At 44.7% G+C, this 288,358-nt stretch overlaps 2 protein-coding genes across 8 annotated transcripts in view; both read left to right on the plus strand.

The window, feature by feature from the left end:
- Positions 1-25,937: 25,937 nt before the first annotated feature.
- Positions 25,938-225,862, plus strand: MST1R (macrophage stimulating 1 receptor). Of its 7 annotated transcripts, none has more exons than XM_029599653.1 (23): positions 26,047-26,072; positions 33,611-33,726; positions 39,489-39,552; positions 40,250-41,574; positions 68,103-68,291; positions 69,266-69,388; positions 77,088-77,258; positions 77,701-77,879; positions 78,497-78,632; positions 89,984-90,129; positions 98,294-98,458; positions 131,988-132,081; positions 144,135-144,347; positions 147,634-147,780; positions 148,188-148,344; positions 158,669-158,758; positions 180,419-180,622; positions 182,360-182,440; positions 186,796-186,977; positions 199,660-199,769; positions 222,451-222,616; positions 223,886-224,022; positions 225,244-225,862. In XM_029599653.1, the coding sequence occupies exons 4-23, from the start codon at positions 40,357-40,359 to the stop codon at positions 225,494-225,496; spliced, it is 4,161 nt and encodes a 1,386-aa protein (XP_029455513.1). In that variant the 5' UTR covers positions 26,047-26,072; positions 33,611-33,726; positions 39,489-39,552; positions 40,250-40,356; the 3' UTR covers positions 225,497-225,862. The 7 variants fall into 7 exon arrangements, with proteins under 7 accessions (XP_029455510.1, XP_029455513.1, XP_029455514.1 ...); XM_029599651.1 differs by lacking the exon at positions 26,047-26,072 and adding an exon at positions 27,502-27,736; XM_029599650.1 differs by lacking the exon at positions 33,611-33,726 and having other exon boundaries at positions 25,938-26,072.
- Positions 225,863-251,714: 25,852 nt separating this feature from the next.
- Positions 251,715-288,358, plus strand: part of APEH (acylaminoacyl-peptide hydrolase) — a 169,492-nt gene continuing 132,848 nt past the window's right edge. Inside the window, exons 1-2 of the mRNA XM_029599657.1 lie at positions 251,715-251,861; positions 252,015-252,078. Of these exons, the coding sequence (XP_029455517.1) occupies positions 251,854-251,861; positions 252,015-252,078 (72 nt within the window). The 5' untranslated portion in view covers positions 251,715-251,853. The remainder of the gene's footprint in view (positions 251,862-252,014; positions 252,079-288,358) is intronic.

Genomic DNA, 288,358 nt, shown 5'->3' on the forward strand with positions numbered 1-288,358 from the left:
GCATTTGAGCTCTGGGAGGCTGATATTCAAAGACCCACTGAGAGAGTAAGTTACCCAGCTAACTTTCTCTGGTTAACTTTACCCAGATGTTTAGTGGATTTATCCAGTAAAAGAGTTGCTAAATATACCTGGATAAAGTTAGCTGGGTAACTTTGGGACAGCGATTTATCCAGCTAGAGCAACCTGGGTAAGTCTGTCCAGGAAGTGCGGAATATCGGGCTGCCCAGAAAAAAAAAATGAAACCATACCTCTGGAACGCTCCCAGCACCGTCTCTTTGTATATGGAGTTGCAGGATATCACGATGTAATAAATAAATAATACCCAAGTAAATTTTGATCAGACAAAAATTTTGCAAGGGAACGGGGAAAAATTTTCAAAACTCAAGAGCTGAATTTTCAAAAGATGTCTGTGTAAAAAAAAAAAAATAGCACATGCGCATAAAATGGTACATATGCGAGTATATTGTATTTTAAAATCCACAACATACATGCATAGATCAGGGACTGTGAGTAAATCTTCATGGATTAAAAAAAAAAAAAAAGGTGGGCCAGGGCCAACATTTACGCACATAAGTTACTATTTTACAGTCTCCCAAATTGACACACACAAGTCTTTTATCTGCATATATTTACTTCTGCCCAATATCTGGTGTAAGTGATCATAACCATCTCAAAAGTGAAAAAATATAATTGGGTGGACGATCTGGGTTAAATGGGGGGACTTCAGGCTGAAGAGCCAAGAGTGTCGTCACGGGCTGCAGATGGATAGTCAAATTAGTAAAACTGGTAATTTCATTGCTGAGTTATGTGCAAAAGCCGTCTTACGCAGGGTAAATGCATCTAAATAACCTGAATAAAATCTATTCATGTATTCCTTTACAATTTGAAGTACAAATACGCAGGTATATCCATTTGTGCACACTTATCCAGCTAAACTCTGACTTATCTGGCTAAGAAGCGCCTTTGCTGCTACTTAAGACGAACAAATTTGAACTTATCCAGATAAATAGCTTTTTTTTTTAGATTTATCCAGCTATCATACATACCAAGATAAGTCCGAAAAGTGCTAATTATCTGGACAAGTAGTGCTTTTCAGACTTTTTCAGCTAAGTGCTGCTACTTAGCCACATAAATTGGAACTTTTCCAGATAAGTCCGAATTTGCATGGCTCATGGATTTATATGCATGAGCATGTATGTGCGCATATGTACTCGTATTTTAAAAGCACATATTTGTGCACAGGTTATAAAATACAGAAGTATACATGCATATATGGATGCACGCGAGCAGTTTTGAAAGTTATCTGTTTGTCTAGCTAACTCCAAAAGTTAAACAGACAATCCCTTTGAATATTGGCCTCTGAGTTATTTAGTTTCAGTTCTGGGATTTAGGATCTTTCCAGTAGTGTTGGGAGCTCATTGATGCAGATGTCAGCGAGGGTAGAACTGAGGCTACATTGCTTATGCCTTAACTCCTGCCTGAAGCTGTTTGCCTGCAATTTTTTAATCGTTATCTTACAGCTGATGGATGAATTCATAGATTTAATTATATCTCAGAGTTTCCCTCTCCCTAATTCCAGTTTGCAGTAGGTTAAGGTTGAGGTCAAGGTGCTAGATAGAATCTAAAGCTTTTTTTAAAGTCAATAAAACATATTTTCCCTGAAAGGGGGAAGGAGGGGATTTTTCTCATGCTTGTCAGTGTGGTCTGTATTTCATTGCTTGGGGAGGAACCCAATTTACCTTCTATGCAGCTTTTTGCTGCATAGAAGGTAGATTGATGCTATTTACTACATTCACTCTATTTACTTGCCATAGCCTTATTCAAAAAGGATTTTTCCCCATTCTGTGCCTATGAAAGCAAATCCTTAGGGGCGGATTTTCAGAGCCCTGCTCGCCGGTGCGCCTATGTTCAATAGGCCTACCGGTGCGCGCAGACCCCGGGACTCGCGTAAGTCCCGGGGTTTTCCGAGGGGGGCGTGTCGGGGGGCGGGCCCGATCCGCGCGGTGTTTTCGGGGCGGGATGTAGCGTTTGGGGGCGGGCCCAGGGGCGTGGTTACGGCCCGGGGCGGTCCGGGGGCGTGGCTGCACCCTCCGGACCTGCCCCCAGGTCGCGTCCCGGCGCGCTAGCGGCCCGCTGGCGCGTGGGGATTTACGTCTCCCTCCGGGAGGCGTAAATCCCCCGACAAAGGTAAGGGGGGGTGGGGGGTTTAGACAGGGCGGGCGGGTGGTTTAGGTAGGGGAAGGGAGGGGAAGGTGAGGGGAGGGCAAAAGAAAGTTCCCTCCGAGGCCGCTCCGATTTCGGAGCGGCCTCGGAGGAAACGGAGGTAGGCTGCGCGGCTCGGCGCGCGCCGGCTATACGGAATCGATAGCCTTGCGCGCGCCGATCCCGGATTTGCGCGGCTACGCGTGTATCTACTAAAATCCAGCGTACTTGTGTTTGCGCCTGATGCGCCAACAAAAGTACGCCAAATCGCGCTATTTGAAAATCTACCCCATTCTGAATAAAAGCCCTCTGACCTGCAGTTTTGAAATGAGCACATCTTTTGCCCACGAATTTAATTTTTACACCTTCTGGAAAGAAAAAAATAACATTTTCCATAGAGAAAATCATGCAAGCACAAAATGTGTGCAGACTTGCTGTGAAATTACTGCCTGATCCTGATATTTAGCACTTTCTGGCAAATGTTGCACAATGAGTTTTGTTACAGATTTTCTTTGCACAGCCTTTATGCACTTTGTCCTACTTTTGCCCTTTAAACCTTTCTCCTATTTGTTCCCTACAATTTCCTGCACCTATAGAACTTCTCCCTCTCATGCATCTTTCCCCTCTGCTTACTTCCTCCTATGACGCTTCCTTTCATGTACTATTGACTCCCTCTGTCTTTCTCACACATAATAGTGTCTCCAAAGAACTTGTACTTCATCGCTCTTCTCTCCTGTTGATCTGGCCCCTATCTTTGGAATCCTGCCTCTAGATGCCTTCTCTGTTCTCCTTGCCTGTGTGTGCATTTGTTCCTGCGTGACTTTCCCTCTGTTCTCTTCTTCCTAGTGGATTCTCCCATTTCATGCATATGGTCCCCATACTCTTCCTGATCCTCCTAGAATCTGTATTCTACAGAATTCTCATTCCTGGCATCATTTGTGATTTGTCAGAGCAGCAGTTCATGAGGCGTCGAGTTTTGGTTTCCGCAGTGGCTATAACCAGCTCTTATGTTTCTCTGTTAATAACAATTGTGTTAGTCAGTTTTTGTGGTTCTGGTCAGTGTTAGCAAATTGGAATAATGTACAGTCATAATATTGTGATGTGATTTACAGCTATGTTAAATAGTTTTAGCATATTTTTACCAATTTGCAAGTAGGATGCTAAATATCATGTATAAATAATTATAGCTGTGGTACTGAGTATACTATGATAGTGGAAAGTGTATACCGATGGAACTAAAATTCCTCCTATGACAGCTTTCCTATCCTGCAGCTGAACACACCCACACACACACATATGTGTAGTTAAATATTATCCCATTTCCTGCCCTGTGATGAAGGTGCTAATCATTCTTTTGCCTGCTGCCCCTTAACAATACAATCCCATTCCTTGGATCTCCCAGGATCACCCCTGATTCAGACCCCTATCTACTACCTAGTTACTAACACATAGACCATCCTTTATTTACAAAAAGTCATATTTTACCTTTGGTACTTCAGGTTCAGGACGGAAAACATTGGAAATCTGATATTCTTTATCACACTGCTCCAATGAGAATCACATGGCGACAGGAGTTTATACATATTTTACGCACACTTTGCATAATGTACATAGAATCTTAAGACTTCGACAAATTAAAATAGAGAAAGTATACAGATAACAAAAGATGAATGTAGGATATATTATAAGATATTTCTATACAAAATAAAATCAAATGATTAAACAATTTGAACAGAAAACCACGCAGGTCTATATGCTTCTCACATCTGGGAATGTTTCTTTTAAACAGCAGCCTAATGTCAGGTATTCATTATGGAGCTGAAAGTCTCATTTCTCTCCGCCAGCGTCCAGTCCTGCTAACTGTATGCCTCTGAGGCAACTCAAGAATGGGGGTCTCAGTGCACCTCTTGTTTGGTCTGCAGAATACTTGACGTCAGGTTCATATAAAATCACAAGATCTTACTCATATCTGGGTCTCACAGCTAAGCTATCTTGCTTCTAAGACATGTTGGCATTGTTGCACCACTTTCTAAGACCTATCCTGTGCGCTATAACTTTTTTTTTATAGTCACACACAAGAGTTCAAAAGATTTTGTCAAAGTCAAGCACCACTTAGTATTTTGGTTCAAATTTCTCTTTTTTCCCTTCTTCCAGTCTTTTTGGATACAGGCCCAGGCCTGAATTAAACACAGTGGTTTTACAGGCTACAGCCCACCATGAGGCACACACTGAAGTTAATCCAGACTTGGTTATGTTGCCATTGACCCTTTGCTGCTGCTCGCCTCCTTGCCCTGTCTTTTTTTTTTTTATTTCGCTCAGACCTTTCTCCCACCCCCCACATCTAGGTCTCTCTCTCTCTGACCCTGGCAGGAAGAGAGCAGCACTGCCACTTCCACCATTGTCAGAGAATTAAAGGTTAAGCAAATAAAAATAATAAACAAGTTGATCCCTTTTTATTGGACTAACAATACATTTCTTGACTAGCTTTCCAGGGCTAATGCTCCTTTCCTCAGATCCACTTAGAAAGAGCAAAAGATTACATTAACACAAAATAAGTGAATCATAAAAAGTATTCCAATGATAGTGTGAAGGGAAAAGGGGGTGAGGGGTTTTTAATGGTTTATCAGAGGTGACAGGTATCATTTCTCATAAGTTAGTCCAATAAAATGTTTCTCTTTAGATTTTTTTTTTAATTTGTTAACCTTTATTTCTGTGCATTCAAGTGGACTAACATGACAGCTATATCACTTCATACCCATGTCAGATTCCTGGGCCATGTGCGTTAGTTTCACCAATATGACACTACGTACATGGCCCATAGTGTCATGGGATCTGCTGGCACCGTGCGGTTCATACCATGCAAGACTGTCTGAACTAAACCATGCAGCTGAGGAGCCTGAAGTATAAAGAGCCAGGGATTGGAAGAGAAGAGGACCCATCCGTATATGGGGTGTTAAAAAGTAACAAGAACTCTACGGTTAGAGTAACAATGAATGCACAAGATCTTCGGCTCAACAGGAGGCCCTATCCAAACTGGGATTCACCTTGGCAGGGGTAGTTAGCACATCCTGTAACTGAATTAGAGCACGCAGCCATGCAGAGGTCCCCATCAACCATCCTGAAAATGAATGGAGTATGGTGGTATCCCTTCATTTCCATCAAAGATAAGGGGGATGGGGTAAACACAAGACAGATCCTGACAGGAAAGTATGCGACCCCAGATGCCTTTGCCTCTTGTGCCTGTGATGTTAACATGATAAATTGGGTTCTAGCCTGGTGGTGCCATCACCAAGAAGTACCCTGAGACATGCAATGAACATATTTTGAGAAATAATTCTTACCATAGCGCACAACACAGCAACGGTATGGCACTGTGCTGACTCAATCCTTTTCTGGCGTCAATAGATACCACCAGCTTAGAGAAAATACAATAATGACTGAAGCTTAGACAAATATTATGGCCCAGATTTAAGCACTGAGCAGAAAAAAAGTGCAAAAAAAGCCTGCAAATTAGCACAATTTTGAAACTGTGCATTTTTCAAGGATCTAAATTCCTACAGCTCCTGAAAAGGAAAAAAAACTCTAAATGTTAGCCGCAGGCTACTGAGGACATTTGGATCCTAAGAGGCTGAAAAAGTAAATAAATGTTGTTTTTGATTCAAAAATCTTGTCCTTTTCAGGATTTGTAAACACCGCCCTCCCGCCCCCTTTGCCAGGGGTCACCTTCCCTGCCCTGGAGAGCACTGGGTGCACTCAGAGTAGGGAAAGGTCTCTCTGGGTTCAATGTAATTTACGAAAGTTCGGAATGGAATGGGGGCAGGACTTCTGCAAGGCCAAACTTGGCAGAGGTTACTTCAAAATATAATCTGCAGTAGCTGGTGCTCCAAACAGAATGAAAGTTTACCTACAAAATAACCAGTTCAGCAGATATACATGTAAACCCTGGGCACATACAATGAAAATTGTAGAGATGGACCCTTCTGCACAGCTCCCCTCAGTCTCTATTCAACTGCTCCCTATCGGATAGCTAAAAACTGAGGCCACGAGTTCCAATTTGTGGGGATGAACAACACCTTTTGAACCCCGGTCTTTTTCTTTGTAATTCAAGCCCTATTTCTGTCCTTATTTCACAGCATCTATAGTTATACAATCTCAGCATGCAGAGGATTGGTAGTTTCCGTTATTGTGAAAATTTGTAGGGTTGTGCATCTCGTTTGTGACGAAATAGGAATATAGACGATATTTCCTATTTAGTTGCATTTCGGGGGGGGGGGCGCCGAAACGATAGGAAACCCATGAAATTTTGTGTGGTGTTCTTATTGTTTTTGGGGAAAGGGGAAAGGGCACATAAAAAACCCCCCAAACCCACCCCAAGCCTTCAAATTTCATTAATTGCATTTAATTAATTTCATTAATTGATAGGAACAATGGATGGCCTGCACCATTTTTTAAGATGTCGCCGGCCGTCCATTGCTCCTACCATTGGACAGGGCCGGCCAATGGCACCAGATTCGCCCCTGTCACATGGTAAGGGCAAAGGCCACTGGCGCCATTTTGTTTACTGGCAGCTGATGGCCCAAAAGCGGGAGATTGCTCCCGGGACCCCCGCTGTGGGGGGGGGGGGTTGGGGGGTTCTGGTTCGGGACAGCCGAAAAAAAATAAATCGGTCTGAACTGTGGGAAACTAAATTTCCCGCAGTGGACCGATAAAGGCCGAACCGAAAGGTTCGACCGAATCATATCTCTAATAATTGTTCAGATGATTTAATAATATTTACACTTCTCACATTTGACCGATTAGCAGCAATAAACAATAAGACAGCAGATAGAAAAATCTTGTGACTACTTCTTCTAGCAAAGTCTCTATTTCTAGTGGAAGCTCTATATTATGCAGAATTCCTCCTTGTATCCCAATTTCTTAAATTCCTCAGATTATGTAGATATAACCCGGATTTTAAATGCCCTGCGCACGTAAAATCCTGGCTTTATGCACGTGGCCAGGCCTTGCTGGCGCTGAGCCAATTTTCTAAGGGGCCCGGCCACGCGCGTAACGTCCTGGTACGCATACAAGTGCCAGGCTTCTTCTCAGGGGCGGGCCTGGACAGCGCCATTGTTCGCTTTGTCCCGAAGACCTGGCTGCCGGCGAGAGCAACTTACTCAGCTCGGGATGCTGAAGTAAGTTCTGCACACAAAAAAAGAAAAAGGTAGTGTTTAGGGGGTGGGGAGGAGAGGTAGGTGGGGAGGGAAGAGGTCCTCCCAGTCTGCTAAACTGGAGCGAAGTGGGGGAAGGCCGGAATGTGTCACGACGCAGAAATTGCAAAATCCCCCCTTGCGCGCGCCTCCCACACATACGTGTGTGGATTATAAATTCGGCTCGCATTTGCCGCGCGACCCATGTATTTATAACATCTACCCCTAAGGTTAGTATAATCTTCCTTCCCTTCCCCAATTTATTTTCTTGTTTCTTCCCACAGGAGGTGGTTAGAATATATATATACACACAGTCCCAATATTTAATCAGAACTCAATCCTATATTTAATACTCTTCCAGACATCCTCTGAAGGGTACTTCACTCTCCTATTGGTACTTTAACTCCTTTGTCAGCACCTGGTAGGCACTTCTCACCCCCTTTATGTTGTGTCATGCATTTTTTCCACTCCTTAGGCAGCACTTGGTGGGCATTTCCCAATCCCCTACCCTTAATTGACTTCCCACAATAGCAACAAAGTTCTCATTACCTTTTTGTTGCATCTTCCTTGATTCTTCCTATCAGTGCACTCTACTGGGATTCCTTTTCTTTAGATGGTCTCTGGTAACTCCTTTGTTTCTGGAGGAGGAAAGAGTTTTCTCTTCAATAGGTTTAGGATGCTGACTCCAAGTACCCTGGGTTATCAGCTCCAAGCAGGCAAAAATATTAATTGAAACCCAAAACGGGGGAAAAACATAAACAAGAAGCAGGAAAGGTGGAATAAGACGTCCATGCTTCCAAAATAAAAGATAATATTCTTCCTCTGCAGCAGGTCACTTTTACTACGAATGCTCATTAGGAGAAATATCACAAGCAGGTCTTCCTTACCCCACATCCAGCCTCAAATACAGGGATGTCCTAATCCACTGCAACAAGGGGGATGGGCTCTCACAGGGAATTTTCAAACTAGGCTTAAGAGAGTCCAAACAAGTCTAAAGTGCAGGTGACTGGCCAATCGGGAGACTGGTCCCTAAATGGGAAACTTTCCTCTCTCCTTTCCCATAAATTAGAAGGGAAAACAAAATCCAAACTAAAATCCATGAGGATAGCAGGTGCTTTGGGATGATAAACAACGAGCACACACCATTTGCAGGTTCCCACATGGGGAGCAAAACCCAAACCTCTCACACTTCTTTATGCACAGATGCTCCCCACCTAATGGGACCCTCCTTTTAGTTAGGGAAACCAAGGGTTCTACATACAGCAAAAAAAAAAAAAAAGAGTCCACAGCAAGAACAGCAGAAAATCCAGATACAGAAATACATAGTTCCATAGTCCTCCCAAAAACTTATTTTCCAACAATCCAGGTCTTATATTTCACAAGAAGATTCCCCAGGCTCTCTGTTGTTCACAGAAAGATGAAAGAATCTCTCTGGCTTCTTGTTCACAGGATTCACGCTCACACTGACCCAGAAGAATCCTCCCCTGGTCTCTGGTAGACAAGAGACTCCAGGTCTCACTTCTGAAATATCCCAGGGAAACGGTTCTCTTCCTCTCCAGAGGCACTCCAAAAGGACTGAAGAGGCAGTTAGGAATCCTCCTTCTTGTAGTTCTTCCCTTTCTCCCAGCTTAGATCTATACCGGATTCAAATCTTCAGATCAACACCAAACTCTGCCAGAACTCTTCTCTATACCTTGTGGAAAGCATATTTTACACTCCCTTATTTGTCCCATCCCCTTTGTGGGAAGAACTACCCTATCACTCTAGTAAATTACATATACACCTCTTGAATTCCCTTTGAACCTCCTGAGCTGGAAGACTCCCAGTGTTAACAGAGAAAAAACACTCAATGACACTTCTGAACCCTGTTGAGAATCTTCCAGCACTGGAGGATTCTCCCAAGAAGTAAATTTTAAAGACACCACGCGCACATTGTGCCAGCACACGCACATTGACGCGGTGATTTTATAGCAATCGCATGCGTGTTATAAAACTGGCTATACGCGCATACAGTGCACACAATTTTTTTATTGACACGCATCTGTGCACAAAATGGCGACTCAAGCACACAAGTGGGGGGAATTTTAGCAGATATGTGCACCAATGCAAATACCTGTTTCTCCAGTTCGTTCCTCATTGGCCCCAGTAAGGAGAGGACTTCCTAAACCCCCCTAGCTAACTTGCCTCCCTTTTACTCTTTTAGCCCTGACCCCTACAACCACGCTGACTAGCCTACATTTTTTTTTTTTGTTACATAACTTACACGCCGTCCATAGCAGAAGTAACGTTACGTGGTAGGGGACCCCCGGCGCATACTTGTGTACATAAATGCTTATGCGCAGGACTTCATGGTTGCAGTTCCAGCCCACCCCTTCTGTAAAACATTTTTATGTGCGTACCAGGAGATACGCGCGTACTCGCATGGTTTTTAATATCCGTGTGGCTCGCTAGGCCAAGGCAGACGTACCAGGAGATACGCGCGTACTCGCATGGTTTTTAATATCCGTGTGGCTCGCTAGGCCAAGGCAGACGTTACCAGGAGATACGCGCGTACTCGCATGGTTTTTAATATCCGTTGTGGCCTCGCTAGGCCAGGCAGACGTATCTCCCTGCTTTGGTGCACGTAGGGTTTTTTAAAAAATCAACCAGAAAGTTAGCAAATACATCCACCCTTTGAACTGCTGGTGACCCCTCCAAGTTGGAAGATATTACATGTTTAAACAGCCTCCAAGATAGTTATGTTCAGCCAACAAAAAAAATAAAAATTACTAGTGGCCTAGCAGGGGCCATATATTTTCCATCTATTTCGCAGTACACAATACCAACACGGAAGAAGCAAGAAAGAAGATAGAATATATTCAGAAAGAGAACAGATCTTAGACACAAACTCTGCTTCAACAGTAGGGATGTGTATTTGAAACAAATGAGTAAAAGGAAACAAGTTAGTCCATTTCTAGTTCAGTTCATTGCATCTGAAATGAATGGATAGTGCCTCCAAAAAAAGACAGGAGCCATGTCTTCCAACATTTAGGAAAGACAGGAAGCATGTCTTCCAACATTTAGGAAAAGATTTAAAACCTGGTTATTTATGAAAGCCTTTCCAGACACCATCTGAACCTATATCTCACCTTCATAAACTCTGACCACCCTACAGGGTAATCAACATCTTTGCCAGGTTTGGCAGGTTTCGTTCTCTCTGTTAAATTACTATCGCCTCTTCACCGTTCCAAGTTGTATTACGTCCCTGTTTTATTGTAACTGCTACTTTTTCTTTTAGCACCTGTTAATGTTATTATTATTTTCCTTTTGTCACACCTTGTTAATTGTAAACCGGCATGATGCGATTCCCATCGCAAATGCCGGTATAGAAAAAACTCAAATATACAAATATAAAAAAATTGTTTCATTCATTTTCAGATCCATTAAATGTCTATGGGGCAAGCAAAAGTGCATGCTTTTGTCTTCAAACTAGACAGAGTGGATCTGGGATGGGAAGAGACAAGGAAGGAATGGGATCAATTAAGGTGAAGCATTTTTTCAACCATCCTATCCCAGCCTGACTTCATTTTTTTTTTAACTTGAAAGTGTGAGAAAAATTTAAATTTGAGCAGTCACCATCTTGTTCAGAGTCCTTTCTCTTGTTGGATTTCAGAGAGGGCAGAGGCTCTGGGAGCTCTTTGTCAGAGTGAAAGAAAAAAAATAGGAAAACATTTAAATAGGAAAAAGCAAGGTGGGCTATTGCCTGTTGTTACTGAATCATAGAAGACAATGTAATCTCTCTATTGACTGTTACAGGTTACAGTATCAACGGGGTAAAAGCATTTCAGACAGCGTGTTCAGTATTCAGTTCAGGACTTAGCTGGACAAACCACATTTTTTTAAATTTCCCACCATGTTTACCAGCTCCAATTTATCTGGCTAATTCATTATCCAAATAAAAAAAACAAACTTAGATGGATAAGTCAAAGACAGTCTGGGAACTTTCCAGAGCAGGGCTGACTTAGCCAAGTTATGCTGAATATTGGCATTATTTGGCTAAGTTAGATAAAGAAGAAAAAAACAAAGACAGAAAATAGGGCTAAATGGTCAATTTTCTCAATGGATCTGTATTAGGACCACTGCTTTTTAACTTATTCATAAATGATCTAGAGATGTGAACAATGAGTGAGATGATCAAATATGCTGATTATACAAAATTATTCAAAGTTGTTAAATCACAAGAGGATTGTGAGAAGTTGTAAGAGGACATTGCAAAACTGGGAGACTGGGCATCCAAATGGCAGATGACATTTAATGTGGATAGCCAGTCCCATGGAGAAGTTGGTATTCTGTCTGAAAGTGGTGCATCAGCAACCATGGTTTCTATCTGCTCTATGGTATGTGTGAGGTTTGCTTTATAAACTGATATGTACACACAGCAATGAGATCCAATTAATGCACAAACACCACCCTTTAAGGCTAAAATGTTGTCTAAGGTTAAAGCTAAAATAGTGTCTAAGGTATAGCTGTTCTGTAATGCTACTTCTCTAATCTGAGAAACCTTCTGTTGTGAGGTAGTTTTAATGCATGAACTGTCTGATTAAATATGGCAGTCGTCCAGTTAGCTAGGATGTGTAAGTCTCTGTAATTCATAGCTGTCCCCATTGGGGGAAACAGGCTTCTAGCTATCTGAGCTTCTGTATACTTTTCTATGGGATTATTTATCGCCTCCCTTTTGTTACGGAGCCTTGCTTTGGGTAAATTTTTGACTGCATAGTATGAGGGGAGGATGTAGCCTAAAGTGCATCTGTCTCTCCATCTTGGGGAAATGTACATATATGCTCTACGCCCACATAACATCCATATGTTTCCTAACAGATTAGTGGACATGTCATTGGTTATCATTTGGGCTATATAACTACAAAAGGTAAATCCTTCATCCCCTCTATACTTTCTGTACTTGCTTGGGTCTCCCACTGCACATCCTGAAATCTGCCAATTGCATACATATATGGTATAACTATGCAAGTGTTCAGTGATTAATACAAAGGTTCGGTTACAATATGGATATTTCCCACCTGAATTCCCTTTCCCATCCCCTGTATCATAGTCCCAACAAAGAGCGGCAGTCTCTTGATACCGCTACCAATGTGTAGTATGGTAGTATTAACTGGAGAGTTAATGAAAACCTCTCTGTAAAGGATAATTAGTCCATACTGTAAGGTTAAATGGTACAGCATGCATCAGTAGTTCTCCGCAGGCTTGGGTTGGCATGTGTGTGCAGATCCAACAGTCCTGTTCGATTCAACAGGTGTGAAAAGTTCTGATTCGAGGATGTACATGTTGTCCTGTCAGAGTCCTTGTTCTGAAATCGCCATAGCTGGAGAAATAAGGCAAAGGATGAGGATGCAGAACACAATTGTTAATGAGTTGGCATTCAGGGCAAGAAAAAAGCGGCTAATAAGTTTCTCTGGAGTGTTTCTCAAGGCCTTGCTGTTCTAAGAGTTGGTGCAGATTGGTTGGATAGGGCCTTGATCTGTCCCCAGGTCATGTGGTGCTGCTTTTTGCAAGGAGTCCGGTTCTCTGTCCTTCTGAGGGCTGTGGGAGGCTCAGGGAGAAGTTGGGGATCGGGTCCTGTAGACCTGGACACTTTCCATCTCTCCACGGCTTGATTGGACCTGTGGAAGCAAGCAGAGATAACATATCCTCGTTCCCCATTTTAAGGAACGGGACCGTACCAGGACATTAAATTATTCTATACAAAAATTGCTGGCTGTTGGGTGACTAACCCTAGTCCCATAATGATACTCATGGCTGTGGTCTTATGTGAACCTGATATGTTGGATGATTTAAAAGTAAACAATACTTGTTCAGCCAATCCGTTGTTTAGGTGGAAAATCCAGGGCAATCCCCCTTTTTTCTTTTTGTTTGGTCCCAGTGCTCTTAAGGGTATGATTTGCTCTCTCCACAATGGCTTGCCCTGTGGTGTTGTAGGGGATGCAAATAAGTATTTAATATTCATTAACAAATTCATGCAAAGGAATGGCTGCAGTAAGCAGAGCCATTTTTAGTTTTCAGAACATAGGGTAGGCCCATTATCAAGAATTTTTTATGCAGTGATCAATTTTCAGTCAGTAAAATAGCAATAAATGTAAATTAATCATTTAAAGGAAAAGTCATTTGCAGTAAGCAGAATCAAATGACAAGTATATTAGACATTACATTAACATATGTTACACAAGACTGACATATATTCATTCATCTTGCAAATATTAATTTACACAAAACTGACACATATTCATCCATCTGCAAATATTTCTTGCATCAAGACAGACAACAGATAACCATAATATGAGCTAAAAATCTTATCAAAAAGTTATCAAAAACAAAATTAGATCAAGGATCAAAAGTCAAAAGGTGTTAGAAAAATGTTTGAAAAATGTTAAAATAAACTGCAAAGTGTCCATCTTCACATCTCTTCATGGCAGGAAGGCTGTAAATCTGGAAAATATTAAAAACTGGCATACAGCAAAAAATTACTAAGGTAAGGATAAAAGTGAAATTCTTACTTTTTTAACCTTGAAGAAATCAATTCTATGATTCAATTTAATAAAATCAATTTGGATTTGCAAGAAAAGGCTTGGGAGGGATTGCTTTAGATGTAGCAACCTCTGTCAGTAAAAATTATAAGGTTCAGAATTCTGTATAAATTTGTGAAAAAGAAAATAAAACTGAAGTGTCCTTAATACAGAAGGTCTGTAGGCCTGAAAAATAAAAACTATTATACAACAGAATTATTAAAACAATAATATAATATAACTTGTAGAATAACATAGCGCCTCCTAGTGGAGACCCCATCATTACTTTATAGATTGCAACTATTGTGCCAGGTTGCAATCCATAATACTCTGAGCTTAAATTCAATGTGGAGTATCAGAATAGAATTTCTTCATATAATTATTAGAATAGGAAATTAAACACGCTGTTTGCTCAGCTCTGTCTGCAGCATGCTAAAGTTTGAAAGTATTAAAAGATTAAAGACATATAGAAAGTAGAGAGAGAAATTGCAGGACTAAGTCCAGTTTTTCTCTTTTCAAAAGTTCTCCCTCCCTCCCCCATGAGTGGCTAGCAAGAGTTACAGAAAAAGGGGGGGAGGAGCAGTGTTTCTCAAAAGAAAAGAACTGCACCCAAGGAATTAATCCTTCAGTCAATAGGAACTTGAAGATAGCATTGTTTAACAAATTAGATAACATCGACCACAGACAATGGCTTGGCAAGGACTGATTCCTTGCAGACAGATACTATTTTTCTCCTATAGGAAAATTGCAATAAGAAACTGTGCGCTGGCAATTCAAACTATAAACTTAAATCTCAGAGAAATGGAGTCATTTTAAATGTGAGCCAAATAAACTTTGCAAAAGGGAAACTTTCACATGTAATTTACACAGAATATTATTCAAATTTCAGTACAGTTTGTAACATAAGCTCTGCATACACTTTGTGGGGGAAAATATTCTCAAAGTATGCAGATTTTTTGTAACTGAATTAAAATACTAATAGAAACCATTTTTTCCAAATTTGTACTGTCTGCACAGTTACTTTGCCTAATCTGTTCTGCAAGAGGTCATTGAAGTGTATAATTAAATCAATTTTTTCATAGTGATATTTTCTTTGCTTGTAACGCAGGAGTCTAATTAAATCCTTTTTTTCATAATGATATTTTCTTTGCTTGTAACACAGGCCCAAGATCTTACACGCTGATTTCTTTGAAGACCTGGGGGCATAGTCACTGCACATGGCACTCAACTCTATTGCTGCCACACCTAGTTCTTTGTTTCTTTCTGTAATGGGAAGGGCTTGAATCCCTTTCAATAATTCCTCTCTTGTGAGATTTCCATGTTCTAGGTGAAATCCCATGGTGGTTGGTGGGGGAAGGGCTTGCAGGCAAGATGGAGGAAGGCTAGTTTTTTCTGACCTCAGTGTTTCTATTTCCTGGGGCATTTTCTCTGAGGTGGATGCAGAGGAAGCCACAGGAGCCATGTGAGTGTGTGTCCCCAGATGTTCTATTTCATTTTCTGTCCCCCTTTGTTCATGGTTCTTTTCTGGGATGGGGAAGGCTTGAAGTCCTTCTAATAATTCTGTTTCTGTAAGGTTTTCTTTCTGCAGTTTCTGCTGAAATTCAATGCTAATCGCCCCACCCAGGCCAGGTGGTGGCTCTATTGTTCTCAAGGGTTGCTTTTCTGAAGAAGGCGGAGATGTGTGAATGGCTTGTGCCTTGAGTGTAGGTATGGGGAGCTGAGGATACAAAGAATTTGCTGTCTCTGAGGAAGACTGAGAAGATGGGGGAAGGGTATGTCTGCCTGCTTCTAAAAGCACATGGTTTGAAACTGCTGTTTTTAAACCTTTTTTTTCTTTGCATTCGATGGCTTCTGTACATTTTTGCCAGATTAATCTTAGCTTTATGGGAGCTCTGGGAGCCGTATGAAGATAATTGCCGATTGAAATCCAATTCTGGGTATTTAGAGTTCCAGACTCCATAGAATACCAAGGGCAACGGCAAGCTATTTCACTTATTAATTTTTCTAAGTCCCCCAGGCTGACTTGCGCTATTTTTCTTCTGGTGATGAAATAATGATTATTAATGATTTGCTGCAGCTTTCTGGCATGTAGCCGCTGCTGTACAGTCAAATCATTACCCATTCTTACGAGTGTGGGGAACAAACTTGCTGAGAAATACTTAAATATACTAAAAAGTACTTTAATATACTTACGATTGCAAATCTGTTGAACGATACGTATCTAGGCTATGACCAGCCGAAATAAGCATGGAGTTTATCATCACTGTCGCGGGTCACCAGATGTAGCAGTAATGAAGAGCTTTCATCGCAGGCAGGAGGAGGGAAGGCAAAGAGGGTTTGACCTCCCGAGCCTCTTCCTTTTATTGTACATTCATACAAAGGCAGATGATGTGTCATTACATGATTGGCTACTTTCCCATAGCAACAGAAGAGTCATTACACCATTGGCTTTGGCTCAGGGGGTGTGCACGGATCATATCATTGGCTGCTGAAATCTATACCTCCTGACTTTGTCCTGCCTCTGACTAGGGAAAACCCAGCCCTTCTTTCAGGCTAACAGGATTAATTATAGGCCAGAGAAATACATGAAGTCAGGTATCCTCTCCTAGGCAGAGGGGCTTAAGCACAAGTGATGCTTTTATTCAGGCAAATGTCAGGGAGAAGGGAAGTTAGTGTTTAACCCTGATGAAATGGCTTGCTGGCAAGCGCATATTTCCCACATAAGTGCAAAGTGATGCACATAGGGAAGAGCAACCTAAATTATAGCTACACAATGCAAGGTTCCATATTGGGAGTCACCACCCAGGAAAATGATCTAAGCATCTTCATGGATAATATGTTTGAAATCCTTTGCTCAGTGTGCGGCAGCAGCCAAGAAAGCAAACAGAATGCTAGGAATCATTAGGAAAGGAATGGAGAATTCGATAGAGAATATCATAATTCCCCTGTATCACTCCATGGTGCGACATCTTGAATATTGTGTGCAGTTCTGATTATCGTATCTCAAAAAAGATATAGTAGAATTAGAAGAGGTACAGAGAAGGGTGACCAAAATGATAAAGGGATGGAATGATTCCCCTATGAGGAAAGGCTAAAGAGGTTAGGGCTTTTCAGTTTGGAGAAGAGATGGCTGAGGGCAGATATGACAGAGGTCTATAAAACAATGAGTGGAATGGAATGGTAAATACGAATTGTTTGTTTACTCTTTCAAAAAGTTCAAAGACTAGGGGACACTCAATGAAGTTACTAGGAGATAATTTAAGACAAAAAGGAGAAAAAAGTGTTTTACTTAATGCATAATTAAACTCTGGAATTCATTGCTGGAGGTTATGGTGAAAGATGGTAATGTAGCTGGGTTTAAAAAAGATTTGGACAAGGTACTGGAAGAAAAGTTCTTAAACCATTATTATGGTGGACTTGAGGAAATCCACTGTTTATCCCTGGGATAAGCAGCATGGAAGCTATTGATCTTTTGGGATCCTGCCATGTACTTGTGACCTGGATTGACCACTTTTGGAAACAAGATACTGCGCAAGATAGACCTTTGGTCTGACCCAGTATGGAAAATCTTATGTTCTTATGATGCTGCACAGGTTTGCGGAACAGAAAGCCCTTCATTAGTTGTCTCTGGAATAGGCGTGGTTTACCCCTGGGGCTTCAGGATTGGTTACATATTATTTATTTATTAAAATATCCAACCTGCATATGGAATGGCTCCCCTGTGAGGAAAAGCTAAAGAGGTTCAGGCTGTTCAGCTTGGAAAAGAGATGGCTGAGGGGGGGATATTATAGAGGTCTATAAAATCATGAGAGGTTTAGAACGGGTAAAAGTGAATTAGTTATTTACTCTTTCAGATAATAGAAGGACTAGGGGGCAACTCCATGAAGTTAGCAAGTAGCACATTTAAAACAAATTGAAGAGGATTCTTTTTCACTCAATGCACAATTAAGCTCTGGAATTCGTTGCCATAGGATGTGGTTAAGGCAGCTAGTGTGGCTGGGTTTAAAAAGGATTGGATAAATTCCAGAAGGAGAAGTCCATAAACTGCTATTAATCAATAAGGCATAGCCACTGCTTGTTGCTGGCTTACCACTCCTGTGGGGATATTACGCAGATATTTCATGGAAAATTTGTCTATTAAGAAAAGCTTGCTTCCTCCTAATTCCAAAGCCTCTTATGTCCCTGTGACTCCAAAGGTTGCTCAAGTGAGGGATGTTCCTGCTGATGCCGGTTTACTTGATTCTTTTCATCTTTCTTCTTTCCTTGAAAGCTCTGTAGATGAAGCTGTTGTACCTTCCACTCTACTTGTCACCTTTGCTTGGATTCTGATCGGGATTTTATTTTGAAACTTTTTTCATAAGAGAAATAATCCCTTTTTAGGGCTTAACCACCATATGTTTCCAGATGTGTCCAAAGTTAACTCAGACTAAGCAGAAACGATTTTTGTGAATGTGTCCTGCAGTTTTGAATATGGGGGCTTTCTTTTGGCTCTGTTTTCCATGCAAATATGTTGTTAAGTTTCAGCGAATTAAATATATGTCTTCACCCTTTTCCTTCCCTATTCACGGGCCGATACAGTACAGTGCACTCCGACGGAGCGCACTGTTAACCCCACCATTGGACGTGCGTTTTCCCTTACCCCTTATTCAGTAAGGGGCCGAAAACGCGCGTCCAATCCCCCGAACCTAATAGCGCCCGCAACATGCAAATGCATGTTGATGGCCCTATTAGGTATTCCCGGCATGATTCAGAAAACAAAATGTGCAGCCAAGCCGCACATTTTGCTTTCAGAAATTAGCGCCTACCCAAAGGTAGGCGCTTATTTCTTCAGGCACCAGGAAAGTGCACAGAAAAGCAGTAAAAACTGCTTTTCTGTGCACCCTCCAACTTAATATCATGGCGATATTAAGTTGGAAGTCCCGAAACTTTCCAAAAGTAAAAAAAAAAAAAAATTTGAAGTCGGCCCACAACTGTCGGGTCGAAAACCGGACGCTCAATTTTGCTGGCGTCCGGTTTTCGAGTCCGTGGCTGTCAGCGGGCTCGAGAAACGACGCCGGCAAAATTGAGTGTCGGCTGTCAAACCCACTGACAGCCGCCGCTCCGGTCCAAAAGGAAGCGCTAGGGACGCACTAGTGTCCCTAGCGCCTCCTTTTACCTGGTTTTACCGCCAGGCCTAATTAGCATACTGAATCACGTGCACAGGAGACTGGCCTGTGTGCGCGCCGGGAGAGCGGGCATTCGCCTGCTCTCCTGCGGACTTTACTGAATCGGCCCGTCAGTTGGGCTCTAGTTGCCTTAGTCCTCTTCTTTTCCCCCACCCTCTCCAGGACAGAAGGAGGCTCACTGCGTCTATGAAACAGCCTGCATTACCATAAGCTGGCCACGCTGGACCCCCCTAACAGTTAAATATTTTCCTTAATGATAGAGCCAGACAGGATATTGCACCCTTAACACCCAGCCAGTAACCTCGGTGGTTTATGGCGCCTTGAATATTTCAGAAGATTCTTGCCCTTAGCATTGATGGGCTTTTTCTCTTTTTTTTTTTTGCTTTATAATATTTCCTCTCTTATTTCCATTGGATCCTCTCTCTCTTATGCTCTGACAGGGTATTAATTGAGATCTCATATTTCCTATTGTTTTTTTTTTCCTTATTATACTTAACTAGATTTCTATTGTACCATTTCTTGTCAAGTTGTTTTAACTTGTTAACAATTTAAAAATGATAAAGATTAAAAAAAAAAAAAATCTGAGAAAGTTCTTTTTCACTCAACACACAATTAAGCTCTGGAATTTGTTGCCAGAGGATGTGGTTAGTGCAGTTAGGGATACATTTTATAATTTTGTGCAAGCGCGAACAAAAGTACGCTGGATTTTATAAGATACGCGTGTATCTTATAAAATCCGGGATCGGCGCGCACTGCCTGTTCCCTCCGAGGCCGCTCCGAAATCCGAGCGGCCTCGAAGGGAACTTTCTTTCCACCCCCCGCACCTTCCCCTCCCTAACCCACCACCCCCCGGCCCTATCTAACCCCCCCTACCTTTTGTTGGCAGATTTACGCCTGCTGAAAGCAGACGTAAATCTGCGTGCGCCAGCACCCTGCTGGCGCACCATCACCCGACCCAGGGCCTCATCCGGAGGCCTCGACCACGCCCCCAGGCCGGCGCCACGCCCCCGGTCCCGCCTAGAACTGCCCCCTGACCCCCGGCCACGCCCCCTTCCCCACCCCTTTTACGAAGCCCCGGGACTTACGCGCGTCCCGGGGCTGTGCGCTCGCCGGCGGCCTATGCAAAATAGGCGTGCGAGGGCCCTGCGTGCGTAAATCCAGCCGGATTTACGCGCGCAGGGCATTTAAAATCCGGCCCTTAGTGTAGCTGGGTTTTCAAAAGGTTTGAATAAGTTCTTGGAGGAAAATTCAATTAACTGCTATTAATCAAGTTGACTTAGGAAAAAGCCACTGCTATTACTGGCATTAGTAGCAAGGAATCTTCTTGGTTGTTTGGGTACTTGCCAGGTTCTTGTAAGCTGGATTGGTCACTTTGGAAACAGGATGCTGGGCTTGATGGACCCTTGGTCTGACTCAGTATGGTATCTTCTTATGCCCAGTGCAGTCCTTGGCGACTTACACTTGTTACATACATAGGCAATAATATTTACAAAAATACAACAGCAGCATCAAAAGTAAAATAATGTAAAAAGCAACAGGGACCGATAATTAATTTCAATATGCTGAAGTGAAGAGGTGGGTCTTTAATGCTTTCTTAAGACTTTAGAATTGAGGCAGTTTGAATAGGCTTAGGTAAAGAACTCCACAAGAGTGGACCGGCAACTGAGAAGGCTCTGCTTCGAGTGATATCTAGTCTGGCTAATGTTGGCTCTGCAACTTCTAGTAAGTATTTGTTGGCTTAACGTAACTTATCTTGGAGGCTTATATAGACAATTGAGGCAAGCCACGTGGATGAGGCGTTATTTAGGGGATTGATGCAGATGGCACAAGTCCTGTAAAGATGCCCCCAGAGAATCTCAATTCGACAAGAGCCATCCTGGGTGAGGTCCAGTGATGGAGTAATGGCCACATTTGGACCCCAGTGCAAGCTTTCATTTTGGGTCTACCAACACAAACACACACACACATGCCCCTTCCCCTCTCCCCCAGTTGCTCTTACCTTGTGGCATACACCTGTATACAGGTAGAGGGAAGACATTCTGTGGAGCATGAAGCTTATTCTGCTCACAAGAGCAACTCAGCTGCAGGAGGGCAGGGGCAGCAGTAGCAGCAATTCAGTAGGTTTTCCTCTCTGTGACCCCTACTGGCCCTGACATACCAAAGACATGAGAAAGAAAAGGCCTATCATGCTGCTCTTCCTGACTAGTGGCATCTCTAGACAGAAGTATTTGGGGGAGCAACAAGGGGGGGGGGGGCTGGCAAGTGACATTTCCACATATATCATGCCCATCCCTACAGTATGTGCCCCTGCCTTTAAATTTGCTATAAAAGACACTGAAAAATAAACCCGAAAGCCTTCTATGCAATAAAGCAAGCCCTGGCCAGTTTCAATCACCTCGTAAAACTACCATTAAATTATTTGATAGCATCATTCTCCCAATTCTTATATATAGGAGTGAACTCTGTACGGGATGGGACAGAACCTCAATACAAACTCTGTTACCTCCACTTCTGTAACCCAATCTGCATCTAGAAAAATTCCACACAAAGTGAGTGCAGATATGAGCTGGAACGTTTCCCTTCACAAATAAAAAAAAATAAATAATAATAATAAAAAATATTTTTTTTCAAATTCTGGAACCAGCAACACAAACGTCCTGCACTGCCATACTTTGTTACACAAACCACTGAAAAAAACAACACACTCAAGAACCTATATACAGCATGCCTCAACAGCACTCAAATAGCAATAACCCTTCCTATGAAAAGGCAGCACCGCAAATATTACACCAGAGCCTAGAGTATGCCTCCTGTGATAAAAACAAGCCAGACTGCTATAGATCCCTACATAGAAACTAATCACTAGTAAAATGCTTCATTGCTGCTTCTTATGGTCTTCCCTCAGGAAAAGGGATGCACCTTCAGACACTGCAGAGGTCCAGTAAACTCAGTGCAGTCCCAGGGGTTCTTCAGATAGAAAGGAAGCAACTTGCTTCTATGCCCAAAGAGATCAATTTCATAGTCCATCTGCAGACAGATTTGGTTTTCTTTTTAATCCATAAAGGGGTAGATTTTATAAATGTACGCGCGGGCGTACTTTTGTTCGTGCACCAGGTGTGAACAAAAGTACGCTGGATTTTATAAGATACGCGCGTAGCTGGAGCGGCCTCGGAGGGAACTTTCCTTCCGCTTCCCCTCCCTAACCCACCCCCCCGGCACTATCTAAACCCCCCCCACCTTTGTTGGCAGATTTACGCCTGCGGAAAGCAGGCGTAAATCTGCGCGCGCCAGCGGGCTGCTGGCGCGCCATCACCCGACCCGGGGGCTGGTCTAGATGCCTCGACCATGCCCCCAGGCCGGCACCACGCCCCCGGGCCCGCCCCCAAAACTCCGCATCACTCGCAGTCCACCCCTGAAACGCCGCGTCACTCGCGGCACGCCCCCGACACGCCCCTCCATGCAAGCCCCGGGACATACGCGCGTCCTGGGGCTTGCGCGCGCCGCCGAGCCAATGCAAAATAGGCTCGGCGCGCGCAGGGGGGGGTTTGGGGTAGGTTTTCGGGGGGTATGCGCGTACCCCTTTGAAAATCTACCCCACAGTGTAGAGAGTGCCTTACTAAATCTGTGTTCCTCTCACAAGAGGACATGTTGAGATTGTCAGAGTAGTGAGTGGACTGAACCATCTTCTTAGGGCCTCTATACAGGAGTGGCTTAAGTGATACACAATTCAGAGTGTAATATAGAAATCCCAGAGAAACTTCTAGGGAGTTTGAGAGGGGAAAAAGAAGCCCCCCCCCCCCCATTTTTGAGCTCACAGTGGGCTGCATGCAGCCACAAAGGATGGTCCCATGTGGTAGAACACTTGGCTGCCATGATAGTTAAGGTGTGACGTGAAAAAAGTGAAGGAGTGAACTGTTAGCTAGCTCAGCTGATATCCAAGGTACCAATCTGGTGCCCCGTTGCCAGAGAGGAGAGGAGATGGCAACCCATCTAGTGCTTTGTCAAGAATGGGAGAAGCAATTTAAGTATTGGAACTACAGGTACAATAGGATCTCTGACTCTGAATGAGAGGGAACCCACCACTAGTCCAAAGAAAACCAGCCCAAAGTCAAAAAAGGAAAGAGAGGACAACCCAGAAGGATGGAAAATAAGGATCACCAAACTCATTTGCTTTTCAAACTGTGTGTTGTAAATGGCACTTGGAGAAACTGTGCCACATGCCAAATTGCTTTGTTGGACCCATTCCAGAATAAAGACTTTATTTTTGGAATTCCAAAAGTGTGTGGAGCTGTCTCTCATTCTGCCCACACAGCTGGATCACCTTTTTATTCACAGAGAAGGCACCACCACCCATGCTGATGTTGTCCTCGATCTACTGGTCCAACATTATCATCATCAAAGACCCAAAATGATACGCTGATGTGACGGAGACACAATAGTTATCTGCCTTCCAGGATCCTCAGCTGGTAGAAATGCATACCAGATAGTCAATACAATTAAAGGAGAAAATAAGAACTCTAAAATCAATGTTATCATCTAGCATCACAGAAGTGGATGAGTAGGCTTGAGTTTAGCGCAATGGGCTATGAATCAGGGAGACCAGGGTTCAAATCCCTGGGCAACATCTGACCACAAGGACCCACATGTAGTAAGTTCATGTTTCAGGCCCATGCAACATATGCATGTCATGGACATCTCTGGCACTTTTTAAAGGGTACCTTAACTTTAGTTGGCACCTCCTTGATGTAACCAAGGTTTTTTGATCAGTCAGATAATAAACAGCAGCTTTAGCATCATGGTGGGGTAACTGACAGAAGACTGAAAGAAAACACGGAGGTAACTTTGGGCGGGAACCTCCGTACATGCTCCAAAGCTTTTTCTAGATTCTTCGGTGCTATAGTAGATGCAATTGGTACATACTTGTCATTAGGGATGTGAATCGTTTTTTGACGATTTAAAACAATAGTCAGATATATTTTAAATTGTCAAAAATCGTTAGAGCTGCGATACAATAACAATTCCCCCGATTTATCGTCAAAAATCGTAAATCGGGGGAGGGGGAGGGCGGGAAAACTGGCACACCAAAACAATGCTAAACCCACCCCGACCCTTTAAAATAAATCCTCCACCCTCCCAAACCCCCCCAAAATGTTTTAAATTACCTGGGGTCCAGTGGGGGGGGGGTCCCGGCGCGATCTCCCACTCTCTGGCCACGGCTGCGTTAAGAGAAATGGCGCCGGTGGCCCTTTGCCCTTATCATATGACAGGGCAAAGGTAGCGCCGGCGCCATTTTGGTTCCTGTGACCTGATGTCACGAGTGCAGGAGATCGCTCCCGGACCCCCGTTGGACCCCCAGGGACTTTTGGCCAGCTTGGGGGGGCCTCCTGACCCCCACAAGACTTGTCAAAAGTCCAGCGGGGGTCCGGGAGCGACCTCCTGCACTCGGGCCGATTTGCCAATATTCAAAATGGTGCCGGTGCTACCTTTGCCCTCACTATGTCGACATAGTCACATGACGTCACAAAACGAGCAGACACGTGACCAGCCTAACCGGCCTACTGCAGCATGCCCGAACACCCTGAATCTCACCCAGTTCCCCACCCAGAGACTAAAGAGGAGTGGGTACTCCTCACTATTCAGCGACGCCCCCCCCCCCTCCATGCTGGCCTTTCTGCCGGGTGCCCCCTTTGCCAGCTGTTGCAGCCACCTTGGCATACTCTCTCTCTCCCTCTTGCACTGTTCCTTTCTGCAGAGTCATTGTCGTTGGGCTCAGGTTGGGTGCCCCCAGTGGGGAGATTGGTGGCAGCCTTTGGTGAAGGGGGAGAGGCAGAGCCTCGCTGTTCTGGTGGGGCAGGGACGTGCGGCATTCCCACCTCCCGGGGCCTTCAAGGGAGCCGTGGCCTCAGACCCCTTTTCAGCGGGGCCCAGTGCCAATGGGGGTGGAGGGTCCAGGGGGGCTTAGCACTGGCCCGGAGGAGGCACTCTGCCTCTTTCCCGTAGCTTCTGGGAGAGGAGGCTGGGGCACAACCAGCAGGAGTGCCGCAGCCTGCGAAAGCACCGCACCCCCTCTGTCAACTTGCGGTCTCTCTTGTCCTCAGGCAGACGTATCCAAGCCTGCCTCTGGAAGGAGGAGACATGCCGCAGCTCCCTCTCTCTCGGGGACTGGCAGGGGCTCACCGCGATGGGGGCGGGCGAGTACCCAGGTCACAGAGGTGACGTTTCACCAGGGCGGCCAGGACCTGCGGTGGGACGTTTGAGAAAACTGCCAGGGCACTCTGTCTCACGATGGGCTCCACCTGGTGGAAGTCCCCCTCCACAGCCAGCCCTTCTTCTACGGCCTTGTGGACCACCAGGAAGGGACCGGAGGAACACGACTGCCTTGCCATTCATTCTCCCCGCCGCCTCGAGCTGCTTAGGCCCCTGTGAAGGGGGGGGGGGGGGGGGTCCAGCATGGCCAGCATGTGGTAATGCAGGCTGTTTCATAGGGGCAGTGAGCCTTCCTTCTGTCCTGGAGAGGGTGGGGGGAAAAAGAAGAGGACTAAGGCAACTAGAGCCCAAGTGAATAGGGAAGGAAAAGGGAGAAAACCAAACAAGCTTTTTAGGACCCCCCCCCTTAAAAAAAACCAAAAAAACCGGAGGTGGAGGGATGCCCCTGGTCAGGCAGAAACCTTCAGCTCTAGGTGGGAAAAGGCAAGTAAAGAAAACCACTTTAAAACTAAAGGTAGAAAAAAAAATCAGGCCTTCTGCAGAGACTGGGGGGGGGGCCGAAGACGAATGAGGCCCAATTAAATAATTAGGGCCACCTGTCTGCAGCAACTGAGAGGGGAAGGTGAAAGAAAACTCAACGAAATCCTCACAGCCAAACAAACGGGGGGGTGTGAGGAGGAAAACCAAACAATTTTCAAAAGGAAATAGTCAATCTAAAAGGAACAAGCAACCTAAACACAAGAATTAAATAGGTATGTTATAACAAAATGTTAAGCAAGGAGAGAAAGTAATGACAGGAAAAAAAAGGGAGAGACCGCTGTGAGGCAGCCTTTCCTCCTTGAGTCTGCAGGACTTTAAGGGGGGGGGGGGCACAAGGTGAATTAAGTAGAAAAAGAAATGGATTAGAAATGAAATTAGAAAGACAGGAGGGGGTGTGCTGCAGCACTGCGTGTGGATGGGATGGGTATGATGGGGGGGGTGCTGTCTGAGCCGGTCCCCTGGATGAACAAGCTCTTTGGTGGCCAGCCCTGCGGGGCAGGAGCTGGACGAGACTGGAGGTGCAGGAAGCAAGGTAGGGGGAGAGCTCAGGAGCAGCTTCTCGCTCCCTCCCGATGGAAATTCCCCTAGGCTGCCGGGTGAATCTGCTTCCCCCGCGCAGCCTGAACAGTCGGTCCTGGAAAGTGCTGGCAGCCCCCGGGACTTTGGGGGGGGGGGGGGGGGGCTGTTTTGGTGGGTGTGTCCCTTTAAGGGTGCTGGATGCTGTGGCAGCCCCCGGGACTTTGGGGGGGGGGCTGTTTTGGTGGGTGTGTCCCTTTAAGGGTGCTGGATGCTGTGGCAGCCCCCGGGACTTTGGGGGGGGGCTGTTTTGGTGGGTGTGTCCCTTTAAGGGTGCTGGATGCTGTGGCAGCCCCCGGGACTTTGGGGGGGGGGGGCTGTTTTGGTGGGTGTGTCCCTTTAAGGGTGGTGGATGCTGTGGCAGCCCCCGGGACTTTGGGGGGGGGGGGGCTGTTTTGGTGGGTGTGTCCCTTTAAGGGTGCTGGATGCTGTGGCAGCCCCCGGGACTTTGGGGGGGGGGGGGCTGTTTTGGTGGGGGTGCCCTTTTAAGGGTGCTGGATGCTGTGGCAGCCCCCGGGACTTTGGGGGGGGGGGGCTGTTTTGGTGGGGGTGCCCCTTTAAGGGTGCTGGATGCTGTGGCAGCCCCCGGGGCTTTGGGGGGGGGGGCTGTTTTGGTGGGTGTGCCCCTTTAAGGGTGCTGGATGCTGTGGCAGCCCCCGGGACTTTGGGGGGGGGGGCTGTTTTGGTGGGTGTGTCCCTTTAAGGGTGCTGGATGCTGTGGCAGCCCCCGGGACTTTGGGGGGGGGGGGCTGTTTTGGTGGGTGTGTCCCTTTAAGGGTGCTGGATGCTGTGGCAGCCCCCGGGACTTTGGGGGGGGGGCTGTTTTGGTGGGTGTGCCCCTTTAAGGGTGCTGGATGCTGTGGCAGCCCCCGGGACTTTGGGGGGGGGGGGGCTGTTTTGGTGGGTGTGCCCCTTTAAGGGTGCTGGATGCTGTGGCAGCCCCCGGGACTTTGGGGGGGGGGGGCTGTTTTGGTGGGTGTGCCCCTTTAAGGGTGCTGGATGCTGTGGCAGCCCCCGGGACTTTGGGGGGGGGGGGCTGTTTTGGTGGGGGTGCCCCTTCAAGGGTGCTGGATGCTGTGGCAGCCCCCGGGACTTTTGCGGAGCTGTATGGTGGGTGTGCCCCTTTAAGACACAGCAGCCCCGGAGGCTGCCGTGAAGCTCCGAGGCGGGGCCGGGTCGGGGTTGTGCAATGCGGGCGGTGCTCGGTTTGTTTCCTTCGCGCTCCGAGCCAGCTCAGCGACGAGAGCTGAAGTCGGTGTCGGAGTGGGAAAAGGAGGGAGACGGGGGCTCTGCCCGCCAGGTAAGGCTGGACTTATTTGTATTTTGTTGTCATCTTCTAGGGAGGGGAGGGGGTGAAGGGCAGCGCGTGCACGCCTGCCTCGGAGCCTGATCCGATAGTAAGGTGCGTCTGGCAAGAGGAGCTGCTAATCCATTAATTCCCACATTGTACCGAGGGGCGGAGGCGATCTCCGTGCAGAGGTTAGCAGCGAGGTTCAGTTCCTTCTTTTCAGGCATGCCAGGGGGGGTCAATGTCTCCCTCTCAAGCATCCTGCTGGACGTTTTCAGTAGATCTCATGGTTTGGAGGAGGCTCGGGTTGAGTTTAGGATTTGGCTGGGTCAATCTTGAATCCAGTTTCTTCTAACTTGTCAGGGAAATTGTTGTCAGAATCAGAATCAATGCTGGGATTTTGCTGCTAGGAGTCTTCATTTACAATTACTCGGGGTTGTTAATAGACACCCCCCCCCATATCCCCTCATATCTCTGGTCATTGTAGCAGCAGTGCGGGGCTCCTTCCAGATCCCTGTCTCGTGCTCTAAATCCAATCACCAAGAGTCGCCCTTGATGACAGGGTTGGGGCAAGGGTAAGTATTAGATGGTTTTACACCTTCAGCCTTGCTTTAGCTTTCATCTAATTACCCTTAAGGCCAATAAGCCACCTTCTCCCCCCTCTTTCCCCCAAATGTGAAGAGATTTTAATAATTAAACTCAGTTATAATGACCCCCCTCCACTACACCTCCTAGTCCTGTAGAAACACATAATTGGACATCGTGGGACAATGATAAGACTGGCCATGGGGCTTGAAGGTCAGCTGGCCAGCAGAGTGGGGCTCCTGCTTTGAATCGAGTGCAAATATATGTGGTTAAAGTATGTGTGGGACTTTCAAAATGAAGGCTCTGTGGACACTCTGCCTTACCCAACCTCTCTCTGCTATCTGTTGCTGGTGGAAATGCATGGAATTATTTTTTTTGGGGGGGGGAGAAGAGATCAGTTTGCAGGAGAGCTTTTTTATGTGGACAAATAGGTTTGAAAATTACCTTCCCCTGGTTTTAAATATTAAACTATGCTTTGTGTCTGTATCTATACAATGATGGATGTTGTCTACTTCCAACCCTAGGGAGGGTGCCACAGCCGCCTCCATGCCCCAACATATCTCTGGCCCCCCTCAGTACTGCAATGTCATCCTCGTGCCTCCCCCCAATTCAATTGATTGGTTCCTAACTCCCCAGCTGGGCTGTCAGTTCTTTCCCTCCTGCCACCCCACTAACCTCCAGACCTGTGGCTCTGGTGAGGAGACGGCGGCGGCTGCTGCTGCTAATCTGACAAGACAGCTTGCATGGGGACAGAATCAGCCTGTGGTCCGGCATGCACAAGAACTGAAGTGTCCCCCCTCTCCTCCCAGGGCTTCTGTGTGGGAGACGGGATTTGTATGCACCCATCCTCAGCTTCTGTTCCTGCCTAGTTGGAACAACAGCACCTCCACAGCTTTGAATTTGGTGGGGCAGGAAGAATTGGAAGTCTGGCTGGAAGGCAAGAGAATCCAATCAAAGGTGGTGGGAGAGGGGAGAAGAGGCAGAGAGAGTGCAAGATGAGATAAGTGGGCAGGAATCTTTGCTACCCTTGACACAGAGCTAGTGTGCCTGTAAATAAATCCAGCAGTTTGTAAGTATTTTAAAATAAATGTCTTTGTATACATTTTATAGAAGCATGATACAAATCTGTTTTAGAAATCATGCCAGTATCTGGATCTGTCTTCTGTGAGCTTTTTTTTTTTTGGATAGATTGCAAAAAAAAATAAATAAATCAAGAAATACATTTATAAATGAAAAGAAATCCATTGGCTGAAGGTGATCTCTAAACTGAGTGGCAGGCCTGAACTAAGGTGTTGCCCCTTTCTGCTCACTAAACAAAAAAAAAAACAAAAAAAAGCCAAATTCTTTTGTCACCTTAGTAACACTGAAATAAATTCCCTTCTTTATCAGGCATTTTGTGAGTGTGTTTTTATTTTATTTATTTATTTGACAGGTTTTCTTTAGTAGTACTATTACAACGGTTTACAAATCGAGCAATAACGAATATAAAATACAAATTTTCTGATTAAAAAATATTTAAAATATTAAGTAAGTTTGGAGCCAATAACAAACGTTTCATATCAAAGCAGCACTAACTCCCACAACTCAAACAGTAACGATATATCTATGAAGAGGAAACACTGTAAATATTACACCAGGCTCTGGAACACTAATATTTCAACTAATAAACATGTAGCACTACAAGATGTATGCAGTGCTGTACAGGTACACACAAAAGACAGTCCCTGTTCCAAGGGGCTTGCAATCTACTCAAAACAGACAGCTAAGATAATTAAGCATTTGGGGAGAATGATGGAAAAAATGTAAAGTCTTGAAGATGGGTCAACGGGTGCTGTTTTATTGAAATATATGTTGAACTGTCGCTCACAAAAAGACTTGTGGTTCACCATAAAAGGAGGAAAAAGATCTGTTTAAACTAATAGTGAAGGAGGAATGCTTTGTTTTCAATCATTGGTCAGGAAAAACTTCCTTAATTTTGATTTGAAAATCTGTGTTTCTTATTATGAGTGATTATGGTTCGCAAAAGTGTCATCAGATAGTAAAGTTAATAATTGCCGCACAATGTCCAAAACAAATCAAATGAAAGGCTGAGAGGATTTTTCAAATTTAGAATAAAGCTGCTTCAGAGAACTTCTGTAGTCTGCCTCTCTCAGAGAGCTCATAGAATGCCATGCCTTCAATTTGGAGCTGGAAGTTTGCTGTGCCACACAGTACTTTTTGTTAATGTAGGTGTCCTTTTGGACTTGAAAAGGTGGGGAAACACTGGGTCTAGGCGACTACCTAAGCCATGTAATGGAAGACCTAGCCCTGCTTCACGATGACCGTTACTCTGGAGTATACCAGACGACCCAGGAATCAAACCCAGTATGCTTCACTGTACTCTGCCATCAGACTGGCCCATGTCCCCAATGATTATGCTTCCCTCCCCCCACCCCCCATTACTGGCCTAGGCTTTGAATGGAAGCCCCATAAGAGTTGTACCCTTGCAGCTTATGCCCCAATAGTAGTCGCCCTCGGGGACCATAGTGCACCAACCCTATGATCTCTCACTCTCACAGTGAGCTTGCATGATATGATGGAGATGCCAGCTAAGCTGGACACTAACCAAATTGGTAGTGCAGTAATAATGGGAGATTTCAGTTGCCCCAATATTGACTGGATAAATGTAACATTGGGACATGCTCGAGAGAGAGAGTTCCTGGGTGGAGTAAATGAGAGCTTTAGGGAGCAGTCGGTTTAGGAACTGATGAGAAGAAGCTATTTTAGATCCAATTTAGTGGAGTGCAGGATTTGGTAAGAAAGGTAACAATGGTGGGGCTGCTTGGCAATAGTGATCATAACAAGATCAAATTTGAATTAATGACTGGAAGGAGGGAGTAAGTAAATCCATGGCTCTAGCACTAAACTTTCAAAAGGGAAAGTTTGATAAAATGAGAAATATTGAAAAAACCTGAAAGGTGTAGCTGCAAAGGTTATGAGTGTACAACAGGCATGGACACTGTTAAAAAATACCATCCTAGAAGCACAGACCAGATGTATTCCACGCATTAAGAAAAGTGGGAGGAAGGCCAAATGATTGCCAGTATGGTTAAAAGGTGAGGTGAAAGAGGCTATTTTAGCCAAAAGATCTTCATTCAAAAATTGGAAGAATGAGCCATCAGAAGAAAATAGGATAAAGCATAAGCATTGGCAAGTTAAATGTAAAATATTGATAAGACAGGCTAAAAGAATGTGAAAGGAAGTTGGCCATAGAGGCAAAAACTCATATACAAACTTTTTAAAATATATCTGAAGTAGGAAGCCTGCGAGGGAGTCTGTGGGACTGTTAGATGATTGAGGGGTTAAAGGAAGATAAGGCCATCGTGAAGAGACTAAATTAATTCTTTGCTTCGGTGCTTACCAATGAGGGTGTTGGCGATATAGCTGTTCCGGAGACAGTTTTCAAGGATGATGATTCAGATGAACTGACCCCAATCACGGTGAGCCTGGAAGATATAATAGGCTAGATTGACAAATTGAAGATTAGCAAATCACCTGGACTGGATGGTATACACCCCAGGGTTCTGAAAAAACTCAGATGAAATTTCAGGTTACAAGTTACTTGTAATAGGTCTATCATTAAAATAATCTGTTGTACCTTAAGACTGGAAGGTGGTTAATGTAACCCAGATATATAAAAAGGGCTCCAGAGATGATCCAGGAAATTATAGATTGGTGAGCCTGACTTCAGAGCCAGGAAAAAAATGTGGAAATTGTTATAAAAAAACAAAATCAGAGAACATATAGACATGATTTAATGGGACACTGCCAGCATGGATTTACCCAGTAGAATTCTTGCCTAACAAATCTGCTATTTTTTTTTTTGAAGGAGTGAATAAGCATGTGGATAAAGGTGAACCGGTAGATGTGGTGTATTTGGATTTTCAGAAGGCGTTTGACAAAGTCCCTCATGAAAGGCTTCTAAGAATACTAAAAAGTCATGGGATAGGAGGCGATGTCCTTTTGTGGATTACAAAATGGTTAAAAGACAGGAAACAGAGAGTAGGGTTGATTACATGGTCTGTTTTCACAGAGAAAAAAGGTACATAGTGGAGTACCTCCGGGATCTGTACTTGGACTGGTGCTTTTTAATATATTTATAAATGATCTGGAAAGAGTGAGGTGATCATATTTGCAGATGACACAAAATTAGTTAGAGTAGTTAAATCACAAGTTTATTGTGGTGATTTGCAGGAAGACCTTGCAAGGCTGGAAGATTGGGCATCCATATGATAAATAACATTTTAATGTGGAGAAGTGCAAGGTGATGCATATAGGAAAAAATAACCCATGCTGTAGTTACACAATGCTAGGTCCATTTTAGGAATTACCACCCAGGAAAGAGATCTGGGCGTCTTAGTGGTAATACATTGAAATTGTTGGCTCAGTGTGATATAGCAGTCAAAAAAACAAACAATGTTAAAATTATTAGGAAGGGAATGGTGAATAAAACGTAGAATGTCTTAATGTTTCTGCAACGCTCAATGGTTAGACTGCACTTTGAATGCTGGTGCAATTCTAGTCACTGCATCTCAAAAACATTGTTGCATTGGAGAAAGAACAGAGAAGGGCGATCAAAATGATAAAGGGTATGGAATGGCTCCCTTGTGAGGAAAGGCTAAAGAGGTTAGAGCTATTCAGCTTGGAGAAGAGACAGCTGAGGGGGATATGATAGAGGTCTACAACATCATGAAAGGACTTGAACAAGTAAATGTGAAATGGTTATTTACCCTTTTGGATAATACAAGGATTAGGGGGCACTTCATGAAGTTAGCAAGTAGCACATTTAAAACAAATTGAAGATGATTCTTTTTCACTCAATGCACAATTAAGCTCTGGAATTCATTGCCAAGGGATGTGGTTAAGGCAGCTAGTGTGGCTGGATTTAAAAAGGGATTGGATACATTCCTGAAGGAGAAGTCCATAAACTGCTATTAATCAATAAGGTATAGTCGCTGCTTGTTACTGGCATTAGTAGCATGGGATTTATTTAATGTTTATGTACTTGCGAAGTGCTTGTGATTAAGATTCGCCACTGTTGGAAACAGGATACTGGGCTCTATGGATGCTTGGTTTGACCTATTATGGCATATTTTATGTTCTTAACATACAGGGTATTATGGAAATAACTCACTGTGCGTGGATGATACTCAAGGACTAGTTTCCCTGAGCAGGCAGAAAATTCCAGGATAGCAAAATGTATGTAAACTCTTGGGGGGTGAGAGACTTTATGCTGTCTGCTATGATTCTTGTGTTTGCCAGATGAGATGCATATGGACTCCTTGAACTGAAAGCACAGACAGGTTTGGCTCCATGACTTTTCCAGACTGAATGCACCTGGCCGAATGTGATTGATATCTTCACCCACCCACTTCCAGGTACACACCTTCTGCAAGCTACTGCTGCTGTGTGTACACTCATTCTGACTCGCTGAGTCACAGAAAGGGGACATTTTTTTTTGTTTCAGATATAAAACCAGTATTTTATTATACAGTGACTTGTTTCTACTATTAGGGCTTGATTAACTTAAATTTATTTTGGCTCCTGAGGGCAAGTAATGGGGCGAAACCCCCCCCCCCCCAAAAAAAAACCCCAAACAAACAGTGGCTGCTGTAAGAGCTGAGATAGTAACATAGTTAATGACAGCAGATAAAGACCAAAATAGTCCATCCATTCTGCCCAGCAGGTTGCTTAGGGTAGTAACTGCCACTCTGCGCAGGTACTTGCATTCATTTTATATCTAAAGTTAACGTTTTCATTTCCATCCTCTGTTTATCCCACACCCTTCTAAGTTCCTTAAACCATTCTTGTCTTCACCACCTCTTCCGATGACGACAAGAATGGGTAATGGGTATGAGACAAACACAGAGGATACCTAGTGGGTAGAGGATAGAAATGAAGAAACTAGGTAACCTGTGTAAACTTTTAGATGCAGCACTTCTGCATGGAGTGGCAGATGCTACTCTTAACAGAGGGCATGGGGGATAACCTACTCGAGGGCATGGGGATAACCTAATGGAGAAAATATTGTTATGGCCTCAGAAAAGTGTTTTGAGCATGCATGAGGGGGAAGCCGTAATTCTTCTACGTTGACTACAAACCCATGCCAAATCGCCCATTTACCCAAATACAGACTTTTTTTTTATTCTCTGGGGGAAGGAGTGGCCTGTGGATCAAGCAAATGGGCTAAGAAACAGGGAAGCTAGCATTCAAATCCCACTTGCCCCACTGACACTCCTCGTGACCTTAGGCAAGTCGCTTCGTCTCCTGTTGCCTCGGATATCTACTTTAGATTGTAAGCTGTTTGGGGCAGGGACTTATTGTATCTGAATAATAAAAATGCTGTAAGTTCTCTTGAGCTTTATTTGGACAGGTGATCTAAAAATCCAAAATATATTTATTTCTGTTCAAAACTGATGCAAATGCTGGATGAAGGGCTGCTATCACTGTACCCCCTCCCATTGCTTCCCATAGAAGGGATTTTTTTTAAAGTTTTTTTTTTTTTAATTTTTGCCTGCAGACAATTCAAACTGCAATAAACCTCCTCCTTTTACATTTAAAAATATTTATAAGAAGCTCTCCCTATTTAGCAGTGCCTATGATTTTCCATTAAATTTTATAATCTGACCCTTTAGTAATTGTTTACATTTTTTTGTTGTAATTTTTTTTTTGTTTGTAATATTTGTTCATTTTATTTTTATTCACCCAGAGAAAAGGGTGTGTCCAAACACTCAAGTTTCTCTTCAACGCATAAAGTAATTTTATTAATGTATAAATATCAAAATAATTAGGTGGTCTTATCTGTGAAACTTATTCACAACTAAAGTAGCAACACTGTCGGTCCCCCTGACATGGGCCGTGTTTCGCAGTGCTGCATTGGGTGGGACAGAATGATCTTCAAAGCAACAATACACAGAATCTTCAGGCAGGGGCATATCGTGTTCAAGACTGCTTATTGCTTACGAGTTTGCATTTTTCGTTTATCTTTTCTATTTTTTAATTACCCTGAGAGCCTTTTTGGCATTATGACATGCAAAAAAAGTTTGAAATAAGTATTAAATAACCATATCTTTGTCAGAAAGGAAAATTTAAGCAGCTGGGAAGCATCAAAGAAAACACATTCATCTGCTTTGTAGTGAACTAAAGGGAATTTTAGGGAAAATATGACTCCGTTATCCTCTACTTTTGGTTGTTGGAGGAAAGCTTTTCTCCTAAATTGGCTAACACTAGTTGCTTCAGAAAAATTCTAGTTATACTCTCAGGAAAAGAAACACTTACAAATTTCGTCCTCTTGGAATTGCCTCTATGATGTCTAGTTTTTGAACAAATATGTTTACTTCTTATCTGTGAGTTGTGTAATTAGAATGTATGTTCAAAACTTTAATATTTCATTTTGCAAAGTTGATTCTTACTTTGTAATAGTTTTTAAAAACTAATAAATAAAAAAAAAGCATTTTGATTCTTAAAATGTAACACCTAAGTCCTTGCCTTATTCAAAGCTAAAGGAGACCCCGCAGGGTAGCATATGTAGGGATCTCATCCTGGGATGCCTCTCTAAAGGCCAATATGTCCAGGCTTTTCGGTGTTAACTATAGTTAAACATCACTCTTTCCACATTGACTTCCTTTCTGGATGTCGGGGATATAGTTTGAATGCCCATGGGGTGGATTCCCTTGATATCTTCAACATCTCCCGCATGTATGTTTATGTTCAACAGTTCCTGTGGGGAGAGAAGCCTGGTCTTACGAAATGTCAACAGCCTCAGATTCCTAGCTTGTCAAAACTTCTCCGTAGGCTTCATCTTGTGTAGCCACAGTATCTTTGATGAAAGCCAAATTGGAGGCTTACAAACGAAAGATCTAATCTCCCATACTAGCCACCTTCCTCTGAAGATCTCCCAACCTAGCTCCTTGATCCTTAACCTTGGATGTAGCTTCACTGGAAAATCTACACAACTGAGAAACTGTCCAATAAAGTACTCTTGGTTCTTGCCACCACTTGCCATATGTCCCCTAAGGTGGTTACTCTGTTAGCCACAGCACTGGTTGCAGTAACAAGGGGGCCATTGCTACCAGCAATGGACCTCTCTGGAAAGAGGTACAGAATTTTGCCCTTTGTGCTCAGCTGTACTCGCTCCTTGGAGACTGGGTACCAATATCAGTGGACCTCCCTGGGTGGAGAAGTTTCCCTGTCTATTTTGCTATTCTCCCCTGTGTGAGAGTCCATCGCAGCAGCCAAAAGAGAGACAGGTTGATCGATGGGAAGGGGAGATCTGCCACTGGAACTCTGGAATCTGGTGACTGAGAGAAAATGCTGTTTGCAAGAGCTCTGTGACCTGGGATTGCCATCTGTTTTCTGTGGAATCCTCTTACTTAGCAATTCTGCTTGCCTTTCTTCATCGCTGTTGCAATCTGGAGGAGCTTCCACCATCTATTTGGGGTCCAATACTAGGGATTATCGGGAAAGGAATGGAGAATAAAACGAAGTGTGTCAATGCCTCTGTATCTCTCCATGATGTGACCTCATCTTGAGTATTGTGTGCATTTCTGGTCGCCATATCTCAAAAAAGATATATAGCAGAAAAGGCACAGAGAAGGGAGACCAAAATGATAAAGGGAATGCAACAATTCCTCTGAGGAAAGACTAAATAGGTTAGTAACATAGTAATAGCTGCAGAAAAAGACCAAAATGGTCCATCTACTCTGCCCAGCAAACTTCCTAAGGTAGTAACTGCCGCTCCGTGCAGGTTACCCCCATGTTTCTCTTAAGAGTAGTAACCCGCTCTGTGCCGGTTTAGCTTTTTTATTTATTCCCATCCCTCTAGCCTTTTAGGGATCCACAGTGTTTATCCCATGCTCCTTTGAAATCCTTCACAGTTTTAGTCTTCTCTTCCTCCGGAAGGGCATTCCAGCGTGGAGAAGAGACTGCTGAGGGGAGATATGATAGAGGTTTATAAAATTATGAGTGGCGTGGATTGAGTAAATCCAGATTTGGTTGTTTTTTGGGTTATTTTTCCAAAAAGTACAAAGACTAGGGGACATTCAATGAAGTTACTAGGTGATACATTTAAGACAGGAGAAAATTTTATTTTTTTTACTCAATGCATAAACTCTGGAATTGTTGATGGATGATGTGGTAAAAACATCCTCATACCACATACACCCCATATTACACTCAGCCTTATATCCCTTCCCTCCCCCCACATATACTAAACACACTTCACCACACCCACACATCTATGCCAGGAAACATGCTTTTACCTATTTGACTTATTTGTAATTTTTTTTTTTTACACACTTTGCCTTGTTTTTCACTATCTTCCCTTCTCCTATCGAGACTTCCTCATTCCCGCTCCCTCCATGAATCCTCCATTTCAATTATGCATGTTCATGTTCCCACACACCTAGCAATTATCCCGTCTCACTACACTAAGCCCCTCCCTTTTATATGCTCCACAGCCAGTCCTCCGTCATCTATTTCACCCCAATCCCATCCACTCTCACAACCAATCACATTTATCAACAGCTTTTCCATAAAAACTGCTAAAGTGAGGTACAATGAATAAAGCATTACAATAACAAAAACGTTAAATCAAATGGCATCAAAATTGGTGCTAGTAAAGACTGAACTAAAAATAGTGAAATGGGCAAATACTTTTTATAGATCACAAATGTATTAATAAAAACAAAAAAAAAACCTAGCAAATACAGTTCTACACCATCCCAGGCTCAACCCTATCCACACTTATCCTATCTGATTCACACCCCAAAGCTCAAAGCCTCATTCTCGCCCTCTCCCCAAACTCACCCCTTCCAGGCTCATCATCTCTCTCTCTCTCTCTCCCACCATTACAGGCTCAGCCCCTGCCAGACTCAACCCCCTAGCTCACCCCTCGTCATGATTCACCCCCTTTCAGAGCTCCCAGGAAGACCTTGCCCATTTTAAACCACTTATCCATTCTCTCTCCTGGTGCTCTCTCATATACACCCTAGGCTTGCATTTTTTTCTCTCGCTCTCCTACAGACAACTCATCCATTCTCATCTTCCACAGAAATCCCCCCCCCAAAAAAAGTTTATCCTCTCTCTTTCTTTCATCCCTCCTTTCCAGGTTGTCCTCCCCAAGATTCATCCGCTGTCTCTTCCTCACCCTATTTCAGCCTCCCCCTTCCTGCCAGTCCCTCATTCAAAGCGTTCTCGATCTGTCGAACAATCAGAATTGACAGGAGGAGGAGAAAGGGGGGCCTGGACCATGTCCTGCTCTTCCTTAGCTGCTGCTAATGGCAGCTGCATTGTGACCACTGGAGGATGGGAGAGAGAAAACAGCCTGGCTGGTGGCAGTGATTGGCCTCTGCTTCAGCTGGCAGGAAATGCCAGGGAGGGAAGCAGAGGTGGCAAACAGCGATTTCACTGACCTGGTGCCCGCTCTCTCTGTTAGCGGCAGGCATTAGACTAGCGGGCCAGCAATGCACTGTCTCTACTCAGCCAGCACGTGCGCTGAACAGAAAGTGCAGGCTTGCTCTGTAGGCACATAGCATTGACTGTGATGCCGTTTTTTTGTTTTGTGTTTTGTTTTTTTTTTGCCATGTGGATTTGCTCGCAAACCCTGTCTGGGAATCGCTGACCTAAACTCATTACAATCAGTCATTTGGTAGCCTTGGTTCAGTTTTGATTGTATAAGTGTCACTTATCAAACCACCATTGCCATTTTCGCAACCTGAAACACTTTCCAGTCTTAGCTGAGAGATCAGTTCCCTCGTTTTCCTGATCTCTCTCCCCCCCCCCCCCCCCACCTTGCCAAAATTTCCCCATTCCCCCTCCAAGCTCTTCAGCATTCTTCCTCCTCTAGAATCTCTTCTTCCCCCCCCCCCCCCCCTCTTCACCCCATCTTTCCTGCATTGGTCCAGATACACGAATGTTTTCCAGCTGTTATGTTGTTCCCACCCCCATAGAGTGATTAGACATACTACAGACACAAAACATATTAGCTTGGTACATGTTTCCTTGGCGCTGTATTCTGTGCCCGTGGTCCTGGGGTATATGTGAGATGCATGTGTCTGCTTTCTTTAGCTGTGGTGGATAATGCTCTGTCTGCTAGCATCTGTAGCCTCTCTACAATGATAATATGGTCTTTGATTTGTAGGGTGTTTCTGAGGGAGCAGCCCAAATCTTTCTTCACTTCCTGACAGGATGGACTGTGTCTACAGGTGAGTCATTTTGGAATTTGCCCAGAAGCCTGGAAAAGGCTCCTTCCTTATCTACAGGAACCCAGCACACAGACTACCATTAGCAAGTATTGGGTTACTATTCGGGCTGGATATTATCTTGGCTGTAAGTTTCATATTTACTATAGCTTTTCTTGCTACAGGCTCTAACAATCAGCAGCATGACGAGGAAGGGGGTGGTTTCCATGACTTTTTCTCCCACATGCCTCTTTGAGGCTGAGAGAGAGCACCACAGATACAATTAAACCGGCAGGGTAACAGACCTCCTAGGCTCACCCCATTTCAGTCCCGCCTGTACCATTCCTCGTGTGGCCTCTCTAAGGCACTCAACCTCCCTGTACTCAGATTTTGAACGTGAGCGCCCTAGTCCTTGGAAACTTGAAGTTTTATCTTGTATATTTGCAGTACAAGATAAACAATGGGGGTAGCACTGGGTTATGAAAATTACTGTCTGGCCATTATAAACTGCACAGCAGCTGCCTGTTGCATGTGTCAGTAATGAGGGATATGGTTGGTATATGGAACTTCAAGAATTTAAGTCCTTTAATGCTTGGGAATGAAAGAGAAACCAGAGAGGAAAAGGAGATGTTGATGATTTTGTTGTGGATGCTTTAAACTGTCAGCCTCTTGCAGTATGATGATGTGTTTTGTTTTGTTTTTTTTAAACCCTCTTCTGTAGCTGCTGTACAATGCTAGAAGATCCTGGGTCGATACCAGAGCCCTTTCAAGTTGAGGACAGGAAGTAACCTCACAGAGCCAGTAATTCTGAACGGACATTTTCACAGTATGAGGCTGCCCCTCTTTCCATGGTTGGCCCTATATCTGGCACCAGTTGGAGCAATTACTAGTGCTTGGCAGTGTCCTGCCATCCCCTGGAGCGGCACACTGGACTCTTCCATGGAATACAGGCTGCCCACTTTCACAGCAGACAGTCCTATACAGGGCATTATAACGCATGAAGATTCTGTAGGCACTGTCTTTGTAGCTGTGCGGAACAAGCTGCACGTGTTGAGCCAGGATCTGGAAAGCAAGCAGACCGTGGTGACGGGGCCCGTGGGCACTGCTGAATGCCAAATCTGTTCTTCATGCCATTTTGGTGACATGCCCCTAGTGATGCCTGAAGACACGGACAACAAAGTTCTGGTGCTAGACCCAGAGGTGTCACAGCTGTACAGCTGCGGGAGCTCCCAGCACGGGGTGTGCTATTTGCACCGACTGGCTCCGGAGCTGGAAGAGGTGATCTCTGAATCTCTGTGCCTGACCACAAGCCAGCAGAACAGTGCCACTGACTGCACAGACTGTGTTGCTAGTCCTTTAGGAACCATGGTCACAGTAAGGGGGAGTCCCCATGAATCATACTTCTATGTGGCTTCCACCATCAACAGCAGCATTGGCCAGAGCTACAACCCGAAATCACTGTCTATCCGCAAGCTCAAGGATAGTGAGGATGGCTTCTTATCTGGTTTCCACAGCCTGACAGTATTTCCTCAGTACCAGGACTCTTATCCTATCCATTATGTCTACACCTTTAGTGACCAGGGCTATGTGTACTTTCTCACTGTTCAGAAAGAATCAGTCTCTGCTAAATCTTACCACTCCAGGATAGCAAGGCTGAGCGGGGAGGAGGAGGAGATGCGCAAATATCGAGAGCTGGCGTTGGAGTGCCGCTTTGAGCCCAAACGAAGGAGACGTAGGCGTCAAGCGGCAGAGTACAAGGATAAAATTTTCAATGTTCTTCAAGCAGCGCATGTAGCAAAGGCAGGCGCGCTGCTGGCACAAGAGATTAACATTAACACCACCGACCTAGTTTTGTTTGGGGTCTTTGCCATCAGCGAGGTAGACAGTGCCAAGCCGGGGAAGACGTCTGCATTGTGTGCCTTCCCGTTGCAGAAGATCAACGAAGCCATCGATCGTGGGATGGATGACTGCTGCAGTAATCAGTACGTGGGGCGCCTCCATCGAGGGCTGCCCTTCTACCAGGCCAGAGACATCTGTCCACACAACGTAAGTTGCTTACCATCCACAGGGCCAGCCGGAAAGCTATGTCTAGAAACCATTCTAAAATCCAGGTCTAGAGGGTCTCTGCATTGGCATTGAATTTGCATAAAAGGTCTAAATGGTTAAACATTTAGGGCTTTGAAATCTTTGGTTTTGAGCTGAGAAAACATAAATATTTTCCAGGGGGTGAGAGAGAGAGATACCGTGCGTTTTATTGTGAGCAAAATGACCAGCTTCTCGTTCCACACTCTATATTCAGAATTAACGATCATCCTGTACCCATCCCCCCTCCTCATTCCTCACATCCATATCTTCTGTCTCTCAGATGATGTGTGTGTGCAGGAGGCAGGTTCAGCTCTGTAGAGGCAGTTAAAGGGAGCACAGACTGGGAGAGCGCGTGCCATGAGGTTGGTGCTGCGTACAGAAGGGAAATCTGCCCCGGGCCATGAGGTCAGATTTGCTGGCAGTGGTAAGAGCAGTTTTCTGTCAGGCATGATTTCTGGGCTGTGAACCTTCTTGTCTGTCCCGCAGTCTGTTTCCCCTGTACCTCCTCCAGCTCACAGAGTGCTGCAGGGCAGAGGGACAGGAATTTGTTAAAATGCTCCATGAATTTCTGCACTTGAGAACTTTTTTGGGTTGGGCTACAAGGAAAAGAAGGGTCTTGCAGTTCCTCTCAGCATTCTCTTTGATCCTTCCTTTCCAGTGCTTTCAGTTAAGCAATAATGAAAAGCCCCATCTATATCTAGACCCAGTTTATTATCTAGCTCAGTGGTTCTCTGCCCAGTCCTCAGGACACACTTAGCCAGTCAGGTTTTCAGGATCTCCACAATGAATATGTATGAGAGAGATTTGCATATAAGCAATGGAGGCAGTGCATGCAGATCTGTCTCATGAATATTCATTGTGGAGATCCTGGAAACTTGATTGGCTAGGTCTGTCCTGAGGTCAGGATTCTCAACCCGGTCCTGATTTAGCCAGTTTAGACTCAACAGGCAGTCCTGATGGACTTTCAGAAGTGAGATGTGCCAAAGGTTAACTGGGGACACTCGACCAGAAAACCGCAAGAGTTAAAAACCATGCAGTAAAACTGAGGCCTCTAGAGGTTTAAAAACAAATATCCAACATCACATGCAGTGAAAAACCCATCTGAATTTGCATATTGGAAGTACTTTGAATTTTTTCCCAGTCTGGCAGTTTTTGTTGCAGCTTGTAGGTTTGTGGGAGCCCCTGAGGTATTACATAGGGGATTGTCTTCGATGTACAGTCACAGTGGGTAGCATGCAGAAACAAGATCTGTCCAGGTAGCACAGGCTTCAGCTGGCTTCTGGATTAGAACGGAGTGCGTCATCGGCAGTGCAGGGCATTCTCTCTGAAGGAGAGGTATTTTTAGTCTAAATCACCCAACTGCTCTCCAGGGATTACAGATTAGTGGGCAGTTTTCAGACATTTTAAACATGGGTACATATGTATTGGGCAATTTAATGTGGGCACGTGCATATGGATGCACACAGGGATTAATAATCTCAACTACAGGTACGCAATGCTGGGTTCTGTTTTAGGGGTCAGCACCCTGGAAAAGGATCTTGGAATCATTGTGGACAACAAATTTAAAATTCGTGTGTGGTGATGGTTTGAAAAAAAGCAAATAGGAATTATTTGGAAAATTAATGGAGAATAATTTTGTAGAATATAATGTCTGTATTGATCCATGGCATGATTTTGAATTTATATGCTAGGAAGCCATTTCAAGGCGACTTAAAGTATGATTCTCAGTAAAATACAATACAAAACAATTTGAGACAGAGGCACATAGAAAGCCAGCCAAAATGGACAAAGTCTGAAGTAGGCCTGAGCACTCAGTCTAGACTATATATGCCTGTTTAAACAGATAGGCCATTTAAAGCCTTTTGGAACTGATTAGTGCTACATATTGTTCTGATGCCGTCAGGTAAGGAGTTCCAAAGAATTGGACTGGCTAAAGAAGAAGGCTCGGTCTCTTAACTCCAGTCTTGCCATGTTGGTTGGGGGGGGGGGGGGATCTCATGCGAGCATTTTCCCCTCCTGAGCGTCGGGATCGTGCAGGCCTGTAAATCCCGGGTACAGAGCTGGCCTAGCATTTGGTATCCATTATGCAGCGTCCTGTGGATTAGGTGGCGAGGCCGCACGCTGAGTACCGTGCGCGGTTCTGGTCGCCACCATCTGAAAGAAAAGATATGGTGGAACTAGAAAAGAGACGGGGGGGCGGGGTGCGACCGAATGATAAAAGGGGATGGAAAGACTAAAGGGGTTAGGTCTCGTCATCCTGGAGAAAAGTAAAATCATGAGTGGGATGGGTGCATAAAGGGTTAACAGCCGCTCCTTCAGTTGGTACTGAGGCTAGGAGACACTCCATGAAGCTAATAAGCAGCCCCTTTGGAAGAAATTGGAGAAAGAGAAGTGTGTTGGTTTTTTTTGTTTGTTTTTTTTTCCAACCAGCAGGCAAACCCGTGGAATTTGTTGGCAGAAGATGTGTTGAAGGCAGTTAGCATGGATGGGTTCAAAAGGGGTTTATCCCAGGTGAAGAGTTGGCTTTATGCTCTGGGATCCTGCTGGGTAGTTGTGACCTGAATTGGCCACTGTCAGGTTGCTGGGCTCGATGGACCTTTTGGTCTGCCTCACTATGGCATTTTTAGCCACATAAAAATGGCTTTTGAGAAATTCCTCTTCCCCCCCCCCCTTTCCCCCATCAATGCAGGTAAAAGTGCTTTTACCGGGGGAGGGAAGGTACACGTGGGGGGATTCAGGTAATTTAGCACACACTTTGCGCCTGTTTCAAAGCCTGCTGCACTCTGGGAGGACTCTTCTGCTGGTGGTTGTGCTGCGCAGTCCAGAATTATCATTAATGAATGCTCTAAAAATTAAAGACTAGGGGAGAGGGGGGGGGGGGGGGAAGGTTCCCAGGCTTTATGCTTGCTCAAAAGTTCCCCCTGAACCACTAGCACTCTCTCGAGCCTTCAGTGACCGCTGCTGAAACTTAGACTGATGGAGGCAAGGAGCAGTTCTTCTGAACGTGCTTTCTCTGGTGTAGGTTTGTGCACCTGTACAGGTGGGGTTTTTTTTTTTGTTTTGTTTTTGTTTTCTGATGGTTTAGTAGGGACCTTTGCCAGGCAATTTTGGGTTGTGCTGGTTGGCAATCAGATGTTTCATGGAGAGTTATCTCTAGGGCTGCCAACTCGGGCCCTCCAGAAACCCGGTCACGCCTTTTCCTTCCCCCCCCTCCCCCCTCCCCCTGACCTTGGCGCCCCTCTCGCACAGTATGCCCCAGGCCCTGATGCATTTGCAGTCCTGGGTTCCTAACCTCCTCCACAGACTTCCTGTCTGACATGTAAGCCTGCCCAATGGCTTTACTGGAGGAAGGGACACTGATGGCGCTGTCATTCCCTGCGGCAGTGGCCGGTTCTGAGTGCTCTCTACACCACTGGTGGCACTGGCCTTGCTTCCTCCTGTGCAGCAACTCCCAGCACAATAGGCGGACGAGTGCACACACAGGCACAGAGCTGACAGATGGACTTAAGCCCGCAGCAGGCCGTATTAGCTGGCTTTCGTGATGCTGATTTTTTTTTTTTTTTTTTTGAGCTTGTGCCGACCCAGTCAGCTTGGCTACTTTAAAAACCAGTCAAGCCGTCTGAATACCAACCAGATGATCACTCTAATTACCTCCAGGCCTCACCCTGAAATGCCAGACTCCACCCTTTGCTAGTTCATGATTAACAAGCCTCACTTTCATTACAGATAAGCGAAAGGCACACTGACTTTGATAATCTGCCCTGAGCCGAGTTTTCTCTTTAGAACAGGGATTTATCGCCATTCAATCTGTATTCTGTTTCTCAATAGCGCAAGGTATTCAGGACGTGCCCCCTACCCCAGCCTCTCCACCCAAATACATTTTTAAGTGTTGAAAAGTAGGGCCACAGCTTCATTACAATGTTTACTTGAGTAGAGACGCCAAAGGCAGGTTCTTCCAGTGAGTGTGTGTGAGTGTATAAATCTGACCTCTCCTGGACTGTCTGTGGGCTCCTTTCTGTAACCAAGGGAGGAGGAGGCAGATGGTGTTTTCCCTGTCAAGGGACCAGTTAGAGACTGCTAGGCTCAACAGTTTGAGGAATATATCACTGACTTCCCAGCTCTCCCAGTCTCCTGCTGTCTTGGTTTCCTGAATGTGCCTCTGTGTGGCTCCAGGCACTGCTATGGGCCTGCTCATCCTCTCCATGCGCACTTCCTGAGTGCAGCTGTTAACCAGGGCCGATGCAAGGGTATTCGGCATCCTGGGTGGTTCCACAGCTTACTTGTGCACTGAGTGTGAAAGTACTTTCTGTTGGCTGTTAAGTTTCATGGTGTGTCCTAGTAATATTTGAAAGGATAAATAACCATCCTTTATTTTCATGCTTGTATAAACGTCTGTCCTGTCCCTCCTCCATTCTCTTTTTCCAAGCTGAAAAGCTCCAGTCTGTGTACTCTCTCCTCACAGAGGGAACTGTTCCATCCCCTTTGTCATTTTAATTGCTTTCTCTTCTAGTTGCATTATGTCTTTTGAGATGGGGATAACCAGAACTGTACAATACATTCAATATATTATTATAATCTTTAACATTTACAAAAAAATCTAAAGATACAAGGTCGACAGCCTCCCCTCCCCCCCCCCCCCCCCCCGAAGACATTGTGATACATGTGTGTTTGATTATTGGTAGAGGATAGATGTTTTGTTTTTTATTGTATCACATTGTCTTGGGGGGGGGGGGGAGGGGGGTCTGTCGACCTTGTATCTTTAGATTTTTTTTGTAAATGTTAATTAAAGAATATTGAATGTTTTGCATGATTCCTTCATATTTTGAAATATTTCATTTGGAATCTGATTTGATCTGCCTTTGTTTGTTGGTACCTAATAATAACCTGAACTGCACACAATACACAAGGTATGGTTGCACCGTGGATCGATCGAGGCAATACAGTATTTTCCCTCTTATTGTCCATTTCTTTTTGGATCATTCCTAACATACTAGTGTTTTTTTGTTTTTTTAACCACTGCCACACGCTGAGCTGTTTGTTTTTATTTTTTATGAAATAAAAAACAGCAGTGGCTTTTCCTATGAATCTCTAGGATTGTTTGTGTCCTGCTAGCACACTGATTTCTTTATATTCAATTGACTGACTGACTTTAGGGGGAGGGAGGGAGGATATTGCTCTTCTTTTTTTTTTTTTTTTTTTTTTTTTTTTTTGTTCTTCAATTCTGGCATTTCCAGATGTCTCAATTTTATTTCTCAAGAGGGACAGGTTTTGTTTTGTTTTGTTTTTCTGAAAACCTGGCAAATGCCTCACTCATTATATATTTATTTAACTTTTGATTTTCAGCCATTTGATTTGGAATAACCGGAAAGTAGGTTACAATTTAAAATATAAGCACAGTAAACGCAAAACAAACTTCAGATCCTCTCTTGCCATGGGCGGGAAGAGAAGCAGGGATTTGAAAAGTGCACACAGGGCTGGACAGAGAAAGGTAGAGGTGTTTGGGGAGGACCATTGGTGAACCTAGAAGATGTGGTAGGCCTATCTGACAAATTGAAGAGTAGTAAATCACCTGGACTAGATGGTATACTACCCCCCCCCCCCCCCCCCCCCCCCCCCCCGTGTTCTGAAGGAACTAAAAAATGAAATTTCAGACCTATTAGTAAAAATTTGTAACCTATCATTAAAATCATCCATTGTACCTGAGAACTGGAGGGTGGCTAATGTAACCCCAATATTTAAAAAGGGCTCCAGGGGCGATCCGGAAAATTACAGACCAGTTAGCCTGACTTCAGTGCCAGGAAAAATAGTGGAAAGTGTTCTAAATATCAAAATCACAGAACATTATAGAAAGGCATGGTTTAATGGAACAAAGTCAGCATGGCTTTACCCAAGGCAAGTCTTGCCTCACAAATCTGCTTCACCTTTTTGAAGGAGTTAATGAACACGTGGATAAAGGTGAACCGGTAGATGTAGTGTACTTGGATTTTCAGAAGGAGTTTGACAAAGTTCCTCATGAGAGGCTTCTAGGAAAAGTGAAAAGTCATGGGATAGGTGGCAATGTCCTTTCGTGGATTACAAACTGGCTAAAAGACAGGAAACAGGAGAGTAGGATTAAATGGACAATTTTCTCAGTGGAAGGGAGTGGGCAGTGGTGCCTCAGGGATCTGTATTGGGACCCTTACTTTTCAATATATTTATAAATCATCTGGAAAGTAATATGATGAGTGAGGTAATCAAATTTGCAGATGATACAAAATTATTCAGAGTAGTTAAATCACAAGTAGATTGTGATAAATTGCATGAAGATCTTGTGAGACTGGAAAACTGGGCATCCAAATGGCAGATGAAATTTAATGTGGATAAGTGCAAGGTGATGCATATAGGGAAAAATAACCCATGCTATAATTAATTACACAATGTTAGGTTCCGTATTAGGAGTTACCACCCAAGAAAGACATCTAGGTGTCATAATGGATAACACATTGCAATCTTCGGTTCAGTGTGCTGTGGCAGTCAAAAAAGCAAACAGAATGTTGGGAATTATTAGAAAGGAAATGGTGAATAAAACGGAAAATGTCATAATGCTTCTGTATTGCTCCATGGTGAGACCGCACCTTGAATACCGTGTACAATTCTGGTTGCCGCATCTCAAAAAAGATATAGTTGTGATGGAGAAGGTACAGAGAAGAGCAACCAAAATGATAAAGGGGATGGAACAGCTCCCCTATGAGGAAAGACTAGAGGTTAGGACTTTTCAGCTTGGAGAAGAGAATGATGAGGGGGGATATGATAGAGGTGTTTAAAATCATGAGAGGTCTAGAACGGATAAATGTGGATTAGTTATTTATTCTTTCAGATAATAGAAGGACTAGGGGGCACTCCATGTGGCACATTTAAAACTAATCTGAGAGAGTTCTTTTTCACTCAACGCACAATTAAACTCTGGATTTTGTTGCCAGAGGATGTGGTTACTGCAGTTAGTGTAGCTGTGTTTAAAAAAGGATTGGATAAGTTCTTGAAGTCCATTACCTGCTATTAATTAAGGTGACTTAGAAAACAGCCACTGCTATTACTGGCAACAGTGACATGGGATAGACTTAGTTTTTGGGAACTTGCCAAGTTCTTATGGCCTGGATTGGCCACTGTTGGAGACAGGAAACTGGACTTGATGGACCCTTGGTCTGACCCCGTATGGCATGTTCTTAACAGTCTCAAAGGGCCTAGCAGTGCTATATAAATGTGTACGTTTGAGGGAATGTACTGGTGAATGGTTTTTGGCTAAATAAGTAATTCTTTCCAACATAAGGAATATTGAAATGATTTGTATAAAAGAGATCCATATCTGTCTGTTCCTCCCATCTGTTTGTAGACACAAAAGCTGTCCAAAAAAGGTAAATAAGTCACATTTTCTTCCTATAAATTTGCTTATCTTGGATCAATTTGAAATCTTGAAATACTGGGCCACTGTTTTCGGAGAACCAAGCCTCCCATGCTGCAGAATGTTGACCAGAGCCCCATTCCAAAAGCCCATCCCCTCACTCTCCCAGCACTTTGGCACAGAGCAACACAGGCAAATGGGAAAACAACCTAAAAAGCTTCCAAATCACCTCCCTGACACTTAAGCCATACCTTCACACACAGCAAATAAATAAACAAAACATATCCTCCTCCCACCCACCCAAACACACATCACACCCCCATCTCTCCCTGCTGCACAGTCAAAAGGTCTCAAATTTTTTCATTGTGAATCAACCCTGTCTTTTTCTCTCCCCCCCCCTCCCCCCCCCCCCCCCCCCCCCCACCACCAGAAATTTTTATTTTCATTCCTTTGTAATCAGGATATTAAGGCTTGAATAGATTTCAGCAATGGGGAAATAAACCGAAATGAGGCATAGCATGTATTCAATATATAATGTAAGACACAACACCCTTTCTATAAATCTCTTGGAAAGTATTCCTGAAGCTGTGCCTTTGCACGCTTTCCCCTCTTTCATTCCAATTTTTATGCTTTACGATATAGAGAATATTGGAAAGAATTATAAAAAAGGGATCATTTTCAGCCTGTCTATAGGCATGGTAACTCTCCAGGAAAAAAGGGAAGGAAATTCACCAAACTTCTCATGCAGGTAGAAAATATAAATATCTCAGAGTTTGTAAATCAGAAACATTGGGTTAGTAAATTCACAGAACCGAGCTTCCAAAAAGAAATCCCCATTGCTTTCTGTGTGTGGGGTGGGGGGCAGAAAATCACCGTTTATTTTCTCTAGGAAAAGCTCCCATTACCACCTTTGGGATTATAGAACATAGAAATGATGGCAGAAGAAGATCAATAGGCCCATCCAGTCTATCCAGCAAGCTTTCACACTTATTTTCTCATTCTTATCTGTTACTACAACCACTGAGTTCAGGGCCCTTATTGGTAGTTTTTTTATTCTAGTTTCCTTCCACCCCTGCCATTGATGCAGAGAGCAGTGTTGAAGCTGTATCAAAGTGAAGTATAAGGCTTAATGTTTGAGGGCAGTAACCGTCTTATCGAGCAAGTTACCCCGATAATGTATACTCCTACTGCTCAGATCAATGTCTTGTTAGATGTTGGCTGGATGTAAATCCTATTTCTTCATTCCCCCTGCTGTTGAAGTAGTGAGCTGCGCTGGATATGCATTCAAAGTGAAGTATCAGGCTTAATTTGTTAGGGGTAGTAACCGCCCCAATAAGCAAGCTACTCCCAAGCTTATTTGTTTCCGCAGACTGTGCTATTCAGTCCTTTCTTGTCTGAATATAAATCCTCTTTTCTTCATTCCCCTGCCATTGAAGCAGAGATAATGATGAAGCAGACATTTACGCTGGATATGCATTGAAAGTGAAGTATCCTGCTTAATAGGTTTGGGGTAATAACTGCTGCAACAAGCAAGCTACTCCCACGCTCATTTGTTTACCCAGATTGTGCTACCTTGTTGGTTGTTGCTTGAATGCAAATCCTCTTTTCCACATTTCCTCTTGCCGTTGAAGCATAGAGCAATGTTGGAATCTTATTAACTGTGTGAATGTTTATTGAATAAGGGTATTATTCACCAGGTAGTAGCCGTCATTCTCGCAAGCCACCCCCATGCCTCTTCTATTCATTCCCATCCTCCAGGCTTTATGGATCCACAGTGTTTATCCCATGCCCCTTTGAAATCCTTCACAGTTTTGGTCTTCACCACTTCCTCAGAAGGGCATTCCAGGCAACCACCACCCTCTCTGTGAAGAAATACTTCCTGACATTGGTTCTGAGTCTTCCTCCCTAGAGTTTTAAATCGTGACCCCTGGTTATGCTGATTTTTTTTTCCAACTGAAAAGGTTTGTCGTTGACTTTGGATCATTAAAACGTTTTAAGTATCTGAAGGTCTGTATGATATCACCCCTGCTCCTCCTTTCCTCCAAGGTATACATATTTAGATTCTTCAGTCTCTCCTCATAGGTCATTCGATGAAGACCATCCACCTTTTTGGTCGCCATTCTCTGGAATCTCCTCCTCCATCCTGTCTCTGTCCCTTCGGAGATACGGTCTCCAGAACTGAGCACAGTACTCCAGGTGAGGCCTCACCAAGGACCTGTACAAGGGGATAATTGCGTCCCTTTTCTTACTCGAAATTCCTCTCTCTATGCAGCCCAGCATTCTTCTAGCTTTAGCTATCGCCTTGTCACACTGTTTCGCTGACTTCAGATCGTTAGACACTATCACCCCCAGGTCTCTCTCCTGCTCCGTGCACATCAGCCCTTCACCCCCCATCGAATACAACTCTTTTGGATTTCCACAGCCCATATGCATGACTCTGCACTTCTTGGCATTGAATCTCAGCTGCCATAACTTCGACCAGTCTTTGAGCTTCCTTAAATCACATCTCATTTTCTCCATTCCTTCTGGCGTGTCCTCTCTGTTGCAGATCTTAGTATCGTCCGTGATGTCGCTCACAACGATATTGAACAGGACCGGTCCCAACACAGACACTTGCGGTACTCCGCTCATCACCGTTCTCTCTTTAGAGAAAGTTCCATTTACCGTAACACATTGTTTTCTGTCCTTCAACCAGTTTACTATCCAGGCCACCACCTTGGCACTCACACCCAAGCTTCTCATTTTATTCACAAGTCTCCTGTGCGGGACCGTATCAAAAGCTTTGCTAAAATCCAAGTAGATGACATCGAGTGCTCTTCCTCATTCCAATTCCTTAGTCACCCAATCAAAAATGTCTATTCTGTTAGAATGCTGACCAGCACTCTATTGCAAGCAACACCCCCCCCCCCCACCTCCTTCTAGACAGTTGCCAAAGAGCGACAGGAAAAATAACTGAAACTAATGAAGGATGGCACCACAAGTCACCGCTGTAGCCCTCTCCCTCACACTTCCAAAGTAAAACATGTACACCCCTACTGCCATCTACACACATCCCCCACCAGCACCCAATTTCACATATACACACACCCCCGACAACAAAGCATCCACATGTGCACCCATCCCCACTTTCCTACATCCCCACCCTTATTTAGTGAACCACATTCACTCATACCTACACCCCGCCACACACAGAGAGAGGGAAAATAGACAGACATAGCTTCTCAATTTACACACACACACACATCTGTTCCAACCACACACACCCTGGCTACACACAGCCATACCCCAACATATGTACCCACACCTTCACATCTCTACTTATAACTTCCCACACACACACATCCAGCATATGCCTAACCCCAACACATTCCCTCAAACCATATCTCCTAGCTATACTCTCCCCCCCCTCCAAAAAAAACTCTTTCATACATCTCAAATGCAAAGCAGCTCATTGCTAGATAATTTCATAATAATTAAATAATGTGGTTTGCCTGCACAATTGTAAGCTGTGCTATTTTCATGAGCTATAGTTACAACTCAGGATTTGTAACTAACTTTCCCTGGGAGCATCTGAATGCTAAAACAAGTCCCAGTGCTCCTGGGGCTGTAAGTTAAAGGGCCAGAGTGACTCAGTTTCCCACCCCCTTCCAAAGTGTGGAAATCTCCCTGGGGGTCTTGAGACTCCATCCCACCCACATGCTGCCCCTAGAGGCGGACACTGTGCTGGAATTTAAAAAGAGGGCTGCAGCTCCCTTCCCAATATCACTCCTTTGTAAAGGTTCCCCCCACCCTCCCTCCTCTGCAGGTCAATCCTTTCAAACCCTGTTAGTCTAGTGGGCCCAGAGACCCCCTAGGTTCCGGGCCCTGTACTGTCCCTGACAAAATGATATTGGTTGATGGATTTTCAAGTTCCACACTTTGGAGTTTGTGTGTGTGTTTTGGAGGGAGGGGGGGATTTCAGGCCCCTCTGTCCCTTTAAAAGATAGTGGCCCTAGGCTGATGAGCTGTCATCACTCGCAGTTTATGGGCGCTACTAACTCATGGTAGTACGTCTCTAGGAAAAATACCGTACGGTTTCCTAATGTTCGATATAGAGTACCAAGCTTAGTAAACTGCAGAATTTTCCTCCTCCAGAGAAAATACAGCGGCTTATTAAATGATCCCCCTTCAATCATAAGCCATCTGGGGGATAGGGAAAAACCTATTGTTCTGAATGTAATTCACCTTGAGCTAGAAATGCATATGCTGAAACCAATTTCTGCTATATCCTTATAGTGATGAAATAGTATATACCCATTTGGAATTAGTTCTTCTCTCAAGGATAAGACACCTGGAAGTTCCACCTATTGAAATATCTGATTTCGAAGAAGGGTCAGTTCTTTCCAGTACCTCACTCTCTTTTTTTGTTCATTTCATTTTTCAATGTATGCCGATCTCCTCCACAAAAGACCCAGTGTGGCTCAGATCAACAAAATATAGCAATACAATAACATATAAATGCAATAGCATACAAGTGCAAAAACAAATATATCCAATAGGTGGAACTTCCAGGTGTCTTATCCTTGAAAGAAGAACTAATTCCAAATGGGTATATACTATTTCATCACTATAAGGATATAGCAGAAATTGGTTTCAGCGTATGCACTTCTAGCTCAAGGTGAATTACATTCAGAACAATAGGTTTTTCCCTATCCCCCAGATGGCTTATGATTGAAGGGGATCATTTAATACAATATCCCCTCCTGATCTTCCCACAAGGGATTGGAACGAACATTCTCTAACAGGCAGAGCCATTACATGTGGGTAATATCATCTGGCAGGCTGAATGGACCCATCTCTCAGAGCTCAGTAAAAGCTTACTGAGCATGCGCAGCGGGTTCCATACAAATGCTGCCTTGTAAGCCGCTCAGTCTGATTTTGTGCGAGCTTCTGAAAGGATGTTTGAACCTCTCTGTATTTTTCACACACTTCTTCTGCCTCAGCAACCCCTCAAAAACACTTAAGTGCTGTTAAGAGTTGCTTTTCCAGGATATACAGAGAGAGGCCCAAGAAAAAGCCAGTTTATTAGCTTCAAGTCTTGTATCTGTAGACACCAATGTTGATCACTGATGCCCTAAAGTTCTGTTACAAGTGTCTGGGCCTGGAACATCCAATATGGCAAACTAAGTTGCAATAGGGATGTCTTCCAGGACCCAACCATCATGGGCCTAGAAAATGCAAGATCTCCAAAGTGTATTCAAGGAGCACACTCACACGTCCAGTCGTATAAGAGCTGCTTCTTTGCTCGGGACTGAGTGAAGTGAAAGGACCATAGGGCTAAACAGGCTGGTAAAAGGGTTAGGAGGTCAAACTCCAGCAAGATCAGTCTTAGTCATATTAGGCCATATTGCGGCAGCAGTAGTAGTTCATGTCATCCTGTTCACTCAATTTCATAAGCGAAATGGGGTGGTACTTATGGGGGTAATCTCCACGGAGTGGCAGTTATTACCATAAACAAACTGATGGGCAGGCTAGATGGACCATTTTGTCTTTACCTCTAGTCATTGTGTTACTATGTTAGAAACATACAGCAGGGCCTTCGGTGTCAGTGAAACCAGCAGTGATTAATTATTGGCCTATTTTGTCAAGGTATCAGCTGGAATGAAGAGAGCTCTTTGGTGATAGTCGAAGCCGTTAATTCTGAATATGGGGCTCCCCTGTGGGAGCCACACATTCAAGTTGGGGTGGGGAGTTCATACAGTCACAGCTTGAACCCAGGGGGATATGGTCCTTTTAGAGAGTCTTCCTCAGATCGACCTCTTGGAGTTGTGTGTCAGCTGGTACATGTTAAAAGCTGTCTCTCACCTTCTAGCGGGAAAAAGCATTTTGATTCATTCAATTTGCCATTTAATATGTGAACAAACAAGGAGAAACGAGGTCTTTTGCCCTTGGTTGAGAGGCTGTCAGGATGTAGTTATAGGCTATCTACAACAGTTCATTTGAAGGCAAGCACTCTGGCAGACCACCTGAGTTGAGTCCTATTTGCTCACAAGTGGTCTCTGGATCAGCAGGTGACAGTCTGAATTTTGAGGAAAGCTAACAATTGACTTGTCACAGAGCAACTGAAAAGTTTTTTGTTTTTTTTTAACTCCAGGCATCCAAGCAGTTTAGCTCAGCTCCCAATGCTTTTCTTCTAGGCTGGGATGCAGATTTTTTTTATATGCCTATCCTCCAATCCCATTAATCACAAGAACAGTCCAGAAAGTGCTTCAGGAGTGAATGAGAATAATTCTCATTGCTCCAACATGGCCAAAATGAGAGTGGTTCTTCTTCTATCTGCTGTAGTTCGAATAACCTCTGATTTCACTCGGCATGTCCCCATCACTCAGCAGGATGATAGTCTCTGCCATCTGAATCTGCCTTCTCTAATCCTCCATGGTTCAGATATTGAACGTACAGAAGCTTCCTCCCTGTTCCTTTGTAAAGTGGAAAATATCTTGATCTCAACCTTGATATGGAAGGCTTACAGCTCCAAATGGAGGAGATTTTTGGTCTAGTGCCAATCTGGCCCTCTGGTTCTGTTTGCTTGTGACCCACTACTTATTTTGCCTTTCTTCATGGGGACTCATGTCCTTAATTAAAGTACACTTTAGTGCCAGGTAGAATGTGCTCCAGCTTCTATTTATCCTTTACTATCTGAATTTATGAAAGGATTGTGGCACTCTGGTGCTATGGGATTGCCATGGTAATTAGGCATATCATTGATAAAACATTGAGTACATTGATAACATGAGGTCAGCCAGAAAGTAAACATTGTTTTATTATTAAAAGCAAGGCAAAAATGAAAAATAAAACAATTTTATGGGGGCCCCATTACCTAGAGGTTTCACTAAAGTGCAGGTAAAGGGAATGAAGCCCCAATTGCTATTTCAGAAAGCTTTTTAAAGCAAAACAAGTATTTTTTCTCATTAAGCAAACGCTGGTCTTTCTTTATAGTACATCAGCTTTAGAGAAAAGGAAATTTTTGCAGGAAGAAGGAAGACATTGAACATCTGTTTTCTTTTGCAACTTATAGCTCATTTCTTTGTTCTCATGTATTTACTCAGCCTTGACATGTAAGTTCACTTCCTCTTATTACTTACAGCAGTCCACATAATTACTATTTTGAGGCCTAGTTTATTTAGAGGAAGAGTAGCCTATTGGTTAGAGCAGCAGCCTTTGAACCAGTGAGACCAGGGTTCAAATGCCACTGCACTCCTTGTGACCTTGGGTAAGTCACACCATTGCCTTGGCTACAAACTTTAGATTATTAACCCCCTGAGGACAGAAATAACTACAGTACCTGAATGTAATCCACTTTGAAGTGCTGAAAAGCTTTAACTTAATTAAAAGGCTTCAGTTAAAGGGGGTAATTTTATCTCCTTTCACAGGGTCTTAATGGCATTTTGACCCAATAAGAAGTCTCAATTTGAATCTTTTAGGTTCAGTTTCTTATATGGAAGGTGGTGTTCCTAGTGGCTGTCACATCTGCTTGATGGGGTCAGTGAGTTACAAACTTTCACGCACTGCTTACCTTCCACACCAAGGGTGATCCTTCCTAAAATAGTGTCATAAACCAAGCTATTGTTCTTCCTACCTTTCTTCCCAAGGCTGTATTCTCTCGAAGGTAAGAATACTCTTCATTTGTTGGACTATAAGAAGGGCTTGGCCTACTTTTTAAAAAGGACTCAGCTTCATTGAAAGGCTTCGTTCTTTTCTTTGATCCAATAGACTAGGAGTGGCAGTTTCTGGAAGAACACTGTCAGATTTGGCTAGTAGACTGTATCATGCGCTGTTACGCACTAGTTCACAGATGGCCAACTCTGGTCATCGAGAGCCACAAACAAGCCAGGTTTTGTGAATAGCCACAATTAATATACATGGAATAATTTACATGCATGGCTTCCATTGTATGCAAATCTATCTCATGTATGTTCCTTGTGATCTATACCTTTTAGAGGTAGATAATAGTTTTATAATAGCAGCATAAACATACAATGGTTTGATTATAGGTCGATAAGTTTCTGGTTTAACAGACTAAATCATTTATGAAATAACTGAGCTAGACATAAGGTTTATTTGTTTGTTTATTTATTAGGTTTTTATATACATGTGTTTGGAATTACCGTCACATCATTTTACAGAAATATCAGTAGATTAAAACATTTATATCAATATCAAACACACACTAAAGGAAACTAAAATCATAAAGATTAATAAAAGAGAAAGGTAAATAAGATCATATGTACCTACAATTACTTATGCTTGTATTTTAAAAATAAAAATATACAATATGCGGTTAAACTTAACACAATCTTAAACTAATATTATAAACACAGGTAGTAAAAACAAATAACTAAATCTATATGAATTATTGAATAATAAAACAGACATGGTCTTGGGAACATTGCAAAAAACAAACACAAACATGAGTAAAATTGTGAAAGAGATGGAAATAGATTAGCTTTAGCCAATAGGGATGTGAATCGTTTTTTGACGATTTAAAAAAATCGTCTATTTTTTTTAAATCGTCAAAAATCGGTACAGTGCGCAATACAATAGAAATTTTCACAATTTATCGTGAAAAATCGTTACTCCTGTTAGTGTCCACTAACGGGAGTTATTTGGGGGGAGGGCGGGAAAACAGGCAGACCAAAACAACCCCTAAACCCACCCCGACCCTATAAAACGAATCCCTTACCTTCCCCCACCCCCCCAAAACTTTTTACGAGTACCTGGTGGTCCAGTGGGGGCGCGGGGACCGTTCTCCCGCTCTCGGGCCATCGGCGCCATTTTGGCTGCCACTCAAAAATGGCGCCGATGGCCCGATTAAAAAAAAACCCAAACCCACCTGACCCTTTAAAGATGACCCCTTAGCTTCTCCCACCCTCCCGATCCCCCCCCCAAAACATTTTTAAAGATGGCGCCGGCCAGCCAGTGCTCCTACCATGTGACAGGGGCTGGCCAATGGCATGGATAACCTGTCACATGGTAAGGGCAAAGGGCCATCGGCGCCATCTTTGAGTGGCAGCCAACGGCCCGAGAACGGGAGATCGCTCCCCGGACCACCACTAGAGTACCAAGTAATTTAAAAATGTTTTGGGGGGATCGGGAGGGTGGGAGAAGTTAAGGGGTCATCTTTAAAGGGTCGGGTGGGTTTTTTTTTTAATCGGGCCATCGGCTCCATTTTTGAGTGGCAGTCAAAATGGCGCCGATGGACCGAGAGCGGGAGATCGGTCCCCGCGCCCCCACTGGACCACCAGGTTCTCGTAAAAAGTTTTGGGGGGTTCGGGGGGGGGGGGAGGTAAGGGGTCAATTTTAAAGGGTCTGGCCTCACTAAAAAAAAAATTAACGATGTGAATCTGAACAGATTCCGATTCACATCTCCAGCGATCAGATTTTTTTCTCTCTCCAGCCGAACCCGATCGTTAAGATTGGGCACACGATTCACATCTTTATTAGCCAATGCCTTCTTCAAAAGCCAGTTCGAATAACCATGTTTTGAGATTTTTTCTAAATGACTTGAGATTGTTTTGGAATCTTAGTTCCACTGGTAGAGTGTGCCACAATTTGGGCCCTGTGAGTGATATTGCTCTCTCTCTGACCGTGGTAAGTCTGGCTGAGGAAACTGATGGTATTGAGAATAATCCTTTGTTTGCTGATCTCAGATTTCGCTGTGGTGTGTGCAGCAGAATGGTGGCATTTAACCATTCTACCTGCTCACCGTAAATTGCTTTGTGTAAAATACATAGTGTTTTGTATTGGATGCGTTTTTCAATGGGTAGCCAATGCAGCAATTTCAATATTGGAGTGATGTGATAAGGATTAACTTGTACATCTCAAAAACATTGCGAACTGACTATCCAGCTTAAAGTAGTAATTTAACCAGTTATACACTGATCAGGAAAGCATGAAATCATCATGCAGGCAATCTGGCAAGGCCAGCACATCCCTATAGGCAAACTAGGTGGTCGCTTAGGGTGCAGCAAAGAGCAGCCATTTGGGGGCCATGAGCGGATTCTATCCCACTCACGCACGAGAGGAGTAGAAACTCGGCGGGCTGCAAGTGTTGCCTCTGTGTGTGAGTGAGAGGGATTGTGTGTTTATGAGAGAGCAATGGTGTTAGTGAGAGAGAGGGAGGGAGCCTGTGTAAGAGCGCATGTGTGAATGAGACAAGGAACCCAAGAGTGTGTAAGGGAGGGGGCCTGTCTGAGTGAATGAGGTCGGGGTTGGAGCCTGGGGAGGGGGGGGGGGAGGCGCAAGGCAGAAGGTTTGCTTACTGTGCCCAATATTCTTGCATTAGCCCTACAATCAGGTCATCATCCTGGAGAATCAGGGTCCTATCTCAGCATGGAGGGCAGCTAGCTGGACCTCTGGCTTTCAAGAGTTTAGGCAAAGATGACATTAGAGGGCTGGGCTGAGCAAGGAGCTCAGTCTTGAAGCTTAGGCTTGAGCTTTGTAAATGTCTCGGGTGCCAAGTTCATGGATATGAAGTTTGTATGAATGGCACCACGCTGCTTGTTGCCATTCATACAATCTGCAAGTTCAAAAGTCTTTTCTTCCTCAGGACTTCATACATATGCATAGGATCCAAAAGTTGGTCATGATTGGATATTACCTCAATCCACTGCATAGGATTGGTGGGCCTCCGATATGATTTTTTAGCTCATACATATATACATATTCTCACAGATGATGGCTTGAGTCAAACATCTGATGAATAATGCTGGGCCTCATGAATGTACAAAGTTTGTCAAGACCACAAACTAATCAACTTTGTGTCTGCAAGTAACAGCAAAATTGTATGGTAAAGACAGATTGCTCGATATGAAGAACAGCAGCAGCTTTTTATTCTCAGAGTAGTTCCCCCAGGCATTCATACTGAAACTGCAGGGGCCATCGTGGCTTGACTTCCATCTTGTATTGCTCAGACCTGTTATGTTTGGTTGAATTGCACCCTCCTTTGTTTAACTGGTTTATCCCTAAAGTTCCTCCTTTTAAGATGGAATATGCTGCAATGGACACATTACTTCTTAAACCGAACTAGAAAATATACTGGAACTCTGCAAGTTGAACTAAGGTAAAAATAAGCATATAAACACATTACCTATGTATTCCAACAGAAATGCGTACTCTAAATAACAAGTCAAAATGTAATGACTATTGATGAAAATACTCAAAATGTATATTTTATCCCACACAGAAATGTATGTATTTCACTTAATATGTGACTGTGTGAAAAATCAAACTCAAAATGTTTAGCATGAGCTAAGTGTACTACATGAGCAAGCTCACATCCTTCAGGTAACTTAAGGCTTCATGTAAAAATTACAATTCAGTGAGCTTTAGCTGCCACAAAATCCTGCAAATGCAGTGGGACAGAAGAACAATTCTGCCCAAGGGGAGTCATAACCCTAATCTTTCTATTGAGAGAGAACAAAAGAACATAACTGTGTAAACAAAAGAATGGAAAAGGTAGAACGGGGCACATGTCAAAACATCAGTCTGTAAAATGTCTGCATCACAAAAATCATAATGGTAGTCTATGATCTGCATGGCATCTTGGTCCACAGTCAGTTCAGTAGTGTGGAAGTCTTTTAAGCCCAACAAATTAACCTAACTCTTCACTAAAATTGCATGTTCCTGAAACACACCCATGATCTCTATCTTGGAAGGCACAGGATCAGGTTCCGGATAGTACAGGGATGATACTCCTACATTCACTATGGAGTTTTTGGGCACAGTATTGAGAGAGACATAACTTGGCAAAGGAACTTTGTTAAAAACATTATGCTTATTGTAAGAAAGTTATTTCTTTCAGTGAGTTACTGACTAACCAAATATTATTTACAAAAGTGGCTTTAGTGTCAGAAAAAGCATCATGCTTAGTCATGGTCACTTTACATTTCTCCTGTATTTATTTGAGTGTTTTATATACTGTTGTTCCATGTGAGAATCACTAGTTCACAATGGTGTACAGGATTGACCCACTTAGGAGGTGAATTACAGAGGTAGACATACACACACGCACGGTGATTAACCCAGGAAACAATCTAGAACTAGGGGTTACTATAGAGATAGATACATACTGTGCAAGCGTAACCAGAATATAGGAAGGGTTGAGAGTAGGGAAGGTAAGGTTCGGGACATATTTGGTCATTGGATTCTAGGGGAATGGTTGAACCAGATTATAGGGAGGGATGAGAGTAAATTAAGGACATATTTTGGTCATCCTACTGGGAGACCTTTCTGATCCAAGGCAGCACTGGGACTGCCAGACTGGATTTGGGACTTGGCTACTATGTCCCTGACGGTCTTATCAATGTACCTCTCTGTCTGCCTCAGCTCCTCCAAGTCTGCTACTCTGGCCTCCAGAGATCGGATTTGTTCTCTGAGAGCCAGGAGCTCTTTGCACCGAGTGCACACATACAATCTCTCACCGGCGGGTAAAAAATCATTCATGTGACACTCAGTTCAAAAAACTGGAAAGCCCCCCTCTTGCTGAGGGACTGCTGCCTTCATCTTATTTTTGAGTTCCTAGTTAAGTTTAGGATACTAAGGGAGTTGGAATGAGAGTACTTTAAATGTACAAGTAAATTTAATAATTAATCAGCTAGTGTCCTACAAGGGGATGATTAAACTTTCAATAAGGGCTGGTACAATAGTATGATTTAGATAAGATCCTGATTGATTTTTAATTAGAAAGTGTCTCCTGCCTAAAAATCAAGGGTTGAGTGGGTGGGAAAGACAGACCCTAGAATTAACTATCTCTGGCTTGCTTATTGCCTCAGACACACACAAACTCTAAAGAATATATCCCTTAATTTCGCCTTTCACCAAACTTTTATAAGCCCAAAAATTCATTTCTCTCCTGCGTTATCTTCTCTAGGATATACATGTTTAGGTCCTTATATCTTCTCATATAATTTTCAGTATAGATCTTGCACCACTGTGCTTGCTGTCATATCTCACTTCAGGCCTTGGGGTTTTTATGCCACTGTTCTTGCTGCTTTACCCCCTCATTCAGGTCATTAAAAGAAAACTAAATTTTTTGCTTTGGTTGTCGCTGTAGAGAACGGTGGTGAGAGAGCCATGCTGGAACCCTTCTTTGTAAGTGATAATTCAGAGGAGCTTTGTCAGTCTGAAAAAGGTGCTAAGCAGCTAAAGCAACTGACAAATAGTAGGAAATTACTAGGACTGCATGGTATTCACCCCAGAATTCTAAAGGAACTCTGCTACTGGTAATCTGTAATCTATAACTACCTATTTACCAGGTACACAGGCTGGTGGGTGGAAATGGGTCTGGCCAGACCACAGCTTTTTGTGCCCACAGAAAGTCAGAACAGAGAGGCTGGTGTTCTGTTCGGTCAACGCAATGGTCACTGGTCAAAGACACTGTAGCACTTAAAGAAAAACAAATCTCTCGGGGGCCGTTGTAATAAGATCCATGCTGATTTTTAGCGTGTGGGGAAAAATCACCGGCAGTGCGGGATGTAATAATGCTAATTTAAATATGTACAAAAAAAATCCACGTATACCAAACACAAGCACCATAATGCGCATAGTGTTGTGTGCTCATGGCCTTATGTAGTAAATGGTGCAGACGTCCGCGCAGACACCCATCGGTGTGTGAATACCTGTGATTGATTCTTGGGGCGAAATCCTTTCTTTTAAAAAGAATAAATTAGTGGTCCGGAAGTTGATGTGAAGGTGGGTAGAGCGATATCTATCGTGATCGGACTCCGACTGCCAGCAAGAGCATGAAATGCAGATCGGTGATGCTGCCTTCTCTCTACCAGTTTCGGCCGCCACTTGGCTGACCTGCAAAAGCATAAAACTAGCCTCCACACTGATGCTTGCACTTAACTTCTGCCCTTCGCAGGTGCAAAAAACCCACATTAACCTGATCTCCCTGGCAGCATGACTCCCTGCATTGCCCATGATTAAATAATCGCTGCCTTTGCAAACTGTTAGCATGTACTTGCTCAGAACCTGCAGCGGGTTTTTAAACTGGTTTATGTGTGACTTTTCCCATGCTGACTTTGTTACATATCCACATGAGTGTAGTGTGGGAAAAACCCGCAGCAGTTTTAGCGCTGCTTATTATATTGGTCTCTAAGCATTACAAGTGCACAAAGAGAGAGAGAGAGTGAGACTCTTACTCCTGCTTGTTCATTGTTAGTTACTTTATCACTGAATAGAAAATTGCAGTGTCTCCTTGCACACAGTGATACTATGGCAACAAGATACGGCCCAGCCTTTAAGTTTATTTTCCTTGCTAAATTTTTTTTTTAATTTATTAGCTTTTTCTTTGGCTGTGAGTTACAGAAGTACACCAGCAGAGAAATGAGGTAACAAAAAGGTGACTGCTCAAAGTTTCATCTAGCTTTCATTTTCCAGGAAAAAAAAAGAGGAACATGTCAATCTATGCAGGTGCCAGCTGAGATGGACTAGTTGGGAAAAAAGTTTCACCTTAATTGGTCCTGCTCCTTCCTTGTCCCTTCCCATCCATTCTGTTGGCTTTAGTGGATTGCTTTTAATAGAAGCAAAAGTCCTACATTTTTGCTTGTTCTATAGACTTGAATGGGATCTGAAAACAATTTTTTTTTTTTTATTTTCAGGGGCACTGGCCATTCATTTTAAATTAAAACGAAAATACTCTGTGTCTGTTTTGGATTACCTGTTTGTTTTAAATGAATGCGCATCTTTAATGTATAATGCTATTCCCTAATTGCGTTTTTCACTGCATGCAGTTGATATTGTTTGTAATCTAACTTTATACTCAATTTCTCTGCTTATATACAAAACCAATTTTTTTTTCCTGAACATATTCTCATTAACCACATAATTGTTCCACTGGAGCCTTTTTTTTAATGGTTGTGGATGAAAGTTCCTAAGACATAGCAAGGAGGGTTTTGTGTTTTTTTTACCCCCCAACCAGTTTTCTAAATGCACACTGAAAACACAGCACATGTCTAAACAATTAGTACAGTTATTGCAAAAAAGCAATTACAGGGGCATTAGGAGTACAAGAACATATTCCCCAGGGAAACTGTGAATAATGGAAATTTCTCTTAAAAACCACAGAATTAGTTGCAAGACAAGAGATAAGATGAAGAGATGAAGGACTTTCTGAAACTGTAACAATGAATTTCTGGTTTATGCCAGTGTTTGCCCATGTCAGCTCTGGTATGTGGATATCCTAAACATGCCTGGAAGGTGGGGGTATCAGGGCATAGATATGGTTTATGAAAAGCAGTTGCAGCCTCATTTACTGCAATATTTCAATGATTTTCGCATGATACAAGTATTAAAGCTTGGGCTCTAGAGATTGTGAAATCATTGCCCCATGGAGGGCAGGTATGTTCTGCACACAGTAGAAATTGATTTATCATTCAGATACATGTCAGCTAAAATGGTTAAATGAAATATTAAATTTGGTGTTTTTATGAAGTTGTTAGAACAGTTGGGAAAACATTTAATTTTTTAAATTTATTGGTCCTGTTAAAAATTAAGTATTACTAAACTGGTCCACTTTGCTTAATTGTATGCAAAATATGTATTCTCACTTTAAATTTAGGAAATGAATTGTAGGATACTTTAAATGTATTTGTGCTAAAGCATCAAAGTGAAGCCCAGGAGAAATCTGGGACACGGTGAACAGTGACTGTTAGAAGGGGTAGGAAAGTGAGATGGTAGTATGTATATATGAAACCTAATGTTAAATTTTTAGGCATCAGAAAATCAAGCCCCTAATGGAGACGGGGATTGGCTATAATTTAAACTTGGCTAAAATTTAAAAAATGTCTCTGCCGATTATGTACACAAAAATTAAAGCTTGTCTGACATAATTAGACACAACTAATTCTTTTGAATTAGGTACATGTGAGGTATAGTGGTACCATGGTGCATTGTGTGTTCTGAAAAATTCCCCAACAGCCAGTCATTTCATTTATTAAAATTTATTGATCGCCTACCACAGAGAGGCCTAGGCGATTTACAGCATTAACATACATAATTAAAACATAAAAATAATAAATACAATACCACACAAATTACATATATTTCACATAGACAAAAATAACCTCTCATATAAACAAAGTAAATAATCACCCACAATATGTAACAGTCAGGTTGTAGTTATGTATAAGGAAAATTTCTATGAAGTGACAAGAGTACTGTATATAAACACACAATTCCTGTATCCATTAGGGATGTGCAGAGGGATGGCATACGTTGCATTCGGTATTCATATTCGTTGGGGGGCAGATACGTTGCATTCGGCAAGGGGGGCCCCCGATACGTTCATGCGTTCATTCTTATTCGTTTCCTGGCTAAAATTGAATTTACAACCCCCCCACCCTGGATTAGTTTTAGCGCGTGCAGCGGGGGGGTCCGGGACCCATCTCCTGCACTCACACCCTTGGCTGCCGGTATTCAAAATGGCACAGATAGCCTTTAACCTTACTTTGTCACAGGGGCTACCGGTGCCATTGGTCGGCCCCTGTGACATAGTGAGGTGAAAGGTTATCGACGCCATTTTGATTACTGGCAGCCGACGGCCTGAGCGCAGGCGGTCGCTCCCGGACCCCCACTGGACTACTAGGGACTCTTGGCAAGTCTTAGGGGACCCTCCTGACCCCCACAAGACTTGCCAAAAGTCCCTGGTGGTCCAGTGGGGGTCTGGGAGCGACCTTACTGCACTCGGGCCGTCGGCTGCCAGTATTCAAAATGTCGCCGATAGCCTTTGCCCTTACTATGTCACAGGGGCTACCAGTGCCATTGGTCAGCCCCATCACATGGTAGGAGCACAAGATGGCGCCCGCCTTCACATCTACTTCTCAATGGTCTTTCCATCCCCATACTAACAAAAGCCCAAAACCTCGGAGTAACTCTCGACTCAGACCTATCCATGTCCACTCATATATCATTAGTAATAAAACAACAACAAAAAAAAACCTTTACAAACTCCATATGCTAAAAAGCCTGCGACCTCTACTTTACTCAGACAACTTCTGTACAGTTTTACAATCTCTGATATTCACTGGATTAGATTATTGTAATGCTGTTTACCTTGGCCTCTCTCTGATACCTCTCTACAACCTCTACAATTAATTCAAAACACTGATGCTCGTATCCTAAGAGGCACATCCAGGAAAGACCATATATTACCCCTATTCTATATTCATTACATTGGCTCCCAGTCAGCTTTAGGATCCAATACAAAATCCTTTCTACTATACACTCCCTTATACATAATCTTTCCTCGGTCTGCTTATGCCCTACCCTTCGTGTGTGCCGACCTAACGGACATGTACAATCCTTAAACAAATGCCACCTTGAAGTTCTCTGCATTCGTCTAGCCAGACTTGATATAACCAGGAAACGTGCCTTTTCAGTCGCTGGTCCTCTACTTTTGGAACTCCATACCAGATTTTTTTTTTTAAGGCATATCATTAACCCTAAAGATTTTAAGAAAAGTTTAAAAACGTATTTGTTCTCCAATGACTTCGGTTCCCATGCTATATAGCAAAAACTTAATCTCACCCAGCCACAGTCAGATATAAGCTTTACCATCTGCTTATTTTGTTTTTGTATTAAGTTTAACCTAGTTTTTTCTTTTCATGACTATTGTTTTTTTTGTTTTTATGCTTATGTATATTTTACCTGTGGACAGTTTTGACTCTAATTGTAAAAGCAGCATACAAATAATTTTAAATAAAAATTATATATATTTTGTACAAGTAAGAATGTGTGACTTTACAGGTCCCTCTTCATTCAGACTTACCCCTAGATGCATCAAGCTATGATGTTTTATCGTAGGAGGGGTTCCACTATCATGGGGGAGGGGATGTTCCTCCAATAGTGGTGCCCCCTCCCAAAAGAAATATTGTGACTATGGCGTGTTCTTTTGTCTTGTGGCCAACACCAAGTGGCCCTTTAATGCAATGGCTGTTCCATCCTCAAGTGGTCGCCATTGCGGACCGCTGGCACAAAATGTCACATGGGGAGGCTGAGCTGGGATCAATGCTAACCCCCCCCCCCCCCATCTCAACCGGGGGCCTCTAGTCTAGGCAGCCCAGACTCCCCCAAAATGTTAACACTTTAAAAAAAAAAAAAAAAAAAAAAAGACCCGTTTGGGAAGGGGGGGGGGTCCAGGTCCATTGCCAAAGTATAAAAGTCAAATGTGGCCCTGATCCCGATCCCCTACTTCCAAATGACATCCCGATTCCCCCCACCCACTAAGTGACAGCAGTGTCCCCCTCCCCCACCCTCTAAGTGATCACGACAGCCCTCAAAAGGAGAAAAAAAGTGTCCCATCCCGTCCCTCAACCCCGCATACCTAAAAACTAATCCCACGTCAGGCCTGGGTTGCACCCTTGCCCCAGCCATGTGACTGGGACAAGATCAGCTCAGCACCATTTTGGAAAATGGTGACAACTGCGAGGGTGCATCCAGCCCCGACGAGGGATCCGTTTTTAGGTTCTTGGGGGCCAGGACCTTTGTTTAAAAAAAAAAAAATCGGGGAAGGGGCTGTCATTGGCCCTTGGTGGGGGAATTGGGTGCTGGGGCCACATTTGACTTTGTGCATTGGGAAGGGGAACTGGGGCCATCGCCGCATGGGTCTTTTTTTAAAACATTTTTTTATTTTTAACATTTTGGGGTAGTCTGGGCGGGTTGAGATGGGGGTCAGCACTGACCTTTACTCAATCTCCCCATTTTCTATGAGGTTTTGTTTTGTTTTGTTTTGTTTTCCTGCCACACTAGTCCTGGGCTTTCCGCCCTCCTGCTGCTCATTTAACACATTTCAAATAAGTGTAGTTATTTTATCACAGTTGGCTACCTTCTCGGTCAGCTGCAATAAAATATTTTCATCGAATTGACTAGTAATGACCTTCTTTACATGTATTTGCATTATTCATGCATTCAGATTGCATGCAAAGAAGGTCTTTTGTAATAGGGGAGGGAATCTGGCGGGGAGATGCAAAATATTGCGTATATCGCACGATATACATGAAATAACGTGCGTTAGATCAGTACCGCGGATTGATCCATCACCCAATTTGGTATTTTATTCTGCTCTTGCCCCCAGGTGAATGTTACTGGTCAGGTGCTGGACACCAGTTGCTGGAACACACCCACATTCATCTACTCGACTTATTATAGGGTGGACCTCTTCAATGGCAAGATGGACAATGTGCTCCTCACCTCCATCTTTGTGACCCCAATCGGTGATCTGACCATTGGCCACCTAGGCACATCCGAGGGCCGCATTTTGCAGGTAAGCCTTTCTCTAGGCAGTGGTGCATCCCAGGAGATCTCTAGTGTGCAGAGTCGTACTTTTTGTCCTATTTCACATGAATATTGCTCAGCGGCTTGTAATGTAGGCATGCTCATACTCTGCTTACTAATTGAAGAGCTCTTTAAAAATGATGGAGCAAATGGTGGTGTAAACCGCTCCCATTATTCTTTCCCATGCCTCCGTCCCTCCTGCACATCCCCACGTGGTCCCGCAGCAGGTTCCGCTCTGCCTCAGCTGGTAGGACCTTCCCTCCCTGCAAGCTGCACCACACTGATCTCTTCCCGTTGTTGCCCTGCCTTCCTCCCCGGCAGCTGCAGTGCTCGTTACTCGGCACCGCAGCACATTCGGCTGGTGCTGCCTGCCTGGTCTCTGCACCAGCGTTGCCTCCTTTTGTGGCAAGCGGGGCTCATGCTCCCTGCCAACTACACAGCATTCACTGCTCTTCACGCTGCTGTGTCTTGGAATCTGGGATTTGTTGACAAATCTCCTCCACGTGCACACCTACGTTACTGTGTGCATTGGGGTGCGTCCGTATGCACAAAAAGAAAGATGGCATATGCATACTGAATGTTCAGTAATGTCCACGCTCTGAGATGGGTGCAGAGGAGTGTGCAGGCCATACTTACATACAACAACACCAAAACGGACAAATGTCACCCGCCCGCAATTGCCTTTTGTATGTAAGGGAGGATGTACTTGAAGCTCTTCCATATCTGACGTTGACCACAAATAAAGAAGTCCTGCATGTTGACTCTCATTTATATATCTGGGTAGTGCTTCATTCATGCCACTGGCATCCTTGGTGATTGGCTTCCATGTCACATCTAGGACCTCTGTCTCAGGGCAACCCTCATATATAATAATCATTGAAAGTAATCTCCTCGGCTTGGGCATGCGTGCAGATTGTTTTCAGGTTGTACTTTACGTTTTCTTAACAAAATGATTTATTCTAGGTGGTCCTCCAGCGCACTACCTCCTACACTGTTTTTGCGAACTTCTCGTTGGGAGAGAAGCAGCCGGTATCAAGGGAAGTCAGGAAGCTTGGGCAGTCTCTGCTGTTTGTCACAGGAAACAAGGTACCAGTATGAAAGGGGGGGGGTGGGCAGCTCCCAGCTACTCAGATAATGAGGAACATCTGCCAGGGTTCACTGGGTCCAGGTGGATTGGGCATCGTTTCCTATTCCATAGCCACTGCACCTTTCAAAATGCTCTTGTACAGGATCCAGACTCTGTCACCGCAATAAAGAGCTGGCAGGATAAAGCTAATAGAGAAACATTCTTCCAGTCTAAAAGTAGTGTAACCATAATGGTCTCTGTAGTGTACTTCAGTAGTAGGAAAGCCCTGCTGTGGCAGCGATACCTAAGGCCCTGACAATAGCATCTGCAGTTCACAAACTGTCCCAGAATACTGTGGGTTAATAATTAGCTGTTCCAAGGCCTCACAATATTTGCTGTGTCGGTTCAAAAGATCATCAATCTGGGGAAGAAACTAACAGACAAATTGTCTCCTTTAGAATTCTGCATAAATCGGGCTGGGCCAGACAATGAATTCTGCTGATTTTAAATATCTTCTCTTCCCCCGTCCCTCCAAATTCTTAGCCTTCATCCCATTCCCTGCCTTCCTTTCTTCTTATTCCTCTCTCCATACCTTCCACTCCAAATGACTCTGATTGGTCTTTTCCTTTTTTTCCACCTCATTAACCCCATTACTCACCTCTGTCCTCTCTCCTTGCCCCCCTCCTCCCACTCTGTGATTAACTAATACTTAGTAAAATTATTTAGGTGGGGGCAGGGAGGGCTAGAAAGCTTGCTGCCAGATAGATGTGTGAGATGTGCTGCCTGAGGAGCAGGCTGAAAATCTGTACACCCTGCAAGTAAAATTGTTGTCTCTTCCAAATACTTCTCCCAAGAGAGAGCTGTCGTAGCCAGTAACAAATCAGGCAGAATATAAACAGTAGTCACATAGGACCTGCCATCACTAAAAAAAAAAAAAAAAAAAAAAATGGCTGCTGGCGTGGGTACTGAACCTAACCTCTCCCTTATCATAACCCAAGGATCTGCAGTTGTTAAAGGTACAAATCGATTAATTGATTTATTTAAATTTTCACGCCTGATCGAATGCTCCAGGCCTGATACAATATACAGTTTCCTTTCCAGGAATCACAATCACATAAAAAAAAAAATATTAAACATACATTGTACAATTCAGGCAGAACTATTTGTGTTTTTCCCACTTATGTTTCCTTGTTTCCTGGTCTGATTCTTTAAAGCGTTTTTCTGTGTTTTGCAAAATCTGTTGCTGCTTGCTTTGTTTTTTTGTTTGTTTTTTTTGCTGGCATGTTTATTCAAGTTTAAGGATGGAGACTGGCTGCTCACTTTTAGCACATTTTGGGCATTTGGGTCTGTTGATGCTGTTGAATATGCCTGAAGACTTATGACTGTAGTTCTTTGTGTAATCAGTTTCTATAACATGCATACTGATTTCAACTCTAAGGATGCACTGTCTTGGCATACAGATTACCTGGTGGACATGGAGCAGTTTTCTTGTTCTTATCTCCATTTTTTTCAAGATCTTTATGAGGCTAGTCCATGATACCAAATCTGTATGAGTATATGGGGATTATAGACTGACTGGCTTGTATCTTCTTCTGTCCTGTTAAAGCACTTTTTAAAAATCAGTGTGGGAGAAAAGATCAGGAGACAGTGATTTTTGCCAGATTATTGTACCTTCCTCCTAATTCTAAATACTTATCTATACTTTCCTGCTCATGTTTCTTTATTTTCAGTCTTCAACAAGATAAATGTTTCTGTTTTACTTGGTTTTCCTTTAAGGATGGTCATCTTTACATATTTGTCCAGACCAAATGTAATTTTCATATCTGCAACTCTTCAGTACTCTGACTTCTGTTCAATGACCATCATACGAGCTTTAGAGTTTCAAGTTATCTAAAAATAGTAGGCAGGATGTGATCAGTTGGGAATTAATAGGTCTAGGATTAAGGCTAACTCCATAACCCAAGGAGTCAATGAGTACTCAGTAGATTTAGCGCCAGACAGAACACGAATAGTGACAGATAATCTTCCTGAAGTATTCCTCACTTGACGTTAGGAATGACCAGGCATATTTCTTTAATTCAGATGGCATGTATTCTGCCACATTGTCATAGTGAGCTTGATGTACTTTATCAAATCAGTTTACTCTGTACATTTCAAGGCAATTTATTATCCAGTAGTGCGAGATGCTATTTCCAGCCCCATCTCTGGGTGATGAATAAACACTAATTGGGTCTTAAAAATTTTTGTATATCTTGGGGCCAGTTCCAAACTCTCTCGCTCAGTCTCTTTGACCCCCAGTACCAGGTTATCCTCAAAGGCCTTGGGTTGCAGGGGTGAAACTCTCTCTCTTACTTTTGGTGAGGTTCTCTCTCTCTCCTTCCTTCCCTCCCTTTGGTAATTGGGGGGGGGGGGGTGTTAACATGATTTTCCTTTTGGAAGGAGTATTGGTATTAGTTCTGGCTGTCCAATTGATTTTTGCAGTTTGCCAGGCCTTGATGAAAAGATGTTAAATGCTTTTCAAATGTTGGACATCAGGGCCGGGGAACTTTGGGGTTTTCTTTAACCTGCTTTCCAGTTCTTTCATAATTGCAGGCATTTCCATAGTCTTGATGATGGCCTATGCCATGCTTTCCTCTATGCCAGGTAGCCATTGTGCAATTCTTGTAACCGGTAGGATTGTGCTTTTGTTTTTAACAACACTGCCTATTTTGCACAGTCCACAGTCATTCATTTTTTAAATTTTTGTCTGTACATTGTTGATTTAGTGCTTACTAAATGAGATTTTTTTTCAAAAGCAAAACAAAAAGAAAAAGGGGGGAAACGAAACAGAAGCTTTATGATGCATACCCCTAATAACCAGTGGTTGATTATAGGAATTGAAAAGCATGTGGCCAGTGATTCCCAGCTAAATGGGGCTCATTTGATTCTAGGTTCCTGTGACTGAATGGGCTACAGAAATACTGTGCCTAAATCTAAATCTTTGCCTTTATAAATGATCCGAGGTCAAGTATAAAGCTTGTCTGTATTTGTTTTATGTGTGCCTTTTTGAAGGGGCTGCTTTAATTTAACAGAGAGAGGGCGGCCAAAATGTCTTTCTACTCATATCCCTCCCTCCCCAGTGCCTGCTTTTCTTATTCATATATAGATCTGATATACAATTTAAATTAAATTGATACACCTAATGATCAGAATTCTTTACAAGAAAAATACAGGTGCTCCACAGAGTCAAATCCACATAATGAATCTCTTTCAGTGCAGTAACTGTGGAATTTGAATCCTAAGGCAGACCATCTGGTAACATAACACTTGTACCATCTGTCTGCAGTTCTACGCATTAAAAAAAGAAATTGGCTGACCTCCGAGAGGAAATGGATAAAATTAAGGGAATCCCTGCTAATGCACAACATCCAGAAAATTTTCTACCATGCCTAAAAAGGACCCAAACCACAGAAACAAATGAGTCACAGTAGGCTCTGGTAGGACAAGTCCTGTGATACAAAGACATCCTCAAATGATATCCACACAAAATGCCTTCACAGCATTAGACACAGATAATACTCTAGGACAGAGCTGCTCAAAATTGTCCTTGGGACCTCATAGCTTGTTGGGGTTTCAAGATATGCAAGTTTCTCATGCATATTCATTGTGGATATCATGAAGACTCAGTAATTACAAATTTATCTCATGCATATTCATTGTGGATACCCTGAAGACCTGACTAGCCTTGGGGTCCCCAGGACAGGTTGGGGAAGCTCTGCTCTAGAAGTATATTTGAAGTGGTAGTGGAATTGAAAAAAGACTCACTTCTTACAGAAACCTAAAGGTTCTGTTAAAAGATCCTAAGAAAGAAAGCTGCTTCTCCTAGGGGACTCCATTATTAAAGGCATTAATTTGGGAACAAACATGGAAGGAAACAAAAATGTCAAATACCTACTGGAATTCTCAGCAGGAATCCAAAGTAAATTCATTGTATGATTGCAGAAGAAAGGAATTCTGACATTTGTTCTTATAATCCATGTGGGAATTGTTGACTTGGCAGTAAATGAAGCCAGTAAAGTACAAAGAGAATTCCAAACTTTATGGAATGGTCTCGGGCATTGGGTAAGGACAGTAACATTTCCAGAGGTATTGCCTGTTTGTGGTAAGGGAGAGGAAAGGCTTGGTTCTGTCATTAACCTTCATAAATGGCTCAAAATTTGATGCAAGGAAAAAGGGTTTGGATATATTGGAGGCTGGGGGCCATATATGGAACCATGAAAGGCTTTACTATAATGATGGCCTACATCTTTCAGTGGAGACAGGAAAAAGAAGGTTGCTTATATATAAACACACAATACAATTCCTCTTCTTCAGTAACCAAATGTTGTGTCTGTTTTTAAAGGGTGTCAACTAGCTAGTTATATTGTAAACACAAGACACTGCTGGTCTTCTCTGATATTTTGTAATGGGTGAATGACAGTTTTTTTTCCATTTTAAATACAAGTAAAAGAGGATCATCAGTCTTGAGTCATACTTTGTCAAAAACCCACAATCCATAATAGCCTGACATTAGCCAATGCTTTCTTCAACTACTGCCTCAAGGGACAAAATTCAAAATGTCAACATTTTTTATTCCTTATGTACTGATGCTCAGTCGGACCAAGATGAATCTTACAAAGTTGTGCATAAAAGTCCATAACTTCTGGTGTTACATGTTTTTTACAGCCTACCCAGGGACACCAAAAATGTGGGCTATAAAATAAACACTTAACACCAGCAGCTAAAAGAGCAAGGTCTTTATTCAAGGAAATGGAATATTCCAGCAGAGTGCAATTATCAGCAAGGCAATTCAGGAGCAGTCGGAGAATGTGATTGATAGAATAGGTTAAATTGCTTACTATCTATAATTTACACACCAATGATTTAGTTTGTTTGCACAGCATTTTCCTAATTGGTTGGCATTATTTTATCCTTTTACATACATTTTAGCATTTCAGCAGCCTTGGATATTTTTGCATGTCTGATCAGTGCAATTTAATTGCTGTAATGATCTTTATTTTTTCACTGTCACCAAACTAGTTTAGTTTTTCGAAGTATCCTTACAATAGAGTGCTTCAGGAGAACAAAATTATTATTGAAAAGTGCTTTTTCAGCACAGAATAAGATACAAGGTATTAATCAGCTTGCAATCCCTGCATTCATTTGGCTTTGCAATAGTAGTCTGACCCCCATAAAGATCTTGAAAAATTGGATATAACAATAAGAAAGCTCCTCCATGCCCGACAGGTAATTTATTATAATCAGTGTGTGTCAAAACTGTACATACCTAGGGCTGAAGGTGGTATAAGTCTTGTAAAAATAATTACCCATATAGAGGTGCTACCATCGTAGGCCTTTAGGCATAAGTTTTTAAAATTTCCAGCAGGTAAAGCAAAAATAACCCAAGCAAAAATATAATAAGAAAAAAAAGCCAACAATTACCTGCTAAAGATGAGATCCACAATAAGAAGAGCCAAGGAAAACCTAGGAGCAAGGTTATTAAATAAATAAACAGTAAGGAAAACTATTCAAAGCAGAGTTATATCTTATGAAGTTAAATAACTGTAGGACATATCACTAGGCCTCAAATTGTAAAAAGAGAAATACAGCACTATTGGACTCTTATCTTGCTTCTTTATATCCAAGAAATATCTCAGTTGAGAGAGTTCAGAAAAGACACATCTAATACACCAAAATGCATTTATAAGGATATCTATTCACTTAAATTGCACCAAGAGCCAACACCTCCTGGCATATATTCAAAAGCTTACATAAGAATTGTCATACTGGGTCAGACCGAGTGCCCATCAAGCCTAGTATCCTGTATTCAACAGTGGCAATCCAGGTCACAAATACTTGGCAAGATCCCAAACAGTATATAGATCCCATGCTACTAATGCATACTGTTAAGTAGTGGTTGTTCCCCAAGTCTGCTTGGTTAGTAACAATTTATGGACTACTTCTTCAGGAACTTGTCCAAACCTATTTTAAATCCAGTTATAACTGCCTTAACCACATCCACTGGCAATTAATTCCAGAGCTTAATTTTGCATTGAGTGAAAAGGAATTTTTTTCTTTTCTGAGTATGACGACATACATCTGGAAAAATCAAAATCTTTGCACCTTGGCAATTGTGAAAATACAACCTCATGATACTGTCTCTATTCTGAGGAAATGTAAATTAAGCTAGCAGTCTTCTTTGATCAAGAAAATTAGTCCGTTCAAGACTATCGACCGAGAGATTCTTGGTTGCACCTTCAACCTGACCTTCCACAACTGGTACCATTTTTTTCTTAACAGGGAATAGAAAAAAAAGTTTACTCCATAAGTGGAATACCCCATTTGAGGTTTTCAGTACAACTTTAAAATATTTAAGTAACACTTGATGTGAGCAAAGAGAGGATTTGGGGAAATTTACAAATCTAAGATTTAAAAATCTATTTGCATTCTCCAGCTTTTGCAACCTATGATGGACAACTTTGTTATCTTGAGTCAGACATTTGTACAGATGACATTTGTGCCAGATATTGTTTCAATTTCACAATTCTTTTCACATAAGCTATACGGTTCTCCTGAGTTTTTATCGCTGAGTACATCTCTAAAGTGAGTATAGCCATGGAAACCAAAGTTGACATCACTGAAGATTTTCTGCTGTTCAGATCGATGAAAGGTATAAGAGGAGTTGATCTGTACAATGAACTCTACCTAAAGCTAGATACTCTCTATTTATACCTTTTACAGTAGTATAAATAAAGTGACACATGGATTTCTCGTGCTCCCCTCTCCCTCCCCAAATGGCATGTGCGATAAAAACTTTTTTTCCCTGGTAATGCACAGCTAACGCGGGCACAATGCACAGAAAAAAGATGTAGTTATTTCTGGCATTAAAACTCGTATTGCTGTGAGTTACTTTATCACATTCCATGTTAGGAGTTGCTCATTACCATTAACTCTGCCCAAACTCCTCCCATTTGCATACTAGCATGTGTTGCGCTATTTAATAAGCACATTACAACAACATTGCGTGGGTTAGGGCATTGTCGCTAGCGTTAAGGCCCTAACGTGAAATGATAAATGACCCTTTAAGCTTGCTGGGAGTGGGAGCACAGTTCTAACAGAATTGAATAGAGAAGATGTGATCACCAGGAATATTCCCTGTCCAACCAAGAAGATCAATATTAGAAATCTAGATATTGTGGCAAAGGAGAAAAACACAAGAATGACATTGTTGATAGCTATCCATACCCAGTAACTATTCTGTGGATCATATGGAGAAAATGATGATCCATAAGTACCAAGAGATTCAGTAAGAGATAAGAAAATATGACAGAAAGCTACAGAAATAGTCCCAATTATATTGGATGCCACAGGCTTGATTAAGAAAAATTTATAAGCACACCTTGACATGTTGCCTTATGCCTATGCATATTATATCCTGTAAACTCCAGAAGGAGTCTGTCTTTGGTAGAATGCAAGTAGTAAGAAGAACATTTGCAGTAAATTTGAAAGCCTGAGATCATTCCCAACATATACTGGCTTTCGAATGAGATTCATTCCTGTCAGGGTATGAGCAAAGTAAACCAATTTGGGGAAACACTGCCCCCAAAAGAACTGGTAAAGCTGAAATAAGCAGGAGAAGGAGTCTGTATTTTTTTTTCACCATTTTTTTTTTCTGTCGTGTCTTGCCTCCCTGTCCTATAGGTGTCTCAGGTGAGCATCACCGGGCCAGGCTGCCAACATATCCTGACCTGCAGCCATTGTCTGAGGGCACCACGGTTCATGCGCTGTGGCTGGTGTGAAAACGCATGCACCTGGCAGGAGGACTGTAGCATGCTGTGGAACCAGCAGAGCTGTGCCCCTGTAATATCTGATGTACGCAGGCATAATTTTATGGCTCTATGGTAAATGGGGGGGGTGGGCTGGAAGTTGAAACTGTCATACAAGAGATCCAAGTTAGTCTCTGTTTGGGCCTCAGCTTCTCAGGTGTGCTTCAGAACCAAGAGTTCCTCATATGAATATCCTGGTGGCTACCTGCATGTGTAAGGAATGTGGCTTTGGAGATCACTGCCTTTTACACTCGTTTTGGTTTCCGCCTTTTGATGTAGGACTGCTTTGGCATCAGAAATTGCGGCTTCTTGCCATTGGGTTGCTTTGGCACCGGAGGCTGCCTCTGCATTGCCTTAGGGTTGCTTTGGTGCTGGAGGCCTCTGGCTCTTGTCCTATGCTCACAAATTGCTGTTTAATTGTTCTTTAAAATTAAACGTTACCATTCTTACTAACTTATTTCTTTTTTTTTTTTTGTCTGCTCTTCCAGTTTCACCCAAAGAGTGCTCCTTTCTCTGGCAGCACTGAGTTGTCACTCTGTGGCCAAAATTTCCTGTCTAGGTCCTCTTATGGTGCTCCCACCAATGCTCCAGTTGCCCCTGATACACACCAGGTCATGGTAGGACACAGACGTTGCATTGTTATACCCAAGAACAGCACAAGCAAGAGGTACAGTGCAGGCTGCATGTGGTACGGGGTTCAGTCCTGTCATTGAGGCAGTATGCGGCTGCATGCAGTGAAGGATGCTTGTTTTCAGGATGAGGGGGGTGCCAAATGGTAACACTGGATGTATTCAGGATGGTGGGGTGCAGTGTGTGTGTGCGTGTGAGATAAGGGGGATGCAGTGCTGGCACGGTAAGAGAGGGTATGAAGAGTAATACAGTGAGAGTAGCACATATAGTGTGTGGGACAAATTGCATGCAGTGCAAGGTTGATATTTTTACAGTGCAGAACCGCATGCCCACTGCTACAGCGAGCGCATGTACAATGAACAACCTACCCAAATGCAGTGCATGACAGTCTGCATGGGCAGTGTGTGAGAGCAGTATACCCAGTGCTAGTGTGCAAGAAACTGTACCCAGTGAAAGATAAGGGAGTGTGTACAGTGAGTAAGAAGCATATCCAATGGTCCCAGTACAATGCTGTCTACATTTTATAGTGCTATATAAATGTTGAATACTAGTTGCATACCTGTTTGGGAGGCTGCATGCAGGGCAAGATGAGAGAAGCACATATGTCTCATGTTGCTGGTGGTTTCACTCTCATACAGTGTGTCCTGTTCACAGACTAATTTGCAAGCTGGAATTAGGGAGGCAGGAAATGTCTGCATCAGCCAACATTGTGGTGACAATCATGGAGAAAGTGAAAAGTTTTCCATATTACATCGAAGGCACTGCCACTGTCACTGGCTTTACTTTTATGGTAAGTACCACTGACCTTAGAGTGGTGAGCTGTGCTCATGCTGCACAAGGAACTGGGGTTTGAGGGTAGTAGGTGGATCAGATCAATTTGATATTTAATATCTGGTGTGAGCTAGATAACTTGGACTGTCCATTGTACCTATTCAGACATAGGCCAAGGCAAAGAATATCAGAAATCAAAGTCCTAAGTTCACTGTATAAGAACATAAGAAGGGCTATGCTTGATCAGACCAATGGTCCATCAAGTCAAGAATCCTGACCAGCAATGGTCAGTCTGGGTCACCAGGAAGTGGAGAAGTCCATTTCTTGTTGCTCACTTCCAGAAGTAAGGGGGTAAGTATTACTATCCTTAATATAAGGCATGAGGGTAACCTGCATGGAGTGCAGTTACTACCATAAGAAACTGGATGGACCATTTGGACTTTTTCTGCTGTCACTACTATGTTACCATGAGGTGATGATTTTAAAGTCTACCTGGCTAATAATTCATGGATTTGTCCTCCAGAAACTTGTTTAAATCCTTTTTTTTTTTTTTTTTAAATCTAGGGCTATTAGCCTTTATGACTAATGGGCTGATACAGTAAAAGTCACGGGAGAGCAGGCGACACCCGCTCTCCAGGCACTTGCACAGGCCACTCTCCTGTGCGTGTGATTCTGTATTCAAATGAGGGCCCGTGGCAAAAAGAGGCGCTAGGGACACTAGCACATCCCTAGCGCCTCTTTATGGACAGGAGCAACGGCTGTCAGCGGGTTTGACAGCAGACGTTCAATTTTGCCGGCGTCTGTTCTCAAACCCGCTGACAGCCATGGGTTCGGAAACCGGACACTGGCAAAATTGAGCGTCCGGTTTTCAACCTGCGGGCCGATTTCAAATTTTTTTTTTCTTGTTTTTAACTTTCTGGACCCCCGACTTAATATCACCATGATATTAAGTCAGAGGGTGCACAGAAAAGCAGTTTTTACTGCTTTTCTGTGCACTTTCCCGGTGCCCGGAGAAATTAATGCCTTAATTGTACATTGAGTGGAAAAAAAAAGACTTTAATTTTCCTACCACTATGTTTTATGGAGTGTCCCCTAGTCCTAGTAATATCTGAAAGGGCAAATAACCATTCCCTATTAATTAGTTAAAAACACTTACCTCTCTCGTATCCTCTCTATTGTCTCTTTTCTAAGCTGAAGATCCCTAACCTTCATAGGGGAGCCATTCCATCCCATCTTTTTTGAGATGGGGCAATCAGAAATGCACAATACTTGAAGTGTGGTCATAACGGCTTTGATATTTCAGTTTTATTCTCTATTCCTTTCCAAATAATTCTGATTTTTGACTGCTGTAGCGCATGATTCTGACGTTTTCAATGCATTGGCCATAGTGACTCCAAAATCCTTTTCCTGAGTGATAACTTGTAATGGGGAACCTGGCACTGCGTATGTAGCCCCTGTCTTGTCTGCTAGTAGGGTTTAGGGGTACATTCAGGATAGGTGGAGCAAGCAAGCATTCCAGGCTCCCTTGGTTCTTCGTGAACAGGGGAAAAAGTCTTTCAGAGACATAGACTACTTAGGTCCTCTGGTCAGGTCTCAGTGTAGGATTAAAAAATATACCCAACACACCATTCTGGATTTGTTCAAATAATGCATCCTTTTCATTGGGGAACTTTTAAAACAAATAAGCAAGTTGACAGTTGATAACACTCGATGTAGGTATAAACCATACAGAAAATCAAACATGGTTACTCTTTTCAAAATTCCCACCACAGTTCAGTAATCACAGTTATTGGCAATCTTCAACACACTAGTGATTTTCTTTTACCAACTGCTCCTAGTGGAGGTGCCCTTAGGAGATGGGAACATCTCCAGGCTCTTCCCTTCATATGGTGTCTGAATCCTTGGTGCAGATTCAAACTCCCACAAATGATCTTGAGCAATACTTTGTAATAGATAAAGATGAGCCCATGCTGACTTGATTGGCAATGGCAAGTAGCTTTCCAAGCCTGGGAGTACTTCCTCTGACTCCAGCCTGAAGCTCCAATCTTTCATATACCTTAGGCAAGTGTGAAACACAAGGCGTGTCGGGGGACTAACTCCTCTTCTGCCACACTTCCTCCCAGTCTTGGGATCCCCTTGGACACTAAGGCATCCAGGAGTGGGAGTTTCTGCAAGCTCCTTCCTAGAGCCTCGGTTCACTCCTTGGACAGAAAATGAACATGAGCCAAAAGTGGACTCATCAGTATTGTTAAATCGCAACTCCTGGACAAGACACCTCCCATTGGGGAGTGTGCAAGAATCCCTACACTCCTGCTTTTTTGACACTTGGTGTTTGTAAAAACATGGATGTATACTGGTAAAGAGACACTTTGGGATCACCCTTTCATATACATATAAGGGGCAATTCTCTGTGGGTATATAGAACCCCTTTTAAAAGTTTGCCCCTCTCCCCTTAACTTTCCTTGCATACTTCCCAGTGGGGAGTTCACATCTGCAAGTTCCCTGGGTACCCTTGTACCTGCAGTCCCTGCCTGGGCTGACAGCTTGCAAAAGGAAGCTCCTTAAGGAGGCTTGCAGACCCATGCACAGGCCAAAAACTGGCCTCTCAGTTTTGTAGGTCACTCTGCACATATTGACGTTGAACTTCATCTGCCATTTAGATGCCCAATTCCCCAGTCCTCCCACAGTTCCTCCCAGTCTGCTTGTAGTTTAACAACTTTGAACAATCTTGTGTCCCCTGCAGATCTGATGAGGTCAAACTCTGTTCCCATTTTCAAATCATTAATAAAGGTAAAGCAGTACAGATGCCACCATTTACCTTTTTTTTTCATTGGGGAAACTTTAGATTCCCGTCTTTTATTTAGTTATCAGACCACTATATTGCCTCCTATCTCATAACTTTGCAAGGGCAATGTACATACAGCCTCTATAGGAACTTCTTACCCACAGATAGGTCAGAATTTTCAAAGCAGATTTATGTGCACAGAATCCTGTGTGGCATATATGCCAAAAGTTACACCTGCTCAAAAGCCAAATAAAACCTCCTGCACGTATATTTACCTGGGTAAAGCCGAAAATCAACTGTCTGTGTAAATCCTTTCTCTGCCCCAACTATGCACCTCAGCTTAGTCCTATAAGGCTGTCACAAACAACTTAGTCCAGCCTTGCTTTCCTTATCTCAGATGGTGAATGAAAAGGTAGTTCAAAATAGGTTTCTCTCCAATGTCCCCCAGCTTAGTATACAAGGCTCTTACCAACAGCTTAGTCCAGATTAGTTTCTCTTAGCACAGCTCTAGTAATATCAACTTGCAAAGCACAATCCACACCAACCTTGCTCTTCTCTCTGCATTCAGCTGCTTGCTGGAGTGGACTGTCACCTCCCCTTACACTGGAGGGAAAAAACCCCAGGCTGAGTTCTCTCCTTGTTTTGGACTGCTCACTGTAGCTGCCTTCTACCCCTTCCACTGCATTCCTGATTTCTGTTATGCTATCACTTCTTGAGGCAAAGTATATTGCAGAAATTTTACCCGCATGCTGGACAACTACTACTCCCGGTTTTGCCTCTAATTACAGCTGCTTTTACCTACCAAAGCTCCACCCCCTTGATTAGGTTCCTACCTGGCTTTAGGCTCTGGTGGTTCCTGCCTGCTTCATGATCTTTGGACTTCTGGAAGCGATAGTTTCCTTCTTTTCAAGTCTGGCTGCCCTGGTTCTTGCTTTATCTATTCCCTGGCTATCCTTTGGCTAGGGTAATGGAGCATACTTCCCAAGTACCCAGTCAGGCTATTACTATCAGGGGGAGAAAGAGACTCTCTTTATAAGGCCTTCATGGTAGTCACTATAGGCGGACTAGCTAATAACTCGAGGTGAGGTTTTGGTGGTGGTTTATGGTTTTGGGCTAGTTTGACATACAGAGTGAGACATAAGAACAGCACAGTACACCTCAGTGCAGATTTGACGTTATTTGAAGTGAGGAAAGTCTCCCAAAGTAATGTGTCAAATTTACTTCAACATTTAGAAATTCAGGTGAAATACTTACTTCAAAAATTCTTGCACTTAAAAAGTCTTCCTGGTGACGATCCTTCTCCAACATGCTATGTAAACTAAATTTTAGGCCAGGAATAAGGTAAGGCTAGTAAACAGAAAAGAGAAAGTCTGGCAGGAAAGCCAGCTCTTTACAAGGAAGCAGAAAACCTGAAGCTTTGGAGAGCCTCCTCTCCTCTGAAAGACAGTTCCAGAGCACAGTTTAAGCTTTTTTTTTTTTATTATTTTATTTTAATCACATGTTCTAGCTAATGTACATCCACTAAGAGGAAATGTTTGGTTAAGTGCTTTGCTTTCCAGCCTTCAGGGCCTGGTGGGTTTGTTGCAACTGAGACTATTTTTTACATAACCAGGGCCCTGAGCCTTTAATGATTTAAAAATAATACACAGGATTTTGCATTGAGCCTGGTAAGAAACCGGGAGCCAATGCAAGTCGTGCAGAATGGGGTTATTATAATATCTCTATCCACAGCCAATGGATAGCACTGTGTTGAACTTGCTGAAGTCGATAGGTCACAGATAACCAGTAGCAAATTTGCAGTTTCATATTTTGGGTTCCTTCAGAACTCTGAGTGAATCCCATGAGGTCCTGGTGATTTTCTACAATTTAATTTGTCAATTTACTTTAGTACCTCATCCAGTGATTTGTTTCAGTTCCTCTGAATAATCCTCTATAAAGGATTATTCCGCCACTGAAGGACATTGCTCTTTGTGAGGATCCCCTGAAGGTGTCACTTGTTGAGAAGGAAGAAGATGAACTAGAGATCATTAACACTTATAAAAGACTTTTCTTTTTTAAACTAGTAATCTAAGGAGAGAGAGTGGCCTTTTTCTTAGGTGAATATTTATCATCTAATAGGAGCTGTTCTCAAGTTTGCTACCTTCCACCCGGCACTGTACACTTTTTTGTCTAAATAATTAGTGAAACGGGGAAAAGGAAATAAAATGCATAACTATCTGAGAATTTAGCGAGCCCCTACAGTACCCCATACAGACTCCAGTGTAAAACCACCCTGTATATTGGTATCCTTCCTTCACACATCTTTGCTGCTCTTACCACTCTCAGGCCTATGCAATAAGATGTGCCCTCTGTTTCCTAATGCCCTCCAAGCCGCATTCCCTGAGCGTCCAATGCAGTATTGAATGAAAGGGAAATTGTGGCAGCGTTTATATAAAAAAAAAAAAAAAAAAAGGCTTACTAAGAGAATTGTGCATTTCTGGCACTCAATGAAGTTTATTGCATCGGGCACCCACAATTCCAATGGGCACATAATGCGCGCATCCATTTGATCAAACTTCTTTTTGGTTGTTTTGCTGAGGTGCTGATTTCAATGCTGAAGTTTATTGTATCAGACGCCCATTGCTATAGGCATCTAAATTATGCAGTTATAGGAAAGGTGTGCTTCCTTTTGGTCAAATCAGTATACATATATTTTTCTCTACCACAAAGAATAAATTCAAGTATCAGGATGAAACATAGAAATGATGGCAGAAGAAGTACAAACAGCCCATCCAATCTGCCCAGCAAGCTTTCACACTTATTTTTTTCTTATACTTATTTGTTACTCTTGGCCCTTATTAGAAACTTTTTGGTTCTAGTTACCTTCCACCCCCACCACTGATGTAGAGAGCAGTGCTGGAGCTGCATCTAAGTGAAGTATCAAGCTTAATTGGTTAGAAGTAGTAACCGCCGCAATAAGCAAGCTACTCCCAAGCTTATTTGTTTACCCAGCCTGTGCAATTCAGTCCTTGTTGGTTGTTTGAATATAAATCCTCTTTTCTTCATTCCCCCTGCCATTGAAGCAGAGCTGCGCTGGATATATATTCTAAGTGAAGTATCAGGCTTAATTTATTTGGGGTAGTAACCACCGCAACAAGCAAGCTACTCCCCCGCTTTTTTGTGAATGCAAATCCTTTTTTCCACATTTCTTCTTGCCGTTGAAGCATAGATCAATGTTGGAGTCGCATTAACTGTGTGTATGTTTTTTGAATAAGGGTATTAATCACCAGGTAGTAGCCGTCATTCTCGCAAGCCACCCCCAAACCTCTTCTCTTCATTCACATCCTCTAGACCAGTGGTTCTCAACCGGTGTGTCGCCAAGAACACGCAGGTGTGTTGCCACACATCCCGGTCCCCCGCTGTCAAGCCGGGCAGAACGCGGCAGGACAGCTGGAGTCAGCGGCATCGGCATGGTCTCTTCTCTTCCCCCCCCCCCCCCCCCCCCACGGCCCGGAAGAGGAAGTGGTGAGCATCGGGTGCGTGCGCAGGAAGAAGAGACCATGCTAGTCTGGGCAGAATTGGCCCAAAGAACAGAAGAGAGGCGCGGCCTGAAGAATGTGCAGTGTGGCTCGGAGTAAAATGAAGAAGAGCGTCAACCCCCGTGGCCGATGGGACTCCTCCTCCACGAGGGCTGAAAATGAAGGAGGTTAGGGTTGGAAGGAGGCTGCTGCTCCTGCCGCTAGTTCTGGGGAGGGAGGGTAGGAGAGAGAGTGAATGAGCAAGCAAGCATGTGTGTTTCAGATCCTGTGTGTGTATGTGTATGAGTGAGATAGCATGTATGTGAATGATTGAGAGCCTGTATATGTGAAAGAGAGTATGTCTGTGATTGAGAGCCTGCCTGTGAGAGAGAGAGCATGAATGTAAGTTTACGATTGGGAACCTGTATGTGTTAAGTTTGTGATTGAAAACCTGTTTGTGTGAAAGAGTATGTGTATGATTGAGATCCTTTGTGTGTGAGAGAGATCATGTGTATGTACGATTAAGAGCCTGTGTGTACAAGTAAGAGAGAGAGTATGTGTGTCTGTGTGTGATTGAGTGCTGGTTTAGGTGAGGGAGCATGTGAGTATGTGATTGAGAGCCTGTGTGTAAATGAGAGAAAGAGAGGACATGTTTGTAAGCATGTGAATGAGTCTGTGTGTGAGAGAAAAAGACAGCATGTATTTATGTGATTGAAAGCCTGTGTGTGTGTAAGCGTGAAAAGATAGACAGCATGTGTGTAAATGTGTAATTAAGAGCCTATATAAGTGAGAGAAAAAGCATGTGTATATGTGAGTGACTGAGAGCATGTGTGTATAGGTGTGTAATTGAGTGCCAGTGTGAGAGAGAGCGCTGGTATGTGACTGAGAGAGGAGAAAGTTCCAAGCAAACCACCCCTCCTCCTGCTAATTCAAAACAATCTCAGGACACTTGGATATCAAACGTTTCCAGGTATGCAGAGCAAAAAAAAAATGTGTATCCTTATTTTTCATTACTGGGTCTCTGTGTCTGCTATTTTGAAATATTTTATTGGTGTCTAGAAATTTTTTTATATGAGTTTTTAATTATTGGATATCCCACTCATCAGCTGTTTTGAAATAATCTGTTCTTTTTGTTAGTATGGTTTTACTGCTACTGATTTTATATTTCTTGATTTGTTTTATAAGGATGGGGGTGATGCTTCTTTTTTTCCTTTATTACACTGCATACAGAGACTCTGGCTTGTTGCAGTTTCCAATTCAGTTTTTTCTGCATGCTTCTAGTTATGCGTTTTGGTCTCTCTTATTCTTTGTTAGGTGAGGGTCAGCACATGTGATTTAGGTGAGGTTTTCTGCTGGCATGTAGTTTCTGTGTAGGGCTCTATAGCAGCCTGACTTGGTCAGTTTTCCTAATAGGAGATGTATTGGTGTCTTAAGGCCTGGTGTAATATTTCAGTGTTGCCTTTCCTTAGGTAAGGTGGTTACTGTTTAAGTGCTGGAAATTGGTGCTGTTTTGGTGTGGGATGTTTACTATTTATGCAATTTCTGTTCAGAAAGAATATGTATCTTTTCCTTGTGTCATTTTAAACAATAAAAATAATTACCGGACCTTTACTTTTTATTTCCACCGTGAATTGTAATGAGCAGTGTGTCACACGTGAGCGTGGCCTGTCAGGTGTGTCACGATGGGGAAAAGGTTGAGAACCACTGCTCTAGACTTTATGGATCCACAGTGTTTATCTCATGCCCCTTTGAAATCCTTCACAGTTTTGGTCTTCACCACTTCCTCTGGAAAGGGCATTCCAGTCATCCACCACCCTCTCCGTGAAGAAATACTTCCTGACATTGGTTCTGAGTCTTCCTCCCTGGAGTTTTAAATTTTGACCCCTGGTTCTGCTGATTTTTTTTTTTCCAATGGAAAAGGTTTGTCGTAGACTTTGGATCATTAAAACCTTTCAAGTATCTGAAAGTCTGTATCATATCACCCCTGCTCCTCCTTTCCTCCAGGGTATACATATTTAGTTTCTTCAGTCTCTCCTCATAAGTCATTCGATGAAGACCATCCACCTTTTTGGTCGCCCTTCTCTGGACCGCCTCCATCCTGTCTCTGTCCCTTCGGAGATATGGTCTCCAAAACTGAGCACAGTACTCCAGGTGAGGCCTCACCAAGGACCTGTACAAGGGCATAGTCACTTCCCTTTTCTTACTCTATATTCCTCACTCTATGCAGCCCAGCATTTTTTTTGGCTTTAGCTATTGCCTTGTCACATTGTTTCGCTGACTTCAGATCATTAGAGACTATCACCCCAAGGTGATAGTCTCTAATGCACATCAGCCCTTCACCCCCCATCGAATACAGTTCTTTCAGATTTCCACGCCCCATATGTATGACTCTGCACTTCTTGGCATTGAATCTCAGCTGCCATATCTTCGACCAATCTTCCAGCTTCCTTAAATCCCATCTCATTCTCTCCACTCCTTCCAGCGTGTCCACTCTGTTGCAGATCTTTAGTGTCATCCGCAAAAAGACAAACCTTACCTTCTATTCCGTCCGCAATGTTGCTCACAAAGATAATGAACAGGACTGGTCCCAACACCGATCCTTGCGGCACTCTGCTTAACACTGCTCTCTCTTCAGAGTAAGTTCCATTTACCATCACACATTGTCTTCTGTCCTTTAACCAGTTTCCAATCCACCACCTCGGCATTCACTCCTAAGCTTCTCATTTTATTCACAAGCCTCCTGTATGGTACCATATCAAAATCTTTGCTGAAATCAAAGTAGATGACGTCAAGCGCTCTTCCTCGATCCAATTCCCTAGTCACCCCGTCAAAAAAGTCAATCAGATTTGTCTGACAGGACCTTCCCCTAGTGAATCCATGCTGCCTCTGGTCTAGCAGTTCTTCCGACTGTAGATAGTTCACTATTCTTTCCTTCAGCAGTGTCTCCATTACTTTTCCCACCACAGAGGTGAGGCTAACCGGCCTGTAGTTACCAGCCTCCTCTCTGCTCCCACTCTTGTGAAGCGGGACTACCACCGCTCTTTTCCAATCACTCGGCACCACTCCTGTTTCTAGGGCTCTATTGAACAGGTCACACTGTGGACCCACCAGCACATCTCTGAGCTCTCTCAGTATCCTGGGATCAACCTCATCAGGCCCCATGGCTTTGTCCACTTTGTTTCTCAGCTCTTCCCATACATTCTCTACTGTAAATGGAGTTACATTTACTCCACTCCCCTCCAGTTTCTTGTTAACTAGCGACTGTCCTTCTCCAGGGTCCTCTTTAGTGAACACCGAACTGAAATATTCGTTTAATATTTCTGCCATTTCTTTGTCTCTTTCCACACACTGATCATTTTCACCTTTCAATTTCATTATACCACTTTGAATTTTTCTCCTTTCTCTGATGATAGTAAGGAAGAGGACACATTTATTGTAATGCAGAGGACCATAATTTTTTTTTTTAATGTTTCTCATGAGCCCTTGACTGCAAGTTAACTTTACTCCACCAATGAAGCTGGAGTCAAATTCCCCACGTGCTTTTGGCTGTGCTTTCCTGCATCAGGTAATAATAGCTAATGTCTTCATCTATGTGGAATTTACATGCGTTGAGCGCTATCGGGTACGCATTTGTTAGGGAACACGTTTTGAATGCTCTAATCTCCTTATTGCATCAGATGGTATTGTTGTGTGGTCAACCACGAGTAAACCCGTGTGCTAGGCTGCACACACCTTATTGCATCAGCCTCTGTGTGCTTCCCAAAGACCAGAGAACGTATGATCAGGAGAATACCAGGGTATTCATATTTATACCAGGTTTTATATTTGATTTAGCACAGATTTGAAGTCCATGAACAGGCTATAGTTGATCATTTTTACTAGAATAATCTAAGACATAAACTAACACAGAGTTATACAGCTACTTGGTGCTAGATTCTGGTGAGGGCTTGTGTTCAAGGTCCAGACTGAGAGAGACTAGAATACTTGTGACTGACATGGTTTGCATTAGTAACAGACAAGGCTTACTTTAATAATACTTTGTCATACACAAAACACCTTGCTGCCAGGTAAAAGTAATAAAGGCTTTATTAGCTTATCGGAATAATTAGACAAAGGGAATTGCTACAATAATACTCAATAGTTGAGTGCAGATAATTATTACAGAGAACATCTAAATATCTATATATTTGATAATCTTAACTGAGGCACCAGGACTGATAAGAAAACAGAGGGAGGAAGGACCCCCTCTCCACCCCCATCAGGGAATGTTAGATTTCTCACAAACTATATAAGAGCGAACAAAGCTGTAAGAATTCAACATCAACACAGACCATATATATATATTGTTGTTGATGTTGAATTCTTACAGCCTTGTTTATATATATATATATAATGTGTTGAAAACAAGGACCCAAGAGATCAGTCTGTCCTGTTATGGTCTGAGGTCTGTGTTGATGTTGAATTCTTACAGCTTTGTTTGCTCTTATATAGTTTGTGAGAAATCTAACATTCCCTGATGGGGAGGGGGTCTTCCTCCCTCTGTTTTCTTATCAGTCCTGATGCCTCAGTTAAGCTTATCAAATCCTAATATCACTTTGTCTACTTTTAGTGCTTGGACACTGTAGTTGGGATAGTCCTAATTAATAGCATCTGCATATGTGAGACCCCTCCCTTCTGCTATAAACATTAGCAAATAGTTGGGGGACTATGTAGGCAGAAAAGTAATTATGCAAGCAGTGATTATGTGGGGGATTAGTTGACAACAGTTCTGTGTGACTGCATATGTCAATTAAGTTAACCGATTCTGAGTTAGCGAGGCCAGAATCAGTTTTCTATATCCCTATGTACATGCTGTCTGTGAGAGGCTCTGGGTTCAGCAATAGTCAGAAAAAAAAATCCCATAACAGCTTATCCTTGTGCAAGGCTTGGGGGGAGAGAGGGAGAGGGGTACCGGATGCATAGTTCTTATCAGAATTTGCCCTGGTGCGCAGTTCTGGGCTCTTTACTGGAGTTTTTCCCGGTGTCACAGGCTAAGATGGATGTTTACTTGTTCTTCTGTAAATTGTTGATTTGGTCTCTTTTCTCTAGGATCCTGTCCTAACTTCCATTAGTCCTTCATATGGGCCACTGGCTGGGGGCACTGAGGTGTCCATCAGAGGGAAGAATATGACAACTGGGATCAGCAAGAAAGTGTTTATGAATGGGGTCCTGTGTCCACTGGTTGAAGACCTGAGGTAAGAAACCTTCAGATCACAAGGAAGGATTACACTCTGCACTACATGTCCCATAATGCATTTTACTTATAGCAAATGGTCACAGTGCACTTTGTTTATAAAGGATAGTCGATGACCATGTGCACGGTTTATAATTATTTTTATCTATTAGTTTCTTATAGTCTGCTGTTATAGCACAGCTATTTTAAGCAGATTCCAAAATAAACATAAACCATCAAAACCGTATAACAGTTGCCAACCAGATAGAATATTAAGCTATACACAGAAGCTAAATAATGTTCAAACATCACATGCCTCTTACAGCAATCAGTGACTCTGCACTCTCCATTTGTAACAATTGCACAGCATTCCCTGCTTCTAAACAGGCAGTGTGCTGTGCTTAGAAGGGGGTAATTTTGTAACTGCCCATATTGTTCAGTCATTTACCTGCAGAATATACATAGATTCTCAAAACAGACTTACACTTGTAAGTTTGCATTGAAAATTACTAGGGATGTGAATTGTTTTTTGACGATTTAAAAAAAATCATCCGATATTTTTTAAATCGTCAAAAATCATTAGTGCGCGATACAATAGAAACTTTCCCGATTTATCGTGAAAAATCGTTACTCCCGTTAGTGTCCACTAACGGGAGTTATTTGGGGGGAGGGCGGGAAAACCGGCACACCAAAACAATCCCTAAACCCACCCCGACCCTATAAAACTAATCCCTTACCTTCCCCCACCCTCCCGAACCCCCCAAAAAGTTTTACGAGTACCTGGTGGTTCAGTGGGAGCGTGGGCGCCGATGGCCCGATTTTTAAAAAACAAAAAAAAAAACACCCTATCCCCCCCCAAAACATTTTAAAATTACCTGGTGATCCCGGGAGCGATCTCCCGTTCTCGGGCCATCGGCTGCCACTCATAAAGATGGCGCCGATGGCCCTTTGCCCTTACCATGTGACAGGATATTCATGCCATTGGCCGGCCCCTGTCACATGGTAGGAGCACTGGATGGCCGGTGCCAAAGATGGTGCCGGCCAAAGAGGTTTTGGTTGGAATGTTTGCTTCCATGTCACACTGAAACATAGAAGACGTTGGCAGAAAAGGAACATTTGGTAACCTCCAGTCTGCCCATTTGTGCTGTCGCAGGTCTTACTCGATCTGTAGGCTTTTCCCTCTTTTTTTCCCCCACCCAACCACTAAGGGTCCTGTCCAAAACATACCTGAATTCTGCCATTGATTTGACTTCTGTAATCTCTACTGGAAATCTTTCCAGGTGTTACCCTGACTAGACTATAGATAAAGTAATCAGTTGCTGGGAGTTCAAAGTTTTCACTGGGGTTCTTCGCAAACAGTTGAGCAGCTGATATGATGGACCAGACTTAGAAAGTGATCTTTTCTGGATGGGGGGAGTTTCCCCACCTCCTCTGCATGGATGAACAGACTGCACCCCCTCTCCCTGCTCCCCCACCTTCCAAGTGTGCGGTGTCCTTATATCAAAGACAGTCCATTGCCATTTTCACCTCAGGCAAGCCCAAAACCCTGGAACAAATTGCTCAGTGCACATTATATGGTGGTTTCAATAATGCCAAAGTTTAAGCTCAGAAACTTAGGGTGTCTTCAACCAGTTCATCCGTTTACATAGACTTGCACTGTAAACACACAGTCGTCAGCAAAAACTGAAATATCCTTACGAGCACAACAGACTCTCTTTAGCATGGGGAATTAATTCCTGGCAATCCGGAACAGTTCGTCGAAAAAGAGAGCAGACACTTACTCAGTTCTTTTCAGCCGAGATAAATGAGACTTCCAAATGTAGGCTGAGATAGTATTCAGCAGTAGAGATGTGCTTTGGGTAAACATTTTGTCTGGCTTTGTTTCGGAGACCCCCCGCAAGAATTTAATTTTTTCCCACGTTTCGGGGATTTTTTTTTTCGGGGGGGGCCCTTGATTTTCGGGTTAGCGGGCACTAGTGCTCACTAACCTGGCAGAGTTAGCGCGCGGTAACTCAAAAATGAATTTTTTACGAAATTTCGGAAAAAATTTCATCGTTCTTCAGTTCTCCCGAACCATTCTGAATTAGGTAATTTCATTGACCTTGCCTAATTCAGGAAAAACGATTGCACATCCCTGTTCAGCAGCACAGTGAGAGCGGTCAGTTTATCTGGCTAAATTGTTACAGCTATTCAGCAGAGAGTTCCCAATTAGGTGTGCTGCTGAATATAGGAAAACAGGTAGCTTTAGGACTGCTCTCTGGTGCAACCAGACTTAGCCAGATAAGTTTTCTCGCTTATTCTGAATACAGCCATAGGCGCCGGTTAGGCCTTAAGAGGTAGCCCTGCAATCGCTGGAGGAGCTGCCCTGAAAAAGAGGAAGAGCACTGCAGCCCTGCTGGAATCGCCGATGGGACCTTAGGAGGAGCATTGCAATCGCTGGCAGAGCTGCCCTGAAAAGGAGGAAAAGCACCGTGGCCCGGCCTTAAGAGGAGGAGTGCTGTGGCCATGCTGGTGCAGTCTAACTATAAGAAGAGCAGTGCTGTGGACCCGCCCGAATCGCCACTGGGACCTTAGGAAGACGAATGCTGCAACCCCACCAGAAACATCAGAGAGGCCTTAGAAGGAGAGGCGCTGTGGCACCACAGGCAACTCTAGCGGGGCCTTAGAAGGAGCAGAGCATTCTGCTCTGCAATAAGAACACCAGGCCAGAACTGGAAACTGAGTTGACCCCAAGAAGTCATCCTGTTGGCTGCAGGGACTGAAGAAGGAGATAGCAGCTGCAATTTCAAGAGGGGGGGGGGGGGAAGTTGAGAGAATGAGCATGTTTGTGCATAAGTGAGAGAGCATGTGAAAGGGAACATGTGTGTGTGTGTGAGAGAGAGCATGCATGTGTGTGTGAGGAGAAAGTTTGTGTACAACAAACCCCCTTCTTCTCTGCCTACTAATCCATGACAATCTCAGGGCATCTGGAAATCAAAAGTTCCCAGGTATGGAAAGTGGGGATTTTTATAAAATCCTTATTAGTTTTAATTATTAGATGTTATTTGACATGTCTGTTTCGAAATATTTTATTGGTATTCGGAAAATGTTATAAGTTTTTAATTATTGGATGATATTCTGTTTGTTAGCTGTTTTGAATTATTTATTTATTAAATTTCTAGACCGATATTAGGGGGTCATCATATCTGTTTACATCAAACAAAAACAACATATGGAAAGAGTTACATTTAAACAGGGAGGTGGGGAGGGATTGATAGGAACTGTGAGAACGTAGATTGAAAGTACATAGGAATCAGGCTACTCTGAAACAAGTGAATTGTTTTGCATTATCTGAATTGTTTTGAATTATTTTTATTGGTGTACTAGTATTACTAGTATTGATAAAATTAATATTTCTTCATTTGATTGTTTTATGAGGAATAGTAATACTACTATTGTTCCATTGTTGCACTGCATACAGAATTTGGCTTGTTGTAAATTCCAGGTCAGTTTTTGCCTGTTCATTTCTGTTTATATTTTATGGTCTTTTTATTCTGCTTTTGAAGGGCTATTTATGTTCTGCATGTGTGACTGAAGTGAGGTATTCAACTAGAGTGCAGTTTCTGTGTAGGGATTTCTAGCAGCTTGGCTTATTCTGTTTTCCTAATTGGAGGTGTATTTGTGTTTTAGGGCCTTGTATAATATTGTCAATGTTGCCTTTTCATAGGTAGGGTTGTTGCTGTTTGAATGCTGGCAGTTAAACTTTCTATATCAGAATGGTACTATTGTATTTTAATTCTGCTTTCTCCTGGCTTTGTAAGGACCAAGCCTATGCCCATGGTGTTTTACAGTAGGCCTAATGCGATATGGGTTCCAAGTGTCTGTGTTGCTTTTTTGCAGGGTTTTCTGGTTGGCACCACAGCATTGTATGTGATATTTTACCTCAGAAATCTATACTTTCAATATCCTTTTTCACATAAAATCTGTTATTACAAATGTATAACTTTTAATAGTGAGTAGGGAGGATGTGACAAGGCTGTAAGGTTTGCCTAGGACACCTAATACTTATGCACCGACCTTTGGCATTGCTGTGCAAACATTTTAATAGTCTCCCTACTTTGGTGCCATGTGTTCTGTAATGGGTGAGGGTGAAACTTTTCATTTGGCCGTAAGTGCCAAATTGCCTAGCTAAGGCTCTGATTCTGAATACCTGAGTTAGCCGGATAAGTTATCCAGCTATCTTAACTCTATCCCAGAATGCTTCCAACTTATCCAGATAACTTTTATGTGACTAAACAAATGGATAAGTCAGAGGCATTCAGAGCAGCTGGAAATTTAAAACCCATAGTTTGACTAAGTCCTGAACTTAGTCGGACAGACCATCTGAACATTGACCTTCTGTTTCCTTTGGTAGTATCGCCCTAATTCCTTCCAGCGGCCTTCCCAAAAGAAGCTGGGTCTTAAGCCTAAAGGTAGAGGGGGGGGCGGGGAGTGTTGCCTGCACTGGGTTCTATACCAATGAGGAAAAATAAAAACAGGAAGAGGCAGAGGAGCCAGCTCAGATGAAAAGGCATGCACTCACTACATGTCTCACCCTTTATACCCTTAGAGATCACTGAATGAGGTTTAAAGGCACAAACACATTAAGAGTGAATTTTAAAAGCATTGCTTATGCTTAAAGGTCCATATACATGAGTATCTGGGCCACCTATAAGCAATGTGTATTTTAAAAGCTGCAAATTGCATGCGTATATGTGTGCGCTCCAGCGTAAAAAAAAAAAGGCCGGAGTTGGCGCCAGGACATGGCCAACAGTTACGCACATAACTCCGTATTTTAAAACTGGCCGCCACAGGGCAGGGTGGCCTGTTAGCTGCATGTGTTTACTTCCGCTCCTGATGAGGTATAAGTCTTCATAAATCTCTATTAAGGCTTAGTTCAACTGGTTGAGGAGTGTGGGTCAGCTGGGGGAGAATGCAGGATGAAGAACTAGAGGGGTCCGAATGACCTAGAGATGAACTGGGCAAACTGGTGGACTAATGGGTAAAACTGGGAATGGCTTTGACGTGAACAGGTTTTAAAATTCACTTCCCTGCACGCATTAAAGGCGACAAATCCGTAAGATACGCGCTTTACGTTTGCTCAAGTGACCGCTTAAAATTAGCAGCACACATACCTGCAGTTGGCGTATTTTAAATCATATGCATGTATGTTTACTCGCTCGTTCGTATGCGCATGTATGGATGCTCTCGTGCATGTTTTAAAGTTGCCATCTAAAGGTGGAATATAAATAGATAAGTAAAAGAAATACATATACCATCTACCACTGAAGCAAATACTGTCCATTGTTCCCTGTAGGGGGAAAGGTTTAGGTAGAGGTTGAAATACAAATAGAAGACAGCACTTGGGAGCAGTGTTACACAGGTGTCCTTCAAGCAACTCGGTGAAAAAGTGTTTTGTGTTTTTCACATTCCTTTTCAGTTTCTGGAAAATGATACCTTCTGGTACTTTACTTAAACCTGCTAAACATTTGAATGTTTGTGTCATATTTCCTCCTTCCAGTCTCTCTTGTAGAGATTCTGGGGTGCGCATGTTATCAAACCCATTGGCCGTGCGCACATGTGCACCGGATTTTATAATCCGCGCCTGCAAGGGGAGTGAATTTATGCAAAGTCTCCCAGTGAATTTATGCAAAGTTCCCTCCCAGTCCGCTCCAGTTAAGGAGCGGACTGGGAGGGAACTTCCCTAACCTCCTTCTTAACCTTCCTTCCCATCCTGCAAAGCTAACCAACCTGGCCTGAATTTTTTTTTTATTACTTGTTTCTTCTCGAGAGCAGAAGTAATTTACGCGTGCCGGCCAGCTGCCGGCGCGCGCTTCCCCAGGTCCGCAGCCAATGGCCCCTGGCCCGCCCCCTTTTACGAGGTTCGGCACTTGTGTGCGTACCGGGGTTTACGCGCATGGACGGGGCCCCCTTTGAAAATTTGCACTGCGCACGCAAGGCCCGGCCACACGCATACACCCCGGGAGTTACGGGCACAGGCCTTTTAAAATCCGCCCGTATATATCTTTAGCTTCCTCAGTCTCTCTGTGTATGGCTCAGAGTGCAGTCCATTTCCTCTTGTAGTTGTGGTCTTTTTAACACTGCATACGGTTCTCAGGATGGTGTCTCACCAGAGACCTGGAGAGAGGTAATATTACTTCCCTCTTTCTTATCTCTCTCTCTCTCTCTCTCTCTCTCTCTCTCTCTCTGTATCCAAGTATGCTGTTAGTTTTCCCAAATGTTTCGTCACACTGCCTGGCTATTCTGAGAACAGTGGTGATGGTGACACTGCCCCCCCCCCCCCCCAATTGTGTCTTTCTAATTTGGCTGCTAATCCTTCCGATCCAAAAAGGTATTTGACTCTTGAATTTCTGTATCACAAATACACGATTTAAACTTTTTCTTTTGTTTTTTTTTTTTTAATTAAAGTGTAGCTTCAGTACCATTTGACTGTTTTGTTTTTTTTTTCCAGAATATTTGAAAGTCATCTTTCATCTTATTTATCCCCTCTGACATGTCTGTTTTGTTGCAAATGTTTATAAGTAACATTGGGGAAAAGGTGTCTGTCAGTATGAAGACATTGAAGAGGACTGGACCTGAATCTGATTCTCGTGGTACCCCCGATGGTTGCTTTTCCTTTCCAGAGTGGACCCCATGAGACTACCACTCATATTAATCTATGATTTGTAAATACAGTCTATAATTTGCCATACACAACAGATAACGTAATTTGATTTGGTTCAAGTACAATGCATCTGATCCTGGGATATTGAACGCTAACAGTTCCACTGTTTCAGTATGTAAATGCCTTATATAATCTGCAAGTTATTTATGTAAACTTTTTATTTTTTTTTCTAATTATACCGAATCTGATGGCTGCGTTAATGATCGCCATTGTAAAATTTATAGTTTTATATCAGTTTATTCTGTTTAATACAAAAAGAAATGCACTTTGTGTCCTGTTGCCCAACCAACTTCTCAGCCAGTCTAGATTTTTTTTCTCCCACCTCTGACTGTTGCTGGTTATTTATTTATTTATTTATGGATTTTATATACCGATCTTCTTACATTATATGTAAATCAAATCTGTTTACAGAGAACAGTTGAATAAGCTTGCTTGTGGGCAATTACATATAACAAAGAACTTTTTTTGAGTAACATATTGTATAACTTTTTTGAATAACATTTAAACATAAGAGCAAAATATACATGGCTAAAATGTATATTTAAAATATAATTTAAAATATAATGTAAAATGTAATGCGTGAAATGAAAGGGGGGGGGGGTCTTTGAGGGATATTTTTGCAAAGTAATCTCAAAATATACCTGGCTCGATTACTGAAAGCACATTTAGCATTAGATAGCCAGATAAGGTGGACTAAATATAGAGCTATATTCAGTGGCTGCCACCTAAGCGGATAAGTCATTTATCTGGCTAAGTAGATAACTGGATAGTCAATGTGTAGGGAATGGGCGGATTGGGGCGGAGCTACTTATCGGTTATCTTAACCTGATAAGTGACTATATTCAGGCTTATCCGGTTAAGTTATTGCAACTTTTCAAACTTAAATGTGATGTGACATCGCTAGTACATGGGAGGACGGTTGTCAATGTTATCCATATGAGTGGGCCATTTTTTCCCTCTTTCCATGTTTCTCAACGGCATTGAGAGAGGAAGTATTAGGTCAGGGGGAGGGGGGAAGTATATGTGTAAATTGTATCTTCAAACCTATGCCCACATTTTTCCAGCAGATTCCACCCACATAGTAAGCAGGTGCACATGACCAACTGGAGTTTATGGCTTTCTCCTGTTAGCTGGCTTGAAAATTAGAACAACATGCCATCATGAAACCAAATAATATTGATCCAGAGGTCTGCTGCTGCTGCCTTCTGCAGTGCATGCGACCTCAGTTTATATTGCTGGGATAGAACCAAGTTCAGATTCTTCTTTTCTGGGGCTTCCACTCATCTGGTCCTGTTCGAGGTCTTTTGGTAGGAGCACCACACTGAAACACTTTCTAGTTAACTGGGTGTTTGCACAGAATCTGCTTGCTTGAAACCGTGTGCTGGATTGTGTGGGGTACACTTGGCCAGTTGGCCACATGTCAAAAGCACAGCACAGCACTGCTCTGTTACCCATAGACTGCTTGCCCCTCTGTCCCCTGCAGTGAGACTGAAGATGAGATTCTTTGCACCTCACCTGGGTACAGCTTGCTGAGCAGCGCCTCTGTCACACTGTGGATCGATGGAGCGGAATTCCCTTCCCCAGAGCCCTTCCAATATCGAGCAAATCCCACCATCCTCAGCATCACCCCCCAATGCAGCACTGCTGAGTGAGTATTAATACTAATTTTGTATGTCATAACGCAAATGCAAGAGCTCAGCACAGCCGAATATTAGTACTAATGCCATGACTTGACATCCCTGAGTATTAATACCAATGTAGTACCTATAATGAGATTAATGCTATATCTTAGCACTATTAAGTATTAATACTAACACTGTATCTCATAATTCTAATGCCACACCTCATTATGGCTGCAAAGGTACAAATATTAATACTCAGACTGTCTCAGGACTGCTGAGGGTATATAAATATTACCACTATTGATATATCTTAGCACTTAATACTGAATCTAATGCTATACCTCAGCACCTCTGAATATAAATACTAATGCATCAGCACTGTTAGTATTAATAATATTTATTTACTTTATATACTGCATTTTCAGTTAAATAAAAAAAAAAGCAAATCTATTTACAACTAAAATGTTTACCTCAACACCACTGTGTGTATACTAACATTAATTCTAACACTAATGATGTCTCAATACTGACTATTAATAACAATATCAATGTTGTACCTGAGCGCTGCTGACTATTAATAACGTATGTTGTAATACGAATGTTGTTTATCAGTACCATTAACTTGGAATACTAATGCTGTATCTCAACATCACTCGGCATTAATACCAGTATTAGTGCTGTATCTTAAAATACTAAGACTGATGCAGTATATCAGCACTGCAGAATTCAAATTGATAATCTGAGCCATTTCAAGGGTTTGTTTTTTTTGTGACTGGGAAAAGTCTGTCTGGCACACTGCTCCTTCAGCTTACTGGTTCAAAAATAAAATGTAGGTACATCAAACAGGGTAATCTTTTTTGTATCATCCATCCTCCCATCATCCTGTCTTTTTTTTTTTATCCTCACCCCTCTCTCCTCTCCCCAATAGCTTTTTCCATCTATCTTTCTTACCAAGGGTTTAGGGCAGTATCGGGCACATTTTCCTTCTCCTTTTCTTGTGTGAGTCAGGCTATGCTGCCTGCTTCCTCTACTTCCTTAGTAGGCCAGCCAACTGGTTATTTCTCTTCTTCCTTCCTCTTTGGTTTCAGTGGCCGTGCTACCTATTGCAATTTCTCAGATCCTTCCCCTCATTTTGATTTTTCCCTCCTACCACCTCTTTGCACTGTTATCCCTTGCCTTCCTTTAAGTGCACACACTGTCTTCCCTCATCCCTATCCCATCTTCTCCTTTGCTCTTTACACTCCTGATTAAAAATGGAGCTGTACTGGCTTACTGGGCACGGACAGTGCTTTTCTGTGAAAACCAATAGGTCATGTCAGGCAGTAAAAAGAGCTAGTAATGTACAAAGGAAGTGCTTAGCTGCTTACTGGGTTATTTTTCTTTTGTCTTGGCAGTTTTCTCCTCCTGTTTTTTTTTTTTTTTTTTGTTTTTGTTTTGGTTTTTCTTAGGCTTCCAATTCAGTTGGAACATCCCTCTGAGGCTATGCAGCCATGAGCCTTCATTGGCAGTGTCTCGGGGTTTTCTTCCCATTGTATAGCTCTCCTAGCTAAGCGATTGCAGTAATAGTCTTTGGTCCAAGGGCATTAGACTATGGCACTTTCTGGAATGTAGTCCACATGCATCCTGAGTCTGGCCACCAGGTGTTTGCCTTTGTGCAAAGGCAGAGACTTGCTCACCCAGGGGCTAGGAGCGATATCTCTGCAGCATTCCCAGGAAGCTGAAGCTGGGCTTAGGAATCAAACCCAGGTCCCCTGCATGGCAGTGCACAACATTGCTGCTGAGCCACCAGGCTAGCCCAAGAGAAGTACTTCATGCCCACTTCTGTGACCATCCCCATTGTTCTGCTAGCAAGATGCCAGTTATGTTTTTAAATGGACCACTGGGGATCAAAGTGGAACCTGTGTGGGTTGTCTTTTTTATTTTTTTTGTGTTTGCTAGGAATGGTGCACTGCCCTTGCTTTGGCTCTGATAACACTGCTTGTGATATTTATATTAATGTTTTGTCTTGGCACTATGGAGTATTAATACTAATGATGTATCTCAATGTCACTAAGTATTCATAACACTGCTGTATCTTAGCACAAGTAACTGAGTATACTTCCTGATACTCATATTAGTTGTGCTGTGCTTGAATAGTTTCCTATAATTTCTTAGTTTGCTGTCTTTTCTTTATCTCTCATACTGCCATCCTGACTCTTCTCAAAAAGGAGACCCAGTGCGGTTTACATCATAAATAAAACAATATATCAAAATATCATAATATAACAAACTAGAGAACCTGAAGAACTGTATTACCCAGCTAAAAAATAACACTCCCAATCAGTGCAATAAATTCTCAACCAGGTCAACACTAGCACAATCCCTTCTGTTCAACCCCACACCTGGTATAATCTCTTGTAAAACTCCCCAGCACATCCAATAGTTCTAGTTGCTTCCAAAGGAATTCCTAAAGGGGTGACCCTCCACTTGTGGCGAGTCTCAAGTAATAATTTACCTGTCATGACACTGAGTTTCTCTCCCTTCTTACCTCCTACTTCCCTACTAAAGAACTCTGATCCCTCCAATGGCTCTTCTTGCTGCCCCCCTCTCGGTCTCTACCAAATTGTCCTGCACAAGATGAGCATTCATCTGCTTTGCACATAAAATCTGGAACAAGATTCTGCTATTCCTTCTCCTTGAGCCATCCTACCTCACTTTCACCATCCAGGCCTTCTCCTAGATTGATCTTTAGAGAAGAAGAAACATCCATTCCCTGTATGTACCCGGATCAGTCCAGACTCCTGGGTTCTTTCCACTCACCAGCAGGTGGAGGCAGAAAAAGTTCCAAATGACTCCGCCCCTTCTGTGAGGTGCACCTACAGTACGTCGTTATTTTTCTGCCTCCAGCAGATGGTGGAGGTGCAAAACCATCGTCAGGATCCTGGGGAGTGGGAACTTTCTGAGCAGGCGTTTCATCTCGGATGTGAAAAGTGGTCCACGCCGAACATGGACCTGATGGCAACGTTCCAGAACTCCAAGGCTCCACGCTTCTTCAGCCGACGTCGAGAGCCAGGGGCAGAAGGAGTTGATGCCTTGGTTCTTCCCTGGCCAATGAACATGCTGCTTTGTGTTTCCTCCTTGGCCTCTCATCGGCAAAATTCTTCGACGCATAGAATCTCATCCCTCTGAGGTGATTGTGGTAGCTCTGGAATGGCCGAGACGTCCTTGGTTTGCAGACCTTGTCAACCTCATAGTGGATGGTCTGCTTTGCTTTTGGAACCTTCTGAATCTTCTCTGCCAAGGTCCCATTTGTTTGGAAGAGGTAGAGCGCTTCTCTCTAGCGGCATGGCTTTTGAAAGGTGGTGCTTGAAAGATAAGAGTTATTCTGATGCGGTGGTCACTACTCTTCTCAGGTCAAGAAAATCCTCTACTTCCCTGGCTTATGTCAGGGTTTGGGGAGTTTTCGAATCCTGGTGTGAGGAGAATCAGGTGGTTCCTACTCGGGCTTTGATTCCTGACATTTTGTCTTTTTTGCAGGCTGGTCTGGCTAAGGGCTTATCTTGCAGCTCTCTCAGGGTACAGGTGGCAGCTCTAGGTTGCTTCCATGGAAAGATAAAAGGAGTTACCCTGGCATCCCATTCTGATGTGGCTCATTTTCTTCAGGGGGCAAAACACTTGCGTCGTCCTTTCAAAAAATCCTTGCCCTTCGTGGAGTTTAAATTTGATTCTTAAAGCTCTTTGTGCTGCGCCCTTTGAGCCTCTAAAGAGGGCTGCTCTTAAAGACCTTACCTTAAAGGTGATTTTTCTGGTGGCTATTTCTTCGGCCCGTAGGATTTCTGAGCTTCAGGCTTTATCTTGTAGAGAACCATTTTTAAGAATTACAGATTCTGGAGTTTCTTTGAGGATTGTTCCATCCTTTCTTCCAAAGGTGTTTTTTTCTTTTCTTTTCACTTGAATCAGTCGATTGATCTGCCATCTTTTCTTGATTCACAGCCTTCGGATCCTCAGTCTAGAGATTTGAGAAAGCTTAGATGTGCGGCGCTCTCTATTGCATTATCTCGAGGTCACTAATAGTTTCCGTATATCGGACCATCTTTTTGTGCTCTGGAGCAGTCCCAAGAGAGGGCACAAAGCACTATAGCCTGATGGCTAAAAGAAGCTATTGGTTCAGCACACTTACTTCATGGTCGGTTGCTTCCGTCTGGTCTTCGTGCTCACTCTACTCTGTCTCAAGCAACTTCCTGGGTGGAGTGTCAGCAAGTATCTCCGCATGAGATTTGTAGGACGGCGACTTGGAAGTCTTTACATACTTTTGCTAGACATTATCGCCTGGTTGTTCAGGCTCCAGGATCTGGGGGTTACGGTGATCAGAGCAGGACTGTCAGGGTCCCACCCTAGGTAAAGGAGCTCTGGTACATTCCAGGAGTCTGGACTGATCGGGGTACGTACAGGGAAAGGAAAATTGGTTCTTACCTGCTAATTTTTGTTTCTGTAGTACCACGGATCAGTCCAGAGTCCCGCCCATTTCAGTTTGGAGATAGAGAGTCTGCTCGTTCTTGTTATTTACTTTTCAGATAAGTATTTTCACATATGTTTGTTATATGTTGTTAGGTGCTCTGCTGCCATTTGGGTCAATGAGTCTGGTTCTTATGGAATGTTCTCCCAGTTTATAGCAGTTAGCTACTTAGTTGGGTTTTTTAGTTCTTCTGCTTTGTTACATTTAAATACTGACGTGTACTGTAGGTGGACCTCACGGAAGTGGGGGAATCAGTTGGAAATTTTTCTGCCTCCATCTGCTGGTGAGTGGACAGAACCGAGGAGTCTGAACTGATCTGTGGTACTACAGGAACGAAAATTATCAGGTAAGAACCAATTTTCCTTAATATATCGGGCTTGGTAGTGTGTCAGTCAGTGCTTGCGCATGTTCCCAGCCCGCAGATAGATGGTGCAGGTGGCTCCCTGGCCACCTTGGAGGCTCAAACACATAGTACAGCGGCCATGTCACAACAGCAGCTACAAGAGGTACTCCTGGGGGAATTCAACGCTACTGCGGAATGCAGATTTTGCGCAGAATTCCTCCTTCCCGCAGATTTCCTCCCTTGTCGGAAGACTATTCAAAACCGGAAGGACAGCGGCCATCACGGGACAGGCAGTAAATAGCAGAGGAGACCCTGGCATACCGCGAATGGAGCGCATCCTGCGGCACACGCTCCGATTGCGGTGAAGATGAAGGCCCAGCGTGCTGTTCGCGGCGAAAAGGGAAGGCCCCCATGTGCCGTGATTGGCACACCCGGGCTTTCATCTTCACTGCGAACTGAACGTGTGCCATGGGACGCGCTCCGTTCGTGGCATGCCAGGGTCTCCACTGCTATTTACTGCTGAAGGCAAAAATGGAAGGCCCCCGGCGCGCCGGGCCTTCATCTTTGCCGCAAATGGTGCAGGTCCCGCAGTATGCCGGTGAAAGAGAATGTGTCGGGAGGGGAGGGTGAGAGAGAGCAGGAGGGTGTGAGAGAGTATGGGGGGGATGCCAGTGAGAGAGGGGGTGACAGAGAGCATGGTTGGTAAGAGAGATGGGGAGGGTGTGAGAGGTAAGAGAGGGTGGGTGGGGGGATGCTTAAGTGTGGGTTTCAGAGAGAGGGGAGTCTATATGAGGGGAGGGGGATGCCGGTGAGAGAGAATGTGTGTGTGAGAGAGGAGAGGGGGTGTGGGGGAGTGCGATACACGGTTTGGTAAATAAACTTTGACAGCCCTGGCTTTAGCAAATGTGCCTCCACGTCCCTTGTCCTGGGTGAAAACAATTTAGTTTTTCCTTTTCAGCTAACTCTTCCTTACAAGAGCATATGTGCCAAGAAAAAGGCTCGCCGCCAAGGCGTAGAGCGGGTACAGTTGCTAGTCCACTATAACTGGACAAAACTGGACATTTGATTCAATGATGAACATAAGAAATAGCCATGCTCGGTCAGGCCAAGGGTCCATCAAGCCAGGCATCTTGTTTCCAATAGAGGCCAAACCAGGCCACAAGAACCTGGCAAGCACCCAAACACTAAGATCATCCCATGCTGCTAATGCCAGTAATAGCAGAGACCATTCCCTAAGTCAACTTGATTAATAGCAGTTAATGGACTTCTCCTCCATGAACTTATCCAAACCTTTTTTTAAACCCAGCTACACCAAGTGCACTAACCACATCCTCTGGCAACAAAGTCCAGAGCTTGTGTGTTGAGTGAAAAATAATTTTCTCTGATTAGTCTTAAATGTTCTACTTGCTAACTTCATGGAGTGCCCCCTAGTCCTTTTATTATCTGAAAGTGTAAATAACAGATTCACATCTACTTATTCAAGACCTCTCATGATTTTAAAGACCTCTATCATATACCCCCTCAGCTGTCGCTTCTCCAAGCTGAACAGCCCTCACCTCTTCAGCCTTTCCTTATAGGGGAGCTGTTCCATCCCCTTTAAAATTTTGGTCGCTCTTCTCTTTACCTTCTCCATCGCAACTATATCTTTTTTTGAGATGCAGCGACCAGAATTGTACACAGTATTCAAGGTGTGGCCTCATCATGGAGCGATATAGAGGCATTATGACATTTTCCGTTCTATTAACCATTCCCTTCCTAATAATTCCTAACATTCTGTTTGCTTTTTTGACTGCTGCAGCACACTGAACCGATGTTTTCAAAGTATTATCCACTATGATGCCTAGATCTTTTTCCTGGGTGGTAGTTCCTAATATGGAATCTTAACATTGTGTAACTACAGCAAGGGTTATTTTTCCCTATATGCAACACTTTGCATCTGTCCATATTAAATTTCATCTGCCGGTTCGATGCCCAATCTTCCAGTCTCGCAAGGTCCTCCTGCAATATATCACAATCCGCTTGTGATTTAACTCCTCCAAATAATTTTGTTGTATTCCTTTCCAGATCATTTATAAATATATTGAAAAGCACCGGTCCAAGTGCACTCCACTGTTTACCCTTTTCCACTGAGAAAATTGACCATTTAATCCTACACTCTCCTTTTTTTTTTTTTTAACCAGTTTGTAATCCACGAAAGGACATTGCCTCCTATCCCATGACTTTTTAGTTTTCTTAGAAGCCTCTTATGAGGGACTTTGTCAAATGCCTTCTGAACATCCAAATACACTACATCTACCGGTTAATCTTGATCCACGTGTTTATTAACCCCTTAAAAAAAAAAATGAAGCAGATTTGTGAGGCAAGGCTTCCCTTCGGTACATCCATGTTGACTGTGTTCCATTAAACCAGTGGTCCCCAAACCTGTCCTAGAGGGCCACCAGCCAGTCGGGTTTTTGGGATATCCTCAATGAATATGCATGAGAGAAAATTTGCATGCACTGCCTCCATAACATGCAAATTTTCTCTCAAGCATATTCATTGTGGATATCCCAAAAACCCGACTGGCTGGTGGCCCTCCACGACAGGTTTGGGGGCCACTGCATTAAACCTTGTCTTTCTATATGCTCTGTGATTTTGATCTTTAGAATAGTTTCCACTATTTTTCCCGGCACTGAAGTCAGGCTCACTGGTTTATAGTTTCCCGGATCACCCCTGGAGCCCTTTTTAAATATTGGGGTTACATTGGCCACCCTCCAGTCTTCAGGTACAATGGATGATTTTAATGATAGGTTACAAATTTTAACTAATAGACCAGAAATTTCATTTTATATTTTCTTCAGAACCCTAGGATGCATACCATCCGGTCCAGGTGATTTGCTACTCTTTAGTTTGTCAATGTGGCCTACTACATCTTCCAGGTTCACAGTGATTTGGTTCATTTAATCTGACTCATCACCCTTGAAAACCATCTCCGGAACTGGTATCTCCCCAACATCGTCATTAGTAAACACAAAAGCAAAGAATTAATTTAGTCTTTCTGCAATGGCCTTATCTTCCATAAGAGCCCCTTTATCTCCTCAGTCATCTAACAGTCCAACTGCCTCCCTCACAGGTTTCTTGCTTCGGATATATTTTTAAGTTTTTTTTTTTTTTCAGTTTTTGCCTCTACGGCCAACTTCATTTCAAATTCTTTCTTCGCCTGTCTTATCAATGTTTTACACTTAACTTGACAATGCTCATGTTTTTTCCTATTTTCTTCAGATGGCTCATTCTTCCAATTTTTGAAGGATTTTTTTTTGTTAAAATAGCATCTTTCACATCACCTTTTAACCATGACGGTATTCGTTTTGCCTTCCTTCCATCTTTTTTAATGCGTGGAATACATCTGGACTGTGCATCTAGGATTATATTTTTAAACAATGTCCATGCCTGTTGAACACACTAAAAGATACAGCTGCAAATGTTTAGTTTTTTTCTAACTATTTTCTTCATTTTAACAAAGTTCCCCTTTTGAAAATTTAGTGTTAAAGCTGTAGATTTACTTATTGTCCCCCTTCCAGTTATTAGTTCAAATTTGATCATGTCATGATCACTATTGCCAAGTAGCCCCACCACTGTAACCTCTCTCACCAAATCCTGCATTCCACTAAGAATTAAGTTTAAAATAGCTCCTTCTCTTGTTGGTTTCTGGACCAATTGCTCTACGAAGCAGTCGTTTATTACATCCAGGAACTTTGTCTCTAGCATGTCCTGATGTTACATTTACCCAGTCAATATTGGGGTAATTGAAATCTAATCCAAAAAAAAGAGGGAAACCAAAAATTCACTGCGTTCAATAATGGTAAAGCCTAATTGAAGGTGTCAGCAAGCCAGACATTTGTCTACAAAGAAACCAACCGTTTTTTTCCTATCATTCACCTTCATTGATCTAATTTTTAGAAAAACAAAAACCTTTTATTTTTTATAATTTTCATAATGTCTAAATTTTTTCACATCTCCCATTACATTCCTATCTGGTTCTAGCTCTACCCCACCAATTAGGCCTTTATGGTAGAATGGCCAGATAGAAGCCACTCCTCAGTAACAGGCACATGACAGCCCACTTGATGTTTTCCTAAAGGCACTTAAAGGTCTCTCAGAACATGAGAAACAGGATCCTCTGCTATGATGAAACAAAGATTGAACTCTTTGTCCTGAATGCCAAGCATCGTGTCTTGGCAGAAACCAGACACTGCTTATCACCTAGCAAACACCATCCCTACGATGAAGCATAGTGGTGGTGGCAACATGCTGTCGGAATGTCTTTCAGCTGCAGGACCTGAGAGACAAGAATCGAGTGAAAATTGAACTCAGCAGAGAGATTCTTGAGGAAAATCTGCTCCAGAATGCTCTGAACCTCAGACTGGGGTGACGATTCACCTTCCAACAGGACAGCAATCCTAAGCACACAGCCAAGACATCACAGGAGTGGCTTTGAGACAAGTCTGTGAATGTCCTTGAATGACCCAGCCAGAGCCTGGACTTGAACCTGATTGAACATCTCTGGAGAGACATGAAAATAGCTGTGCATTGATGCTCCCCATCCAACCTGACAGAGCTTGAGAGGATATGCAGAAAAAAATGGGAGAAAATACCCAAATTCAGGTGTGCCAAGATTATAGCGTCATATCCAAGAAGATTTGAGGCTGTAATTGCTGCAAAAAGTGTCTCACCAAAGTACCGCGTAAAGGGTCTGAATACATATATAATTGTGATATTTCTTTTTTCTTTTTTTTTTTTTTTTTAATTTGCACAAATTTCTACAAACCTGGTTTCGCTTTGTCAGAATTTGGTCAATGGGCGTTTGAAGCACTCCTCGTGCCTTTTGGAAAATCCCAAGTGGGCTGTCATGTGCCTTTTTACTGAAGAGTGGCCACTTTTAACATAAAGGTCTGATTCTCTGGAGAGCCAGCACCCTTTGTAGCTCTGCTCCGAGGTTTCCTAGCCTTGAACACTTGGGGCCATGAGTTCAATCCTTACTGGCCCTGATAGAATACTCCCCCCCCCCCCCCCACACACACTACTTCCAGTGGCCCCTGCTAGGGCCCTCATTTTCATTCTTTTGAAATTTGGGCAGGCAAGTCTCCCATATTCAATGGCCATTTACAATCTCTTCAATTTTATTCTTGCTTTTTCCCTTCCCAGATATATTGATTACTTTTATTAAAGAAGATGTGAATTTTGCTTGGTAGCATTGAATGGTAGTAGGGTCATTTTGATTGCCACCAAGCTGCCTAATGGATTTAGAGATACTGTGCTCCACCTGTGTAATTTTGCCTTACAGTTTACAGTTCAGATTATAAAATTGGGTTAGGTCTGTTGGGAGGGTTACTCCCAAGTATTCTGCTTTTTGTGTTGTTTCCCTGAAAGGGCAGTCTCCCACTGTCCGTCCATTTTTATATCCCTGTAGCATTGCTCTTTTAGCAGCGTTAACCTTAAATCCAGAAACTTTGGTCAATTGTTTTATTTCATCAAACAGGTGCAAGGCAGAGAGCTTGGGCTCTTGTATGGAAGTCATTCTGTCTTCAGTATATTATGATATTTTATGGTCTACTCCTCTTATTGGTTTGTTTTCATTCATTCTGAGTTTGCTGACAAAAAGCACTATTGCAAATGAGGGGGAGATATAAGAAATCCCATCTGGTCTCTCTGGGTAGTGTAAATTCTTCTGATCTATAGTAATTTATTAGTATTACAATTTGTGGTTTTTGTGTTTTTTTCTCTCTCATATAGGGCTCTAATCCATTTGACTAAATTATTTCAACAGGTTTAGGTATTCTAGCAACATGAACAGGCATCTCTCTCTCAACAAACAGGAGTTAGTTATCCATAAACCAGTAGGTGATTTCATGTGACGGCACTGACACAGCCCTGGCTCTCTGAGCTCAGAAGTATTTTTGAGTGTGTGCAGGAGTTCCCATGTGCAGTTGCTGCCTCATGAGCCCCTCAGCCTTCTTCATCAAAGCTATGGATTTCCAGTCTGTCTCAGCAACTTTTCTATATTTTCATTTTTGCTTAAATTTTTATTTACAAAGTAGAGGTTTTTCCACTGCCTCACAGCCCCTCAACAGAATATTTCAGTTCTAAAACAACAAAAAAACAAACAGTAGTTTAAGAAGAATAGAAAAGATTAAGTCGAATAAGACAAATCCTGCAGATGTGGCACCATATTTATTTTGATTTATTACCCACTATTTGAATATACAATTCATCTAAAGCGGTTTTAAATACATTTAAAATAGCATACAAATAAAGGTAATTTGCAGCTTTAGAATACTACAGGCTGAATTTTAAGAGTTGCTCATGTTAAAAGGCTCATATACACAAATATCTGGGCAGAGTGCAAGCAGCTCGTACTTTTAAACGACCTAATTCTGTGTGGATGTACATGCGCAACCCAATGCTTGGGGAAAGGGGTGGAGTCGGGGCTTGTCAGGGGCCAATATTTGTGTGCGTAAATCTGATTTTAAATCTGGTGGCTGCAGTGCACAGAGGGCGGTTACCCGTGCTTATTTACTTCTGCTCTTGATGAGGTGTAATTCTGAAGAAAACTCCTTGTAAGCCTAAAACGACTGGGTCTGGGTAAACTGGGGGGAGTGCAGGGGTATGGATGACCTAGGGAATAGACTAGGCCAACTGGTGAACTAATTAGTCAAACTGGCTATATCCTTTGCGCCCATGCTTTAAGATCTGTTTTGCTGTGTGTATTAAAGCCTACAAATTCCTAAGGAAAATATGCAAATAACGTTTGCTCATGTAACCGCTTAAAATTAGGAGCATGCATAATGTACGCTAGGTGTGTGTTAAATTATAAGTGCATACTGGTGCAGGCGATTTAAAATTCCTATGTATGTGCACACACGCCTGCTTGTTTTAAAATTAAAAAGTGCCGGCAGTCAGATTCGGGGAAACGGACGCTCAGTTAACCAGCATTCGTTTCCCGAACCCGTGACTGTGTGCCGATTAGGAAAACGGACACCAATAAATTCAGCATCCATTTTCTTAACCGGTGGACAGCTGCAGACAGCCAAGCACTCCCGGGCTCTAGCTGTCAAGGAGGTGCTAGGGGCGCGCAATCGACCCTAGTGCCTCCTTGACAGCATGACCCCTAATTAAAATATTGCATGGTGCCCCATGGAGAAGTGCCTGGGGGCGCGTTAGGAAAGCAGGTACTGTACACTCAGTGCCCACTTTCAGCACTTTTTTTTTTTTTTTTGCATCGGACCCACTGTGTGGGTGATTGAAATTGCCCATATATAGAATTGGGGTTAGGGGTGGGGAGAGAGTGGATGGTGCTCAAAGAACTGAAAAACGATTTATAAATGCTATGAATAAATCTTTTCTCTAGGCTACAATTGTACAGGTGGTTTGTGCACCTTTACAGTGTGCCAGACTCTGGACATTAATGATGTGCTACCATAAGTCATTATCTGGTGGAGAGACAATACAGCGATGTATGATGAACATTGCATAGGTGCTGATACTATGCTAAAACCTTCCTGTGAAAACATGAAGTTTTAAAATCTGGGATGTTAACTTTATTCTCAAGGTGCAACTGCATCTCCTACATCAAGAATTACAAGCGCATTATTCTCTTTTAACAATGCATTGAAGTACATTCCCCTTTGCTGGAGTGAAGCCCTCGATATTCAGCTGTAAAATCCCAGGAATAGGTGGCTGTCTTTGCTCTATAGTGAAGCTGTAATTCAGAATCTTGGCCACTTGTTTGAAAGCAAAATCAGGGGCTTGCTCAAAATAATGGTTGGCTTCTAGTTAAATGTTAGAGGGTGGACCATGTGGAGATCAATTATATTTTTTTCTGTGTTCTGGTTGCATACAGCAAGTTTGTACATCTCTGCATGTTTGTTTTAAGAGTAAACTGTCTCCCTTATTGTCAAAGTACCAGATCTGTCCAACAGAAAGGGAGGTATGCAAAGAGTCTCAAGTTCTGAGTGGCAGAGATTTTACCAAAGGAGAGGCAGGAGGCACTTCACATGGAAGTGCAGAAGAGAGGCAGGAGAATGTAGTGTTTTCCATGAGCAAGAGAGAGATTGGAGGGGCACGACACAGTAGCTAGGGGTGTGCATTCGTTTTCGATGTATTGGCAATCCGCAACGTATATGTCCTTATTCATTGTATTCGTGGGGGAAGCGAAACGTATTGCGACTCCCCATGAATATAACATCATCTGTTCCTTACATTTGGCGCCATGCGCTTTTCTTCGCCGCCATTTGCAATCAAAGAACACCATTTGGGTGTATCCATAGCCAAAAACCAGCCCTTTCCTGTGAGTCATCAGTGACCTCACAACCCTGTCAGAATGGGTCGGACAGGTTGGCAAGGAGACCAGAATGCAACGTATCAGCGATGATAAGTTTTGGAATGCTGTGCCTGTCCGTCCAGGCCTTATGTCCCTACATGGGCTTGACCTCTGTCCTCAATTGCTGTGCCTGTCCGTCCAGTCCTAATGGCTGAATCCTCAGTCTCTGGCAATTCAAACTAGTAATCCTTCACAGCATGGATCCTTAAATAAAACAAACAGTTTTCTTTAGTTTCAGGGCAGAGAAGAGAACTTTCTCCATCTTTCTTATGAAGTCATGATCTGTTTGCAAATTCTTAAATCCTAACAATTTGTACCATTATACACTCTAGTGGCCAACCCATTCCAGGGAGCCCTTTCCTGCTCAAAGAAAGGGAACTTTCCTTGGTGTTGCAGCCTATCTCTTAGTACCTGTTGACCCATGTCGAACCGCTGTTCACATGGCACCCTGCTCCACGTCACCACGCTTTGAAGGCTTGTGCTCCACTCTAGGGGCCAACCCATTCCGGGGATCCTTTCCCAGCTCAAAGGAAAGGGAACTCTCCCCGGGTGTAGCCAGCCGATATCTACCCTCTGCCTCTGTGCCTTGCTGCCATACACCAGATGACTCACTCAACTCCTTGTGGTGTTCTTGCCACTATCATGGTTGCTCAGTGTGTTGGTGCTAGTCTTTCTGCTTGCTATGTTCCCCCTTCATCTTGCTGTAGGATGTTGATGCCACTTGTCTTGCTGCTTTGCCTGTCATGCTGCCTTCGAGGGTGCTCTCTTTTGAAGCTGTGGTGTGTTTTTCACACTCTCGCTGCTGCTTTTCACCTCTATTAAAACACTCTTCTTGCCACTCCTGGTACCCCTATGCCCCTTTAAAGTATCTTAGGCTATTCATGCCACTTTGGTGCCACTTTGCCACAGTCTAAGTACCTTGGAGCTCTTTTCGTGTTCTGATTGCTCCTCAGAAGTTTCATCAAAATTAATAATAAAATCCCAATTGTGCAGCCAAAAATAGGCAGCAAATACTTCCCCTATTGACTTTAATGGGAACCAGAAAACGAATGACACGTATCGGGGTCGCCATTGAATGAATGCAATGTATTTGCATGCCTACGAATACCGAATTGGACGAATCCATACCCTCTGCACATCCGTAGGAGTAGCCAGAGAAGAGTGGGAAGAAGTGGTATTAGGGGACCCAGAGAAAGCCAATTGTACAAGAAGGAGAAAGAAGTATGCTGGTTAAATGTACATTTTTATTTATTTATTGAAAATGTCTTATATTCTGCATCCTCTTGAATACAATCTTCAGTGTGGATTCCAACAACACATTTATAATCACACAAAACACATTGTATGGAGGTGGGCCAGGAGAGTACCAGTATACGTGTGCTGTGTCTTACAGGTCCATGAGCAAGCTCTGTGCAAAACTGCATTCATGTGGGAGTTTTACTTTTGCATCCTGCTTTGTATCTATGTTATGGGAAAGTGGGCTTATAAGTATTATAAATAAAACCTAAATAAAAATGAGTGCTGGAGACTGGGGCATGTTAGAAAACACTGAATTACTACAATACAAAGGTATTGCCTATATTTGTTTGACCTCTATTTTTATGACTAAAGTAGTGTTAGGTCTACTTGAATGATGAGAGGAAGCAAGTTAGGAGAGCTCAAATGCCATCCCCGTATATTCTTTCTTCTATAGTAGGTTCATGAACGTTTTGCTTCCCAAACTCGCTAATCCTACCATTTGTTGTATGGACAAATTTGCAGTGCAGCATTCGCAGACTTAAGCTGACCAGATTGGCAAAAAAAGGATAAGGAAAAACCAAAGGTGCCTGATGGCAAAATGGCGGATGCTGCTGAGGAAGTAGGCCGCACTAGTTATGACATATTGATCTTACCATTGCTGTAGTTGCAGCCTTAGACTGAATTTGAGCAGATCAATGAGAATATTAGCGAGGTTAAAGCATTGGTTCAGGACATTGGGAAACTTATGCAAGAGGCAGAGACCAGGATCTCTGCTTTGGAAAATTGAACATCAACTTTGCACTCCCAGTTGCAGGATGGTCAAAAAAAACCATTGCAGATGTATGTAGAAAAGAACGAGGGTCTTGAAAATAGATCCTACCACAACAATCTTCGCTTTGTGGATTTACAGAGAATATTGCAGTTTTGGAACTGGTTGCTTTATTGGACTTGCTGGGTAAACTGGTAATAGAGCAGACCCATAGACTGGGACTCAAATCAGCAGTACAAAACAAGTTGCAAGTGATCATTGCAAAATTCTTAAACTATATGCAAAAAATTAAAGATCCTGCAAACATATCGGAATCATAAAGAGATTATGGTTCATATCAAGGTAATCGAATTTTGGTATTTCAAGATTTCTCAAGTAGTGTGGCAGAGCCCAAGGAATTCTCGCAAGCTTACTCCAAGTTGGTTAAAAAGAACATTTGTTTCGCACTACGTTATCTGAGAGCCTGGATTAATGTCAGATCTCAGCTGCTGGAAATGCCGATGAAGGCTATCTCCTTTCTACAAACTTTGACATTTGAACTTGGAACAGGATGAAATTATAAGGGTTTGTCTCCTACTCTGGAAGTGACTTGTCATCTTTAGGCAGTACTGCTTTGATATTTACAGTATGTAAAATATTGTTGCCACCTTGTTTTTTTTGGCTGTTTTTGATTTGCTAGCCAGTGTTACACTAGTGGTTGTGGGGATGCATTCTTTTCTTTTTTTTTTTTTTTTTTGTTCTTGCTTTTTGACTCTTGATCTGAACATTACTTTGAATGCTGAGGATGGGGGTGGCACCTGTATCTTTTTCCAACTTTTTGAGCCTTAGGGTTCCCCCCCCCCTAAAACCCAGTGTCTCTTTGAAGTGGGTTTACAAATGGGGATAGCTGCTGGTGGGAAGTGAGGGTGGGTGGGTGTGTGTGTGTGATGTTGCTAAGGAAATGATGAATATCTTGTTTAGGGAAGACTGCTGCTCATAATGGGACAAAGTAGCTTTTCTAGTTTGAGATGTGCCTTTGCAGTTGTTTGTTTACTGTTCTGGTAACTATTGAATGAGAGTTGAGTATGTTTCTTGGAATGTGTCTGGGCTGGGTATACCGGTGAAATGTGAGAGTGCTTACTTTTCATAGATTACAGTGCAATAATGCATGTCTCAGAGGCACAGCAAACCTATAAGAAAATGGATTGCACAAACTTTTTCTGCAATGATGAACATCTAAGAGCTGTGGGGTTGCTATTTTAGTGAATAAGAACACCTCTTTCAAACTGATTAAAAGTATAACCGATCCCAAGGGTCACTTTGTTCTTGTACTTGGAGAGGTTTTAGCTTGACATATGCTTAGTTCCTGCATATGCTTCCAATAGTTATGATCACCATTTTTTTTCAATGTTCTTGTCCAACATTTTAAAGATGGGTATCCATCCTAATATTTTGGGTGGTGATTTAAATTGCATTGTAGATCCAGAATGGGACAGGTATCAGAGTAGGAAAACTTCAGCTATGAGTAACAAAAAAGGTGTTAATTTTTTGGGTCCTCAACTCATCTCTTAAAAGATTTATTTATCATGCTAGGGCACATGATACTCATACTCTGATAGATTATATATTGTCTGAAAAGATCTTTGCTTGAAAGTTTAGTGATTTCAGATCACTGTCCAGTCATTTGTTCTAGGGAGCTGGGAGAAGGGTTTGTGGGACCCTTATTGTAGAGAATACCACCTGATTTAATATATAAGAATTTTCATAAGAATGTGATATGTCATACTGGGTCAGACCAAGGGTCCATCAAGCCCAGTATCCTGTGTCCAACAGTGGCCAACCAAGTCACAAGTACTTGGCAAATACCCAAACACGAAATGAATAGATCCCAAGCTACTAATCCTTATTGATTAATAGTTTATGGACACACTCTAGGAACTTATCCATACCTTTTTTAAACCCAGCCTCACTAACTGCCGTAACCACGTCCTCTGACAATGAATTCCAGAGCTTAATTATACATTAAATATGAAATAATTTTCTCTGATTTTTTTAAAATGAGCTACTTGCTAACTTAATGGAATGCTGATTCACATTTACCCGTTTAAGTCCTTTCATGATTTTGTAGATCTCTATCTTATCCCCTCTCAGCCTTCTCTTCTCCAAGCTGAAAAGCCCTAACCTCTTTAGCTTTTCCTCATAGGAGAACCGTTCCATCCCCTTTATCATTTTGGTCGCCCTTCTCTGTACTTTCTCTACTGCCACTATTTATTTTATTAAGATGCGACGACCAGAACTGCACACAGTATTCAAGGTCTGGTCTCACCATGGCGTGATACAAAGGTATTATGACATCCACAATTTTATTCACCAGTCCCTTCCTACTTACCATAGTGAGAAGTGGAGGTTATGTGAGCATACTAAACAGCAACACAAATCTGACCCTATTCTTTTCTGGGAGGCTGGCTGCAAAGGCAGTATAACAAGGAAGGATATTAGTTATATCAAAGTTTAAGCGTAAGAGGTTTGTTTGTTTGTTTATTTATTTATTTATAAAACTTTTAATATACCGACATTCATAGGGCATATCATGCCGGTTTACAAATAACTGAAGCAGATAGAAAATACAATGAACAGGGGTAGGGGAGAAGGGGAGCAGGCAAGAAAAAGGTGAGAGGTGGGCAGGGGAAGAGCAGCAAGAAAGAATAGGGCAGAAGGAGAGAGAGGAACAATCAACTTGATAAATATAATAAAAGGAACATAATTGTAACTGTTTTAAAATTATAAGTTAAGGCGAAGTACTCATTTACAATAGATCAGTTGTATGATTAATTGTTTGGGGGTGGAGGGGGAGAGGGAGGCGGATGTGGGGGAAGAGGTGGGAGGGGGAGATTAGGGGGCAGGGAGAGTGGGCTAAGGGGGTAAGGGGAGGCTGGGGGGTGAAAAGGAGGGAGGACGGTGATGGAAGGGATAGGGAGTGGGCTAGGTTGAACAGTAAGTTCTTACAATTGGATAAGCAGTTAAAATTACAATCATTGAGGTTGAACGAGGCCCCCCTTAGGAGTTAAGAATTTATACAAGTATAGAAGATGCTGAATGACTTGCTGCAGCATACCAACATGACCTTGTAATCTATTAAACATGAATTCTCCCTATATGGGGAAGAAGCCTAGCAATCTCTTAGCACATGTGGTGAAATCTCAGAATATATCTAATTCATATCTTGTATCCAGGACTCTAGGTAAGTGTTCAAGAGGGCTCCTAAGGATATCTGTCAGGTCATCGTGGAATAATTCCTAGCGTGTAGCAGATGGACTCAGGACCAATGGGTAGAGTGTACTCCTGATAGCAGTTGGAGACAGATCAGATTTCAATCTGATGTCAGCCCTAGTACATATACCCCTGCAGGAAGTGCAGCTCTTCAGTATTTTCCCTCTCCATAGCAGTTAGGGACTCTATGCACACTCGCACAGCGTTAGAGTAATTTTACCAAAGAAAACCAAAATAAGAAGAAATCTTACCTCTACAGACGAGCCCCGCGCTCTCCTGCGGTGACACCCATTGGGTCCCTCCCCCAGTTGAGAATTCCCGAGGTGATTTCCACGATCCCTCGGAGGTAAGCCTCGGTCCGGCGGCCGACCCTCAGCGGGGACCTAGTCCCCGACACGGGTGAGGCAGCGGGTGCAACTTAGAGTGCGGCGGTGAAGGTATTTTCCCTCTCCCCCTGCAGCCGGAGACTGCCTGGAACGAGACCGGGAAACGCCGAGACAAGGTAAGGTAGAAATCTATTTAAAAGTCTCCGGACTCCGAAGTTTGAGGAGTCGCACAGGTCGCCAGCCGGCACCAGTGCCAGCGGGTTGATCTGCCCTAGCAGGGCTAGACCCCGGTCAGATCAGAGGGTCCTCCCACGTGGAGACCCTACGAGGTGGTCTCCATATTGTCCGTGTGGTCGCCGTCACCATTTTGATCTGTTCGCTGCCCTGTTCCTCGTTCCGAGCCGTGCACACAAGTACCGTATGACTCGCATAGCCACGCGCTTACTGTGCCGGGTGCATAACTTCGATCTGTGCGCACAACAGCACGCACATCTCCCTGAGCACACACCAAACCTACGCGCACAACTTTGCACCAGAGCGCCCAGCTGTATTTTTACACACACAACCCATGGCACCACCGGAAAAGAAACTCAAGGCTCAGGGCCTTTGCCCAGCATGCCACATTAGAGCTGCACAGCATGAGGAGGCCAAGGCCCTGTGTATACAGTGTGAAGAGGCTCTAGTGGATCCAACTCATGGCCCTCCCCAGCCGGTACCAGGTTCCAGCCTCTCGAGCAGCATGCCGGACCTAGCATTGCACAGCGGGACCCCCCCCCGTCAAACGGGGCTCCCCAGGGACATGGCGCCCCTTAGCCTAGAGCCAGCATCTATTTCCTGGGTGGAATACTTCAAAGGTCTGCATACCTTCGTTCACTTGCAACAGGGGCCTCCTATAATACGACCACAGGCTCCACCAGAGGACCTCAACATCCCGGAACCCTCTATGCCCAGGGAAGTGATCCCACCACCCAGAAGCCCCACCTTCGGGGACAAAGACAACTCTGAGGATTCAGAACCCCTGGAGGAAGGGGAACTCCTTCCGGGGGACAGAGCCCCACCGAACCATGAGACGCTTCTTCACCAAGGACGAGCTTCCAGACCTGGTCACACACAGCTTTAAAAGAGCTTGCTATCCCAGGCACAAGTGCCTTGGGGGAACCTAAGACGAACCCCTTACTAAAGGGACTCTGTCAGACCTCCTGCCATTTCCCACTATTACAAGCCGTCCAGCAACTAATTGATCTGGAATGGGATGCCCCGGAAACTATGTTCAAAGGGGGACGGGCTCTGGCAGCCATGTACCCTCTGGACCCAGCCGCCAAAGATCTCCTGGCATGTCCAAAAGTGGATGCCATGGTCTACGCGGTCTCGAAGCACACTACCATCCCGGTGGAGGGAGGAGCAGCGCTCAAGCATGCTCGAGACAGACGTCTGGAATCTATTCTCAAACAGTCCTTTGATGTCTCCGCTATGTCTTTACAGATCGCAGCCTGCTGTGCAGTGGTGACACGTGCCTGCTTATCACAGACCAGGAACAACACTCCTGGGAAGGCCCTGGAACTAGCAGTATCATTCCTTGCGGACGCCGCTTCTGATCTGGTACGCACCGCAACTAGAGGAGTGTCATCCACCATGGCAGACAGAAGACAACAAGTGGAAGCTACACTGACCAGATTGCTAGCCTTAGAGGCTATAACACCGGTGCCTCCACAATAAATAAATACTGGACATTATTCCATCTATTTATCATCCCCAAGAAAGAAGGAACGTTCAGGCCCATCCTGAACCTAAGGCGGTCAACCATCACCTGAAGATTCCTCGCTTCTGCATGGAAACCCTACACTCTGTAATAAGGGCGATACAACCGGGAGAGTTCCTTACATCCCTGGAACTGTCGAAAGCTTACCTACACATTCCAATCCATTAAGAGCATCAGCATTTTCTATGCTTCTCGATCCTGGACCGTCACTACCAGTTCCGGACACTACCATTCAGGTTAGCCACTGCACCCCGGACGTTCACCAAGATCATAGTGGTGGTGACAGCAACACTGAGGAAGGAAGGAATCCGCGTGCACCCTTATCTAGACGATTGGCTGATCAGGGCAAAATCCCCAGAGGAAAGCCAACAGACAACCAACAAGTCAAAACTCTACTGGCGAGCCTCGGGTGGGTGGTCAACACAAACAAGAGCTGCCTGCAGCCCTCCCAATCTCTAGAATACTTGGGAGTCCGGTTCGACACCAAACAAGACAAGGTCATCCTGACACAGACAAGGAGATCAAAACTGATGACCCAGTTACGAACCCTGTTGAGCGAACTTCGCCCCACAGCATGGGATTACCTACAAGTCCTCGGCCTCATGGCATCCACACTGGAAGTAGTGCCATGGGCACAAGCTCACATGAGACCCCTACAACGCTCACTTCTATTACGATGGAATCCACTGTCCCAGAGCTACACCATATGTCTTCAGCTCCCGGACAGAGTTCGGGCCCAACTATGATGGTGGCTACAAGAAGGCCATCTGAGCCAGGGAATGAGACTATCCTCACCAACCTGGATCCTGTTCACCACGGATGCCAGCCTACGAGGTTGGGGAGCACACTGCCAGGAGCTAACCGCCCAAGAGCAATGGAACGAAGAAGAGCCGGGATGGAACATCAATCGCCTAGAAGCCCGGGCAGTCAGACTAGCCTGCCTATGGTTCGGTTACAGACTCTAATACAAAGCGGTCAGAGTAATGTCGGACAATGCCACAACCGTGGCCTACATCAACCATCAGGGAGGAACCAGAAGCCAACAGGTGTCTCTCTGGAAATAGACCTCATAATGTCATGGGCAGAAGCGAATCTTCAAGAGATCTCGCCCGTCCACATCGCTGGGAAAGACAACGTCGCTGCGGATTACCTCAGCAGAGAAAGTCTAGACCCAGGAGAATGGAGGCTGTCGATCACAGCATTCCAATTGATAGTAGACCGTTGGGGAACACCAACCATGGACCTCCTGGCAAACTGGTCCAAAGCCCAAGTGCCCAGTTTCTTCAGCCGCAGGTGGGAGCCCCAGTCCCAGGGAATCGATACCCTGTACAGACCTAGGTTATATGCCTTCCCGCCGTGGCCCCTATTGGGCGCAATCATCCACAAGATAGAACACCACAGGGGACCAGTACTTCTAGTGGCCCCAGTCTAGCCAAGAAGACTGTGGTACGCGGACATGCGAAGACTGCTGACAGGGAGCCCCCTTCCGCTTCCTCCACACAGAGACCTGCTCCAACAGGGACCGATCCTCCCCGAGGATCCAGCTCGATTCTCTCTTACGCTCTGGCCATTGAAAGGACTCACCTGAGGAGGAGTGGATATTCGGGGGCAGTAATTGACACCCTACTCCGAGCACGCATGTTCTCCACATCCCTAACATACATAAGGATTTGGAGAGTATTCGAAGCCTGGTGCGAGAACCGCGACATCATACCACGCTCAGTCAAAATTCCTGCGATTTTGGAATTCCTGCAGAATGGCCTACAGAAGGGATGGTCTCTCAACTCCATCAAGGTATAGGTGGCCGCATTGTCATGCTACGGAACCAAGAGCGAGGGCAGCAGCATAGCCTCTCACCCAGATGTCTCCCGCTTTCTGAAAGGAGTCAAGCAGATCCGACCACCCCTAAAGTGGACGGTGCCTCTTTGGAACCTCAACCTGGTCCTAGATTTCCTAGCAGGAACCTCCTTCAGACCTCTCCGCAGCCTGTCTCTTCGACTATTAACATTGAAGACAGCCTTCCTGCTGGCAGTCTGTTCGACCCGTCGTATATCTGAGCTACAAGCACTTTTCTGCCGAGAGCCATTTCTCACTCACCCCGGAAACCATCCAGTTACGGAGAGTTCTGTCGTTCCTCCCCAAAGTGGTGTCTCAAGTCCATCTCAACCAAACAATCTCGCTACCATCGCCAGATGAGCATAAGAATTTGGAAGAGGCTCGAAGTCTATTCTATCTCTACGTCGGCAGACTCCTAGTCCAATACCTGGAAAGGTCGGAATCCGTACAAAAGACAGACCATCCTTCACAGTGGGAAGAAGCAAGGGGAAGCGGCCTCACGAGCAACCATAGCCCACTGGATCAAAGAAGTCATCAAGGCAGCCTACATAGAAGCAGGCAAGCCACCGCCTTTACAAGTCAATGCCCATTCTACTAGAGCCCAGGCAGTGTCCTGGGCGGAAACCAAGATGCTGTCACCTGCTGAGATCTGCAGGGCGGCGACATGGTCCTCCATCCACACCACCTCCAGGTTTTACCGCCAGGATGTTCAGGCTCGGGAGGACACAGCATTTGCAAGGGCAGTACTAAGTGGGTCACGGGCAGCCTCCCACCCGGTTCGGGAGTAGCTTTTATACATTCCATTGGTCCTGAATCCATCTGCTACACGCTAGGAAATGGAGAAATTACTTACCTGATAATTTTTGTTTTCCTTAGTGTAGACAGATGGACTCAGCATCCCACCCTCGGTTGCCGTTACTCATGGAATTCTTGGGTGATATCCCCGAGACCGAGTGATTCACAGGTAAGCCATGCTTTCCTTCAGCTAGGACACCCATCATCCTTTTGGTTGTCGACGTTTCTCGGTTGAGGGCACTGGTGGTCTCCAGCTATAACCAATTCAACTGGTCCAAATTAATTAAGTTAATCAAATCATAAAGTTAATCAAGTTATTCAAATTATTCAGTCATACGTATATCCGCAATGCTTTTTGAGGAGAATACTGAAGAGCTGCACTTCCTGCAGGGGTATGTTTACTAGGGCTGACGTCAGATTGAAATTTGATCCGTCTCAAACTGCTATCAGGAGTACACTATACCCATTGGTCCTGAGTCCATCTGTCTACACTAAGGAAAACGAAATTATCAGGTAAGTAATTTCTCCGTTATCAGGCATTATACTTTGTAGAAGAGATTGATAAGGAAGGGATGCAGTGTGTTTTGTTCAGGATCTTCCCCTTCCAGTTTTGAGTGAGGCAGACCTGAAGAAGTTAAATGCTTCTATCACAGATGCGGAGTTGTAATGGCTGTTAGGTCCTCCTTCGCTTAAATCACCAGTACTTGATCTAGATGCACACTTTTTTATAAATCTTTGGAGGACAATCTACCTAAAGTCATTCTGGTAGTGTTGAGGAAATGAGCCATTTGGGATCTATGCCTTCCACTATGAGAGAGGAGGCCATTGTGGTTATTCTGAAGCTTGGAAGAGATGCACAGTTGCCTTCCTTCTGTAGGCGAATGTCACTGCTAAACTTAGACGTAAAAATCTGTGGTAAGGTATTGGCAAATAGATTGAAAGTTGTTTTACCTAAGTTAATTTCTCAAGATAAGATGGATTTTGTGCAGGGAAGGTTCTCATCAATTATATTCGTAAGATATGTGCCACAAATAAGGTCTGTCATCGAGGTACTGTCAAAGATTCTTTATTAGGAGGTTGTGATGTGGAAAATGTCTTTGCCAGGGTCTCCTGGCTCTCTCTGTCAGAGATATTGCAGATGTTTGGGTTAATGGGAAAATTTTAGGCTTATTTTATTTATTTATTGAACAGTTTTTTTTATACCGACATTAGTAGGCACATCATGTCGGTTTACATAGAAGTCTAGATTGGAAAGGTACAAAGAACAGGTGGGGGGAAATGGGACAACTAGTGGAAACCATGTACCAGAGTTCATGTTAATAGACATTTGTTGGAACAATTTGGTCTTCATAGAGGAACTAGGCAGGGGGGTGTCTCCTTTCTCCTTTATTGTATATTTTGACAGTGGAACCTTTTGGTTTGATTTGCAAATTGAGGGACACAGAATCTGTATCAGGAATTCTGGTGTGGAATTTGTGTCTGAAAACTTTACTTTTTGCAGATGATGTTTTATTACTGTTTTCTAATGCCAGGGGCACTTTATCAGCGTCATCATCACTTTTTTTTTTTTTTTCTGAGTATCATCATTTTTCTGGAATTAAGCTAACTCATGACAAAACCTGAGGTATTGGATGTTATAAGAACATGCCATACTGGGTCAGACCAAGGGTCCATCAAGCGCAGCATCCTGTTTCCAACAGTGGCCAATCCAGGCCATAAGAACCTGGCAAGTACCCAAAAACTAAGTCTATTCCATGTTACTGTTGCTAGTAATAGCGGTGGTTATTATCTAAGTCAACTTAATTAATAGCAGGTAATGGACTTCTCCTCCAAGAACTTATCCAATCCTTTTTTAAACACAGCTATACTAACTGAACTAACCACATTCTCTGGCAACAAATTCCAGAGTTTAATTGTGCGTTGAGTGAAGAACTTTCTCCGATTAGTTTTAAATGTGCCACATTCTAACTTCATGGAGTGCCCTCTAGTCTTTCTATTATCTGAAAGAGTAAATAACCAATTCACATCTATCCGTTCTAGACCTCTCATGATTTTAAACACCTCTATCATATCCCCCTTCAGCTGTCTCTTCTCCAAGCTGAAAAGTCCTAACCTCTTTAGTCTTTCCTCATAGGGCAGCTGTTCCATTCCCCTTATCATTTTTGGTACTTTACAATCTACCTGGCATGGCTTTCCTGTAACGTAGGCTATGGACACACTTATGTATCTTGGTTTATAAATCCTTAAGAATCTGGCCCTATGGTACTCTTTTAATATTAGACCTTTTAGGGATTTTCAAGGGAAGCTAGAAAGTTGGAAACTACATGTGATGTTTCTGGACCCCATTGCTTTGGTGTAAATGATTCTAGTCCCCAAATCACATAATGCTCCTCATGAAGGATGTTAGATTTTTGAATGGAAAATTTAGGGGACAATTTTCAAAGAGTTTAGGCTCATTACTGTTGGAGTTAGGCTCCTAAGTTAGCCCTTTTGAAAATTTACTAGGGTTGAGTGCCTAAATTTAGGGTCCTAGTTTCATTAGGCTCTTAAATTTAGGGGCCTAAAAAGTAGGTGGCTAAGAGGGTGGATAGGACAGGGAAGCAAAGTTAGGTGCTTAGTGAAGATTTTCAGAACTAGGCACCTAAATCTAGGCAAATGAATATGAGGCCTAAATTTAGAGTCCTAACATTTAGGGTCCTAAATGTATATGAATTTTTAGCAGAAGACTTAGGAACTTTAGTTGGCTTGAAAATATGTCTAACTTAAGTAACTAATTTAGAGGCCTACATTTAGGAGTTCAGCTTCTTTTTTTTTTTTTTAATATCTGCCCCTTAGTATTTTTTTCTGGAGAGGTAAGAAAGCATGGATTTATTATTATTTTTTTTTATCAGATATTAATGTTCAAAGACAAGGGAGATATGGGTGTTCCCAAATTTGGTTTATAATTTGGTTTCCCACAAGAATTTTAGGAAGGCTGGTTAATGAATCATAATGATTACACAGACTTGCAGTTTGAAAAGGCAATGTGCACATCACTCAATTTGAAATATGTTCTGCATGCCTCCAGAGAGAAACTGCCTGAGAGGATTAGGTCCTCTTTGTTAGTAAAGTCTGTGAAAAGAGTGTGGGAGTGTGTAAGGAGGTTTATGTCTGTCTAGCTCAGTGTCCCATTTCTTACCTTTTGAAGGTAATCCAAAGTTCTTCTCCTGGGCCATACGTATACCAAAGATGGCATGACCAACCACTGAGTGTTCATTAGATTTGATTGATAAAAACACTCAAAGTACATTCCTTTTTGTATTGTGAAGATCAGGTAGACTTTAGTGAGTTCTCTTTTCTTACATATTACCAAGGTTTTGCATTTGTCAGCAAAGTGTTGAGAGACTGTGGTGATCGGATTGTATCTCCATCCTTTAATGCCCTGATTAAACAGTTTTCATCACATAAGAGTTTCTCCCCTCAGCTCTATAAATTCTTATGCTAGCATACAGATTATAGGATATTTCCTTAGCAGATGTGTGGCAGAAAGATCTGCAATCTATGTTGGATGATTAGATTGAGTGTTATTCTTTAATATATTATGGATCTACACTTAGAGCCTGATTTTAAAAAGCATTTACATATGTATAACTGGATTTTACCTGAGTAAATGCACTTTACTCGAGTAAGTGGGCTTTTGAAAATTGCTACGATTATAGTTATGTTTATGTGCATAGCTCCTTTGAAAAGTCACCTGCTAATATGAGCCTTTAGGAACTTCGGTTAAGGATTTTTCACAGGATGATCTTTGCACCCCGGCAGGCTTATAAAATGGGTCTCATTCCTTCTGATAAATGTGTAAAGGGTGAAACCCCAGGGACCACCCTTATTCTCTGTTTATAGGAGTGTAATGAGTTTTTGGGAGGCCTTAGTATATGAACTAATCACTGTGACCCGTAAACCTGTTCATATGACATGCTCTTCCTGTCTTTTAGGACATGTGGGAGAAGGTATGTTTGTGGAAAAAGGTTAGAAACAATTTTTGTTGAAATCTTACTGTTGCATATAGAAAGACATGGTTTAATGGAACACAGTCAACATGGATTTACCCAAGGGAAGTCTTGCCTAACAAATGTGCTTAATTTTTTTTGAAGGGGTTAATAAAACATGTGGATAAAGGTGAACCGGTAGATGTAGTGTATTTGGATTTTCAGAAGGCGTTTGACAAAGTCCCTCATGAGAGGCTTCTAAGAAAACTAAAAAGTCATGGGATAGGAGGCGATGTCCTTTCATGGATTACAAATTGGTTAAAAGACAGGAAACAGAGTAAGATTAAATGGTCAATTTTCTCAATGGAAAAGGGTAAACAGTGGAGTGCATCAGGGATCTGTACTTGGACTGGTGCTTTTCAATATATATATAAATGATAGGGATGTGCATTCGTTTCATCCGTTTCATATATAAGCATGTAATATGAAATGTATGAAATGAATGCACATCTAATTGACATGTAATGGGAAACGAATGCACATCCCTAATAAATGATCTGGAAAGGAATACGATGAGTGAGGTTATCAAATTTGCAGGTGATATAAAATTATTCAGAGTAGTTAAATCACAAGCTGATTGTGATACATTACAGGAGGACTTGCAAGACTGGAAGATTGGGCTTCCAAATGGCAGATGAAATTGAATGTGGACAAGTGCAAGGTGTTGCATATAGAGAAAAATAACCCTTGCTGTAGTTACACGATGTTAGGTTCCATATTAGGAGCTACCACCCAGGAAAAAGATCTAGGTATTATAGTGGATAATACTTTAAAATCGTCGGCTCAGTGTGCTGCAGCAGTCAAAAAAGCAAACAATGTTAGGAATTATTAGGAAGGGAATGGTTAATAAAACGGAAAATGTCATAATGCCTCTATATCGCTCCACGGTGAAGACAGCACCTGGAATACTGTGTACAATTCTGGTCTCCACATCTCAAAAAAGATATAGTTGCGATGGAGAAGGTACAGAGAAGGGCAACCAAAATGATAAAGGGGATGGAACAGCTCCCCTATGAGGAAAGGCTGAAGAGGTTAGGGCTGTTCAGCTTGGAGAAGAGACGGCTGAGGGGGGGATAAGATAGAGGTCTTTAAGATCATGAGATCTTGAACGAGTAGATGTGAATCGGTTATTTACACTTTTTCAAATAATAGGAGGACTAGGGGGCATTCCATGAAGTTAGCAAGTAGCACATTTAAGACTAATCGGAGAAAATTCTTTTTCACTCAACGCACAATAAAGCTCTGGAATTTGTTGCCAGAGGATATGGTTAGTGTAGCTGGGTTCAAAAAAGGTTTGGATAAGTTCTTGGAGGAGAAGTCCATTAACGGCTATCAATCAAGTTTACTTAGGGAATAGCCACTAGGGATGTGCAGAGCAAACGTTTAAGTTCATATGTCCATATGTCCAAAGGGGGTCCCATTTGCGGTCAATATGGACATAAACAGAATTCAATGAGTTGAGTATATGTCCATATGTGCAAATAAAAATTTAAACCCCTCACCCTCCTTAATCCCCCCCCCCCCCCAAGACTTACCACAACTCCCTGGTGGTCCAGCGGGGTCAGGACGCCATTTCTGACCAACTTTGCAAGGAGCACGTGACATCGGCGTCACGTCGGAGTGACGCAGCGTCACGTGATTCCCCGCGGGTTCGCGCCGGAACGCTCGTTCGGCCCAAAAGGAACTTTTGGCCAGCTTGGGGGTGTCAGGAGGCCCCCCCAAGCTGGCCAAAAGTTCCTTTTGGGCCGAACGAGGGTGCCGGAGGGAACTCGCGGGGAATCACGTGATGCCGCGTCACTGCGACGTGGCGCCGACGTCACGTGATTCCCCGCGGGGTCGCTTCCGGGATCCTCGTTCGGCCCAAAAGGAACTTTTGGCCAGCTTGGGGGTGTCAGGAGGCCCCCCCAAACTGGCCAAAAGTTCCTTTTGGGCCGAACGAGGGTGCCGGAGGGAACTCGCGGGGAATCACGTGACGCCGCGTCACTCCGACGTGGCGCCGACGTCACTTGCTCCTCGGAAAGGCTTTCAGAAATGGCGTCCTCACTCCTCGCTGGATCACCAGGGAGTTGTGGTAAGTCTTTGGGGGGGGGATTAAGGAAGGTGAGGGGTTTAAATTTTTATTTTGGATCAACAATCGCGATTTCCAACTTATTCAACATAGCTATGTTGAATAAGTTGGAAATCCGATCGTTTATGTCTTATCACTTTTTTAAGTTAAAAAAAAAAAAAAAAAGTAGCGTTTTACATTTATGTTCAATACGAATGCACACCCCTAATAGCCACTACTATTAATTGCATCAGTAGCATGGGATCTTCTTAGTGTTTGGGTAATTGCCAGGTTCTTGTGGCCTCATTTGGCCTCTGTTGGAAACAGGATGCTGGGCTTGATGGACCCTTGGTCTGACCCAGCATGGCAATTTCTTACGTTCTTAATGTTTTGGGATGGTGTTTGTAGAAAATCTGGATCTGGTCTGTGTGACTGAGAATCTGCATCCTTTGAAATGACTCTGCATTCAGCTTCTTTAAGAGAAACAGATTTCATATGGCAGTCATCTGCTCTTTGACTGACTGCTTCATGAGGATGAGCAGGCAAGGCTCATACAGCTGTGGAAGTCTCTTTGGAATAGTCAAAGAAATAGTGGAGCCCAAGAAAGTCTACAGTAGCCTGTGCGTCAGACCCTATCCACATCTTGGAGGTTTCATAGTTGTCTACCTAGGAAGCAGTTTTTCCCAAAAAGAAATGCTACTCAAGCCCTACTTGCCTCAAGCCCTACTCACCCCAGACAGCAGGGCTCAAAACTTTATTGAGACCAGAGGTATTCTAAGCTCTGTCTAGTAAACCCATCAAAATTGGTGATGGTTTTTTTTGACTGAATTCAGAGGAAACAGCCAAAATCCTAGTCCATGTTCTGAAAGAGTTTTTTTATCTGTGCAATGTTGATGTTCCTTTGTAAACCATTCGCCCATTGTAACATTTCAAACAGTCATGTACCGTGTCCTTCATATAATTTGGAAAACAGTCTATTCATCATTAAATATAAACAGTCATGGTATCAGACACAGTACAAACTACTCAAATCTGTCTTGTGCCTGCAATGGGCTATAGATCATATCAGATTATTGCACCATAGCATCAAGCAAATACCATGTTCATATTATTCAATACATTCTTGCAAAAAAAATTAGAGAAAACAAATACTTATTAAGTTTAAATTCAAAACGTGAACCATCTCATTACATTGTTGTTCAGAGAATAGGTACAAGTTTATAAAATGAGTGTAATGGAACAAGTAAACAATGTTGTTTACTCTTTCAGAATTCAAAGACCAGGGTATACAATGAAGTTACTTGGCGATATACTTAAAACTAAAAAGAATATTTTTTATTCAGTGCATAATTAAGCTCTGGAATTTGTCAGAGCATGTGGGGAAGGCTATTGGTGTACCTGCACTTAAAAAAGGGTTGAACAACTTCCTGGAGGAAAAGTCCTTAAAACATTATTAAGGTGGAGATGCAGATATCCACTGCTTATTATTGGGATAAGCAGCTTGAAATCTATCCACCCCTTGGGATCCTGCCAGGTACTTGTGATCTAGATTGGCCACTGTTGGAAACAGGATACTGGACTTGGTCTAACCCAATATGGCAAGTCTTATGTTCTGATGAATGAACATCCAGTGTCAGTTTGGCAATCTGTGTGCGTGTATCAGGAAAATTCAAACCTGAAACTACAGAAGAAAAGTAACAAAACCTAAAACTACAAACAACCACACCCATGGGTAGCATTCACCCTTTCAAACCTGGATGTGAAGCTAGGTGCAGTTAATTGGTAGGCCTCCCGCCTGGCCTTTATTTTTCATAAGCTTTAGAACCGTGGACTTTGGCAGTTTATCATTTAAGGATTTACCCAAACCTACCCATATGTGGGCTGACAAAGCTGAGAAAAGGAACAAACTTAATGAAAAACTACCAGCTGACAAAGGCATGGGAAATATGGCAGAGGATTCCTCTTCAGAAGAGGGGAACGGTGCTGAGACTTGGGTACTATCTGCATCAGCAGAGACTATTAAGAAGTACTCTGATTTCTCAGACAAAATCATAAAAAATATAGATGCCAAACTTTGAATTAGTGCTGGAAAATGTTCAGTAAGTGAGCAAGATGAAAAACTCGATTCCATGGATCTGCGGGTCACTGATCTGGAGCTTGCGCTAGCCTTTTTACGGAGCCAAAATTGATGTGCTGGAGAGAAAAACTAAACCATTCGGCGGAAAAGAACAAAGATTTGGAAAATAGAAATAGGTGAAATAATATTCGTTTGGTAGGCCTTTTAGAATCTGTGGAGAGCTATGATGCTGTTAACTTTGTCGTGAAATGGCTGCTGGAATTATTAGGCATCGAGGTAAAGGGCTGCCACTTTAAGGTGAGCAGGACCCATAGAATATTTGCGCCACTGCTGAGGCCTAATGGTAGACCATGAGCCATGGTGATGTGCTGCTTGTCTACAAAGTTGTGCAGACATATCTTGGAAGAAGCCCGAAGAAATTCTAATCTGTTGTTTCAGGGACGGAGTGAGAGATTTGTCCTGACTTTTTAGCAGGACTGCAGAAACAGCACATGGGATTTGCTGCAGTGAAGCACAAGCTTAGTCAAAAAGGCCTTGTTTATGCATGCTATATCTAGCATGGCTCTGTGTCTGAGGGTCAGCAGCATTGCTTTTCTTCAGTCTCTGGAGGAGGTATCACAGTACCTGCAGGACAGAAATAATGCTGGTGGTGAAACTGTTGCTTGACTAATTGGCTTTGGCGGTTGTAGATCTGTTGATGGTCTGAGGGCTTGATGCTGAATGGCAGATTTTGAGCTGCAAAGACATTTGCCTCTTATTGGCATGTTTCACTATTCATGTTATCACTTGGTTATTATTATTTCTTTTATGCAGGCTTCTTTTTTCTTATGTCATTTTTGTGCCAGGTCTCCTCCAAAGCTTGAATATTAGTTTCTTACATGGGCAATGCTGTTTGCGAAATAGTAGTGCTCTTTGGTAGGGGTGTGCATTTGTTTCCAACGTATTGGCAGTCCGCGACGTATAGGGCCATATTCATTGTATTCGTTGCATCGCGAAACATATTGCAATTCCCACGAATACAACAAATCTTCACTGAATTATTCGGAGCGAATTTAAACAAACTCCCCACCCTCCTGAAACCCCCCCCCCCCCCCCCAAGACTTGCCAAAACTCCCTGGTGGTCCAGCGGGGGTCTGGGAGCCATCTACTGCACTCACGCCGTCGGCTGCCGGTATTCAAAATGGCGCCAATAGCCTTTGACCTTACTGTGTCACAGGGGCTACTGGTGCCATTGGTCGGCCCCTGTCACATGGTAGGAGCAATGGACGGCCGGCGCCATCTTGTGCTCCTACCATGTGACAGGGGCCAACCAATGGCACCGGTAGCCCCTGTGACATAGTAAGGGCAAAGGCTATCCGTGCCATTTTGAATACCGGCATACTGGCAGCCAATGGCGTGAGTGTAGTAGATGGCTCCCGGACCCCCGTTGGACCACCAGGGAGTTTGGCAAGTCTTGAGGGGGTCAGGAGGGTGGGGGGTTGTAGTTAATTAAATTTTAGCCAGGAAACAAATAAGAATGGAACGCATGAATGGATCGGGGCCCCCCCTTGCTGAATGCAACGTATCTACCATCTGACGAGTACGAATACCGAATATAAAGTATGCGGTCCCTCTGCACATTCCTACTCTTTTGGTGACTATGTATGGATTCTACACATATAGTAACTGTTCATCTGCAATTACAAAATGGTATTTTGTTTTCTTTCACTCTACAGAACTGGATTTGTTTTTGCATCCCATATTATGTTGGAGTTAGAACCTGCTTAGTTCTGCAGGAGTTGTTTGGCAAAACTTGTTTTATTTTTAAGTCCCTGTTTTTCAACAGGTCCCTGTTTTATGTTTGATCATATTTTAATTGGTGTTCGTTTTATGTATATGTATTTATGTTTTTACTTACTATGAATGTTTTTATGGAATAAGTAGAATATAAATTCAATAAAAAAAAATGTGATTGGTGAACTACTGTCTTCAGAGAGCAGCTGTAACAGGTAGGTAATTTGGTTTAGACTCCAGACCTTTAAAGATGTCCTCATTTCATGAGCCTAAGTGTTTCTTACTTGTCGCAAAAGGGTGCCATAACTTGTGGGACCATTGTTCATTATCTTGCTGAGCACTGGGGCTGCATTTGTCTCTTAACATGCACTGCAACATATGCAGTGACTTTCTCACTTGATTGTCCATTGAAGGTATTCTATCCTTTTTCAATAACGTTTACCCTCTGTTCTTCTTCTAGGGGCACAAACATCACTATTCGGGGCTCCAACCTGAATTCTGTGTATCGGGCAAAAGTCCAGTTTCGAGACATGATTGGACAGATTGTGACCAAAGTATGTATCTGCTCCAACCTGGCTAGTTTAGAAACCGAGAGCAGCACTGAACCTTTCCTATAATGTTGTGGTTCATTGAAAATAGAAATGCGTAAAGCTACTACCTGTAGAGAAAAAAAATGTTTTTATTAAATGCTATAAAATAATATAAATCTTAGACATTAAATAATAAGGTTCCTTATGGAGAGGCAGAGTGCCACGCAAGACACTAGTATAAACTCCCTCTCAAATGATTTTACTGATAACAATGCATTATATACAATTTCAGTTCTATATTTCCATTCCCTAAACTAAGTTATATAATTGTCAAAATTTATATGGTTGGCTTTCTATTATAAACAATCTGAATGGCTGTATGGTAATTTGCTTTCATTCTCCAAGTTAATTAATTCTAGTCTCATATGTAAATGTTTTCTTGGATGTTGCCAACATTAGCAACATTGTGCTTGCTCTAAGAATATTTTCTATAATCTTAGATGGAATGTAAACTGACCTCAAATCAGTTCAAAATGTTCTACAGCCTTGTAGCTTAGCATCTTTATCTACCTTATAGTGTGTGGCTGCTATACAAACAACTACAACATTGCAACACAAATGTCATGTTGCAGTGTTATGCTTCTAAGCAATTATAAAGGCTGCTTATGAAAAATCAGAACTTAAGAGAACAGGAATAATGACTTCTAGTGTGATATCAAAAAGTGTTTCACTGTGGTTAAGGGCCTATGAGCACCCTCGTCAATAGTGAACAGATATATTATAAGTTTATGGAAAAAAAAAGTTTAAGAGCAGTGATTTGAGTCCCTTTGCTAATCCTCTAAGCTTTTTTTAAACCCAGCTACACTAACTGCACTAACCACATCCTCTGGCAACAAATTCCAGAACTTATTTGTGCATTGAGTGAAAGCATTTTCTCCGATTAGTTTTAAATGTGCTACATGCTAACTTCATGGCTTGCCCATGGAGTGCCCCCTAGTCCTTCTGAAAAAGTAAATAACCGATTCACGTTTACCTGTTCTAGACCTTTCATGATTTTAAAGATCTCTATCTTATCCCCCCTGAGCCATCTATTCTCCAAGCTGAACAGCCCTAACCTCTTTAGCCTTTCCTCATAGGGGAGCTGTTCCATCCCCTTTATCATTTTGGTCGCCCTTCTTTGTACCTTCTCCATCACAACTATATATTTTTGAGGTGTGGCGACCAGAACTGTACACAGTACTCAAGGTGCGGTCTCCCCATGGAGTGATACAGAGGCATTATGACATTTTCCATTTTATTCACCATTCCCTTCCTAATAATTCCTAACATTCTGTTTGCTTTTTTGTCTGCTGCAGCACACTGAACTGACTATTTCAATGTATTATCCACTATCGTATGACGCCGAGCTCCTAATATGGAACTTAACATCGTGTAACTACAGCATGGATTATTTTTCCCGATATGCATCACTTTGCACTTGTCTACATTAAATTTCATCTGCCATTTGGATGCCCAATCTACCAGTCTCGCAAGATCGTCCTGCGATTTCACAATCCGCTTGTGATTTAATTACTCTGAATAATTTTGTATCTGCAGATTTGATTACCTCACTCGTCGTATTCCTTTCCAGATCATTTATAAATATATTGAAAAGCACTGGTCCAAGTACAGATCCCAGAGGCACTCCACTATTTACCCTTTTCCACTGAGAAAATTGTCCATTTAATCCTACTCTCTGTTTCCTGTCTTTCAACCAGTTTGTAATCCATGAAAAGATACTGCCTCCTATGCTATGACTTCAATTTTTCTTAGAAGCCTGTCATTTATTTATTTATTTTAAGATCTTTTCTATACCATCGTTTAGTAATGCACCATCACAATGGTTTACAGAGAGGCACGTAAATTTATATTTGGTTAAAATCTTACTAACAAAGTGCCAAAACATTTATCGGTAACATGTTTTCATAACATAAGGTATATGATGCATGATCTGGATATTGTCCTTTTATATGATTAATAGGAAAAACCATACAAGAATTGTACTTTATACTGCAGATCTCTTAAATTAGTCTATAATAATAATGATGAGTAAAAATAATAAAATATACAAGTACGCTACTAGGTGACTTTTGCTGTGCGTAGATGTTCTTTTGCTTGTTATTTATACTTCATATTCTCCATTCTCGCTGTAAAATGCTTTTTTGAAAAGCCATGTTTTAAAACTTTTTTTTTTAAAGAGTTTTAAATCTCTCTATAATCTTGTTTCGAGTGGCAATGAGTTCCATAATGCTGATCCGGTTAATGATAGGGCTCGCTCTCTAACTTGGGTCAGTTTTGCTGTCTTGACCGAGGGGATGGTTAGTAGAGCTTTATTAGCTGATCTAAGATTTCTCTGTGGGACGTGTAAGCGTAGAGCTGTGTTTAACCAGTCCGCTTTTTCTTCGTTGATCAGTTTGTGAATTGTGCAAAGTGTTTTATATTGCACTCTTTGTTGTATCTGCAGCCAGTGTAATTCAGCAAGTGTTTGAGTTATGTGTTCTCTTTTGCTTTTACCAGTAAGTATTCTGGCAACAGTTTTGTAAGATTTGTAGAGGTCTTATTGTTGAATACGGTAGTCCCAGAAATAGTGTGCTACAGTAGACTGTGCTAGTGAATATAAGTGCTTGTAGAACTGTTCGGAAGTGCGCTTGGACCATATGTTTGGTGTAGCCTTTTCTAACTTTTTGTGATATGTGTTGCTTAAGGCTGAGTTCCGTGTCAATTATTACTCCTAGGTTTCGAGATTTCTTGGTTAGCTCTACTTCTTGATCATTTTTAAGTTTGATGGGGTTTTGAATTACCTCAAAGTTTTTACATTCTAGGTGTATAAATTCAGTTTTTTCGATGTTAATTACTAGTTCCATTTGGTTTAGTAATTGCTTAATTATATCTAGGTACATCATTGCTAGGTTTAATGTCTTATCGATTATTTCCTCTACGGGTAATATTAGTTGAATGTCATCAGCGTATATGTAGTGTATGATACCTAGTCCAGCCAGGAGGTGGCATACCATAGAGGCAGCATGTAGATGTTAAATAGTGTCGCCGAGAGCGTAGATCCCTGGGGTACTCTTAGCTCAATTCTGTCTGATATTGTCTTTAATCTGTTCTTGGAAAAATCTATTGTTTAGGTATGATCTGAACCATTTCATTTCTGTAGACCTATTTCTTCTAGCCTTATTAGTAGTATGTTACGGTTTACTGTGTCAAATGCTGCTGATAAGTTTAATAGTATCATAATGTAGTGTTTCCCACTATCAAATCTTTGAAGTACGTTATCAGTTAGAGCGATTAGTAATGTTTCGGTGCTATAGTGTTTTCTAAAGCCGTGTTGTGAGGGATAAAGTATGCTGTTGTCATGAGGGACTTTGTCAAACGCCTTCTGAAAAATCCAAATATACTACATCTATTGGTTCATCTTTAACCCCTTCAAAAAAAAATGAAGCAGATTTGTGAGACAAGACTTTCCTTGAGTAAATCCATGCAGTGTTCCATTAAACCATGTCTTTCTATTTGCTTTGTGATTTTGATCTTTAGAATGGTTTCCGCTATTTTTCCCAGCCCTGAAGTCAGGCGTACTGGTCTATAGTTTCCCTGAATGCCCCTGGAGCCCTTTTTAAATATTGGGGTTACATTGGCCACCCTCCAGTCTTCCAGTACAATGGATGATTTTAATGATAGGTTACAAATTTTAAGTAATAGATCTGAAATTTCATTTTTTAGTTCTTTCAAAACCCTGGGGTGCATACCATCCGGTCTAGATGATTTGCTACTCTTTAGTTTGTCAATCTGGCCTATTACATCTTCCAGGTTCACAGTGATTTGGTTCAGTTCGTCTGACTCATCATCCTTGAAAACCATCTCTGGAACTGGTATCTCCCCAACATGCTAATTAGTAAACATAGAAGCAAAGAATTAATTTAATCTTTCTGCAATGTCCTTATCTTCCCTAGAGCCCCTTTGATCCTCGGTCCATCCGACTCCTTCACAGGTTTCTCGCTTTGGATATATTTGAAAAAGTTTTCATTAGGATTTTTTTCCTCTCTAGTCAACTTCATTTCAAATTCTCTTAGCCTTACACTTAACTTGACAATGCTTATGCTTTTTCCATTTTTCTTCAGATGGATCTTGTGAATAGCCATAAATAGGTAAAGACCGTCAGAATTGTGCCACAGACAGCATACATAACTTCCTATGCTGTTATGTCTGGTACATGGCAATTTCAATCACTTGGTCTTAGTGTGTACATTGTTCATAATATATATTTTTGGGGAATTTTTTCACTATATTACATAAAAGCTTAGTAAAATCCTTAGAGAAACACAATGATTGGACCAAAAGAATGTTATTAATTACTTAACTTGTATCAATGTTGACCACCCCTGATATTGGTCCAGCATTTTGAAATGAACCACTTCTTCCATCAGGGGTAACACTAGTTGTCTGAGATGTCCTATGGTCACATAGTATGATTAACCGGAGTCCAAAATACTATGTCCTCAGGGGACAAATTGTCACCTGATTGTAAAACTTAGATGTTCTCTCAGATTCTTCTCCTTAACTGCTGAAGGTCTGCTGAACCTCTCAATGGTGTTATTGAGCAGCAGCAGCATCCTTGCCAGTTCCTCCTGACATAGGACTGTTCCTTTTATGATTAGTGGAATATCTTGAACTCACGGAGGAGGTATGTGGATGCCGGCTGCTCCTTCTCTAAATGTGGATGCCGGCTGCTCCTTCTCTAAATGTGACTATGTAAAAGGTCTGTGGGTCCAGGAGGAACCCACCTGGATCGACCTTTGACATAGATACATCCTCTTGCTCTGCTACTGGAGACCCATAATGGTGGAAAATAACCCCTGAGGCATGTTCTTTAGAAATGCAGATCCAAATTGGGACAAGCATGGACTTTGTATGACTCATGATTCACTTTTCCAAGAGATACATCAAGACATAAGATTTTGAGAAGAATGGACTTCAGGTGACAAATGAATATATGAAGGCACTCTTATCATGTTGTGTGGTAATTTTGTATGAAGGTCTCCAAAATTGTCACTTTTTGAATTATTAGAATAATTTAATATAGGTGGATCTTTCTTTATGAGACCCAACTTACTCATCCAGTTTGCCCACTTTAAATTCTTCCACTCTGGATCTGTAAAACTTTGGGTAAATAAGTATATAAATTCTCATACCTAAACAAACACCAGCTTGCTACTTCCTGATCCCTCCCCCATATCTTTTACCTGATCTCTTGACCCTGTTCACACTACTGCTCTTTATACTTGTCCCAGGCTATTTAAATTTCACCATGGTGCTAGCCTCTACCATCTCTGCTGGAAGGCTGTTTTTGACCTTGTCATTGTCATCATCTTCTTACAAGGCCCATACTTAATCCAGCATCCAGATCCTCTCCTATGTCTTATCACCGAGCTTTGGGATCATCCACACAGTCACCAAAATTAGTGAGGCTGTCCAAAAGACCTGTCCACTTCCCGGGCAGTTTCTCTTTGACAATGAGCTGCAAGGTCTGCACACACAAATGGCGCATTGTACTCTCTACTGACTATTTCTGTAGGCAGCTTGTCTGTTATCACAGGATATGGATTGCAAGAAAATATCAGCTTGGGGGATTTTTTCAGAACCAGCGCACACTCGTGTGCTTTCCCTGCAGCATGTGTTTCAACACATGCCAAAGATCAGCATGCCAGGCTGATCTTTGAGAAGTATATCATGTAGGGATGTGAATCGTTTTTCAACGATTAAAATTATCGTCCGATAATGTTTATATCGTCTTAAATCGTTATAGAACACGATACAATAGAAATTCTAACGATTTATCGTTAAAAATCGTTAAATCGTGTTAGTGCGCACTAACTCGAGTTAGTGCGCACTAACTCCCCGTTAGTGCGCACTAACTCGATTTAGTGCGCACTAACTGAAAATGATACAAATAAACACTTTCCAGGTCACTGAAGGTCAGTTAGCAATGAATATGTGTTCCTATTGGCTGGCTGCCCTCTTATCTATTGATATTACCAAGGTTACCACTGAGGTGATGGTTGGGGGGATGGGAAATGGAACTGGAAACTAACGAACACCAACAGAAAATGAAACAAAGTGTTCACACTTCCCAGGTCAGTAAAGGTCACTTAGGAATGAATATGTATGTATGTATTCCTATTGGCTGGCTGTGCTCTTATCTATTGATGTTACCAATATGGTTGGGGGGATGTGAAATGGAAACAGTTGGAAGCTTGACAAAAAAAGTAATGTAATGATCAGCACTCACGTGACTAGAACTTGTTTGTTTATTATTTTTGTTAGCAGGCACCTGAAATGCTAGTGCATGTTGAATTTGCCAATCACTGTGCATTTTAGAAAGGTGGTCCTGGCTGGAACTGTACACAGTTCAAATATATGTAATTGATTGTTGGTAAGTGTATTTTTAAGTAGCCACACTGGCACCAGTATGTTTACTTTTCCTCCTACTTAACTCACTAGCTCAGCTTTGTAAGAAGGGCTTCTCTGCTTGTGTGTTTTTGTTTGGTGTGAGGAGAGCAGAAACATCAGATCTTTATTCAATCTACTACAGTCATCTCTTACAGTGCCCTATCCCTATTAATACCAGGAGTGTTGTGATCTTCCTGCACACAGTGCCCTAACCCTGATACCAGTCTGAGACAGCTCCCTCCCTGCATTACTAGTGAGAGGCTGGCTTCACAGACAGGGGGGAGCTGCCTGACCCTCACTCCTGACTTCCCCCATGTCCCAGCTAGTGAATGGTGTGTGGGTGAGGGGGGGGGGAGGATGGTGAAGTCTGAGACAGCTCCCTCCCTGCATTACTAGTGAGAGGCTGGCTTCACAGACAGGGGGGAGCTGCCTGACCCTCACTCCTGACTTCCCCCATGTCCCAGCTAGTGAATGGTGTGTGGGTGAGGGGGGGGGGAGGATGGTGAAGTCTGAGACAGCTCCCTCCCTGCATTACTAGTGAGAGGCTGGCTTCACAGACAGGGGGGAGCTGCCTGACCCTCACTCCTGACTTCCCCCATGTCCCAGCTAGTGAATGGTGTGTGGGTGAGGGGGGGGGGGAGGATGGTGAAGTCTGAGACAGCTCCCTCCCTGCATTACTAGTGAGAGGCTGGCTTCACAGACAGGGGGGAGCTGCCTGACCCTCACTCCTGACTTCCCCCATGTCCCAGCTAGTGAATGGTGTGTGGGTGAGGGGGGGGGGGGAGGATGGTGAAGTCTGAGACAGCTCCCTCCCTGCATTACTAGTGAGAGGCTGGCTTCACAGACAGGGGGGAGCTGCCTGACCCTCACTCCTGACTTCCCCCATGTCCCAGCTAGTGAATGGTGTGTGGGTGAGGGGGGGGGGAGGATGGTGAAGTCTGAGACAGCTCCCTCCCTGCATTACTAGTGAGAGGCTGGCTTCACAGACAGGGGGGAGCTGCCTGACCCTCACTCCTGACTTCCCCCATGTCCCAGCTAGTGAATGGTGTGTGGGTGAGGGGGGGGGGAGGATGGTGAAGTCTGAGACAGCTCCCTCCCTGCATTACTAGTGAGAGGCTGGCTTCACAGACAGGGGGGAGCTGCCTGACCCTCACTCCTGACTTCCCCCATGTCCCAGCTAGTGAATGGTGTGTGGGGTGAGGGGGGGGGGAGGATGGTGAAGTCTGAGACAGCTCCCTCCCTGCATTACTAGTGAGAGGCTGGCTTCGCAGACAGGGGGGAGCTGCCTGACCCTCACTCCTGACTTCCCCCATGTCCCAGCTAGTGAATGGTGTGTGGGTGAGGGGGGGGGGAGGATGGTGAAGTCTGAGACAGCTCCCTCCCTGCATTACTAGTGAGAGGCTGGCTTCACAGACAGGGGGGAGCTGCCTGACCCTCACTCCTGACTTCCCCCATGTCCCAGCTAGTGAATGGTGTGTGGGTGAGGGGGGGGGGGGGAGGATGGTGAAGTCTGAGACAGCTCCCTCCCTGCATTACTAGTGAGAGGCTGGCTTCACAGACAGGGGGGAGCTGCCTGTCCCTCACTCCTGACTTCCCCCATGTCCCAGCTAGTGAATGGTGTGTGGGTGAGGGGGGGGGGTGGATGGTGAAGTCTGAGACAGCTCCCTCCCTGCATTACTAGTGAGAGGCTGGCTTCACAGACAGGGAGGAGCTGCCTGACCCTCACTCCTGACTTCCCCCATGTCCCAGCTAGTGAATGGTGTGTGGGTAAGGGGGGGGGGAGGATGGTGAAGTCTGAGACAGCTCCCTCCCTGCATTACTAGTGAGAGGCTGGCTTCACAGACAGGGGGGAGCTGCCTGACCCTCACTCCTCCGGGGTATTGTGATCTTCCTGCACACAGTGCCCTATCCCTGATACCAGGGGTGTTGTGATCTTCCTGCATGCAGTGCCCTATCCCTATTAATACCAGGAGTGTTGTGATCTTCCTGCATGCAGTGCCCTATCCCTATTAATACCAGGAGTGTTGTGATCTTCCTGCATGCAGTGCCCTATCCCTGATATCGGGATGTGTGCAAGAAGATCACAACACCCCCGGTATCAGGAATAGGGCACTGTGTGCAGGAAGATCACAACACCCCCAGTATCAGGAATAGGGCACTGTGTGCAGGAAGATCACAACACCCCTGGTATTAGGGATAGGGCACTGTGTGCAGGAAGATCACAACACCCCTGGTATCAGGGATAGGGCACTGTGTGCAGGAAGATCACAATACCCCTGGTATCAGGGTTAGGGCACAAGTTCTAGTCACATTGACTGATCACATTACTTGTTTTGTCAAGCTACCAACTGTTTCCATTTCCCATCCCCCATATACTGTCAGTAGGAAACTTGGTAACATGAATAAATAAGAGGGCAGCCAATAGGAATACATATTCATTCCTAAACTGACCTTAACTGACCTGAAAAGTGTCAAATTGTATCATTTTCAGTTAGTGCGCACCAACTCCCAGTTAGTGCGCACCAACTCCCAGTTAGTGCGCACCAACTCCCAGTTAGTGCGCACCAACTCCCAGTTAGTGCGCACCAACTCCCAGTTAGTGCGCACCAACTCCCAGTTAGTGCGCACCAACTCCCAGTTAGTGCGCACTAATCGGAAAAAACGATTTTTAACGATTTTTTAACTAAAAAATCGTGCCTAAGACGATTTTCTTGCCCTGCCACACGATTTCTATCGTTAAGATGATATGGAAAACGATTCACATCCCTAATATCATGTGACCTGGAACCTGGCATATTTGAGTTAAGAACTCTCCAACATATGTTCCTAAATATCTTAGTAGTAGAACACGCTCTGGACCCAGGGGAAAGCAAACTGAGCTGCTGTCTACCTTCCATCCATACAGTCTGTTGGGCTCCCCACAAGCCTGATTACACCTCTCATATTTATATATGGTTTATTATATGCTCCAACGCACAAAGGCCCTAGGTGGCTAACAATAAAACATATACAATAAGACCATAATAGAAAAATATAACCCTAACCCTGTTACTGATTAAAACAAAATCAAATTGATTCCTCCAGACCCCTCCCTTACCCATACTTGAAGATCTGGCCATTCTTCAAAACCCTCCCCCAATTCCTAAGTCCGGGGAAACAATTTGGTTCAAGAGTTTTATTTATTTATTTAAAAACTTTTCTATACCGTCGCTAAGTTATATACCATCGCAACGGTTTACAAATAGGCACATAGACTAAGGTAAGTAAATGTAGGATATCGTACATTCTAACAGGTGCCAATAAAGTTCGGTTACAATTTCATAAATAAAATCAATATTTGAGTAATGTTGGTCAAGTCCAGGTATATTATTGAGTTACTATCGCTTTGAGATATTACTTCTTAAATGTAGGATTGAGTAAAATCATTCTCATCTGCATTACCCTGTACTTTCATTCTCTACCCTCCACACTCTTTAGTGAAGGCTTTTTTAAAGAGCCATGTTTTTAGATTTTTCTTAAAAGTTTTGAGATTATTCTGTAATCTGAGTTCGGGGGGCATCGTGTTCCATAGTATGGGCCCAGCCAATGATAACGCCCTTTCTCTCACTTGGGTTAATTTTGCTGACCAATCAACAAGAGAATCGGGCCTTAGATCGGTTTACATATTTTTTTTAATCTGTTTTCAGAGTGCTACTTAACCGGATATCTTTGAAGATATCCAGTTGTGTAGCCACACAAGGCCAGATAATTTAAAAATCTAACCGACTATATTCAAACAGCCAGCTAGGTCTTTGTTATCCTGCTACATGTAGCCAGATAGCTTGTCCCACTGAATATACTAGCCTAAAGTTATCTGGCTAATTTTAGCTAGGATAACTTGTCCACTAAACGGCCTATTGAATATTGGCCTCAGGAAATAAAATTTCAATCATAATAGTAAAACCAAACAGATAAAAAGAATAAATATTTAAAAACAGCTGATGAATAGATTATCCAATTGTTAAAATGTCAAACTTAAAAAAAATATCCCAAACACCAAAAAAGTATTTTAAAAGAGCAGGCACATCAAATAACACTCAATAATTAAAGCTAAGATAAAAAAAAAATCCTCCACACTCCATACCTGGGAAATTTGGATTTCCAGTCACCCTGAGACAGTTGTAGATAGCAGGGAAGGGGGGTTGTACACAGAATTTCTCCTCTCTCTCTTATATGCACACATGTTCATTTTCATACACACTCACATATTCTCACCCTATTAGTGCACACCCATTCTCGCACATAGGTTCACTGACTAACTTGCTCGCTCTTTCAGTTTTCTCCCCCTCTGCCTCTAAATTTTTTTTAAAAAATTGCTTACTTATTGGTCAGAGGGAATTCATGTTGGGCCCTGAAGAATAGAGTCCAGGTGGGGTCTCTGTTACTGCTCCCAGAGATAGTGTCCCTCGATCAGGAAGGGGCAGGATGGAAGGTCCTGATGCTCCTGGCTTTTTTTGTAATTATATTTTTCCTACAGCCCAGTCATGATGGGGGCTATGGCTGAGAGGAGCAGGAAGTGCTCAGCTGGCAATGAGATAGCACAGAGAGGTCTGCACACTGCCTCCTGCCGGCAGAGGCAGGGCAGGTGTGAGGGGAGAGGGCAGGAGTACTTCCTGCTGCCACGGTGATGGTGGGAGAGGGGAGGAGAGCACTGCAGTAGGAGCAGACTCATGGAGCTGCCACTACCATCTCGTGAAAACTGAAGTAGCAGGAAGAAAAGCTTTGGGGGGAGGCTCTTGCTGTAAAAGAAACTGCCATGGGGGCCTGGTGTTGGTCATAGCAGATCTGCAGGTGTGAGGCTGCTGTGACCATCACCAATCACGTTATTGGCCACCAGGTATGTCCGGAGCCCCAATAGGCCAGCCTGCCCCTTATGTGCATCTGAAAATGCAAATATGCATGCTGTTTACTCTCCTATCCAAAACGCCCCCAGGGGAACCTTTTTTTTAATCCAGTAAAAGTGTGTACAGTGTGGCCATGCATGCTTTGAGCCACATGAAGAACCATTTTCAGCAGGGCAATATACTTGGGTCACGTCCTCTTTGAAATTGTCCTCCCTATGTTTTGTAACAGAAAGAAATTAAAATGAGTGGAAACTTTCAAGAAAGAGAACACAAAAGGGGAGGTGAGCAGTTTAAGGACTAATCACAATGGAGCAAAAGAAAAGACCCAGCCTGATATCTACACCAGGAAGAGGGAATAAGGGGAGAGGCTGCCATTTGAGAATCAAGATGGCTGTGGCTGTTTGAAAAGACTTCCTGAGATGAAAGAGGTTGTGCATGGGTACCCTGAGGAGATCTAGATAAGGAATAAGAAGGGAGGTTATGTATGACTGCTCTCTGAGGAAGCTATGTAGGAGAAAGGCCGTGGATGAAAGCCGAGAGAAGCTTTTGTATGCCATGAGAGAGACTGTGTGCATAATGACAAACTTATGACAACTGAATGCATAGGAGTGAGGCGAGACATATGCTAGTTGAATAAGTTCTTAGTGAAAGGAGTTGAGGATTGTTATATGTTTGACTCTGGTTTTCTCTGCCTGTTCCAATCAGGTTTGCCAAGGGCCATTCTCAGCTGAGGAGATTGTGTGCCTGAGCCCACCCTACAGTGGAATATATCCTGGGAACCTGAGTGTGCTGATGGATGGAACCCCGGGCCTGAAGTCTTTCAAATTCCCTTATTTCAGCAACTATGAGATTTTTCCATTCGAGGAGGAGAATAACATATTGCGACTAAAGGACACAGAAGATGAAATTGAGGCACATGTAAGCCACTAGAATTGTAAGCTAATAGCTGTGGCAAAGCTGAGGCTTTCAGCAGAATATATCCTTTTAACCCTCATGATTTGTTTCTGTACTGGGTCACTGTAAGACTCTTGTCCTTGCAAGAATTTTCTCATTCACCTTTCCTTATCTGAGGCCCACCTTCAATTCATGGATCCTACATCAAGTGTGCATGACACCGCTCTTCTAAATGATCATAGTATCTCAGAATGCTAAGTTTATGTAAACATGCAGTTTTGAGAAGAACTACATTTAAATAGTTTTTCACCTAAAGCATAGCCTAGCCTACTAATAACAAACAATTGATTTTGTAATGCACTCCACTTACTAAAGACGATCGCATAGAGACACCTGTACCAAAGGTTTCCTCCCATTTTGTATCTGGGAAAATCACCGGGACCAGATGAGTATTCACCCCAGATATCTGAAGGAACTCAAACTTGAAATTGCAGACCTGTTTCTGGTGATTTGCAATCTATCATTTAAAACAGTCATGGTATTAAAAGGCTGGAGAATGGCCAATGTGACACCAATTTTTAAAAAGGGCTGCAGGAAACTATAGGGGCAGATTTTAAAAGCCCTATGCGTGCCGAGCCTGTTTTGCTTAGGCCCGGTGATGCACGCAAGCCCCGGAAAGCGTGTATGTCCTGGGGTTTGAAAAAAGGGGCATGGACGGTCCGGGGCAGGGGCGTGGCTAGAGGCCTTCTTGGGGCTGCTAGGCCAGGGGATCGCGCGCCGGCACTCGGAGGGGGAGGTGGGGGGGGCAGAAGGAAAGTTCCCTCCGAGGCCGCTCCGATTTCGGAGCGGCCTCAGAGGGAACGGGGAAAGCCATCGGGGCTCAGCGCGCGCAAGGTGCACAAGTGTGCACCCCCTTGTGCGCCCCGACCCCGGATTTTATAACTTGCGTGCACAAATATATGCGCAAAATCCGGCCCATAGACTGGTGAGTTTGAGGTTGCTGTCAATAAAGGTGAGCCAGTTAATGTAATGTATTTGTATCTTCAGAAGGCATCTGACAACATCCCTTGTAACAGATTCCTCAGGAAATTGGAAGGTCTTGGGATTGGAGGAAGTGTCCTATTATGGACTGGTAACTGGATAAGACAGGAAACAGAGGGTAGCACTAAAAGATCAGTTTTCCAAAGGGAGAAAAGTCATTAATGGAGTACTCCAGGGATCTGTATTGGTACCTGTGCTATTTAGCATATTCATAAATGATCTGGAGAAAGGAATGTCAAGGTGACCAAATTTGGAGATGAGAGAAAATTGTTTTCAGTTGTTAAAATAGCGACTGATTGTGAGGAACTGTAAAAGGACCTGGGGAGACTAGAAGCCTGGGCTTCTAAATGCAATTGCAATTTAATGCAGACAAGTGCAAAGTAATGCACATAGGGAAAAATAATCCTAGCTAAAAGTACATTATGCTAGGTTTCATGTTAGGAGTCATCACTTAGGAAAAGAATCTTGAGTCTTTGTGGACAATACTTTGAAAGTTTCATCTAAGTGTGTGGCGGCAGTCAAAAAGGCAAATAGAATGTTAGGAATTATTTGGAAAGGAATAAAGAGCAAAACTGAAAATATCATAATGCCCTTGTATAGATCCATGATGCAACTACACCTTGAGCTTGTGTGCAGTTCTGGTCGTCCCATCTCAAAGACAGTAAAGACATAGAAAAGGTACAGAGAGAGGTAATAAAAATGATTAAGGGAATGGAAAAGCTCCCTGATGTTGAAAGGCTTGGATAAGACACAACTGAGAGGGGATTATGAGTGAGGTGAAATGGATAAATAGGGAATGATTATTTACCCTTTCAAACATTAGGTCTGGGGAGGCACTCCATAAAACCATCAACCGGCAGATTTAAAACATCATGGGAAGAATTGTTTTACTCTGTGCACAATCAGGCTATGGAATCTGTTGCCAGAGGATGTGGTCGAGGCAACTAACAATGAAGTTCAAAAAAAGGATTGGACAACTTCATGAAAGAAAAATTCATAAACAGTTACTAGCCATATAGTCCTGGGAAAGTCAACACTTATCCCAGGGAGTGAGATACAAAAAAAATAGATCAACTATTGGGGATCTACTGGATTCTTTTGACTCAGAGTGGCCACTGTTGGAGCTGGGATGCTGGCATCAATGGACGTTGGTCTGACCCACCATGAGTCCTCTGCTGACCTCATAGGACTCACTGTTTTGCTTATGGGGAGGGAAAATTTTGAATAGCCCACGGTATTGCAAGGTATGTGCACACAATGTACCCAGGTAGTTTTGAAAATTGCCTACAAGATGCATGCATATACCGTACCTTTGCACTTGCTGTTTATGCAGGCAGTGGATCAGGGGGTCAAACAGCACACATACACTTGGAAATGCAAATGTCTGCACACTTTTTTTTAAATCCCCCACCCCAGGAATAATCTGATTTAAAGTACACAAATTGTGAAAACTGCATACTTTTAGCTGCTGTGGGGGAGGGGTGATTTTCTGTTTGGGTTAATACATATTTACCCACCTAGATTCCTTTGAAAATGGTCCTCAAAATGGATAATGGGTCTCAAAATGTTATTTATTTTATTTTTTATTTAGGTTTTTTATATACCGGCATTCATGAACAAGTACATCATGCTGGTTTACATAGAAACAGGGGGTGCATAGAACAATAGAACTAAACTGGTGCAGAGGGGAAGCAGTTACAAAAAAACCAGGGGTAGAATAACTGGGAGATAGAAAAAAGAGGAACAGTAGGGAGTAAAAAGAATTGTATGGGGATAAGAAAAATAACTTAATGAATATTTACAATAACATTACTACAGGAATTGGAGGTGGTTATGAGTTGTCCGGGGATAAGATAAAATAACTTAATGAATATTTACAATAGCATTAATACAGGAGTTGGAGGTGGTTATGAGTTGTCCGGGAAGGCTTGTTTGAAAAGCCAGGTCTTCAATCTTTTGCGGAAAGTTAGTAGGCATGGTTCTAGGCATTACGCAGCATGCTCCATGTATGAATAATAGCAGTGCATCTTTTTATTACAACAGAGAGCTGTGCAAGAGGCTATTAGAGGCCTTACTCCAAAGAATCTAAAGAAGGATTTGTAGTCCGTCGACGACATACTGTTCACTCCCACTTGGCGAGAAAATCAATGAGCTGCTTCGTGCTAGATAGCACAGGAGGCTGGAGGGGGTACAGTCTGCTTCCTGGGGAAACCCTCTGGCCCTGTCGTGTGTGCCTTGGCTAATTTCCCATTCTCTTTCTCCCCTGCAGCATCTGTACCTGGACTTGGTGGCAGGTTGCATGAACATTAGCATGACTGTGGCTGGGCTGGACTGCCATGCGACAGTACTGAAGAACGAGGTCACCTGCAGGATTCCAAAGGAGCTGGCCATCTCCACGGCAGGAGAACCAGTAGAGGTGCGGTAGGCGAGCCAGTACTGCCTGAGGGGTCAGGGGTCACTATGCACAACCCTGCAGTGGAAGTGCAAAAAGAAAATAAGCCATATGGTTAATTTCACTGAGAGAGTCCAGAAAGCACATTCAGAAACCAGTATGCTTGTCATTTGTTGGTAGGAGCTGTTGCTCTTTATGGCCTTTATAAAGAAATTGAAGTGAGACAGTATTTCTTATAAGAAATATAATTCATAGTGTTTATTAACAACTAAGAACATATCTCTAATAGTACCTTATAAAGGGGACTTTTTCTAGAAAAAATGCAGTGTGAACTAAAAGATAACATGCACATGCTTTGGTGTAGGTGGTTCAAATATTTCTAGGCAGCACTGTTTTTTTGGGGGCCTGACAGTTTTTCCTTCTCCATATAGATTTGTGTCAATACAAAATGCACTTATCTGGGCCGAGTGACTCGCCACAGTATCCTGAACCCCGTTATTGGAACTGTGTTGGGAACTATTATGTCTGTACTGATCTTTGGCATATTGGTTTACCTGATCATAAAGTATCAAAAGAAGAAAAAAAAAGGTAATTTCTCCTTGTTCTTTAACACTGTCTTGCTACATATACAGATATTTTATCATTCTCCAACAGTGTACTACCACACACAAATACAGTCTTCCATATTGTACCATTGGTCTTCATTCCACAACCTTACATAGAAACATGATGGCATAAAAAGACCATGTGACCTATCCAGTCTGCCCACCCCTATCCACTGCTCAGTTCTACAGTCCCTACCACTATTTCTGAGATTCCTTGTGTTTGTCCCATGCTGACTTAATCAAATACTGTCTTTATCTCCACCAGCTCCTCCACTGGGAAGTTGTTCCATGCATCCACCAAGCTCTCTTTAAAAAAAAAAAAAATAAATTCCTTGGATTACTCCAGAGTCCACCACTTTCACCTTCATCCCATGACCCCTCGTTGCTGAGGCTTCTTTGTATTGAAAGAGGCCCATCTCCCTTATCTCTACGGTATACGTTTAGATCTTTAAGTCTATTGCCATATGTTTTATTTCAAAGACCATTGACCATTTCAGTAGCAACCTTGGGACAACTCTAACCAATTTATATCCTTTTGAAGGTGCAGTTTTCAGAATTGTACACGGTAATCCAAATTCTCACCAGTGACTTATACAAAATGTCACCTTTTTTTTTTTCTGCTGTCCATACCTCTCCTTATGCATTCGAACATCTTTCTGGCTTTTGCTGTCACCTTATCTACCCTTGAGATCCTCTCCCGTTTTAATGAAGTTACTTCTCCTGAAGTCTGGGATTTTTGCCTCTGAATGAATCATCACTGCCTGTGCTCCAGTACTGAATCACACTATCCGGTGATCGCTGGATCCCAGATGATTGTCCACTACAACAACAGAAACACTGTCCCCATTGGTAAGGACCATGTCCAGTCTCCCCCCCCCCCCCCCCCCCCTCCTCCCGTGTGGGTCTGTTACCAGTTGATGAAAGAGTTTTTTCCCTGCAGAGAATCCAGGATCTCACTGCTTCTAGATGTCGCCTAGCAATAGCACCTCCCCTTTCAATGCAATTTTATGAATAATATCCTCTAGCTGCAATGAAGGTCTGTATATTACATCAATATAAATAGATGTTCTGGTCCTGCTTTCCAGATTAACCCACAGTGCTGCCTCCTTACCTCATAAGCCTTGTAGTTATGTTACTTTAATATTTTTTTTATAAGTAGCGCTACTCCTCTTCCCTTACTTCCTATCCTGTCCCTTATTGACCCAGGTGATTTTTTTATGTACCACATCTCTGTGACAGCTGCTACATCCATGACTGCTTCTAGAACCAGAATTTTATTTCCCATACTATGGGCATTAATATACATAGCTTTCCAGGTGTTACCCTTTTTTTTCCTATTTCTTTCCTGAAGACTCATAGTTAACCAAGGGCTTTATTTCACCCATCAACACACCCTTCCCCATATGTAGGTATTCTCTCATAAGCTAGCTCATCACCACACAAAGATATAACAAGTTATCATCTTACTCCTTGTCTTTTGGGTCACACGAGAATTTCAATTGGCAATGAATACCTTAGGACTACCATCAAGCATTGTACACTACTTCTCATAACACTTTTTGTTGTGTTATAATCCAGATTCTGCACAGCAAATATAACCTGCAGAAGTCAGGGAGAGGTAAAATTGATTCTACCAGGTTTAGCTATGTGTGGCACTCTCACAGTAAGAATTTGGACCTCTCTTCTCTTGAACAAATGGTGCTGTCATGGCACTCCTCTATTTCACAAGCACTTGATGTGACTGCACCTGTTAAACCTATGCGACAAACACACAAAACTGGTTCCATGGTTTTCACAAGAAATGAGAGTCCAAAAGATGATATTGTGAAGGGCTTGACTATACATGGCAAAAGCAGAGGTCTGAGCAAGCAAAATTTAAAGTATGTGGAGATTTTAAAGGAATTTCCCTGTACGTACCAGGATCAGTCCAGGACACCTGGGTTGTGACTCCGCACCAGTAGATGGAGACAGACTAAAACTTGTGGGCGGAGCATATATGCCCCTGTGCCAGTCACAGCCCCTCAGTCTTACTCTGTCTCCAGTAGGTGGTGCAGGTCAGGTCACAGCTCCTTCCTGCCCTGGTTCTGGTACTCCGTCAGGGTCGGTTCTTTTCTTTTTCTTGGTTTTAGGCCAGTTTAGTGTTTTTCAATTGGGATTTTGATTTTGCTAAATTGTTCCTGAGGTCCCGTCCGCCCTGTCTCCCAGGGGGGTTGTGAGGTCCTGAGGGGACTACCCCCCCCTGGTTGAGGCCGCTGCTAGGGTCGAGGACCCGGCTTTCCCAGTAGCAGCGTCAGGGGTGACACCGGGGAGCCCGGTTCACTTACCCCTGCTGGACTAGGGCTCCAGGACCGTGGACAGCGACAAGCGTTGTTTTGTAAAAAAAAAAAAAAAAAAAATGTTTTACTTTTGTTTTCGGTCTCTCTGGCTTCAGCTCTCTGCTGCTTTGCGTCGCCGCTCCGTGGGGTCTCCGGGGGGGGCGCCGCTGGCAGGGGGGAGGCCGGGGGGGGGCCGCTTTCGCTAAATTAAATTTTTTCTCCCGGTGCGCTCTCCGCCGCGGCTCGCCGGCAGGCCTCGTGGCTCGGCCTGTAGGGCCTGTGGCTCAGCGCGCGCGCGCGGCTTCCCCGCGGTGGTCTGTGTGCGGCCTGTTTCCCGGGCGGAGAGGGGTCATCCGGGGCGCCTCGGGGGTGCTCGATCCCGCAGCGCACGATCGCCGCCGCGCAGGGGGGGGCTCGGCAGAGCGGCCCCAAGACTTTTTCCCGCTGAGCGCGGGAGTGGCGGCCATTTTGGCCTCGGACCGTGAAATGGCGCGGGAAACGGCGGGAGCCTCGGGCCTGCCTCCCGCGCTTTTCTCCTCAGCGGGTTGATACAGGGGGGTCCCCTCGGGGGTCCCTTGGTCCCCGGGGGTTTTCAGAGGATGATTCTTCAGCCTCGGGGTCCCTTTCGGAGGATTTTGCGCTGTTGTTGCGCAAAGTCCTAAAGTGTAAGCGCAGTAAGCGCGGCCGGGGGGGACCCGCAAGGCCCCCCCCAGGGAAGACGTCATGCAATCCTAAGGGCGCTGCGGAGGGGTCCCGGGGCCCTTCCCGAAGTACGCGGCTTCCTCGTGGCGTCCCACAGGAAGCCGATTCCGATTCCCCCTGCGGTGGACTCTGATTCCCCGGAGAAGCCCCTGAAAGGGGCCGACGGAGATGGGACGGACGAATCCGCTCAGCCAGGCGCCGGATAGGGATCCCAAGCAGTGGAAAATGATGATCCCAAGGTGGTCCGGCTCTTCCGCAGGGAGGACTTGCCACCCTTAATTCCGGCCATTCTCCAGGAGCGGGGAATAGAAGCTCCTCCGGTGGTAGCCCGTCAGGAGGCAAACATGGATCCGGTCCTGTTAGGTCTCTCGGCTCCGGCAGTGGCTTTCCCGTTTCTTTCTCCTCGACGAATATTCTGTTCCGGGAATGGCACACCCCGGAGTTAGGTTTGAAGGTCAGTAAGGCCATGGACAAGCTTTACCCGCTTCCGGAGGATGCGCTGGACCTTCTCATATTCCCCAAGGTGGACTTAGCGGTCTCCGCGGTAACAAAGAGATCTACCAGTTCCGGTCACGGACGCGGCAGCTCTCAAGGACCTTCAGGACAGGAAGCTGGAAGTGCAGCTCAAGAAGATTTCGAGGTTTCCGCGCTGGGAGTGCAGGCCGCCATCTGCACGAATTTCGCTATGCGGGCCAGTCTGCGCTGGGCCCAGGTTCTTCAAGCCAAGGCGGATTTTTCCGCAGACGAGGCAGCGCAGGCAGATCGTTGGGAAGCTGCAATAGCATATGGCGTGGATGCGCTGCACGATTTGCTGCTCACGTCGGTTAAGTCCATGGTAGCGGCTGTCTCGGCACGCCGACTTTTGTGGTTGCGCAACTGGGCGGCGGATGGTTCTTCCAAGGCTCATTTCGGGGTACTACCATTCAAGGCCCTTTGCTGTTTGGCAAGGACTTGGACGAGTTAACGAGTTCCCTGGGGGGGAAAACAGGGCCTTCTAGCTTCCCGAGGATAGATCCGGGGCGAGGTCCTCGTTTTCGGCCAGTTCTCTTTCTCGGGGTCCCAGGAGGTCGCGTCCTCAAAGGGCGTCCGGGCGTTCGTATAGGTCTTCCTCCTCCCGTACTCCGCAGTGGCAGCAACAGTCCTTTCGAGGTAGGCGCTTCGGTAGACAAGGAGGTGCCTGGCAATCACGGCGCCCAAGTCTTCGCAATGAAAGGGGGTCGGCCCATCTCTCGCCGCAGCCTCGGCACGCCGGTTCCAACGGCGGGGTACGGTTGATGTCTTTCCGAGAGATGGGCCGGTGTATCGGCGGACCAGTGAGGCCTCACGGTCATAGGACGCGGCTACGCGTTGGATTTTGCTCACACCCCAGCGGACAAGTTCCTGGTCTCGCCTTGCAAGGCTCCCGAGAAGAAGGCGGCGGTGCGCGACACCACCCAACGCTTAGAAGGCTTGGGAGCTATTTCTCCAGTCCCGGTCAGCCAACACGGCAAGGGCCGTTACTCCATCTACTTCATCGTCCCAAGGAAGGACGGCGCGTCCAGACCCATTCTGGATCTCAAGGGGTGAACCGATGCCTTCGGATTCCTCACTTCACAATGGAGGCGATTCGTTCAGTCATCTCCTCGGTAAGGCCCGGCGAGTTTCTAGCCTCCCTGGATCTCACGGAGGCATATCTTCACATAGGCATTCATCCATCGGTCCAACGCTTCCTCAGGTTCTGCGTTCTAGGGCGGCATTACCAGTTCCGAGCGCTCCAGTTCAGGCTCGCGATGGCCCCACGTACATTCTCGAAGGTGATGGTCGTGGTGGCGGCGCAGCTGCGCCGAGAAGGTCTCTGCGCCGAGAAGGTCTCCTGGTCCATCCTTACCTGGACGATTGGTTGATTCGGGCAAAGTCCGAGGATCAGTGTCGGATGGCGGTAGCCAGGGCCTTCCACCTTCTGCAGTCCCTAGGATGGGGGGTCAACTACAGCAAGAGTCATCTGACACCCACGCGGACCTTGGAATATCTGGGAGCTCTTTTCGACACGAAGCAGGGCAAGGTGTTCCTGTCACACGAACGGAGGTGCAAACTGCAAGCTCAAGTACGTCGCTTATTGTCTCTCCGCCAACCGCGGGTCTGCGACTACCTTACGGTCCCAGGGTCTATGGCTTCAACGCTGGCACTGGTTCCCTGGGCATTCGCTCATCTGCGTCCATTACAGTCATCCTTACTATCCCGCTGGAAGCCGGTCTCTGAGGAATTCCATCTACCGCTTCCACTCAAGGGACACGCGAGGTCCAGCCTGCTCTGCCTGGGGAGCTCGGTCCAAGGCCTATGGTCCGTGTCGCAAGCCCAGTGGTCTATCAATCGCCTAGAGACCAGAGCGCGCCTAGAGACCAGAGCGCGCCTAGAGACCAGAGCGGTCCGTCTGGCCCTGCAAGCCTTTCTGCCGTTGCTGCGGGGGAAGGCAGTTCGAGTGTTGTCGGACAATGCGACCACAGTGGCATACATCAAACGCCAGGGCGGACCAAGGAGCCCCCAGGTGGTGGAGGTGGCTCAGCGCTTGATGGCCTGGTCAGAGCTACATCTCAGCAACATAGCAGCGTCTCACATTGCGGGAGTCGACAACGTGCAGGCGGATTTTCTCAGCCGTCATCGTCTGGATCCCGGAGAGTGGGAGTTGGGGGACGAAGCTTTCTGCTCATTGCAAAACGTGGGGGGTGACCCACATGGATCTGATGGCCACGTGGCACAACGCGAAGGCCCCGCGATTTTACAATCGATGTCGAGAACGGGGGGCAGAAGGCGTCGATGCGTTGGTGCTTCCCTGGCCGACGGATGTGCTGCTCTACGTGTTTCCCCCGTGGCCGATGATCGGCATGATTCTACGGCGCATAGAATTGCACCCGGCCAAGGTCGTCTTGGTGGCACCGGAGTGGCCGCGCCGGCCGTGGTTTGCAGACCTCGCCCAGCTGGCGGTAACGGCGCCCCTTCGGTTTCACGGAATGGCGGGCCTGCTCCATCAGGGCCCCGTCGGGCATATGTCCGTGTCTGGGTGGTCTTTGAGGACTGGTGCGTGCAGCGTGGGGTGGTCTCCACTTCGGCTTCCGTCTCCGACATTCTGGCGTTCCTCCAGGCTGGTCTGGCCAAAGGCCTGGCGTGCAGTTCCCTTCGGGTTCAAGTGGCAGCGCTCGGTTGTTTGCGGGGTACGGTCCGTGGTACGTCCCTTGCGTTCCACCCGGACATTGCTCGCTTCCTCCGGGGTGCCAAACGCCTTCGTCCTCCCTTGCGTCTTCCTTGTCCGGCTTGGAACCTCAACTGGGTTCTTGTCCGGCTTGGAACCTCAACTGGGTTCTCTCCTCCCTATGCACGGCGCCTATTGAGCTTTTGAAACGCGCGACTCTTACGGATCTCACTCTTAAGACGGCGTTCTTGGTAGCGATCGCCTCAGCGCGGCGTGTTTCCGAGTTGCAGGCCCGGTCCTGTAGTGAACCCCTTTTGCGTGTTTCCGATTCCGGAGTTTCTTTGCGCACAGTTCCTTCCTTCCTACCGAAAGTGGTGTCGTCTTGTCGTATGAATCAATCAGTGGAACTGCCCGCTTTGGCGGCCGGGGAGTTCTCTGTTCCGGAAGCGAGAGAATTGCGGACGCTTGACGTGCGGAGGTCCCTCCTCCGATATCTGGGGGTCAATAATCCGTTTCGGGTCACAGATCATCTGTTTGTCCTGTTCTCTGGTCCTAAGAAAGGGGCCGCAGCGTCTCGCACAACGATCGCCCGGTGGCTTAAGGAGGCCATTGCTTCAGCGGTGGCTTAAGGCGGCCATTGCTTCGGCGTACTGGGTGCGGGGAAAACCGCTTCCCGTGGGCCGGAGGGCTCACTCGACTCGTGCGCAGGCGGCATCGTGAGCGGAGGCTTCTCCGGTATCGCTCAAGAGATTTGCAGGGCGGCTACCTGGAAGTCGTTGCATACCTTTATCAGGCAGTACGGGGGATGTCCGGGCTACCGACCCCGGAGGATTTGGAGAGAGGGTACTCCGAGCGGGACTCTCTGCTTTCCACCCTCGGTAATTTAGCTCTGGTACATCCCAGGTGTCCTGGACTGATCCTGGTACGTACAGGGAAAGGAAAATTAGTTTCTTACCTGATAATTTTCGTTCCTGTAGTACCAAGGATCAGTCCAGGATCCCGCCCGCAGTGCTACGCTGAAGTAATGGAGAGTCCGCTCTTTGTTCTGAATTCTTCTGTTCCGCTTGTTAACTCTCTTGGTTGGAGAGTCTGTTTCCAGGAGGGGTGTTTTCCCCGTTCTATTAGCGGTTTCTAGCTAGCTTAGTTCTCTGGTTGTGTTCTACTTTGACATTACGTATGACTGAGGGGCTGTGACTGGCACAGGGGCATATATGCTCCGCCCACAAGTTTTAGTCTGTCTCCATCTACTGGTGCGGAGTCACAACCCAGGTGTCCTGGACTGATCCTTGGTACTACAGGAACGAAAATTATCAGGTAAGAAACTAATTTTCCTATAGGCTTGTGATAAGTCAAAACATTTTTTTACCTCAAAAGATGTGGTTTCAACAAGCTTTGGTAGCTGTTATTTGGAGAAGGCTATGAGGGGAACACAATTACAAGTCAACTTGAATTTGGATAACTGTTAGTGCAAATAGTGGCATGGAGTTAGAGGGAGTGTCATGGGAAGATTTTTCCCCAGTGTCAAAAATGAATGTTGCTTCATCTGAACTTAACCTATGTCCAATGTGGTTGGTAAAAATAGCCAAGGAAACGTTTTGTATGATACTAACTGCTACTATAAATGCTTCTTTTAGTGAATGGTATCTTTCTTTGGTCAAAAAAAAAAAAAAGTTGTTTGAGCTCTGTAAAAATAAATAAATAAAAACTAACATGGACTCTAGTAATTTTGCTAACTTTTGGCCAATCACTAACTGGCTATTTTTGGGTAAAGTGATTGAGCAAGCAGTGTTGATGCAGCTTTGGGGTTTTTTTTTTAGATGAACATAAGGTTTTAGAAAATGACATGGAAAAGAGACCTTGCTGTTGTCATTGAGTTGCGTATGGATAAGGGTATTGAATACTTGATGGTTTTCCTGGATGTTTCTGCAGCATTCAATACTGTGCTACATAAGGAATTATTAAAATGCCTGAGAAATGAAGGTATGGGCCCCAAAATAGTTCATTGGTTTGAGTCATTCTTGTTAGATAGTCTGGCAGGTTAGATTGGGAACTTGTCTGTCCAAATGGAAACATTTATTAGTTGGCATGCTCAAGGGCGGCCCTTTTTAATACTTATTTGCAGTATTTGTTTGGAGTATAGTACTATCTTTACACAGATGACGTCCAGCTGTTTATTCCTGTGTCTGAAAACAGTTGGGTACATTTTAAAAAAAGAGCGCGCGCGCGTACTTTTGTTCACCAGGCGCGAACAAAGGTATGCCGGATTTTATAAGATATGCGCGTAGCCGTGCATATCTTATAAAACCCGGGATCAGCGCGCAAGGGGGTGCACATTTGTGCAACTTGCGTGCGCCGAGCCCTGCGCGCACTACCCACCCCCCTACCTCTATCGCACAAGTTACGCCTGCTCGAGGCAGGTGTAACTTTGCGCGTGCCGGGCCAGCTGCCGCGTGCCATGTTCCGGTCCAGGGGCTGGTCCGGAGGCCGCAGCCACGCCCCCGGGCCGAAACCATGCCCACTGCACCGCCCCCGGATGACGCGCCGGCCGCGACACGCCCCCCCCCCCAAAGAAAGCTCCGGGACTTACGCGCATTCCGGGGCTTTGCGCGCGCCGGAAGCCTATGCAAAATAGGCTCGGCGCGCGCAGGGGCGTTTTTTAAAAGGATTACGCGCATACCTTATGCGCGTAACCCTTTTAAAATCCGGCCCAGTATGTTTATATTAAATGCTTGTTTGGTTCCTTTAAACAGTTGGATGTCAAACAGCTTAGTGCTAAATATGAAAAAAAACTGAATAGCTACCCATTGCACGTCTTAGAAATGTGGTGCTTCCTGCGCAGATGAAGTTAAACAATGACGGGTGAGCTGTTTTGGATAACGTTTGTAATGTTGGTGTATTGATTTTATATAAAGCTTTGCTTTCTGAAAGTCATTTCAGGGCTGTTCTGCAGGTGATGTTGTATATGATGTGGATTATTTTAACTCCCTGCTTAGGCCTGACTGCTTTAATGCTTTGTGTGTTGCAGCTTATTCAGAATGCTACAGCATGGTTAATCTCAGGTTGTGGCTACTGGGTCCAGATTTCCCCAATATTGAAAAGCTTGCATTGGTTACCCATTAAAATGGGGTGTAAATTTTAAGATCGTAATGTTGCTTTTCAAAGCTATGAAGGTAAATGGTCCTGAGTCTTTTAAATCTGCAGTTACATTTTATATTCCAAGTAGATCTTTGCATTCAGAAGGGCAACAGAAATCCGGTGGTTCTATCCTTCAAGAAAGTATGTCTTGTAGAGTCCCACTGCAGGATATTTAAGGTGGTGGGGCCAGTATTATGGAATGCCCTCCATTTTTATGTAAGAATGGAGAAGAATTTTGACTTTCCAAAAAATGGTGAAGGCATTCTGTTTTTTTGTAGGCTTTAGTGCAGTTTGAATTGGAGGGTTGGTTAGTAGCAGTTTAGGCTGGTGATATAAGATATTCTGATTTTGTTTTTATTGACTTGAGTTGTTTATATTTTGTTGATTGTATATGTGTGGGTGTTTTTGATATGTGTTTTTGTTGTTGTAATCCACCAAGGGTATGTTTTTAGCACTGGCAGAATATAAAGGTTTTAAAATAAATTAAATATATATTTTCATTCTCTAACTCTACTCCATCCCCGTGCCAACCTTTTGTACACCTTTCTCCAAAGACACATTCCTCGCTTCCTAATGCTTAACCCCTTGACAGTGTGTGTTTTGGTTTTGTGGGTGAGGGATGGAGATCAGCAGGTTATAGCCCCCAGGCAACAGTGAGTTTTCTAGATGGGAGAGGAAACAGGTTGCAACTCCCATTGGGTGATAGTGAGGTCTCTGGATAGGTGGAAGGGAAAGTTATAGTCCTTCTGTGTGATAGTGCAGAAACTTGATGGGGATGAGAGAAGAATACATCTCCTCTGGGTGACAATGAGGTCCTTGGGTGCAGAAATAAGATCTGGTTACAGCTTACTATGTGATCTCTAATTAGGAGTGTGGGCTGTTTCTGGTTCAGCTGGGTAATTCCAATGCATTTGGTTAGGGGTAGCGAGTAGTTAGCTTCTTGCTTATCTTGGTTTTATCCTCTGCTTTTTTTATTCATTTTGTTGCAGCAGTGGAGCAGCTAGAATTACTGTCAAGTGGCAACAGGAATGCAGTGAACTACCCCACCAACTCTTCAAACAGTGACTACCGTGAATCTTGTAAGTAATGTACTGCCCAGAACAGTAAATAATGTGAATCCTGTATGTAATACACAGCTCAGCACAGTGACTCCAGGGAATGCTCTAACTGGATAGTTAGTGGGTGAAGGACAGAAGGTTCAGTGACAGGTGAAGTCTATTCATCAGTTTTCTGTTGTTGAATATAACATAACAGGTTTCAAGCAATATTTTATAAAAATAAAATAACTGAATTGTTTATCTTTATTACTAATTCAACTGGTTCTATGAATAGGGCCAATCAAATAGACACTGAGTTTTATAGATCCTAGGATCAAAGAGTGCTGCAGACACGAGACCTTTAGCTTCTCTCAGTTTCTTTCTGTCTTTTATATAGAGCTCTTGTGAGACTGTATACAAAGAGAATATCTCTCCTGAGCTCTTCCAGGGTTCTGTATCCTGATGGTGCACTAATAGCTCTTCTATAGAGGGTCACAATGAAGCAGAGCATGTATGAGAGAGAGGTTTCATAGGGAAGTATCTCTTCAAGCTTTCCTCTTCAGTAGGCAAATTTGCTTTGTCCTTGCCAATTTGGAGGAAAGGGAACAGAACAATAGGACCACTTGGTCTCCTGCTGATTGTTTTTTTTTTCCAGCTTGGGTCATGTGATCTGGACTCTCTTCGCATCCATTAACTGTTAGAGATGTGCATTCGTTTATGACTAATTAGGCAATTTCAACAAAATTGCCTAATTTGTCGTGGTTCGGGGGCCCTGCCCCCGAAACAGATTTTCCCCGAACTACAATAAAAATTTGTTCACCCCAAGCATTAAAATTTAGTATAATACAACCCCCCCCCCCCCCACCACCATCCCGATCCCTCCACAAGACTTACTAACATCCCTGGTGGTCCAGCGGGGTCCCGCGAGCGATTCGTCCCTCAGTGTCGTTTGGCCTGCCTCGCTCAAAATGGCGCCGATAGCCTCTGACCTACTAAGTCACAGGGGCTACCGGTGCCATTGGTCAGCCCCTGTTACATGGCCATTGGCGCCATCTTGTGCTCCTACCATGTGACAGGGGCTGACCAATGGCACCCGTAGCCCCTGTGACATAGTGAGGGCAAAGGCTATCAGCGCCATTTTGATTACTGGCAGCCGACGGTGAGATTGCTCCTGGACCCCCAGGGACTTTTGGCCAGCTTGGGGGGGGGGGCCTCCTGACACCCCCCCCCCAAAGACTTGCCAAAAGTCCCTGGGGGTCCCAAAGCAATCTCCTGCCCTCGGGCCATCTGCTGCCAGTAATCAAAATGGCGCCATTCCCTGTACGTACCCGGATCAGTCCAGACTATGGGTTAAGCCCCCATTCCAGCAGTTGGAGACAGAGCAGAGTTCTGAGGCTGCCCATATAAGGACGGAACCCACCCAGGAACCCTCAGTATTTGTCTGTCTCCAGCAGTTGGAACAGCTCACCCTTTGGTTCCCTGTTTAGCTTGCCCTCTGTAGTCTTTCTTCTTCTTTCTGGGGCAAGCTCACGCAAGTACATTTTTAGTTTACTTCTTTATTTATTTTTTTTAATAATTTTCTTTTTGTCAGTTTTCTCTGACTAACTGTGTCAGGTTAGACAGTTTTGTCTCCCTCGCTCTTGGTGTTCCTAGGGGGGCTTTGCTCCTTGATTTCTGTCAGCCTAGGTTCCCTTCCCGGTGACCTAGTGTGGGTGATACTGGTGGTGCCAGTCCCTCTCCCCACGTTTACTGCTGCCATGCCCCGAGATGCCCATACCTCGGTTGAGCCTTCAGGGATGACTCTCTTGCCCCTGCTTCTGTGAATTATTTATTTACAAAAAATAAAAGAGAACTCACTTTCACAGAATATATATTTTATATACTTTATTTAATCAAATAAAAGGCAGCACCCCAAAGTTGTTGTCTACTGGGGGCTTATCACTCAATTTTTGAATCAAATTTTGGGTTTGCAGGTTACACTGGGACCGGAAAATGCCCTCTTTGAACCTACCTGTTGATATGTCCCGGGCTCAGTGGAAAGTAGCCCACTTAGTCATTATGGCAGCTAGGAGTGAATTAGCTTTGAGGTGGAGATCGGTCAATACTCCCTCGGAGTTGGAAGTGAAAAACAAGCTTCGAAAGCTTTGGGGTATGCATACGGGGATTCTCACCGCTCGTCAAGGAAATCCCCAACATCTGATAGTGTGGAAACCCTTGGAGAGGTGGCTAAACATGTGAGGAGGTGGGGCGGCTGGGTTACTTTTATACTATCTGGGACCTAGTGATTCCATTGCATGACAGGCCGTCTTATTGGTGATTCTTGGGGGAAGAGGCTCCTTGGATGCCTCTCAATTTTAATGGAGGTATGGGTCCTATCATAGGCTTCAGATCGGCTCTCCTTCTGTGTCCTGATTGTAATCCCATAAGTTATTCAGGGGCGCTGTGTCACTCATGCTCATAACCACGACAATGTAGAGTTTTATATTGCGGGGGAAGGGGAGGGGGGGGTTAGGGTGGGTTTGCTGCGGGAAGTGGGCCTCAAGGGGGTTCTGCTGGGGGGTTTTGATGAGAACGGAAGCAGTTTTGTACACTTTGACACGAGTTTTTTGATGATTAATGTAGTTACACCTTGTTTATGTTGATTTATGTCACTAAACTTGTTGCTATGTTCTTGAAATACCAATAAAGTATAAATAAAAAAAAAAAGGCAGCAGTTTATTTTTGTGAGGAGGGAGCGGGGTTCAATCTCCCACCCAGCTCCTCAGGGGCTCCCTGCTCAGCTGTTTTTTAATTACCTTAGCAGCTGCTTCCCTGCTCTATGCCACGGCCATCTTGCTATTTAGCCTGTGGAGAGTTGGCCTCCCGACTCTCCCGCGAAGGGGTATGTTCAAGGTGCATTTCAGGGGGTGAGGTCTCCTCTATTGAACTGCCACCTTTTAGACCTCTGGGAAGGACTCCCCGACAAATTTCAAAGCTGTTCCTGTCCCGGGAACGCGCGTCAGCGGTGGCCATTTTGGGTGTTTCAGATGAAACACTTCCTGCTTCTCCGGGGGCTGGGGATCCAATATTTCCCCCCGATTTGAGCCCGTTCGCTCTCGGGGGGGGGGGTGGCTCTAACCTCCCCCCCTCACCTCACCCCCCCCCCCTCCCCCCCGTAAGTAATTCGGTCCGGGCCCGGTTTTCCTCAGAATTTGTTCTATTAATGCATGATTCTTACCTGGCCAGTTTACAGAGGGAGGTGGCCCCCTTCCAAACCCTCCTAATTTTCCGGTGCCTTCCCCTGACGTTGTTCTGGACCCTCAGGGCTCTATTAGGGTTCGCGTAGTCCCGGGAACTCCCCCTCCCCCGGTGGACCCCCCTCCCAGGGAATGGGAGTCCCCAGAGATGGGTGTTCGCGTTGGAAGAGCTATGGATAAATTATACCCGCTCCCTGAGGACTGCCTGGACATGTTAAAAATTCCTAAGGTGGATTCTTCTGTCACCACTGTGACAAAGTGCACTACCATTCCGGTAGTGGGCGCTACAGCATTACGGGATGTACAGGACCGTAAACTTGAATTTTATTTGAAACGCATTTTTGAAGTCTTAGCTCTTGGTGTCCGGGCGACAATTTGCAGCAGTCTCATGCAGCGGGCAAGCCTTAGGTGGATGCAGCAGTTACTCAGCACCCAGGACCTCCTGTCTGCAGAGGCTGAGCAAGCTGAACGTTTGGAGGGTGCTATAGCTTATGGTGCGGATGCACTATTTGATTTGCTTCGGGTCCAAGCTAAAGCTATGGTTTCAGCGGTATCTGCCAGACGTCTTCTCTGGTTACGCAATTGGTCCACTGATGCTTCTTCTAAGGCTCAGTTGGGCACTCTTCCTTTTAAGGGCAAGTTGCTTTTTGGTGAGGACCTGGAACAGCTTATTAAGCCCTTGGGGGAAAACAAGGTCCATAAGCTGCCAGAGGACCGTCCCAAACGGTCGAAGTCTTTTTTTTTTCCCGACTCGTACTCGCTTCAGGGGGAATCGCCGTTATGTTAACAGGGCCCGTGGATCCTTCCCCAGGGGAGGGGTATCCAGGTCACAGTCTTGGTCCCATTCCTTTCGTGGCCGTCGGTTTCCGAGATGGCCATCAGCAGTCCACCACCTCTAAGTCGGCTCCCCAATGAAATTCGACCGGTCCATTCCTCCGCATGAAACTTAGGTGGGCGTCTTTCTCTGTTTCTCGAGGAGTGGGCCAAAATCACTTCTGACCTCTGGGTCCTCAATGTGATAAAACATGGCTACGCGTTAGAATTTGCCAGACACCTACCGGATCTCTACATCGTTTCCCCTTGCGGCTGTTCCAAGCGGCCTGTTGAAACTTCAAGAATTGGGGGTAATCCTTCCGGTTCCGGTACACGAAAGGGACGCCGGCCAATATTCAATTTACTTCGTTGTTCCCAAAAAGGACGATTCCTTCCGTCCCATTCTGGATCTCAAAGGGGTCAATTAGGCCCTCAAGGTTCCCCGTTTCAAAATGGAAACCCTGCGAGCGGTAATTGCAGCGGTTCGTCCCGGGGAATTTCTCGCTTTCCTAGATCTGAAGGAGGCTTATTTTCACATCCCCCCCCATTCGTCAGGAACATCAGAAGTTCCTTCGTTTTCAGATCCTAGGTCAGCACTTCCAGTTTCGGGCTCTCCCGTTCGGTCTCGCCACTGCTCCCCGCACTTTTACCAAGATCATGGTAGTTGTTGCAGCAGCTCTTCGCCGAGAAGGGATTTTAGTCCATCCTTACCTGGACGATTGGTTGATAAGGGCCAAGTCCGTCTCTCTCTGCGCGCTCGCGGTAGACAGTTTTAGCCCTTCTCACATCTCTCAGTTGGATAATCAATTACTCCAAAAGCACTCTTCAGCCCTCGCAAGAGCTGGAATTTTTGGACGCATTTTTCAACACTCGGATTGGGAAAGTTTTTCTTTCAGACTCGCAATCTGATAGATCAGTTGAACATTTTTGTTTCTCTCCCTCTTCCCATGGCGTGGGATTACCTCCAGGTTCTAGGGACCATGGCTTCCACGATCGATCTCGTCCCCTGGGCATTTGCTCATATGCGTCCTTTACAGAAAGCGTTGTTGTCCCGTTGGAAGCCGATATCCTAGCAGTATCAGGAGATCCTCCCTCTCTCCGACTCTACCATCACCAGCATACAATGGTGGTTTTCCCCGGCTCACCTGCTCAGGGGAATGCCTCTTTTGACTCTCTCTTGGGTCATAGTAACGACAGATGCCAGCCTCTCTGGTTGGGGAGCTGTCTGCCAATCTCAAAAGACTCAAGGTCCCTGTCCCAGTCTCGCTGGCACATCAATCGCCTAGAAGCCCAAGCGTTTTGCCTGGCCCTCAAGTTTTTTCTTCCTCTGATTCGTCACAGAGCTGTCCGGGTGCTATCAGACAATTCCACCACAGTAGCTTACATAAATCGACAGGGGGGAACTCGAAGTCGTCTAATGGCGTTAGAAGCCAGCAAACTTTTTCTCTGGGTGGAAAGGCACTTGGATCGCCTGGCAGCTTCCCACATAGCGGGAAAGGAGAATGTTCAAGCCAACTTCCTCAGTCGTCAACATCTCGATCCCGGCAAGTGGGAGTTATCAGACGTAGCGATGGATCTAATCGTATGCAGGTGGGGTCCTCCTCACCTAGACCTCATGGCGACGCTAGCCAACGCCAAGTCTCCTCGGTTCTTCACCCGGTGGAGGGAGCATTGTTCAGAAGGGGTGGACGTGTTAGTTCTCCCCTGGCCCTCCGACGTTCTTCTCTACGTGTTCCCACCGTGGCCGTTAGTGGGGAAGGTTTTCAGAGAATAGAACTCCATCGTGGTCCGGTCATTCTCGTGGCTCCCAAGTGGCCCCGACGGCCGTGGTTCACGGACCTGGTGAATCTCTCGGTGGACGGACCTCTTTGTCTCGGTCATCTGCCCCATCTTCTGCGGCAGGGTCCCGTATTTTCCGACCAGGCGGATCGCTTCTGTCTAGCGGCATGGCTTTTGAACGGAGACGTTTAAGACACAGAGGATATAAAGATGAAGTTATTGCCACCCTTCTCAGGGCCCACAATCAACATCCCTTACTTATGTGAGGGTCTGGAAGGTTTCTGAAAATGTCTGTGAAGAGTTGGGTGTTTCGGCTCGCTCGCCTTCTGTTGCGGTTTTACTTTTTTTTTTTCAGCGGGGTCTCTCCAAGGGTCTTTCGGTTAGCTCTCTACGTGTTCAGGTCTCTGCCCTTGGTTCTCTCCTGGGCACCATTGAAGGTCGGCCGGTCGCCTCTCATCCGGATGTCATTCGTTTTCTCAGAGGCGCTAAGCATTTAAAGCCGCCTGTCCGGTCTATTTGTCCTTTGTGGAATTTGAATTTGGTGCTTCAAGCTCTTTGTATGGCTCCGTTTGAGCCTCTTCATCGTGCCACTCTCAAGACTGTTTTCCTGGTTGCTATCTGTTCAGCCAGGAGAGTGTCTGAGCTTCAAGCTCTATCTTGTAGAGACCCTTTCTTGCGTTTTTCGGACTCGAGCGTTTCCCTAAAGACCGTACCTTCTTTCTTACCTCAGGTTGTTTCGTCTTTTCATATTAACCAGTCCGTTGAACTCCCCACTTTTTCACCAGAGGATCTCGCGGCGTCTGGTAATAGTGATCTCTGTCGTCTCGACGTCGAACGAGTCTTATTGCATTATCTTGAGGTCACTAATGATTTATGGGTTTCCGATCATCTGTTTGTCTTGTGGCGTGGACCCAACAGGGGGAAGCAAGCTTCTAAGGCTACGATCGCTCACTGTTTGAAGGAGGCGATTTCTTCAGCCTACATTTGCAAGGGCCGACCAGTTCCTGAAGGCCTAAAAGCTCATTCTTTAGGTTCTCAAGCGACTTCTTGGGTGGAATCTCAATCGGTGTCGCTGCAAGAAATATGTAGGGCGGCTACATGGAAATCTCTGCATACTTTTGCTCGTCACTACCGACTCGATGTTCAGGCTCCAGCCTTTGGTTCCTTTGGTCGGCAGGTGCTTCGAGCGGGACTGTCTGGGTCCCACCCTCTATAGGGAAGCTTTGGGACATCCCATGATCTGGACTGATCCAGGTACATATAGGGAAAGGAAAATTAATTCTTACCTGATAATTTTCGTTCCTGTAGTACCACGGATCAGTCCAGACACCCGCCCGTTCTTATTCTGTCCGCTCAAATTCGTTCCTGTTATTCTTGTTTTTTGGTTTTTTCCTTCTTACAGGTTTTTTTCTCTATTTTTGTCTCCTGCATCATTTTTCTGAGATTTACTGTTAAGGCACTGGAAGCATCTTTGCGATGATCAGGGGTAGTTATACAGGAGCGTTTAGTCACACAGTTCATTCAATTGTTATGTTATTTTGTTGTTTTAAATTAAATTTACTATTTATCCTGGTTCTTGCTTGATCTTATACCTTTTCTGCTTTGACAATGGTTATAATGAGGGTTCCTGGGTGGGTTCCGTCCTTATATGGGCTAGCCTCAGAACTCTGGTCTGTCTCCAACTGCTGGAATGGGGGCTTAACCCATGGTCTGGACTGATCCGTGGTACTACAGGAACGAAAATTATCAGGTAAGAACTAATTTTCCTATAGCCTTTGCCCATACTATGTCACAGGGGCTACCGGTGCCATTGGTAAGCCCCTATCACATGGTAGGAGCACAAGATGGCGCCATTTTGATTACTGGCAGCCGATGGCCGAGGGCAGGAGATCGCTCCGGGACCCCCGCTGGACTGTTTTTTATTTCTCTGTGCTATACCACCCATCAGTAGTGGTGGTGATGATGTTACAAAGGAAAACTGCGTATTCTGTAGGGGTGTGCATTCGTGTCTAACGTATTGGTAATCCGCAACGTATAGGGCCATATTCGTTGTATTCGTGGGGAAGCGAAACGTATCGCGATTCCCCACAAATACAACGAAACTTCGCCGAATTATTCGGCAATCTAAAGGAGCGAATTTAAACAAACCCCCCACCCTCCTGACCCCCCCCCGCCCCAAGACTTACCAAAACTCCCTGGTGGTCCAGCGGGGGTTCCGGGAGCCATCTCCTGCACTCATGCCCTCAGCTGCCGGTATTCAAAATGGCGCAGATAGCCTTTGACCTTGCTATGTCACAGGGGCTACCGGTGCCATTGGTCGGCCCCTGTCACATGGTAGGAACAATGGATGGCCGGCGCCAACTTGTGCTCCTACCTTGTGACAGGGACTGACCAATGGCATCGGTAGCCCCTGTGACATAGTGAGGGCAAAGGCTATCTGCGCCATTTTGATTACTGGCAGCCGACGGCCCGAGGGGAGGTCGCTCCCGGACCCCCGCTGGACCACCAGGGCCTTCTGGCAAGTCTTGGGGGACCTTGGTAGCCCCTGTGACATAGTGAGGGCAAAAGCTATCGGCGCAATTTTGAATACTGGCAGCCGACGGCCCGAGTGCAGGCGGTGGCTCCCGGACCCCTGCTGGACCACCAGGGACTTTTGGCAAGTCTTGTGGGGGTCAGGAGGGTGGGGATTGTAGTTAGTTCAATTTTAGCCGGGGAAACGAATAAGAATGAACGCAGTAACGTATCGGGGGGGGGGGGCCCCTTGCCGAATGCAACGTATCTGCCCCCCGACAAATACTAATTCCGAATGCAATGTATGGCGTCCCTCTGCACATCCCTAGTATTCTGCTTCCATCTGTTGGTAGGGAATATAACCCTCTTGTCTAACCTGGACTGGCAAAGCAGGATGAAATGGAAATATACTATTAGTCTGCATGTTCTAACTAGGACCCCCCCATTCCCATTCCCCTTATAAGCCAAAAAAAATTTTTTTGAAAAGGAAGAGGATACTGAGGAAGTAGGAGCAGTTCTGTCACTCAGGATTTTATGAAGTTAAGGTGAACTGCATTTGTATGGCTTTGGGGCTAAGTGACTGTTCAGGGGAGGTGTTTTTCGGCCAGCTCCAGTCTAAGGGGCTGATGCAATATCGGTGCGTAGAAAGTGGGCGCTCAACGCTTAGCATCCCCTTTCTTAATACACATCCAACCACCTCTCCGGGAGCCCAATATCATATTTAAAAGACCTGCTGCACTAAAAAGGACGTGCTAGGGAAAACTGTGTACCCCCTCCCCCCAAGGTCTGCCCCGATAGGCCAAGCAGTCCAGGTCAGATCCGGGGTGTTCAGTACCTGAATGGAAAACTTCAAATCTTTTCCCTCCTGTTGGCTGAGAACCCTTGCCGGAGAAGGACAGCCTTCTGAAAGGTGATTGGTCCTTTCACTGACATGTGACAGTGAACGGACCAACCGGCAATAAGTGAAGGAGTGAATAAATTAATATTAAGAACAGAACATAGTAGTTCAATTCTTGTCCACCAGAGCTGCCACCCTTCCATCAGGCTGCCCTATTTCTCCAATAAGAGCTCTTATTACTCCAGGTGTTCATATCATCCCTACCATCATTATCGGCTGCCTCTATTGTCATCTGAGGCAACCGCAACAGCAGCTCCCACCACTGTCCCACCAGCGGGACAATCGTCAGCAAAATGTGCCTCAACAGAGCCAAATGAAGCTTAGGACAATTTTTTTATGCCATCCATCCCCAAGAGTCTCTACCCATTGGGGGGCAGGGTCCAGACCTTTGTATCAGAGTGGCACCTAATAACCAGCAATCAATGGGCCCTGAAAATCATCCAAGATGGCTATCGCTTGCATTTCTCTCACCTTACAACATACCACTCCTCCATTGGACCCCTCTGTTTCCTCAGCTCTGTTCATAGGTCTAGGCGCATTTACAACAGGCATTAGAGGAGGTCCTGTTGGCTCAACATGACCAGGGATTTTATTCTCATTATTTCTTGATCCCCAAGAAATCAGGGGGATGACTCCCAATTTTGGATCTACGGGATCTAAAAAAATTAATTGAAGATGAACTTGCTGAGCACAATTCTTCCCTTTCTTCAATAGTGAGACTAGATGTGCTCCCTGGACCTGAAGGATGCTTATGCACACATCCCTATCCATCCTTTCTATTGGTGCTGCCTTCATTTCCAATTGGGTTCTGCACACTACCCCAGTACAAGGTTCTTCTGTTTGGACTCTCAAAAAAGCACACCCCCACCCCTGCCTTCAAGAAGTGCTATGCAGTGTTGGCACCCACCTTTGCCAGGCGATAAAGGCTTTCCTGTACCTGAACGATCAGCTCATTACCTCCATGTCGAAAGATGGAGTAACACAGGTCCTGGCATCCACAATAGAACTCCTTCAGGCACTGGGATTTCTCATCAACTTAAAAAAAAAAAATCCAATCTGGCTCCAACTCAGTGCTTCCAATTCATCAGAGCATTGATAGATTTATTCCATAAAAGGGCATATCTGTCAAATGACCATGTGCTAGTCCTGACCTGCCTCACCCGACATCTAACTACACTGTCCCCTTCAGTCCACTAGTGCTACTAGGCCACATTGCAGCTGCGATCCATGTTCCAGTGAGCACCTATATACCCGATGTCTACATTGAACTTGTATACCTAATGGAACCAGCTCACCCAACTGCTGTTGATGATGGTCCAAGTCATGCCAGAAATGAGACAGGAGCTTTCCTGTTACTTACAACTTCTGAATCTTCAGGACAGTGCTTCACTCTAGACTTGCCCTTATCAGGTGACCTTGTTGACTGATGCATCTGTGATTGGCTGGGGTGCTCACACTAGCTGCTACCAAACTCAGGGTGTCTAGTCTCTGCAGGAGTACTCCTCCCAATCAACCTTCTTGAGCTGAGAGCCATCAAGAATGCCCTGCACGCATTCACACACTTCAGGGAAAAATTATTATAAACTGACAACCAGGTCGCTATGAACAAACAGGGAGGAACCATGTTCTTGACACTATGTCACGAGACATTAACATCAGGCAGTGGATGCTGGACCATCGCACTACTCTTCAGGCCACTTATCTTTTGGGAGTAGCCAACACGTTGGCGGACTATCCCAGCAGAATCTTTAATCCTCGCAAAAGTTCACTCAATGCATTGCCAACAGGCTATTCTGCTTATGGGGTCACTCATCGATAGACCTTTTCACATCGGAGCAAAACAGAAAACTGGATCAATGCTGCTCCATTCTTCCCAGCCCTCTCTGGATTATTCCCAATGCCTTTCTCCTAGACTGGAGAACAGACCTCATGTACACTTTCCCTCCGTTACCACTTATTGCGAGGGCAGTGCAGAAACTTCTACGGGATCAAACCCACATGATTTTCATTGCTCCAGCATGGCCATGACAAGTTTGGTTCACATAACTCATATAGCTATCATCATGCCCTCTGATCCACTTTGGGTCAGACCCTTTCCCCTAGAAGGTGACCACCTTCTTCGCCCAGCTCTGCAGTCTCTCAACCTCACAGAATGGATATTTAATGTGCTGCCTTAGCTGCCTAAACAGGTGGAGGATATTGTCCTCTCAGCTAGAGAAACCATTCATTAGGCGTAATTTTTCCTTTAAGTGGTAACATACTTGACATGATGTGCTATGCCTAAGCTGGATCTGTTCTCCTGAAAACTGTCACTGCTATTCTGCTTGCACCACTTGTCTGGGCCTGACCTAGCCACCTCTTCCCGCAGTCCGGTTTGTAACACGGAGAGACTTTGTGTGCCGACTGCGTGAAAAATTTTATCTGGATTATAATAATCAAATTTGCTGGTTTAATCGGAGACATCTGAAAAATATCACATGACCTCTGCAGCACAAATGCTGTATACACCGGATTGGGTGTAATAATTATATGCATATGAACAACTTTGTATCTAGAAAAGTGGTTATATCATAAAGAAAACCTGTCGGAACGTCTGCAGCCCCTGAGGCAGCTCATTCAATGAGCAAAGCTCGCCCAGAGTTGGGCTGTTTCACCAGTTATTAATAAACGAGTCCCTGTTTCATCTGATCTATGCTTCCTGGTTGCTACTCTGCCACTTTGGATCGGCTTCCGTTTTGTTTCCTGGTAAAGAATGGACCAGTTTCAATGCATCCTCTAGTATCCATGTTTATGAAAGGTTTGTTGCAAGTTAAACTGTCAGTCCACAGGCCTCCTGTGTCTTGGGATATGAATATTGTAACTATCTAACTAAGCTGCTGTTTCAGTCTCTGGATATGGCAGCGCTGAAATATCTCGCGTGGAAAATGCTTTTATTTGGTAGCTGTCACATTGGCCTACTGAGTTAGTGAACTTCAGGCATTATTGGTTCATTTTCCTCTGTACCTGCTGTTTTTCCACGATGGTAGCACTTCGCACTCCTTCTAAATTCCTGCTGAAAGTGGTCTCTGCTTTCCATATTAAGCAGTCCATAGTTTTGCCTGCCTACCTTTCTGCAATCGCACGTTCATGATGATGAGAAAGCTCTTCATACCTTGGATTGCAAGAGAATACTTGCATACTGTATAAACACAGTCTCCTAGACAACCATCTCAACTCTGTCTCTTATGACCCAAATAGTCCTAGAATTGCTGTTTCAAAATGAACTTGGTCCAACTGGCCTGCAGGTTGCATCCAACACTGCTGCAGGACTTGATCCCCCAAACCTGGTCAGGGCTCAACAAATTCGAGCAGTGATGTTTTCCAATTCTTACTTGCAAGAAGTACCTCTGGAAGATAAAGATATAGATAGATAGAGAGAGATCTATATCTATCTTCCAGAGGTGGTACTTGCAAGTAAGAAATTACATTTTATGCCGGTATAGATGTAACTAGAGCGAAGGTGAATCTAGAAACACTCGTAGTTGGAATGGCTCGAAAAAAACATAATCCAAATTGGAAAATCTGATGGAACATTTACAGGGATACCGCAACAGGAATTGGCCTCCCTTAGCGAGTACATCAGACTGCATAAAAAGAAATTTCTTATGCCGAAGCTGAGAATTCCTTGAAAGGTCATGAAAAATCCAAACCTTTTAACCATAAAACAAAAGGGATCGATTTTGAAAGAAAAAATGTAATACATTATTATGATCTGTAGGAAAGGCAAATGTAACAAGCAAAGTTCCCCGAAGAGAAATTAGTCAAATCTTGTAAGTTATCAGATGGCAAATTATCTTCTTGAGCTTCTTGAGGCACAGCTTGAGGCAGAAGAATAGCCTTAGTTGTTATAGGCATAGCTGATTCAGGAATTTTTTGAATTGAGGAAACATAATTATGAAAAAGCTCCGGAGAAATTTTCTTAATTATAGAAAAATTAAGAATCCTTAAATTGAGGAAACGTAATGCGTTTTCCATAGTCGCAATTTTTTTTGAGGTTACCAAATCTGATTGAACTAACTGATGTTGAATCTTCTCAAGAGATGAAACACGAGTATATAAAGATGAAAGTTTAGTGTCTTGAGAGGAAACCAAGTTAGCATTAAACGATTATTAACATCCATTACAACTGTTGATAAAGATGTTATAGAGGATTCCAGAGTCACCAATGCGTTCCACAAGACATCCATTGTAACTACAGAAAGTTTTAAAAGTCCGAGTTTACCAACCTGAGTGCTCTTCGGCTCACTGTAGCTCTGAAGTACCTTCTCGCCATTACCGCCAGGAGGGGCCAATGATGAGGCCAAGAGAGGAGCAGCAGCCGTTCCATCTGCCTCACAAGCAGGGAGCTCCTTCTCAGTAGTTGCTGATGTTGCACACAAAGGGGGATGCTGAAAAATCTCCCCTTTCTCCATAAATGTATGAAAGAAAGTCGGCGCTCCTCGACCCCCAGTTATGGGGAACAGAGATCCTGGTGCAGCTGATAATCCATGGCAAGGAGGAATTGGTATTGCCGGCGTTCCCGGGCTGAGAGAAATCTCCTCGGCCTGCAGAGGTAGGTTGCGCCCCTCCACAACCTCTGAAGTTGGTGTTGCGCCAAAGAACTCCTCAATCCGAGGTTGAACAAAGGCAGGAGAGGGAGAACTAGTAATGTTCTCCCTTAACCTGGCTTTGTGCTTCACGTGAGGCATCTATGCAAAGGTAATCTAATACAGAGAGGAAAAACAAAGAGAGAAGTTCTATGTGCGCATCTCAGCAGACAGATGCATGCACATAAAGGTGTTCTGTGCATAAAATTAAAATCTGATTTTATGCACATAAATCAGTGGGGGTTTTTTCTTTGCACACATTTTTTTAAACTCCTGATGCCTTAGTGTACCATTAATTTACTGAATTAAGAGTTTAAAAAAAAAAGTTTTAACTTATGCATTAAGAAACTTCACAGTTTTAATGCTCAGCGTATTATATTGGCCCCTCTGCTTGTGTTTTAACTCTCAAACCAAGCTGGACTCTGTAGCTTGACTTCTAAAACTTTCATTGTGCCCAGTTCTGTGTTGAGAAGGCTGGGTCTAATGACCACGGCTTTGTAAGTTTCCCTTATGGTATGCCTCTACATCAAGCAAGCTCAATGAACATTGTTTCAATGGTCCCTGACCACTTACAGAGACTCCAGGATTGTATCCAGCTCATGAACAAGTTGCAGCTTCACTGAACTAATGATTCACATTCTAGTCTGGCCAAGAACATCAAATTGTGCTAGCTACAGATACTTCCACCTGGGGCTGGGGAGCTTATTTAAAGGAACGCCACATTTAACGCTTATTTAAAGTCATCTCTAAAAGGTGGTGAAACTGATCACTCCGTCTCCAAAAAGTGCTAGTGCAGATAAAAACAATCTGGGATACTGTCTGAACAAAATGGGAAAAATGGGCTTCAACCTGTTAGAAAGGTTAAAGTTTTGAAATAGGGTAATATATCACAAAATATTCTAAATTATTACCTGCTTTGCAGAGAATGTTCTAGTAGACCAGCTGTATCTGGATATGAAGGATTCTCCAAGAGTGATCCTTGTGTGGAATCTACCTAAGACTTATTACTCAAGGGGAAAAAAACCCCCTAGGTCTTTACAAGAACCTGGAGAAACCACCAGGCTGTTTATTCTAGCCTGGTGGTTTCCTTCTGCTCATTGGGCTTACAGATTAATCATTACTGGCCTAATTGGGGAAGGGCATCATGAATCTTTATTGCAATTACCTGGGACTTTTTCTCCTATTTTAGATCTCTATCCCAACTCGTTTCCCTTGATGGGAACCACATACCAGTGTTCTCTCAGAATCCTGCAATCATGGGGTCTAGGTTAAACCACTAGGTGTCACCATTGTATGAGGACTAGGACACACACACTCCCCCAGGGGCTGTAAATGCTGCCTCTGTAGCATCCCTAACTTTGGCTGGCCAATGGGACAGAGTTGTGAATTTTGCGTGGCAGCATGCTGGGTTGAACCACTGGCCTGGCCCTAGGTGTATTTATTTGACACTCCTACATGGAAGGGACCATTTTCTGCTCCAGGAAAAAACTGTAAGACAGTTTAGCAACAGAAGTCTTCTCCCTTCCTTGGAGGAGAAAGTCTCCTGCATATGTGGATTCTGTGATGCATCTGGTGTCCAAAATCTTAGTAAACCAAAGAGAGAGAAATTCACTGGTCCTCAGTTTCATCTCAGCCAAGTTTCTTGTCTCTTGGAGATGGCTATCACAGAATTTATCATCAGGCAAAGGACCTGATCACTCAGACTCAGGGCACTCCTCCCTCCCAACATCCAGTCTCTGTCTCTCATACCTTAAGCATTGCGGGTACTGATTACATTTGCTGTAGCTGCAGAGGTGTTTCAGTTCCCTCTAGCTTCTGATTTGCCTTCTGGTATGAGAGGACAACTCTAGTTCCATGTACGTACCCGGATCAGTCCAGACAGTGGGTTGAGCCTCCTGTCCAGTAGATGGAGCCAGAGAAAAACTGAAATTGCATACCATATAAGGACAGTGCTTACCTTACACCCCTCAGTATTTCTCTGGTTCCAGCAGATGCAGACGGATGAACCTGCGGTTCCCTCTTCTTAGTGATATCTCTTTATTTCTTCTTGCGAAGTCTTCTGTTTTCTCTTTGCTGGGTCAAGCAAGTATTTCTAAAATATACAGGAACAGTGAATTTTATTTTCTCTGGAGACAGTTCTGTCTCCAGGTTCTTGTAGAGACCTAGGGAGTTTTTTTCCCCTTCAGTAATTCAGCCTAGGTCTCTTTCCCGGTAGCCTAATTCCCTGCCTAGGGGTGATACTGGTGGTCCAGTCACTCCCCCTCTTTTACACTAGTGACCCTGAGATGTGATTATTCCTCGGGTCCTTTGCAGAGATGTTTTAATTCCTCTGCTGTGGCACAAACCCTTCATCCTGTTTAGCTGTTTCTCAAAAAAAAAAAAAAAAAAGAAAAGGAGAGACACAGCAGAATTTTTTTACTTTCAGTGTAAAAGTTGGAATAAGGCAGTTACTCATGGCTTCGGGCCATCTGGCAGGGAAAGCAGTGACTTGAGCCGTTCAGTCGGTTTCCCTGCTTCGCAGCAATCAGGCTCACCTGTTTCACACTCAGCTGACTTCCCGATGCCGAGGTCAGCATTTTGTCTTGCCTGTGGGGAGCCTGCCTTGCGGCTCTCCCACAACGGGCTCTGCTTGCTCGGAGGGGAGGGACCCTCCGTGGCTCCTTTGAAGTCGACGACCCAAACTCGGGTCGGCAAGCATGTGTCCGGGCCGTCCTCCAAACAGAAAAACCGCGGGAGCGGCGGCCATTTTGTGCCCGGACCTCGCAGCAGACTCTGATCCTCAGGGGGGAGGGGAGCCGGATTTTTGTCGTTTACCACCTGACAAGCCCTATGGGATCTCCTGATGCTGATTCTGGCCCTCCGCCCCCCCCCCCCCCCTCCAGGGGTCCAGCAGAGCACATACTCCTTTTTCACCAGAATTTGTGCTCCTTTTACATAAGTCTCTTTTAGCAAGCTTGGAGGTGCAGGAGGATCCCACTCTGGGCCCTCCACTGGCAAAATATCCCTCATTTGGTTGTTAGCCAGGGCTCTGGTGTCCCAGACTCGCAGGGTACTACTAGGGTCAGGACTGTACCTGGTGGGTTGGACCCACCTGACCCTCTTCCTCCTCCCACTCCGCTGCCCGATCCAGATGCCGACCCGGATCTTTCTCTATAATCCCCCCCAATGGAGAGAGATGACCCACGGGTTTTGATGTTGTTTAAGCGGGAGGAGCTGGACCCGCTTATTCCTTTGTTCTGGATGAACTTGGAATTGATGTGCCCGCAGAAGAGCCCACCTCTGCCTCCTCCTCCTGTACCATTGACCCGGTTCTGGCGGGTCTGAGGGCTCCGTCCCGTACTTTTCCCTTCCATCCTATGCTTATGCAGCTTCTGCTCAGGGAATGGGAGGCTCCCAAGTCTGGTCTCCGCGTGGGCAGGGCAATGGATAAGTGTTATCCCCTCCCAGATACAGCTCTTGAGATGCTCAAAGTCCCCAAGGTTGATGCTTCGCTGTCGGCTGTCATCAAACGCACCACCATCCCGGTTGTAGGGGCCACAGCCTTAAAGGATCTTCAAGATCGCAAGTTGGAAGCACATCTCAAAAGGATCTTTGAGGTGCTGGCTTTAGGTGTCCGGGCGACAATTTGTAGCAGTCCCATGCAGCCGGGCAAGCCTCAGGTGGGTTCAACAACTACTCAGCACCCAGGACCTCCTGTCTGCAGAGGCCGAACAAGCGGAACGGCTCGAAGGTGCGATTGCATATGGGGCTGATGCCCTTTATGTTCTCCTCCGAGTGCAGGCCAGGGCTATGGTCTCAGCAGTCTCTGCCAGACAGCTCCTCTGGCTGCGTAACTGGGCAGCAGACTCCTCTTCCAAGTCTGTTAGGCACTCTCCCCTTCAAGGGTAAGTTGCTTTTTGGGGAGGACCTGGAACAGCTTATTAAGTCCTAAGGTGATAAGGTTCATAAGCTGCCTGAGGACCACCCTAAACATTCAAAATCATTTTTTCCTTCGCACTGTAGATTCCAGGGTCAGAGCAGGTACAACAGAATGAGGGGGTCCTCTCAGCATCCTGTCTCTTCCAGATCACAGGCATGGTCTCATTCCTTTCGAGGATATTGACCATTCCGGGATAGCAATCCCCCATGGATCCGCCTCGAGTCCTCGCAATGAGATGAAGCAGGCCCATTCCTTCGCTCCCGCCTTATGTGGACGTCGGTCCCTTTTTCTTGGGGAATGGGCCAAAATCACCATGGTTCAGTGGGTCCTCGACGTGATCGACAAAGGTTACGCGTTAGAATTTGCTTGGGACAAATTTCCTGACAGCCACCTGATCTCTCCATGCGGCAGTCGAAAATGGCCAGCGATGTGCCAGACTCTCGACAAGCTCCTGGAACTCGGAGCCATAGTCCCTGTTCCTCCAGAGGAACAGGGATCAGGCCACTATTCCATCTACTTCATTGTCCCCAAAAAGGACGGTTCCTTCCAACCGATTCTGGACCTCAAGAGAGTCAACTGGGCGCTCAAGGTTTCCCATTTTCGGATGGAAACCCTGAGGGCGGTCATTGCAGCGGTTCGCTCCGGCAAGTTCCTGGCTTCACTCGACCTCACAGAAGCTTACTTTCACATCCCGATTCGCAAGGAACACCAGAAGTAACTTTGCTTCGACATTCTGGGCCAGCATTTTCAGTTCCAAGCTCTCCCATTCGGTCTCACCTCTGCCCCTCGTACGTTCACCAAGGTGTGATGGTGGTGGCGGCGACCTTTCTCCGGAGGGAGGGGGGTCTTGGTCCATCCCTACCTGGACGATTGGCTTATCCGGGTGAAGTCGGAGCAGCTATGTGTGATGGCAGTCAGTCGGGTGGTGTCGGTGCTCACCTCTTTCGGGTGCATAGTCAACTACTCCAAGAGCAACCTCTTGCTCTCTCAAGTTCTGGAATTTCTGGGATCTCGCTTCGATACTTGCGTGTCCAAGGTCTCCCTGCCTGAGGTCCATGCACTCAAGCTCATGCAGCAGGTACAGCATCTCTTATCTCTGTCAATACCCACGGCCTGAGATTACTTTCAAGTTCTAGGCTCTATGGCTTCCACTATCGATCTGGTGCCCTGGGCGTTTGCGCATATGCGTCCTTTGCAGAAAGCTTTACTGACCCATTGGAAGCCGGTCTTGGAGGAGTTTCGGGCGCCCCTACCATGTCCCGAGTCTACCATCATCAGCATGCTGTGGTGGCTCTCTCTCGACCACCTGTCGAGGGGCATGCCCCTGGAGACTCCCCAGTGGATTATCGTGACGATGGATGTCAGCCTCTCCGGCTGGGGAGCGGTTTGTCAGTTTCAATCGATGCAGGGCTCTTGGTCTCCGATCCAATCCAAATGGCATATCAATCGTTTGGAGGCCCAAGCGGTTCAACTGGCACTCAAGTTCTTCCTTCCCTTGATCCGTCGCAAAGCGGTGAGAGTCCTCTCAGACAATGCCACCACGGTAGCTTACATCAATCGCCAGGGGGGCACCAGGAGTCGCCTGGTAGCCCTGGAGATTAGCCTATTGTTTGCTTGGGTGGAGCACCATTTGGACCGCCTGACGGCTTCCCACATTGCAGGAAAAGAAATGTTCAAGCCAACTTCCTCAGTCGTCAGCATCTTGACCCTGGAGAGTGGGAGTTGTCAGACGAGGCGATGGACCTAGTCATCCGCAGGTGGGGGGTCCCCACTTGGACTTGATGGCCACCCTGAAGAATGCGAAGGCTCCTCGGTTCTTCAGCCGCAGGAGAGAACACTGCTAAGCATTTGAATCCGCCGGTCAGGGCTACTTGCCTGTTTTGGAATCTTAACCTGGTCTTGCGGGTTCTCTGTGCGGCACCTTTTGAACCCCTCCGTCGGGCCACGCTCAAGGACCTCTTGCTTAAGTCTGTGTTCCTCGTGGCTATTTGCTCAGCCAGGAAGGTTTCCAAGCTGCAGGCTTTATCCTGCCGGGAGCCCTTCCTGTGATTCTCTGATTCGGGGGTTTCTCTAAAGACTGTCCCTTCTTTTCTGCCACAGGTAGTTTCCTCCTTTCATGTCAATCAATTGGTGGAGCTCCCTGCCTTTTCTCCGGAGGATATTGCTGGCACGTCGGGTGCTGATCTCAGACACTTGGATATTAAGCGTGTTCTCCTTCAGTGCTTGCAGGTTAATAATGATTTGAGTCTCCGATTATCTCTTTGTTTTATGGAGTGGTCCTCATAAAGGTCAGAAGACCTCTAAAGCCACCATTGCTCGCTGGGTAAAGGAGGCGATCACTTCGCCGTATCTTTGTCGGGGCCGGCCAGTTCCGGAGGGACTAAAAGCCCATTCTCTGCGTTCGCAGGCTACTTCTTGGGCAGAGAAGCCAGTTGGTTTCTCCTCAGGAAATTTGCAGAGTGGCTACCTGGAAATCTATGCATACTTTTGCTCGGCATTATCGTCTTGACGTTCAGGCGCCAGTTTTTGGTTCTTTTGGCAGACATGTGCTCTGAGCGGGACCCTACTTAGGGAAGCTTTGGTATGTTCCACTGTCTGGACTGATCCGGGTACGTACAGGGAAAGGAAAATTGGTTTTTACCTGCTAATTTTCGTTCCTGTAATACCACGGATCAGTCCAGACTCCCTCCCGTATTTCTTTTGTCAGTCTGCTCATAGTTTTTTCCTTTTCAGCTCTGGAGAATGCAGTTTGAAAAACACAATCTATGTGTGTTGTTTTTCCTCCCTTCCCGGAACTCTTCCTTTTGATCACCATGGAGGAATGTGCATACATTTAGTTGCATTGGAGGAAGGCAGACAAGAGGCATTTGCAGATAATTGACTATTTACCTACATAAATGGCTCTAAAAATTGCTGCCTGCCAGCCTGGCTTCCAAACCCATTCCATTATCTGTGTCGCTGCAGCTGATGCTTTACTCCAGGTTGTAGAGGGAACCTGATTTCTGCTCAGCCTTTAGCTGACCAATTTATGTCTGCCTCTTTGCCAAGGAACATCAATGTGGTTTTAATCAAGCTGATAAAAGCCTCCTTTTCAGTCTCTTTAAGAGGTGGAAGGTTTTGGTGGTGGTCTCTTCACCTTCAGTGTCTGCGAGCTCGAGGCTCATGCTGTTCAGGTGATATTAACATCTGCTGCCAACCTAAGGTCAGCCATCTTAAAGGAGATTTGCAAGGCTGCACCATAAATTTCAGCCTATACATTTACCAAACACCATTGTCTTGATACTGTCCCTATGATATGCAATTTATCCCAAGATCTGTTCTTGGGATAAAACCTAACTGTTGCCCTACTAGAGCCAATTGCTGTTGATTTGTAGTGTTGACTTTTTTTTTGTTATGTAGCATGAAATGTTTAAAGAGCCCTCCAAACATCTGGTTAAAAACATTGTTCATCTGCTGATGTTTTGTAATTCCTTTTTTGTTTTTTTAAGACAAACCTTAGTGCCACATGTGAGTCCACAAAGTCTGTTTTCAAAGAAACTGAAATTATTTAGCTGTAATGTGTGTTCTCCATCTGCTCTGCGGAGTTGCGTGATCCTCCCTTCATTTCTCTTTAGAGCTTTTTTGCAATACAGAAACGGAGTGGTAGGTAGTCTGGTGGTCATGTGGGGATCCCTTCCTAGAACAGCTGTCGCATGAGCAGAAGTGCTAGATGACCTTTCTTTATATGGGGCAGGTCACTGAACTGCTATCATCCTAAAACTGCCATAGAAGTGAAATAACCTATTTTCAGAAACAGAGAGACCATAGTACAGCAGAGTGTCTTTTATATTAGGGTGAGTATTGGGCTGAAGCATGCGACTTCTCTTCTGAAGTGCTAATGATATCTTTCCTGTGCTTTTCTGGCTCTGTCTCCCCTCACAGATACCCACAACAGTGGCTCTGCAGGGATGACATCACGGGGCATAGCGTACACCGGCAGCAGTAGTGGAGGGTCAACATTGCCTCTGCTGGTTTTGCCATCCAGCCTCCTAGAAAGTCTGGGACCAGATCTGCTGGAGGAGGTGAAGGATGTTCTCATCCCAGAGGAGCAGCTATTCCTACACCAGGACCGTATCATTGGCAAAGGTGGGTCCCTTTTTTTAGGGGAAAGGGAGCCGGGGCAGGCAAGGGTTCTTTTGCTTAGAACTCTGTAGGTCTCCTGCCTTGGATGCTGGTCTTGCTTTGATGGCCCTTTCCACCAGTCCCTGTATAATCTGGAACCTAAAGCCAAAAAAAGCATGGCGTTTTCTATTCAGGTTAAAATGTCCTTTATTAAGCAATCTTGAAAAGAAAGCCAGAAAACACCTCTGCTATAAGCCGTGTCTTTGTGGCAGGTTAGGTAGTGTGGAAAATATCATAAGGTGACTTTAGTTCATGATTTTTCTTTACCTATATATGCATATTTACAGAGCCTGGACATTTCAGACAATATTTACTCAGGCATTAAAAAGTAGAACTTACTTGCATGCTTGCAATGAGAAAACAGACCGTACTGGGCCAATTTTCAAAAGCTTAATGCTCCTACCCTTTGGACTTGAGCTCCTAAATTGGTCCTTTTGAAGATTACTAGGGCTGAGTTCCTAAATGTAGACTTCTAGTTCCCCTAGTCCCCTAAATTTAGGATCCTTAAAACCGTGTGACTATGGGGGCAGAGTTAGGGCAGGAAAACAAAGTTAGGAGCTTAGAGCAGATTTTCAAAACTAGGCACCTAATTTAGGAACTAAATCTAGGCAAATCAGCAGCAGGTCTAAATTTAGGAGCCTAAGTTTTAGGCTCCTACATTTATGTGAAATTTCAGCTGAAAATTTAGACTCCTAAGTTTTGCTGAAAATAGGCATCTAACTTAGCCTAAATTTGGGTGCTCAACTTTTTTTTTATTTTTTAATATCTGCCAGGCTGTGTTTGTTACAATTCTGTGCATGTGAACATCTTTGTAGTAATCCGTATGGTCTGCCAGTGGAGTTTCTTGTCCTATTTATTTATTTATTTATTTCGGATTTTTATATACCGACGTTCTCAATACAGGTATCGAATCAGGTCGGTTTACATAGAACAAAACTGTCGCAATAGGGCGTTACATTAAACAGCGTTTCTTAACATATGAGTAGCATATAACATATAACATAAATATAAATATAAATTAGATATTACATATACAATAATAATAATAGCTCGTCAACAGGACGTGGATAAATATAGGGAATGTTTAAAACGTGAATAAATATCTTGAATAATTAAAGGGGTAGCCTAGAATGTGATATGTGGGTACATAGACCTTGTTGATGTGCAAAAAGTCCGAGTTATGCATGGTTTAAAGAAGACTGATGCTCTCTTCGCCTTGTAGAATCTGCCTCCTACCTACTTGCATGGTACCTCATTATGTCGAGTACCCTGCTTGAGACAGCAGCAACCTCTAACATTTGTTAGAACAAAGATGAAAAATCCAGCTTGATGCCTGAGCTCATTCAGTTACTGTCAGTACCCTCATTCATTTGGGCACAGCTGTATGAACGCCCTTTTCTGCCCATGCACAGGTTGCTGCAGGAAGAGAGAAAGGCGCCTTAGTATATGGAGTCTTCTCTCTTCCCACGTGAGGAAAGAGAGAGAAATGGAGTTTGCACATAGCAAATCTTCCCTCTGTCCATGCCTGGGACTCTGCTGAAGAAGTGTGGGATCCCCAATTCAGTGAGCCTGCCCTCTCTCCCATGCACAGAGGTTCCTGTTGGAGAGCTGGAGGACTTTGGGACAGTGAATGTCCCTCCCGGCCTCACTTGCGCTGTACATACATCTTCTTTCCCCTGAACCTTCTCTCTTTTCTTGCAGGACATTTTGGCAGCGTTTTCCATGGCACGTATATCGACTCGGCCCAGAAGGAGATTCACTGTGCAGTAAAGTCATTGAATCGTGAGTACTGCAGAACAGGCTGTGGCTGCGCATCATGTTGCATTTAGTGCTTGGAGGGGGAAATCACGATGATGTGCTAAAGAGGCGCATTAGTAGCACAGTTTCAGGCTGATTCTGTAACGTGTGTGGGAAAACGGGTGCTCGGTGCTGAGCGCCCGCTCTTCCCAGTGTGCACCCAGCCACCTCTCCTGGGCGCAAGATCCTGTATTTAAATGAGGGATTGCGCTAAAAGGAGGTGCTAGGGACGATTATGCGCCTCCTTGGCCTAGGAGAGGTGGCTGTCGGCGGGTTAAGAAAACAGATGCTCAGTTTTGAGCGTTCATTTTCTGAACCCGCTGACAGCCACAGGTTAGGAAAATGAACACTCGTAAAATTGAGCAACCGTTTTCCTAAACTGAGTAGCTGGCGCTTTAAAAAAAAATTTTTAATCTTTTTTTTTTTTTTTTTTTACACCTTTTGGTTCCTCTGATTTAATATTGCCATGATATTAAGTTGGAGAATGTACAGAAAAGCAGTATTTTCTGTACATTCTCCCAGATGAAGAAGCCTAGATCGCCTTCTTCATCTGGGAGCTATCCTTCCGGTGCCACCATCGGAACAAGGATCAGGCCATTATTCCGTCTACTTCATCGTTCCCAAGAAGGAAGGCACTTTCCGTCCAATTCTGGACCTCAAGATGGTCAACAAGGCCCTGAGAATTCCTCATTTCTGGATGGAAGCCTTATGGTCAGTGATAGCTTCCGTTCACTGTGGGGAATTTCTAGCCTCCTTGGATCTCATGGAGGCTTATCTTCACATTCCCATCCTGAAGCAACATCGTTTTCTTCGGTTCAAGATTCTCGGTCAACACTTTCAATTCCAGGCCTTACCATTCGGTCTCGCGACCGCTCCCCGCACTTTCACCAAGGTGATGGTGGTAGTAACGGCAGCCTTACGAAGAGAAGGGATTCTGGTCCATCCTTACTTGGATGATTGGCTCATCTGAGCAAAGACACTGGATCTTTGTCATCAGGCAGTCAACAGAGTATTGCACCTTCTGCGTTCTCTGGGATGGGTCATCAATCTTGCCAAAAGCTTTGGGTTGATGACGAACACTATTGACTCCAGCACCCGGATGGCCAAGTATAAGGGCTGATCTACTTCTGCCCAAGAGACTCTCTTGACCAGCCAATCATCCAGATAAAGGAAAACATGTGCTTCCAATCTGTGGAGGTGCGCCCCACCACAGTCAGACATTTAAGAACATAAGAAATTGCCATACTGGGTCAGATCAAGGGTCCATCAAGCTCAGCATCCTGTCTCCAACAGTGGCCAAACCAGGCTACAATAACATGGCAAGTACCCAAACACTAAGAAGACCCCATGCTACTGATGCCATTAATAGCAGAGGCCATTCTCTAAGTCAACTATTAATAGCAGTTAATGGACTTTTCCTTCACTGTTTTCCCACCACAAATCTGAGATACTTCCTGTGACATTGGAAGATCTGTGTGACTGTAGGCACCCTTTAAATTGAGGGATCACATCCAGTTCCCTTTTTGCAGGAGGGGAATCTGGGTACCCAGGGAAATCATCTTGAACTTTTCTTTTCTGAGAAACTTGTTCAAGGCCCTCAGGTCTAGGATGGGACAGAGTCCCCCTGTTCACTTTGGAATCATGAAGTACTAAGAGTAGAATCCCTACCCTCTTTGCTCTGAAGAGACAGGCTCAACTGCTCTGGCCGTTAAGAGGGCAGAGAGGTCCTGAAGAAGTACCTCCTGATGTACTACCGGCCCCCAAAATGGGTGAGAAGGAGAATTTAGCGGGGCACCCAATAAGTTAAATTGGTGCCCTTTGCGGACAATGGACAGAACCCACTAGTCTGAGGTTATACTGGGCCACTGGTTCGTGAAGAACTGCAACCTGCCCCTGACATCTCGGGCACGGGCAGCTGGCTGATGCTCCCTACAATTCAGTCAAAATCCTGTCCCAGGATCTGGCTGGGGCACCAGCTGTGGTTTGGGAGCCCACTGCTGCCTGGGACAGTTGCGAGAGCTCACCTTCTGAGAATGGGAGCAAGAGGCCGGAGGATAGTACTTCCTCAGGCCATACCTCGCCGACCTCCTGGCCGAGGAGGGCGAGTCTGAAGTACAAGTGGAGAGTTGTTGGAAGGTCTCATGGTGATTCCGCAACTGGGCCACCACATCCATCACCTTATCTCTGAAGAGATTCTCTCCTGTACACAGCAGGTCAGCAAGTCTTTCTTGTACCTCTGGTCAGAGATCCAAGACCCGCAGCCATGCCATTCTGCGGGTGCCGATTCCCACTGCAGAGACTCCTGTTGCTATCTCAAAAACATTGTAGGTAGATTGCACCTCATGTTTTTCCACATTCCAGGCCCTGACGCACCAGTGACAGGAAGGTGTCTTGCTGCTGAGTTAGCTGATTGGCCGCCTCCTGTACCTGCTTCCAGAAGTTGTGAGAGTATTGGCTCCCAAGGTCATCCAGAGCTCTGTGCCCTCTCCCCAGGGGTGCCAAGGCATGGGTTTGAGAGCACTTGACCTTCTTGAGAGCAGATTCGACTACTACTGATTGGTGTGCCAGCTGGCGCTTGTCGAATCTGATAGCCTATTGGATGTTAATAGGAAGAATCTGATAGCCTATTGGATGTTAATAGGAAGAACCATGAGGTGGTCCTCCCAAATAGTCAGCAGCAACTCTTTAAAGATCTCATGCACCAGGACTGCCGGGCATCCTCTTCCGTCATTAACTGAAATGAGATGGCTTCCGACATTCCCGCGCAAAGCCTGTGAAGCTCAGTTCCTCAGGGGGAGACCACCTTCACTTCTCTGAAGGAGAAGGCTCTGAGGGGAGACCTTTTGAGTCCTCTGAGGAGGATTCCACAGTGTCATCCCCCCAGGGATCATAAGATGCCTCATCTTCACTATAATCCACAGGGGATGGGGCCCTGGGTGCCCAGCCTTCGTCCAGGGGTCTAGGCACTGATGGCATGTCTGTGGGTGAACGCGATTCTATCTCTCTTCAAAAGACTAAATTAAGTGGTGGGAAAGTTTCAGAAATGTTCCTTGTGCAGCAGGTTGTAGGTTGTAAATTTAATATGGCAACAGGCTAATTATGTAGTTTCTCCACAGCTGCAGAATTGGGGGACTTAATGGTATTGAGTTTGTACTAATGCTGCCTCTGGTCTTGAAGACATAACTTGGCACCCCCTCATAATCTCCATGAACCCAGTACATTCTTTTCCCAATAGCTCTATACAGAGGGCTGTAACCCGCGTGTGCCATGCAGGATCCCTCTCTATCCCTTCTGCCCCACCCACACACAGACTTTGCGTGGAACTATATTCAGTTCCTAAACGTCTGCGAGGCAGCAAACCTTTTTGTCATGTACCCACTTTTCCAACATCATCAAGAACAGTGTATCCACACACCTCAAACATAGGTAGCTTCTCACTAACTCAAACTCCATTCCTAGTATCAGGGCCTGGTGAAATGTATCTGCTCATGGAGTCTCATTTGACTAATACACCATTCCTAGTATCAGAGGCTGGTAGTAATAGTAATTTAGATTTTTAGCCTGTCTTTCTAAATCATGCTTAAGGAAGGTTACAGCATTATTAAAATTGAGGTACAATAATCCCTTGCTCCCAAAAACTTACAATCTGGAGGCAACTGGAGAGAGTGATTTACCCAAGGTCACAGTGTGTGTCAGTAGGACAAGTGGGTATGAACCCTGGTTTCCCTGGTTCTCAGCTCATTGCTCTAAACCACCCCTTCTCACAATCTGTCTGCACAAATTAAGTAGTAGATGGCTTCTATCTAAAATATCAATACGTAAGCACTCTGCGACTTGAGGCTCAAGGATAAGGTGATTGCCTAGCCCTGCATGCAACATGGTGCTACCTCTGTCACAAAATTGGGTTATTCTTGGCTTTCTGAAATGGCTGCATCCTGCAATATTAAGGGTATGAGTCAATGATGGCTTTTCCTATCTGTGCACATAGAAGAAATAGAAGGTACAATAAGGAATTAAACTGGAAATGTTTTACATGGTAGTTTTGCTGCAGCTCATTGTAGAAGGCAATGATCACCTTTCCCCTCTGTGATCATAGCACCATGATTTAATGTGATTTTTTTTTTTTATGGCAACATTAATCTCTGTGTATTTTAGCATGGGGTTTATTTTTGCTTTGCATGATAAATGTGATTGTATTATAAGTGGGTCTTTTTTATGTTTTGCCTCACATAGTACACATTTTGATAGGTGAATTAAAATAAATTAAATAATAAAAATAAAGAATGATCTTCCCTGATCCGAATTTCTCACTTTCCCCTCTTCCTGTCCTCTCTCCGCAGGGATCACTGATGTGGAGGAAGTGGAGGAGTTTCTGAGGGAAGGAATATTAATGAAGAGTTTCCATCATGAACATGTCCTCTCACTGATTGGCATCTTTCTTCCCAAGGAGGGTTTGCCCCTGGTCGTCCTGCCCTACATGAAGCATGGGGATCTGCGACACTTTATTCGCTCTGAGGAACGGGTGAGGATGGCGTTCAGGTGGTACTGCTGGAGCCGTCATTGAACTATGTAAAGCCATGCCTAATGTGCTCGCACTCTGTAGGAGGAGTATTGCTAGCCATGGGCACATATGCCATGAATCAAGGTAGTAAGCACCCTCTTGTCCTTGACTGTAGCAGGGCCAGAAGAACAGGCTCTCTCATTCCTCTCCCTCACCCACCTACCCACCCCAGTCCTTGGTATAACCAACACTCCTCTCTCCTTGGTACAATGTTTTGCCCACTGCCCAATCCCCATTCCCTGTACGTACCCAGATCAGTCCAGACACCTGGGTTCATCTCCCCCTATCAGCAGTTGGAGACAGAGAGAAAAAAACCTCGCTGACACCGTATCTAAGCAACCGTGCCAGCTGCAGTCCGTCAGTATTTCTCTGTCTCCAGCAGATGGCAGAGGCTGTTAACCCTGAAGTTCTGCAGTTGACTAATTTTTTTCTTATGAGCCTTCCTCCCAGGGGTTTCTTTTTTTTTTTTTTTTTTAGAATCCTTAGGGTTCTTCCCTGTCCGGTTGAGGCGGCCGAGCCGGGGGTTGGTACCCTTGTGTGTGCTTGGTCCGGGCGCCCGTGAGGTGTAAATCTGGTTGTCCAGATCTCTCCCTTCACGAGGCAGCTGAGGCGGCTGCAGGCTCTTTACAATACTTTTTAAGAATGTTTTGGCTATTTTTGCCTATTTTTCAGGGCAGGTTGTTCATTTTTAATTAAAGCTAATTAAAAACAAAACAAAAAAAAAACTGTTTTCACCAGAGCACTGCTCTACAGGCGAGCGACTTTCTCCCCTTAGGTAGGAGCTTTTTGTGGGGCTCTGGCTGTTTGTTTGGGGGACCTTTTCTTCTGTTGTGGTGATTCAGAGAGAGGATTTTAATTTTTTTTTTTTTTTTTTGTAATATTTATTAAATTTTTGTTCATTAACATACACCATGTAAGAAACAGTACAGAATATTTTTATGAACTTATACAGAAAGTCTTGTTAATGTGGACATTGAAACACCCGATCCTCCCACCCCTTCCTGGCGCTGTCCATTATGTAGCCGGTAAGTGAGGTTATCTACAGTGCGGGGCTTCATATGAGGAGCGGGCCGCCATTGCGAAGAAGAAGACAAACGCCTACTCCCAGCCCAAGCTGGAGTCGTTGGAAAATGACCTTGGTGGTAGCAGCACATGTTAATCGGAGCAGAAAATCATAAATTTATAAATCCCAAAAACATCAGGTCTAAGAGACACAGATAGCTCATAATACTTGCGCTACACACAGAAGCAAAATGTTATGCTACTTAAATTGCCAAAGTCTGTAATCAGGAGTGTGAGTTAAGGATTACAGAGGAACATCAAAGGTGAAGTTTGTGTAAATGGTATTCCCTATTGTTCATCGCTGATGAGTCGGAGCTCAGCGTGACTTCAGGTATTTAGGTCGAGTATCTTGCTTCTGGCTCTCGTATTGAGAGACATTAAATACGGATTCCATATGTCAAGAAATTGTTCATATTTCCTAGCGGAAGGCAAAGCCTTGGCCGATAACTGTTCATAACTGACCATTTTGTGAAGTTTCAATCTCCATTGGGTAAGCGTTGGCGAGTCTTTGACCAGCCATTATGTTAGAATAATTTGCTTTGCCAGGAGGAGGCCTTTACATAAGAAAAGACGCCATGTCTAATGAGGTAGCCCCGATACTGTGTCCCAGATAAGATGTAGAAGACAAAGCTGCGGGTCCAGGGGTAGGTCCTGCGTTAGTAGACTTCCAAGGTAGCCCAAGACTTTATTCTAGAACTGATGAATTATTACACAGTCCCAAAAATTATGTTGTAATGTTGCGGTATCTTCGCCACATTTCAAACATGCTGCCGATGATTATAGTCACCATTTCTAGGCCTGCAGTGGAGCAATGTAGATTCTATGCAAAATTTTGTATTGGGTTTCTCGTAGTTGCACATTGTCTGTATAGCGTGGTATCGCCTTGAAACATCCCGCCAGCTGCGATGGGGGGATCTGACAGCACAAATCTCAGTTCCAAGTGTCTGTCAACTGTTTAATCCTGTCTGAAGATTCCAATGGTAGTAACTTCTGCAGCATAGAAGAGCAGGTTATTCGCTGTTTGTGAAATGGGAAAAATGCTTTCAATCGCTCAAGATTGTTGGCATCTCCGGTAGTGGCCTCCCAGGACTGAAAGAAATGGCGGATTTGCAGATATGCAAAGAAACTCTTTCGTAAAATCTCCTATTGAGTCTGCAGCTCCGTGAAAGATCGAAGGCGCCTCCCAGAGGTATCTGAGCTGTCGCACATGGGTAAGGCCGACCTCCTTCCAATGAAGAAACACCGAGTTTTCCCAGCTAGGAGAAAAGGAGGGCAGCCCCTGAATCGCAGCAAAGGTCAACGTCTTCCAGGTGATATGGAGCTGGGAGCATATCCGCTTCCATGCCTTTCGACAGGCCACAAAGTAAGGGAAATCACGTATTTGTTGTGGCAAGGCCGATCTCTGTGCTACCAGTATATTGCCAATAGCTAGTGGTTTGCACCAGTCCTTCAGTAGATCTCAAGGATTTTAATTTTATCTCTACCTTATGGTTCGCAGCAGGGCATGTCGTTCATACGGCTCCGATTCTTCCCGGCTTAATATGTCAAGGTTATGCGCTAACTGTGCCGATGGTGAGGAGGGTTCATATGTGACTCCTTCTCCTTCTAAATAGTGTTGAGTATCGTTGTCTTTTGGACCGGCTGCAACTTCTTTTTTTTTACCTCACCCGGCCGGTGCGGGAACGGTGGCCATTTTGGATTTTGACACAGCAGTTCCCGCATCACCGGGGGGGGGGGGTGTGAGGGTCCTCCATATCTGTCTCCAGTCCGTTCCGGTTTGAGGAACAGGCAGGGAGGGCTAGAAGGGGAGGAAAGCTTTGGTTTGCCTGTTTTTTCAACCAGACCATGCTGGTTTTGGTGCAGGGAGGCTTTTCTCCACATACTTTGTTTTGTTACTTCATGATGCCTATATGGCCAGACAGAAAGTGGCTTGGGAGACTACACAGCCGCAGATTCCACCAGTCCAGCCCACTGAGGGTCCTTCAGGGCCCAGGAGGTCTCCTATGCCTGGTAATACGGTTCCCTCAGCACAGGGCTTGACTTTTCGCCACAGGGTGATGCTGCTGGGGTGGTTGATCCGGAGGACGCTATCATAGTTCCTGGTGGTACTGGTTCGGGGTCTGGTCAAGCTCCCCTGGTGGCTTCGGTTATTCAAGCTACCAAGGATGCAGGTCAAGGGGATGACCCGGTTTCTTTTATTCATGAGCCGAAGGATCCTAAGGTGGTCCGCCTTTTTAAAAGGGGAAGAGCTGGAGGTTTTGCTTCCCTTTTTCTTATCAGGTTCTTGGGGTTGAAATGCCTCAGGAGAACCAGGATTTGGACAGCGAGGGACCCGGTACTAGGTGCCATCCAAGATCCTCCAACTTCTTTCCCTTACCACAAGTCGGTTAGGAAGTTAGTAGAAGAGGATTGGGGGACTCCTGATTCTGGTTTAAAAGTTGGCAGAGTCATGGGGAAACTTTACCCTCTACCAGAACAGGATTTAGAATTTTTTTCTCTCCCGAAAGCAGATGCAGTGGTGTCTTCTGTGACTAAGCGCACTACGATTCCGGTTATTGGTTCGGCCACTTTAAAAGATGTACAAGATTGTAAGATGGAGTTACACCTCAAAAGGAATTTTGAGGTGGCATCCCTGGGTTTGTGTGCAGCGCTTTGTTCAAGTTTTTTGCAGTGTGCTTGTCTCCGGTGGGTACAGCAGCTTCAAGGTAATTTGTCTCAATCAGCTGTGAACGTGGATACGGCTGAGCGTGTGGAAGCAGCTGTGGCTTACAGTGTGGATGCCCTCTATGATTTGGTGCATACTTCCTCCAGAGTAATGGCATCAACTGTGGCCACCCGATGGTTACTTTAGCTTTGCAATTGGACAGCAATATTTCCTCTAAGGCACAATTGGCATCCTTGCCTTTCAAAGGTAAGTTCTTGTTTGGTGAGGATCTAGAGCAGCTGATCGAGTCACTTGGAGACAATAAAGGCCTCAGGTTACCCGAGGATAAAACCTAAGGGTAAGAGATTTTTTCAATCACGGTCTATTTTTCGGTCTGACAGAAGATTGCGGCCTACCCGTGATATGCTGGGACCACAGAAACAATGTTTTTCACGAGGGCAAGCATGGGGACAATTCTTTCGTGGAGCCAGAGGGTCCTTTAGAGGGTCCTCTGGTGGCTCCTCATCAGGAGGTAAGTCTACCCAATGATGCCAGACTAGTCCACTCAGTCATTCCTATTATAGGAGGTCGCTTACAGCACTTTTACGACAAGTGGGCCAAGATCACTCAGGACCAGTGGGGTTCTCTATGTGATAAGCAACAGTTACATTTTAGAATTTGCTCATCCTGTATGGGAACTTTTTCTATTTTCCCCATTTAGCTAGTCGGTCAAGCGGGTGGCGGTACAACTGACTCTAGACCGGTTATGTCTGTTAAGTGCGGTAGTACCAGTTTCCAGAGCGGAGCTTCGTCAAAAGAGATACTCCATTTATTTTCTGGTCCCCAAAAAGGAGGGCTCGTTTCATCCGATACTCAATTTAAAGAAGATCAATGCAAAACTCAAGGTACCACGCTTCAGGATGGAAACCTCAGGTTGGACATAGCGGCTGTACGCATAGGAGAATTCCTGGCTTCCTTGGATCTCATGGAGGTTTATCTACATATTCCCATCCATCAGGACTCTCAACATTTTCTCCACTTCATGATTCTGGGTCAAAACTTGCAGTTTTAGGCTCCTCCGTTTGGTCTCACCATGGCTTCATGGACTTTCACCAAGGTGTGATGGTGGGGGTGGCAGCTTTCCTTCGAAAGGAGGGTATTCTAGTTCGCCATATTTGGATGATTGGTTGATCAGAGCCAAGTCAGAGTGTTTGTTCCGCAAGTCGGTTCATAGAGTTCTCGAAGTCCTACAGTCCCTAGGTTGGGTAGTGAATCACGACAAAAGTCAGCTATCACCAACACAAACTTTGGAGTATTTAGGAGCTTGGTTCCATACTCTTATAGGCGGTCTTCTCTCTCAAGCTCAAATCTTGAAACTTCAGGCCCAGATCCGCTGGTTTTTGCGGTTGCAGCTACCCAAGGTCTGGGACTACTTACAGGTACTCGGCTTGATGGCCTCCACGCTGGACTTGGTTCCCTGGGCGTTTTCCCATATGAAACCACTACAGATGGCATTGTTGTCCCACTGGAAGGTAGTATCGGAAGAATATCATATCCGCTTACCTCTCGAGGGTTTCCAGATAGACAGTCTGTCATGGTGGCTTCACACTTCCAATCTCAGTCAGGGAGTGGACCTCGAAGTTCCCGATTGGATGGTGGATACTACCGATGCCAGTCACTCTGGATGGGGAGTAGTTTGTCAGTCCCATTCGGTTCAGGGATCCTGGTCCACGAGACAGTCTGTGTGGTCTATCAATTGTCTAGAGTCCAGGGCGGTTCGTTTGGCCTTGAAGGAGTTTCTGCCATTATTACGGAATCGTCCGTAATAATGGCAGAATCGTCGAGTTCTGTCAGATAATGCGACAACAGTAGCATATATAAATCGGCAGGGCGGAACCAAAAGCAAGGCAGTAGCTCTAGAGGCGCAGAGGTTGGTGCTCTAGGTGGTACAACATCTAGAGAAATTAGTGGCATCCCACATCGCAGGAACAGAGAGTGTTCAGGCGGATCTCTTGAGTTGCACACACTTGGATCCAGGCGAGTGGGAACTCTGAGACAGCCATGCAGTTAATTCGAGATCGTTGGGTCTACCTCACGTCGACCTTATGGTGACTTCTTGGAATGTCAAGGCCTTCCGATTCTTCAGTCGCTGAAGACAGTACGGGGCCAAAGGGGGTCGACACTCTGGTTGTACCATGGCCTCAGGGAATTCTACTATATGTTTTTCCTCCATGGCCGCTGGTGGGCAAGGTTCTACGTCGCACAAAAAAGCATTGCGGAGAGGTGATTCTGGTGCCTCCAGAGTGGCCTCAGTGTCCGTGATTTGCGGATCTGGTCAACCTGGCAGTGGATGACCCGCTTCGCTTCGGCCACCTGATGTGTCCTCTTCGACAGGGTCCTATATTTTTTGACCAGGCTGCTTGCTTTTGTCTAGTGGCATGGCTTTTGAGAGGAGGCGTTTGAAAAGGAAAGGTTACCGGGACTCTGTAGTCGCTACATTGTTACAGCCTAGAACAGTGGTTCTCAACTGGTGTGTCGCCAAGCACCAGCAGGTGTGTTGCAGCTCCCGGTGTCCCACTGCCCTGCTTGTGCTTCCCTAGGTGATGCTGAAGAGTGGAAAGATCTGTGCACTGCCACTGGAGGCCAGGCCGGCGGGGCCGAAGAATGGAGAGACGTTGCACTCCACCACCAGAGGCCAGGTGAGCGGCGGCTGAAGAGACATTGCATGCTGCTGGAGGTCAGGCCAGCAGCGGCTGATAAGCGGAGGCCAGGCTTATTGAGCCAAACAAAGAGAAGAGGCTCCATGCAAGCTTATGTGTGTGTGTGTGGTACAATGGGTGCATGAGTGGCAGAGTGTGTGTGTGTGTGTGTGGTTGTAAGTGACAGAGTATGTGTGAGCTTGTATGTAAGTGACAGCATGTGTGTAATTGAGAGAGACACTGGTCAGAAGTGATGTTTCTGTGAGAGAGAGAGACAGACTGGTCAGGAAAATGACTTGTGTGTGTGTGAGACAGACTGGTCAGGGAGGTGACTGTTTGAGAGAGAGACAGACTGGTCAGGGAGGTGACTGTGTGAGAGAGAGACAGACTGGTCAGGGAGCTGACTGGTGTGCGTGTGAGGAAGAGATACTAGTTAGGGAGGTTACTAGTCTGTGTGAGACAGAGACTGATTGTGACTGTTTGTGGCCACTGCTGCTTCTGCTGAGCACTATTGCCCTGCAAGGGAAAGAAGTAGGAGATTTGCTGGAGAGGGTAAGTAAAGGTGGCTTTTTAAGTTTATTTTTCTTGATTGACTGCCATTTTAATTATTGGGTACTATGTGATGTCTGTTGTTTTGAAATATGTTATTGATATTTGGACAATTTAATAATTTTTGAGTTTTTAATTATTGGATGTTCTGCTCAGCTGTTTTGTAACATTTATTAGTATAGTTTTACAATTATTTCTAAGTGGGTATCTTTGTATAGCAGCCTGGCTTGCTCTGTTTTCCTAATAGGAGGTGTATTAGTGTTTAGGGCCTGGTTAAATATTTGTAGTGGTAAATTACTGTCTTTTCATGAGGGGAGGTATTGTGCCTGCCAGTAAAGAGAGTTTGTTTTGCTTTTATTGAGATGTCATCAGAACCAGAATATCTTTTTTGTATGGTGAGTTGTACGGGTAATGCCCTAGTTCTGCTCTGCACCCATTTTGGGGGGTCAAGGGGGTTCCTGAGGATGCAGAATGTATATTTACATTTTTCCCCTTGACGATCACATGTTCAGTGTGTCATGCATGTGAGAACCATCTGTGGTGTGTCCCGGCCGAAAAAAGGTTGAGAAACACTGGTCTAAAAGGAAGTCTACTAACCTCTCTTATGTTCGGGTATGGAAGATTTTTGAGTCCTGGTGTTCCGTCAGGGGAATTTGCCTTCATAGGGCCTTAATGCCTGAAATATCTTTCTTACAGGATGGCTTCACCAAGGGCTTATCTCTTAGTTCTCTTAAAGTGCAGGTAGCAGCACTAGGCTCTCTCCGTGGCAAAATTGAAGGTTCCTCTATTTCGTCTCATCTGGACGTGGTTCGTTTTCTTAGAGGTACGATGAATCTTCGTCCTCCAGTTCGGAAATCTTATCCGTCCTGGAACCTTAATCTAGTTCTTAAAGCTCTGTGTGAACCTCCCTTCAAGCTGCTCCGAAGGGCTACGTTAAAGGATTTGACACTTAGAAATTCTTCTAGCCGAACAAATGGCGACGAGAAAAATTACCTTGAGTTACAGGTTTTATCTTGTCGAGATCCTTTCCTTTAGATTTTGGAATCTGGAGTTTCTTTTTAGACAGTACCTTCCTTTTTACCAAAGGTGGTTTCAGCGTTCTATGTCAATCAGTCAGTGGAACTTCTGGCTTTTCCTAACTTACCTGTGTCTACTCCTAATGCAAGGGAGCTCAAACATCTAGATGATCGGAGAGCTTTATTGCATTACCTCAAGATTACCAATGATGTTAGGAGGTCCGATCACCTCTTCGTGCCATGGAGTGGTCCTAATAGAGGCTCCAAGGCTTCTTAAAGCCTCTATTTCACGATGGTTGAAGGAGGCTATTTCTTCCACGTATATTGCACGGGGTCATCCAGTTCTGAAAGGCTTGCGTGCTCACTCCACACGTTTGCAAGCGGCCTCGTGGGTGGAATCTCAACGTTTCCCCACAGGAAATTTACAGAGCGGCAACTTGGAAGTCACTGCATACTTTTGCCAAGGCACTATCGCTTAGATGTCGGAGCTCTGGCAAACCCTTCCTTTGGCGAGAGTGTTTTGCGAGCGGGATTCTCCAGGTCCCACCCTGGGTAAGGGCTTTGGTACATCCCAGGTGTCTGGACTGATCCGGGTACGTACAGGGAAAGGAAAATTGGTTCTTACCTGCTAATTTTTGTTCCTGTAGTACCACAGATCAGTCCAGAGCCTGCCCAATTAGAAGGGGGTTATATTAATGGGAGAGTCCGCTCAGCTGTAAGATTGTTCTCTGTTGCATTTCCGTGTTCTTGTTAATTGTTTAATGGTTCCATATTTTTTGCTATTATCTGCTTTAATATAGATATATACTGACGAACTGCAGGTGGCACAGTTGCTTAGATACAGTGTCAGCAAGGTTTTTTTTCTCTGTCTCCATCTGCTGATAGGGGGAGATGAACCCAGGTGTCTGGACTGATCCGTGGTACTACAGGAACGAAAAAGCCAGGCTACCCAGGTCCCTTAACCCCAATGGGAGTGGGAACAAACGTCTGAACGGCACACCAAGCACGGAGACTGGAGGAAGTCCTACAAAATCCCTCTACCCCTCTACTCTGCTTCTCTGTCTCTCTTTTTAATTTTTTTTTTTTTTACACTTACCGGCTGAGTACAGAGATCCTCTCTAGCTGCTTCCTGCACCTGCTGCCTTTAAGCTATACAATCAGCTGTGTCCACACCACTGAAAAACCAGTTACCGAACCAAGGCACACATCTGAGGGACCACGGAAATCAACTCAGGAATTCTCAACTGGGGATGGGATCATTTGGATTCACCGCAGGAGAGTGGAGCTTTTTTTTTTTTTTTTTTTTTAAATAAATTAGATTCTCCTACTATCTGAAGCAATCCCCAGTAAAAAGATGCACGTCCACCATCTGCTGGAGTCTGAGAATATTGGCAGGCTGATGTCACTGCAAGGATATATATACTGTGATGTCAGTTTGCTCTGTCTCCATCTGCTGGCAGAGGTGCATAACCCACTGGTCCTGAGTCCATCTGTCTACACACTAGGAAAGTTTGATTTGATGTAGATGCTGCTATTTTTGATTGCTGTGTTGTAAGCTGCCCTTAGTTTGTGTTAGGGTGATATATAAACGGGAATTGAAATGTAAATGCTCAGGATTGGGTCATGCAGCAGGTGGAGCAGTTTGCATGGATTCTCTGGGCATGGGATTTCTGCTGGCCTGGAATCCATGAGAACTGGCAGAAGTGCTACAGGCGGTACAGAAGTAAGAACAGTCCCAGAGAACAGAGATGTGTCTGGGCTCTGGCATGGCAGAGCAGGGAGATGATCCAAGCCCATGAGGGAGGAGAAATCACAAATTGAAAAGTGAGCTGAGCTAGCTGGTGAGATGAGCAGGAGTGAGGGGTGGAGTGGATGAACTGAATCTGCAGGAAAGAGGGATCTTGTCGGGAAGAGTTGAGGGGAACCTGCTAGGAAGTGGCGGGATAAACCAAGGGGAGGGGAGCAGAATAGATGGGGTCAAGAAGAATTGGAGAGAGGAGCAGACGGGGGGGGGGGGGGGGGTGGTAGAGGGAGAGGAGCCAGGCTGAAGGGTATTAAACCCAATACAAAAGTCAAAACTGTGGGGGAAACTTTTCAAAAATGGAGGGGAAAGAGGATAAGATGAGCGGAGGAAGAAGAGATTGCGAGAAAGGGAAGAAGTATGTATTATGAGGATGGGCTGGGAAGAGAAGAGGATTGTTGAAAACTTGGGGTGGAGAGGGGGAAGACTGTGGTGTGGGTGGGCCAGACTGGAGGCAGGAAAGAATGTGTTATGTGGATGGGTTGCAGGGGGTAGGAGAACAAACTGATAAGGATGAACTGGGGTTAGGGGAGAAGACTGGTGGGACTGTCGGTTCGTCTCTCACTCTTCGTCGGCCACGTTAATCTTCCCTGTGTCCGTGCCACCCACTGTGCTCTGAATGTTTAAATGTGGCCTGGCCAGAGGTGCATATGACTGATTATTTTAATTTGATTTCTTGCTCCATCATTGAAGCCCAGAGTGAGTTATAATTAAAGTTTTACAGTGCAGCTATTTATAATATATACAAAATATAAAAACATCCACTCATTTAACATAAGAAAATGCCATACTGGGTCAGACCAAGGGTCCATCAAGCCCAGCATCCTGTTTCCAACAGTGGCCAATCCAGGCCATAAGAACCTGGCAAGTACCCAAAAACTAAGTCTATTCCATGTAACCATTGCTAATGGCAGTGGCTATTCTCTAAGTGAACTTAATAGCAGGTAATGGATTTCTCCTCCAAGAACTTATCCAATCCTTTTTTAAACACAGCTATACTAACTGCACTAACCACATCCTCTGGCAACAAATTCCAGAGTTTAATTCATCCATGCCACCCCACCATAAAACCCCTCCTGCTCAAACTTCCACCCACAACAGACCTATCCAAACCATTTTTTTTCATTCCACCCCCTTGTCCCATCCTCCCCATCAGCCATCATGCTTTCTTTTTTCTCTTTTGCCACAGAGGATGGGAGAGTAATTTGTGTTGAATTCAGCACCACCAGTCATTTTCAAAAAATTGGCTTCAATTAGGGTGACCAACTGCCTGGTTTTTGACTGGACAGCCTGGTTTTGCAGCCTTTTGTACAGTGTCCAGACACTGTAAAACCTGGTCAGGCAAGGCCAGGGGCAAATCAGTGGTGGCAGCCTGGCAGCGCTCCAATCACTTGCCTGTTTAGGGGGCTCGGTTTGGCTCTCCTCCTTCTCTGCCTCTCCCATAGCTGTGCCACACTTGTTGCTACCTCGTTCTGCCCTCCTGGGAGTTGCAGAGGAAGGGGAGAGTCTAACCGAGCCCCAAAGATGGGCAGGCAGAATGTGCTAGGGAAAAAAAAAAATCCATGCTCGATTTGAAAAAGGCGGCTGCGGCCAGCCTGCCGCCGCTCCCCCCGCCCCACCCCCCAAGTGGCCGGTCCTACTCTATGGAAAAGTTGGCAACCCTAGTTCCAATGCCTGGTTGTCATGAAAGTAAAATTGCTTACCTGAAATAAGCGGTGATTGATGACAGCAGTGCAATGAGCCACAGGGCTCATCTGCAATAACCCCCTAGAGAGCTGTTCTCTACCCCTTTGTCTTCTAAGCTTAGCTAACTCGTACCTGGGCAGCTTCGGGTTTAGCAGCACATAGCAAGCTACTGTGCATGCCTCCAAAGCTGCTAGAAAACCCCAGAATGATCCTCCAGGCCAGTAAAAATCTGAAATTCCATGATCCACTTGTATGGTCTCTGCCTTGCTGTCACCAGAGAACACCTATTATAAGTAAGTAATTTCACTTTCCTCAGATTTTCAAGTTCCATAGGCTCTTATATGGAACATTAAGAAGCAAAATAAATCACCAAACATGTTCTAATTATGGTATGGCAACACCTGTCCTTCAGGCAGTACCTGGATGCCAGCTGCCAAGTAACAGCGCCCTATTTCCCCTGTTGCATGGACAGGACTGTGTTAAGGCAACATGCGCCTATAGGCAGTTGGGGTAGGGGCGTTATCCTCCCCTTCCTCCCTGCAGGGAAGGGGAACTATCCCTCCTGCCAAAATCCCCCTTCCCCCCCCCCTCCCTCCTTACCTCTGTCATGGAACCTGAAGATGAAAGCCATGCGAGGACTTTACCAGCCCTTGCACGCTGATGAACCTTGACACGCCCCGGCCCCTTGCATGGGCTTCCATGGTAAAAGGGAAGCCCTGCGCAAAGAGGAGGCAGGGTGCCACAGGATCCATCAGCGTGCGTAGGCCGTTGAAAGCCCCATGGGTTCATTTTTCATCGTCTTTGTGGCACGCCAAAGGTGAGAAACAGCACCACAGCTGCAGGCATGGATTTAGGGATGGCGGCTGCGGCAACGCTCCAGCGCCTAAAAGAATTTGGCGCTGGTGGAAGTTGCCTATGCAAAAACAAGAACAATGGGAAAGAGAGGAGACAGAGCAAACGGGGGGGGGGAGCAGTTGAGAAGGAGAAATAGGCAGAAAATCCAGGATCTGCGTGAATGGAGGAAGAGGAATACAAGCAAATGTAAGTGAGAAAGGAGCAGAGAATGAGAGATCTTAGCTGAACCCATACTGTTCTCTTTACTGTGTGTGAGGCCTCAGCAGACCATGCACCGTGGCCTTTGCTTGTTTAGCTTACACCCTTCATGTTTGCTGTTTTCCTTTCCCAGAGCCCTACTGTGAAAGATCTGATTGGCTTCGGACTGCAGGTTGCTCAAGGGATGGATTATTTGGCAGAGAGGAAGTTTGTACACAGAGACCTAGCAGCACGAAATTGCATGTAAGATCCATTAGTCAGATATACATGTGATCTATATGTTTTTGTGTACGAAATGTGAATCAGATGTGTGTTTTGTGTGTAAAATGTCACTCAGATACACTCACACAGAGATAACATATATGTGTATGTAAAATCTGTCAGTGTGACATAGATGATGACTAAAATCCAAGGGAGCAGTATACAATGGTGGGTGAGACACTAATGTCGCAAAAATAGAGATTTTGTTGCGATCACACCTGACCTCAAAGTTGCAAATGAGTACAACAAGGCAGTGACCAACGGCCAGGGAAAAGTTAGTGTGCATTGGAAGAGGCATCACCAGTAGGAAAAAAAAATGCTTGGTAAGACCTCATCTGAAATACTGCATCCAATTCTAGGGGCTGTACCTCCATAAGTACCATGCTGGGTCTATTGAGTCCAGCATACTATCTCAGACATTGATTAATCCAGATCTTTAGAAACTATTCAGCAGATCCCAGAGAGTAGATCCATTCCTTGTTGCTCACTCCCTGGGATAAGCAATGGCTTTCCCCAAGTCTACCTGGCTAATAATTGTTTATGGACTTTTCTGCCACAAACTTGTCCAAACCCCCTTGAAACCCAATGCCTTGATTATATCCTCCAGCAACAAATTCCACAGTTTAATTGTGTATTGAATGAAAAAATATATACTTTGCCCAATTTTGTTTAAATCTCCAACAAGTTAGTTTCCTACTCTTTGTACTATCTGAAAGAGTAAGTAACCATTTTTATCTACCTGTTCTGTCCCACTCATGATTTTATAAACCGCTTTCATGTCCCCTCTCAGTTGTCTCTTCTCCAAGCTAAAGAACCCTAAAGAATAAAATCATAGAATATATAGAAAAGCATGATTTAATGGGATACAGCCAATATGGATCTACCCAAGTCTTGTCTCACTCATTTGCTATGTTTTTTTGAAGGGGTTAATAGATATACAGTTAATGGTGAGCTAGTGGATGGTAGAGTATTTGAATTTTCAGAAGGCATTTGACAAAGTCCCTCATGAGAGACTCCTTAGAAAATTAAAAAGTTATGGGTTAGGAGACAATGTCATATTGCGGATTGTGAACTGGTTAAAAGATGGAAACAGAGAGTAGAACTCAATGATCAGTTTTCTCAATGGAGGAAGATGGAATGCCCCAGGGATCTGTACCGGGATAGCTGCTTTTTAATCTATTTATAAAAGGCTTATGTCTATTGGCTGGTCAGTTATAGTGTCTGTCTGTGGCACAGTGGCACCCAGAACAGTGGAAGGTGCACTATGCAAAGACAATATGCTCTGCTGCACGCACACACAGAGGATCCAACACATTCCCTCACACAGGCCATGGCCCACCTAAGCCCATCCCACACAGGCCATGGTCCACTGAAGCTCGCCACTGTTGTGGACTATGAATGGGTTAAGACAGGAAACAGAGTGTAGGACTAACTGATCAGTTTTCTCAATGGAGGATAGTAAATAATGCAGTGACCCAGGGATCTGTACTGGAACTGATGCTTTTTAATTTTTTAAAACAATTGCTATTTAGTGCTTTCTAGAGTTGGGTAATGAGAGTTCCTCTTCACACCCAGATTAATCTAGACAAGTGGGTTTTGCATTCCTACCAGCAGATGGAGGCAGAGAACAAAACTTTGAGGCATTGCCACCTGCAGTTCCTCTGTATGTCTCTCTCTAGCAGATGGTAGAAGTGCAAACCTGCAGTTTGACAAAAAAAGAGAAATTTTTAGGATAAGTTCTGAAGGTTCCCTGAGGTGTCAGGCTCCTTCATGGCCAGAGGCCCTGATAGCCCAGAGGACTGACTCCCTCAGGGCTTCTGAAGTCTCCTGCTGAGTGTTTTCTGACGTGTCAGGGAAGTACCCTGTTTTGCCTATTAAGTTTTTGTTTTGGGGCAAAAAAAGCTTCCTTTTGTTATAGCAGCTGAAGGAGCAGTCTAAGGCAATGAATGCGCCTGGGACAGCGGGTGCTGTCGGCGTTTTCAGGAAGGAAAGCCTGAGGGAGGTTTTTCCCTTCCTCCTTCGCCCCGGGGGTTGGAGGAAGGCTACAGCCAAGCGGTTGGTTGCAACTGGACGCCTGGTAGGAAGTCATGGGTGTGGCTTAACTTGGAATTGTGGGTCTGTGAAGCCGCAGAGCTTCGTTGGCCTCATGCCTTTTCCAGCGTGTTGCCCGGGCTGATTTTCTTCAGCGATGCACAGTGTTGACAGCCGCGTGGACAGACTGCTGGGTGTTTTGTGTGCGCTGTGTGTGTGTGCACACTGCGCGGCGTCTTCAGCAGCATGTACGGCCGGCTGGGCTTTTGAGCACGCTGAGTTTGTGTTTGCGCCAAAGCCATGTGTTGCGGCCTGCAGAGCCTGCGATGTCTGGTCCATTCAGTACAGCAGTAGTCCCCTGTGCTCTGGCTGCACGGCGGGAGATGAAGAGACCTTGACAGGGTGGGCCTTGGAAAAGAGGGCCCTCTGGTTGTTGGGGCCTGTGACTATTGTCCCTGGGGACAGCTGTGCCCACGGGGGATCACGAGCAGGGGATTCCCCACCCCCATTTGTCGCCTGTAGTGCAGGAGGGACAGGATGGGGGAAGGGATTTGGATGGCAGCCCTCTTGAGGGAGCTGCGGATCCTGAAGATCTTCCACCGGAGTTTGTTCTGCTTCTCCATAAGGCCTTCCTGGCAAGGAAGGGGGTGGGGGTTAAGCGTGCAAAGGGGAGACCTCCCTGTCGTGCTTCCAAGAGTCCTAAGGTGGTCCGGGGACCTGCTGCAACACCTTTGGTCTGGGTTGTCCAGGTTCGGAGGCTGATCCCAGGGAGGACCTTTTGGATTTGCAGGGGGTCTAATCCGGATGTGGACGCAGACGTGGCCCCGAATGCGGACCCGGATGCGAATAAGGATAATTCTGATCCAGACGAGTTTCTAGTGTCAGAAGGAGATGACCCTAGGGTGGTCTGCTTGTTTAAGAAGGATGAATTTCATCCCCTTATTCCTCAGGTGTTGCAGGAATTGGGAGTTAAGGTGACTCAGGAGGAGATTGATAATGAGGGCATGAATCTAATCCTGGATAGGCTGCGGAGCCCACCTAGTGCTTTTCCCCTGCCTAAGAAGATTCCCAAGTTGGTGAACTAGGCGTGGGACTTTCCGGAAGCGGGTATAAAGGTCAGCAGGGCCATGGCTAAGCTTTTCCTCCTGATGGAGGAGACTTTGGAGCTCCTGCGGATGCCAAAGGTTATTGCAGCAATTTCGGCGGTGACCAAGAAGACGACCATACCAGTGGTGGGGGCTGCTGGTCTGAAGGATGTTCAGGACCACAAGTTGGAGATTCAATTGAAGCGGATGTTGAGGTTTCCGCTTTGAGTAACCGAGCCGCAGTTTGTGGGAGCATGATGCAGAGGGCTTGTTTGTGCTGGACGCAGAAGGCACACAATCAAGCCTCATCAGGGGGTGTAATTTCTCTGCAGATGGAGTGCTTAGAAGCTGGAGTGGCTTATGTTGTGGATGCACTTTATAACTTGGTGCGCACTTCGGCTAGGAGCATGGTCTCGGCAATAGCAGCTCACAGGCTTTTGTGGTTGTGAAATTCGTTGGTTGACATGTGGTCCAAGGCACAGCTGTGTAATCTTCCTTTTAAGGGGAAACTCCTTTTTGGGGAGGATTTGGATCAGCTGATGAAGACTTTGGAGAAGTCCAAAGGGAACAGGTTGCCTGAGGATAGGAAAACCAGCAAGGTTTTTCTGGCTTGGTCCCAGTTTCGGGAGTCATGTAGGTTCCGGTCAGGCAAGCCCTCCTCTGGTGCAGGAGCGGAAGCAGTCAGTGGGATGGCAGCAGTCTTTTCGAGGCAGCCGAGTTCTTCCAGGGATGTTGCCTGCCAAGGTGGTGGAAATTCATCGCAATGAAGCCAGCCTCGCCCATTCCTCTGTAGAAGCAGTAGAAGGCAGATTATCCTGCTTTTACAAGGAGTGGGCCAAGATTACCTTGGACAATTGGGTTCTAGAGGTAGTGAGAGACAGCTACACACCTCAATGTTCATACCTTGTCAGGGAGGCCTTTCTGAAGTCTCACATTGTTTCTCAAAGCAAGTGAGCGTGGGGGGACTCTGCAGAGAATGTTAAGTTTAAACTCAGTAGTCCCCTCCCATCCCGCGGCAGGAGCAGGGGCAGAGGAAATACTCAATTTATTTTGTGGTGCCCAAGAAGGAAGGAACCTTTCGTCCCATTCTCGACTTTCATAAAGTGAACAGGGCCCTGAGGGTTCCACATTTTCGAATGGAGACATTGTGAACTGTGATTGTGGCAGTCCACAAAGGTGAGTACTTGGTGACATTGGACCTGATGGAGGCGTATCTCCATATTCCCATTCAAGGGACCATCAGATGTTTCTTCGATTCATGGTGTTGGGGCAGCACTTCCAGTTTTGAGCTCTTCCCTTCAGCCTGGCCTCACCACCACAAACTCACAAAGGTAATGGTGGTAGTGACAGCAGTCCTTCGAGAGAGGATTTTGGTACGTCCATATCTGGACAATTGGCTCATTCAGACGAAGATGGAAGGAGGAATATGTGCGGTCGCTCCAGTGAGTCATGGACACCTTGCAGTCACTGAGTTGGGTGATAAATGTGGCGAACGGTCATCTAGTTCTGACCTAGTCGTTGTAATATCTGGGGGTACTTTTTGACCCCCGGACAGATTGGCAAACCTACAGGCATAGGTGACGCATCTGTTGCAGCTGTTGGTACCAACAGCCTGGGATTATTTGCAGGTTCTGGGGTCCATGGCTTCCATGTTGGATTTGGCTCCATGGGCCTTCGCACATATGAGACCATTGCAGAATGTGCTCTTGTCTAGGTGGAATCCATTGTCTGAGGAATACCATCTGCCTTTTCCTCTTCTACAAGAATCCAGGTCCAGTCTATCGTGGTGGCTGTCATGTCACAACCTGGAAAAGGGAATAGATCTGGAAACTCCGGACTGGGTCGTGACCATGGATGCCAGCCTCAAGGGTTGGGGAGCAGTGTGCCTGGGGTGAATTGCCCAAGAGTTTTGGTCAGTGTCCTGGTCCATCAGTCACTTGGAAACAAGGGCAGTCCGGGCACAGGAGGCTTTCCTTCCCTGGATCAGAGACTGGATGGTTCGCGTATTTTCGGACAATGCCACGACAGTGGCAGATGTCAACCAGCAAGGAGGGATGACGAGTCTTGCTGTGGAAGCTCGGTGGTTATTTGTTTGGGCAGAGCTCCATCTCAAGGGAATAGCGGCTTATATCTCTGGTATGGACAATGTGCAGACAGATTTCATCAGCAGGCAGCAATTGGATCTGGGGGAATGGGAGTTGTCCCTGGAAGCTTGGGATCGCATCTGTGCCAGGTGGAGCGTTTCCCAGGTGGATCTTTTGATGATGTGGGCCAACGCAAAGACGGTGAGGTTTTTCAATCGCAGAAGAGAGGTTGGTGCAGTGGGGCTGGATGCTCTGTTGTGCCCTTGGCCAACAGGGATACTTTTGAATGTGTTTCCCCCATGGCTACTAGTCTGAGTTCTGCAGCGCATAGAGTTGCATCCGGGGTCAGTGGCGCAAGAGTGGCCGCAGTGCCCATGGTTCATGCTTCTCATACATCTCTCGGTAGAGGGAACCCTCAGGTTGGCCCATCTACCACGCTTGCGTCGGGACTCATATTTTTGGATCAGGAGGATCACTTTTGTCTCACGGCTTGGCTTTTGAGAGGCGGTGGTTGCGACTCAAAGGCTATTCAGAGCAAGTTATTTCTACCTTCTTCCAGGCTCGGAAACCCGCTACATCTCTGGCATATGTTGGGGTCTGGAGGGTGTTTGAGTCATGGTGCCTACAGTGGCGAATGGATCCCCTATCTGTTGATGTTCCTCAGATTTTAGCCTTTTTGCAGGAGGGATTGTCTAAGGGCTTGGCCTATAACTCCCCTCGCATTCAGGTATCCGCTTTGGGTTCTCTTAGGGGCAAGTTGCGGGGGAGGCCTGTGGCCTCTCATCCTGATGTGGTTCAATTCCTGAAGGGGGTCAAGCATTTGCGGCCTTTGGTTCAGAAGGTGTGTCCGGAATGGAGCCTCAATCTTGTTCTGCGATTGCTTTGTGATGTGCCCTTTGAGCCTTTGAGAAGGGCAACTTTGAAGGACCTGACATTGAAGACAATGTTTCTGGTGGCCATATGTTCTGCCAGGCGGATTTCGGAATTGCAGGCTCTGTCACGCAGAGATCCCTTTCTGCGTATTTCTAATGATGAGGTCACATTGCAAACTGTACCCTCTTTCTTGCCGAAGGTGGTGTCCTCTTTTCATGTTAATCAGACAGTGGATCTTCCAGCCTTTCCAGAGTGGTCTAAGGATTCCCCTCAGAGAAAGCTGCATCTTTTGGATGTGTGATAGACTCTGTTGCAGCATTTGGAGGTCACTAATTCTTTTCGACGGTCAGATCAACTTTTTATGGTGTTTGGGGGTGCGAAAAAAGGTGATAAGGCCTCAAAAGCCATGATTTTTTATTGACTGAAGGAGGACATTTGCTCTGCTTATATTTGTAAGGGTCACAGGATTCAGTGGGGCTGAAAGCGCATTCTACAAGAGCACAAGTGGCCTCTTGGGCAGTGTGTCAGTTGCTGTCTCCTCAGGCGATTTGTAGAGCGGCAGTGTGGTCCTCGCTTTATACTTTCATAAGGCATTACCTTTTGAGGTGTGGGCACAGGAGGATGCATCCTTTCAGTGTGTATTGCATGCGGGTTTTTCATGCTTCTGCCCAGTTTAGGGGTGCTTGGGTACATCCCACTTGTCTGGACTGATCTGAGTATGGAAAGGAAAATTGGTTCTTACCTGCTAATTTTTGTTCCTGTAATACCACAGATCACTCCAGAGATCCTCCCCATCACTGCCAAAAGACTGCATTTCCTGATAGTCGATGTAACATATCTCAAAGAGCTTTTGCATTTTGTACATATGTTTTTGTGGTTTTGAAGGTGACAGAGGCTCCAGTGCCAGGGGGTTCCAACCCTGCTTTACCTTTTCGCCCTGGAGAAGGTTTTAGATTCTAATCTTTTGCTTGGGTAGAGGTCAATTCTGAGGGACTGCAGGTGGCATTCTCTGTTATGTAGCAGTGCTTCAAAGTTTTGTTCTCTGCCTCCATCTGCTGGCAGGGATGCAAAACCCACTTGTCTGGACTGATCTGTGGTATTATAGGAACAAAAATTAGCAGGTAAGAACCAATTTTCCTGTCTCATATACTATCAGTATAATTTATAGAGAGGTTCCCAAAGCTTCTAAATGCTTTCAATTAATTAAGAAAATAAAACTATTTATCATGTTTACTTTTATTCAATTTTAAAATGTAAATCAGTTATGAACCTGTAACCCGAGCAATGCCAAGCTGTTTTTGCTGATATATTTATAAATGATCTGGAAGAGGGAACAACAAGTGAGGTAATCAGATTTACAGACAACACAAAATTATTCCAAGTTGTTAAATCACAAGTGGATTGTGAGAAATTGCAAGACTGTACATCCAACTTTAATGTGGACAAGTGCAAAGTGATACACATAGGGAAAAGTTATCCAAGCTGTAGTTACATGATGTTAGGTTCCATATTGGGAGTTATAACCCAGGAAAAGGATCTGGTCTTCATTGTGGACAAGACTTTGAAATCTTTTACTCAGTATGCGGCAATAATCAAAAAAGCAAACAATGTTAGGAATTATTAGGAAAGGAATGAAAAATAAAATAAAATGGAGAATGTCATAACTCTGTATCTCTCCATTGTGAAACTGTGCCTAGAGTATTGTATGTAATTCAAGTACCACGTCTCAAAAAAGATATAGCTGAACTGGAAAAGGTACAGAGGTAAGCATCCAAAATGATAAAGGACAGAATTTATTTTATTTTATTTATTTATTTATTTTTAATATACCGACATTCCTGTAAAAATACAAATCATATCGGTTCACAATGAAACATCAATTTCGCTCTAGGGCGGTACAAGTAACAAAGTTGCCAGTTAAAACAGTTGAGAACATGTCAAAAACTCGTCTAAACATAACCTGCGAACTCCTGAAACTCATCTCAACAAGAGATTAAATTAAATACAATAACTGAATCATAACTGGAAAGGAAGACAATGGAGGGATGGACGAAGGTGCAAAGAGTAGAAGAGGGGAGTGGGAGGGATGGTCGAATGGGCAAGGAGTAGAAGTGGGGAGTGGAATTGAGTTGTCTGGCTGGAATGACTCCCCTATGAGTCATTACTCCCCTATGAGGAAAGGCTAAAGAGGTCAGGGCTTTTCAGCTTGGAGATGAGACAGCTTAGGGGGGTATATGATAGAGGTCTATAAAATTATGAGTGGAGTAGAAAGGGTAACTGGAACTCTGTTTTATGCTTTCAAAAAATACAAGGACACAGGGATGCTCAGTGAATTTAGTAAGTAGCATATTTAGAACAAATCTGAGACAATATTTTTTCACTCAATGCACAAATAAGCTCTGGAATTCTTTGCCAGAGGATGTGGTAAAGGCAGCTAGTGTAGCTGGATTTAAAAATGGGTTGTACAAATTCTTGGAGGAAAAGTCCATAACCTGTTATTAACCAGGTAGACTTGAGGAAAGCCACTACTTATCTCTTGGCATTAGCAGCATGGGATCTATTTGGGATCGTGCCAAGTACATGTGACCTGGATTGGCCACTTTTGGAAACAGGATACTGGGCTTAATGGACCCTTTTTATGACCTAGTATGGCAATTTTATGTTCTTAACCTGCTTAACTTTTTTTTTTTTTTTTTTTAAATAAGGGAGCCATTCCATCCCCTTTATCGTTTTTGTTGCCCTTTTCTACTATATCATTTTAGAGAGGGGAGTCCAGAACTGCACACAGCACTGAAGGTGTGGTTGCACCATAGATTAATACTGAGGCATTTTGATATTCAGCTTTGTTTATTCCTTGCCAAATAATTCCAACATACTATTTGCTTTTTTGACTGCTCCTGCACACCGAACTAAGGATTTCAACCTATCGCCACAATGACTCTGTGACCCTTTTCCTGAGTGGTTACTCCTAATACAGAATCCAGCATTGTGTACCTAAAGGTAGGATTATTTTTCCTTTTGTGCATCAGTTTGCACGTGCCCACATTAAATTTCATCTGCCATTTAGATGCTCAATTCTCAGTCATACAAGATCCTTCAGTAATTCTTCACAGTCTATATGTGTTTTAACTAATTTGAATATTTTTGTATCATCTGCGAATGTGATCACATTACTTGTTGCTCACTTAGGGCCTGATTTTCAAAAGCATTTACACGCTTAAAACTGGGCTTTACACGAGTAAATGCACTTTACCTATGTAAGTGGGCTTTTGATGTTATGGATGTGAGCCCTTGGGCTGTGGCATGGTTGACGCAACCCATGCTGACAGCAGATGGACTTACCGTTACTAGGACTGGATCAGGGGTTTCACTTATACCAACCCCATTCCTCAGAGGTTGAGCCCTTGGGTACCAGGGGCCAGCAGGACATAGGCAAGAGTCCTATAAGGAGCGGTCAGAAATAGTCAAGTCTCGGGCAGTGGTCAGGACAGGCACTGAATAAACGGTATCTGGGTCCAGACCAAGGTCATGCCAGGCAGCCAGCTCGAGGTCCAAGCTGAGGTCAGGGCAGGCACTGAGCAAGAAAGTATCTAGGTCCAGGGCAGGCGGTAGGCAGGCAGGTCAATGTCCAAGCTGGGGTCAGGGTAGGCAGCAGTCCAGAAGAGTAGTCAGTGTCTGTAGTAAGGGTCAAAACCAGGAGTTGGGCAGAGATGGACAGACAAGACAAGGCCTTGGGGACCAAAACACAAGCAAAACAGGGCAAGGTAACAGCGAGACAAGGCAAGACAGGCAAGGAAACAAGACACACAGGAAGCAACATACACTGCAAGGCTGCAGGAGGACCCTTTGCTGAGGAATTTATTTATTTATTTATTTTTTGGTTTTTATATACCGGAAGTTCCTGTATAAAATACATATCACTCCGGTTCACAGGTAACTGAAATAACTACCGCCGTGTGGCGGTTTACATGGAACATATCAAACGATTTACATAGAACATTTCAAACGATTGCTATATAATAAGTCGAAAAAACAAACTAAGTTCACCTATGAAACATATAAATAAGGCCAATAATAAATAGTGTAAAATAAACATTGCATTAATGCTATAGGACAGTAGGTTGATTATATCTTGGAATGCTACCATGATTTAAATAGCCGGGTTGCCAATGTCAGCGGAGAGCACTGACAGATGAGTTTCTGCTGTGGGGGCCTTCAAGAGGCACCGCACCATGTGTATGCATGGTTAGGAAGCCATAGGAATATGGCAGGATGGCATCTTGGCCACATCAGCAACATGGGGAGTTGGGGGTGAGTGCAGCTGGTCTCAGGTTGTGCTGCAGGTGGCTAGAATGTTCCTGCTCCTAAGCCCCCTCTAGGCGATGAAACGCCTAGAGGGGGCTTAGGTGAGACGTGCTTGGATGTCCGAGACTGGTACCCAGAAATTCTCTTTGGACCCAAACCCCTTCCAGGAGATAAAGTAATGGAGTTTGTTTCGGATGTATTTAGAGTTGAGGATCTCCTGGACTTCATATTCTGTGTCCATCTCTGAAGACACCTCCATTGGTTTGGGAGGAGATCATGAGGGCCAAGACAAGAGTAGAGGCTTGAGGACAGAGATGTGGAAAATGTTGTGAAGCTTGAGGTTAGGTGCAATTTCAACTGATATGCCACTTGACCAGTCCCCTGCATGACTGAAAACAGTCCAATGAAATGAGGTGAGAATTTGTAGATGGGCTTTTAGCTATAAGTTGAGAGTATTAAGCCATATCAGATTCCTAGATTTGAGATGAGGTGCGTGGTATAAATGAGCCATTTTTGAGAACTGGTCCACCACAATCCAAATGGAAGTAGAGCCAGAGTAGGTGCTATGCTATACTGCCCAGCAAGCGAGTACTCAGCCTTCATCTAGATCACTGTACTGTTTCTGTTGGCATCTTGTCATCTATCTGAACATGTAAAAAAAAAAAATTTTGGGTGGGGGGGAGGGGTTAACACTTGCAAACCCAATATTTTTTCTTTTGTTTTCAGACCCATCTTGTTTTCTTCAGCCTTCTTCTAACCCTTTCCAAGTCTGAATCCCTATCCCTTCATCATCCCACATCTTCTGCCTTCTCTTACTTCCCTGCCCTCCCGTCATCCCAGGTTTCTGTATCCCCTTTTTTTTTTCCCTTACCTCCATATGCTAGGTCTTCTGCATCTGCTTCAATCCCCCACTCCAAGTTCCTCAACCACATCTTATAACCTCTTCTTCCTCCATCCTGAGCCTTTTCCCTGTTCACCCCATCTTTAATCCCAATCATTCATATCCTGGTGGATGCAATGTAAAAACATGATGGCAGAAAAAGACCATATGGCCAGTTGAGTCTACCCATCCACACAACTGCTCAGCTCGACAAGCCGTACCGCTACCTCGGAGATCCCCTGCACTTGTCCCAAGCTTTCTGGAATTCAGATAACATCCTTGTGTCCACCACTTCCACTGGAAGGCTGTTCCATACACCCACCACCCTTCCCAAAAAAGAAATATTTTCTTAGATTGCTCCTGAGCCCATCCCCTTCCACACTCATCCCAAGACCCCTTATTCCAGAGTCTCCTTTCCTTTGAAAGAGGCCAGCCTCCTGTACATTGAAACCTCGTAAATTTTAAATGTCTCTACAAAATCTCCCCTTTTCTGCCTGTCTCTATATGCTTTACAACAAAGACATTGACTATTTCAGTAGTCACCCTCTGAACTGAATATATACTGCATTATACTAAAATGAAGGAGGATAATTAGAAAAAAACATGTATTATTTTGACATTAATGTGCAGAACTTATACATTTTTATTCAGATTTCCCCCAGGACTATCAGTTTAAACTACACTGTTAAAATGTCAGACATCGGCTACAGGCCAGCTCAAAGGACATGAGCTTTCCCTGGGGAAACATAGGTCCTAGGGCAAAACAAGAAATCACAATGCACCTAAAAACTCTGTTTCACCACAACTCTGAATTACCACCTTACATTGTCTCATTCAACAATTACTGGTAGATAAGACCGGAGTTCATCATCTTTCCCCCATACCATTTGCCAAAAGGAAAAGAACAGATTGAATTAAGATTCCAAATTAACTGTCAACTGCTAAGAAAATTGTATGTACAAATAAAAAAACACACCTTAAAATGTTTGCATGCCAATAATGCCAGATGTCTAAAAAGTAAAATGGATAGCACTGAATGAAGAGGTAGACTTAATTGGCATCTTAGAGATCTGGTGCAAGGAGAGTAAAAAATGGAACATTTTATGCCAGGGTGTAAATTATATTGCAATTGTAGGGTGGATCAACTTGGTGGGGGGAGCATTTTGTTAGGGATGGCATAGAGTCCAAGATCGTTGAGGGGGAACCTGGGCCAGGCTTTCCCTATATCTGTCTGTTAATCGCTGAAGGCTCAGGGTTTGCTTCTTTTAACAATAACTCTCCAGAGACAGACTTCACTGAAATTTTTCTTGAAGCAGCTTTCCTTTGTTTCCAGAACCACAAATGCCTTACTTGGCTACCACTGTTGGCTGCTTTCAGACTTCAGTTTTTCCAGAAGCACAAGAGTTTAAATAAAGAAGAGTCCCAGCTGCTAACTTGCATCAGTCTGCAGTCTTTTCATAAACACAAAAGTTTTGAACAAAAAGAAAATATTCCAGCTGCTGACTTGCTTCAGTCTATGGTTTTTCCTATTCTTATGGAGATTGCTCCGCTCAGGTTCCCTAGGTGGGACTCCTGGTGCTTAAAAAGGCTTCAATCCTTGTGACTTAGGAGTTGCAAAGTCCCAGATAGCTTCCTGCTGCTTATTTCAGGAGTAATGGGCTTCTCTTCTTCTGCTATAGTCCATCTCCCTGTTTCTTCCCAACTTGCTTTAATCTGTAGGAAAGAGGACTTACCCAGTGAGTCAGCATGTTTCTGTCTTGTTTTTAAAGTGTGCCATTCTGCTTCCTGAGGGATTTTTAAGGTGCAGGTGCCTTCCCTTCGCCTTTGTCCCTTACAATCTTGCAGGAGACTAAATGCATATTGGAATCTTTTATGGGTAAAATTCCATGTGTGATGGGGAAGAGTATAGCAGTGGGGATATACAACTGTCTGCCTGGCCAAAATGAAAAGACTGATGATGAAATGCTAATAGAAATTAGGGAAGTCAACAAATTTGACAGCACAATAATAATGGGAGATTTCAATTACCCCCAATATTGACTGGATAAATATCACATCAGGAGTTGATAAGGAGGTAAAGTTTCTAGATGAAATAAATGACTGCTTCATGGAGCAGCAGGTCTGGGAACTGACGAGAGAGGAGCCATTTTAGTCCTAATTCTTAGTGGAATGCAGGATTTGGGGCGAGAGAGAACATTAGTGGGGCCTCTCGGTAATAGTGATCATAATGTGATCAAATTTGAGACAATGACTGGAGGGAGGACATTAAGTAAATCTACTGCTCTAGCATTTAACTTTCTAAAACAAAGACTTTGATAAAATGAGGAAAATAGTTAGAAAAAATGCTACAAGGTGCAGCTACAAAGGTAAAGAGTTAACATCAGACATGGACATGGTATTTTTAAACAATCTTGGAAGCCTGTAACAGATGTATCCATACATTAGAAAAGGCAGAAAGAAAGCCAAATGACTGCTAGCATGGTTAAAAGGTGAGGAGAAAGAGGCTAATTTAGTCAGTGTCTTTCAAAAACTGGAAAAAGGATCTATCTGATAATAGGAAAAAGCATAAGCATTGCCAAGTTAGATGTAAAATACTGATAAGGCAGGCAAAAAGAGAATTTGAAAAGAAGCTGGCTGTAGAGGCAAAAGCTCATAATAAAAACTTTAAAAAATGTATCTGCAGCAGGAAGCATGTGAAGGAATCGGTTGGACCATTAGAAGATCAAGGGTTTTGAAGGGGGATGTAGGGAAGACAGGACCATATCGAAAAGATTACGTTAATTCTTCGCTTTGTTGATTACTGAAGAGGATGCTGGGAAAATACCTGTGCCAGAAATTGTATTTAATGGTGATTTGGAAGAACTGAAACAAATCACTGTGAACCTGGATGATGTAATAGGGTAGACTGACAAACTAAAGAGATGCAAATTGCTTGGATCAGATGGTTAACACCCCAGAGTTTTGAAAGAACTAAAAAATGAAATTGCAGATCTACAGTATTACTAGTAACTTGTAGCCTATCATTAAAATAATCTATCGTACCTGAAGATTGGAGGATGGCCAATGTGACGCCAATCTTTAAAAAGGGCTCTGGGGTGATCCGGTAAACTATGAACTGGTGAGGCTGACCTCAGTGCCGGGAAAAATAGAAATTATTCTTGTTAAACATCTGTTAAGTCAGCACAACAAAATAAACAAAACAACGTTCCATCTATGATAGATAGATGAAAAACCGAGAATAGCAATTGTATCAATAACAAGATGCGACCACATTTTTCATAATTTTTTTCACTACAAACACATGCACCCACACACACCCTTTAGAAACTGAACAATTGTATATATTAAATCTAGTACAATAGCAGTCAAAAAGAAAAAAAATAACAGCAAGATCTAGACAACTTTACACTCGGGCCGATACAGTAAGGTGGGGTAGAAAGAGGTGTGTTAGTGCCCGGCGCACCCGCGTTTGCCGCACGCACAGTTCGGATCACCGACCGCTCGATACTGTATTTAAATGGCATGCAAATGCAAGCCGCGTCCAACGCACATCCATGAAACGCAATCCATTTTACTGTATAGGCGCTATACAGCGCCTATACAGTATCCTGGGTGCGCTGGTACCTGCCATTTCAAATGATGTTTGAAATGACAGGTACCAGGAAGTGGATGGTTCTCCTACAGACCCCGCTGCCTTGAGTGCCTGGTGCCAGCAAGCCCCAGCAGCCGGCGATCGGAGGCAGGGAGCGCAACAAAGCACCCTCCTTCGGACGGACAAGAGAGATGAAATTTCACAGTCCCAAACCAACCCAATCCAAGCCAAGCCCCAGCAGAGAGAGACGAAATTTCACAGTCCCAAACTTTCCCCCAGCCCCCGCTCACCTGCCCCGGCCGCAGCTACGCAAGCCCCCAGCAGCAGAAGGGCGTCGAGAGAGAGCGGCTTTCAGCAGCCTCGCAGGCGAAGGTGAATACGTGCAGTCTGTATGTCCAATATGGGCGCTCAAGGCAGCGAAGGCGCATGCGCACACGCCGTGACCGGCTGGATGTTGGAGGTCACGGCGTGTGCGTATGCGCCTTCGCTGCCTTGAGCGCCCATATTGGACCTTCAGGTGTGCACGTATTCACCTTTGCCGGCAGGGCTGCTGAAGCCGCTCTCTCTTGCCGCCCTTCTACTTCTACTGCTGCTGCTGGGGGCTTGCGTGGCCGCAGCCAGGGCAGGTAAGCGGGGGCTGGGGGAAAGTTTGGGACTGTGAAATTTCGTCTCTGCTGGGGCCTTGGATTGGGTTGGTTGGTTTGGGACTGGGCGGCTAAGTGCGAGAAGCATTTTTTTTTTCTGTGGATTGGGTTGGTTTGGGACTGGGCGGCTAAATGCGAGAAGCATTTTTTTTCTGTGGATTGGGTTGGTTTGGGACTGGGCGGCTAAGTTCACCACATTAACGCCAGTGTCAGGGTAGGCGGTAAATTAGTCGGTTAAAAAGGCGATAGTCGGGGCGCACTTTACTGTATGGGAGGGAATAGCTAATCGGATCATTTACATACATATACATGTCGCGGGCGGAAAGGGAAACGCGTCGAGTTAAAGAAGCGGTAAGGATCGGTAAAAACAGATAGTGAATCGCGGGTTAGACTTACGCGGCCAAATTGTGAGTACACAGCGGGTTAGAAATGGGGTAACTGCGGCTGCACTTTACTGTATCGGCCTGACTGAATTATAGCCCAAAATTGAAAATAGGCCTGGTTAAATGTGAGCTGCTTATTACAGGACAAATCAGATTTTCTCAATAATTCCATAGATGAATTGCGCTTTTCCATTGCCAGAAAGTGAGTAATTCTTCCCCCTTCCAGCATAAGAGAATTTGTTTGGCTAGTAATAAATTTCATCCCTCCAGAAGACAATATCTGAGCAGTCGAAAAAAAAGATGTAGATATAGTGAAGGAGGCAGCCCATGCAATAGTGCATTTTAAAGTTTCTCTAAATAAGCATAAATCTGTTTCCCAATAAGATTTCGGCTTTTGACTATTAGTAAATATGTGGCAAAGAGTAAAGGAAGAAAAATTACCCTTGAGACAGAGATCAAAATCCCACAACTTCATTTTGATCCTCTCTTCCCTAGTAATGTATATTTGATGTATGATCTTAAATTGCATTTCCTGCATATTAGCAGAATACAAACAATGATAAACAGCATTAAAAGCTTTGGAGATATTGGAGGAATCCAAATTAACTCATAAATCAATACTCCAGGCATTTGCCAATTTATCTAAATAAGAGGAGTCCAAAATATCTTTCATCATTGCATACCAAATAGCAAGTCTGTTATACTTAGGAATAATGTCTCTAAAGGATTCCTCAAAGTCAGTGTATGTTATGGAATTAAGTGTCTTTATATAGGGAAACCACAACAAGCTTCCTCCTTCATGGTAACCAAAAGCAGAGGAACTTGCAGAAAGGTACCATCCCAAAACAGTTTGAATGAACACTACACACTGCACTGCTCTCCTAGTCCCTGAAGCAGACGGTCTCCGTCGAAACACTGTCAGCGTTGGACAGACGGCCCCACTCCTCCTTGGAATTTAGATGGACACGAGATTAAAGTGACAGTTTCATACTGCATCATAAAAAGATAAGTGAAGGAACTGTTGCACAAGCAGGCGAGTGGGGTTGATCTTTTGAGGAGAGCATTGGATTAAAAAATACCTAATCGATTTAATTTTTAAATGTAAAATAAAACAAACATTTTTTAGGAAGCACTTGCACTATGCACCTTTTTCAATTAGATTAAAAACAGTAAACACTTTCATTTCAGTTATAACAACATATGGTTATCATTTACATAAGTGCCTCCGAACACCAGAGTACATAGTATTGATATAGTACCCCCGATTTGGGGTTTTTTTTTTGTTTATATAGGGAAAACCAATAATAGCGAGCTTGTAGAAATGCAAAAACAATTGTTTTAGGAAATCTCCTCTGTTCTTGAAAAGAAAAGATACAATTATAGTTATGAATCTAATCAACTGCCCCAAACAACAAGACCCCCATGTGGCCCACCCCTTTAAATGTAGTGTTACCCCAATCCCACTGAGAAAATCCAAATTGCCACCAACATTAAAAAAAAAAAAAAAAAGGGGGGGGGGGAGATTAAACCATTATGCTTGATTTTGCAGTCTCCACCATTTCCATGTCCTGATTGCAAAAAACAGGAAGCAAGATTTTAATAAAGAAGTCAACAGGTTTATATGGAAAAACCCATTTTTCTAATAAGCCATTAATATCAGGTTTATGCCCACCAGAACCAAGTCTTGGGCAAATCTTGGTAAACATGCCACATTATACAAATGCAAGTCAAGTAGGTTCAGTTCTCCCACTTTAAGTACTAAGATATAAAATCATAGTCACAGTGGTTTATTCTTCTATAAAAATGAAGAAATGAGGGATATGAACAGTTTAATTTCAGATCCTTTTACCCACAATGGAAGTATTTCTAAACAAAGAATTTTTGGTAATATGACAATTTTAATTAAGGCAGATCTCCCCATAAGTGAGTGGAAGTGATTTCTATTTGCTCAATAAAGAGCATATCTCTAAAAGATCAACATATTCAGATTGTATAAATTCACTAAGGATCTAGTTTAAATAATCTGCAAATCTGATATTATCCGATGCTCATTTAAATTTATTTTTATTTTTATTTATTATTTTATATACCGACATTCATCTCAATTGAGATATCACACCGGTTTACATTCAGGTACTGTAGGTATTTCTCTATCCCAGAGGGCTTACAATCTAAGTTTTTGTACCTGAGGCAATGGAGGGTAAAGTGACTTGCCCAAGTCACAAGGATGACAGCAGGACTTGAATCTTGGTCTCCTGGTTCATAGTCCACTGCTCTAACCACTAGGCTATTCCTCCTTGCCATCTTTCTTTAAATGATTTACCAATGGAAAGGCTTCAGATTTTTCGTAATTAATTTGAGTCCAGAAAACATGCCAGAAGAAGAAATCTCTTGCAAATTTTATCCAAGCAAGTTTGGAAATGCCCTACAAACAGTATTAGGGATGTGCATTCGTAGTGCACAAACTGATGGTATTCGCATACATAGGTGTCACCTAAAACGTGCATACCATCCATTCTTGCACGCTTACTTATCCATTCGTGCGATATGCACGTACTGCCGAAATGAATGAAACAAGTGGAGCAAAGAATGCACATCTCTAAATAATATCTACAAATACCCTTCCCTACTACAGTTCCATGAAAGTTACCTAGTGACTGCAGTTTAATGGCTAATGGTTCTGAAAAAAAAGAACAAAATGTAAAGGAGAAAGAGAACAGCCTTGGCATGTCCTCTTTCCAAGAAAAATTGTGGAGATAATAAAACATTGATCAGTAATTGGGCTTTAGGTCTGTTATAAACTAACCCACTGAAGAAAGGCTTCTCCAAAATTATATATATTTTTTTTAACACCCAAATCAGATAATTCCAATTAACCCGATCGAAAACCTTTTCAAATTGTAGACACTATTCTTAAAGAATAAAATCACACAGAATATAGAAAGGCATAGTTTAATGGACACAGCCAGCACAGATTTACACAAGGGAAGTCTTGCCTCGCCAATCTGCTACTTTTTTTTTTTTCTTTTTAAGTTAATAAGCATGTGGATAATGGTGCCCTAGTGGCTCTTCTGCAACCCCATCCTTCAATAGCCTCCTCTTTTTCTCATTTCTAAGCCTTCTTGCCACCACCCACTATACAAGAGACTCACTGGTTCCACAGCCAGCTTGCCCCTCTTAGAGCTCAGTCTAGTCACCTCAGATAGAAGCCTCACTAACGGGCCGATACAGTAAAATTGCGGGAGAGCGGGTGAGCGCCCGCTCTCCTGTGCGTGCGATACAGTAATTTAATTTATTTAAATTAGGGCCCGCGGTAAAGAGGCGCTAGGGACACTAGCGCGTCCCTAGCGCCTCTTTTTGGACAGGAGCGGCGGCTGTCAGCGGGTTTGACAGCAGACGCTCAATTTTGCTGGCATTGGTTCTCGAGCCCGCTGACAGCCACGGGTTCAGAAACCAGACGCTGGCAAAATTGGGCATCCGGTTTTCAAGCCGTGGGCCTATTTCAGTTTGTTTTTTTTTTTTTTTTTTTTTTTTTTACTTTTTTAACTTTCGGGACCTCCACTTAATATCGCAGTTTTTACTGCTTTTCTGTGCACTTTACCGGCGCCGGCAGAAATTAACGCTACCTTTGGGTAGGCGCTAATTTCTTAAAGTAAAATGTACGGCTTGGCTGCACATTTTACTTACTGAATCGTGCGGGAATACCTAATAGGGCCATCAACATGCATTTGCATGTTGCGGGCGCTATTAGGTTCAGGGGTTGGATGCTCGTTTTCAACATGCTAGCTTTACCCCTTATTCAGTAAGGGGTAATAGCGCGTCGAAAACGCATGTCCAATCGCGGGTTAACAGTGCGCTCTGCTGGAGCGCACTGTACTGTATCGGCCTGTAACACAGTACAGGTACTTGCTCCTGTCTTGCTCCCGCCCTTTGTGCCTGTAGCTTGCCTCCACTTCTCTGCCACCCCCCATCACTTCAGTGCATTCCACTGTCTATGTACTAAACAGTCTGCTGCTTTTATGGTTCTCAAGGCGCAGCTCTGCCTACTTACTCCAGGGGGAGGGGGACCAGAAGCAATCCATGCTGTCCCTGGGCTTTAAAAGAAGAAAATTAAGCCCTGGCTGAAACTGGGGAGGCACTGACTCAAAGCAGCACAGCTTCAGATGGAGTCCTTCTTTCCCACATGGAGCCAGTGCAGCCAGGGCTGTTGCAAGGGTATTAAGTGCCGTAAGTGAACCGGGTGGCATTCTACCCCTGCCAGGCCCGTCCTCCCCACACAAACAATTAAAAGTTATGCATTTGTAATAAGATTTTACATGAGAAATGACATTTAAATAGAGCCTTGTGAGGTAAAACCATCACTCAAAACATATATTATATTTACATCACTGCTCTGTTGCCAACCAGAAAACCTACAAAAGACGCTTGCAACCCTATGGCATTAGGCCTATTGTAATGCCTGTTGATGTGGGCTTGGCCCTCAGAAAGCCATAGGTAGACTGAATTAAAATTGCAATATAGTAAACAGTGCATATGAAAACAGCACTATCTGTCAGCACTCAAACAGTAGTAACCCAACTATGAAAAGGCAACACTGTAAATTACTGCAGGCCTTAATATACCAGTACACTTCCTATTTGAAAAACAGAAAAGACAGCCTGTTATAGATCCTTTCACAAACTATACGCCAGCATAATACTTCACCTCAGTCTCGCATGAAGAATAGACAAACCCTTACAATACAGACTAAGAAACCATAAATATAATAGGTACGTCAAATAAAAAACTGAACTGGAAACAGCAACAAGCCAGACTCTGTATGCAGTGCAACAATGTAAAAACAGAAACATCACCATCCTCACAAACATCAAACAATAAAATCAAGAAATATAAACAATCACAATAGTAAACCACAATAGAATGATTATTTCAAAATAGGTGATGAATAGAACATCCATAATTAAAACTTGTAAAATATTTTAGATATTTTGCAAACACCAATAAAATGTTTCAAAGCAGACACATCAAATAATACTCAAAACTAAGGCTGAAAAAAATTTCCTACTCTCCATATCTGGGAACTTCTGATTCTTGTCACCCTGAAATTGTCATGGATTATTCAGCAATGGGGTGTATGCACAGACTTTCTCCTCTTATATATGCACATACTCCCTAACATACGTTTATTCTCACACACAAGTCCTCATATGCTCCCTCACAAATGCTCACACTCACATGCTGTCTCTCATGCGCACTACCTGATATGCTCACTCTAATCCACCTCAACCCGCTAAAAAAAAAAAAAAAAAAAGTTTAAGGGGCAGGCTAGAAGCCTAGATGCTGTTTGTTTTTTTAAATTGCTATTTTTTTGCCTGCCTGAGCATGATGGGAGCCAGGGCAGAGAGCAGTGTAGTGAATCAGCACTCAGACCAATGAGACATCTGTTGGCTGCTTCCCATCAGCAGAGAGACAGATGGATGTCAATGGAGTAGTGATGGTGAGGGAAGGTCTGAGGAGAGCAGGCCCAGGGAGCCACCGCTGCCACCATGGGTAAATTTAGTGCACAGGAGTGAGCGAGAATATCGGGGAAGGCCTCCCACTGTAGCAGAAGAACTGCTGTGGTGCTGGGTGTTTGGTTGCAGTGGCTCTGCAACCATGGGGCTGCTGTGACAAAACCAACCACATGATTGGCTTGACTGGCCACCAGGGCATGCTCATAGACCCAATAAGCCTGTCTGCCCCTGATAAGTATGGTTTAAGCACAGGGGGATCTTAGTTGCAACAAGTAATGGACATCAAGAAAATAATCTTAATTTATATGTATACAATGTTGGCATTAGGAGTCACCATCTAGGAAAAGGAGCTTAGTGTCACTGTGGACAGTGTATTGAAATCCTCAGCTCAATGTGCAGTGGCAGTTAAAGAAAAAAAATGTTAGAGATTATTCAGAAAGGAATGGAGAACAAAACTGAAAATAGCATAATGCCTCTGTATAGATCTGTGGTGTGATTGCATTTTGATAATGCGTTCGGTTTCTGGTCGTCCCATCTCAAAAATGGTATAGCAGAACTAGAAAAGATACAGTGAAGGGCAACAAAAATGATAAAGGAGATGGAACGGCTCTCTTATGAACAAAGGCTAATAGATTAGAGATTGGGGAAGAAACAACTGAGAAGGGGATATGACAGAGGTTTATAAAACCATGACTGGGATGCAACAGATAAATAAGTTGTTTGCTTTTTCAGAATTACAAGGACTAGGGGATGCTCCATGAAACTAATGAGTAGTAGATAGAAGACAAATTGGAAAAAAAGTTGTTTTTCCCTGCTCAATGTACAACCAAGCTATAGAATTTGTTACTGGAAATGTGGTCAAGGCATTTAACAAAGCTGAGTTTAAAAAGGTTTTGGAAACATTCCTGGAGGAAAATTACATAAAGCCACCGCTTATGCCTTTGAATGAACAATAGGGAATGGATCTACATTTTGGGATTTGCCAGGTACTTCCTAGAGATCCAGAATGGCTGCTGTCAGAGCTAGGTGCTGGGATCTTTGGTATGACCCAGCGTGGAATTTGTTCTTAACGTGTGAGGTTAAGTGGGGGCTATGGACCTGTAACAGGAGGGATGTTGGGCAGACTAGATGGGTCTTCTGTTCATGTGCTGTGGTCTTCTGTTTTTGTCTTAGTTGGGTGCTGGGGAAGTTTACTATCCTCCCCATATAAGAGTTTCCCTCTTTGTCTACACACAGCCCCTATGCTTCTAACTCTATTGTTTCTATGCCGTAGGCTGGATGAGTCCTTCATAGTGAAGGTGGCAGACTTTGGTCTGGCACGGGATGTCTTTGATAAGGAGTATTACAGCATCCGACGCCACAAAAAAGCAAAGCTTCCTGTGAAATGGATGGCCATAGAGAGCCTGCAGACCCAGAAATTTACCACCAAGTCAGATGTGGTGAGTGTTTTGGCCATTCAGAATGCGAGTGAGGCAGGCAGCACACTCCAGAGCAAAAGAGACAGGCACGTGACTGGCTCAAAAACTGCTGCAATTTAGGGCCTGTGCTTCTGTTAGTCTTAGGCTAGCAGTATTGGAAGATAAGAGCCAGGACAAAAGCAGCATATGTTTCTGTGCTTAGTGACCTAGAGCAGGACGCAACATACACATACCTATACATACTTTCAGAGTAAGACAGGATAGTTAATGCAAAGCACCGCAGTGAGCCAGGCAAGCAATGTGGGTTGGGGTAAGCTGAATTATTCATGCACCTCTTCTTATACCAGAACCAATGCAATGTCCGCACCAGTAACGTTAGTCGTAGACCGATGGGCCACTGGAGGATCTATATACTGGCTGTTGATCCTAACACCATCCATGCACATGTGTGGAGATGGCCAGAATGTATTGTAATGGTACCATGGTACTTACTACTGCTGTATTCTGATAGCACTGAGGGGTATATGTGGAAGAGAATCTAATACTACAATGAAGCAAGCTCCTATGTAAGCATGTCCTATAGTAGTAGCTAGTACTCCATCACTACCGGGTAGATTTTTAAAGCTTGCGTGCGGGCGTATATGTGTGCACGCTACCCGGCGCGCACACATGTACGCCCGATTTTATAATATGCGCGCACATGTTATAAAATCCGGGGTCGGCGCGCGCAAGGGGGTGCACTTTGTGCACACTGAGCCCGGTCCGAGCCAAGCTGCCTTCCCCCTTTCCCTCCTAGGCCGCTCCAAACTCGGAAGCGGCCTCAGAGGGAACTTTCCTACCCCCCACCCCACCTTCCCTTCCCCTACCTCCCCCACCCTTCCCCCCCTACCTTTTTTTCTTTCCTTTATTGCGAAATTTACTTCAGCCCTAAGTTGCATGTGATCCCTGGCACAGCGGCAAATATGGCCGCTGTGCCGGGAGCCTGACACCGCCCCGCCCACTCCCCGCCCCTTTTTGCAAGCCCCGGGACTTACACGCGTCCCAGGGCTTTATGCTTGTCACCGGGCCTTTTTTAAATAGGCCTGGCGCGCTTAACCCTTTTAAAATCCGGTCCTAAGAGAACTACATTCCGGATACTGTGGATTAGTATTTAGATCAAAGACAGAACAATGCTCACTTAACATACCCTCTGCTTTTTCTTATCTCTTACTTTCCATTTTCCTATCTTGTTTTCTCTTTGCCTACCTGTTATGTTTCTCCCTTACCCACTCTCTCTCTCTTCTTCCTTAGTGGTCTTTTGGTGTCTTGTTGTGGGAATTGCTGACGCGAGGGGCCTCACCCTACCCTGAAGTAGATCCTTATGATATAACTCGTTATTTATTCCGAGGGAGGAGATTACCTCAGCCTGAGTACTGTCCTGATCCTCTGTAAGTATAACTCCTTTAACGTATCGTACCCTAAAAATAAAATACATAAGAGATGTTCTATTTTGTTTGTGAATGCGTATGTGTGTGTGCATGTGCTTAAACCCATCCAGCAGGACTTCATCTGAATCGCATTCCAATGCTGTAATCACCAGACCCCTCTATACCTGTTGCTGTAACTTTGGAAAAGTGTACACACACATTGTACATGGGATATATGGAGGAATGCACGATTATTTCAATTTCGTATGCTATATTTCTCTTCATATGTTTTATCATATACCTTTAGATTTAAATTGCCTGTTTCCTAGTGGCTGCTTTCTCTGTATTACTCCCCTCTTCCTGTAGAATGCTTCTTAATTTGCTGTAAGCTCTCGTGTTGCATTCTCCAAATTTAAGCTATAGCTTTTTTTTAAATATATAAAAAAAAAGATTAACATGTGCCCTCCACTAACTGAGCTGATTTTTATTTTTAAATGACAAGGATGAGAAACAGTTTTGGAAAGTCATTTAAGACTTGCTGGAAAATGACATGAGGAGTAGACAAGGCCTTGTGATATTCTGGTGCAACTTGTGTGGTTATTTCCATTTGAGTTCATAAATGGGCAACTTAGTTTTTGGGTACTTGCCAGGTACTTGTAACCTGGATTGGCCATGTTTGGAAAACAGAATGCTGGGCTTGATTCGACCCTTGGTCTGACCCAGTATAGAATGTTCTTATGTTCACACTGGCTGCGGAGCCTGCGGGCCCATGAAGAACATAATCCCTGTGGATCTACAAGCTCATTTTTGAAGGGAAACCCCTCACGTGGTTTCCCTATGAAAATGAAGCCATCTGCCAAAGGGGTTTCTTTGTTCATGCATACATATGCACCTGCTTTAAATATGCAGTACAAATACATTTAAGACTTCCAAACTACAGGCCTCATATGTATCTTTCCTCTCCTGACCTCCTTGAACCCTTTTTGTGAGAGCACTTTTCAGAGGGGGAATCTTCCACAGGTAATCATTGTTTAACTCTTTGAAAATTGCTTCCAGAATGTCTCAAGGCTGATGCTGACTTGCAGTTATATGTTCTGGGGTGGGGGGAGGCAGTTAACACTGTGAGTGCTCCTAACATTTTCTCAATTGTTTTGTGACTAGATATAGTTGTAAAGCTGATGTGCTGGTGCATCTCTCTGCTTTCTCCGAGTGCTGTAACTTCCACTTGTTTGATTCCATTAGGTATGATATAATGCTGACGTGCTGGTCTCCTCGGCCGGAGGACCGTCCCACCTTTCCCCAACTCATTTCAGACATCGAGCACATTCTGGGCTCCCTAAAAGGTGAACACTACATCAACTTGAATGTGACATATGTGAATCTAGAAAATAATCATCCATTCCCACCAGCCACACAGAGCTCGGAGGACGAACTGGAGAGCAGTGAGGAAGAGGTGGCGCAGGGCACGGGTGCTTCTGGGACAGACTCAGACTGACAGTCCTGCACAGACTTTACCTCATGTTGTAATGGATGCTACAAGAAGAGAACATACTTGAAATTGTACAGCAGATATACTGAAATAGTTTCTTGGAATTTATTTTTATACTGGGATTAATTGTTTAAGCTAATTGTTCACTGAATGTCCTTTTGTGATATGTTTTATAGATGGCAGAATTCTTATTCTCATATTTTCTTTCCTGCTCGCTTACTTTTACCTTTCTGATCACAGAGATTTGAGGTTATTGTTAATAGCTTCTGAGAGAAAGAAAAAAACTTGCAGTGGATTCCTCTTCTATGCCCTTGCTAGGATTTTGAGAAATTGTATAGACATCAGAATAAATGTAATTATTATTTATTTGCATTTTTTTAATTTTTTTTTCCTTATACACACTATAGACTTAACATTTCTATAGCACTGCTAGAAATATCCAGTGTGATAGTAGAGTAGGATGTCCTCAGGATAGATGGTGAGTTTATGCAGCTTCTCTTTGGGCTGAATCTGCAAACAGTTCTATTAAAGGATTTAGCAGAGGTGCATCCCCTAAGAACATAAGAACATGCCATACTGGGTCAGACCAAGGGTCCATCAAGCCCAGCATCCTGTTTCAAACAGTGGCCAATCCAGGCCATAAGAACCTGGCAAGAACCCAAAAACTAAATCTATTCCATGTTACCGTTGCTAGTAATAGCGGTGGTTATTATCTAAGTCAACTTAATTAATAGCAGGTAATGGACTTCTCTTTCAAGAACCTATCCAATCCTTTTTTAAACACAGCTATACTAACTGCACTAACCACAACTTCTGGCAACAAATTCCAGAGTTTAATTGTGCGTTGAGTGAAAAAGAACTTTCTCCAATTAGTTTTAAATGTCACATGCTAACTTCATGGAGTGCCCCCTAGTCTTTCTATTATCCGTAAGAGTAAAAAACCGATTCACATCTACCCGTTCTGGACCTCTCATGATTTTAAACACCTCTATCATATCCCCCCTCAGCCGTCTCTTCTCCAAACTGAAAAGTCCTAACCTCTTTAGTACATCAACCGGCAGGGAGGTACGAGGAGTTGACTGGTCGCATGGGAAGCGGAAAAGCTGATGCAGTGGGTGGAGCGCCACTTGCTTCGGTTAGCTGCCTCTCACATAGCCGGCGTGGACAACGTTCAGGTGGACTTTCTCAGCCGCCAGCGTCTGGACCCCGGGGAGTGGGAACTATCCATGGACGCGATGGGGCTGATAGAACGTCGTTGGGGGAAGCCTCACGTGGATCTCATGGCCACAGCCGGAAACGCAAAAGCTCCTCGCTTCTTCAGTCGCAGATGGGAGCACAGCGCAGAAGGGGTCGATGCCCTGATCCTTCCGTGGCCCAGTCAGGTCCTTCTGTATGTCTTCCCTCCGTGGCCCCTGGTGGGGAAGGTGCTTTGTCGAATAGAGACTCATCCAGGGCCGGTAATTCTGGTAGCACCGGAGTGGCCGCGGCGCCAGTGGTTCGCGGATCTCCTTCACCTGGCGCACGAGGGGCCGATACATCTCGCTCACCTCCCTCGACTTCTCAGACAGGGTCCCATATTTTTCGAGGAGGCAGATCGCTTTTGTCTTGCGGCCTGGCTTTTGAGAAGTGCAAGCTGAGGCATCGGGGCTATCCGGATTCGGTGATTTCCACCTTACTGCGGGCTAGAAAGACGTCTACCTCCGTGACGTACGTGAGGGTGTGGAAGGTCTTTGAAGATTGGTGTATTGTCCGCCGCCATTGTCCCGGAGCGTGCCCTCAGTGGTTCAGATTCTGGACTTCCTCCAGGCTGGTCTGGAGATGGGACTGGCGTATAACTCCATTAGGGTCCAGGTGGCAGCGTTGGGAGCTTTGCTGCACAACGGTAAGCACTCACTTCTCTCATCGCACCCGGATATTCTCCGCTTCCTCAAGGGGGCGAGGCAGCTGAAGCCTCCGTCTAGACCGCCCTGTCAGTCTTGGAGTCTCAACTTGGTGCTGTGGGTCCTCGGTGGCTCACCTTTCGAGCCTTTGCGCACGGTCACCATCAAGGATCTCACCTTTAAGACCATTTTTCTGGTGGCCATTAGTTCAGCACGCCGTATCTCGGAACTCCAGGCCCTGTCCTGTCGAGAGCCTTATCTCCGATTCTCTGATGGCGGAGTTTCCTTACGAACGGTACCCTCCTTTCTACCGAAGGTGGTCTCGTCCTTTCATCTAAATCAGTCGGTGGAACTTCCCTCCTTCTCGGCGATGGACCCCAGACACCTACGGACCTTGGATGTCAAGAGATGTCTGATGCAATACTTGGCATCCACCAATGACTTCCGTCTCTCGGACCATCTGTTTGTTCTCTGGTCGGGCCCCAGGAGGGGGCACATGGCTTCCAAGACCACCATCGCCCGATGGCTGAAGGGTGCGATTTCCTCAGCATATCTAGGGGTTGGTCGACAGCCACCGATGGGGGTCAAGGCACACTCCCTTCGTGCACAGGCCACGTCGTGGGCAGAAAGTTCTTCGGTATCGGCCCAGGAGATTTGCCGAGCGGCCACCTGGAAGTCACTACATACTTTCTCCAGACACTACCGGTTGGATGTCCGGGCCCCGGTTTTCGGGTCCTTCGGGGATAGTGTTGTGCGAGCAGGGCTTTCTTCGGCCCACCCGGTGTAGGGAAGCTTTGGTACATCCCACCGTCTGGACTGATCCTGGTACGTACAGGGAAAAGAAAATTATTCCTTACTTGCTAATTTTCGTTCCTGTAGTACCAAGGATCAGTCCAGACACCCTCCCTGGTTAATTGGGGGTTGTTTGGGATACGCCTCTGCTCGTTACTCCTACTCTTTCTGCTTCTTTTAAGCTCGCCCTGGGGCTCCAGGGTTGGTTGGGTTTACAGTTCGGTTTGCAAGTTCCATTGAGAGTTGTTTATATCAGTTCAATCTTCGTTAGCAGTTTATTGAGCATGTGTTCTTCTTGATCCCCTCCGTTCCTTCTTTTCTGGGCTTTGTAAGTCTAGTTACTGAAGATTGAGGCACTAGGGATGAGGTCATATAGGACCTCCCCTCGAGCTTTGTTCTGACTCCATCTGCTGGACGGGGAGCATAACCCACCGTCTGGACTGATCCTTGGTACTACAGGAACGAAAATTAGCAGGTAAAGAATAATTTTCTTCTTAATTGGTTAGGGGTAGTAACTGCTACAATAAGCAAGCTACTCCCAGGCTTATTTGTTACCCAGCCTGTGCAATTCAGTCCTTGTGGTTGTTGTCTGAATATAATTCCTCTTTTCTTTATTCCCCCCCTGCCGTTGAAGCAGTGAGCTGTGCTGGATATGTATTCCAAGTAAAGTATCAGACTTAATTGATTTAGGGTAGTAACTGCCGAAACAAGCAAGTTACACCCATAATTATTTGTTTACCCAGACTATGTAATTCAGTCCTTGTTGGTTGTTGCCTGAATATAAATCCTCATTTCCTCTTTCCCCCCTGCCGTTGAAGCAGAGAGCTATGCTGGATATGCTCAATTCCTTTCTGCCTAATTCCAGGTCTTTAGGGCGTCTTGGCAGATAAGCCATGATCCCATTCATCCTTGCTTGTTGACATAAAACATGGCAACCTGGTTGTCAGATTGCAACAAGATTCTCTTCCCCTGAAGGAAATGCCCAAAGGTTGATAAAGCATATCTGACTGCTCTCAGCTCTAGTTGATTGATTTGATAGTGACTCTTAAAGTCCAGAAGCCCTGTGTTCGAACACTCCTGATCTGTGTGCCCCACCCTTTGGTGGAGACATCCAACAACAGTACCATTTGATAGGGGAATGAGCAAAGAGGGGCTCCTTTGGGCGAACAGCCACCACTGCAACTCCTGTTTCATAGTTGTGATTTGCACTGGAGATGAAAGCAGTTGTTGATCCCACTAGAGATAGTGGATATGAAGACGAGTGGGACCACATGGAAGTCCACTGCTATGTGACCAAGGACTATGATATGAGAAGCCTTCTGTCTGAGCATGGAGAAGAAAGAAGGTTGCAGATGAGTGATGTCATGGTGTTTGCTCAATCAGGAGGCAGAAGTGTTCTTTCCTGCAGAGAGTTTATCCAAGAATGAATGAATTTGAGTCTCTGAGTGGGCTCCATGCTTGATTTCTTGAAATTGACAAAACCTAAGAGATGTAGAAGACCTATTGTCAAGCTCCTGGAGCAGAGTACATCACCTTGTGATTTCACTGTAATTGTCCAGGCACTGGAAGACTTGTATTACTTGGTGATGAGATGACTTGCCACTACTGTGAGTTATTTCATAAAGTCCCTTGGGACTGATGATAGTCCAAACAGGAGTACTGTATACTGGTAGTGGGAAGAATCCACCTGGAAGCAGAGGTAGTCCCAGTGCAAAGGGTGGATGGATATGTGAGTGTATGCATCCTTTAGATCTAAGGCACACATCTATTCATCCTGTATTTAAGGAAGGATCATGCTGAGGGAGTTTATTTTGAATTTCTCTGAGTATATGTTTGCTCAGGCATTTCAAGTCCAGATTGGGCTGCAATCCCGTTTTCTTAGGAATAGAAACCCTGTGTATGTTGAGTCCCTGGGATTGGCTCTATTCCTGCTGGTTGGAGAAGCAATTGAACTTCCAGACAAAGTTGCAGTAGATGAGATGGATCCAGAAGGAGCACCAAACAATGTGTGAGGGCAAAATGCAACTAGTACCCAGACTGCATAATTCAGAGGACGCAGAGGTCCTTGGCGATGTGACGCCACTCCTCTTTGAAATATTGGATCTTTCCCCCTACTGAGATAGTCAGGAATTAATTGTTCAAAGGAATCAAAAACAAGGCCCTGGTTTGGACTGACAGATTCTTTGTCAAGGCCTGGCTGGACGTTGGAAGTGTCTGACACTAGGCCAAAAGGGGCCTCCTGTGGAAGTAGGGTTGTTTGTATGGATAGAAGTGGTATCGCACCACGGAAGGCTAATCAAGGACTGTCGAAAGCGCTCGAACTGCTACATTTTTGGTCCTTATCTGAGCGACCATCTTTCAGAGCTTTTTGCTGAAAAGACTGTCCCCCATGCAGGGAAGGTCCGCCAGTTTTTGTGGATATCCTTGCAGATGCTACTTGCTTGAAGCCATGCCATATGTCTAACTCCAATGGAAGCTGAGGAAATATGTGAAACAGAATCAAAGGATCCATAGACTGAGCGAAGCAGGTGGTGAATGTACTCTTCTGCTTTGTGGATAGTAGTTGCCTTGCACAGTGGCAGGGAAGAAAAGTTTAATTTTGAATGCAGTCATGACTATACTGCACTATACAGAATTAGTGGATTAGTAATGTGAGCAGATAGCATTGCACTTTGAAAATTTTTCTTGCCAAAGTTTTCTAGAAGTTTTCTGGACGTTTCCTGGAGGAGAATGAGGGAATTTGTGTCTTTTGCCTTTTCATACAGATTCAACCCATGCTACACTTGTGAGGCCGCTGGACGATACCAAAGCCTGTGATTGCTGGACTCTAGCTCCAATTTCGGTCACTCCTAAAGTTTTTCTAGCTGTAGGAGTGACCAAAATGGGAGTTTCCCTCATTCTCATCTGTAGAATATTAATGATGATATGAACTGGAAGGGCCACTGGTTCAGCTGGAATATCCAGTATCTGAGAAAGGCCAAGGAGTTCAGAATGGGGGTCTTTTCTGTTGCAATGCTGCTTGCGGGCCTAGCCACAAGCAGCCTCTTTCCATGCAGCCCAAGCTCCACCGCCTCCCACTCTCTGCGGCGGATGGAGCCGCCGCCACTAATGCTCCTCCTTCCGCGGCCTGGAGGCCGCCGCCAAATTTGCCACTCTTGTGGCAGGTAGAGCCGCTGTTCCTGGATCCTCCCATGGCAGGGAGTGCCTCCATCGTTGCTCTCCTCTTCGCGGCATGGAGCCGCCATCACCAGGCCCTCGCTTTGCGGCCTAGTGCCGCTCTTCTTTGATTCTCTTCTGTTTTTAATGTTCCTGAATACGAGGTCCAAGTTCCGAGTCTTGAATCCTGAGTCTTGTATCCTGTTCCCGGTCTTCGGAGTACCTCGTGCCTGCTTCTGTCCATGACCTAGACTCAAGCCGGAACCTGCTCCGCTTCAGCATAGTCTGCGACCAGCCATGGGCAGCTGTGTAGGGCACGCCTCTGTGCAGGCTTCTCCTGAATCTCTGCCATGTTTCTGGATCCAAGTCTTCACTTCCTCCCTGGAGTCTGCCTCGCTTCCAGTGTGGTCCGTGACCAGCCACGGGTGGCTGTGTAGGGCGTGCTGCAGTGCAGTACTCAACCCGTACTAGTACTTGTATCCTGAGTCCTTGTCTACTTCTGAGCATCCTATATCTTCATCCACTTCTGAGCATCCTGAATCCTCGTCCAAGTCTCCAAGTATCCTCGTCTTGTTTCTGTTCCAGTACCAACCCTGACCTCGACCTCTGTCCGTCCTGTCGCATCTGCTGTTTCCAGGCAGCAGGTCCAAAAGGGCTATTGAGTGGCCGGAGGGCTACCCCAGAGACCAGCATTGTGTTGTTGGGTCTCTTCCAGTGTATTCAGGTTCAGCAGAAATCAGGACTCTTGGTCTTCAGCCTGTCCGCCCAGGTTTGGACATGTCTTGCCTGCTTTGGCACTTCCTCAGAGCTCTGCTGCAGTCACGCCATGGTCCAAGGGCACACCAATTTCCCCGGAATCAGGACCGCTCCCTAGCGCTCCCGCAACATTTTCCTTGCTGCCATGGATGCTCCATGTTATACCTATCTTTTTCCATAGAATAGGTAAGATCCTCTGGTGGTGAGGTGTGGTTGGGAAGATCCAGAAATATGTTACAGGGTTTGCCAGATCTGAGCCTAAATGTAGTCGCTCCAGGATGCCAATAATGAAAAGGACAAACTGGGAGGGGCTTTCAGTTGACTAAAGGAAGAGTGGCCTAGTCTAAAACATCTGATCTACTAGATTCTGCTACAATAGATGATGATGAACACCCCCCCCCCCCCTAAGCAAGGGCTCTGATTTCATCCCTAGAGCCAAGATCAGGTGTCTGGTCTATAGTATTGCAGTAGTGATAGTGGAAAGGAGAGATTGGAACGTTCCTTATATCGACTATCCACTGGGTAGATTATTTGGATGCCTTGGTATGCTTCAACATGACTTTGGAGATGGAAGTCCAGGAATCCGATACACATTGATGATACTCCGTCAGTTGCATTGAAACTGCACTGTGCATCGTGTAATCAGGTGGCATAAGATCCTGAGCACAGTATGACAGAAGAGTAGAGGCATCAGTGCACATCAAGGCCACTCACTTCAGTGGTGTCAGAGCATTGGGTGCACTGGTGTGTCAAATGCATCTGCGCTCTGTGAGGTGAGCACTTTGGCCAGTTGTACCTCAAATGTTGAGGTACAACTGAGGTACAAGTGGAAGATGGAACAGGCAAGTCTTGTCAGTATAGATGCTCTTCGCTTAGTGTTTGCTTGCTGCTTTATTTTTATTTTTTTTTTAGTTTTATTCACAAAAACAATATCAATGTACATTCATGAAAACCTGTTGCCATCATAAAAACACTGATCAAGTACAAAAACAAGAGGGAGTTCTCAACTAAGACAATAAGAACCAGGTTTAACAATGTTTGCGACCTGAATAGACAGGGGAGTTTTAGAGCATCTCCTGCTCAACTCTTTTCCCAGGAAGGCAAATGAGGCTGCACTGCAGAACAAGGAGTTACTGTGACTCCAGAGAGATTTACGCAGTTCTAGAATGCTGCGAGTGTAGGGCCCTACATCCACAGGCATAGCGATTCTTCTGGTCAAGTTTCATGCTGGGGCATTGGAAAAGACTTTTTTTGCCTGTCTGTAAGGGACATAATCTTTCCACAGATTCAACTTTTAAAACCACTCTCTCTTGTCAACTTTTTCTGGCCAGACATGTTGGAAGAGAAGGCATGTTCTTTTTTTTTTTTTCATAGTACTGAAAAGTGCTGGTTGTGGGGCTGTAAAGGCAACAAAGCAACTTAATATGACAAGACTGAAGAAAAAATATCAAAGTTTTAAGATTTTTTTTAGAGAAAAAATTATTAGGAAAGACTGAGTTCGTCATGCTATGCTAGGGCAAAAAATGACTTGAGGAGGCTTATGAGGCAACACAGATGTGGAAACTCCCACAAGCTCAGTAGCGCTAAAAAAAACTACTACCTTGGAGAGAGGAGTCCATTTGGTGCTTCCAGATGAAGTCATCCACATGTAATGGCTAATTCAGCCTTCTTATCGATGGAAAATCTTGAATTACTGCTGTCCTACCCTTTTGTTTTTAAGGTGCAGGTCAGTTGTGATACTGCTACTGTCAAAGTGCTGTGAAGGTGCACTTGCAGCAAGGTGCATGGTTAAAGGAAGACCCCGCCCACTCCTGCATTCTGGAGAGATACCCCCTTCCCATTCTTAGGTGACCCTACTTTCCTTCCTCTAGCTCAGAGGCACCGCTGCAATAAGACACGCAGTAAAACAGGCGCTTGTATTGCGTACCTGTATTCCTAACACGTGTACAGCCACCTCTCCTGGGCGCCTGATGTTATATTACGTGAGCTTGTGTGGTAAAAAGAATGTGCTAGGTATAAATTATGCGACCCTAGTGCCCAAAAGTATTGGGCGCCTAGGAGACATGACTGCACTCAAAACAGCACCAACGGCTGATCTGACCAAATCTGCTTCCCCATCGCTATGGTCTGACTGGATCAGCCAAGTGGTCTGGGTTGGACCCAGGAGTCCTCTACCTGAAATGGTGCATTCTAAGGTACATGCCTTAAAACAGGGCTTTCCAGACCCCCAAATTCCCCCTCCAGGCCAGGAACCCCTGCTGGAGACCCTCCTCTGGCAGGACTTTCCCGATTGGTCCTTTTCACTGATAAGTGTCCGTGAAAGGATCAATCTCCTTTCAGGATAGCCTTCTGAAAGGGGATTGGTCCCTTCCACGTGACAGTGAATGGACCAATCAGTACTAAGTGAAGGGATGAATAAATTAATATTAAGTGCCCTTTTTACATCCCTGGGCTACATTAGTGCCAAAAAAAAACAGTGATAAAATGCGAGTAAAAACCCACGATTGATTTAGAGCCCCTTATTGCATCAGCCCCTCAGTGTTGCCAATTTAGCAATTTTGTAGATAGATTTTGGGATTTTTTCAAACTGATGGAGATTTTAGAACTGTGAATGACACAAGCAGCTAATTTAGCTATTTTGGGACAATTTAGCTCCAAATTTAGTGAATCACAGCTCTTAAATTTCTATTGAGTTCCCTACTCACAGAGCATATCTCAATGCAGCAAAGTGTAAGTGAGTGAGAACTCCTCTGGCTAGAGTGCTGCAGGTGAGTGCAAGAGAGAGACCTCTAGCTAGAGCAGCGATTTTCAACTGGAGTGTCGCGACACACCACTGTGTCACCATCACTGGCAGGTGAGTCGTGTGCTACCTGCAGTGGGCAGAGCTGAAGACCCAAAGATTAGAGCTGCTGGCTGCTGCCGGAGACCAAACCAGCAGGGCCGAAGATCGAAGCTGCTTGCCGCTGCCAGAAACCAAGCCAGCGGGGCAGAAAATCTGAAGATTGGAGATGCTGGCTGCCGCTGGAAACCAGGCCGTGGTCGAAGACAAGCTGTTCATGTGGAGGGCAAGTGTATGTCTCTATGTATTTGAGACTGGGAGGTGTGTGGAGTGTGTATGTGAGACGAGGAGGGTGCTTGGGGGTGTGTGTGGAGGGTGTGGGTGTGGTGCATGTGTGAGATGGGGAAGGGTGCTTTTGTGTGTGGTGCATATGTTTGACGGGGAAAGGGTGCTTGTGTGTGTGGTGTGTGTATGTGGGAGAGTGCTTGTGTGTGGTGTGTGTGGGAGAGTGCTGGTGCGTGTGTATGTCAGAAAGATTGATCAGGAGGGACGTGTGTGTGTGTGTGTGTGTGTGAGAGAGAGAGAAGAGATTTGTTGTGGTCCCTAAGGAAGAGCACAGTGAGGATAGCTTCAGCAGCTACTGCTGCTTCTGTTGTGGCCTTCAATGGAAAGGAGTAGAACCTGCTGGAGAGGGTAAGTAAAGGTGACTTTTTAAGTTTATTTTTCTTGATTGACTGCCATTTTAATTATTGGGTATTATGTGATGTGTCTGTTTTGAAATATTTTATTGGTGTTTGGAGAATTTTTAATAATTTTTAAAAGGTTTTTATTTTATTTTATTTTATCAATTTCATACATATATAAGTAAGAAACTTACTTCCAGAAAAAAGCAAGGAGCAAAAGTAATAATCTTCCAGTAAATCATTAATTCAATACATTGCTTGTTTCAACAATGTTACATATCCCAAAGCAAAATACACAATAAGAAATTTCGTATAACCTAAAGACAAACTATAGTAGCGTACATCTTTCAAATACTCTTACTCCCCTCTATAAAGGTGGTAACGCTAAGGGGGGGATAAAACTATCGGGAGATATAAGAAGTATATTTATATTTACGTAACAGGCTTAACGTAACATCTGCCTCATTTATTTTACATTATCTTCACAGACTTAGATGTTTATTAGGGATTGGGTAGTTTTATTCCTGGCATAAATAAGACTTCAACTGTTCTGGAAGGAAAAATATAAAGGAATCACTTTGTGAACGAACCAAGCATTTGCATGGATATCTTAATGAAAAAGAATAATCAAGGGATATTATCTATGGCTTAAGATTAAGAAATTCTCGCCTTCTCTCCTGGGTAGCTCAGGTGAAATCTGGGTAAATTCAAATCTCTTGGGAGAGAAAACTTGCAGAGATATTTTTAAAATGCCTCTGCATTATTTGGCTTACATTGTGCTCATTGTGAAGAGTTTCCAACAAAGTGGCACATTCGTATACTTCCTCAGATGAGCTTTCCGGGAACTGGGTCAAATTCTCCAAAGCCTCAGTTTGTTTCTGAAAATTTCGCACATTAGCAGGCATTGCCAAAAAAAAATTTTACTAACAGTAGGTAACTTAGAATCCTCAAACTTCAAACTTTCTTTCAAGTATTTTTTAAAAGTTATATAGGAATCTTCCCCCAGGACTTTAGCAAAATTTAATAGGCGTAACTTCAAACGCCTATTATAATTCTCAAGATATTCCAGCCTCCTACTGGTGTTACTGAAGTCCTTAATTAACTTTGCATTACATTCAGAAATCTTTATAGTTGATGATTCCATTTTTTCAGCTTGAGCTTTAAACTCTGCAGCTTGCTTTTCCACCTTCTCCTCCAATGATACAATTTTTGTCTTTAAATGCCTCATTTGTGTCCCTTGGTCCCTAAATGAGTGGCCTAACCCAGCCACCAAGTCCCACAACGCTTCAAGCGTTACAACTGCAGGCTTTGCTGGAATTTGGAAGGACTCCACCTCAGCTTCCAAAGGGGCAGAGTCCTCCTCCTCCATGGCTGTTCTGGGCATACACACTGCTCCTTCACGCAATTCAGGGACTCGGCTTGACGTCGAGGAAAGGAACAAGGCCCCCTCATCAGCGCCGGCGGACTCCACTGCTCGCGAGAGCGAAGGGTACTGACCGGACAAAAACCCTCTCTCGAGCCCCCACCTTCCACAGTCATCCGAGCGGCGCCGCAGGCAAGAGGGGGGGGGGAGAACAGCCAGTCTCGGGGTCTGCGGCGGTTGAAGATCTGGGAGGCTTAAGGTCACCTCCCCTGGTAGATCTGCCGCTCCCTCAGCAGATTCCACAGCAAGGAATTCGCCTCCCTGTTCCGATGCAGTGGCTGGTCCAAAGGACGCTATCAAACGCTGTCCGGAGGGTAACGCAGCTTCGGTGGGGTAAGAGCGCACCTTACCCTTCCTTTTCGCCGGCATCTTTTAGAAAACAATTTTTCTTATGAGAGAGAGCGTTCCTCCGACCTGCCTTATGCCGCCATCTTGTCCCCCTCCTTAAGAGTTTTTAATTGTTAGATGTTCTGTTCATCAGCTGTTTTGAAATATTTATTCATATAGTTTTACAATTATTTCTGTGTGGAAATCTTATAGCAGCTTGGCTTTTTCTGTTTAACTAATTGGAGGTGTATTGGTGTTTAGGGCCTGGTTTAATATTTTTAGTGTTGCCTTTTTATAGGTAGGGTTGTTCCATTTGAGTGCATACCATAATGCAGGTGTAACTCTGTCTGGATTAGTTTGTATGCATTATTGCAGAACCTGGTACTATGTTAGGTGCTATTTCTGTTTCCATTTGTCTAGTTTTGTACTGCATGCAGAGTGGCTTTTTGGTTTTCCATTTCAGTATCTGTCTCCATATTTGTCATTTGTGGTCTTTCTGTACTTGGTGAAGATTGATCTTGGGTGTATGCATGTAGGCTAGTAAAATATCTCACCTTATTTGTTGCGTTTTCTCAACAGGACATGCATTAGTGGTGAACTGCTGTCTTTTTATAAGTAGGGCTATTGAGCCTGATAGTAGAGGAAGTTTGTGGTGGTGTTATTCAGATAACTCCAGAATACCTTTTTTTTGTATGGTAGGTTGTACGGGGAATGTTCTAGTTCTGCTTTATACTCATTACTGAGGGTCAGGGGTGAGGGTGGGGTTAGCCTTGTGACTGTCATGTATTCAGTGTGTCACACGTGGGAACTATAGGATGTGTCCCAACAGAAAAAAGGTTGAGGTACACTGGGTTAGAGTGCTGCAGGTGACTGCAAGAGAGTGAGACTTCTGCCTAGAGCAGTGGTTCTCAACCTTTTTTTCTGTCAAAACACACCTGACAGATGGTTCTCACATATGACACACACTGAACACATGATCATCTCGGGGCTAGATATAAACATGTACTCTGTATTTACAGAGTACATGTTTATATCTAGCCCACTGTTGGGCTAGATATAGCCCAACAGTGGGTGCAGAACAGAACTAGCACATTCCCCATTCAAATTACCATACAAAAAAGATATTTCTGGTGTCGTCTCAGTAACAGCAACGTAAACACTCTCCTAACAGGCTCAATAGCCCTCCTTAGGAAAAAACAGTAATTTACCAACAAATAATCTTGATACTAATGCAGACATGTAGTAAAATACCTCAGCTCGGTCACACATATAGAATCGACCTTCACCAAGTACAGAAAGACCACAAATTACAAATATGGAGACAGAAACTGGAAAGGAAACTAAAAAAGCAACTCTGCATTCAGTGCAAAACTAAAGAAATGGAAACAAATATAGCACCTAACACCCTCCTAGGATCTGCAATAATGTACACAAACTAATAAGCAAAACATTACACCTGCATTTTAGAACTCATTCAAACAGTAACAACCCTACCTATGAAAAGACAACACTACAAATATTAACCAGGCCCTAAACACCAGTATAACTCCTATTGGGAAAACAGAACAAGCCAAGCTGCTATAGATTCCTACACAGAAACTACAAGCTTGCAGAATACCCTTACCTGGGTCACACACGTAGAACACAGAATAAAGTAACCAACAAGTTAATGTTTTTGTTTTTCCATTGTTGCACTGCATACACTCAGTCTGGCTTCTAGCTGTTTCCAGTTCAGTTTCTGTCTCCACATTTCTATTTATACATTTATCAAGTAATATAAAATAATTCTAAAACTAGAATAATAAATATAATAAAAGTTTTAAAACTGATAAATAGAATATCCAATCATTAAAAACTTACAAAATTATTAAAAATTCTCTAAACATCAATAAAATATTTCAGACAGCAGACACATCACCTAATACCTAATAATTAAACTGGCAGTCAATCAAGAAAGATAAATTTAAAAAGCCACCTTTACTTACCCTCTCCAGCAACTCTCCTACTCCTTTCCCTTGTAGGCCAATAGCACATACCAGAAGCAGAAATGGCTGCTGAAGCTCTGTCCTCATGCTCCTCTTCCATAGGGCCCATGACTAGTCGGTGTCTCTCACTCTCTCTCTCACACACACCATCTTTCTTTCTCTTTCACACATATGTCACCTCCCTGTCCAATCTTTCTCTCCCTCTCACACACCACTCACCTCCCTGTCCAATCTTTCTCTCTCACGAGTGCGTGCACACACATGTCGCTTTCCTGACCAATCCTCTATCTCTCCCTCTCACACACAGAGAGGGAGGGAAGAGCAGTGGGAGCCCGGGAACCATGCAATACACCTGCCAGTGCTTGATGATAAACTGGTTGAGAACCACTGCTCTAGAGGGCTATGTTGTCTGCCTAGTTCGTGTCTACTTCCTCCCTCACCCATCTAAGTCTTCAACTCAGACAGGGTTGCTGTGCTATAGGCTGTCTCTTATCCCTTCACTTAGACACACTGGGGAATTTAATGAGAGCACCAGGTAACAAAATCAATGGCAATCAGCAAAAATAAAAAGCAGGAGCTGCATCTGTGTCAGCCTATGCTTGGACAGACTGACAGCAGCAGAAAGAACACAAGTCTTGCCTCACAAATCTGCTTCACTTTTTTGAAGGAGTTAATAAACATGTGGATAAAGGTGAACCGGTAGATATAGTATACTTGGATTTTCAGAAGGCGTTTGACAAAGTTCCTCATGAGAGGCTTCTAGGAAAAGTAAAAAGTCATGGGATAGGTGGCGATGTCCTTTCGTGGATTGCAAACTGGCTAAAAGACAGGAAACAGAGAGTAGGATTGAATGGGCAATTTTCTCAGTGGAAGGGAGTGGACAGTAGAGTGCCTCAGGGATCTGTATTGGGACCCTTACTTTTCAATATATTTATAAATGATCTGGAAAGAAATACGACGAGTGAGATAATCAAATTTGCAGATGACACAAAATTGTTCAGAGTAGTTAAATCACAAGCAGATTGTGATAAACTGCAGGAAGACCTTGTGAGACTGGAAAATTGGGCATCCAAATGGCAGATGAAATTTAATGTGGATAAGTGCAAGGTGATGCATATAGGGAAAAATAACCCATGCTATAATTACACAATGTTGGGTTCCATGTTGGGTTCCATATTAGGTGCTACAACCCAAGAAAGAGATCTAGGCGTCATAGTGGATACACATTGAAATCGTCGGTACAGTGTGCTGCGGCAGTCAAAAAAAGCAAACAGAATGTTGGGAATTATTAGAAAGGGAATGGGGAATAAAACAGAAAATGTCATAATGCCTCTGTATCGCTCCATGGTGAGACCGCACCTTGAGTACTGTGTACAATTCTGGTCGCCGCATCTCAAAAAAGATATAATTGCGATGGAGAAGGTACAGAGAAGGGCGACCAAAATGATAAAGGGAATGGAACAGCTCCCCTATGAGGAAAGACTAAAGAGGTTAGGACTTTTCAGCTTGGAGAAGAGACGACTGAGGGGGGGGATATGATAGAGGTGTTTAAAATCATGAGAGGTCCAGAATGGGTAGATGTGAATCTGTTATTTACTCTTTCGGATAGTAGAAAGACTAGGGGGCACTCTATGAAGTTAGCATGGGGCACATTTAAAACTAATCGGAGATGGGATCACGTGATGTGGTGGGCTCGGTAGGACGTTTTCCTCCAAGCTCTGGGTGCCCCCCCCGCCTAATCTCGTACCATCGTGTTCTCTTTACCTACTTACTGAGCATTTCAACGCAGGATACTAATTGGAAAAGCGAGCATTTCTCTCCAGCCTGCTCAGGGCATCATATGGCGACCCGTTCGGTGAGGAAAGAGAAGGAGAAACAAAAGGCCCCTGACGTCAAAATGGTGGCCGCCACTGAACTGGAGTTGCCTGAGGCAGGGGAATCGCTGGAAGATAAGATTTCCCAAGCAGTGGTTCAGGCGTTGGATGTTCGTTTGCACCAGCTGTCCGAACAGATAGCTGATGTTCGTGCCACCTTGAATGAATATGATGTGCGTACGGAGCACCTCGAGGGCCGGGTGGGCCTAGTGGAAGACGACGTGGGCGCTCTTGAGAAGCGGGTCGAGGAACTCATAAAAAAATCGCAGGCCAATGAAGACAAAATCGACGATCTTGAGAATAGATCACGGAGGAACAACCTCCGTTTTGTTGGTTTCCCGGAGACTCTTTCTGATAATGACCTGCCACGGGTCCTCGAGGCGTGGTTTCTCAGCGTGGTGCCCTCCCTTGCATCTCCTTCGGGAGGCCTGTTCGAGCGAGCACACCGCGTGGGTCGGAGAAACGAGGAAGATCTGGCAAGACGACCCCGGGTAATCATTGCCCGTTTTTTGCACTTTGCGCACCGTACCTTGGTTTTGCAACACTATCGGAAAAACCGCGAATTTTTTTATGAATCTAGCCGCATCCTTCTTTTTCAAGATTTTTCCCCGCGAGTGACTTCGCTCCGAAAAGTTTTTCAGGACGTCTGCTCGGAGCTGGCGAACAAACGGATTCGATTCGCCTTACTCTTTTTCCAGCGAGGCTGAGGATCACGTACCAGGGCCAAATGAAATCTTTTGATTCAGCAGCAGAAGCGCGGGCGTATGTGCGAGATCTCCCGGCCTCTGAGTTTTCTCAGCCACCGTGAAACTTTGGGGAGTTGCTAGCTTGACTCTAGCTGTACATTTTTTTTGGGCTGTGTGAAGTGCAGAGGCTTCAGCTGAGAATTTTTTGTTTTCTGTTTTGTTCCGAGCCAAAGTCTGCACTCGCTCTGTGAACAGTTTCGGCTATTTTTTTTCTGGTTTGTTCCCTGTGATATGTAATCACTCTTTTCTGTATCCGAAGTTTACACAGTTTCTACTAACTTTGTTTGCTTGCTCATCGTGACATATATTTGCTGTTCTTTGCTAGCTCCTGGCCACAGTGTTTTATGTGGTTTACTGGGACCGTTTTGGTATCAGTTTGATATAGGCATATGTTCTGTGGGGTGTGGGGGGGCACCCGAGCACATCTGCTCCACCTATGTGCTCTCGACCTCCTCTTAGAGGTCTTAGAAATAAAGTTTGGGGGATAGGGGACGCCACGGGGGCAGCATGGTCCCGCTGTGGTGGTGGGGGGTTGTTTTCTATGGGGTGGAGAGGGGACTGGGACGGAGGGGAAACTATCTTTTGAGAATCTCTGGTGTTTTGGGGTGATTGGCTTTGTTCTCTGTGGGGGGCTTGGGATCGGGATACCTGTGTTTTCTAGGGGCCATTTGAGTGTTAGTTTTGAGATGGTTCATAGGGGGTCACTCCTTGGGAAGTCAGCTACCAAGCATAGGGTACAATATGTGGGCATTATTCAGCTGGGAACAACCCAATGGCTTTAAATATGGTGACGTGGAACGTGGCGGGCATGGGCACCCCGGTGAAACGGGAAAAAGTTTTTACTCGGCTTACTAAACTTCAGGCTAAAGTTGTTTTCCTTCAAGAGACCCATATGCTCTCTAAGGAAATTTTAAAACTGAAAAAAAAAATGGGTTTCCCAACTGTATTTTGCTAGTGGTACCTCTAAGAGTAGGGGGGTGGCTATTTTGGTTCATCAAGCCACTCCTTTCCAATTGCTGGAGACTGTGGTGGATCCCCAGGGTCGCTATGTGCTTGTAAAGGGATATCTCATGGGTTCCAAAATATTGTTGGCCTCTATCTATGCCCCCAATGTGTATGAGCATGTTTTTTACACTACTTTGTTGGGACACCTTAGCAGAATGGGGGATTGTCCTATAGTTCTGGGCGGGGATTTTAACTATGTGATGGATCCAGCTATGGATAGATTTCCCGCCCGGGGAGGACAGCAGGCGAGTGAGCGGAAAGGACCCAGATTTCTGTGCAAGCATCTATCTCTTATTGATTTGTGGCGGGTGCTCCACCCTGGGGAGAGGGATTTCACCCACATTGCTAAAGCTCACCCCACGAAATCCCGGATTGACTACCTGCTTGTCTCTGAATCCCTTTTTTCTAAATTTACTAAGTCCTCGATTGAGACTCTAGTAATCTCAGATCATTGTCCGGTCTCTGGGGTTTTTTCTTTGGGGGGCCCTAGCGCTAAATCTCAGTGGCGGTTACCGGCATCGCTAGCGAATGATCCCGGTTTTCCTCCCTTCTTAAAGCAAAAATGGAATTCATTTTTAGAATTTAACTCCCAACATATGGATCAACCGATTCTCCTGTGGGAGACGGCCAAATCGGTGTTAAGGGGGGATATTATTAGTTATGTTAGCTATAAAAAGAAACAGATGGATAGGGATATCCTTCTATTGGAAAAACGTTTAAGAGTGCTGCAAAGTAAAGTACATTCTACCCCAGATACTAAATTGCCCTCTCAATTTCGGGAGACGCAGATTGCACTCAATGACTTGCTCCATACAAGAGCGGCACATGGGTTGCGCCATAGACAATTTAATTTTTATCGCTATGGCAATAAGGCGGGTAAGCTATTGGCGAGGCTGCTGAAGGCGCAGGAAGCTTCTAAATATATATCCAACTTACGTACCCCCCAGGGAGAGATTAAAACTACTTCTAGGGATATTGCGGATATCTTTTCTGAATATTATAGGAAATTATATTCTGCGGACCCGGTACAGGAAGGGGATATTGACCAGTTTCTAGGGGCCCTAAATATGCCACATATCACTGACGAGCAACTCCAACGCTTACAACGTCCTATTGCAGTGGATGAGGTTTTGGAGGCGATCCAACTGCTCCCCGGTCAGAAAGCACCGGGGCCCGATGGTATGAATTCTACGTTTTATAAGGGGTTGAAAGAGGAGGTTGCTCCCATTTTGCAATTAGTCTATGAGAAAATGGTGGATCAGCGGGAAATGCCTCCCACCATGAGGGCTGCCACCATTGTTGTTCTCCCGAAGGCTGGGCGGGACCCATTGGCTCCCTCATCGTATAGGCCGATTTCATTACTTAATTTAGATATAAAAATTTATGCTAAAATATTAGCCAACCGCTTAAAATTTTTAATGCCATTTCTCATTTCCCCGGACCAGGTGGGGTTTGTGATGGGGAGGCGTTCCACGGTGAATCTCCATAAAGTGTTGGTGGCTTTGGAGCTATGCGCTAAGGGCAGGGCGGAAGATCCCCTCCTGGTTACATGCGACGCAGAGAAGGCGTTTGACAGGGTGGCGTAGCCTTTTCTGCGTCGCGTGCTGCTTAAGGTGGGCTTGGTGGGTAGGATTTATGAGTATATTACTCTCTTATACTCCAATCCTACGGCTCGAATTCTAGTGAATGGGGAGCTCTCGGGGGAGTTTGGCTTACAGAGGGGGACCCGTCAGGGGTGCCCTCTTTCCCCACTTCTCTTTATTTTAACGGTAGAACCCTTGGTATGTAAACTCAAAGCGACACCCGGAGTTACTGGTATGCCGGTAGGCCACCATTCCTACCTTACGCTACTTTTTGCGGATGATATTTTGCTTTTATTATCTAAAGCGAAAGTAGCCCTTCCAGCTGCACTGGCCATTTTCCATCTTTACCAAGAGTTGTCCGGCTTTAAATTGAATCTGGACAAAACTGAAGCGCTGGATTTGTTGGGTTCTTTGCAGGCTTCCTGGGACCATTTTCCGGTTAAATGGGCTTCCTCCACGATTAAGTATCTGGGAATACATATTCATCCAAACCCCCAACGGTGGTACAGTTTAAATATCCCTCCCACGATTCAGAAAATGATATCCAAATTAAGGAGTTGGAATTCTCTCCCTTTATCACTCCAGGGCCGTATAGCTGTCATTAAAATGGTGATTGCACCCCAGTTATTATACAAATTGCTGATGTTGCCCTTTTTACTACTTCTTAAGGATAGAAGGCCTTTATATAAAGAAATTGGCAGATTTTTATGGCAGGCCAAGAGGGCACGCATCTCGATGGCTACCTTGATGGGGCCAAAATCTGAAGGAGGGTATGGTCTCCCCAATTTTTATTTTTATTCCTTAGCAGCCAATTGGCGTTTTCTGGGGGATTGGTTCTTCGGAACCGCAGAGTATTCTGATCCAGAGTTGATAGGGGCGATTTGCGCTCCAGTGGACCCCAGCCTTATTCTGCATATTCCGGTAGAGGCCTATTTAAAATTGCCAATGCGCTTTATTTTGGTTACTACTGTTCGCAAAGCCTGGCGCACCCTCAGACAAATGCTGGGTCTCTCTCCATTTGTATCCCCCCAATATCCGCTGAGGGAGCATTCCCTAGCCACCAGGTCTCTATTTCCCTTGACACATACCTTTCGGCTGGGGCCCAACTGGCGCCTGGGGGATCTCCTTGATCCTGCAACGGAGGAATGCTACTCCTTTGATAAATGTCAAACCTTATTTGATTTTCAACCACGACACTTTCTGCTATATGGGTCAATGAGTGCATTGGTGTCTGAATTGCTCCGGGGGAATGCGGGGAAGATATTAAGTCTACATTACACTGCTTTAATTACGTGTTTGCAATCCCGTAAAGGCTCTTTATCTTGTTTATATTCATATGCGCACATGATTCAGTATTATGGTATATATCAAAAGTTGTGTCCTCGGTGGACACGGGACTGCCAGGAGGAGATAGTGGAGCGAATGCTTAAAAACTCTTATGTGTCCATACCTCTCATCACCCAAAATGTGGGACTGCGTGAAATGCAACAACGGATCTTTCACCGGACTGTCTACTCTCCAGCCAGGGCGTTTCGTATGGGCATTGTTGCCTCTGCGTCCTGTCTTAAGTGCGCCTGTACTTTTGCATCGATGATTCACTGTTTTTGGGATTGTCCCTCGATACAAGCCTTTTGGTCCTCTATTCGGCAACTTCTGTCCACGTTACTTGCTATTGATATCCAATGGTCGAGCTCTTTTTGCATCCTTAATAATGATGTGGGGGACGAGAGCATAAATGTTGACAATGTGGGATTGTTAGCTAAGGCTTGTCTCATGGCCAAAAAGTGTATTCTGACCAAATGGCTGGAGGCCGATTCCCCGACCTTAGAAATGTGGACCACTTTGATGACAGATATGTTTCAACTGGAATATGGCTCAATGTACAAAAGGTTTCCTCCCCGGAAGAAAAGGGTATTTGAGGAAATCTGGGGTTGTTACTACAGATCTTTATCCCCCAATGTTCGGAGCTTGGCGCCTTTGGGGACAATGTAGCGGATTACGCACATGTAAATGGTTCGTGACCTGCCTGAAGGGGACTCCGTGTAATGTAGACATATAGGTGACTGCCCAGGGGCCTTCCACAGAGGCAAACAGTGAACAACGAATTGATCAGAGATTCTAGGGGCATGGGTGGGGGCTCGTTAAATGAAAAATGTGTGCTGAGCTTGTATGGTATTTTTTTTTGTTTGCTGGTTTTTGTTAAATGCTTGCTCACTCAATAAATTATGTTGAAAAAAAAACAAAAAACTAATCGGAGAAAGTTCTTTTTTACTCAACGCACAATTAAACTCTGGAATTTGTTGCCAGAGGATGTGGTTCGTGCAGTTAGTATAGCTGTGTTTAAAAAAGGATTGGATAAGTTCTTGGAGGAGAAGTCCATCACCTGCTATTAAGTTCACTTAGAGAATAGCCACTGCCATTAGCAATGGTTACATGGAATAGACTTAGTTTTTGGGTACTTGCCAGGTTCTTATGGCCTGGATTGACCACTGTTGGAAACAGGATGCTGGGCTTGATGGACCCTTGGTCTGACCCAGTATGGCATTTTCTTATGTTCTTATATATCTCTTTTTTTTTTTTTTTTTTATGTGCTGCTAGGACCTGAGCCATATCCTCCAAAGTACTTTCTCACTGACCCTGGGTTTCAGAGAACTTATTGATGATGTAGGGCCTGACCCAGCCTGAGCCTTATTCCCAGCTTGCCTGCCACCTCTGCTTGAGCTCTCTTCCGCTTGCCGTTGGCAAGGTATCAAGTGATTGCTAATTTGTTTAATTTGAGAGAGTACAGTAGCAAGTGTGGCAGTAGATTATCTAAATTTATTTTTTGTTAAAACTGGTTTACTATTCTTATGCATCACCTTATGCATAAGGTGATGCATAAGGTGATGCATAAGAATAGTAAACCAGTTTTAACAAAAAATAATGCATCACCATGTGCAAGGTGATGCACATGGTGATGCATTGTTATGCATCACCATGTGCATCACCTTGCACATGGTTAAGGAGGGGCCAAGGCAGAGCTGGGAAACTGGCAGATTTTAAAGGGTATCACTGTTTATTTTTAAATCCTGCACTTCCATGTTTAGTCTTCATACTTAAGTTTTAGCTACTTTTTACCCAAGTTGGATGCTTTTTCAGAGTAGCCCTAGTGCTTGTCTTTAAGTTGGAGTTGGTAACACTTTCTGTATCGAGGGTAGACTTGTCCTCTCTTTGCCCATTCCTTTTTTTCATTGAAAAGTTGAGGTATAAATTTAAAATAGAAAGCCAGCACTGCTTGTGACCACTGGTGCTAACAGGCTTTCTCTTATAACATAGGGATGGAATACTGCTGGAACCTGTCACCCCATTCCCCAATAAATGCAAACACACACATAAGTGGTATTCAACTTGGCCGCAGTTTAATGTATAACCTTAACCCGAGCCCTCACAACTTAATAACTATCCAACAACCCCTCCAAACCAGCACCCCCATTTAACATCCCCCTTTCGCCTCATCACCACCTTGTCCCTAGTGGTGAAGTGACTTCTTCCCTCCCCCACCCCCCCTTCCCTACTCCACCTGTAACCCGCGAGAGTAGGATAACCGGAAACTGTGGCCCCATAGTTCTCCGGTGCCCCCGTGCAGCGGCTCCCCCATGCTACACGAGGCCTTTTCTCCCCCTCCATTACCCTCATATGAACTGCCCCATAACATACAGCTTTTTTGGGCTCGGGTTTACCGCCACAACAAACTGTGAGACATCAGTTTGTCGTCCCCCCACTGCGGCCCAGATACCACTTCCTAATTTCCTTCTCCAGCCCTTCCTGTAATGAATTATTGAATAGGTCCATGCCTACCTCTGATAAGTGTTCTCCATCCCCAGAAAATAGACCTGCCTCATTCCCCCAAGACCACTGATGCCTGATCCAAAACCCCCCTTCCCAACCCATCCATTTGCCTAATTGTCTATTTAATTTTTTGACTCCCACCCGCCAAATCGTCTCGTCCTTATTACGTAACCTAACAATGATATCGGACCACCCTAGCAGTACCCTAGGGCAGCGAATCATGACCTGTGATAGGTCTTTTTTCATGCAAGTTAATAACTCTCTGCATATTTTGGACCCAATATCATTGCCACCCAAGTGAAAAATGATTAAATTGGGCTCTCCCCACATCTGAATCCTTTCAAACAAAAACGGCACTAGCTCGTCCCAACCCATACCCCTTTTACTAAACCAGGACACCCGCCACCCAACTCTGTCAATGTCCAAATGTTCTCCATACGGACGCTTCATTGCTCGTCTCTGCGCCCGATGAATGTAGGAATGACCCACAATCCAGGCACATCCTTCAAATCTCTTCACCCCCATACGCTCTGCAAGAAAAATTAACAATTAGGAAAAGTACACATATCCCTTCCCCTTGTGCGCTCACTGCAGTCCGCTTTCGACTAGAAGCTAGGTCGGACATAAGACCTAAAAGCTTCCGACTTCCAACGCCCTAAACCTTTGATCTCCGTATCTGACGTACCAGCTTCCTCTGCAGCAGTGGCCGCCCCTATTCGAAACGAATGCGAACTGTAATAACGTGGATCGCCACCCGCTTTGTGGATGGCTGAGCCTAGCACCTTAGAAAACTGAAATCGTGTAAGGGGAAAAAGGGGCCTCATGAATGAAATAGGGGCCTTCCACATTCGGACGCAACCGCATCTAACCGTGTGCCAGCCGGACCGGGCAAACTGACCGCTGGGCATCACACAACAATGTGACGACCGCTCCCTTCCCTGTCTGATCTGTTTTAGATCTTGGAATGAATAGCCTAACCTCGGAACCTCCCATCTGTACATTTGACTTGAGCATTCCCACTTCCCTAACGGCCCGCCTGGATTGAGCCACTAACTCGCTAATCCTCATGGCTCAGAAAAAGGCCCAGGAGAAGGCTAATCTGAACATGGAGGTTTCAAACGCGGACCAAGATATCTGCGGCAGAACTTCCACTAATATACATAAGTCCACGTACCGAATAGGCCTCCGTTTATCCTCTTTGTGACCCTGACCTCGTTGCCAACCCCCAAGTACCTTTTTTACCCTAAAACTATTCATCGGATTCGGGCACCCCTGTACCTTTTGGAAAAAAGCGAAACCCGCTGAATGGGAACGGACCGTTGCAATCGAGCATCCTGCCTGCTTTGCTGCTATTATGAATTGACACAGCTCCCTATCAGACACATTCCTGCTATGGCACCCAATATTGGTTAAGAAACCTGTCACCGCCATTAATCCTGCAGTGTAAGCCTTCCATGTTGCTGGTGCAGCCGAGTTGTGAATCAGCTAGCTCTCTTCATCTTCCCATGACGACCCGTACTTCCCTCTGAAACTCTCAGCAGCCATCAGTCCCCACTTGCATTCTGCTGGGAACATCGTGAAAGCGAATCTGTGTATGCACGCCCACCCTCACCCCTTTCCCTCCCCCTTTTAAAATTCCCTTTTTTTTTTTTTTATTGTGACTGTCTCTTCCCTGCCGCTGCTCCTTTCGCAGTGCCTGTTTGCCCTGCTTGGGGGCACCGGGAAACAGGATGGGCTCCACCACAAGTAGAACACGCGTGCCTAAATTTACATTCAGGAAACAAGCAAGAGGTTCTGTTATATCTCCAGCAAACATCCAACCCCCCAGGGGAAGCCCTTATCGTGTTCCCTACGCTCGGCAACTCGCCACCCCTGCCCCGACCTGCTACACCACTCGCTCCAAAGCCTAGGTTTACACCCTGCTCCGTTTTAGCAGCGCATTTGTTTGTCATTTGAGTAAGCCATAAGTTTATATCTTGCGTTCCCCAGGACATGAACCGGTTTTCTGCCATTTTCTCCCTGAAATCTCATCATAATTGAGCCATGCCCAGCCCTCATAATCCTTATATGCCCCCAGTATGCTGTCGCAATAAGCCAGTAGCGCCCCATAATGGCCTGGCTGATAGTGACATACCACACTTGCTAAACGAAGGAATCCTCTTATCCAATTTAGAATATTCTTGGCAACCTTAGGCTCGGCTGAATCCCTCCTTTTTTTCTTTTTTCCTTTCCCGTGCCCTCTATTATCAGCCCTGCGCCCAGCCACTAAGCGGAAAATGTTAACATATCTTCTCTTGCGAATTCGCCTACGCAACCTTCTAGGTACTCCCTCCCATAACTCTGTCAATGACGCCAGAGCTGGGTGCCCCATATCCTGGCTCGGGCCCAACCCGCTCTTCTATGCTTACCCGAGGACCCACTATCTGAAGAAGAAGAAGAATCGGATGAGTCCGAACTCTCAGACGAGCTATCACTATATGTACCCTCTTCCCTTTCGTTTTCCTCACCACTGTATTGGCCTTCTCTGCCCCGCTGCTTTTACCTGTCCTTCCGTGCAAACCTCCGAAACTGGGTGCTCCATCGCCTGGATCTTGCCTGAACGACGATGCAGCCTCCTCTCTGCCCGGGCTTTTATCCTGTCGGGACTGCCAGCTTTCCCTCCTCAGGAGCTTGGATCGTACATCGCCCTCCGAACCTGCAACAGTGGAAAAGCCGCCACCAGTATCTTGCCCAGAAAAAACCCAGTCCACATCATGTCTCAAACCCTGTTGCTTGGCGTTACCTTTGTAACTACCCACCGCCCCTCCCTGAAATCCACCCAAGGTACTTAACGTGTCCTCTGCACGGCTGCCAGTGTCCGGCAGTCTCCCCTCACCCGCACCCCAGTCTCTCTCAACCCTCTCCCCTCCCAATGCTTCTGCTCCTGTTCTACTGCATGGATGCACACTCCTGCTGCCTCCAGGAGTAAAACCTGCTCTTATTCCCCTCTGCCGCACTACAATGTTTTTTTTTTAGGGCAGAATACCTATGACCGCACTCACCACATGCCCGCAAGTCTTTTTGACTGGGCTCCTCCCGAAATTTTCTGCCTGGCTGACGAGGGGGCCTGAGCCCTGCCACACTTGCCTCTGACGTTCTGTCCCCCTCGGCCAGCTTCACGTCCTCCAGAATGAGCAAAACCTCTGTTCAAGCTCACTGAAGCTCCTCTCCCGCAGGAGCTGCTCTTTCTGCCACCTTGCCTCTTCCTTGTTCAGTTGCTGTCACCCGGGGTTCTCTCCAGGTCAGTCATTCTGCTCCGCTCAGCTTCCTCCACCCCCCTCCCCTACAGGAGCAGGCAAGGCTGATCTTCCCTGAGCAGTGGGATCACGTTGCTCAGTCATGTGCAAGCTGGGGGAAGGGCTCCAGGCCTCTTCATGTAGCAGAGCAACTGCCGGCTCGTCGTGGGGAGGCAGGGAGGGGGCGGGCTCTCGTGCTGAGGCGGGCTCTCCAGAAGCAGGCACTTCAGGCCCGCTTTCCCCGGAGCTAGCTAGCGTCTTCTCGGGGCGGATGGCGAGGCAAGTCAAGATGGGGAGGGGGGGGGGGGGGTAACCTCCGGGTCAGGACCCGGCTGGGAAGCAGGGGCTGTTCCCTTGCGCCCTTTTTTTTGGGCATGCTGCCGGTATAAGCTGGCTTGCTTGTTATTCATATATTTTTTTTTTTTTTTATAGAGCTCTGCAGGGAGTGCCGTCTCTTCAGGAGTGGGATGTCGCAACAAGGCAAGCAGTTAATCCGGTTAGTAAATTAGAATACCATTAAAACAGTACCTCAAGCAAGACTACAGACTCCCTCTGCTCACTGGGCTCAAATGGCGCCAAGCGCCCTCTGCTGGCCCGTATTCAAACCAAGGAGCAGTCGTGGCCCACGCTCATAGGTCTGAACAGAACCCGACGTCACACTGTTCACCTCCCCCTTGCCTCAGCTCCCTTTCTCGCAGATTCCATCTAAGTTATACTCGCAGCATCAGACCTGCTGACGCCTGTTCCTTGTTAAACTAGCTCCTGTAGTATTATGAATGCAATGTACTCTGCCCCACATAAACGTTTTCGGCCAAGTGCGTTAAAAATGTATCTAAATAACTCTAAAGTAGCTCCTCCTTGCATGTATACTAACACCAGCTGTTCCAAGCAGCAATCATGTATGTACTTTCAGCTAAGGGGGTGCTAGGCAAGAACTATACACTGCACTACTTAAATAATCCATTCTTAGGTTTCCATATTTTCCTACTCCTTGCAAAGCTAACATTTGCCAGTCTCTTTACCATTCTGGGCAGGTGCAATTTAATATAGCTCCAGGCTTCTACTTCCCCTGCAGCCTGTTCTAGCTTAAGCAGCATTTTGGACAATTTCTTACAAAATGACAGCTGGTCCCACCTGTTTCCTAAGGTTGCTAACATGCCTTTCTTACTGCCAGGCCTGGCTTTTTACGCTGCGTCAGTGTAGACGTGTACCTCTACCATGTGGCAAGAAATATGGTAGGCTTTGCCTCAGTCTGTCCCTCTGCCACGGAACTGGTGGCAAATCAATCAGCGGCCACACTGATGTACACATATTGACCGAGGGTTCAGAGGGCCAAGGCATGATAGCGTCATCTAAAAGAAGACTATTATGGATATTTCACAAACACAACCGAAATCTTTCTATATAAAACTAGGAGACAGCGCCGTTCCATTCTGCACCGGGCACCCGCCTGCAGCTGCTTACATTGGGCGCTGTTAGGCACAAGAAGCACGTGCGTCAAACCCTGACTCCACCCACTCGCGGAAGTACCCCTAGCAGCCCGCATGCAAGGAAAGGCCGCGAGCGCTCCGGGCCAACTTCAGTCTCGTGACTCGTGCCGGTGAAAAGCGACAGTCGCAGGCTCGCAAGCCCACCCACTCCGGCTTACAGGAAGATGGCGGGGCAGGGAGAGAGGCGGTGCGCGGCTATTCATCCGCGGTCAGGCTGGGGAACGCTCTCGGGCCCGTCCGTTACTGCTCTGACTGGACGAAGGAAGCAGCGACGGGGTTGCGGTTATAGAGAGACTCTGAGCCACGCCCCCCAGGTGCCAGTAGGGTTCATTTACCACCCCTCTTTCTGCGCACTTTAACTACTTTTTTTTTTTTTTTTTTTCCTCTCCCCCACATACGCATGCAGCATCGTCTCGTGGATTACTTGCTCGCTCTTTACTCAAGTTTTGCCTGAGCTTTAAGGGCATAAATAGTGGGTGCCCTGTGTAGTGTCATGTGCACTACTTGCTGGAAATTAAAAAGGGGTTGTAGCCCAAAAGCATCCAAAAAAGTGAGGAAATGAGGTCTAAAGAAGTTATAAAGGCATGACGGAGGGAAGTTTAAGTGACTCTTTGGGTGCAATCTCCCTGCTCTCCCTCCCGAGGGTGCCTGTGGGCACTGCAGGTCATGCTTATGAGGACATACATGGAGACAAAGGTATCTTGGAGTATATAGCCCAGAATTGGTCCAAAACTCAAACATTTTTTCTGCACTGTGATTGAAAGAATAGCCCAACTGAACATAAATTAGATTAATCTACTCCCTTAGCAATCTTAAATAGCTAACAACACATAATATAAAGATGCAGTCTAGCAGTGAGATGGGGCTATCCAGTGTATTGTGCCACATTTATTATCTTTCAATTGGTGAGAGATTGCATGTTAGCGATTGGGGGAGGCCAGAGTAGCAGATCTGGAATAGCGGAGGCAGACAGGTATATAGAGGAGATCTTCAAGGAATAGTGAATGAGTGCCTAGTTAAATGGCAGTCATTTGATGAAGTGGAGGTGACAGAAACTGAAGAGGTAATGGGTCAGGTGAAAGATTCTTTCTGCTCCCTTGACCCATGCCCTTTCTCGATTTTGTATATTTTAAGAGAGGAGTTTCAGGGATTATAATGACCTTGGTCAGTTCATCTCTTATGGATGGGAATGTGCTGTTGGTTTTAAAACAGGCAGCTTTACACCCAGTTTACAAAAATGGGAATTTGCCATCATATCTCCTTTCAGGTTATTGACCAATTTCAAATATAATGACCCTGGGCACAAATCTAGAAATGGGATCTATTCTCAGTTCTCTGATTTTTTTTATCATCAAATCAGATATTACATCCATGTCAGTGTGGATTTAGACAAAGGCTCGCTCGCGCCCATGTTATGGGCAGTGATTCCGGACGGGCCCGGATCGCCTCCTCTTATTTGCTTCTGGAAATGGCAAGGGTGGAGAGGTTAATGCACTCTTCCTTGACGAATCATCAGCATTTGAATATGGTCTCCCACTCTGCTTTGTTGACAAGGCTAAAATCAATCGGAATAGGTGGGACTTTTCTTGCTTGGTTTTGTTCATATTTAGATGCAAGAAAAGGTTTGTATTGCTGTGGGGTTCCTCAAGGTTTGTGCTTGCTGTGGCACTATTTAATGTTTATCTAAGGCCGTTATTCTCTTTTAGATACGCATGGTATTAATTTTAGAATGTATGGTGGTGATTTGCAGTTACTCTTTCCATTGAAAGGTGATCTTACTGCAATTTTAGCTAATATTTCCGAAATGTTCAAGTGATAAACGATTGGATGAGAGAAAATCATCTTATTTTGAACATACAGAAGACAGAAGCACTTTGTTTCTCATGTGACCCTAACTGGTTGGTTAAACACAATATGTTTGGTCCTATTATGGGAACAGTTCAACAGTTGTCTGTTGCCTTGTCAACAGTTGTCTCCTCCTCCTCATATATGCATTACCTTATACTATATCATTACCATTGTATTATATTTCAATATGTATTTCTAAAAAAGTATGTATCTCTTTTAAAAATGTAAACCGTTGTGATGGCATGTCTGAACGATGGTATAGAAAAATTGATAAAATAAATAACTTAAGGAGACTGTTTGTAATTTGGGTGGTGTTTTTGATAGCAGATTTAATTTAAGGCACACATTCATTATGTTTTAAAAATTTTTTTTTTTTTTACCTTTGGTTAAAGCATTTAAAGTAAATTATGGATATAAATGATTTTCAGACCATGGTGCAAACATTTGTGCTGTCTACTGTAGATTTCTGTAATTCCCTTTTGGTTAGACTCCCTGCCATCTCTTTTAAGGCAGCCAGACTCATGATAGTGGGGCAACAATGGGAGTATGTTTCCCTCCTATTACAGAAACTTCATAGGCTTCCTGTTAAATATCGTATTGAGTTTAAGGCCCTACTTTTGATATATAACGTTTTGAAATTGGAAGGTCCCTCCTATTTGGCTGATCTCCTGAAGTCTTAAATGTCTGGTCTTACATTGCGCTCGGCTGATAAACATTTATTAGTAATTCCTACAGCAAAGGCAGCATGATTGCAGGTAACATGAGCTAGATCCTTTTCAGTGACAGGGCCCAAATTATGGAATTTTCTGCTTATATCTCTTTGGGCAATTAACGACATTAGAATCTTCAGGAAACAAAGCAAGTTTTTACAGGCCTTTGAATGATAGTGCTGTTTATAGCAATGAGGATGCTAATTTTATTATTTTGATATGAATGTATGTTTTAAATATTTTGATTGTACTTTATTTTTGTTTACTAAGATTTTATTTTTATTGTAATTCACTTCGCACGAGTTATTGTTATAAGAGGAATAAATGCACTTCAAATAAATGAATGTTTACATGCATTGATGCCATCTCAATAGGAAACCCTGCATAAAAACCAAAAAGACACTTGGAACCCATATGGCATTAGGACTATTGTAATGCATATTGGGTGTGGGCTTGGTTCTCAGAAAGCCAGGAGTAAACAAAATTACAATGCAGTAAACCTCCCATACCAAAACAGCACTATCTGTCAGCAAGCATTTATAACCCTATGGAAAGGTGACTCTCATTCGGAGTCCCTGAAACACCAATATGCCTCCTATTAGGAAAATGGAACAAATCAAGCTTCTAAAGACACCACTCCCTCTCCTCCCCAAAGAGAGTGCGCACACACAAATGTTCCACTCCCTCTCCTCCACACGCGCGCGCACACACACGCTGGTTCCACTCCCTCTCCTTCACACATACACGCATACACATGCTGGTTGCACTCCTCCTCCACACACACGCACGTGCTGGTTCCTAACCTCGTCCACATGCAGGCTAGTTCCTCACTTGTCCACACGCACGCAGCCTGGTTTCTCGCCCTCTCATCCATGCCCCTGCGGGCTGGTTCCTCGCCCTCTCCTCCACACACACGCAGGCTGGTTCCTCGCCCTCTCCTGCGCGCGCACACGGCTGGTTCCACCCCCTCTCCTACACACACAAACACACACGCAGGCTGGTTCCTGAACATACCCAGATCAGTCCAGACAAGCGGGTTTTATTCATCCCTACCAGCAGGTGGAGGTAGAGGACAAAACTTTGGGCACTGCCACATAAACGAGAATGCCACCTCCAGTTCCTCAGTCTTTCTCTACCTCCAGCAGTCCTGACTGACTGGATATATTGAGGAAAATTGCTCCCCGAGGTGACAGGCTCCTGCAGAAGGGTCGTCCTTCGGGTTGAGCTGGACGAACGGGGGGTGGATACCACTGGCCAGCTTCAGCCTGCTTCCCCGGGACCACTGACAGCCAGTGGTCTGGTTTCCTCGGTGGGATCGAAGCCCCTCCACCAGCCCAGGAGCAGGGAAGTACCCTTAGTTTTGTTTGGGGTTTGCTTTCCTGTGTGTCTGGTCCTTCAAGACTTTGTGTAAAAAGAAAAAAAAAGTCATCGGCAGCTGTCTGCTTTGCAACAGCAGACGCTAACGAGCAGTCTGAGCTGTCTAGCAGGCAGGCACCTCGGTGGGATCGGCGGGGGCAGGCCGGACAGTAAGTGGGCGGATCGGGGGATTATTTGGAGGAGGGTGGTCCTGGTTGCAGCAGATTACTCCGGTGGGGGCTGCCTGCTCTACCGCTCAAGCTGTGCGGTTTTCAGCAATGGCAGAGGCCTGTTCTGCGCGCCGGCGGGAATTTCTTGGAGCAGTGTGCCCTCTTCAGTGTTTGACAGCGGCCGCGTGGTGCCCCCCCCTCGCGATCTGGGCCGCGTGGAAGCACGGCAGGCATAGGATTTGCCTGGTGGTGTTTACTTTTGCATTTATTTTGTGCTGGGTGAGCTGCTATGATGGACAGGCAGCCCAGGGAGACCTGCAGAGCCTATGGCAGCCTGTCAGTCTGCCTGAATGACCACCTCCTCTGCATGGCGTGTGCTGGAGGGGGGGGGGGTCTGAAAGCATTCAAAGCCTTGGGGGCATCCGCGGACCTCGCCGGTGGCGCTTGGGTCACAGGAGGGAGTGGCTATGGCTGCAGAAGCGGAGCCGGATAGGGGGGTTTCTCCCTGGGGTTCTGGGGGGGTCCCCGCCGCTCCTGTCTCCCATGGTTTGACAGAGGGACAAAGGTCCGGATGCCTCGGGTCCTAGCAGCCCCAAGCGCCCTTCGGGGGCGGGGGGGTTCACGGAAGGGGTTAATCCGGTTCTGGATGGCCTACGGAGACCTCCCAGTGCTTTCTCAATTCTGAAGAAGACCCAGAAGCTGATCAACCGAGAATGGGATTCCTCCAACTTGGGTCTGTGAGTTGGTAGGGCAATGTCAAACTTTATCTGCTTCTGCAGGACCATTTGAATGTTCTCAGGGTCCCGAAGGTGATGTAGCAGTTTCAGTGGTCACTAAGAAAACCACTCTCCCAGTTGCTGGAACTTCCGCTCTGAAGGATGTTCAGGATCAGAAGTTGGAAGTGCATCTCAAGCGAGCTTTTGAGGTCCTGGGACTCGGACTGCGAGCGGCGGTATGTGCAAGTCTGCAGCGGGCCTGTTTGTGTTGGATCCAGAAGTCGCAGGAGCAGTCTGCCTCTGGGACTCTTTCCCCAGTCCAGGCGGCCCGCCTGGAGGTCGGGGTCGCGTATGGCACGGACGCCTTGTATGACCTGGTGAGAACCATGGCCCTTGCTATGGTGGTGGTGGCAGGGCCGCCATCAGGGCAGTATTCTTGGGCCTGCAGTATGGGGCCCCAGGATCTACTGCCACATATGGGGGCCCGCAGCCGCCAGGCGCGCTTGGGGGATGTATTAGTTCATGGCAAAGAGGCCCACTCTTCACAGCACAGAAGGAACTACTGGAGGTGGAGAACACTTCAAAATTCTATAGGTGGTCATGGTGTTGACTATGAGATTCAAAGAAATTTGTCGAAGGAAGCCGATAAGTTTATAGCTCTTTTAGAAAGACTTCTGGATGTCACATTGCATCTGGCTTCAAGAAACATGGCGTTCAGAGGAAGTTCTCAAAGAATTGGAGAAATCCATAATGGCAATTTTTTGGGAACTTTGGAAATCTTGGCAAGATATGATAATTTACTGAGAGAGCATTTGGAAAAAGTCAAAGCTAGTCAGGAAAAGGGAAAGAAACTTTCAGCTCATTATCTGTCTTGGGCCACTCAAAACGAATTCATTAATATTTGTGGAAAACATGTCCTGAATTCTATATTGTCAGAAAGGAAAGAAGCAATATACTTTTCAATAATATGTGATTCTACACCTGATTCTTCACATACGGAACAGAATGCAATCGTTTTACGATACGTTTACAGAAAGCCCCAAGACGGAAAATGGAACATTCGGGAAAGATTCATTGAATTTTTTGATTTTTTTCAGAATACTGGAAAAGAAATTGCAGACATGATCATGTTTAGGTTGAATGAACATGCCATTGACCTTAAAGACTGCAGAGGACAGGGATATGACAATGGTGCCAACATGTCTGGCAGAATTAAAGGTGTAAGAGCCAAAATCCAGGAGACATACCCAACAGCTATTTTTTGTCCCTGTGCTGCACATTCTTTAAACCTTGTGGGAGTGCATGCAGCCGCAAGCTGCCCTGAAATGAAGACCTTTTTTGGAAGTGTTAACAGGTTATATGTTCTGTTCAGTAGCAGCCCTGCAAGATGGAACACATTGATTGAAGAAGTTGGAAGGTCCCTGCATGGTTTAAGTGACACTTGGTGGAGTTCAAGAATAGAGGCTGTACGTCCAATTGCGCAGAATCTGCCAAGCATTTTAAAGGCTCTGGAAAAAGTTCTTGCATCCAGAAAACTCATAAATGATGCGCATTCAGATGCCCAAGGTCTATATGACTATTTTTTATCCTTTCGGGCAGTGGTTTTAGCAACATTCTGGGTAAAAGTGCTTACCAGCTTCGAGGAGAGAAACAAAATACTTCAATCAAGGTCTATTTCTATGGAAATTGGTGTCGCTAACATTAAAGCTCTCTCTGAAGAGATGAAACTGCTTCGAGAAAAGTGGCCTGTTTTACTTTCTGAAGCTAAAGCTGTGGCAGATTGCATGGAGATGCCCAAAGAACTACTGAACCCTCAACAATTGCGGCAAATAAAGTCAAGGCATCATGATGCAATAGATCCTGAAGATCATTTTAAAGCTAATGTCTTCCTTGTGGCAATGGACACAATAATTTCTGACCTTCATCAACGCTTCCAGTCTATGGAGGAAGTCTGCAAGCTATTTTCTCCAATCTTAAAAGTGAGAACAATGAGTGAAGAAGATCTGATGGCATCCACTGAGGAATTGATCTCAGCATACCCTGAAGATTTTACATCATCTTTACTCAGTGAGCTGCAACATCTTCGGAAAGTGTACGAAGCTACATTTCCAGAAGACATGGGTCCCTTAGATTTGCTTAACTCAATCTACAAACTAGAGCTTCAAGGAATATTCGGAGAGGTGTGTATTGCTCTTCGGATTTTCACCACCCTCCCACTTTCAGTGGCGGAAGGAGAGAGGGCATTTAGCAAACTTTCATCAATCAAGAACTATCTGCGTTCTACAATGAGTGAACAACGTCTAAACGGCCTGGCAATTCTCTCTATTGAGCATGAGCTTGCCAGACAACTCAGTTACAAAGACTTAATTAAAGATTTTGCAAATCAGAAAGTAAGAAGACTGATTGCTTCATAAACCTGAATTTGCTGTTATTTCCACTATGAGTCGAGATGGACACAATTCAGTACTCACACTGAACTGCTTTATTGGATAGAACCCACTGGATTTCTCAGATACTGTGCATTTATCTAAGTGATTTGAGTTTGTTGACTTGTTTTTATTTTTTTACACCTATGGTGGAGTTTACACATAGGCATAAACATTGTTGCATATACTTTATCCATTGAATGCTTGTGGCCCAGACATTTTGGCTGTATGGGGCCTCAAAATTCCTGATGGCGGCCCTGGGTGGTGGTGGCAGCCAGACGACACTTGTGGCTCCACAACTGGTCAGCGGACCTGTCGTCAAAATCACAGCTCTGTAATCTGCCTTTTCAGGGGAAACTGCTTTTGGTGCAGACCTCGATTGTCTGATGAAGTCGCTGGGAGAGATGAAGGGCAATAGGCTGCCAGAGGATCGAAAGTCTGGCTGGAAACCTTTCTCCTCTCGGCCTCGCGTCAGACGAGGTCCTCGGGGGGGGCCTCGGCCCCAAGACAGTCCTCGCACAGGCAACAGTCCTTTCGGGGGTCTGGAAGGTCTTCTAGAGGTGGATCCACCCAGGGAGCGGATGGCAATAAGTCCTCACAATGAGATCCGGCAGGTCCACTCCTTGTCTCTGGTAATCTGGGGCAGGCTGGCCCGGTTCTACGGGGAGTGGACCAAGATCACTTCTGACCGATGGTCTTGAGTGTGGTGAGAGACAGCTATGCTTTAGAATTTTCTCGCCATTGTCTTTCCCAAAGCAAGCGGGCAGCAGTCCAGGAAACGCTTCAGCGGTTGTTAAGTCTGGAGGAGGTTGTACCGGTGCCAGTGTCCGAACAGGGTTAAGGCAGATATTCCATCTATTTTGTGGTGCCCAAGAAGGAAGGCACGTTTTGACCTATCTTAGACCTAAAGAAAATCAACCAGAGTTTGAAGGTGCCACATTTTCGGATGGAGACGTTGCGCACCGTAATTGCGGCGGTACGGGGAGGAGAGTTTTTGGCGTCTCTGGATCTCACCGAGGCTTATCTTCACATCACCATCCATCAGGAACATCAGAAATTCCTTAGATTCATGGTTCTGGGGCAGCACTATCAGTTTCAAACGCTTCCTTTCGGGCTGGCTACCGCCCCGCGAACCTTTACAAAGGTGATGGTGGTAGTGGCGGTGGCTCTCAACAGGAGGGATTTCTGGTGCACCCGTACTTGGACTGGCTGATCCCGGCGAAGTCACTGGAGGAATGTGTGCGATCCGAGGACAGAGTTCAGTCACTCCTGGAATCTCTGGGCTGGGTAATCCAATGTGCAGAAGAGTCACCTGGTCCCCTACCGTTCCCTCGAATACTTGGGAGTACATTTCGACACCCAGTGGAGCAGAGTGTTTCTTACAGATGAAAGGGTGAACAAAATTCAGGGGCAGGTAGTGCATCTGCTTCGTCTACAGGTACCAAAGGTCTGGGATTATTTACAGGTCCTGGGCTAGATGGCATCCACGTTGGAACTGGTGCCCTGGGTGTTTGCCCATTTGAGGCCCCTGCAGAGAGCCTTGTTGTCCCGTTGGAATCCTCTGTTGCAACAATATTTCCTGCCCCTGTCTCTGACAGAACCGGCCAGATCCAGTCTGGCCTGGTGGATGATGCGGAGCAATCTAGAGAAGGGATGCCTCTCGAGGTCCCGGATTGGGTGGTGGTCACCACAGATGCAAATCTTCGGAGCTGGGGGGCGGTTTGTCTGGGCAAGTCTGCTCAGGGCCTTTGGTCGACGTCGGAGTAGGCATGGTCCATCAATTGACTGGAGACTAGAGCAGTGCGCAGAGCTCTGGAGCAGTTTCTAGCCTTGGTCCGCGATCGGATGGTGCGAGTTTTTTCGGACAACTCGACCACATGGCGTACATCAACCACCAGGGAGGAACCAAGAGTCCCAGAATAGCGCAGGAAGCTCAGCTGTTGTTTGAGTGGGCAGAGCTTCATCTCGAAGGAATCGCCGCCTCCCACCTCGCAGGAGTCGACAACGTCCAAGCGAATTACATCAGCCGGCAGCAGTTGGATCCGGGGGAGTGGGAGCTCCTCTGCGAGCGGTGGGAAACCCCGCAATTCGATCTCATGGCAACGAGTCTCCATACCAAGATGCAAAGGTTCTTCAGTCATCAGAGAGAGTCCGGTGTGGTGGGGCTCGATGCCCTGGTATGTCCATGGCCAACTGGGGTCCTCCTTTGTCTTCCCTCTATGGCTGCTGATAGCGAAGGTACTCAGGCAGGTAGAGGGTCACGTGGGGTTGGTGGTAATGGTGGTTCCAGAGTGGCCTCACCGACCGTGGTTCACGGATCTCGTGCGTCTGGCAGTGGACAGACCACTGCGCCTGACCCACCTACCGGATCACCTTCGTCAGGGTCCTATATTTTCAGATCAGGAGGATCGCTTCTGTCTCACAGCCTGGCTTTTGAGAAGAGGCAATTGCTTGTGAGGGGGTATTCGGAACCAGTAATTACCACTCTTCTCCAAGTGAGACGCCCTTCTACTTCTTTAGCCTATTCCAGGGTATGGAAGGTGTTTGAGACCTGGTGTGGACAGCAGGGATTGGACCCTCTTCAGGTTTCGGTGTCTCATATTTTATCTTTTTTGCAGGTGGGTTTATCCAAAGGATTAGCCCATAGTTCTCTTCGAGTCCAGGTTTCCGCTTTGGGCTGTCTCAGAGGGAGAGTCCAGGGGAAGGCCTTGGCTTCCCATCTGGATGTGGTACGTTTTCTACGGAGAGTCAAGCATCTCCGTAGAAAACGTCCACCTTTGCATCGCATTTGTTCAGAATGGAGCCTCAATCTTGTGTTATGGGTCCTTTGCAAGGAGCCTTTGAGTCGGGCATCTTTGAAGGTCCTTACTCTGAAGACGGTCTTATTGGTAGCTATCTGTTTGGCTAGAAGGATTTCGGAATTGCAGGCACTTTTGTGCCATGATCTGTTTCTCCGGATATCGTCTGATAAGGTGTCCTTGCGAACGGTACCTTCCTTTCTTCCTAAGGTGGTGTCGGTTTTTCATGAAAACCAATCAGTGGAATTGCCCGCGTTTCCGGATTGGGCTCGGGATCCCTCGATGGGAAGAGAGCTTCATCTTTTGGATGCGAGATGTGTGGTATACATTACTTGAAGGTCACTAATGCTTTTCGTCGTTCTATCACTTGTTCGTCCTGTTCGGGGAGCAAAAAAGGGTGATAAGGCATCTAAGGCTTCTTTGACTTGTTGGTTGAAAGAGACAGTCTCTGCAGCTTATGTATCAAAAGGAAGAGCGATTCCAGTGAGTCATAGAGCACATTCGACTCGAGCTCAAGCGACATCTTGGGCTGCGTGTTAGCTGGTGTCTCCCCAGGAGATCTGTAGAGCTGCAGTGTGGTCTTCATTGCACACTTTTACCAAGCATTACCATTTGGATGTGCGGGCCCCCGGAGACGGCCCCTTTTGGGGAGAGTGTTCTTCGAGCGGGTCTTTCGGGTTCCCGCCCAGTGTAAGAGGGCTTTGGTACATTCCGCTTGTCTGGACTGATCTCGGTATGTTCAGGAAAGGAAAATTGGTTCTTACCTGCTAATTTTCATTCCTGTAATACCACAGATTAGTCCAGAGGCCCACCCTGAGGATCTCTGCTGAAAGACTGCTTGGTATACTGCTGTATTTATTTGCAAAGCAGATTTGCCATTTTTTGGCTCCGATTTTATCGGTTTAACGTTTCTGAATTGTTATCTAGTTGGTCAGAGGTATCCATGTTTGGAGCCTCGTTCGCTCTTTATTTTTACTTATCTTGGCTTGGGTATCTATTTAATACTGAGGGACTGCAGGTGGCACTCTCATATGTGGCAGTGCCCAAAGTTTTGTTCTCTACTTCCATCTGCTGGTAGGGATGAATAAAACCCGCTTGTCTGGACTGATCCGTGTTATTACAAGAATGAAAATTAGCAGGTAAGAATCAATTTTCCTTTCCATTCCCTCTCCTACACGGGCGCACACAAACACACACACACACAGGCTGATTCCATTCCCTCTCCTACACGCGCGCGCACACACACACACACAGGCTGGTTCCATTCCCTCTCCTACACGCGCGCACACAAACACACACACACACAGGCTGGTTACATTCCCTCTCCTACACACGCACGCACGCACACAGGCTGGTTCCAGCTGGCTCGCCTGAGGTGCTCGTATGGATTCAATTTTTGGATTAGAAGGGAATAGGAGCTGCTGCTCCCCCTTTAAACTCAGTGCCCAGGGGCATTACCTCCTCCCTTGCTACGCCACTGGCAAGAGCAAAGTTGTCTGAAAGGAGAGCATCACCCTGACGTAGTTGGAAATTTTCCTATAGCTAAGGCCTACCCACCAGTAATGCAGATTCTTCTTGCAGTGAGGATATATCTCTGGGGGCATTTGCCTAGGAGGAAAGGGTTATGATGACCATTGCAGTTAGCAATTCAATCATTAAGACCATAGATGTCTGGTAGGCATGAGGATCACTTGGTAATTTTGCTGCTTAAGGTAAAATTATTTATTTTATTTATATGTGGTGGACTTCATACAGTGCCTAGATAAGATTTTAGACAGTGCTGTGGAGGAGTTGGCTGTTGTGTTACACATGGTCACCAATGACAGGAAGGTATGGGAGGGAAGTTCTGGAAGCCAAGTTTAGGCTTTTAGGTATAAAGTTGAAACCCGAATTTCCAGGATTGCATTCTTAGTACTTCCTGTTACACACACAGGGTCCCAGAGGCAGTGAGAGCTCCAGAGTCTCAATTCATGAATGAGGCAATTGTGCAGGAAGAAGGCTTTAGATTTATTTATTTTATTTGAGAAACTTACGGTATATTCTGCATATTCCATAGATCATAGCAGATTTCACATAGACCCTCATAAAATTATTCAAAACAAGATCAAATATAAAGCATCACAAAATTCTTAAATTGTATAAAAATGAGACAAAACAATACAGAAATAAAATATCAAATGTAAAAAGAAAAGATAGTTATAAATATTATAAAACAATTTAAATGAAAAGGGTACTGTTTGCAAAGTAAAAATGTCAATAAAACATAAGCCTATTCGGGAAGGATGGATTCCATTTTAACAAGAGTGGAACCCAACTGCTGGCACAAGTGTCTAAAAAGGAGGAGATAGAGCGGCTTTTAATCTAGAACTTGGGGGAACACCAGCAGTCGCTCAGAGGTGCATGGTTTAGCATGAGTTGCATTCATAATTATGGGAAGGTTGTGATACAGGCAAAAATAGCCTATTTAACATTCAGAGAGAAATTATTCTAACTGCTCATTTCAACTGCTAGGTAGATTGTGAATACAATGAAAATGTATGTATGTAAATACAAAAATAAAAAAATATGATTGGAGAGTTGGCATGGTTTGACACTGAACAAAGATGTAGATATAATAGGCATCTCAGAAAACTGGTGAAAGGAGGATAGCCTATGGACACCTGTGATACCAGGGTACAAATTATTTCTGAATGATAAGCCAGGTCTAATTGGTGAAGGAGTGGTACTCTGTTATGGTGCTTCACTGCTTCTCTCCATCTGCCTGTAGTGGCATTATTTGTTGCAAAAGTTGGTTGCCAAGCAAGAACATAAGAAATTGCCATGCTGGGTCAGACCAAGGGTCCATCAAGCCCAGCATCCTGTTTCCAACAGAGGCCAAACCAGGCCACAAGAACCTGGCAATTACCCAAACACTAAGAAGATCCCATGCTACTGATGCAATTAATAGCAGTGGCTATTCCCTAAGTAAACTTGATTAATAGCCGTTAATAGACTTCTCCTCCAAGAACTCTTCCAAACCTTTTTTGAACCCAGCTACACTAACTGCACTAACCACATCCTCTGGCAACAAATTCCAGAGCTTAATTGTGCATTGAGTTAAAAAGAACTTTCTCCAATTAGTCTTAAATATGCTACTTGCTAACTTCATGAAATGCCCCCTAGTCCTTCTATTATTCGAAAGTGTAAATAACCGAGTCGCATCTACTCGTTCAAGACCTCTCATGATCTTAAAGACCTCTATCATATCCCCCCCTCAACCGTCTCTTCTCCAAGCTGAACAGCCCTAACCTCTTCAGCCTTCCCTCATAGGGGAGCTGTTCCATCCCCTTTATCATTTTGGTTGCCCTTCTCTGTACCTTCTCCATCGCAACTATATCTTTTTTGAGATGCGGCGACCAGCATTGTACACAGTATTCAAGGTGTGGTCTCACCATGGAGCGATATAGAGGCATTATGACATTTTCTGTTTTATTAACCATTCCCTTCCTAATAATTCTAACATTCTGTTTTGCTTTTTTGATGGCTGCAGCACACTGAGCCGATGATTTTAAAGTATTATCCACTATGATGCCTAGATCTTTTTCCAGGGTGGTAGCTCCTAATATGGAACCTAACATCGTAACTACAGCAAGGGTTATTTTTCACTATATGCAACACCTTGAACTTGTCCACATTAAATTTCATCTGCCATTTGGATGCCCAATCTTCCAGTCTTGCAAGGTCCTCCTGTAATGTATCACAGTCCGCTTGTGATTTAACTACTCTGAATAATTTTGTATCATCCGCAAATTTGATAACTTCACTCACTTTCCAGATCATTTATATATATATATTGAAAAGCACCGGTCCAAGTACAGATCACTGAGGCACTCTACTGTTTACCCTTTGCCACTGAGAAAATTGACCATTTAATCCTACTCTCTGTTTCCTGTCTTTTAAGCAGTTTGTAATCCACGAAAGGACATCGCCTCCTAACCCATGACTTTTTAGTTTTCGTAGAAGCTTCTCATGAGGGACTTTGTCAAATGCCTTCTGAAAATCCAAATACACTACATCTACCGGTTCACCTTTATCCATATGTTTATTAACCCCTTCAAAAAAATGAAGCAGATTTGTTAGGCAAGACTTCCCTTGGGTAAATCCATGTTGACTGTGTTCCATTAAACCATGTCTTTCTATATGCTCTACGATTCTGATCTTGAGAATAGTTTCCACTATTTTTCCCGGCACTGAAGTCAGGCTCACTGGTCTATAGTTACCCGGATCGCCCCTGGAGCCTTTTTTAAATATTTGGGGTTACATTGGCCACCCTCCAGTCTTCAGGTACAATGGATGATTTTAATGATAGGTTACAAATTTTAACTAATAGGTCAGAAATTTCATTTTTGAGTTCCTTCAGTACCCTAGGATGCATACCATCCAGTCCAGGTGATTTGCTACTCTTTAGTTTGTCAATCTGGCCTACTACATCTTCCAGGTTCACAGTGATTTTGTTCAGTTCATCTGACTCATCACCCCTGAAAACCATCTCTGGAACTGGTATCTCCCCAACATCCTCATTAGTAAACACAGAAGCAAAGAATTCATTTAGTCTTTCTGCAATGGCCTTATCTTCCCTAAGAGCCCCTTTAGCCCCTCTGTCATCTAATGGTCCAACCGACTCCCTCACAGGTTTCTTGCTTCGGATATATTTAAAAAAGTTTTTATAAGTTTTTGCCTCTGTGGCCAACTTCAATTCAAATTCTCTCTTTGCCTGTCTTATCAATGTTTTACACTTAACTTGACAATGCTTATGTTTTATCCTATTTTCTTCAGATGGATCCTTCTTCCAATTTTTGAAGGATATTTTTTTGGCTAAAATAACGTCTTTCACATCACCTTTTAACCATGACGGTAATCGTTTTGCCTTCTCTCCACCTTTCTTAATGTGTGGAATACATATGGACTGCGCCTCTAGGATTGTATTTTTAAACAATGTCCAAGCCTGTTGAACACTTTTAACCTTTGCAGCTGCACCTTTCAGTTTTTTTCCTATTTTCCTCATTTTATCAAAGTTTCCCTTTTGAAAGTTTAGTGTTAGAGCTGCAGATTTACTTTGTCCCCTTCCAGCTATTAGTTTAAATTTGATCATGTTATGATCACTGTTGCCAAGTGGCCCCACCACCGTTACCTCTCTCACCAAATCCTGCGTTCCACTAAGAATTAAATCTAAAATAGCTCCCTCTCTTGTTGGTTCCTGAACCAATTGCTCCATGAAGCAATCATTTATTACATCCAGGAACTTTGTTTCTAGCAAGTTCTGATGTTACATTTACCCAGTCAATATTGGGGTAATTGAAATCTCAGATAAACTGGTGCAGGTAAGAATATAAAGTTCCATTCAGAAATTAAAGTGATTTTATTATAAATCCAAGAAGTTACAGTTCATTCAATACGGCAACTCCATTCAAAGTGAAATGAGGTAACTTGAAGTCCCCCGACACGGTCTCGTGTTTCGCGGTGGCTGCATCGGGAGGGACCAGGGCATATTATAATCTACAATAAAATAACATCTATGAGAAATGGAACATAAGGGCTGCAAAATGGAACATAAGGGCTGCAAAACAGTGTGTACTTATAAGTAATTTCTGAATGGAACTTTATATTCTTACCTGCACCAGTTTATCTGAGTACTTGCTTATGTGCAAGGTTTGCTTCTGTGGACTATCGGTAATTGAAATCTCCCATTATTATTGCACTGCCAAATTGGTTTGCTTCCCTGATTTCTCTTAGCATTTCATCATCTGTCTGACCATTTTGTCCAGGTGGACAGGATCACTGTGCTACAGGGTCATCTCAATAAAGAAAATAACAGAACACCTCTGGTTGTTACTTATAGCACCCAGTTAAAACCACTGAAACATATCGTCAAAGATCTACAACCCATCCTGGACAATTATACCACCCTTTCACAGGCCATGAGAGGCAAGCCTATCTTGGCCTACTATCAGCCCTCCAACCTCAAAAGGATACCCACCAGCAACCACAAATTGCACAACGACGACACCAACTCAGAAACTGGACTCTGGCAGAAACCCATTAACTCAGACAACACCATCACTGGACCCAACAATATCAACTACAACATCCGGGGCTATTTCACCTGCTCTTCTTCCAGTGTACTATATGCCTTCTGCTGTCTACATAGGACAAACAAATCAATCCTTAAGGAAAATAATAAATGGACATGAATCTGACATTAGAAAAGACAGCATTTAGAAACCAGTTGGTGAGCTTTTCAACCTTCCAGAACATTCCCTATCTGACCTTAAGGTTACCATACTCCTAAAGAGGAACTTTAAAGGAACACTCCAGTGTGAAACTGCTGAATTGGAACTCATTATAAAAAAACAACTTAACAGCATTACCCTAGGTCTGAACAGAGACAGTGGCACTACAACTATCTATTAACTGTTCTTAGATCATTCTGTCTTTTCATACTTATCTCAGTTGCCAGTAGTCTAGACCAATGATTCTCAACCAGCATGTCACGACACACCAGTGTGTCGCCAAGCAGGGCAGGTGTGTGCGGCTTCCCAGTGTCTCGCTGGTCCGGTTGCGCTTCCCTCCCTTGTTTATCGCAGCGAGATGCACCAATTCTTCCACTAAAACTGTTGTCATTCTGTCCGGACAAGAATGGCAGTAATGTTAGTGGAAGCTGGTACCATCAGTGGTATTGCCCTTTCTTCTTCCCATCCCCATGGCCCAAAACAGGAATTGATATACAATGGGGCACGCAGGCAGAAGAGAAGACCATGCTGCATAAAGTAGCAGCAGAAGCGTAGGTCAGACCAAAATGAAGCACAGCCAGTGGTCAGTGATGGGAGAAAGAGCAGAGATAGCCTCAGCATCTATGGGATTCTTCATTCTTGAGCTGCAAGGGCTGGAGGAGGAGGAGGCTACTGCAGCTGCCATTTGTGGTGGTGGGGGGGGGGGGGGGTCCGTGAGTGAGAGCGAGGGAGAGAGCATGTGTGTGTGATTGACAGCATGTGTTTAAGTGAGAGACCGTGTGAGACAGAGACTGAATAAGGAGGTGACTGGTGTGTGTGTGAGGGAGAGAGAGATTGATTGGGGAAGTCACTGGTGTGTGAGAAACAGAGAATGACCATGAGGCGTAATTAGTATGTGTGTGCGAGTGACTGGTTGTGGGCCCTAAGGAACAGGACTGTGAGGCAGAGCTTCAGCAGCCACTGCTGCTTCTGGTGTTTGCAATTGGCCTGCAAGGGAAAGGAGTAGGAGAGTTGCTGGAGAGGGTAAGTAACGGTGGCTTTTTAAGTTTATTTTTCTTGATTGACTGCCATTTTAATTATTGGGTATTATGTGATGTATCCACTGTTTTAAAATAATGTATTGGTGTTTGGAGAATTTTTCATAATTTTTATGAGTTTTAATTGTTGGATGTTGTTCTGTATCAATCTTATATGTTGTGTTTTCTCAATAGGAAATGCATTAGTAGTAAATTACTGTCTTTTCATAAGGAGGGCTATTGTGTCTAGTAGTAGAGGGAGTTTGCTTTGCTGTTACTGAGAATACATCAGAACCAGAATATCTTTTTTTTTGCCTGGTGAATTGTATAGGGAATATTCTAGTTCTGCTTTGCACCTATTGTTGGGAGGTCAGGAGGGTTTCTGTGGATGCAGAATGTATGTTTACATTTAGCCCCGTGACGGTCATGTGTTCAGTGTTGTCAGGTGTGTCCTGACTGAAAAAACGTTGAGAACCACTGGTCTAGAATATTATGATCACTATTACCAAGTGGCCCAACAGTGGCTCTCAACCTTTTTTTCGGTCAGGACACACCTGATAGATGGTTCTCACATGCGTGACACACTGCTTATTACAATCTACAGCGTAAATAAAAAAAGAAGAAAAAGGCTTTGTATTACTTTTATTGTTAAGAATGAAATAAGAGAAAGATAAAGAGTACTCTCTCTGAACATAAATTATATAAATAGTAGACCTCCCATACCAGAACTGCACCAACTTCTAGCACTCAAACAGTAACCACTTTACCTAAGAAAAGGCAACTGAAAATTACACCAGACCTTAAGACACCAATACACCTCCTATTAGGAAAACGGACCAAGCCAAGCTGCTATAGAGCCCTACACAGAAACTACACGCCAGCAGAAAACTTCACCTGAATCACATGTGCTGACCCTCACTAACAAAGAATAAAGAGACTATAAAGCATAACTAGAAGCATGCAGACAAAAACTGAACTGGAAATCGCAACAAGCCAGAGTCTCTGTATGCAGTGTAACAAAGGAAAAAAAGAAACACCACCAGTGCTTATATAACAAATCAAGATATATAAAATCAATAGCAGCAAAACCATACTAACAAAAAGAACAGATTATTTCAAAACAGCTGATTAATGGAATATCCATTAATTAAAAACTCATATAAAAAATTTCTAGACCCCAATAAAATATTTCAAAACAGCAGACACAGAGCCCTAATAATTAAAAACAAGGATTAAAAAATGCTCTGTTCTCTAAACCTGGAAACATTCGATTTCTAGGTGCCCTGAGATTGTTGTGAATTAAGATTAGGAGGGAGGTTGTTTGCAAATTTCTCCTTTCTCTGTCACACACATGCTCATAAGAACATGCCATACTGGGTCAGACCAAGGGTCCATCAAGCCCAGAATCCTGTTTCCAACAGTGGCCAATCCAGGCCATAAGAACCTGGCAAGTACCCAAAAACTAAGTCTATTCCATGTTACTGTTGCTAATAATAGTCAACTTAATTAATAGCAGGTAATGGACTTCTCCTCCAAGAACTTATCCAATCCTTTTTTTAAACCCAGCTACACTAACTGCACTAACCACATCCTCTGGTAACAAATTCCAAAGTTTAATTGTGCGATAAGTGAAAAAGAACTTTCTCCGATTAAGTGTGGCACATTTAAAACTAAACATACAGGCTCTCAATCACACAATTACACACATACATGCTGTCTCTCACACATACATATGCATATGCTCATTCACTCCCCACTGAATTAGTGGCAGCAACAGCCCCCTCCTCTTCCAGCCCTTGTGGCCTTAAGAAAGGAGTCCCATCAGCCGCAGGGGCTGACGCTTCTCGTTTTTCGCTCCGGGCAGATGCTGCTCTTCTTCGGGCTGGCGCTGCTCTTCTTCGGGCCGGCTACCTAACATGGTCTCTTCTTCCCATGCGTGCAGCCGCTGCCCTTCACTTCCTCTTCCGGGCTGCGGAGGGTGGGAAGAAGAGACCATGCTGTGAGTGCCGCGGACTCCAGCTCTCCTGTCACCTGGGCGGAGGAAGAGTTCCATTTCGCTGGAGCAGGAGGAGCATCTGGGCCAGCGGGGGACCAAGAAGCTTGGTGACACACTGGTTGAGAACCACTAGTCTAGACTATAATGCTATTAACACTGTTTCCACATCCTGCCTACCTAATTCAGTGCCTTCTTTGTTCTATGGTTAAAGAGTTTTTTATTGAGCAGACAAGAAATACAGAGCCTCCAGGCTGTGTGTACACTGCCACAACCCGGGAGCTAATATAGGTAACAGTCAAACTTAAGCTCATTTATATACAGACACAAGTTAACCCTCTCCTGATAGTCTCCGCTGCATCCAGTAGACGCCATCTGGGACTGGCATAGGCGAGACACCTGGATAAACAAAACAGCAACAACAAATACCAGCCCCCCAGACTACTAACTCTAGTAGAAGGACCGTCCCCCTATGCCTTACCTGCCAGGATCCTCCCAAAACCTTCCCCCCCCAACCCAAAGACCACGTCAATTGTGTTCTTGAATCATGTCTTTTGGCATCTGCGAGCAAACGAGCGAGTCCATACCCACTACAGTCCATCATTTAGCACCAAACTTCTGGAACGATGTGGCAGAGCCTGGAGATACGCGTCCCAGATCTGCAGGAACCGACAGCGACGTTGCGGACAGGCTCTGGAATCCAAATTATCCATTTGCATCATGCAATGGAGATGAATCCGCCAAGCCCAGATCGAGGGGGGCTCCGACTCTCTTCAGTTAAGCAGTATAACCTTCTTCCCCACCGCCGCTGCTTTTCTCAGAAACAGACGAGTGCCCACGCCCCGCACAAGCGGGTGTGGGATGCAATCAAATAAACACATATACGGAGAAAGCAGGAGGTTAATATGCAACAACTGTCGTAAATAACACAGAATCTTACCCCAGTAAGTTTGCATATAAGGACAAGTCCAGAAGACATGCGACATAGTCCCCAAGGCCGCGGCACAACGCGGACATGTCGCTACGGGAGTTATCTTGATCTGAAATGCCCGCTGGGGTGTCACATATGCTCTATGCAAGAATTTGAACTGCATTTCCCTATAATACATATTTCCAGTAACTCGGGTTACATGCTTCATACAAGCCTTAAACGCTGCCACAGGTATGGTGAAATCGCCATCCCGCCCCCAGCGCTCTACAGAGGTGTGACACGCCTCAGGGACATGACCTTTAAGTAATTCCTGATAGAACCGGGATAGAGATATCCCTTGCTTGCTGTCAAAGTGAAAAATTTGATTTAGCGCTTGATAATTAGCAGGCAGTTTAGTGGAAAGCTCCAGAGACTGGACATAATGGCGTACCTGCAAATAACTAAAGAGCTGAGTATTGGTTAGCTTATACAAAGCCTGTAGATCCGCAAATGGAAGTAACTCACCTCCGGGGTCTACGATATGGCCCACCATTGCTATACCTTTCAATTCCCACTCCCGAAATCCACTAGACTGGGTTCCCGGTGTAAATTCAGGGTTCCCCATTAGGGGTAGGAAAAAGGCACATTGCGCGGGAATGCGCAGGTGAGTAGTCAAAAATCGCCAGGCCTCTCTAATCGGTCTGATGAGCCAGTGCTGTGCTAAACCCCTGGGGAGCGTCGGACAAGGACACATGAGGACAAATTTGAGATCAAAGGGCGCAACTAATGTGCTTTCCGCAATGTAACTTACCGCCGTCGATTCTCCCAGCATCCAGTCTCTGACCAATCTTAAGTTGGCAGCTATGTTATAGCGTAGAAGATCTGGCACTCCCGTTCCCCCAAGTCCCCACTTTAACTTGAGCCACGACAAGGGGATGCGAGCCTTCCTCCCCCGCCAAAAGAAAACACGCAAGAGAGTGTCGAGGGCCTTTAAATCGCTGCGCCTAAGGGATAGCGGGAAGTTCTGCAGTACGTACAGCCATTTGGGCAAAAAGATCAGTTTAAACAAATTTACCCCGTCCCCCCAGAGATAGTGGTAGCTCCCCCCATTGCGTCAATTTGTCCCGCGTATTCCGGAGGAGGCCCGAGATATTAAGTGAGTAGATGGCTGCCAGGTCATTTGACAGAAAGATCCCCAGATATTTTATCGAACGCGTAGCCCATTGTAATGGAAAGGGGCCGATCCAACGCTCCTGAAGCACCAAAGGAAACGCTAGAGCCTCAGATTTGTCCCAATTGATGCGCAGCCCCGAAAAGGACCCAAAATCTTGGAAAAGAGCCAGAAGCACAGGCAAAGAACGTTGGGGAGCAGTAATAAATACTAAGACATCGTCCGCAAAAGCGGCATATTTAAATATCTCTTTCTGACGTCCTGAATGAAACAACACTCCGCGGATACGTGGCGACTCCTGAATAGCCAGCAGTAGGGGTTCCATAGTGAGTAAAAAAAGTAAAGGGGAGAGCGGGCATCCTTGGCGGGTGCCCCGTCTCACCTGAAAGGGTGATGAGAGCATACCATTGACCAACAGTAAAGCTATCGGGTCCTGGTAGAGAAGCTGTATGGCTTGAAGGAAAAACCCAGCGAACCCCATGCCATTCAGCAATCGGAATAGATAGCCCCACTCCACCCTATCAAACGCTTTTTCAGCGTCTAAACTAGCCAGGAGATATTCGACCTCAGAGTGTTGACAGATCGTCATTGCAGCCACTACCCGTCTGATATTGGTAAGGGCATAACGCTTCCTAATAAACCCCACTTGCCCGGGCTTAATTAAGTGTGGCAGGACATCACCCAGACGTTCGGCTAGGATTTTAGCTAGGAACTTGTGATCTACATCCAATAAGGAAATAGGCCGATAGGACGCCGGCATCAGCGGATCCTTCCCCGGTTTCGGAATAAGGGTAACATGGGCTCTATTACCGGAGGAGGGGAAGGATCCCTGCTCTATCAAGGCAGTGTACACAGAAGGAAGAAATTCCGTAAGAGGCTCAACTAAACATTTATAAAATTCCGCGCTATACCCATCAGGGCCCGGAGCTTTCAACTTTTTGGCTCTATTAATCGCCAGCTGAACCTCCACTGGTTTAATAGGTTCATTTAATCTCCGCTGCTGTTCCAGGGTGATGGACGGAAGATCAAAACGTTCCAAAAATGCATCCCAAGCATCCGCGCTCCACCCCTCAGACTCATAAAGCCTTGAATAATAAGTATGAAAGGCGTCCAAGATTTCCGAATTAGAGTTAACCACTCGGCCTCCATCCACTTTAATAGCTGGGATGTACCGCGTGCTCCTAGCCGATCTCACCAGATTTGCCATCATTTTCCCCGATTTATTCCCAAACTTGTAAAGCTGGAATTGGTAAAATAAAAGGCTTTTCTTTGCTCTTTGATGTAAAAGAGAATTTATGGCGGTTTGCAGGGCTACAAAGGAAACTTTGTGCTGGGAGGAAGGGTGCCGCAACAAATTGCGTTTGGCTTTCTGGAGCTGTGCTGTCAGAGACAGAAGCCGTTTGTCCATGGATTTCCTCCGATGTGCCAAATACGAGATTATATCGCCACGCAAAACAGCCTTTGCGGTATACCAAAACAAAATGGGATCATCCCGGTGTTGGCCATTTAATTTGGCGTAATCCGTCCACCTTTCCCTAAGGAAAGCTTGAAAGGGACCATCCTCCGCCAAGAAGTATGGGTAACGCCATGGTTTTGCCAAAGGACCCAATCCCACCGAAGTGAACTCTAAGGAAATAGGGGCGTGATCCGATATAAGAACCTCGCCTATCTCAGCCGCTGCAACCCTGGAAAAGAAATGCGCACTAACGAAAAAGTAATCTAAGCGCGACTGAGTCGCATGGGCCCTCGACACGTGGGTGAAATCCCTCTCCATCGGATGAAGAACCCTCCAGGAATCAATGAGGTGTAAGGCATTCTCTAATACATGGAACCCCCTACACAGTGTTCCCCCCATCGGGGCATTGGAAGTCCGATCCCACACCGGGTCCCGCAAGGCATTGAAATCACCCCCCACCACTAGGGCCTGATCAATATAGGGAAGGAGCATGCGCTGCAAGGTCTGAAAATATGGGGTTTGATCAGCATTAGGGGCATAGACACAGCAAAACACCATAGGAGCATGGTTAAGCTCCACTTCGAGAATCAAATACCGAACTTTGGGATCTTTAATTTCTTTCAGCACCGTGAAGGGGAGATTTTTACGAATTAGGATAGCCACCCCCGCAGATCTGGAACTGGCAGAGGCAAAATGTACCTCCCCCACCCAACCCTGCCGCAACTTAACATGTTCCGCATCCGTCAGATGTGTTTCTTGGAGAAATGCCACATCTGCGGACTTCCGCCGCAGAGCCCGCAAGATCTTGGCCCTCTTTATGGGTGAGTTAATGCCACAGACATTCCAGGACAACAAGACTGTTCCCCGACTAGCCATCCATCTCCAAAGAAGGACCTAAGTGAAAAGTACAGTGCCTCCTAGAGGAGGGAAATGGCCGTCCCAGCATGGACCACCCCCCACTCGCCGGACCACCCATAGCCCGCAGACCCAAGACAATCCAGTTTAGCAAAACATTTGCAAACCAACCTACCCCCGGAACCCATCCCTTCCCCCCCCCCACTCCCCCTCCCAGAACGCCTCCCGCTCACCCCCCCGCCCGCAGCCCCCCAACTTCCCCTGTACGCCTCCCCCCACCTCCCCTTTCCCCTTGCCCCCGCTCCCCTAACCCATGCATACTACTCCTTCTCACGGAGTCACCTAAGACACTAAGGACCACCCCCTCCCCATCCAACCCCCTCCCCCACGCCCCCATGTTTAAGGACCAAAGTTTAAAACGTTAAAAATGAATAAGAAAACACTGCTATGATGACTTTCAGCACCGAGAAAAACAAGGAACCCATAATAAAAGAACAAAATGAACGTGTTTCATGACACTGCATGCAACCCCCCAGAATGCAGGGAGCCTCCGCCTGACAGGCAGTCTGCGAGATTAATGAAAAATTATAATCAGCTGGTCCACCGCCTTTGTGGTTTGGCTAAGGAGGAATTGGCAGGTATAAGGTAACAAACAAATTCTTCACCGCACATAAACAGTAGGTAAACGTCCCGGCCATGAAAAATGTCCCCCGCCGTATACTCCACGTTGCCCACTGAAAATTAGGGGCAGCAGAGGTCACGACGAACCAAGGAAATGAAATCGGCTGTCCCCCAAAACTATGCAGCTGACCCTGTCACGATCTCCCGCCAACTGCTCACGGGGTACAGCACCAAAAACATATCCAGCCGCCATTTTGCAGCACCGAGACAAAGGCCGGGCCCAAGAACTGAAAAAAAAACTGTCAACAAACTCATCCAGCGCCGAGGAAGCTCTCAGCTGTGCGCCACCGGCCGCTCCAGATTCGCGACGTATTCGCGTAGTGCACTCGGCTCTGAAAACCAGCGCGGCCCCTCCGGGGTCGAGACTCGGACCTTGGCCGGGTAGATGATCACCGCGCGCTGGCCCAGGTTGTGTAGTTGAGCGCAAAGCGGGGAAAGCAGGCGCCGTTGGGCGGAAAGGGCCGCCGAAAAGTCCTGGAAAACAAGAATCTTCCTACCCTCAAAGGTAAGAACTTTACCTCCCCTCACCGCTTGCAGAATAGCTTCCTTGTGAGCGAAATTGAGTATTTTCGCTATTGCGACCCGGGGCCTATCCTGCTGCTCCCGGCGTTGGCCCAACCGATGTGCACGCTCGACGCGCAGGGGGCCTCGCGTCCCGGTCAGGCCCAGCTCCTGAGTCAGCCAGCTCTCAAGGCGCCGCGGCAGTTCCCGCTCCTCCACGGACTCCAGCAGCCCCACGAACCGAAGATTTGACTGACGAGACCGATTTTCCAGGTCTTCTAGTCGGTCCGTATGTTGAGCCATCGCCGCCTGCAGTTTCGCAACCTCAGCCCTCGTGGTTTGGAGGCCCTCTTCAGCATCCGAGACTCGCTGCTCGACTTCAGTAAAGCGAGCTTCATACCCGGCTATGGACGCTGTTAAATCAGAAAGCTGATGGGATAATTTTTTGAACTCAGGCTCCAATGCTTCCACAACTGCGGTTCTCAAGTCTGCCCAATTGGCGGGCACCATCGATTCAGGAGGCCCCCCCTCATCTTCCGACATCGGATCGGTGGGCCTTGGTCTCTCTTTATCCTTCTCCCTCTCCTTTCTGGATGTTCTAGTAGACATCGCGGGGATTTAGTATTCCTTGCCAGATAATGCCGTGCACTGACACTCGTATGGCCCAAAAAAAAAATGTTTTTAAAAGTCACAGATGGGGGTGGATGGGGGGGATAGGGCGCCAGCAAGGGCAGACTACATCCACTCCCTTGCACAGCGTCACGTGACTCATCTTCTTTGTTCTATATCCTCCTCCCATCCCCATATATATTACTCACCTCCAGTACTAAGCTTCATGCATCTGATGAAGTGGACTCTGTCCTCAAAGTTCACATCGCAATAAATTGGTTAGTCTATAAGGTGCCATCTGCCTCTTGTCATTTTTGCTAAACCAGACTAACACATCTATCCGTCTGAAGAGCTATATTCATTATAAATGTTGTGCCACTGTAAATGTTGCTTCCAGCATGCAAAATACAAACATGTACGGATTATGAATGTTATATTGTAAACTGCAATCTATTTTTGGAATCTGGCGGTATGTAAGAAATGCAAATAAAATTTAAAAAATGGCAGAGTCAAACAGGATAAAAGTTCTTCAGGAGACAAAATGCACTGAGGAAATTCTATAAATAGAAATTCCATATGCAATAGGGAAGAGGGTAGTGGTGGGTGTTTACTGCCATCTATTAGTCCAGAATGAAGCGACAGACAGTGAAATGCAAACAGAAATTAGAAAAGCTAACAAACTAAGCAACACAGTAATAATGGTAAATTTCAATTACCCCAATATTGATTGGGTAAATATCTCATTGGCACATACTAGAGAAGTTAAGTTTCGTTTTTTTTTTGTTTTTTTTAAATTTATAGTTTATTAAATTTTCTTCAACATTTTACACCACTGGTGGTGGAGTAAAGAATGATGTGCCTATTGCTTTACTAATACAGAAAATGAATTTACTGAGAATATTGCCAAAGAATACATTTTCAGGTGGAAAACACTTTACTGACGAGTTTGAGCACTTCCTTGCTTGACCCAATGCCTATTAGGGTAATAATGAAGTCTCAATTGGATTTTTCTAAGCATCTGACGACCATAGTTAATGCAAGCTTATTAGAAAGCTTTTTTCTGTCTTCTTTAAAGCGAGCTAGGATATATACATTGCTGAAAAAACCCTCATTAGATTCAAAGGGTATTATGCACTCTCCACCTGTTTTGAGTAAAGTTAGAGAAAAGTTGTATATAACCAGGTACTACATTTCCTGGAGAAGACCCTAGTATATCATTCTAGACAGCCAGGATTTCATGCAAGTCATAGCTCTGAAACACCACAGCATTAGTAAATGAGATCTGGGTCCAAGCAGATAGAGACAATGATGCTCTGGCTGTTTTGTAGGTATGAATGCAGTGTTTGACCTGGTTGATCATCAGCTATTCCAACTGTGTCTTAAAGAATTTGCTTTTGAGGATGTTGCCTTGGGTTGGTTCCAGTCATTTTTGATAGATCAGTCATACCAAGTAAGCTGGGAACCTGAATTACCTTTGTCTAAACATTTATATTGTGGGATACCACAAGGATCTGTTCTTGCCCCATTATTATTATTTTTTTTGTATATTTTATTAAGAAATTGGCATAACACATCATCGTCATATAGACAACAGAAATGGAATTGAAAAAATGTAACGCACAATTTCTTGATTTTTTCCCCCTTATATATAATAAAATGTACAACAGTCTCATATTGAATAATATATCATATAAAATAAGTAAGTAGAACGATCACCCCTCCCTCCACACCCTACTCCCCTACCCACGAGTCGACTACTGTTACTTGGTGGCATATAGAGGCCCAATAAATAGACCACTTCAGACTAAGGCCTCATCCATCAAAGGTGCAACCTCTTTCACGGCAGCTGGGAATTTTTGGTAGTATTCATACCATATGGCCCGAAAAACCTTCTTCTTCTTCGGAGAGAAGTGCTTATATAGGCACCCATACTCCAGTTGATACAACTCCGTCAGCTTGAGGTTCCACATCTCTCTCGTCAGAGGGTCCCGGTCAATCCATTTCAATATAATACATTGTTTGGCTATTACACAGGCTTTAACAAAAAAGTGCACATTATCATGGTTTAAACTTGCATCCCCCACATCATTATGCAATAAACAGAAAGAAACAGACCACTGAACATCTACTCCAAATATTTCCAATAGCCGTGTCTGGATGTCCTCCCAGTATGCCTATATAAACACACAGTCCCAAATACTGTGGATAAAAGTAGCATTGCCTTCTCCACGTTTTGGACAGACATCAGAGTTGATAATATGCATCTGACACTATGGGGACACTATGGTACGATGGAAGATCCTTTGTTGTAGTTCCCTGTACCCAACATTATTGGTAATCGTAGGAATAGCAACATAACAATCTCTAAGCATGCGTGTCGTAAGTGTTTCTTTACAGTCTCTAGACGACTTACTTCCTAGAGTCAAAAGAACGGAGTGGGGGAGTATGTTCATCAAAAACTTATACAACAACGATAAATTGCCTTTTCCACTCTCCAAAATGGTGTTCAAAGCTTTACTATCAGCATTTTCGAGTGGTCCCTTTACAGATTGTAAAAGAGCAGTACATGTTTCTCTCAAATAACCGTATAAAAGAAATTGAGAGGGTTGAAATCCCAGGAGAGTTTGACATTGTGAAAAAGTATAGATCTTATTAGTAAGTGGATCAATTATGTCCTTCAACTGCCAACTCGAAGAGACCCGGAAGTCATGCGTCCTAGGCAGGACCTCAAAAGATAATGCAGTTACTCCCCTCAGGGGTAAAGGTAAAGATAAAGTAACCGGCAGGTTTAACGCCCGCCTAAGGAACTCCCATAACCTTCTCATGGTCCGTATTAATGTAAATTGTAAATATCTTCCAGCCACCTCCCGTCGAGGGAGGTGTAAAAGACGATTCGGATCTAGGGGGGTACAGATAGACTTAATCAAGTCCCCATCAGTGTACCTAGATGTCCCAGTGAACCAATCTCCCAAAAAACGTAAATTGGCAGGCCAAGCATATAATCCGAAAATCAGGAAACCCAACCCCCCCCATGAGTCTTGGGGGCACATAAAGTAGATAAGGATAGACGGGCCCTCTTTCCTTGCCATAGGAACTCCCTTAGCAGCTTCTGTAATAAAAAAAAAGTCGATCCTTAGCCTTCCATAAGTGTGGGACCATGAGAAAAAAAAAATGATCTTGGGAGCTATTCTGCCCTGTAACGATAGCGGAAGAGACTTCCAGCTGTTCAACTTATGTTTGATTTTATCCAGTAGAGGAGGGATATTCATCCCATACCAGCATGTGGGTGATCTATGTATCCAAATCCCTAAATATTTAATTTTATCAGTTGCCCATTTAACTGGAAAATCTGGCCAGTGGGGTCGTAGCATTCCCAGAAGATCTAAAGCTTCAGTTTTGTCAAGATTTAGCTTAAACCCAGAGATCGCCTGATATTGTTGAAATATATTTATGGCTACTGGGAGGGACTTTCGGGCCTCTGCCAGGAGGAGAAGAATATCATCTGCAAACAACAAAGTTTTATATTGTTGAGAGCCCACCCTTATACCCGAGACACATGGTTCATTCCAGATCTTATGTACTAATGGTTCGACCGTTAAAATAAATAATAGAGGTGATAGGGGACACCCCTGTCTTGTGCTCCTGGACAATGAGAACTCATCAGACAAAACCCCGTTCACCATTATGCGAGCAGTAGGATTTGAGTATAGGAGATTTATATAGTCATATAATTTCCCCTCAAATCCCATCCGTTGCAAGACTACCTTGAGAAAGGGCCATGCAACCCTATCAAAGGCCTTCTCAGCATCACAAGTTACCAATAAAGGTTGTGGAATGTTTTCAAGCAGACAAGTCTCAATGGCCATTAAGACCTTATGAATATTAACTGTAGAGCGGCGCCCTGGAACAAAGCCCACTTGTCCCGGTAATACTAATAAAGGGAGCACGCCTTTCAATCTATTAGCCAGTATTTTTGCGTATATTTTAATATCTAAGTTCAGGAGTGAAATCGGTCTATAAGATGACGTAAGTAAAGGATCCCGCCCAGGCTTTGGCAGCACAACTATCGTAGCCACCTTCATATTAGGTGGCATATGTCCAACAACTGAGAGTTATTCAAAAAGGGTGGTCAATACAGGGGTAAGATCTGCATTCAAGGTTTTGTAAAATAAAGCCGTTAGGCCATCAGGTCCTGGGGCCTTGTTATCTGCAAGCGCCAATATTGCCTCTTGGACCTCCTGTTCCTTTATGGGTTGGTTAAGAACAGTTTTCTGAGTTAGGGAAATTGCACATAGAGAGAGATCCGCTAGGAATGTCTCTATTGCATTATCATCAACTGGGTCCACTGAGTATAGCTGCTGATAATATTCCAAAAAAACCTGTGCAATGTCCGAGGAAGCCGTTTTTATCTGCCCCGTATTGGAACGTATATTCGGGATGAATTTAGAGGATTCCTGCGATTTCAAAAGTGAGGCCAAGAGTTTCCCAGCCTTGTTACCATGATGAAAAAAAGTAAATTGACGCCTGCAAAGTGCTCATGAGGCCCTCTCATGCAATAAACCATTTAATGCTGCCTGTGCAGCGTGGAAAGCCAGACTGGACTCTGCATCCCCTCGTAGTTGCAATATACGCCTCAGTGCTGCCAGCCGACGCTCCAGGGCCACAATATCAGAGTCCAATCTCTTACGCTTAGCATGTGCATAACTGATGATCTCCCCTCTAATAACAGCTTTCACTGTCTCCCACAGTAGAACGGGTTGATTCTGGTGTGATGCGTTAAATGACATAAATTCCTGCCACTTTTTACGTAAGTACGGGGGAAACTCAGGATCATGTAGCAAATGGGCTGGCAATCTCCACTGAGCGGAGGCAGAAGGACTACCATAGTGGAATACTCCCGATACTGGGCAATGGTCTGAGATTACTAGTTCATGAATAGCAGACTTACTGAACTTAGAGAAAATGGATTCAGATATTAATAAGTAATCAATTCTTGTACGGGTAGGGTGTGCCTTCGCTATGTGGGTAAAGTCAACCTCTCCCGGATGATGGGTCCGCCATAAATCCAATAAATTCAAATGGCGACACAGAAAGTTCGGGCCCCTGCATCTGCTGCTATAGTTGTCTGGATGAGTAGGTTGCCTATCCAGCATGGGATCTATTACAAAGTTTAAATCCCCCCCCTAAAATGAGGACAATCCCCTAGTAAAGTGAGTTGGGTAACCAAGTGGGTAAAAAATGAATGATCATAGGAATTTCGTGCATATACGGAGGCAAGAATGACCATTGTACCCATCAAAGAGCCCAGAGCCAAAACATATCTACCATTTGGGTCCGAGATTGTTTGATGTACCGTAAAAGAGACTGTTTTATGGAGAAGAAGAGCTACTCCTCTCTCTTTGAGGTACCGGCTGCATGAAAGATTTGAGAAAACCCTCTTTTTTTTAATTTCAAAGCTTCTGAGGGAGTCAGGTGGGTTTCTTGTAAAAATATTACTTTAGCCTGGAGGCGTAGTATCCTCGTGAGGACCTTTTCCCTCTTCACCGGAGTGCCCAAGCCTGCCACATTCCACGTCACTATATTAATCACAGGCATACTTTATGGGAAACAGAGAACCACGTCCGCCGCTCTTGTACCTGTGACAAAGCCCCAGGGGACTGACAGCTGCCAAGCCCAGAACAGAAATCATTAATCCTGTAGGATAAAAAGTGTTAACCATATCATAGAAACGTATAACCCCATATGCCACATACAGAACAGAATACAGAACCCCAGCCTCCCCATCCCTCCCTAGCCTCTGACCCTTAATTTGCTGAATTACTCCAACCAGAACACTGAAAAAAAAAAACTTGCAAACAAGAACAGCAAATTAGGTATACCCCTTCATCTCTTCCACATCCTAACGAAGTGATCTATGTCCCTTCGTTAGGGACATAGATCACTGCGGTGGAAATGTGTTCGTCCCCCCCACCTCAGTATAGCACCCTGTCATGCAAAGACAGTTATATAGGGAAGTATATGTAGAAAAACATAAAATATTATGAACAACCTGCTGTTTATCGAGTAAGGCTAATTACTCACAGGCAAAAGCATAGTACTGTATCATATATAGAAAAACTGTGCTCGGAAAATTTATTTATTTATTTATTTATAGTTTTTTATATACCGCCGCTCATCAGAGATATCACGTCGGTGTACAGTGAACAGGAACTTACGCCGGAGCGTTATACATTTAACGAGGGTTAGTATATAAGTATTTGAACATAAAACAAGTAGAAGCAATTAACAACAGAAAAAAACAGTTAGGTGTAACATAACTGAACTGAGTTAAACAGAAATAGGGAATATAGGGATTCTAGGAAAATAGGTATAAGGTGGGGGAAGGGTAAAGAGGAAATGGAATTCTAATTTAGAGGTCTTAAGAGGGGGGAGATAGTACTTAGAATGCAATTAAGAGCAGTTATATAAAAGGGTATTGAGAGTAGAAGCAGATATAAGGGACATCAGAGATGGTGCATAAAAAGGGGAAAAGGGGTGTTGTGTAGAAAAGGCAGGGCATATAAAGGAGAAGAAAGACAGATGTATTTCAAGTATAGGCATGTGTGAATAACCATGTCTTGAGTTTTTGCTTGAAAGTTTTGGAAGACGGCTCAAGGCGTAGTTCGGAGGGCATAGTATTCCATAACAAAGGGCCGGCAAAGGAGAACGCTCGTGCTTTGGTGGAGGCATGATTATATAGTTTGGGCGAAGGGGTCTGTAAAGTGGCGAGGTATTGATTTCTGGTAGGTTTAATGGAAGTTTGAAATTGTAGTGAGTTATTGAACCATTTCATTTCAGGATTGTGGAGGGCTTTATGGATAAGTGTTAGTGTCTTGTAATGTATGCGAGATTGAATGGGGAGCCAGTGTAACTCCTTCAAAACTGGCTTGGGGGAGTGTGAGACACTGTAGCAGTGTCTCACACTCCCCCAAGACAGCACAAACACATACCCGTACTGGAGCTGGGAAATACCTAACCCCAAAATGGAAGTCATAAACCCTCATTACCCAAAATATAGTGGAGCTTCAGGACTATGCATACTGAAAAATAAAAAGAAAAGAAAAATATCACGTGGTGAGCATATGGGATGAAAGTTTATCCGACTAGAGAGTCATGATCCTGCAGGGATTTTCGCCACAAATTCCTTCTCTCCGGATGGACTGTCAAAAACATGAGTGGAGCCTTGGTGAGTGATCCTCAACTTCGGGTACATAAGGGCAAACCTGACACCCTTGGAGACCAAATCAGAGCAGATTCCTAAAAAAGCTTTGCGCATAAGAGATACTTTTGCTGAAAAGTCTTGAAAAATCAGCACCGACTTATTTTCAAATTGAATTCCACGATTTTTGCGATAATATTGAAGGATCATCATCTTGTGAACATAATTTAGTAATCGGGCTATCACTACACGTGGACGTTGTGGAGAGGATTCTTCTGCCCTCCTCCCAATGTGGTGAGCTCGTTCAATCAGGCCGCCGTGTACATCCTTCAGCTCTGGTATGTGTGCTTTCAGCCAGTTCTCCAACATACGTTGTAGGTCTTGGTCGGTAATCGCCTCAGAAAATCCCACAAATCACAGGTTGTTTTGCCTGCTGCGATTTTCCAAGTCTTCAATTTTCTCCTCCCGGGCCGCCGCCTCTTTAACAAGGACGTCCATCTTTTTTCCAAGGTGCTCACATCGTCCTCCAGAAGGCCCACGCGCCCCTCAGCCCGTTCGATACGCGAATCCAGATCACCCATTGCAGTACGAACCTCTGCAATCTGCTCAGAGATCTGGTGCAGTCTCATATCTAGTGCATTTACCACCACTTGAGAAATTTTCTCTTCGAGAGAGTCCTCCTGCGATGGCGGTAAGGCGGCCATCTTAGTGTCTGGGCCCCTCGGCTTCTCCCTGTCTTTGCGAACGAGTCGGGACACCATAAAATGTTGCTCGTGTTACGGTGACAATATAAGCAATTATTTCAAATATGTACCGATTGTCCAAAAATTGGCATTTCTTCTGTGCTTCCCAACGGTGTAGGAGGTGAGGGGGAACAGAGCTCAATAAGAACGCAGCCTATCGAGCCCACCGCATCACGTGATCCACCCCATTATTATTTAATCTTTAGCCCCACTTGCTGTGTTGATTCAAAGCTTAGAATATAGCTGTTACCTTTATGCAGATGATATACAGATTGTGATTTATGGTAAAATTGGGAATATGATAGGATCATAACATTTTAAAGATTGTCTAGATTATGTTGCCCAGCAATTGTACTCCCACAAATTAAGTCAAGCCAGATAAATCAGAAGTACTCCGGATTAGCAGACAGGATCTGCCACTGAGCTTTTCACCTAATATATCTGAGACTTTTATCCCATTAAAGGATGTGGTATGGTCATTGGGTATCCAAACCAATGCAAAGTTAACTTTTATGCAACAAGTCTCAAATATAATTTAGATTTCTTTTTTTTTATCTTCATTTTTATATTTTGATTTGCAACCAATTTTAGAATTCCTTGATCTTTGCACTCTTGTGCATGCATTTGTCTTATTGCATGGTGACGATTGCAATGTGTTATATCAAAAGATTCCAGTTTTCCTGATTAGGCAACTTCAGATATTACAGAACACTGCAGCACAATTGTTTTTAGGATCTGAAGAAATATGATCATGTCTTCTGCTTTGGAAAAATTGTACTGGCTTCCTGTTTTGACAGCTTAAATTTAAGATTTTCTGTGTGGCTTTTAAAGCGCTCCATAGAAGTCATTTTTCAGTACCTTTCTAATTTTGTGATTGGTTATCAATCTTCGAAAGTATTGAGATCCTCCCAAAAAGATCTTTTGGTTAATCCTTCAAAGATCAGATTGGAATGTACGAGATGCTCTGCTTTTTTGTACCAGTGCCCAGTGCTATGGAATGTGCTGCCGCATGATATCCAAACAGAAGCAAATTACCGTATTTAATGTTTTGAAATGCAGTTAAGGGGTGGCTGTTTATACAGGTGACAGAAATAATGTTAGAATTTGTGTTTGGCCTGATCACTGTTCTTAGAAATACAATAATAACAGGTGATTTTAATTTCCCCAGTATTGAATAGCTAAATGTCGCCTCAGTCATGCAAAGGAGATAAAGATTCTAGATGAAATAAATGACAGCTTTATGAAACAACTGGTACAAAACTGATGAGGGAGAGCTATTTTAGTGGAACACATGATTTTGTGCAAGAAGTAATGGTGTTGGGGCCATTTGCCAATAGTGATCATAACATGATTAAAAATTTGACTTGATAACTGGAGGGAGAACCTTAAGGAAATCTACAGTGATAGCATTTAACTTTCACAAGGAAGTCTGTGATAAAATGAGGAAAATGGAAAGAAAAAAAATGAAAGGAGCAACTGCAGAGGTTAAGAGGTTATATCCGGCATGGACACTGTTTGAAAAAAAACATCTTGGAAGCCTAGACCAGATATATTCCATGCATTAAAAAAAGATGGACGGACGGCCAAACGGTGAGGAAAATGAAGTTCCCTGTACATACCCAGATCAGTCCAGACTCCTGGGTTTTTCCTCTCCTCCAGCGGATGGAGTCAGAGAGTGTTTTACTGACACTTAAGACGTCTGGACTGATCTGTGGTACTACAGGAACAAAAATTAGCAGGTAAGAACCAATTTTCCTCTATTCTAGCCAAAAGAACATCGTTCAAAAAATGAAAAAGGATCCAAATGAGAATCAAGATGGCTGCAACAAGGGACGTCACGCAGTGAGGAGCTCTCAATAC

The sequence above is a fragment of the Rhinatrema bivittatum genome, chromosome 4 (genome assembly GCF_901001135.1).
Source record: "Rhinatrema bivittatum chromosome 4, aRhiBiv1.1, whole genome shotgun sequence".
Taxonomy (NCBI): Eukaryota; Metazoa; Chordata; class Amphibia; order Gymnophiona; family Rhinatrematidae; genus Rhinatrema; species Rhinatrema bivittatum.

What these genes read in the sequence shown, in the direction of transcription:
- MST1R (XM_029599650.1), top strand. Translation starts at nt 40,357, where the DNA reads ATGAGGCTGCCCCTCTTTCCATGGTTGGCCCTATATCTGGCACCAGTT. An exon ending in GTGCCCCTGTAATATCTGAT is followed by an intron (nt 77,259 to 77,700) that starts GTACGCAGGCAT and finishes CTGCTCTTCCAG; the next exon opens with TTTCACCCAAAGAGTGCTCC. An exon ending in AAGAACAGCACAAGCAAGAG is followed by an intron (nt 77,880 to 78,496) that starts GTACAGTGCAGG and finishes TCCTGTTCACAG; the next exon opens with ACTAATTTGCAAGCTGGAAT.